Source organism: Eretmochelys imbricata, chromosome 12, assembly GCF_965152235.1.
Source record: "Eretmochelys imbricata isolate rEreImb1 chromosome 12, rEreImb1.hap1, whole genome shotgun sequence".
Taxonomy (NCBI): domain Eukaryota; kingdom Metazoa; phylum Chordata; order Testudines; family Cheloniidae; genus Eretmochelys; species Eretmochelys imbricata.
In genome coordinates, this window is record NC_135583.1 from 35,451,686 (window position 1) to 35,740,043 (window position 288,358).

At 42.5% G+C, this 288,358-nt stretch overlaps 4 protein-coding genes across 7 annotated transcripts; 3 read left to right on the forward strand and 1 right to left on the reverse strand.

The window, feature by feature from the left end:
* Positions 1 to 14,993: 14,993 nt before the first annotated feature.
* Positions 14,994 to 48,300, reverse strand: COTL1 (coactosin like F-actin binding protein 1). The gene is made up of 4 exons (XM_077831165.1): positions 47,822 to 48,300; positions 47,356 to 47,438; positions 32,625 to 32,782; positions 14,994 to 16,546 (listed from the first exon to the last, which is right to left on the reverse strand). The coding sequence occupies exons 1-4, from the start codon at positions 47,896 to 47,898 to the stop codon at positions 16,436 to 16,438; spliced, it is 429 nt and encodes a 142-aa protein (XP_077687291.1). The 5' UTR covers positions 47,899 to 48,300; the 3' UTR covers positions 14,994 to 16,435.
* Positions 48,301 to 48,462: 162 nt separating this feature from the next.
* On the forward strand, positions 48,463 to 78,572 carry KLHL36 (kelch like family member 36). The gene is made up of 5 exons (XM_077831164.1): positions 48,463 to 48,766; positions 58,433 to 58,514; positions 64,444 to 65,517; positions 66,659 to 66,816; positions 75,131 to 78,572. Exons 2-5 carry the CDS (start codon positions 58,455 to 58,457, stop codon positions 75,684 to 75,686), a joined length of 1,848 nt encoding a protein of 615 aa, XP_077687290.1. The 5' UTR covers positions 48,463 to 48,766; positions 58,433 to 58,454; the 3' UTR covers positions 75,687 to 78,572.
* A 9,415-nt stretch (positions 78,573 to 87,987) lies between these two features.
* Positions 87,988 to 162,393, forward strand: USP10 (ubiquitin specific peptidase 10). 4 transcript variants are annotated; one of them, XM_077830714.1, is made up of 15 exons: positions 87,988 to 88,111; positions 110,716 to 110,784; positions 117,539 to 117,599; positions 119,415 to 119,501; positions 122,170 to 123,195; positions 135,882 to 135,973; positions 142,166 to 142,275; positions 142,809 to 142,864; positions 144,685 to 144,788; positions 145,119 to 145,218; positions 147,021 to 147,201; positions 153,378 to 153,543; positions 156,818 to 156,962; positions 158,397 to 158,462; positions 161,332 to 162,393. In XM_077830714.1, the coding sequence occupies exons 1-15, from the start codon at positions 88,091 to 88,093 to the stop codon at positions 161,517 to 161,519; spliced, it is 2,472 nt and encodes an 823-aa protein (XP_077686840.1). In that variant the 5' UTR covers positions 87,988 to 88,090; the 3' UTR covers positions 161,520 to 162,393. The 4 variants fall into 4 exon arrangements, with proteins under 4 accessions (XP_077686840.1, XP_077686841.1, XP_077686842.1 ...); XM_077830715.1 differs by having other exon boundaries at positions 117,539 to 117,584; XM_077830716.1 differs by lacking the exon at positions 119,415 to 119,501.
* A 9,382-nt stretch (positions 162,394 to 171,775) lies between these two features.
* Positions 171,776 to 211,973, forward strand: CRISPLD2 (cysteine rich secretory protein LCCL domain containing 2). Its single transcript, XM_077831260.1, has 15 exons — positions 171,776 to 171,827; positions 177,940 to 178,254; positions 183,997 to 184,115; positions 185,931 to 186,063; positions 186,911 to 187,026; positions 189,736 to 189,836; positions 191,534 to 191,692; positions 192,730 to 192,790; positions 193,393 to 193,459; positions 194,594 to 194,724; positions 194,904 to 194,947; positions 196,149 to 196,221; positions 197,093 to 197,168; positions 205,688 to 205,821; positions 208,090 to 211,973. Exons 2-15 carry the CDS (start codon positions 178,021 to 178,023, stop codon positions 208,142 to 208,144), a joined length of 1,503 nt encoding a protein of 500 aa, XP_077687386.1. The 5' UTR covers positions 171,776 to 171,827; positions 177,940 to 178,020; the 3' UTR covers positions 208,145 to 211,973.
* The last annotated feature ends 76,385 nt before the right edge of the window (positions 211,974 to 288,358 follow it).

Consider the following 288,358-nt stretch of genomic DNA (forward strand, 5'->3'; position numbering starts at 1 on the left):
GCCAAAGTTGATTACTGTGAGCAACACCGCTCTATCTGCTGGATATCCAGGGGCAAAAGTAAAGGCGAAGACTTACCGGTATGGGGGCCAGCTCCAGCCCCCCCCCCCGGAAAGGGCGGGGCCTCAGGCAGAAGGGTCGGGGCTGGTGGGGTCAGCGTTCCCCAGCCAGCCCTTCCACGTTGCCTGGCTCGCATAGCCCAGGGCTCCAGTGGTGATTTAAAGGGCCTGGGACTCCGGCGGCCGGAGCCCCGGGCCCTTTTAAATCACCAGCCCAGGGCAGCTGCTCCTTTTGCGCCCCCCCCTCCCCCGCCGATGGGGGGCGCAAAAGGGGCAACGACATTAAAGCACTGCCACAGCAGTGCTTTAAGCAAGGTCCTTTGCCACAACAGCACTTTAAAGTCAGCTGGGTATGGGCTGGTACTGGTGGCCACTTTTTATCGATTTGCCGTACCGGCCCGTACCGCCTTACTGCTTCAGCATGTGGAATATGCTAAGGGGAACAGTGTCAAGTAGAAAGATGATGGCTAATGTAAAAATAACATTGATGGACTTGAGCCAGTGTCAACATTAAGCTTCTCCCTAAATGAATATCAACCCATCACACTGAAGAAAAGGGCAAAGATGCAACTCAGCTCCAGTGCATCTCTGGATGTCTATCAAAGTCGTCGGACCTGAAGCACTATAATACATTCTCTTTGTCGTCCTTTCTTCCTGCGCTGGTGGAGAAGAATGTCTCAGCTTGTATTTCCTTGAGGATCCGGCTGAGAAGTACCACTTAATTCTGGCATCTGCCCAGCATGGCTCCAAAGTCCAGCAGCCTTTTCTGTAGGGCTCACTGCTCAAAAACTAACTTAGTGCACCTGGGAGCTGTTGTCTAGGTTGATCTCATCTTGTTTCTACCAGTCTAGAGAAATGAAATTTTGAGCTCTCCAGGCCCAGGGAGAAACATATTAACGGGAAAATTTTATGTTGATGAAACCAAACTTATCTTCCGGCATGAAAGAACAGGTATGGATAACTTGTCTCCTGAGAATTAAATTGTTTTTCCTTTTTCTTTTTATTAACCTAAGTAAGCACTCAATCCTGCTAGGAGCTGAGCAAGTTCAGCTTTCATTGACACAGGGTCATTGTCTGTCTGTCTACCTAAACACCCATCATAGTGATAGCTGAGTGGCTGTTCCTATGAAAATCAGTTATAAAAATCCCATTGACTTCAGTGGCACTGAGGGAGCACAGTACCTCACAGGATTGGACTCCCAGCTAACGTTCTTTAACAGATCCTGAGTTCAGTCCTAATTCATGCAATGAAATTCGATATGAGACTATAAACACACATAACTGGGCACCTGTTGGAGACCACTTTTCTCCTCACAATAGGGAACAATCTTGCACTGGTACTGGGATGAATTAGGTGACCTACAGGAACAGATCTCTCCCATCTCTTCATTCTTTAACTACGTAGCCTCAGCCCCATCCAGTGTGAGGGTTGCCTGGTATCCAACTGCCCTTCCTTCGGTATCTTGTTCTTACTGCCATATTTTTGTAATATTTATAGCACAATGTTCCTAATGATTCAGAAGTGCTGGGAAAGTCAACATTCTGATGTTCTGTGGCAGAAGAGGTGCAGGAATTCAGTTTTTTGTGACTGGGCATTCATAGATTCATAGATACTAAGATCAGAAGGGACCATTATGATCATCTAGTCTGACCTCCTGCACAACGCAAGCTACAGAATCTCACCCACCCACTCCTGTGAAAAACCTCACCTATGTCTGAGCTATTGAAGTCCTCAAATCGTGGTTTAAAGACTTCAAGGAGCAGAGAATCCTCCAGCAAGTGACCTGTGCCCCATGCTACAGAGGAAGGCGAAAAACCTCCAGGGCCTCTTCTAATCTGCCCTGGAGGAAAATTCCTTCCCGACCCCAAATATGGCGATCAGCTAAACCCTGACCATATGGGCATTGATTACCCAGAGAACTGTTACAGAACAGAATCTGTCTGGATGTTTTGTCAGTGGAGCTACACAGAACATTTCCATGGAATTGATATTTGGGATTGGGGGGAGTGTGGAAATATAGTGACATTTGTTTTTCTAGCTCTAGTCGTCAGGCTGATTGTTGAACTGTGGGCAGGTTTTTGGATGGTGAATGTTGATGTACAATATACAAAACCATGAACATTTTTGACAGTGGGCCATTAAAGGCCAAATTTTCAAAGGAAGCTGCCTAACGTGCACGGGCAAAGGGGTCTGCATGTATGGAAAACAGCATCTTACCTGGGAACATTTACAGCTATTAGCACATGCTACTACGCATTCCCCTGGGCAGCTGTAGCTTATGTTTGGCTCTAAGATGTTGGCATCTTTCCCTTTGAAAAATTCCTTCTCCGTTTAAATTAGTTGGAGTCAGTTCCCCTGGCGATTTGAAATGAATTTAATTTCAATCAGTGATTCAAGATGCAAATGTTGGCACAGGTTTATTTAGCTCACATGGCATCACCATCACCAGTAAGTAAAGATGTGAATGCCAGTATGATCAACCTATCCATGTGTGGCTATAACTGATTCCCTGAAGAGTTTTACTGGAACCAAACCCCTAGATATGACTCTCTTTTCTCTGCCCCAGACGTAGAATAGAGGGGAAGTTCAGATCTGGCTTTGTATCCAAACTTTGTAAATCAGGCCTATCTCTGATTCATCTCTGATTCATTCCCACTTCCATCTAATGTGAAAAGTCTTCTATTTAATGGGAATAGTGGACTGTGTTTCAGTCCAACTCCCATATCCCTGATTCAATCTAAACCACATTTTCCTCACAAAGAACCTTTTAAAAGCCAAGAATTCAAAAAATTACTGCTATGAATGATATTAGAAAACTCTATTGTAAAAAGTCCCCAAATGGTCTATTGCTGGTTCAGATTTCCTTGTTTGCTAGTTTGGAGTTCTTGATCCAGTAACGGGCCAACTTTCACACACATACAAAAAGATCTTTTGTCCCTCTAGGTATGTGGCATTTCTGTCAAAGAAACTTCTTTAGTTTCAACATGTAACATGCCAGAACCAGTGGCTTTGAAATTATTCCTGCCAGCAACGTGGATTTTACTAAAAAAATTTTTTCCCAAAAATGAACTCAATACCAGTTTTCCATTATATATATATATATGTGTGTGTGTGTGTGTGTGTTCTTTTTTGTGACTCTCTAGATGTCAAAGTTTGCAATAAAGCATGAATTCAAAATAAAAATTATGTTTACATATATTCTCGACGATCCTTTCTAACAGGATGACAATTTCTAGCAGGACTTTTGAGGCATACTGAGCTCAGGAGCAAAAGCCAGCATAAAGATGCAGAGTAATTATTGCTGACTCACACTTGCAGGTGGCGCTTGCTAGCTCCATCTAGTATAAAAGAGAGGGAACTAATGACTAGGACAGAGAAGGGATTCCTGGGAAACAGTGAGGATAGCCAAGCTTGGCGAGAAAGTTTATGCTGAAGTTTGATTTTTGTTATTGTAATTTAAGTTTTAAAGAAGCGCCAAGCTTCAGGAGAATTTTGGACTATATGTGGTGGTTTTAGACTGTGGAAAGCAAAGTGTGAATTACTTCTGCTTACAACATTTTAGAAGTCTTTCATAGATTGTAAAGCTGTAAAATGTGGGATGTAGGTGGTAGCCTCTATAGGATTTGTCTGAATTTTAACTTTGAAACTAGTTTTTGTCACTCTGCACAGGATACAGAATGCAAGATGTATAGTGACTACCCACATCCACATCCCCCTTCATTTTAGCATCTTTTGTAAGTGGCAGTTGTGTGTGACTTAGTCTGCTACTGTACTTTTTTTGCTGTCTAGATGTTAGTGGCAGTTTAGATATTGAAATGGAAAAGACAGAAGCATAACACAACATTCACTGTTTCCTTTCTTGTTAGCAGAGCAGCGAGGTCCAAAGAAAAGGAGAAAAACACAAAGATAATTCCCATCACTTCTACTCACTCAGACAACCTAGTAATGGTTCCTTGAGCAAGAGAGATTATCACATGGAGCAGGAACACCCCCAAAGCCTTGGAGGGTCCAGTTTGTACTGAACAATTTGTTAAATTGCTGAGTTTGATGAGGTAAATGTCTCAGTGAGACACACACGGTACAATCTTCTAAAATGCCCACTTTAACGTCAGGGAGAGGAAAAAATCATTGATGCAGGAAAAAACCTGCAGATCCTACAGTTTTGGGGTTTGTTTTTTATGTTTCTCTGCATTATTTTGCGACATTCTCATTTGTTCACTGGATGCTGATTGATGATGGGGGTTTTAAGTGGCAGCATTACAAAATCTAACTACCTCCTTTCTCCCCTTCCTTCAGACAAAAAGGAAGGGGAGAAAGCAGCCTGGTGAAGGGTAGGTTGCAAATCAGGCCCTACGTTTTTATCTTTTTGTTCTATGAAGGTTTGAGGTAAATAGATGTTCTGTTAGCCCATCAATGCCATGGAGCTCCATGGGAAGAATTGCTGACCTGATGTAAAGTAATAATATTCTCCTCTCTTATACAGCACTCTTCATTAGTAGGTCTCAAAGCAGTTTATAAAGGATGTCAGCATCATTACCGCCATTTTATTAATGGGGAAACTGAGGCACAGAGGGGGAAGCGATTGGCCCCAGGGTTACACAGCAGGCTAACAACAGAGCTGGGAATAGAACTCAGGTCTTCTGAGATCCAGGCTAGTGCTCAGTCCACTAGGTCATGCTGCTTTACTGAAATGCTGTGCTTTTAAAAGGTGGTTGAATATATTTAAAATAAACTCTCTTGGTGTCGTGCCCTTCAGATTTAAGAGGATGAACTTTTACTGACTGAATTTAATTCTACGTCAATTCCTACATTCTTTTCACACTGGATGGCTTCAGCTTTTAAGGCTGCGCTCAAAGTAGCATTTGTCTTAAAACATCCACCCTCCTTCAGCCCTTTACTCTAATAACAATGTTGCTGGAAATAAAAGAAAGCAGGATTTCAAACACATGTTCCAGTGTTTCTATAGCTACAAGAGAGACATAGGTGCAGATGGGGTGGGGGTGAGCAGAAGCTCCCTGCAGTTGGGGATGGGGGCGAAGGGATAGGAGGTAGTGTGAGGGGAGGTTCTCAGACTCAATGGGAGAGAGGGGGTGCAGCCATCTGGAGAACTGGATCATGGGAGTTCCTACCTTGTCTTGGGCCTGTTCTTGACCTTCTGGGTTTTGCTCCCGTCTCCCCAGCCCAAACCTGGGCCCCAAGGCAGCTGCTCCAGTCCCTCTGGGTCCCACTCTTGCCTCTGCCCCCATCCCAGGCATGCATGAGTTTACACAGACTGAGGCCCTCCCAATATTTTCATTACAGAGCCCTGTTCTCTCTTCAGTTCCACCACCCCTGGGTGCGGACAGGCTCTGCTCTGGTCTTCGTGGAAGCATTATGGAGACATCAGCTCTGTGAATGGGCTGGCTCAGTTTACATTCAGGGGAAGCAAGAGATCAAATTCTGACTTTCAGGCACAACTCGATCCCTGTTGTGCCCTGGGACAGTGCAGTGAGGTGCTACCTGGTTTTAGGCCAGAAGGGACCACGAGATCATCCAGTCTGACCTGTATATCACAGGCCATTAAACTATTACCCCTATATGAAGTCCAGTGCCTTGTGTTGGACCAAAGTACATCTTCCAGAAAAGTATCCGGTCTTGTAAGCCATCAAGAGATGGAGAATCTATCACTTCCTTTGGTAGTTTGTTCCAGTGGTTAAGCCCCCTTCACTCTTAAAAATGTTTCTTTCATTTCTAATTTGAAGACATCTGGTGTCAGTTTCCAGCCATTGGCTCCTGTTGTGCTGGTCCTGTAGTGCATTGCAAGATGCTCAGAATATATTGGTCCCTCCCTGTCTTCAGGGAGCTTGACTCTCGGGCCTGGTCTACACTGGGAACTTACGTTGGCATAGCTATACCTACCTAAGCCCTGGTGTAGACAGCACTAGGTCAACAGACAAGTTCTTCTGTCAGCCTAGCTTCTGCATTTCAGGAAGGTGGATTAGCTACCTCGACAGGAGAACCCCTCCCGTCAGCATTGGTAGTATCTACACTGAAATGCTACAGCAGCACACCTTAGATCCGATGAAGTGAGCTGTAGCTCATGAAAGCTTATGCTCAAATAAATTGGTTAGTCTCTAAGGTGCCACAAGTCCTCCTTTTCTTTTTGCGAATACAGACTAACACGGCTGCTACTCTGAAACCACCTTAGAGTTGTTATACTTTAAAACAGAGCGGATTTGTTCAACACTTGCATTCATTTATTGAATCCCTTCCTGCTTCCCATTTCATCTCCCTGCCTGGAATAGACCATCCCAAAAGCTGTAAGTAAAACACCTTCTAGATTAGGCACACATGTCCATGCTAATATATCACTAATTCCTTCGCTCCATGTAACAATCCTCAGATAGAGTTAGCAGGAGGAAGGCACTGTTTGGAGACAGTGGTTCCCTTCTCCAGCACTTGAGGAGCTAAATATCAGCAAGAGAAGACAGTGAAAATGTTGAGGGAGAGTTTTCAGATTCACAATCTGGAATGTTAACGAGGTAGTCAGCCGCAAAAGGGCGCTCTGAGAGATTTACTTTTGTCTGACAGGTTGCTCGCTTTCAACGATGGAAGATGAGGACACTAAACTTTTATAGTGATAGTGATGTATGGCTCTGATGTAAACTGCAAGGTCACAACTGAGATCTTCTAGCAAATCATTTCATAAATGTAGCCAAATTAACCCAGCAGCAATGAAGTTCTCCAAGCAAAAAAAGCCCGATAGTTTGTCTGAAGTGTGTTAGAACAGGAAAGGCAGTTCCTGAAGGATGTGCAGAAAGGGTGGTTTGAAGGAAGAGGTAAAGTGCTGATTTCTGATTTTACAAGGTGTGGGAGTGTGCATATGTAATCCAGACACCTCCTGAGTGTGGTGCTCTGTCCCAGCTAGTGGCACCAAGACCTCTTAGAGCAGGGATGGGCAAACTTTTTGGCCTGAGGGCCGCATCGGGTTAACAAAATTGTATGGAGGGACGGTTAGGGGAGGCTGTGTCTCCCCAAACAGCCAGGCGTGGCCCGGTCCCTGCCTCCTATCAGACCCCCCAACTTCTCGCCCCCTGACGGCTCCCCCGGGACTCCTGTTCCATCCAAACCCCCCTGTTCCCTGTCCCCTGACGGCTCCCCCGGGACCCCATCAACCCCCTTCCCCGTTCCCTGTCAGCTCCCCAGGGCCTCCTGCCCCATCCACCACCCCCTGTTCCCTGTCCCCTGACCATCCCCGGACCCCCACTCCTGACTGCCCCATCCAACCCCCTGCCCCTTCCTGACTGCCCCCCCGGGACCCCTGCCCCATCCAACCCCCCTGTTCCCTGCCTTCTGACCGCCCCGACCCCTATCCACCCCTGACCCCTCCCCCGAACTCCTCTGCCCTCTATCCAATGCCCCCTGCCCCCTTACCGTGCTGCCTGGAGCATTGGTGGCTGGTGGCGCTGCAGCCAGGCCGCCCAGAGCACCGGGTCGGGCCGCGGCTCTGCCACTGCGCTGTCCGGCTGCCCAGAGCCTTGCGCCGGCGGCATGGTGCACTGAGGCTGCGGGGGTGGGGGACAACGGGGGAGGGGCCAGGGGCTAGCCTCCCGGGCCAGTAGCTCAGGGGCTGGGTAGGAGGGTCTGGCCTGTGGGCCGCAGTTTGCCCAACTCTGTCTTAGAGAGAGAGATTAATGAGTTTGCTCTACAGCCTTACCTAAGGGCGATATGGCTTTTAGCTCATGCATTAAACTCCAGAAACCCCAGGTTTGATCCTGCCTGTGTTACAAGTAGGGGCTCGTCCAAGATTTCAACTGGGAAGTCTCTGAAGCTTGGGATGTGCTTCCTGAGCTAGGGGAGAGGATGTAACTCACACACCTCGTGAGTGTGGTGTTCTGTTCCATCTACTGGCACCGAGACCACTTAGAGAGATTAATGAGTCTGCTCTACAGCCTTAGCTAAGGGCCATGTGGCTTTTAGCTCATGAAGTAGAAGCTCATCCATTAAGCTCCAGAGGCCCCAGGTTCGATGATGACCAGGGTCTCTTGGTGTTACACGTGCATGCGTGTGTGTTGATCAGCCACATGCCTATCTCATCTGCTCCACAATTTCACCTGTATTGAGGGATCCAATCACAACGTACTAAATCCCTTGACATGATTAAAAGCCCACTCATGTTTATGGAGGAGCTGGGACCATAGTCAGATTACAAATCATGCCACTGTTCATGTTTTAACTCTTTTTGGGGCACTTGTACGTATAGCCAGGTATAGAAATGCTTCAGTCAAACACAAGTATGGGGCTCAATGCAGGTATAACGGGGTGAAAATCTCTGGCCTGTCTTATGCAGGAGGTCAGACTAGATCAGTGGTACTCAGACCTCACTGGTTCAGAAGCCAAATTAACGATCAGCATTACTTAAAAGAGCCACAGTCATGTTAATTCATTATTTCAATTACTTTTTAGATAGATTTATTATTTATATAGACTATTTATAAATATATATAATTATCACAGCAAAATGACTGACCAAGTATTCTACAACTGCTTAGTAACACAATAAAAGCATCCTGATTAGTTAATAACTTAGATGGGTTACTAATTAAATCACACAGTCTTTTAAGATCATGTGCTGCAAAGAGCCACAGGAGACACATTAAAGAACCACTTGCAGCTCCCGAGCCTCAGTCTGAGTCTCACTGGATTAGATGATCTAGTGGTCCCTTAAAAATCTATGGTTTTGTGTCCATAGGGATCTAGGAGACTGAAATCTACACTTAGATCTGAACTATACTAGTTACATCCACTCTTTAGCATGGTTATTATTGGTGGAAAGGGTCCCTATGGATTCCTTGACAGGTAAAACAGTGGTAAGCACACAGCTACAGACGTTGATCCTCAGGTTATCTACTGCGCGGTTTTATAACCATGACTTATGCACAAACACACACACACACACACACACACAAACACACTGCGAGCATAAAAAAAATCCTTGTGCACATGAGTCAAAGACAACTGTGCTAGAACCCAGCGACCAATACCTGTATTTAAGTATACACACCAACAGTTGTAAGGGACTGTCTTAACCACACACCTGCTTCCATACGGGACTGTCATTGAAGTCAACGAGAGCTTTGCAACAAAGGATGAGATCCTAGCCCCATGGAAGTCAATGGCAATACATTTGTTAGTCTCTAAGGTGCCACAAGTACGTCTCATTTTTTTTGCTAATGGCAAAACTGACTCCCATGGGGCCAAGATTTCACCCTGATTATTTTCAGAGCATTTAACTGCTTTGCTTATTGGAACCTCGCCTGGGTATCTCACTTGCTTCTTAATAAAACCACGTTGGAACTGTTGAACGGTTCAGCTGCACTTTGAGCAGCTGCATTGCTGTCATTTGCCAATAGGATGCATTACATCCTGCTTATGGTTTTTGCTGAGTGATAGGCCAAATTACAAGGCAAAAATGTGGCCAATCGTGGTAAAGGAGATAAGTCTATTAATCTAGTGCCCGAGTATCATATGCACCGAACAGATGCCATCCGTTCCCTGTCCGCTGTATTGAAATAGAAAGGCGCTCTCATTCTAAAGAAGTGTTAAGGTTAATGAAAAGCCTCACTGGACAGTCTGATTGAAAAAATGTGAACTAGCCTCGTACGTTTCAATTTGTTTCATGACAGCAGTAAACCTACACAAGTGAGGTGAACAGGGCTAGTTTAAGGCCCATAAGTGAAAGCTGAAGAGGTTGTCTTTGGAACATCTGGGTTGCCTCTAGAGTGTATGCAAAGCTTCAGAGGGGTAGCCGTGTCAGTCTGGATCTGTAAAAGCGGCAAAGAGTCCTGTGGCACCTTATAGACTAACAGACGTATTGGAGCATGAGCTTTCGTGGGTGAATACCCACTTCGTCGGATGCATGTAGTGGAAATTCCCAGAGGCAGGTATAAATATGCAAGCAAGAATCAGGCTAGGGATAAGGAGGTTAGTTAAATCAGGGAGGATGAGGCCCTCTTCTAGCAGTTGAGGTGTGAACACCAAGGAAGGAGAAACTGCTTTTGTCGTTGGCGAGCCAGTCACAGTCTGTGTTTAATCCTGAGCTGATGCAAATGATGCAAATGACGCAAATTTGCAAATGAACTGAAGCTCGGCAGTTTCCCTTTGAAGTCTGGTCCTGAAATCTTTTTTGCTGCAGGATGACTACCTTTAAATCTGCTATTGTGTGTCCAGCGAGGTTGAAGTGTTCTCCTACAGGCTTTTGTATATTGCCATTCCTAATATCTGATTTGTGTCCATTTACCCTTTTACGTAGTGTATGCAAAGGAAAGCAGGGAACATGACAGAGCTGTGCAGCGATGTAGGACCGAGAAGGGTGTGAATGGCTTTTCATTGCACTAACTCCTACAAAGCAGCACAAGAGTTTATCATGTTGTAAAAATACCATTGCCTCACACTCTGACCGGCTGTCTGGCCCAGTGCCTTACACTGGAACTCTTAGGTTGGGCCTATAAAGATACTGTGACACTTCCCAAGAGGGGCCCACCAGCAATAGCTTTCATTCCTGCACCAGCAGGCCCCTCTGAACTTTTTTCCAGGCTGCTTTGTTTTGTTTTATAGCTGCTGCGGTTGCCTGATTCTGAGCCACTTTGCATTCCACCAAGGTTGTTTCACCCCCATCATTACCTGAGTCACTAATCCGTGATGGTTATCAGCCCCTTTGAGAACAGGAGGCCTCATCTGCTGTGGGTCAAGGGGGGCAGTTGTTCCTCCTAGGCTTGGCTTTGCTTCCCATCAGACTTTTCATAGATCTATGTGCTCCACTCACACACACCTCAGACTTTGCAGGATATAAGATAATCGTATCTGATGGTCTATATGCTAACATGGCTTTGCCCCTTCCCCTGAATTTTTCTGAAATGACACTCCTGTTTGAGAACTCCCAAGCTCCTTATGCTCCCCTATAGGAGGAATTACCCATGTATGGGAGTGGAGATTGCATAAGTTTGCAGTTCTAGTCTTTCCTTCTGTGGTTTCCCCCATGACATGGAAGTTCCACCCACATGAATCCCTAGATCTCATGAGATCCAGTCCCGGGGGATCTTCCAGAGGTAAGGGGGAGTCTTCTGCATGAGATACCTCATCCCCACACTGTCAGACCATCCAATGAGATCCTTGGCACTGCCTGCAGAAGGTCTATTACCAGGAGTTTCCCTATGCATGTCAGCGTTGGGAGGCAGTGGGGCCAGAGAGCAATGAGCTCCAGTTAGGATAGCTGGCACAGAGAGCCCTTGAGGGTCATTATCTGCTGATGCAACTTAGAGCAGCCGTGAAGTTGCTCTGACTTCATACCATCGGCCAATTTGGTCCCCAGCAGCCCCTGCCATCACGGAGCTGGAAAAGTGATGTAAAGCTACTTAAGCCTTGTCCCCACAGGTGTGGCAATCACTGCTCTGGTGCAGCTGAGGCTCTAACCATGTGTTTCCAATCAAAACCTACAGACCAAAAATATATTTGCATAACTTATTCAGTGAATCAGTCTGAAAAACCCAATAAATTTGAGAAATTCAAGCACCAAACATAGACAATTCACAAAGAGAAATCATGGACTAAATAATCCATTAGCAGGCCTGGTCTTGGCTCCAATGACACAATACGTATGGGGTATTAACGCATACTGGTCTGTAATTCACAAGGAATCTTGCAGCTCTTCTTCACCTTTGTCTCCAGCTCCTCTGGTGCCCTGGCATTAAATGCCCACAACACTTAGTGCTGCCAAGATTAGGACCTCACCACAGGGTTCCATACAATGTGGCCTACTTAACACGAGCCAGGGATCTGGCATCATGTGCCGTTTGGCTCGGTGGTACATAAAAACGATACAAACAGCACTGATTATTTACCCCCAGCTTGTGAGCTCCGGTCTTTGCAGCAAGGATCATCTTGTGCAGCTAGTTTCTGTTCTCAGGAGGACACTGCTCAGGGTCATAGTGAGAATTTGCCTGCAACAGAACCAGTCATTTACGAGAGAGACTGACTCAGAGTGGGGGGTTGCTATTATACAGCGGTCAGAGGTGCTCTCTTACAAAAACGTACGTTAGTCCAGCACTTTGGCGACCAGGCATGATGAGCCCCGTTGCGGTTTTCCTGCTGCTTTTACATCTGCTGCACTGGTAATTTTGAGGATTTTAGGAACCCCAAACGTAAAAGTAACATGGAGCAGTTTCAATCTGTTCAGTGCCAAACGCAGCCCCCAACAATTTGTCACTCCAGCTAATTCGCTCCTGGGCTTCAAGAGAGGGGTGAGGGGATCCTCAGCAGAGAACTCCACCCCCACAAAGTCTGCACAGCATGAGCGATGCTGTGGTAATGAAGGTGCTTTAAAGACTTAAGTGCCATCGCAACAAGGCACCAGAAACTTCTCTGCAGAGATAGTACTTCAAAAGCATAATGAAAAGGAGTCCTTGTGGCACCTTAGAGACTAACCAATTTATTTGAGCATGAGCTTTCGTGAGCTACAGCTCACTTCATCAGATGCATACCAGTATGAGGTGGGGGGAGGGCAGAAAGACCGGGACTACAGATGCAAAGTGGTGGTGGTGGTGGGGGGGGAATAGGACTCTTGTATTTGTAAAAAGCACACCCTCTGAACATTGCCACTGCACTCATTAAAATGTACCCCAGACTGGGGTATGAATCGGTCACAGCTCTCACTATGCGAAGAACACACACGTTAGAAGGCTAACACACAGGGCCAGACTGGAATGCCCTAACTCACACCAAGTGCCGTTTTACTTTTCAAGTTGCCCCACTGACCTGGTGGGACTGTGTGTGGTGTAAGGTCCTATTCAAAGTGAGAAAGGCTATCCCGGCGTGGCCCATACCATGCCCTTTGCGATCTCCTGCTGAAAAGTGTTCTCAAAGAGCTAGGGCTGACTATTATACTGATCAAGCGAGGAAACGTGTTTAATAGAACTCACGCACAGAACACCGGCTGAATGCTCTTCCAGACAGGGCACAGCAAACACCCCAGAAAGAGGCTTTAGTCTGCAGAGGAGATAACATTCATTATTTTATGAACAATGGTGTTCGCAGGGAGCCCCAGCGACTTTGGTGGAAGTGATCATACAAGTAAAGGGAGGAGCATTCGGCTTCCTATCAATAAACTCGGAAACCAATATAAATTAGAAAAAGGGGTTGCTTTGTTGGGGGTATAAATCAACCTGTTAAAAATGTACAGGTTTTAATTTCTAATTTTAATTAAGTTTACATTGAAATGGGGCTGGGAGGGGCCAAGGGAAAGACTTAATTCCTGAAGAAGAGCTTGCCTCATGTGACTTATAAGTCACCATCTGGAACGTTACATTCAACAGCTTGAAGTATAGGCAGAAAAGGGTGTGGATTGAAAAATTTCTTTGAGACAAAGCAAACCTTACATTTTAAGAGGGAGACAATCACTGACTTGATGCTCAGTGATATCTTAAATTTTCCGTTACACTGTTATTAAAAGAGTAGAACTGTAGAAACTAAAGTCAGAGAAAGGTCAACACAGTGCTTAAGAAAATCTGAGCCATAGCTATTGTTTATACAGTTCCACTCATTTAATTCTATTCTGGTGAATTCTAGCCTGGGTGCAAAATGGTTTCAAAAAGATCCGAAGGGCTAGCTAGTCCTGAGTTGGTAGGTGGCATAAATAAATTTGTTTACCTTCCCATTTTCTTCAAGTGGAGTTAGGGTTGAAAGGCTGGATTAACATTTCTAAACACTGAAGGGGAGATCCTTGTGTGGAGACAGCAGCACAAGACCTGAGCGTGAAGGGGCAGAAAGTGGTTGTTCATCACTTTTATCTCTAAAAGTTCACTCTCAACTGGGTGCAAATTAGAGCAGTCTCAGCGGGCAGGTCTGGCAGCGAGGGATCATTGGAGAACAGTGGCACTCTGACCACACCCACTTTCTCTAGCCACACCCCTGATACTTCCTGTGCCGGGGCGGAAATAGTGCTTGCTATCCTAGTACTATGCCACCCCTGTCTCCAGGCCTGTGGGAGCAGATTAAAAAGGCTCTGGTGGTCTTGTGTTCATGGACCAGAGCAAAGCAGTGGCCAGAACGTGGCCTTTAATTCTTCTAGTCATCAAGCAGGTACTGCGCAGGCAGCTGTAACGCTAGCTTCTCCATACCGTCTTGCCGACGTGCCTTAAAGCAGACCAAACGGGAGCAGCTCTACAAGGGAGGGGGCAGCTTGTTCGCTTTGCCAACACAGCCCTTGGTCACCGTGTAACGACTAACAAGGCTTCAAAGCTGGATGTGGTGCAATCTCTGATGCAGTCTCGTTCCTAGACTGTAACCTGACTCAGTCATTTCACTCAGGCCATAACAGCGTTTAAATGCTTACTGACCTGGGCTGCATTTGAATTGATGAGCTAAAAGTCAAGACTCCATTCTGTGCCCTCTTTGTTGTATCTTAACTTGTCAACAAATGTCCATTTCATTTACCTTTTAGGTAAGTTTTTATTACAGGTAGTCCAGCATGGTAACAGACGGCACAAGTCATTAACGGAAATCTGTGCAGCCTGCTCCAAAAATGCATTCCTCGCTCAGAAATCTGTTTCTGACCTTCCTGCATCTGCTGGGAGAGAGTGAAACATGCTACGACCTAATTACAATTCCCAGCTGGTATCTGCAGTGCTGGAAATTCAGACACAGAGCTCCTGAACAAAGCTTTACAGCGTGTGTCAGCTGACTATGGTCAGCTCTCACTTACAAGAAGGGGAAGTGCAGACAGGGTCGGTATACACTAAATACACTTAAATGAATTTAAACCAGTGCTATGCTCTACTAATGAGCACCGAGGCTGCCTGCTCCGCACCCTACCTCCCTTCACCCACTACAAACACCCAGAATTAAGAGAGCCACCAAACCCAAACAGGTTGTATTAAAAGAACTAAACAGTCATGGACACTATTTTGAAAAACATTTCTTTACTGGTTTTTATTAGCGCCAACTCACAAACCCCCAATACACAGGTTTCAGAGTAACAGCCGTGTTAGTCTGTATTCACAAAAAGAAAAGGAGTACTTGTGGCATCTTAGAGACTAACCAATTTATTTGAGCATGAGCTTTCGTGAGCTACATCCAGTGAAGTGAGCTGTAGCTCACAAAAGCTTATGCTCAAATAAATTGGTTAGTCTCTAAGGTGCCACAAGTACTCCTTTTCTTTTCCCCAATACACAGTTTTCTCTAAACTTAATTCCGGGGACACTCATCATAGATGGGGGAAAAAAAAAGGAAAGAAAAGAAAAAATACAGAAAAGATCTTTGTTTGGTAACTAAAACTGTGCCAATGTTATTTGATTAATCCCTGAATGTTCAGCATTGACCGACTGCTGTTGAACGTTCTGTTCCGAATGGACAGGCCTGTTCTGCTCCATCTCTCGGGTTATGAAGCTAGAACATCACTGAGCTGCCTGAAGGCCCCCCAGATGACTCAAGACGTCGTTTTAAACTGACCTTTGCAAGGGGGGGGGAAATAAAAAAGGCTGCTTGGATGCAGCAGTTGTTGTTTTTGCAGTTGTTTAAAAAATAACCCCAGAGATCGCTGGGTACAAAATAGTGAACAAATGTCCAGACATTTTACTTTTTTTTTTTTTCTCCAGTTTACTGTTGCCATGATAACTTGAAAACATTCAAAGCACGTTGGATCAAATTTTACAGAAGGGGGAAGGTGGAGGTGCAGCACAGCAACCATCAAGCAATTTTTAAGGCAAAATTTACTTCTTCCCATTGATTAAGAGTTGAAAACGAGATTTTTATTTTTTTTTAAACGGCTAAGCATCATTATCACCATTGGACAGCTAAGCTCAGGTAATTTAATCAAAGTTTAAGTGGAGTCAACTCAAGTAGATCTGAACATCGAGGAAGGAAAATTATGTAGTCCCAAGAATACCATCAGGAACTTTAGAAAATGCCGTATGTGCACAATTCCTAGAGATTTTTCCCCTGGGGGTAACCAGAGCCTACTCTGAACCCCATTCAAATGTGAACACATACCAAAAAAATAGAAATAAAAATGGATATCATGGCAGGCCTGTAAGACCAGCAAGGTTGACTATGACAAGTGCGGGGCCAAACAGAAAGGTAAACCAACATGCTATAGAAAGCATCAGCATCTGTTTGGGGACTGAGTTACTTGTGCAACTTATGTAAAAAATAAGAACAGCTCGTATGGAAGAGGGAAGTGGAATGGAAAATAAAAAGTCCATTTTGGGAGAAGGGAAGGGACTTCTTAGGTGCACACAAATAAGCTGGGTCTTCTCTCGTTCGCCTCACCAGAATTTAGTTGGGTGGTTGTGCTTTGCCCCTCCCTTCCTGATCCAGGCAGATGGTACCACGTGGCTAGTGCATTTACTCATTCTGGGCATCATAATTAGCACCCCCTGCTTTCTTCAGCTCATTCTTGATGTACTCCTCCTCCAGCTCTTTGTGGTCGCTGATCACAAATTCTTTGGCAAAGTTCTAAGAGAGATAGAGAAAAGGGTAATGACGTTAATTACCTGGGGACCAGAACCTGTTCAGCTGTGTAAACACTGGGAGGCTGTTTCCATTGGAACCTCCTTTGGCCCAGGACACCTCAGGTTAAGGTAGATGCAGATTGCAACTTTTTCTCCCACGCTTTGCCTATTTAGCCTGCAAGCTCTTTGGCGTAAGGACTATCTGAGAGGTGGACAAACTTTTTGGCCTCAGGGCCACATCTGGGTATGGAAATCGTATGGCGGGCCATGAATGCTCATGAAATTAACAATTCAGAGACATTCAAATGTATCTTTATTTAATAAAGATACATTTTAGTGGAAATAAACATTAAACCTTACTTACTATTATAAATATACATACAAAACAACCTATTCCCGAACTTAACCCCTTTCCACGCCCTCTTTGATTCATGTGAGCAATGCAGCTGACACTTCCTGGCCACCTACTCTTTGTTTTGCCCTCAACAATGGAAAATTAACACTACTAAAACAGCAGCGTCACGTAAGCCAACAAGTAGCAGGCATGTGAGCTTGCACGTTCCAGGCTCTGATAGCATCTGAGGCACGTTTGGGTGCTGCAGTCGCAGTAACACGCGTGCCCTCACGCAGGTCCTGAGCACAGGGGAGCGCCGGAGCGGGGCAAGCCCCCGACCCCACTCCTCAGGGACCAGATTAAAAGGTCTGAGGGCTCACAGTTTGCCCACCTCTGGACTATCTCTTACTATGCCTGTGCATAATGGGAGTCCCAATCTTGCTTGGTGCTTTTAAGTGCTACTGTAATACAGATGGAAAGGCCTTTTTAGAGATATGGGACTTTGAAAAAAAGACTAGTTCTTACCCCAAATGATGCACAGGTAAGATTTTTTCATTGAAGCTATTAATAGCATCTTGGACACGGCATAATCATATCTATAAATTAATAAGATTGTCCAATGATGCGGCCAATCGATGCAGGAAAGCCAGTACGACTGAAGACAGAACATGATTAGGTTCCCTGCAGAACGAATGTCTTGCAGATATTTTTGTTGCCATTCTCTCCCAGGGTCTCCCACCCCCATCACCCTGCCCCCAGAACCTTCGTGGCAAGAACAGCTGGCCGGTTTTGCTCAGACCGGCTGTTTGAAAATTGAAGGTATCAGAAACACTTTGTCATCACGAATAAATGTGAATGTGAATTTGAAAGTGAAGTTTTTAATTGGTATTTCTGAGACAATTTAGCGAGAGGCCATCCTGATCAGAAAAATCATTTCATGTTCTGTGTGGGAGGCTAATTTCCATATTGCTGGGATATGAATAAAAAAAAAAAAAAATCACATCCACTGACAGTTAACCCTCCTCCCTCCCCCACTTTTTAATTGCTTTACAATCAGATATTGGGATCTTACACTGGCTCAGTGTCACCATGGCTACTTTAAACAACTGCTGTCATCGTTCTACTCGTCCCAGGCTGGGCTTGGCCAATGCAAGAGAAAAGCTGTTCCAAAGACATTCTGCAGATTAGTTATGGAGAGCAGGAATTACTGCCATTCGATCCAGCAGACAGTGGCCAGGGCACTAGCCTTGGACTTGAGAGACTAGGGTCAATTCCCTGCTCTGCCACCGACATCCTGTGTGACGTTGGGCAAATCACTTAGCCTTTGTGTACAGACGGGGGAACTGAGACAATAGGGATAACAGAACTGCCCTACCTCACACAGGTGTTGTGAGGATAAATCGATTAAACGGTGAGGTGCTCAGTTGCCACAGCAGTGGGGGCCATATGAGTATCTTAATAGATAAACTGACGTCTTGAACCGTCCTCTGAAGCATCTAGTATCAGTCACTGAAGGAGATCGGACACTGGACTAAAGGGACCTCGGGTCTGATCCAGCCTGACAATTCCCAAATGTTCTATAGTCTCTCTTCTTAAGGTGAACTCAACATAAACTATTCTTTGGGACACTGGCTGTTGGTGCCACAGCATAGAGATTCAGAAGAGCTGCAGAGGTACATATAGCTCACAAGAAGGTCAGTTGTGAAGCCCTAAAATGGTAAGCTGATGTGGGTTTTGTGCAAAAGAGATGTTTTTCAGAATAGACTGTGAAAGACGTTCCTCAGCACCTCTTGGAAACTATTGCTACTGTACTGAAACAAGTCTACTGGTGCCGATTCAGCATTTTCAGATCACTGGTGAAATGTACTTCTGCAGGGGTTGGGTACGCACACACACACACCCCCTCTTGCTTCATGGTTTCCCTTCACTCCCTAACCCTAACCACTTCCCACAGCTGGAAACATTTCATTTATCCTTTCCCCATTTCAGACACTAACATCTATCAGACAATTAAACAAAAAGGTTATGTTCCCTTGTCCTCTGTGTGGCCGTGGATGTTTAATAGCAGCAGCACTGCTGACAAAAAGCCTGATCTCCCAGCTGGACCACATCAAGAAGTCAGCAGAGCCAGGATTCCTAATTAATGAAAGCCCAAAACAGGAAGTCTAGCAGAACTAGGCAAGGCTTTCATGGGGAAGCAGTCATCTCGTCTGGGTGTAAACTGTTCTGGAACAGACCATCCAAGACTCTCTGTATGTGTGTAGGGAAGAAGTGGGTTTTATATTGACATCAAATTCTACACCAAATGGAGAGCTTTCATTTTGGCAGTTTCTCAAGAGCCTCAAATTGTACTGTGGGGGAAGGGAGAGGAAAAGGTCAGTTTGGAAAAGATTTGCCACTTTTTTCATGCAATGGAAAAGGAAGGCATGCAGGCTGCGACTGATCCTGTTTCTCACTGCAGGAAACTCTCGATATTTAAAAGATACTTAAAAGGAAAAAAGCTTCTAGCAGTTAAGTGAAGCCTGGTCTGCTCTGCTTTAGTTTAAATTGCGGTCAGAAGGAATTCTGGAAAATGACAATGATTTGGCAGCCCTTCAGGCTCCCAGATCAAACCAGTCCCCCTTACCCCCCATAAGCAGATCCTTTCTGGTACAGGACAGGCCAACACTACATTCCCAGAAAGTAACTGACGGATTGTGACTATTTAAAATTAGGTGTTTTGTGTTGAAAAGGGAGAAACCCAGAAGCACTTATTCCAGACTGCTGAGCATGGCTGGATTACAGAAGGGGGAAGGGACTATTTTAAGGTATTCAAGTTCCATGACACTTACCCTTCTAAGAAACCCAAAGAGCTATTGTACTTCTAATTATTCTGCGTGAAGCTCTGTAGAGGGGCTCAGCTTTTGTTAATCCCAAGCAAACTGAGTCCTATCAAGTTGCTGTTCACTGTGCAAATATTACCACACCCCCTTGTGAGTTTAGCAGTTTCAGTCTGTTTCCCCACTGGGTTAGTAAACCTTCCCCCTCTCCAACACAAAAGCTTGCTAGTGTTACATTAAAAGTCTTTACATAGACTTTAATGAGCATTGTAGCTGGCCCATAATGCCTTTTTTTTTTTTTTTTTTAAACTATGCCTCCATGCAAAATGTGCAAATGAAGCACAGAATCATAAAAATGTAGGACCGGAAGGGACCTCACTGGGTCATCTAGTCCAGTCCCTTAATGAGACTTTCCCTCAAACAGTCAGTTCTGCAAGTTCAGTCTAGATTCTGAAATTCACATTGGGTTCTTTCCTGCTTTATGCATCATCATCAGGAACCATGAGCCAAATGATGTGTATTATACAGTAGGGGCAGTTATGTTGCTTCTGAGGCATTACCTATGAACCACAGCTGGGACAGAATTAGTGCTAAAGGATGTAGAATACCACAAGTTATTTCAGCTCTTTGTCAGTTGTCAATGATTGAAAAGAATTTAACAGAATGGGATAGGAGAAGGGTAGGGAAGGTGAGAGAAGAAAAAGATTAACCAGAGTGGAGTAAAACCCAAAGCATAATGCAACCAAGACAGTAAGTGGAGCTGGTCAAAATGTTCTCAGTTTCAACTGACCCTTTTTTGCCCAAATTTCAGCAAAAACCGGGAGGAAAAGGGACATGATAAAACAAAGAATAATTGTATTTCCTTTTAGACCTGCTCTAAAAAAACCTACACCAAGCTAAGCAGAAAAATAAATGAGACCCCATCTGCAGCAGTTAGAGGGACACATGATGTTTCTCCATTAAACAGCTGGCCAAAAGATACAAGGGAAATGTTTTGTTGTAATCGGACAGAGTTTGAGCAGATGCACAAGACACAACATGCAGGGTTAGAATGAGTTCCCATGAGTTATCAGGGTAGGATATAACTTGCCGAGGCAGGTTTACACCCTCAATTTATTCTGTGCTTCTTAGCTATTGCTATCCTATTAAATGGCTGAGATGCCTCCTGTGTTGGCTCGTTTACCCTAGAAGTGCAATCTGGGTCACTGCCATACTGAAGTCTTTACTTTGTACCTTTCTGTTTGCAGACACTGTCTGGGGTGTGCACGGTTCTTTGTGCTGACTTCCTGTTCACTTCCAGGTGCAAGTCTAGTTGCTGGGGAACATCTTTAAAGGCCTGAATAGACTGGCACACAGGTGACAGAGAGGAAGTGTGGTTCAGTGGTTTGGGTGATTGCCTGGGAATCTGGAGACCTGAGTTCAACTTCCTGCTACTAAAGATGTCCTGTGTGACCTTGTACATGCCATTTAGGGCAAGGTTGAGTCAGGCACCTAAATACCTTTAAAAATCTGGCCCTTAATCCCTCTGTAAAATAGGAACACCACCTTCCCCACAAGGGTGAGGGGAGGAGAGAATAAATACGTTAGATTGTGAGATGCTCACACATTACAACAATGGGGCCATACAAGTATCTCAGATATAGCTGACACCACCTCCTGCCCTATATTCCTTCATGCCAATGAAGAGCTGTCAATTCCTGGGATTAGACCAACAGCAGGACTTCCCCAGTTGAGGGCTCTCCCCCTCTGGAATTCACCATCCTGACTGTAGAGAGGATACAGGATGGTCCTTCTTGGTATAGCCTAGGAGTGATCTTTGCTTGGCTTAAGGCAGCTCATTGTGGATGAGACTTACTTGTTGTTTCAAATAATTTGGCAATAAGCAAACTGACTCCTATGGTGAACGGTGCTTGGTTATAGCAGCCCTGCTTCAGTGCAGAGTGGCCTAGAGTAATTCGGTATGTGTTACAAGAGACTAAGAGGGTGTAGTGGGAAGAAGAGAAGGGGGCTACGAGAAACAGGAAGGAAAGTCCTCCCTCTCTGTACACGCCCAGTTTTCGAATTCCTTTCGAATAAATATCAGAATAGATATAGCTGATGCAGGCACAAAGCAGAACTGACTCTTGGATCCTGGGGCTGTTCGCAAACCTCTTGATTTGCCTCCACACACAAAGTTTTTTTTTTTTAGACACAACATCAGCAGAGCCTTTAGAGTGAATTGCAGCTTTTGTATTCACTCCAGAGCCACCAGTGAGCCTACAGACAAGGAAAACAATGTGGCTGTTATGTCCGTGGACAGCAGGACTCGGCAATAACCGGAGCATCTTTGCTTTGCCTCTTGAATCATTTTACACAATACACAAAATAAAGTGTACACAGTGTACCACAATATGGGAATGCATTGTACGCTCTGCTCTGCCTTTTGAGTGCTTAGCAGAGGGGAAAGCAATAGAGACCAAGGCCCAGATCCTGCAAGCTGATCCATGCAGGCAGGCCCTTCTGCCTGCCTGGAGCCCCACTGACCTCCTCAGGACTCTACATGGAGGCAAGGGTCCACCCATCTGGTCAGATTGCAGGACTGGGGCCTGTATCTCCCACTTAGACGCAAGGGATTTATGTGACATTTCTGACCTTCTCTCCTCTATTAAACATCTGTATGGAAGAAACTTTGCAAAGGATTCTCCCTCTCATAGAGCATTCAGGGGCCCTAATACAGGGGCCATAAAAGCTCCTTAGCCAACCAAGGCAGAATTTGCTTGGTGCAGGTATTGTGTAAGATTAGGTTGCCTTGCACAGGCCCCCTTATAAATCCTGGCATAAAGGGCAGAAGGAAAGTTGTATCACATACAGCAGTTCCTAAACTTGTTCCGTCGCTTGTGTGGGGAAAGCCCCTGCCAGGCCGGGCCGGTTTGTTTACCTGGCGCGTCCGCAGGTTCAGCCGATCGTGGCTCCCAGTGGCCGTGGTTCGCTGCTCCAGGCCAATGGGAGCTGCTGGAAGAGGCGCGGGCCGAGGGACATATCGGCCACCGCTTCCAGCAGCTCCCATTGGCCTGGAGCAGCGAACCGCGGCCACTGGGAGCCACGATCGGCCGAACCTGCAGACGCGGCAGGTAAACAAACCGGCCCGGCCCGCCAGGGGCTTTCCCTGAACAAGCGGCAGAACAAGTCTGGGAACCACTGGCATACAGCTACGCGGACAGTACTGCTGCAAAGCAGCTGAGGAGAAGTTATAGCAGCTCCTAGCGGCTTTAAAATTATGCCAGGTGGCTTGCAGTGGGCCCCACAGCAGCTCAGAATCCTTCTTAGAAGCACAGTACAGAATTCCACCCCTGACGTCTACTGGAGGCAGCTGCTGGTTTATGTCCAGTTCAGATGCAACCTAGAGGAGACATGTTCTGGGTGACCTCAGGCAAGTTATATACTCTCTCTGTGCCTCAAGTCCCTATCTGTACGAAGGGGATCGAATACTTCCTTCCTCTCACCCTTTGTCTTGTCTGTTTAGTTTGCCAGCAGCTTGGGGTAAAGACCATCTCTCACCATGTCTGTGTGCGGTGCCCTGCATAACGGAGCCTTGATCTTGAATGGGGTTTCTAGGCACTAGAATAATAGAGGTGAGTTATTGCATTGTAGCCAGTGCCACACCCACAAAAGGCACTGGCCCTACCATACAGGTGAAACCATTTCAACTGCAACATTTGCCAACCTTGGCATCCACCCATTCTGACTGTAGGGAGAAGTCAGTACCATCCTCTAGGAAATGTGGACCCCACCAATGGCAACTGTAGCTGAGCTGATCTCTAACTTCTTACAAAAGGTCTTAGATAGGAAAAGTTGTGTCAAAGACTGGATTACTGAATATTGTTTATTCTGGGTTGAGAACATTAGACCCTGAACTATCCTTATTAGACCAGGACTATGAGGTGGAGGAATATCATCTCCATTTGTTATAGCTATTATGTTAAAACACCAGCAGAGAAAAAAGGATTAAAAATTGTCGTGTTAAGACAGAAGCAGAACTATTGTTTGAGTTAACAGACTATCCTCCCAGTCTCACTAAGTCTGCATGGTGACAGGTGGCCTCAGCCCCTATAAAAAAAGGGTAACTTGTCTTGCCGTTTTCAGTGGCATTGAAATAAGGTTTCAGCCTGGTAATATTGAATGGGTTGATCTGCTAAGCCTGCAGCTCCTCTCTCAGGATACTTAGTTCTATGAATCATGGTAAAGTACAGTCAGCAGCTTTTCTTCGCTTACCACATAAGTGCATTTTCAATCACCCCGCACCTCCACCTTTGCAGAAGATATGGTCTGATCTAAAGACAGCTTCATTTGAAATTTAGAGAGAGTGGCCTCAGATCTTGTTTTCAGTATTTTAGCCACTTCAGTTCCCCAACAGTAGAAGCAACGAAGAGATGATGAATTATTCATACCCAGGAGGGCAGTGAACATTTAGGCCCAGATCCTCTGGGGTTGCAGCCCAGGAGGACACAGCACAAGGAAGTGTGTGAGTTAAAAAAAAAAAAAAAAGTGTCCTTAAGGCACCTTTGTACTGCCCCAGTTCTGGGCCAGCTCTGGCCACACAACGTAAGTGAAAGCTGCCTGAAGGTTACCTTCACTTGTGTCAGCTGTCAACAGCTCCAGGCAGGCAACAGAGCAACTAAGGGATCAGTGGATCCTCTTATCCAGCAACATCCTCTATGCCACCCCGGGCAATAGATATGGAGCAACAGTGGCTCTATGCCAGCGGTTGATCACCCTATGTGATCTTCCAGCAGTCAGTATAGCACAGATGAAGACCTTGAGTGGAAGTGACCCGGTAGTGGCCATTCCACCAGCTTGTCAGGATGCTCTGCACAGTTGGTGCAGTGCAGAGTATCATAGAATCATAGAATATCAGGGTTGGAAGGGACCCCTGAAGGTCATCTAGTCCAACCCCCTGCTCGAAGCAGGACCAATTCCCAGTTAAATCATCCCAGCCAGGGCTTTGTCAAGCCTGACCTTAAAAACTTCCAAGGAAGGAGATTCCACCACCTCCCTAGGCAACGCATTCCAGTGTTTCACCACCCTCTTAGTGAAAAAGTTTTTCCTAATATCCAATCTAAACCTCCCCCACTGCAACTTGAGACCATTACTCCTCGTTCTGTCATCTGCTACCATTGAGAACAGTCTCGAGCCATCCTCTTTGGAACCCCCTTTCAGGTAGTTGAAAGCAGCTATCAAATCCCCCCTCATTCTTCTCTTCTGCAGGCTAAACAATCCCAGCTCCCTCAGCCTCTCCTCATAAGTCATGTGTTCCAGACCCCTAATCATTTTTGTTGCCTTTCGCTGGACTCTCTCTCCAATTTTTCCACATCCTTCTTGTAGCGTGGGGCCCAAAACTGGACACAGTACTCCAGATGAGGCCTCACCAATGTCGAATAGAGGGGGACGATCACGTCCCTCGATCTGCTCGCTATGCCCCTACTTATACATCCCAAAATGCCATTGGCCTTCTTGGCAACAAGGGCACACTGCTGACTCATATCCAGCTTCTCGTCCACTGTCACCCCTAGGTCCTTTTCCGCAGAACTGCTGCCTAGCCATTCGGTCCCTAGTCTGTAGCGGTGCATTGGATTCTTCCGTCCTAAGTGCAGGACCCTGCACTTATCCTTATTGAACCTCATCAGATTTCTTTTGGCCCAATCCTCCAATTTATCTAGGTCCTTCTGTATCCTATCCCTCCCCTCCAGCGTATCTACTACTCCTCCCAGTTTAGTATCGTCCGCAAATTTGCTGAGAGTGCAATCCACACCATCCTCCAGATCATTTATGAAGATATTGAACAAAACCGGCCCCAGGACCGACCCCTGGGGCACTCCACTTGACACCGGCTGCCAACTAGACATGGAGCCATTGATCACTACCCGTTGAGCCCGACAATCTAGCCAGCTTTCTACCCACCTTATAGTGCATTCATCCAGCCCATACTTCCTTAACTTGCTGACAAGAATACTGTGGGAGACTGTGTCAAAAGCTTTGCTAAAGTCAAGAAACAATACATCCACTGCTTTCCCTTCATCCACAGAACCAGTAATCTCATGATAAAAGGCGATTAGATTAGTCAGGCATGACCTTCCCTTGGTGAATCCATGCTGGCTGTTCCTGATCACTTTCCTCTCATGCAAGTACTTCAAGATTGATTCTTTGAGGACCTGCTCCATGATTTTTCCAGGGACTGAGGTGAGGCTGACTGGCCTGTAGTTCCCAGGATCCTCCTTCTTCCCTTTTTTAAAGATTGGCACTACATTAGCCTTTTTCCAGTCATCCGGGACTTCCCCCGTTCGCCACGAGTTTTCAAAGATAATGGCCAATGGCTCTGCAATCACAGCCACCAATTCCTTCAGCACTCTCGGATGCAACTCGTCCGGCCCCATGGACTTGTGCACGTCCAGCTTTTCTAAATAGTCCCTAACCACCTCTATCTCCACAGAGGGCTGGCCATCTCTTCCCCATTTTGTGATGCCCAGCGCAGCAGTCTGGGAGCTGACCTTGTTAGTGAAGACAGAGGCAAAAAAAGCATTGAGTACATTAGCTTTTTCCACATCCTCTGTCACTAGGTTGCCTCCCTCATTCAGTAAGGGGCCCACACTTTCCTTGGCTTTCTTCTTGTTGCCAACATACCTGAAGAAACCCTTCTTGTTACTCTTGACATCTCTCGCTAGCTGCAGCTCCAGGTGCGATTTGGCCCTCCTGATTTCATTCCTACATGCCTGAGCAATATTTTTATACTCTTCCCTGGTCATATGTCCAACCTTCCACTTCTTGTAAGCTTCTTTTTTATGTTTAAGATCCGCTAGTATTTCACCGTTAAGCCAAGCTGGTCGCCTGCCATATTTACTATTCTTTCGACTCATTGGGATGGTTTGTCCCTGTAACCTCAACAGGGATTCCTTGAAATACAGCCAGCTCTCCTGGACTCCTTTCCCCTTCAAGTTAGTCCCCCAGGGGATCCTCACCATCCGTTCCCTGAGGGAGTCGAAGTCTGCTTTCCTGAAGTCCAGGGTCCGTATCCTGCTGCTTACCTTTCTTCCCTGCGTCAGGATCCTGAACTCAACCAACTCATGGTCACTGCCTCCCAGATTCCCATCCACTTTTGCTTCCCCCACTAATTCTACCCGGTTTGTGAGCAGCAGGTCAAGAAAAGCGCCCCCCCTAGTTGGCTCCTCTAGCACTTGCGCCAGGAAATTGTCCCCTACGCTCAGTAGCCTCAGTGCAAATGAGAAGCCAGGCTTCTTCCCCCCCCGCACTTCAAGTTTGTCTTCAAACTCCGGCAATTTCCTCATCCAAAGGAATTCTGTAAAAATCGAGCAGTTTTCCACCCAAATTTACTTTAGACAGACAACAGATCATATGACCTTCTGGGCAGGAATGCTGGAGGAAACTGAATAGTCAAGGTTTCCAGAAGGTAAATGCTGAACTAGCAAATGTGAGCATTCGTACCAGGCACCCGATTTCAAAAAGAGTTACACGCATCCAACCAGGGCCCGGGAATCCCTTTATTTATACAGAGCCATGGAAGAGCTTGGTGTTTACAGAACAAAGATTTCCTACTCTGAGGAGCTTAAAACCCTAATTTAAGATGAGAATGACACAGATGAAGGAAGAGAAAAAAGGAGTTTCCCTGCCGCAAGGAGAACTAAGACTTTTCTTTAAATGAATCGCTACAATCTGCAGAAAGGGAGGAGGCCACAGAGAAAAATGCTGGTACTACCAGCCACCTGCTCTCTTTGACACCCCTTTTGCAAACAAGAGCAGATAGGCAAGAGAAGGCAAGTAGCACATCAGAGAGAGGCTGGACCTGATCCTTCACGGCCCTGCATCTCATGGAGTCCTCTAGAGCAGCTCAAAGGCGAGTGCAGAGTGGGTGTAAAATCAGCATGGTAGCATAGGACAGCTTGGCTTCCAAAGGTGTGGGGCAAGGCACTGTTAGGACCACGGTGCACAGGGCGGTCATTAGGCATCAGCAGAGTTGCCCCCTTTAAAACCCAAATGGAGCCTTTTTTTTTTTTTTTAAAAAGGTAAAGACAGCCCTCCTGTGCTAAGGCCATGTATGCCAAGTTTCATCGTGCAGGAATCGGAGGGAAGACTTGTGGTCCTCAGAGGTTCATAATGGTAACACAAGCAGCCTTAGTTACCCCAGCGTACGCTGTACCTTTCCACATCTCCTGGGTGCTCCCGAGCAAGGCAGGTCAAAACAATAGCTACAGAAATGGAGACAGCCAAGAGGCTGGATGTGTATTTTAAGCATCAAGTGATGGAATTCAATTATAAAAGCAGGTAAAAATCTAGGAGAGGGCTTGGCTTTTTAAGCGACACAAAAAGCTTAAAGTGTACCACTAGTGTATAATTTTAAGTGAACAAGTGGGGCCTACTCAACCAGACTGCCAAACCTGCAGCCACAGATCTACCCAGCCTGGGTTTGCTTTATCATTGGGACCTTTGCATCGAAAAAGCACCAAACGTCCTGCGTTCGAGCTTTGCTATTATAAATGGTGGCCTATAATAGGATTTGAACTGCAACAGATCTCTGAAACTTGGGATGAGCCCCTTCAGCCAGGGGACTGTGTAATCCACACTAGTCCAGTGTAAATCTTTGTCCCCCCTCTCGTGGTTGGACGATGTACACAGGTTTGAGGCGGTTACTGCTGCTAATTGAATGGACTTGGTCTGCCAGCTTAAGCGCTAGAGATTTATGCTTTTAGAGTCAGAAGCTCCCACGAATTATCCAGCCAAGGGCGTTGTTACATTCCCACACCACAAGGTATGCAGCATGAATTGGAGTATACTGACAGAGCTCCATCAAGTTCATTTGAATTCCAAGAAGCTATACTGCAGGAAGTCTCCATCCACTAGCCTCTTAATATCACCTTAAAAGGCACCCATTCTGGGTGTGTGTCTGCATGCCATCCACCCCTACTCCAAACTCATCCTCAGCTGACATTGCAGAGGGTTTGGGGCAAGTCACACACCTGAATGGTGGCCTTCCAACTGTGGTAGAGGGATAGGGGTGGAAATTGAATAGCCTGACAAGGGACCCACCCAAGGTTTACTTGAACTCCTCCGGTATAAATAAGCACAGAGTGTCTGGACCTTTTGCCATAGTTTAAGATGAGGGAATTCAGCTCCACTGAAGTCAATGCAACTGCACTGATTTACACCAGCTGAGGATCTGGCCCAGTAATTTTACAATTCTTGAAGTATCACCTCGAGCTGGGTTCCACTAGCTTTCAGGATCTCGGCAGAAGCACAGCGCCTATTGGCATTTGTTCAGCTTTTGAACAGTGCTCAGCCCGCTTGTAAATGCATCTACAGTGTATCATAGAACCATAGAGTTAGAAGGGACCGCAACGGTCATCTAGTCTAACCCCCTGCCAAGATGCAGGATGTGTTGTATCTAAAGTATCCAAGACAGATGGCAATCCAGCCTCCTCTTGAAAACCTCCCAAGAAGTCTGTTCCATTGTCCTCCTGTTCTTACAGTTAGGGAGTTTTTCCAGAGATTGAAATCTGCTATGCTGTAGTTTGAACCCATTCCCTCTTGTCCTGCCCTCTGTGGCAAAAGAGAACAACTTTTCTCCATCTTTTTTATGGCGGCATTTCAAGTATTTGAAGACCTCTATCATGTCCCCTCAATCTCCTCTTTTCCAAACTAAACATATCCAGTTCCGTCAGCTTTTGCTCATATGGCTTACATTCCATCCCTTGGATCATCTTTGTCGCTCGCCTCTGGATCCTTTCCAGTTTCTCTGCATCCTTTCTATATATTGGTTACCAAAATTGGACATAGTACTCCAGCTGAGGCCTAACCAGCACTGAGTAGAGCAGTACTATATCACCTCTCATGACTTGCATGCTATGCCTCTGTTAATCATAGGATTAGAAGGTACGGCCAGGGTCATCTAGTCTAACCCCCCTGCTACCTATCAGAGAATACCCAAGCAGGACTCCTTCTCATTGGAGCTTGGGTCTTAAAGAGAGAAAGGTGGACTGTCACAAATATTATACCACAGCAAGTGCCCTTAACGTTTTACTCCAGGGTCCACGGACTGTTTGAAACCCAGAGACTTGTTCTTATCATTTACAGCTCAAAGCTGTTATCTGCCATACAAAAAACACCTTGAGCCATACTGCTAATTCTGAAGGCATCCCTATGTTAAGTATGGGTAGAATACACAACTCAGTGAACATAAGGGCTTGGCTGTAACAGAGGCCACAAAATAGCGAGAAGCTCACACAGCTGGGTTTTTTTTAATGTTATTTCTCTTTCTAGAGCTCCTGTTACCCCACCCAATGAACCAAAACTGTGTAAAACCTCTGCTTTCTTGGCAAAAAACCCCAAAATAAATAGATTTTAATATTTCTGCTTGCATTCCACTAGAGCTTAAGTCAGTCGGGTTGACACTGGATTTGCACCAATGAAACTAGCAGCAAAGTGTGGCCCCTGGTTCGCAAGATATTTAGTTCCATATTTCTTAGAGCTTTGTATTGCATGCTGGAAGTTTGTCCATTCATTGTCCCAACAGTTGAAAATAAGCATCAGTATGTTGTGTTTAAAAAACAAAACATCTTGCCGCGTTAATGCCCTTTTCGCCCTTCTTTCTCTGGCTATATCACAGATATTGAAAGAGGGAGGAGGGGAAAAATGTGTCCACATCTACAGGTGGTTGAACCATTCAATGGAAATCAGACACATTTATCTAGAAACATAAAAAAGGTAGTTTGCAAAACAACTATAAAACTGAGTTATTTCATAGGCTAGGATGTAGCTTAGCACTGAGAAGTGGGTGCATGGGATTCTTTGTGTCTCGGTACTTAGGGTATGTGTACACTGAACTGTAAACCTGGGTGTGTGGGATCCGGGCTTGTGGATTTGGTGTGTACAAGCCAGTGCTTGAGCATCCACACTACACTGTAAATCTGGGCTTACAATTGCTGGACCTGGGTCTCACAGCCATGCTAATATGTCCATGCTGCACTATGCAGACTTTTTGCCTTGGGTCTGCAGATCAAGCTGTGTCCACACTGCAAAATGACAGAGGTTCGACCCAAGTCTCAGTGGGACTTGGGCTGAGACCCACCAGATGGGTGGGTCCTGGGTCCTGAGTGCCTGGTGATCTGAGCCAGCTAGATTCATGTGTGGACAGAAGTGGGGGGTTGGGTTCAAACCTGAGTCTGAGCCCAGGTTTACACTGCAATGTAGACATGCCTTTAGTGGTCCTCATTGCCATCGTACTGGACTACTTGAGGGGAATGGAGAACAGGGACAAAAGCAAGGCTCTGCGGCATTAGAGCTGGGAACAGACTATCGGTTTATAGAGTTTTAAGCCTGACTGGTGTGAAGGGCTTTGAAATATGCTTGCTTGGAAACTAACCCCAATAAACATCGCTTTGTCTGCACTTCGGATTTCTGGTCTTTTGCTGCTTGCTGTCTGCGTGACAAAAACCATGGAAGTGGGAGGGTGAAGGGAAAGCCCTCTAACAACTTGATTATCCACCTGGGGGCTACCATGCATTATGCCTCTGTCTTGCATCCTTTGGTCCTGCAGTTGGCTACTTCTCCAGGTCACTGTGGATTCTGTGGGGTTTATCTCAAAGTTAAGCCAATGTATACATGCCTGTTTGGCATTATGCATCAATTCAATGGAACATACCCACACGCCCCCCATGATATGGGTTACATTCTTTGGCATTCAGTTATGACTAGTTCTGACAGTGCTTTCAGCAATAGATTTCAAAGCCCTTTACTAAGGGGGTCAGTATCACTATTCCCATTTTACAGATGGGGAAACTGAGGCATGGAGCAGGGACATGAGTTGCCCAAGGTTACTCTGCAGGCAACTGGAAGAGCCAGGAATAGAACCCCAGTCTCCTAACTCCTAAACTAGTGTTCTCTATGCTTCTATTTTAGAAGAGAGGATCGGATATTTTATTCACAGAAAACTGCATTGTGGAATGCTAACAGCTGAAGTTCCCCTCCTCCTCGATTTAAGTCTACTAAGGTCCATTGAACTTGAATTTTGTGGGAACACAATGCTGCGTCAGAATGCCCTACGCATGCTCTAAATGGTTAAATTCCACTTTGTGCTTGGACAGACAAATTCCACTGGGGAAACTTTCCCAGATGTGTGCTTAGTACACACATCTCCATGTTCCTGTTACACCCAATCCCAAACAGGAAACTATTCAAATCTAGTTAACTATTAAAAGTGGTTAGTTAATTAGTACCGACTGCAAGCCCAGCCTTGCAGTCTATTGTCTCTGCACAGTGGGATAACCTGGAGCCTTCTGACGGTCTAAAATAAAAACCACCGATAAGCGTGGTAGTGTATTTCCTTATCACCTTTATCCAATATAACTACCAGCGCACTGCTATACATGCCTCAATATTAAGGGCTTGTCTACACTGGCAATTTACAACGCTGCAACTTTCAGAGATGTGTAAAAACAAGCTTCCCGTGCAGACCGCACACCAGCGCTGGGAGCTACGCCCCTTGTGGAAGCGGCTTTTTAAGGGCGCTCTCCCAGCGCCGCGACCACACAAGGCATGTTAAAGCGCGGCCGCGGCTGTGCTTTGGCCTTGCCAGTGTAGACTAACCCTAAGCGGTTCTTATATCAGGCAGAGAAGGAACAGGGGCTAAGAGATATTTACCCAGGCGAGGACCGGATTGTGTACTTTTCTTGCTCTCCGTACAGCCACAAGCTTTGGTGGCAGCTGACAGTCCAAAAGGCGCTCATTTTAACGCAGCACGCGAAGGGCAGATTGGGTCTTGGTGACAGTAAGGAGGGTGAAAAGTTAAAGCTTTAGAAACAGAAGAGTTTTCTAAGGATGAGCCAGTTTCCCTCCCCCACCCCATGCTCTCAAAGGCTAGAAGCAGGGCAGAAAGGTGGTGTTACCTGCACTACTTCTTTGACCAGAGTCTTGTCAGTCCCAGTTTTGGCTCTCTGCAGGCCGCTAACGCTCTCCCCGATCCACGTGATGAGGGCAAACTTGACTCGCTTGCTCATGGCATCCCCAGTGGTAAATCGGACAAATCCAAACAACCTGATATCATCTTTGAAAACAAAGAAACAAAGAAACAAAAAAAAAAAAAAAAAAAAAAAGGAGAAATCATTAGACGGGAGACCAAAATATTACCTCACTAAAGAATGTCTTGGTAATTCAGATCAGGGGACCACCTGGCGATGCTCAGAATCGACTAACACTTATACAAATGTAAACGCTGTTAGAATAGAGGAGATGTGTGCATCTTCCCATATTGGATCTACCTTTTGCTATTGCACTCTCACGGCCTAGGAGTTCCCTGGCTGGCACAGCTGTACCATGCCAGCTGCTATGTTGTTAAGTTTGGAAGTGAGGAACACACTCACAGTTGGCCAGGTCTTTCAGGTCTATGCAGCTGACCTGGATGATGCATTTAGTCTTCAGCATGCAGGAAAGGGAAGACATTGATCACTGGCCCCTATGCCACAAGCTGCTCTGGGAAGGTAGGAATCCACCTGTGCAAGGCACTTTGCAGGAGAGGAGACCTAAGACCAGATGCACCCCCAAGCCTGATTGGATAAGCAATGAGAAAGACTAGTCAAGACCACAAGTTATGTAACAGAACTGCACAGCAACCAAAAGAACCATACCATATAGACCAAGAAAACAGCTCACTGATCAAAAACCAAGACCAGGAGTTGCTGAGGGCTAGACGCATCCGTTTCCCAGCCCACAAAATAAGACAGTTAGGCAGCCTTCAGTCAGTTGTGATCTCTTCTTCCCAGGGGGGGACTTATAAAGAGTCCAAACAGAACAACAAAACACACGGCCGAAACAAGACAAAAATGGCAACTACAACCACCAGCCTCCACACACAGACCTGTGGACAGGGCTCCAACTCGCACGGAGATGTTCCCAGGCAACCCTTCATATTTCCCCTGCTCCCATTAACGGGTCAGGGTTAATTGGTGGCTGCATTAATCCTTTAAGGTCTGGGTTAGCGATTACCCTTGTGCTCTATCACAGTACCTCATGTTGAAAAGCGTGTGCTGGATACCTTTAGACCACCAGTGCTCTCGACTGAGAGCTCTCAAACTCTTTATTACTCTTCCCTACTGTCCCTGAGACTCCTGCAGATCCACATAACAAATTAGGCTAATCTACAAAGTCGCTGCCCCGTTGAGAGTAATCCAAGAAGTCAGAGACCTGTGGATGTTCCAGTTAAGTGTGTGATCTGCATGACCTGCAGACAGATCACTCCCTCCTGCTGAAAAACCCACAGGAGGCGAAGAACTTCAAAAAGGCGTCTCATAGAAACGCCTTTGTTTCCTCCGCTCCTTCACTTGGCCATGGCAAAGAATCACAGAAAGAGATACTTCTCCTCCCCACGATATGGAACAAGGCCCTTTTTCTGGAAAAAGGCAAACAAGTGTTCAAAAATGAACAGTCAGGCCACCCAAAAGTCACAACTGGGTTAAAAATCATGATTTCTAAACAGTAAATTGAGTCCATTTTTACCTTCTCGTTTGAGAGCCTTTAGGCGTCACATTCTCCAGCTTTTCTCTGCAGCCACAAAGACTAGAAATTTAATTTTCTTTATTTATTACAGCTGCAACTCTCACAATTCCAGATGCTGGGGCTCGGAGAAGACACACCATGAGTATTGCAAGACTCATGGGAGTAGTTGGGGTGGGGGGAGGAGAAGGAGGTGTGGAAATCACGCGAGAAATCTCTCTGCTTCCCTGGAGAGCTTCTAGAACAGTGGCTCTCAAAATTTTAACTGGTGATCCCTTTCACATAGCAAGTCTCTGAGTGTGACCCCCCCTTAGATATATAAAAAAAGGGGTTTTTAATTTATAAAACACAATTATAAATGCTAGAGGCAAAGCGGGGTTTGGGGTGGAGGTTGACAGCTTGTGACCCCCCCCCCGCCCCCATGTAATAACCTCACAACCCCCTGAGTGGTCCCGACTCCCAATTTGAGAACACCCTGTTCTAGAACCTTCCCTAACTCCCGATTGAAAGGATTGGTATGCACATGGTCTCTGCCCAAGGGGGAAGGGGTTTGCAGCCTGAAAGAATGGGCACGACCTTCGGAGCCTGCGATGTATGGGGAAAACGGACACCATGCGTATGGATCCATCCTGGAATCTAGGACGGCTTGCTCTCCTCTCCACAGCAGCGTGTCATACTGCCCAGGCATAAACCCCTGTAGCAGCACAACAGGGCAACTGAGGCGTAGTTTCGTTGTATTAGCGATCCCTGGGAGTTCCTCATGAAGGTCCACTGAGTCAGGAAGGGAGCATGCCACAGGGCATGGGTGCTCCACCCCCATCCAGCTAACTTCCCACCACCACCTGTGACTCACTCAATGCACACAGCCACTAAGAAGGGATAGCCAGCAGCAAAGGCATTTCTGCATCCATTTCCAGGATGTGCCTTCTTTCATTCCCCTCCACCGACAGAAGAGAGCAGGAACATCAGGCCCTTTGATTTTAAGATCACCATAATCCTTGTTTCAGGGCCTGGCTTCTGCTCTGTTAGGCCAAACTAAGGTTATTTATTTAGTGACCATCTGCATACAAGCATCTCATCTCTGGAGTCTGACAGATTCTGTGTTCCTTCTCTGCAGGGTGATTCACCAACCCAAGCTGTTGGGTGCATTTGCAATCACAGGCACATACATAGTGCCACCCCCTTCCAGTCTTTTCTTGGAAGTGCACAAGATACTGAAACCTACATCAGCCCTGATCTTCCAGAGAAGCAGAGCAGATGGACAGTCAAGGGAGCACAGAATATACCTATCACAGCTGCTCCATCGATTTAATAGGTCACTTGGTGTCCTTTTAGTGCAACAAGATGACACATAAAAGAACCATGAATCAGAGCACTTGCTTTTTGGAAAAGGAGCCCATTACACTTGGTCCAACTTAAGTTTACTGTAACCAATTCAGCATGTTTTATTCCTATGCTGTCCCAACTACCACCATGTGAGACATCCAGGATGCCAATTCACACCATCCTCATCTAGATCCATAATAAAATTTCTCTGTATACCATATATATTGCATCACAAAAGGAGCCCCATAGAAACGTAAAAGGCTCTGTACCATTTCCCCTGCCCCTGTTCCACAGAAAACACCACAAGAAGCCTTTGAAAGCCAACAAATGTCACCTCAAAGCTAGAGCTGGTTGGAAACATGGAAACTTCTTTGTTGATAAAGTCAGAGTCAGAAAAGGAAAAATTTTTGGTTTATTCAATATTTTTTGCAAAAACATTCTTACCACATTTTCCCCCATAAAGGTTTAATTTCTTTAGTTTTCCTTTTTCATCTCCATGTTTTGTACATTACCACTGAGCAAGTGCAGAGTTACGGGGAAGAGAAAGAACAAAAAACAAAAACAAAAAAGTTGTTTTCCAGTTTTGTCAAAATAGAAAAGAAAAGAAAAGAAAAGAAAAAGAGAAAAGAAAAGAAAAGCCCACAAATGTTGGAAATTTTGGAATTTGAAAAAACAAAATTTCTAGCAAAATATTTTTCATTCCAAAGAGTTTGATTGGCTCTTCTGAAAGAGGACCCAAACCAGAAGAGCCATGTCTATGAGAACTATGTGCAAGCAGAGTTTCCCTGCCTCTTCAAGAGGCTTTATTTCTGGCTGGTATGATGAACCTGTAGTAAGAAATTCCAATTCCAGCCAGAAAATCATCTTCAAGTCAATAACAGATTAAGCCTAAGAGGGCGTGTGGAGAGTGGGGAGAAATGGACAATAAACATTATGGTGAAGAGTGAGCACAAACCCCACATTGTGACTTTCAATATAGGCTTGAAGGAGACTATTGAAAAAACAAAACAAAACCACCCAAAACCAAACCAAAAATTAAAACAAACCCTGCTTCGTCAGACATAGATCAGACTGTGAATATCAACTCTGCTACATATGAGGCACAGACACAGGGAGCCACATTTTGCTAAGCACCTGTTCCTAGAGGAGCCTAGAAAGCTTGGTCCATTTTGAAGAAGAGTCAAGCCATCTGACAGAGTGAACTTCAGTTTGACCTGTGACCCACAGAGCCACAGATGCTGGGGCAATCTTGATTCTCAGTGGAAGAAGAGCAGAAGGAAAGGCGCTTAATCTCTCTCTGAAAGCAGCTGTGTTAATATGAATGCTGAAGCTAACAAAATGCAACTCAAAGTGGAGTTATGACCCACTAGGCAACTCACTATCCTGTTAGTACACCAATTGTTATATCATATTACGTCTTCATAGGTATGTCCAGTGGCAGATTATCCAATGGGGCCCATGCCCAGGGGCCCTGGCCAATTGGGGGCCTGCAGAAAAATGGGCTCCCCAGCAGAAATCCGCCATGGGGCAGCGAAAGCCCAGAGTCCTGGCAGAAGCTGTGGGGCGGGCAGGGGAAACCCCAGCGCCCCGACCCCCCAGCAGAAGTGCCAGGCAGGCGGGGGAAGCCCGAGCATCTGGACCCCAGCTGAGGCCCCCAGACTGGAGGAGCTCTCACTCCCTGCTGCGGCCCCTTGGGGCCGCAGTGGAGGAGGTGGAATGGGGCAGGACCATGGTCAGAATAGGCGCAGGCGGAAGAGATGGGGTGGGGCCACGGTTCCAATGCCTGGGCCCTCTCACTTGCTGTGGCCCAGGGCCCCAGGAGATAATCCACCTCTGGGTAGGTCTACACAGCAATTGAACACCCACAGCTGGTGCACATCAGCTGCTGTGGGCTCAGACGGGACCCTCCCCCCCTCACAGGGTTCGAGAGCCCAGACTCCAGTCCTAGCCTGAACGTCCACACTGCAGTTTTACAGCCCTGCAGTGCAAGCCAGCTGACCCAAGCCAGCCGTGGGTGTTTAATTGCTGCGTAGATATACCCATTGTGTTTAACAAGTGCAAAGGTTAGACAGAAAAGAAACAGCTGGTATAATTGCTAACAGTTCACCAACAAGAGAAGCAGATCTTTCTGGCAGAGTTCAGAGAGAGCAGTCAGAATCCCCGAGCAGAACTGGCCGAGTTTCACAAATAGTCTGAAGCATGTTCACAGTGACAAATTCAGTGAAACAGGATCCAAGCTTAAGTTCCTGTATATTCACGGATTTCCTCTTCCAGAGTTAACCAGTGCTATCCTGCCAAATTGTTTCTCTGCATTAGAGCAAACAAAAGGAAGCAGTACTTCACACAATGCACGGTCAACCTGTGGATCTCATTGCCAGGAGATGTTGTGAAGGCCAAAAGTGTAACTGGTTTCAAAAAGAATTAGATAAATTCGTGGGTGATAGACCTATCACTAGCTATTAGCCAAGATGGTCAGGGATACAGCCCCATGCCCCAGGTGTCCCTAAACCTCCAATTGCCAGAAACTGGGACTGGACAACAGGGGGAAGGATCACTTGAAATTGTGCTGGTCTGTTCATTCCCTCTGAAGTGTATGGCACTGGCCATGGTCAGGAGACCGGATACTGGGCTGGGTGGACCAGTGCTCTGATGCAGTATGGCTGTTCTTATATAGAAGTAGTCAGTGCCTTAGTGAACTCTGGTCCTCTCCCCCTCCCCAACTGAAAAAGCCCAAGACACTTTAATTTCCTCCTCCGCCTCTCCAAGAACACTTTAAACTGGCTTTAGAAGATGGACGTTGATGTTTGCAGTTGTACATGCCAAGGGTGGGGTAGATGCTACGTAAATAATGAAGTAATAATACAATGAACACCTTAACAGTAACAGGTGTTTGTTCCTTGTTTATCAGTAGGTAGTGTTTCCCTCTCCCCACCCTGCCAGTAGTTTTGCTTGATGAGAGGACCTATTCTGATCCACCCAAGTATTTTAATACAATTGAATCAAAAAAGTTTCCCCACCAGACTACAAAGCTGCAACATTTCACACTGACTAGAATCAAGAAAGGTATAACATTAGTCCCATTGCTCAAACAAATTGGCAAAACCAATCATATTCTTAGATAAGGTCACCACTGCTAGCTTTACTCACCCAGTATTACTGTACTTAGGGACTGCAAGGAAAAGTCTGACAGAACGCTTTGTCCTTACATACCATGTGTTATGAATACCTTGCCCCTACAGAGCTAGTTATAGAGAAAACGTGGCAGATTTCCTCAAAAGTATCCTGGTTCTTATTGCTTTCCATCTGGCTTTATTCATATTTTACTTGGAAAACATTGGCTTACTTAATATCCTCAAAGAAAGAGGCATGTGTGGAGAAAGTTAAAATTCTTCATTATGTGTTCAGTTGAATCTTGGATGAACAGGTTCCTTTTCCTATACTTTTTGTAGCAGCCATACCATCTTACTACATTTTACCACGACAACACAATGTGAGTATACTCCCGTGGTTGCACCAAGTAAAAAGGGCGAGGAGAGAATTTAAAAGGAACGGAAGCTGCTCTTAACTGAGGAATTTTTTCTTCTAAATGCTCTGAGGAAATCTACTCCACTTTTATAGCTAATTAAAACCACCTTTAAAAACCTCCAAGGACGTATTTTTAACATACTGTTAACGGATATGGCCACGTAGGATACTAATGAGAACTGTACAACTCAAGTTCTGCTCTTCAGGCTGTGAATATTATGGGGCAAGATCCTCAGATGGTGTGAACTGTTGAGCTACAACCACTGAAGTTCTACCTCTGTGTGTTTTCCACAAAGCCTACCACTGACAAATACTTGCCAACATTTTGGGACACCAGAGTTTTCCCCTCTACTCCAAACAGGAAGCAAGAATTGTAGCTCCCGCCCCCTTAAATGATACTCATTTGATGTACATATTTTGTATTTGGATTAATTTGCTGAGGGTGAAAAAAAAACAAACAAACACACCCCAAAAACACAAAACTAGAAAAAGCTCACCACTTTTCCTACCATAGCAACCCAAGTACACTGGGAGAAAATAAAATGAAGCTCCCAAACATGACAATATGTAGGAGGTTAATTCCAGTGATATACCACTTTTCTGGGATGCAGCTCTTTGCATGCATAACAAGATACATCTGCAAATGTTTTAGAAACCTTTGGGGAAGAATTGTGTATATAATCCTAAGTAACAGTATGGCTGTCTTGCAATGAAACCAAAGGGAGTTTAGTTTGCACGGTGCCAATTTTGAGTACTCTTGCAGCTAGATACTGGTTCTAGTCCCAATGAATATTGGGTTGCATATGAACATTATGTAGCATTAAACTGCAAACTCAGAAGTCGCCATCTCATGGCTTTGGATACCCATTTTGTGCCAGATGCCTGGTCAGTGTTAACTGATATCTACTGCCTGTCATGAGTAAGCTGTAAGAAAAAATGAGCCACATGGTAAAGATCATGGGCCCTCTAGTTGTTTAGTGTCAGACCACTTGGTTTCCTGCTAACATGACGCAAACTCTGTCCCCTCTTGACCCTCCGTGATGCAAGCTAGAATGTTAAGCTAAGGTTAACCAAACAGGAAGAAAGACTGTTCAAGCTGACATTTTAAATTTTTATTATAAGGAAACTATCAGAACTGAGGCTGTCTAAGAGAAGCATGACTGTGTAGGAGACACTGGGGAAGGAAGGGACATGGGCCCAGTTTGGCAGGGGGAAAAAGCCCAACATCTGCTTTCTCTTTTGAACACCGGGCTCTGGTTGCAGTTCTTCACCCCTTAAACCTAATATGCAGACACCAATGCTCTGAGTCACCTGGGAGGAGATGCTCCTCGAACAGCTATCCCCATCACCACACTGGTGAGGGCCCAGCCCCTGTGCAGCACTTAGTCCCTGGTAAGGGTTAGGCCTTTGGAACTTTATCAAAAGCTCATTGAAGTCAACTTCAATGGGCTTTGGCCCTATAATCTTCTTTAAAAGAAAGACTGATGTTTAGCATCATGATTATAAACACAAGACAAAACATAACCAAGGCCAATAATCCATTCTAATGTCCATCCAACACGTATCCAGTGTGCTAGGTCCAGGACATGAGCTCATGAGACTGATGAGCCATCAGCCACAGCAGAGTTCCTTTGCGCTCACCCATCAGTGAAGAAAGGGCTAAGTACTTGTCTCACTGAAGTCAATACCAAAATGCTCTCAAGCCTCAGTACAGACAGGATGTGGTCCAGAGACAAGAAGGCCAAGTGTTCATGACTTGTTCACAGATGGGTTGTCAGTAGCACAAGCTAGAGTCCAGCAGTATCACAGCTAACCTCTTTGTTTCTTATAGTTATTACATGCCTGACTGAGGGCACAACTCCAGATAAGTTTTCATGGAAGTGATGCCTAGCAGCCTCCCAAAGTCAAGAAAGTTTCAAACTCCTGCAAGATGGTGAGCAGTGGACTCTTCCCCCTCCCACAACCTCCACAAAAAATCCATATGCAGTTCCATTATTAGCATCTTGAGTTGATACATCCCATTGAAACAAATACTGGGGTTGATTTTCTGTTGTATTAAGGGGTTGAGGGGCCTTTAAGGGATATAAATGACTTTGGGGAATACCCCCACCAGCCACAGTGGCCCTCTATTGGCTTCTCTCCCAGTATAAGGGGAAAGATGATCCAATGGTAGAGCATTAGCTAGGACAGGGGAGACCTGGGTTTAATTCCCTGCTCCAGCAGGGACTTCCTGTATAACCATGGCCAAGTCACTTAGACTCTCTGGGCCTCAGTTCCCTATCTGGAAAAAGGGGATACCATTTTCTTACCTCACAGAAGCATTGTGAGAATAAATACATTAGGGATTGTGAAATACTTGGAGACCTACAGATGACAGGTGTAGAAACAGGCTATTATGATGACATAGGGACTGGGAGTGGACCCAGGCTATGGCTACTTTTTGAGCTTATTGGAAACAGAGTTTAAATTAGAGCAGTCCTGAGGCAGCTCTGATGCCAAGGACCAGACAGACCTCTGACAGGCTCCAGAATACAGTGAGTGTAAAGGGGACTTAACCCCGTTCAACAGAGGAATGGCGGAAGCAGACAAAGTTCCAGATGACCATAAGGAAGTGGTTGGCAAACAGATGCCGCTTTAACTGCTCCTCCAAGGAGCTATGCTTTACACAGCAGTGCGGGGGCGGGGGCGGGAAAGGCTTTGCAGCCAGGAATGCACAGTCAATGTGAAATTCCCAAAAATAATTACCATAAAGGACGGATCATCAGTTTTCACAGGTTTGCCCTTCAAATATATGTTAAAGGGGAAAGCGGGCAAAGGAAGGACTCAGATGAGCATGAGAAAGACTCAACAATATCCTGTAAAGTCCAAAATTACAAAGGTATTTTGGTGCCTAAAGATGCAAATCGACACCTACTGGGATTTATAAAAAGCACCTAAGTGAGTTAGGCACCTTAGCTGCTTTGGTGCATTGCTAAGTCTCCCTAGGCACCTACCTGCATCTTTAGGCACCAAAACACCTTTAAAAATTTGGGACTAAGTTTTTAAACTACTGAATTCTATTACTTACTGATTGCAATCCACCTGTATACAGGGAGCATTGCACTAGGACACTATCTTAGGGGCTGGTTCCATTTTCCCCCCCACCCCCTGCGTGCATGCATGCATATGCACCCCTGATGCTAACCAGAAATGCCTTATGCTGTATCTATTCCATTCCAAGAGTTTTAATTCCTCCGAATGTGGACTGCATAGTACCTTTTGTCTGCTCTTTACAGACACATGAATAGCTCTTCCATCTCATGCTGTCCCAGTACAGGTATTTATCTGTACTGGAACTTTCCTAACAGCAGCGTAAGTTAGTTCTTTTGTCATGGTTGTAAACATTTGGTTCTCAATGGGAAGTAGAAACTTGTAAGCATCACGCTATTAAACTGCAGCGTAGCCATAAAAAAAAAAAATTGCAAATAGGGACTGTTCCAGTCTGTTCCTTTAATAATATCGGGGAAAGCAAAATAAGTTCAGCTATTGGTTAGTCTGGCATCACTGACATTTACAAAACCCTTAACTCTGTATTTCTGATTGGGATTATTTTAAGTCCAAGATCCCAGGTAAGGTCACTCCACTCTTCTCAGACATGCATTCAACAGCCCCCATTATTAGGGTTTGAAAAACACAGATTTTCCTTCCCACTCTGTTGTAAAAAAACCCCAAACCTTCATCTATCTTTCTGGCTCTGAATCCAACAACTCAGCTTTTTGTCTAAAAGTGTATTGACGGCATGAAGTGTTTAATGACAAATTCATGCCATGGTTGGTTGGATCCATGCCACCGGCAGAAGCACAAGGGAGAGCGATCTCTGGAAAAAGAAGCAGATCAAAAGCCTTGAATGAAATCCTCGTTTAATGGAGGGGAACTCCAGAGATATTCGCGAATGCAGTAAAACAGCCCTGGGTCTATGCTCAAAGGAAATGACACATGTGCAGTAAGAGTTTTTTCCAATGTGAGTGTCAGCTTCCCACCCAGTTTTCCTCTTCCTATTTAAAAATGTCACCCATATAGTTTCAGTGTCCCAGAATAACGGGGAAGGAGTAAAATGGGAGGTTTATTGCATATTTCACTGCTATGCTTTTCTGCAGATAACCCCGTGGTTGGTAGAAGGCTCAGGAACAGGTCCTATGTGCAGGGCCATCAAAGGCAAAGTTCTGGGGTAGAATGGACTTGTACATCCACAATATACAGAGGAACAAATCCTCACAAGATACATTGGGTGCAGCAGTGCTCAAATTGTGATCCATGGGACTTATACGATCCCCTTTACCATTGTATCGGAACACTTAATCTTTAATATATTCATTAAGTGGCAGTCCAGAGTGTCTGGAGAGCTGGCTGGTCACATGGTATCTTTGCCAGTTGCTAATGTAACCCACACACCTTTAGGTGTGGCGTTCTGTCCCATCTAGTGGCACAGAGACCACTTAGAGAGATAAAATGAGTCTGCTCTACAGCCTTAGCTAAGTCAAGTTCATGCGGTAGAGGCTCATGCACTAATAAGCTCCAGGGGTCCCCGGTTCGATCCTGCCCGCCGGCGACCAGGGTCTGTCAGCATTACGCTAAGTCAAATTAAAAGAAACCAAAAATACACCACGACATAATTTCCTGATTTTCCTCATGGAGGCTATTGCTGTGGTTGCAGCAGAGACATTAGGGGATCACCAGTGGTATTCGGAATGGAGATGTCTATGAGACAGGCACTCTCTGTATTAAGCGGCAGGCAACACTACTGAGAACTCCTAGCACAATGCAGGAAGTGCAAAAAGCAACCCCATAGGGGCGTGAACAAAAGAACTTCCTGTATCTTTGAGCCAAGTGAATTAGCACCCACTGACTCCGCCTTCTCTCTAATCTAATGCCCAGGAGGGAAGCAATATGCACACCACACCAAAGGTGCTTTTAATAAGAATGGCCATTAGAGAAAACAGGAGACACAGATGCTTTCTGTTTGAGAGCATATTGTAACAGATGGCCTGGTAAGCAGAGCAGAGCGAATTTGCACTGAGGTGCCTCAGCCTACGCTTGGTGAGCTGAGGTTTTGTATTCCAGCTCCCACTTGTATCTTCAACCACTTAATCATAGGAGGCTTTACAAAAGGCAGCTGCACGTTGGGGGGGGGGGGCAGGAGAAAGAGGGTCTTTCAAGTCTGTATTGTTCAGACAATAGGAATCCAAAACAAGGAAAAAAGTTTACTTTGAAGCCACTGGCATTTGTTTTAATCCACATTTTTCCATTGAATTTTTGTTTCAGCGGAAGTTTTTCAACCAGCTCTACGGTGTACTAAGAGTTGTCACCTTTCCTCCAGATGGTAAGGAAAGCGCTGTCTTCACAGCTGGCACCAATCCAGTTTCCTGACCGATGTCTAGTGGTCCAGCTCAGGCTGGTTGCACAGATAGAGTCACTAAAACTAGCATATCTTCCTTCCCCAACTCGTGTAACATCCGTTAGTTTGTGGGTGGAGGAATTAGCTGTATGACACTTGGCCGAGTCTGTATACCCGGTACCTCTTCACTTCCTATGGTTTATTAAAGCTTCAAGCACATGTGCTTCACAGATATTTTATTGTCAAGGGTTAATCTGCTCTTGCCTTGTTTTAGTCAAGGCCTGCTGAGGGGCCTGTCCAGCCCCTAGCATGGGCTAATACAAGAGCCCAGGTCTACCCTGGCCACACCTTTTATATGAAACCTCCCTTTTATAGTCTGCACTTCGTAGAGCTGGAAGAGGTTGGAGGAACTGCAAGGCTAGTGGGGTCGGCTCTGCACTGAGAAATTCACTGGCAGAAGAGGTGGGGTGAATTCTGCTTTGGTCTATGTCCCTTTTAGTGCCTTGCTTGTAATAAGGGTTTGATGCACAAAATTGCTGGCAAGGAACTGGAATTGGATGATGATCCCAAGAGGTCATGACTCCAGTAGCTACTGGTCTACAGCCTGCCCGGGACAAATTCTGGGGGTCAGCTGCCTCTGACAGAGCCTCTTCTCTCCAACTCTCTGCTCCAGATGCTCGTTACAGAGGGGATAACAGGTAAGGAAGAGATGACAGGTAAGAAGCACTCGGTCAGGAAGAGGCACAGTCAGTATCATCCCAGACAGAGCAGTTAGAGTCAAGCCAGACAAAACAAGAGATTTAAGCTTTAAAAATAAATGGCAGAGAAAATAAGTGTGGAAGGGTTCCAGCCTGGGAAGCTGTTTGACTGCCTTAGTCACTGGCTGGGGAGAGAAATATGGAAGGCATTCAGCAGTCTCAGCTAGTAATCGCCCTTGTTCAACCCAGAGCCCTGTGGCTGACCTGCTCTTAGGCAATGTGGGCCTGAATTTCAGAAGAGCTGAGTGCACAGAAATACAACTGATATCAATGGGAGCCGCAGGAGCTCAGCACCTCTGTGTTGGTCTTCCCCATCTGGACGTGTGTCCTTCTTTCAAAATGGATTTTTCTGGCATCTCTCTTAGGACAGGTTTCAGAGTAGCAGCCGTGTTAGTCTGTATTCGCAAAAAGAAAAGGAGGACTTGTGGCACCTTAGAGACTAACTAATTTATTTGAGCATGAGCTTTCGTGAGCTACAGCATCCGATGAAGTGAGCTGTAGCTCACGAAAGCTCATGCTCAAATAAATTGGTTAGTCTCTAAGGTGCCACTAGTACTCCTTTTCTCTTAGGACAAATACCTTTTCCTCTCTCTTAGAGCGTCTCCTTTGGCCTGCTAACTCCTCCCACCCACCTTCTTATAAGGTCACAGAATGACAGAAAAAAAAAAAAAAAAAAAAGAAAGAGTCCTCTCTTCCAGGTACCATGAATCCAACTCTTCTGATAGGAGCTACATGAATTTAAGATTCTCTGCAAAGTAAATGAGATCAGCTGGGGACTATTGCTCTTTTAAGAGGTATCCAGGCAATCCTGACAGCATTCTCCAGCAATGGTTTGAATAGGGCAATTAAGGCATCTTGATTCAATGACTACACATATTTCTAGCCTCTGGGAATTTAATATCTTTCCCTGCCAACAGCTACGTACTGATTAGAGTCCCAGTCCTCCCGCATTTAAGTTCAATGGAAGTTTTGGCATTGAATTTGATGTGAGAGAACCTGACCCTAGCTGGTTCCATGACTGGGCCCATTCTGGACAGAGAGGCCCCTTCACAGTGGTTATTAGCATTTTAGCAGGCCAAGGACTGTTACATTACTCCTTGAGGAACAGACCTTGTTCATCTTCCATAAGACAGATAATTAATATTACAGGCAATTGAAAGTCATAGCTGGGATAGATAAACTAGGAAGGCTTTGCCAGAATTACAGACCAACATTTTGAAATGAATCCAGGCTAAACGTGAACAATTAGCAATAAATACTTCAAGCCTGGCACATCACCATATGAATTAAATGACACATAGCCAACAAGAGCATGGGGAAGCGGAGTACACATACAAAATATCCCCATGGGCCTAGTTTGAAAGTAATAAAGACAGTTTTTGCAAACACTGCATGTCTTAATGTCAGTAGTAGTTAACTATTTCCTGGCTTTCCACCATTCCATTACCACTTTCCATCAGTCCTTTAGCACTCTACTTCTGTGACACAGGTCAACACACAGCTGCCACATTTAAACCTTGAACTGCAACTGCTTTTGCAGTGTCACATAACTAATTTCTTTTCAACACTCTATTTGTTCAAACAAGTCTCCTATATAATTTCTCATTCTAGTAGTTCTTAAGTTTTGTGATTTTAAATTATTGTTTTTACTGCATAATTAGTGCTATTCAAATAATTTATTGTGGAAGGTTTCTATAAAGCAAAGATTTATTTTTTTAATACTATGGCTGTATTAGCCATAATAACTTAAATGGGTATTTCTCTCTCTTCAGTTAAGAGATTTCACCCTTTAAATGTTAGGGTTAAACAATAAGATCTGAGCTAAGAGTTTCCTCCCGTTTAGAGGGAAACTGGAAGGGACTCAAAACTCATCCATTGTGCAAAAGAAAAAAAAAAAGCCGCACATATTTAAATATGTGGGCGAAACAAAGGAAGTATTAAAGAGTTTGACTGCATTGGGCTCATGATACTCTGCAGTAATATGAAAATCCAATCATTCTGGACAGGATGAGACAGTAAACTCTGGAAGCAAGCAGGGACACATTCCACCCTACGCAAGTTTACTCCAATTCTTTTCTCCCTTTTATTAAGCAGGGAGCAGCCGCAGTCGTCTGTCATCTACAAAAGCAACGAGACTGGCCTTACCTTTGCATTCCCTTGTAAACTCTTCGTAGTCTGTTCCTTGGTCTCCGGGGACTATTGTAGAGCCATCATATTTAAAAGTCACCCTTTGGGAAGGGGAAAGGGAGGTAAATAATAAAATATTAATGCTTGTATGGGGAAGACTCTTTAAGAGCGTTAAGACATTTAATAATAGTCAAATGGAGACTGGAGTAAATTAGAGGGATTCCAGCACGGTCAGACTACAAATACAATCCTAGTTGTGTATTGTATGTAGCTGGTCATTGTTAATAAGACGACAAGCAAATTCTGCCCAGTATTTAAAATTCACTTGGGAGCACATTGAAAACACCGGCTCGATCACTTACTGTACAAATCCGCATCCTTCAGCTGGCCGGGGCAGTGCGGCGGGGCTGCCTCTCATTACAGGCTGGGCTCAGAGAAAGCGGGTGCCAGAAGGGTACGAAGAACACCGGGCGCGGAAACTTACCAGTTAATATTCGTGCCATCGTCCCTCACGAGGTTGTAGGCTTCTCTGCACGCCTCCTTGTCGATTTTAGTGGCCATTTGCTTGAGAACTGGAGTCAGGAGGGAATTTCAGATGAATGAACGCGCCCGCGCCCCCCTCTCCCTCCAAGCACCACACAACTCAGCGGAGAGGAAGCCTTTGTAAGGCCAGGGCTGGGACCCGTGCAGGCTTTGGTAAAGATCCAACAGACGAGCTGCAGCCTGCGCAAGGAAATGATGCGGGAGCTTTGCGCTGAGAAGTCCCACGGTATTGCTCGCAGCCCGACTGAATGCTCGGGCCCGGCGGCTCTTAACCCCTTCACTGCCTCGCTACGGGAGCGGAGAGCTCTGCCTCACTGGGGCTGCTGGTCCCAACTCTGGGGCTGGCAGGGGGAGCTTGCCTCCTCTGCTCACTCATTTCTGCCCATCCAACCAGAAAGCAGGGCAGGAACACCCCTCCGCTTTGCCACACAGTGGTGTTTCCTTACCACCCCCTCCCTCCCACGGCTTTTTTTTTTTTTTCAACCCCCCCCCCCTTCCCCCATTCCCCTCTGCAAAGCATTACTGGGATTGCATTGCGATGATGTAATAGCTTTAGCGAGAGGGTGCGGGAAGCCCATGAAACTGACCCCCCAAAATATAATACTCATCTTGCCAGAGATCTGTCAGGGCGTCAGTGTTGCCTGGGGGCGATGAAGAGGATTCTCCTAGAGAAACTCTTCGGCGGGATGCGTTAGGCTCACCGCCCCCCGGGCTCGAACAGAAAGTGATGCATTACACAGTCGCTCACACACGGGGTCAGGAAACAGGGACAAACCTTGTGCAAGATGACACGGCCCCTTGTTACTCCTCGGGGTCAAGGAGAGCTTCCAGAAGATCGAGAGGTAGCCCAGCGGGAGGACACCTGACAAGGAGCAAGCTGGTGCAGGTAGGAGCTGTGGAAGACAGGGACTGGATCCTGGAGGGTGACGACAGGGAAGGGGGGCCAGAGCCAGAGCATGAGCAAACCCCTGGAGAATGTGCCATAAATGCAATAAATAGGCGATTCTGCTGATGCAAGTTTGTTTTGTTTTTTGTTTTTAAGTATGGTAAGGCTAAAATAATGCGCTGCACACAAAATTGGCAGGAAAGAAGGGAAGCCCGCCAAAAGCTTTTGACCATGGCAGGAAGATTAAAGATCTTGAACTCTGGGTGTGGGTGATTTCGCATTTCCGTCCGTCGGGATTACCCCAGCTCTCAATTTGTGACTGGGGCCGCGCCAGCTCTTTCGGCGTTGCGGGCGGGTTTTCCCCTGGGTTTCAGAGGCAGCTAGCTCCCCCTCTTGGTCTGAAAATTACAGAGACAGACTAGTGTTAGCCCAGAACCGTGCATATGTTGGCATAGAGCGAGAGAATAAGAGGTGAATCTGCAGCTGTAAAATTTGAACCTGCCTTTCTGCACTCACAACAGTGGAGTTGTATACCTGCTCCTGAAACTCCCTGAAAAAGTGTCCCCGCTAATCAGAGGTTGTAATTAATAGTGAAGAAAATCAGAGTTTCGAAAACTAGACAGTGACAGTAGAATCTCAAAAAAAAGAACAGGAGGACTTGTGACCCCTTAGAGACTAACACATTTATTTGAGCCTAAGCTTCACTGATTCTTGAAGATTTGGAGACTCCTTGTGAATGACTGAATTTTTCAAATAAATGAACAACCACAATAAAAAGAGCCTACTCCATCAGATTGTATACACCATACTTTGTTCATTTCCCTTGACCCTATACATTGTTTTAGATTAGTGAGACAAGGTGGGTGGGGGAATCTCTTTTATTGGACCAATTTCTGTTGGCAAAACAGATGAGCTTTGGAGCTTACACAGAGCTCTTCCTCAGGTCTGGGAAATTTACTCAGTAGCACAGCTACAAAGTAGAACTGATTGTTTAGCATAAATAGTTAAAACATGTTTCAAGGGACCAACCTGGCTACAACAATACTACATATACATTAATTACTAGTAGTAGAATACACTACTGTATATTTTGTAAAAGTGATGAAGTTTTAGTAGTTTGTTCCATGTCCTGTTCCCCCCCCCCGCCCCCCCCCCCGTCACCCTAGGGGAGGGGTAAGGGTGTGGTTGCCCCAGGGTTAAGTCAATATGGTTGCACTCAGCCACAGGGCTGCATAGTCCAATGGCCAGAGTCAACAGAACTCCCCTTGTCTTCAGGGAAGCACACCCCAATCACCAGAGTCCATGGGGGATTTGGTGGGTCACCCGCAACACACTAACTGCTGCAGGGACACTGGCTAGTCCCTCCGTGGGCTGCTTCCTGACATGTCTCCTGTCGCTGAAGTCAGAGTGCCTTCGGGGTCAGGGTGCCTCGGGTGGCAATGTCAGTTTTTCTAGGGCAGTGCTACTCAAAGTGGTGGTCCGCGGATGAGCCATCAGCCGCCGGTCTGCGCGCACATTGGAAAAAAAACTGCCCGTCCCCCACATCAGATAGCTTGAGAAGCACTGCTCTAGGGCATCTGCCGATGCCAAGGTGCCTGTCTGGGCCTTGACGTCTCCTGCTCCTTCAGTCCAGGTGCCTGGCTGCTTCTCAGCTGAAACCAGCAAGGCACGTCCTTCTTCCTCAGCAGTCCACACCCACTGAGCTGCTCCCATTTATACTGCGCCAACAGTTGAGGCATGCCCAGCAGGGTCGAGGGGCCGTGGCTTCTGCTGCTAAGAGCACTGCCTTAACCCCTTCTGCTCTGGTGTGGGACCAGTACACCCCGTCACATAGTAGAAGGCCCCACCACAGCATTCATTTATTAAATATTTGCTGAGAAAGGAAAGAGGGGTGAGATCACCAATTGATGTGTTAATTATAAAGCATGTGGCTTACCACTGTACAGTTGGGAGCCCTGATCCTGCAAGAAGATCCCTGTAAGCAGATGATTGAGCAAATCACAGTGAATCAGGCTAATCCCAGCAGTGAATCTCAATGATTTAGGTAAAGTTAAAGTCAGTGGGAGTAGAGATAAATCTGCATTAAAGTCAATGGGAGTTGAGGGCACCCAGCATCTGGGAGGATCAGGTCCTACATTCTGGTAGGCTCCAGCCACTAGGTGGCAGTGTGGTCACACACTTTAATAGGTCTAACTTTCCATCCATTCCTTACGGACCTGTTTGAAAGCCTGAGTGAGGTCCATTTTACTTAACAGATAATTGCTCATATACAAAACACTTTTCTAGTCCACCATTCTCATCATTTTCTAGTTCCTGAGCTACTGAGGTCACACAGATGAGAGGTAGGTGATGTCAGATATCACTATAATTGGAAAGAAAAAAGTCCAAGCTTGATCAAGTCTCAACCATCCACAATTTAATTGTAGGTTTCAGAGTAACAGCCGTGTTAGTCTGTATTCGCAAAAAGAAAAGGAGTACTTGTGGCACCTTAGAGACTAACCAATTTATTTGAGCATGAGCTTTCGTGAGCTACAGCTCACTTCATCTGATGAAGTGAGCTGTAGCTCACGAAAGCTCATGCTCAAATAAATTGGTTAGTCTCTAAGGTGCCACAAGTACTCCTTTTCAATTTAATTGTACACTTCCCTGCTCTTCTGTAGTTGGAATGTTTGAAGCCCCGAGGGAAGTGGGACATTAACATAGATAGAACAATGAATCAGGAACCTCAGTGTTCATATTTAGACTGCCAGTAATCCCTGAACATTATGTCAGTCCTGGAAATTCATGCCCTCACCATGTGACCGCATCCTGCCTTTTAACTGACACGCTTTCCTTCCTTCCCCTCTCTGCCTTTTTTTACAGGCATGTAGGATGAAACACTGCTCTCAGATGTACCCGTGGGAATTTGGAATGGGGGGCGGGAAAGTAACCACTTTATCTGCTTTGGTAGTTGGCACCAAATTTGCACCTGTGTAACTGAAAGGAGATTTTGGGGCATTGTCTTTTTTAATGGTAATTCTGGGGCCAATCACCTCCCCCTCTGTGCATGGATCTTCTCCTCCCATGGGGTGGTGATGGTGGCGGGTGAGGGAGAGTTCTAGCCAGCTGCATATGCAGCAGCATTTGCCTCTTTTCCGGCAGGCTGGCTGCAGCTCCAGCGATGTGAGTGGAGAACTTGATGGATTTGGAGAGGGATGCAGAGATGCTACTGAAAAGATAATATAGCTCCAGACCATGTTGTGTGGCCAAGACACAGACCCAGATCCACACAGACCCACCTAAGTCCCAATTTTGGCTGCACTCATCCATCATCATCATCATCATCACTCCCATAATCGCATTGGTCGTTGGGGCACCATCATTGATGAGCAATCAACCAATTGTCTCCACCCTTGACAACTGTGTGTTAGTACTTGAATCTCCGCGAAGTCCATTCCTGTCCACTCTTTTATGTTGTCAGTCCATCTCTTCTTCTGTCTACCTCTTCTTCTTTTCCCCTGTACTGTCCCTTGGAGGATGCTCTCGGATAGGCCAGATGATCTTGTTACATGGCCCTACCACTTCAGCTTGCGCTTCTTCACGGTTCTCAGGAGGTCTTCATATGACCTAGCATGTTGGGTGATGCGGACCTCTTCATTAGTGACGTGGTCAAAGTAGGAGATGCCCAGGATTTTACAGAAGTATCTCATCTCTGCTACCTTTATTTTCCTTTCAAGTTCTGCCATAAGGGTCCATGTCTCACACACATACAGAAAAATGGAGATGACCAGTGCATGCAGCAGTTTCAGTTTGGATTCCAGGGAGATGTTCTTATTCTCCAATTTGGCTTTAGCTTTGCCACTGTTGTTTGCACAGTTCTCACCAGAATTTCTGCCTTTGATCCTTCATCAGTGATGATTGCTCCCAAATACTTGAACAGTTTCACTGTCTCCAGCTCTTGTCCACTCACAGTGATATCTGAGCTGATCCCATCACGTTTGTTTGTCATCAGCTTGGTTTTCTCTGCACTGATTTCCATGCCGTATTTTGAGGAGGTTTCATCCAGTCGTTTCACACGGTTGGCAAGTTCATCTTCGCTGCCTGCCAGGCCGTCAACGTCATCAGCGAACCGAAGGTTTGAGATTGTTCTCCCCCCAGTGCTGACTGTGCATATGTGATCTTCTAGGGTATCAGTCATTATGCGCTCCAAGTAGATGTTGAACAGTGTGGGCGAAAGAAGGCAGCCTTGCCGGACTCCAACGTGGTGCGAAACCACTCTCCTATTGTGCCATTGACGAGAACGGCACTGCTGGTCTTGGCACACAGTTGTTAAATGGTAAGAATAAGCTTATCACCAACATTGTACTTCTTCTTGGTTCCCAGAGAGCTTCGTGCCATACTCTGTCAAACGCCTTCTTGAAGTCAACAAAGACGTGGTTGATGTCCTGCTGGTGTTGCCAGAACTTCTCACATAGAACGCGAAGGTTGAAAATCTGTTCTGTGGTACTTCTTCCGGCACGAAAGCCAGCCAGTTCTTCAGCGATGATATTCTCCGCTTGTGGCTGCACTACCATCCACCAAAACCAGTAGGCTCTTAAGTTTCTGCCACTGTTGCTGCACACTAATCATCCAGATGCCTGACTTCCGCCTAAGCAGGAAAGCAATTCACAAACCAGGGGAAGACAGGCATTGCATGCAGCGCCCAATCCATTAGGTGTGCTGAAAGGCTGATGACTGAATCAGGTCCCATTCAAGTGTCGCCAACACTGCCCACCTTATAAGTTTTTCCCAGTGGTTAGAGCGCTTGCATGGGAGATCCACGTTCAATTGCCCTCTCTCCAGTAGAGGAGACAGGACCTCTCAGGAGGATGCTCTAACCATTGAGCAATGGGATAGTCTGATGTCGGGCTCCCTCATTCTCTCCTGCTGAAGCTGTTCCATGGGGGATAAATAATGAAAGAGTGATTGGAGATGGAGGACTGGGCCCAGGGTCTCCCACCAGGATGCCCTAACCACTGGACTACAGAGTCCTTCTCACTCACACTCACTCCCTGACTCAATGACTGTGTAAGGATTTATCCACAGTAGAACAGTCATTGGACCAGAGGGAGAGGTGGGAGGACGGAATACTGCATGATTAATGGGATTTCTATTGAGGCTCCCAGATGCTTTTTGGCCATGGGAGACTGTAAGTTAAAACAAAAAGAAAAGGAGTACTTGTGGCACCTTAGAGACTAACCAATTTTTTTGAGCATAAGCTTTCGTCGGATGCAGTGAGCTGTAGCTCACGAAAGCTTATGCTCAAATAAATTGGTTAGTCTCTAAGGTGCCACAAGTCCTCCTTTTCTTTTTGTGAATACAGACTAACGCGGCTGCTACTCTGAAACCTATAAGTTAAAATGGATCATTAGCAGCTTGCCCCTGCTCCTTCACCACTCATCCATCACACCTTTGCTCCTTTACTGCCCTTTCTTTTCTAGCTATTTCTACCATACCAGTCTGCTGGGCCATCTTTTGTTTCTAGCTCAGCATGAGTTGTTGGGAGAGCAGCACCTCCCTTCAGGAAGTGACCCTGCTATGATGGTGCACACACTGGGCCACGGACAGAGGGGAAAAATCCCCCACTCCCAAGAGGGATGGAACCCATAGTGTGGGGTGGGGGAAGCAGTGGGTCTGCTGCATTCTCCCTGCTCCCTCCCAGGCTCCACCAGGACCCCTGCTTGCTCTGCACAGTGCAGCCAGGGGCTAGGAGAATGAAGGCATGTGGTATGGCTGCTCTGTGCACCCTCAACTGCATACAAACACAAATCTGCCCAGGAATTGCTGCTGGTCAGGCTGCAAATCTTGTGTGTATACGTGAGTGCGTGCACGCAGGGGTGGTGGATATTGTGGCCACCATGGGTGTGCGTGCTCACAGCAACCCATGTTGCTGAAGAGGTGTGCTGTTGCATTTTGTCCTCGTTGTATTTTCCTGAGGACATATAGTTTCATATCCAGATAAATAAAAAGACCATCTGGTTACTGGGGTTGTTATGAACACTTTTTGATGGCTTGGCTACGTGTTAAGTATGCGCACACCCCTTTACAGAGATTTTTAAAATCACAATGTTAAATTGAACCTAAGTAATCACATCACCTAAGTAATAGTATAGTCTCTTATAGTGATTGTCCTGATTCAAATATTTGCAACAGTTCCTTATTTGCATTACACACCTACTGCTGCTAACCCCCAAAACAAACATGGAATTATAACAATAGTTGCAAATATCACATGTAAGAAGTGCTAGGAAAACTTAACAGGATGTATTAGGTTTGCCTGTGTTTAGATATTTGCCATACAACCCGTTACCAAGGAATAACTTTTTAAGTGGTAGGGATTTGGTATGGAGAGTTACTCAAAAAATGGGCACCCTCTAGGACAGGGGGTTTCAACCTTTTTCTTTCTGAGCCCCCCCCAACCCTCCCCTCACACACACAAGCTATAAAAACTCCACGGCCCACCTGTGCCACAATAATTGGTTTTCTGCATATTAAGCCAGGGCTGGCATTAGGGTAGCCAGCAGGGCAATTGCCTGGGGCCCCATGCTACAGGGGCTCCCACGAAGCTACATTTCGCAGACTTCGGCGTTAACCCCAGGTGGTGGGGCTCAGGGCCCTGGGCTTCAGCCCCTTGCAGTGGGGCTTTGCCTTTCTGCCCTGGGCCCCAGCGAGTTTAATGCTGGCCCTGCTTGCCCCCCGCCCCCGAAACCTGCTCAGGGTCCCCCCAGGGGCCCTTGGGCCTCTGGTTGAGAACCAGTGCTCTAGGATAATAAAATAATAGTTAGTCATTTTAAAGGAAGTGTCCGGCTGTCTGCTGAGCACAAAGGCTTATTCGAGCTTGCCTCCTGCCAGGATCTACTTTCAAAATGCCCTGGGTGGGAGTCTACGTCTCCTTCAGGGCCCAATCCTGCAAGATTTGAGAACCCTCCACTCCCAGGAAAGTCAAGAGATATTCAGCATCTTAGAGCTGCCTCCCTCCACTCCCATCCCTTGCTGGGGCCTGGCCAGAAAGGGGGTGCTGAGATCTGTTTGGAAGTGGGAGTCCAGCAGCCAGGTTCAACTCTTCAGCAGTCCTGGCCTTTAGCCCAGAGCCTGAGTGTTGGCCAACCTGCAGCAAGTGAGAAGAGAGGCAGGTCAGGTTAGAAGAGCTTAAAAGTCATTAACTCATCTCCTCCTGCAGGAGATAACTGAACAATATAAAGCCCTGGTCATGCAAAAATGAATGCAGGCCGGTAACTTTCTGTAGGGGAGTAACTCCACTGACTTTGGGGGTCAGGTAATGGGAGGCCGGGGCCCTAAGAGCGTGACCAGGAGTTGCCCTGAGAGCAGGGGGAAGTGTGCCAGCTAAGACTGGGAGCAGGAGGCCGCAGTGACCTGTCCCTTCCCCTCTCCTCCTGCCTTCTGCAAACCAAGGTTGCACCTTTTCCCTGAGCAAGGCAGAGAGGAACCAGAGTCCTGCCTGAGCGGAATATTAATTCCCACGCACTGAGCGTCAGGCTGCCAGAGCAGCAGCTGCCTGTCTTGGGGGCTGCTTGTTGTTTGTTTGCAGTGATTTGGCCTGATGTCAAGCAGCCTTTCCTAATCCCACCCCGTTTATTATCCCCTTCTCCTCCCCTCCAAACAGCACAGCTCCTCTCTCCCTATTGGCTCCTTCCCCTTTCAATCCAGCCAGCATTTCCTGGATGAGACATGGCTGCAGAGGGAGAGGAGGGAGAGACACCAGCAGCGGCCAGAACAGCCTCAGCACCAGCCTGCGGCGCTGAGTCCCATTGGGGCAGCTGGCACTCCGGCCTGGAGACTGTAGGGACGCTGCACAGTGGTAAACTCTCCTTTTCTTAGTACCTAGATGGCATTGGGTCCCAGCCTTTCAGGCGTCCCAATTGCACTGAACAACAGGAACATGCTTCATGCTGCAGCACTGAGCCAAGTGGAGCACAGCAAAGCCTGAGAGTCATTAGTTAACCTCCCCCCGCTTTAGTCAGGGCAACTCTGTTCCTTTTCCTTCCTGGCCCCCTCCCCCCAAATAGTGATCTAAGGCATTGCAATAAAATGCAATGAACAATTCGAGTGATCCAGACTACTGCTCCCCCCCTTTTATCTGTGCTTTCAGGGCTTCAGTGCATCATGCCAGATTCTCGCTTGGCTATAGCTAACTTGGGGGGGGGGGGCGTGTATGTGTGCGTACGTACCCCCAACCCCTGCAGAACCTGATCTCTTTACAGGCTCTACAGATTAGAAATGCGTGTGGAAAAACTGAGCCAAGGTCGGTGAGGCAATATCTTTGAATTAAAACTGAAGAGGAATCTTACCTTTCACCAGAGCTGATTCCCTCAGACACTGTCCCTCTGTCCATGTATCTGAGTCTGTGTGAATATCTGTTGTAGAAGAAATCCTGAGCCAAATGATGTGGTGGTTCCTCAGCCTCATTATTATAGAGAGGACCAGACCCACAACTCTCTTTCAAATGACAGCTCTGCTCAAGGTAGCAGGTGTAGGTCTCAGTGGAGGTGAGTGACCTCTCTCCATTGCTTTCCAGGACTTAACCTGTTCTCAGACAGGCAGACCTGTGCAGCTACGGGTGAATTTCTACCAGTCAGTGGTGAGACAAAATGTCTTTAATGGGGTGTGTGTGTGTTGATCTGTTGCTGGGCTCAAAAATACTGTTTGACGTAGCTGCACATTGCTGTTTGAGCCCATGCCCCCACTCCATCCCTGTGGCCGAATCTGCCTGTAATAGCTAAATAGTTCAGAGGGATTCTCTCTCGGATTTTTGACTCCAACCTGTGATGTAGCTTTAGAAGTGCTGGAGACACTCTTTTGTGTCATACAAGCTCCTAAAATAAATAAATGGACACGAAGTGTGTCAGCTCAAACTCAGTCTGCCCCTTCTGGGGCGGGGGACGAGAACCCCAAGACAGTGTTTTTTGGTTATTTTTTTTCTTTATTCTTAAAGTGACTTTAGTGCTAGTGAAAGATGCTGTATTAATAGCACTAGAAAATGAAGTAATCTATTTATTCCTTCACACTACGCTGCCAATGTGCCTCAAGGACCATCTGTAGGTGTAATCTGGTAGATCAGTTTCTCTGGCTTGTGCAGCCCTCCGTCTCTCTGCTAATAAGGGAACTAGTTGTGGTGGTGATTTGGGTGATATAGTCACAGTCCTAATAAAAACTAGACTGAAACCCACCAGACTCCCTTCAGCTATCTTGGGCTACTGCCCTGGGCTGGATTGGAACCAGCAACCTAGAGGAAAGCTCTGTATCCTATTACTGTTCAGACTTCTCATGGTGTGGTAGGGACTAGCAGTCAACCAATAAGCAATCTTTTCAGAGGTGCGATGACATCGATAATACTGGTACATAACTAAAAGTGTCGTGGTGAGCTCTGATAATACATTAATGTACACTGAAGTTATCAATAAAACTTGGTAAAACAAATTGTTGGCTAAACGACAAAATAAGACCAATAGAGGGGGTTAGCGAATCTATTTTCAACACTGAACTCTTTTTAACGTATAGATCAATATATACAGGTATATGTAAGTGTTCCTATTGTCTATTTTTATCACTATGTGACTGTTTGGCCATCACTGAGGGGCTGATGTTAGGCTCATATGCTGAGAACTTATTTTCTGTTTTCTGTTCTAGAAGTATCACAAATCAGCCTATAATGGAGGCAACCAGACAAACGAGAATTTCTCGGCCGCACAAGATAAGCGAATCCTCCAAGGTTAGTGAATTCTGCATTGCTGGCTAAAACTTGTAATTAAAATTATGATTACTTTGAAAGGCGGGGGGGGGGGAATGAGACAACGGTGATGAAACAACTGGATATTTAGTTCCTAGGTATATACTGTAGCATGTAACAAGCTGATTTTAAAATGCAAGTTTGTTCCATTGGCTCCAATTAAAAAATACCTGCAGCAAATAGGCCATCTGCTCAGAGTGACTCATGATTTTTAAAACTGGCACATACTGGCAACACGTAATCCTTCTCTGTATCTAGAGGTCTTTCTCCAGTAATTCAAAGAGGGTGTATTTAATTTTGTTGCTGGATTGAAATTTAAGACTTGTTAAAGAGACAAGTTAAATTTTACACGCAGGCTTAGGTTTTGTATGAACTCGAACCCTGATCCTGCAAACGCTTACATGTGTGAGCACTCTCTGTGAACTCAGTGGGACTGCTCGCCTGCATAACGTTCACTTTCTGTGTAAGGGCTAAGGGTGCTGTTGGGATCTGTTTCTGCACCTATGCGCGGCTGCATTGACTTCAGTTGGGATCCCACAGTAGTCCATACTAGTAGATTCTGATGCAGAAATGGAGACTAAATGTTGTAAATCCATAATGTTGTCAATGATTCCATTAATTTTATTTAATCTTCGTGAAAATGGGGGAGGGTTGTATTTCAATATTGCTCTGCAGTTTTTGCAGTCTGAACACTATGCCCTTATACTAGTACAAGGGAGCCAGAAAAGCTAAATTCGTCAGTTTCAATATCTTTGTTGTCAAAGTTGAATGAAAACCAGAGTAAAGCATTAATAATAGTCCAGAGTAAAATGGATCTTCAAACTTTTCTCAACTATAATAACTACAAGTGTTGAGAAACAGATAAATATTTTTAAAATACATGACTTTCAATCTTGTCCCTTTACCACTGCACAGATCGCATGTAGCATTTAAAAACTGTAGCATAATAATTGCTTTACAAATCTATAATCTCAACAGCATTGTTTTGTCTTTTTGCGTATGCCGTTGCTATTATCGTTTGTTAACTTTAGAATTACTAGTTAATATTAAACCTCTTATACAGAATATAAATAGCATGGGTAAACTGTTAATTTTTAATGTCAAAGTCGTCTTGGTCTTTTGCAGCTATCCATTTTTCTCAGTGGTCTAAGAGTGACTAGCTGCCTTGGTAAGCGGGTGAAGTGTATTAACATACTCTGCGTCATTACTGCATAGTCCCGTGTGTGTGCTCAGTTTATGCTCAGTGTTCAAAGTGGCAGAACTTCTCCACTGAGACAAGAAGTCAGGGAATACAAATTGTCATAAGTGGCATTCCGGATTACCCTGCTGACTCTGCAGCACGTTCAATAAATAGGAGCCTTTGGCAATTTGTAAATTCTGCTGTAATCTCCTTATGCAAGACGATGGTATTAAAGAACATTAGAGAGAGATGATACTCCCGTTACAAAGGGAAGAGAGCATATATTATTTTTAGTTTAATCCAATATCTATACGTCTGAGGACTTCAGAATAGGGTGTTACAAGCTGTCTGCTATTATCTGGTCGTTGTCTAATGAAAGTTTGTCTTGCAGAACCAGCCCAAAATTACTGGTTTACCTTTTGGAGACTCCATATAGCACACTCGTGTCATTGCATGCTCTCTTATTTATTTGACATTACTTATGTCTGCTTTTGAAAATGCTTTCATAGAATCATAGAATATCAGGGTTGGAAGGGACCTCAGGAGGTCATCTAGTCCAACCCCCTGCTCAAAGCAGGACCGATCCCCAATTAAATCCCAGCCAGGGCTTTGTCAAGCCTGACCTTAAAAACTTCGAAGGAAGGAGATTCCACCACCTCCCTAGGTAACGCATTCCAGTTTTCACCACCCTCCTAGTGAAAAAGTTTTTCCTAATATCCAACCTAAATCTCCCGCACTGCAACTTGAGACCATTACTCCTTGTTCTGTCATCTGCTACCACTGAGAACAGTCTAGATCCATCCTCTTTGGAACCCCCTTTCAGGTAGTTGAAAGCAGCTATCAAATCCCCCCTCATTCTTCTCTTCCGTAGACTAAACATCCCCAGTTCCCTCAGCCTCTCCTCTTAAGTCATGTGTTCCAGTCCCCTAATCATTTTTGTTGCCCTCCGCTGGACTCTTTCCAATTTTTCCACATCCTTCTTGTAGTGTGGGGCCCAAAACTGGACACAGTACTCCAGATGAGGCCTCACCAGTGTCGAATAGAGGGGAACGATCACGTCCCTCAATCTGCTGGCAATGCCCCTAATTATACATCCCAAAATGCCATTGGCCTTCTTGGCAACAAGGGCACGCTGTTGACTCATATCCAGTTTCTCGTCCACTGTAACCCCTAGGTCCTTTTCTGCAGAACTGCTGCTGAGCCATTCGGTCCCTAGTCTGTAGCGGTGCATTGGATTCTTCCATCCTAAGTACAGGACTCTGCACTTGTCCTTGTTGACCCTCATCAGATTTCTTTTGGCCCAATCCTCCAATTTGCCTAGGTCCCTCTGTATCCTATCCCTACCCTCCAGTGTATCTACCTCTCCTCCCAGTTTAGTGTCATCTGCAAATTTGCTGAGGGTGCAATCCACACCATCCTCCAGATAATTTATGAAGATATTGAACAAAACCAGCCCCAGGACCAACCCTTGGGGCACTCCGCTTGATACCGGCTGCCAACTAGACATGGAGCCATTGATCACTACCCGTTGAGCCCGACAATCTAGCCAGCTTTCTATCCACCTTATCGTCCATTCATCCAGCCCATACTTCTTTAACTTGCTGGCAAGAATACTGTGGGAGACAGTGTCAAAAGCTTTGCTAAAGTCAAGGAACAACACGTCCACTGCTTTCCCTTCATCCACAGAACCAGTTATCTCGTCATAGAAGGCGATTAGATTAGTCAGGCATGACGTGCCCTTGGTGAATCCATGCTGACTGTTCCTGATCACTTTCCTCTCGTCTAAGTGCTTCAGAATTGATTCCTTGAGGACCTGCTCCATGATTTTTCCAGGGACTGAGGTGAGGCTGACTGGTCTGTAGTTCCCAGGATCCTCCTTCTCCCCTTTTTTTAAAGATGGGCACTACATTAGCCTTTTTCCAGTCATCTGGGACCTCCCCTGATTGCCATGAGTTTTCAAAGATAATGGCCAATGTCTCTGCAATCACATCGCCAACTCCTTTAGCACTCTCGGATGCAACAGATCCAGCACCATGGACTTGTGCTTGTCCAGCTTTTCTAAATCGTCCCAAACCACTTCTTTCTCCACAGAGGACTGGTCACCTCCTCCCCATGCTGTGCTGCCCAGTGCAATAGTCTGGGAGCTGACCTTGTTCGTGAAGACAGAGGCAAAAAAAGCATTGAGTACATTAGCTTTTTCCACATCCGCTGTCACTAGGTTACCTCCCTCATTCAGTAAGGGGCCCACACTTTCCTTGATTGTCTTCTTGTTGCTAACATACCTGAAGAAACCCTTCTTGTTACTCTTAACATCTCATTATCTTTAACAAAGATAAAAACTTCTTAAAGTTTTAAATACATTCCATTTGTCATTGGGGGTTCACCTTGGAGTCTGCTGACAGCATTTTAACATTTCTATCATTAATGAGACCCTTTCAATGCTATTTTTGTTATTTATTACTGGTATTATAGTAGTGCCTGAAGACCTTGACTGAGATCAGGGCCCCATGATGCTGGGTCCTGTGCAAACACATAATTCCTGCCCCGAGGAACTTAAATTCGTAGACCTTGTTTACATGGGGGACAATTTTAATAATTTAAGATGCCAATTTAAACCAACAGGGTTCTATTGGTATAATCCCCTCATTCCCTGTGTGAACACTCTTATTCCAATAGAACAGTGTATTTTTTTATGTTGCCTAAGAAAGGTTTGAAGATAAACCTAAAAAAGCCACTCTTACACCAGAAAGTGTGTGTCCACATGGCAAGTTTATAGCTATATATTTATCGATATAACTGGTAAAACTTCCCCAATTTAGGGATGCTTATTTGAATTTTCTCTAATCCGTTGCAGCACAGTTCCATCTCCGATATAGTGCTACAGTGTAGGTAGGGGCATGGTCACGGGGCAGAATCCCATCCATAGAAGCTTTCACAACCTTGATGTAACCGTCTCTACATCTATAATGGTTTATATTGGTCTAGCATTTGACAGACCATGTACCACATTCTAGACTTCTGATATATAATATGGAACAATTAAAAATGAAAACTACCTTAGCTTCTGGATGATCGCAGCAGTCAGTTGGGAATGGGTTACCATCATACTAGGTGACTCTAAACATGGATGAACAGTATTATTATTTGAGTGCAGATGGTGTGCGTTGGACCTGTACGGAGAGGAAAACACAATCGGTGCCCCAAGGAGCTTACAAATGAGCCATCCTGCCAAGATTTACCATAGCAATAGCTTTACGTAAGCCTTGGCAGGTGACTGCTGAAATCGGACACAAACCCAGCATGACAATTATTATACATGGGTTGAATGACCAACTGCAGGCATTGCTGTATGAACATTGTCTACTCCCAGTATATATTATATACCTCGTAGGTTACTTTGGGGCACGAATCAGGAGAGGGGGGTTCCAGACATAAGCAGATGTTTGGAAGAAAGTGGGAAGAGCAGAGTGGGAGTCAGTTAGTCCGGGTCTATACTACAGACTTTTGCCAGCATAGATCTGTTGGTCAGGGTATGATGAGATGCGATTTGTGACTAACAGAGCTGTGCTGGCAAATGTGCTTAGTGTAGACACAGTTATACCAGCAATTCAGCGTATTTCACTCGGGGTGGCTGGAGTAAGCTGTCCACATGAGTAGTGTTCTGTTGGTATACTATAAGAGTGCTTTTCTGGTATAGCTGTACCAGGAATGGGAACCTGGCCCTATAAATGTTTCATTCAAGAAGAAGGTTTAGATACAGCATTGACCGAGTAGGAGGAAATGATGGCAGAAATGTACCGTAGGAAAAGGTGAAGTTATGTAGTTTCTTGAAAGTAAGAAGAAGCTTGTGCTTAAGTTCATGTTTTATGCCAGGGCTGACTATGCCAAATTGGCATGTAAATTGAACCCAGAGTAAAAAAATGTTTTCTTTCCATATATATATATACATATATACTATACCTGGTGAAAGAGTATCTGCTCTTCTGTGAGGATGAACACTTCATCTACTGAAGGAAGCTGCTGTCTGATATCATTTCTAAGGACATAAGAATGGCCATATAGCATCAGACAAATGGTCCATATAGCCCAGTATCCTGTCTTCTGGCAATAGCCAATGACCGGTGCTTCAGAGGGACTGAACAGAACAGTGCAATTATCAAGTGATCTGTCTTCTGTCATGCAGTCTCAGCTTCTGGCAGTTTGAGGTTTAGGGACACCTGGAGCATGGGGTTGTATCCCTGACCATCTTGGCTAATAGCCATTGATGGACCTATCCACCATGAACTTTTCTAATTTTTTTTTTTAACCCAGTGATAATTTTGACCTTCACAACATCCCCTAGTAATCAGCACCACAGGCTGACAGTGCGTTGTATGAAGTACTTATGTTTGTTTTAAAGCTGCTGCCTATTAATCTCATTGAGTGACCCATCATTCGTTTATGTGAAGGGGTAAATAAGACTTCCTTTTTCACTTTCTCCACACCGTTTATGATTTTATAGACCTCTGTCACACCCCCTCCCCCCATTCATCTCTTTTCTAAGATGAACAGTCCTAGTCTTTTTAATCTCTCCTCAGATGGAAGCTGTTCTATACCCCTAATCGTTTGTTGCCCTTCTCTGACCTTTTCCATTTCTAATACATCTTTTTTGAGATAGGATGGCCAGAACTGCATGCAGTATTCAAGGTGTGAGCCTACCATGGATTTATATAGTGAAATTCTTTATTTCAGGTGTACAGATGGGCTGACCACTCTAGTCTAGTCCTTCAGAGTCTGAATGAGCAGAGACACCAAGGACTTTTCTGTGATATTATTCTGGTGGTGGATGAACAAAGAGTCCCTGCCCACCGGAATCTTCTGGCTGTTTGCAGTGACTACTTCAATTCCATGTTCACCATTGGCATGCGAGAGGCCTATCAAAAAGAGGTTGAACTATTTGGAGCCTCTTACATTGGTCTCAAAGCTGTGGTGGATTTCCTATATGGCAGTGAGCTGTCCTTAGATGGTGGCAACATTGATTATGTGCTGGAAACAGCTCACCTGCTGCAGATCTGGAAGGTGGTTGACTTCTGTTGTGAGTATCTGGAAAATGAGGTCAGCGAGGAGAACTACCTGTACCTTCAAGAGCTGGCCTCTATTTACAACCTGAAACGCCTGGACTCCTACATCGACTCTTTTATCCTGCAGAACTTTGGCACGCTCTCTTTCACGCCTAACTTCCTCCAGAACATTTCCATTCAAAAACTCTGCCAGTATCTGGGGAGCAGCAACGTGCAGCAGGAATGTGAGCATGACTTGCTGCAGGCTGCCTTGCAGTGGCTGACACAATACCCGGAAAGAGAAAACGAGGCTTACCAGGTACTGGACAACATTCATTTTCCCTTGATACCGAAGAGTGACCTCCTCCATCGAGTCAAGCCTGCTGTCTGCTCTCTTCTCCCAAAGGAAGCAAACTGTGAGGGGTTTATAGAAGAAGCGGTGAACTATCATAACAATGTCACAGCCCAGCCAGTGCTCCAGAACAAGCGGACGGCTTTGCGTACAAACGAAGAGAGGCTCCTCTTTGTGGGTGGGGAGGTTTCGGAACGGTGCCTGGAGTTAAGTGATGATACCTGTTTCCTGGACACCAAAAAGGGGCAATGGATAACAGAAACGCCACTCCCAGCCAGGCGAAGTCATCACTGTGTTGCAGTGCTGGGAGGTTTCATCTTCATAGCTGGAGGCAGCTTTTCAAGAGACAATGGAGGGGATGCAGCTTCAAATCTTCTATATAGGTATGATCCCCGCTGTAACCAGTGGATAAAGGTGAGACTCAAGCTGTATTACATCTTATTCTTTTAAAGTTCTTAATGTTTATTTTTATCTTTGTTGGTGGAAGAACACTCGTGGTGGGCACTAAAATATACCCCCATATTTATGTTTGAAAACGTCAAACACCCCTCTCAGTAGAAACAGCTAATTGGATAACTGCTGTGAATATTGTAGTTACACCAGTAGTGAAAGACTATGACATTTCAAAAATTGGTAGGGATGGGGGGGGCCAGATTTTCCACTCCTAACCTGCTTAGACCCTTTTGAAAATCCCATTTGGCACCCATCTACATCTTTAGGTGCCAAAGCACCTATGAAAATCTGGCCCAAAGTGCTGTGCAAGGACCACTATGCAAGATTTTAATGCCATACAGGGATCAGAATAATTAAAGATGGAAAACATCTATTGGATCGAGTCTTTCCCCTTCCATGTCTGAGTAGAGAACCCCCTCCCTCCCAATATTAAACCGATACTACATTTTGGACTGATCTTCCATTCTTTGTATACTCAGAACCCCTGGGGTTCAGTGTTTGAGCTGATCTCAGTTTGAGCTGATCTCTGGGCGCACAGACTATTGTGAGATGAGCCGTGTGTCACTAAGGTATAGAGTGGTTTGTCTCTTTGGCTATATCTGCACTTGGAGCTAGGGGTGTGATTTCCAGCTTGTGTAGACATACTTGTGCTAGCTTTTATCAAGCTAGCTAAAAATAGTCATGTAGCCGCAGTAGCACGGGTAGCAACTAGTTGCCCCAAGTGCACATCCATGCAGTCCAGGTGGGTTTCTACCCAAGGCAGCTAGGCCATGCCGTTGCCCATGCTGCCACAGCTATGCTACTATTTTTAGCATGCAAGCTCAAAGAGAGCTAGCGTGAGTATGTCTACGCAAGCTGGGAATCGCACCCTTAGCTCCAAGGGTAGCTACAGCTTTAGATGCTTTCCATTATCCCTCTGTGACCTTTAACTTCAATGCTAATGTATCATGCCTCAGAAGAGCAAAGTTTTATTGTTGTCTTAATATGTATGGCAAACACAAATAGCAGCCCTTTTTAAAACTCATTGGAGGAAACAAATCTTCTCAAACTTACTTACTGATTGTTTGAGGATGTCGGTATTTTATTTTATTTTATTTTGCAGGTTGCCTCCATGAGACAACGACGAGTAGATTTCTACCTTGCAGCCATTGCAGATATGCTGGTAGCTGTTGGTGGGAGGAATGAAAATGGGGCTCTTTCTTCAGCTGAGACCTATAGCCCTCAAAAAGACACCTGGTCTTATATAGCAGGTTTGCCAAGGTAACAGTGGTCTGTTTAGAAAACCATGTTTTCCTTAAAGAAAAGAACTCTCCAAGATCCACTGTGTTCAGTTCTATATGTGAGTATCCTGGGAGGGAAAAAGAGGAATAATCTTAGCCCATGATATCCAAGCAGCTGTCTCCTCAAGGCCATGAATTTGAGATCCACTGGGGTTGTCTTTGGCCTTGAGGAGACACCTTGAGGTTACTGCTGTAACAGGGCAAGGAAAAGGGCCTTCTCCTTTCATGTTCTGTGTTTGTAGATTGTCTTTCCTGAGGTTGGTCTCAGTGGAATCCCTTCAGATTGTTTAGATCTTTGTGCAAGGCGTTATTTGTGTGGGTACCTTTAGCACCATGTATTTTGTGTCCTCTATTTTGGGCTTTTTGCCACCTGCTCTTCCTTGCAGGTATTTTTATGCCGGCTGCTTGGACACGTACCAATATGGAGAGATCCAGGCATAGATGATGTGCCACAGGTGTGCAGTCCAAGTTAAAACTTAGCTGTTTCACTTTCGAGGATGCTTTAATTGTACCGTGAGCACCATTAACACTCGCTTTTACTTATATCCCAAACCGATACCTAGAACTTCAGGGTGGTGACCTTTTGGAGGCGGTGGTAGGAGATCTTTCCCACTGGTGTGGTGGCCGTTCATTTGGATATGCGTTGGCAAATGCCCGTTCAGATGTTCTCATGATACTGCATGAGTCTTTTGAGGTTCGTAAAGGTAGCTGCTGCTCATGTTGTGCTACCAGAGGGCACAGCAGCCTGTGATTGCAGCGGTCACGTTTGCTTGGTGGTTGTTAGGTGGTATCTCCAACAGAACGCTTCAGAGTCTACTTTGCCTAGAATTCGTGGTGTGTTTCTTATTCTCTGATGCTAACCATTCAGCCAAATTTCAGAGTCCTAGACAGCTAGTGTGGACATGGATGGCAGAGAGGACTCCTTTTTCCAGTTCTGTGTGGGACATGTGAATATGTAAATAAGTAAATATGTGAATAAGTGTAGCTATGTGAATATGACCTGGACCAACCATAGGGCTCAGTGCTCCTGAGAAGGAAGAGGCAGAGATTCTTCCGCACGTGTATGCGGGTCTGGCCATTGAGATTAAACTCCGTCAAATCCCCCAGCCTCCTGGGTATGGGGGAGAGGTTTCTGCACAAGTGAGAGTTAACGGCCTAACTGCCATTTGTGCTATGGAAAGCCACCCCCTAGAGCACATGTGGATGACATTTTAATACAGTTGTGGACAATCCTACCCACACCCTCCCCTTTACGGTCAAATAATGTTCCTGTGGCAACAACAGCAATTACTGTTATGTGTAAGTGACGTTCTGCAAGTACGTTAATATTGCTGTCTCTTTTTGACCTGAGTGGCTAGTCAAAGTTTTGCAGGCTTGGGAATGTTCCAGGTGGAAGTAGAAATTGGTGGAGTCTGGTGTTTTCTTTGCGGTTTTGTTACATTACAAAAAGAATGAACAAAGTGAGGTCTCTCTGAATGCAGAAGGAAACAAATAGCAGGAAACAGCTTCTTTTGCTCAGCACCAAGAGCGTTCTTTTTAGCCTGCCCCTCTGGCCCAAAAAACCTTTCCCCAGGGTCACCCACCAGACTCTCAGCTGCTTTTTAGGTGAGCGCGCTCTCTCTCCTTCCCTCTGTCTTTCCCAGTTTTTCTGTTCTAACTTCCCACACTCCCCCCCACACCCAAAACAATACTCAGCCAAAAGCTCCTGGACAGGTTCCCATGCAGTTTTTGCCTTATGGGAGGGTTTTAACTCAACCCATAACAAGTTTCCATCCAGCTCAGAACAATATATTTGTATCTGTGTCTTAATGGAAATTTAGCAGCTGGAAAATAAGGAGGTCTGGCAGGATTCAATATAAATCAATGGCTGTTGCTAAATGTTGATTTCAGCTGGTGCTGAAATCAACAAAAATCCATCAGTAACAGTCAGCCTGAGTGAAGCCTCCCACCCCTTTCCTTGCCCTGCACCTTGCGCTTACAGAGGGCTCCATGTACAGCCTTGGGGCTGGTGAAACTGGATCCCTGTAAGCACAAGATGAGGGGAAGACTGCGGTCCTGGTGGGGCAGGGCAGAGACTGGCGGCTAGGGCTGTGAGGAGGAGGAGGAGCCTCCAGCTGTAGAGGAAGTCACCCTGCTGTTGAATGGCTCCTGCCTGGGGATGGAGCCATTCAGCAGTGGGGTGGCCTGCCTCATCACTGAGGGCTTGTCATCCTCCTCGCAGTCCAAGCCGGGGGTCTCCACATGGCTGGGTCAGGACCACAGCCTTCCCCGCACCTTGCAGCTGGATATTCTGGGCCCCACAGCTGTGCAGGGAGCCCCTTGCAGCCTTGCTGTCATCGCCACCTTAACTCTTCCCCCACTCTTATTTTCCCACAACTGTAAAGCTTAAAATAAAAGAAATCCTATATTAATCATTGAAACGGCCAAAAACAAAAATTGAATTCTGCCTAGCCTAGGAATAAGGAAGAGGAGTCACCTGCTTTCAACCAGCTGGCTTTCTCTCCACCGTGTGAGAACTTGTCCTTCAGATAAGAAGTTACTAATAGGGACTGGATAGCATTTTGCAGACATGCACAAACACTACATTGAAAGAACATTATTAAGATAGCAAATGTGTGGGTTCATTCAGCCTTAATTTGGCCCCCTTGTGGATATTCATTATGATAGTAGCTAATTACATGTCCACGTACTATTTGGTCACATGTTTTTTTGTGTGTATAATTTCCTGGTTTGTGGGGTGTTTTTAAAGTAAACTGAAAAAAATAGAAATTGCATTATGTGGCATCATGTTGACACCCGCATGGGCTCATCAGCAGGATTGGAACCTTTAGATCTTCTGCACAGACTTCTGCCACTTGAGCTAAAGGAGTAACTGATAGCAGTAGTAGGTCGTCATCCTCTTTGTACCAACACTAGAGGGGGATCAGACGCATGCTTTGCCAGTGGGGTTCACAGGTATTTGCTGACAGCAGAGGAATGGTGAGGATCTGTAATCTTGAGTTCCATTACAGGCTCTGGAGGGGAGTGTTTTCTAGTAGTTACAGATCATTGCATCTCCCCTCCCACCCCCACCCCCCCAACCATGACCATGTCTGTCCCATCCCCTCCAATCTGACCCTATCCCAGTCCTCTCTTTGCCTTTCTGGCTCCTTGTGCCAGTCCCATTGCCCTTGCCCAGCCAGTTCTAGTTTTCCTCCTTCAGGTTCCTTGTCCGATTTGTCTCTCCGCTCCCTCCCCACTCAGTCTCCAACCTCCACCCCCAGTTCCTTCTCTGTTTCTTTACTGACTCAGTGGTAGTTCTCCCTGTTTCTTTGTCAGATTGGTTTCCCATCCTCCAAGCCCCATTTCTCCCCCAGCACACACACACTGGTTCTTACTTCCAGTCTTCTTGTCAGCCAGTTCCAGTCTCTCCCCCAGCTCCTCACCAATCTGTGTCATGCTCCCACCCATCCCCACAACAGACTAGCTCCCAGTTTCTTTGCCCAACCAGTCCCAGTCTCCCCTGTCCCATACTCCCCTGGTTCCTAATCCCAGTATCCGTGTTCAGCCAGTTTCAATTTTTGCACACACCTTCCTGCTCTGTCAGTTTCCCACACCCGCTCCAGCCTGGCCCCACCTTGGACTGGAGCAGTAATTGCAAGGAAAGCTTCACCCCTGTAGGCCTCTATTAGAGGGCCCATGCTCAGTCACTCGGTGTGGGTGGCACATGCGTGGTCTGATCAGCAGTAGGAGCTGTGAGGGCTTGGAGCATGCTCAGCGAGGCAGAATCATTGAAGATTATAGCTGCTGAAATTGAAGAAGTGTCTCCTGGACAGGTGCAAATTATATTACATTTTTGCCAAATTTGGAAAGATTTTCCTAGATACTGTGAAACCTTGATACAAAGGCCTACTTCCCTCCCCCCCCGCCGCCATATTTTAAGTCCCAGATCTAAAGTATGGTTGTGCTCACGCTGTTGAAAGAAAAGGTTGCTAGAATTTTTGACATGAGCAAAACAAAACCTCAGCCTGGTACTTGAAAATGGCTAAACCTTTTTGCCTGATTTTTAAATTTCACCTGAGGCAGACACTTGGCATGGAAAATTTCGGCCCAAATTGTTAAAGTTTGGCAAAATTATAAGCAGCTGAAAACAGGATCTTATAATGGGAAGTGTCAGGCCACCTTAATAATATCAGGAATATTTTTGCAGGACCTGCACCGTCTAACATTGAATAATGAGCACCTGCAGCTGCCATTGACTTGGAGTTGTGGGCCCTCAGAAAATCAAGTGAAGAGTGTGCTGCTCTTCCTGTTATTATTATTTTTTTTTTTTTTTTAAGAGAAATCCTGAGGTTTTCTCGGAGTCGCTAGATGGCTCTACTGCAGTAGAAGCTGTAATTCATGCTGCATTGCATCAGGAGAAGGTTCTTTGAAACTGGCATGGCATCTCTGATTGACATTGTGGCTTGAAACCGTTTCCTCCTTGACACCTCTGCTCAGCAGGTCTGACCACATTCCCTTAGAAACTGAATGGCAAAATGCCTGGTGCCTTCAGTGGGAGCATGACTGGGCCTGTTCTGCTAAAACAGCTGCAGTCCTGTTGTACCCCACGTCCATTTCAAAGGCTTAAGCAATGGTGTTTGCGCTGAATTCAAGGTGACAAAAGCTAAGTGTGTGCACACTATGTTTTGAGCCATTTGCTATGATTTCAAAGTCTGCTTGGTTTGTGTGACTGTGGACAAGCACAGTTTAAGTCAGGTTAGCTGAAACGTGACTAGGCTGTTTCAGCAGATTGTCTGCTGTGTTGGAAGGTAATGACGTGATGGACAACTTGATGCTTCACAGGAATCTGCCTACAGTAGAACTCATGCTATCCAGTGAAGTTGTTCAGCAGTCAGAAGGCAGAAAGGAGAAATCTCAGGGCGTTTTCCATGGCTGTGTCTATGCTAGATTTTCCAGCTGTGACTGAGGGGGGCTGTCAAATGCGGTTCCTTGCTCAACCATTACTAAGCTCTGCTGTCCTGTTTGTTATACCAATAAAATAAAAACCAGCAGGGTCTTATTAAAGGGGAAAAGGCAAAATGCCACATTTATTGTGAATTCAGAAAGAATCCTAGTAAGCAGTTAGTTATAGCTATAACATTCCATTCAATTTCATATTCACACACACACACACACACACACACACGTTCTGCAAGGTTGTTATCATACTTACCACCCTTAGAGGACATGAGGAGGGAGCAGGGCCTTGTCGGATGCTCATCTGATGCTCCTGGAAGTTGGTTTCCAGAATCAGACCCCAAAGTTCTCACTTTCTAGAGTCCATTTTTATCGGAATTTCTTCCTATGCCAGTCTATGGGAATTGCTTCATCATGCTGTTGCTATATCGATCAGCAGATGTCACATTCCTGACGGCTCCATGCTGCCAGATGTTATCTTGTTCTTTTGTTCTCCTATTCTTGAGGCTGTTGGGTGGATTCCAGTCTGCCCTGGGGGGGGGGGGGGGAGGTCCTCTGGTTATTTCCACTTGACGCTTTCTTCAGCCGATGGACACTGGATTCTTAGGCTGGCACCTCCCTGATCATTCAGTTATTATCCACACCAAGCATCCATCCACATACATCCTCTATCTCTAATTTAATCACGATTGTTAACAAAGCGAGATGAATACAACAAAAGGGCGGGGAATCTCTGGGTGCTGTTTCTGTTGTTACAGAGCATTGCTTTGAGCCTCTCTCTCTGTGAGTAGTTGTTGTTACAAATAATTGCTTTGAGAACAGACTCTGTCTTCGAATGTACTAACATAATTAGCAGCTTGCAAGTTTCACACATAGGGGGAGAGAAACAGTACCAAAAACCAAGAGACCTCTTAATTAGTAATACCTTGGAATTTAAACTATGGGGAATCACTCATTTGTGATTTTAATATAGAACTTCTTTAACGTGATCCAACATGTTGGTTTAGGTAAAAGTCAGCTGAGTTCACTCAGTGTCAGTAGAATGGTCTCTAAAAACAATCAAAAAACCATGGTGGACTGATTTGCTGTGATGGGCGCTGATCATTGTTGATCCTGTCCACGTCAGCAGAACAACAGAATGCAACACTGGGTGTAAGGGCAGCTCATTTGGCCTGTATGGGGTTTGTTTTGTTTTGTTTTCCTTTTCAAAGCTACTGAGCACCTCCAGCTCCCGTTGTATTAAATGAGGGCAGCGGATGCTCAGCATCATCAGTTAGTTTTGTGAGGGGGGGACATGTGTAGAGAGGACGTGGTTTCTTTGGTCTTGGCACTATACAGATGTGGAAGAAGCTAAGGTAGTGGGCCCAAAGAGTTGGCAGTCTGTAGCTGAGAAAGAATCTTGCTGTGTGAAATAAAAACAACTCTCAGGTTCTGTCCACATTGAGTCCTGAGCATGTTTAAGCATGGTTTTAAATCATTTCACGCTAAACTGATTTAGTATGGATTCAGCTGTCATAGGGTTAGGCCTAATGCTGTTTAAACCGCTTCAGTGTGAAGCTAAAATAACTGCTTCAGGAATCATGGTTTTTAATGGCTGTATTACAAGAATAGATGGGACTGGAGGGGTGCAAGTCACCCTGTAGAAAGAAGCATGCGCTTCTGGTTTTAGACTGAGTTTACCAGCTGTCCATGTCTTTGTTACAGAGATATATATGTTGGGCTCAAATGAGAGAGTAGAGAGAGCTAATCATCGCATCCTCTGCCAATTCCTTTATGGCAATCCCAGATTTCTGGTAGGAGGGAAGTGTTTTTAACTATCATCTATTTCTGCTGTAGCAGAACTTATAGAAATGTTGAATTTTTATATGGCAAGAATGGGGGGAAATATAACTGTCTAAGAATTAGCTGCTTCTGAACTAGATGCATGCAGGGGTGTGTGTGTGTGTGTGTGTGTAGGGGGATTGTTTTGTCTTTTTAGGGGGTGGTGAGTGAGAGAATTCTAATAATCTGATACTTCTATCCATCTTCAGTTCAGTTTTTTATTTAACCCACTATTTAGTTGCAACTATTCTGTAACCTTACAAACCCCCCCACCCCCCCGATTGATTTAAACTTGAATATTTCTCTGATTGGCAAATCTAAACCAATGTTTTTCTAAATTTTGGGAATGGGAGTTCTGAGGATTGAGTTTGTGGACTATCATCGAGGACTCTCAAACTAACCAAAAATCCCCAGAAAAAAGTTACAGTTGTTGTTTGCGGTTGTGGGTACTTCTCTCTGAGGTGACTGGCTTCTGTCAGAATCCAATCCCCTTTTTTAAAAAGGGCGATAAAGCAATTTAAGGCTCTAGGTACTTTGGAGTTGTTTTTCTATGGATGATGATGTTACCTGGCCCATGCTATGGTTAGCAAGTCCTCTCTGGCATAGAGATTTAGGGTGAGATTTTCAAAAACGCTCATCGTGGTCTAACTCTGCTTCTGTTGAAGTCAATGGGAGTTGATGTCAATGGAAGTCAAGTTAATTCAAAGCTGATTGTGGGATTTTCAAAACCACTCAGTTAGTGAGTTGTCTTTATTTTCATATAACGCCACTTTACCAATCCTAAATTTAGCACAGGCTAGACTCTCCATGAGTTACACTCCATCTCCTGGAAGCCAAAGGAACGACACTCTCAGATGATACCACTGCTCCCATAAAACCTTAATAACTACTCCTTGCCCAGCAAATCTTCCTTTCTTATTTTCCCTCCACACTTTCCTTGGGACTTTAATAGACCCAAACACTTTACTTTACTTACTTAATAATACGAGCGAGAGCAATGCTACTTCTGCTGTTGCCTGAAGCTTTTTCAGGCTGCTGAGAAAGTTGAACAAACACTACTCTTTAGTATCAGAGGGGGTAGCCGTGTTAGTCTGTATCCACAAAAACAACAAGGAGTCCAGTGGCACCTTAAAGACTAACACAGATTTATTTGGGCATAAGCTTTTGTGGGTAAAAAGCCCCACTTCCTCAGATAAATGGAGTGAAAATTACAGATGCAGGCATAAATATACTGACTTCATGTGTCAGTATATTAATGCCTGCATCTGTAATTTTCACTCCATGCATCTGAAGAAGTGGGTTTTTTACCCACAAAAGCATATGCCCAAACTACTCTTTAGTGGACCCCCGTTGAATAACTAACTAACTTTATTATAATTTAGTTCAATTTTAAATATCACTTTTAAATGTAACAGATATGAAATAACTCGCCTCTTCACTGTATGGGCTGCACTGATATTTAACAATCACTGTTAAATATTTGCACTAGTCTGCAAAACCACTAAGTTGTTGTTGTTGTTGTTTGCCTATCCTAGGTTTACCTATGGGCACGCTGGCACTGTCTACAAGGAATTTGTTTATATCTCAGGGGGCCACGATTACCAAATCGGTCCCTATAGAAAAAATCTCCTTTGCTATGATTACCGCACAGATGTCTGGGAGGAAAAGCGGCCAATGATCACTGCTCGAGGGTGGCACAGCATGTGCACCTTGGAGGACAATATCTATTCCATTGGCGGTAGTGATGACAACATAGAAACCATGGCACGCTTTGACATTCTGAGCGTGGAGTCTTACAGCCCTCAGTGTAACCAGTGGACCAGAGTCTCTCCCTTGTTTCAAGCAAACAGTGAATCTGGAGTGGCAGTCTGGGAAGGCAAGATTTATATTCTTGGAGGTTATAGCTGGGAAGACACTGTCTTCTCCAAAACCGTCCAGGTGTATGACAAGGAGAAAAACAAGTGGTACAGAGGAACTGACCTTCCCAAAGCTATTGCTGGTGTGTCTGCGTGCGTGTGTGCATTGAAACCCAGAAAGGAGGACAAAAAGAAAAAGACAAAAACGAAGAAGCATCAGGATCGAGGAAGATGACACAGCTTGGGAACCTTGTAACTAATCATCTCTTTCTAATCTTCATTTTTTTTAAAAGAAAGGAAAAAAGAAAACCGTTTCTGAAACCTTAGAGAACATGTGGTTGAACATCTTTGGGTGAGGGTCACGTGAAGGTAACTACTACTAAATGGTGGTGAGGTTGCAAAGGGTGCTATGCCACCCGTCCCATACATTTAGGTGTAGTCTGTTACTTCTTTGGTTCTTCGCTTTTACACACTAATAGTAATAAAGGTAAAAACTTAAAAAAATTGAAAACTTCTTTTGGCTTAGAAAATTAAATGATGGGGAGGGAAAAGAGGACCAAACATCGGTTTGAAGTTACAAAGAGAAGTCTAGAAGCAGTTGCTGTTGAAAACGGATATGGATCTTGTTGTAAATCCTGATTTTTTTTTTTCATTAAATTTTAATTTACAATACGTTCTAGAGTTGTGAGTATCAGATTTCTGGTATGCATGAGTAACCATTCAAAGTATACATATACCAAGGCATCTTGGTAAGCAAATGACACTTCTGTACTCTTAAGTTTCAGAGGATATTATTAAGTGACCAAAGTGTGAGTGCTCTGGTCCAGACATGGCCATGTAACTGATCTGTGCTCAGTTTGTGAGCTCCACCAGTCTTTCCAGTGGTGCAATGGTCTACAAGATGCAGGGGAGGTGACATAACGTTTACGTCACTTGTTAATGACTAGAACTGTGCAAAACTTTCATGACAAAACCCAATACCAAGTTTGGTTTTGTTGATTTCTCCTAGTTCAGGACCAGGCTTTTTAAACCTTTCAGAGAATCTGAATGGATTTTAGGCAGAAGTTACATAGAACTTGCTCCTTACTTTAAACCAGGTGAGACAAGTAGACTTCGCTATGAGTTATTGGGGGTGGGGAAGTGAAGGTGTTGAAATCAAAAGCTCAAAATGAACTTGAGATAAACAGCAAACCCATCCTACAAAGGGCAATGGGATGGGGGAAAAAAAGTTTGCAGGAGCTGGGAACTGCTGAATTTAGCATGGGTCCAGCAGTGATGACCTCTACCAGTCAGCACAAGGGGCCATTAACAGACTCTGGATGAGAATCTAACCCCGCAGTACTTGGTCAGGTGGCTGCAACACTGTTCCTCTTGGAAGAATGGGCTTAACATGGGGAAAAGTTGTGGTGGATTCTTGGGATGCCGTTTGGGGCACAGATGACTGAACTGGTAGAAGAATCATATATTGGAGTAATATCAAGGGAATCTGACTTATGCCCATCACACTAAAGAAATTTTGATTGTAGACCCTGCCAGTGCACTTTCACACAAGACTGTTTAAAACGGCACTGGGTTAAAGTTCACCAGCAAGATTAACACAGACTAATTAATGCACAACATGTTTGTGCGGTTTAGAAATCACATCCCTGTAGAAAGAAAAAGAGTACTTCTGGCACCTTAGTCTCTAAGGTGCCACAAGTCCTCCTTTTCTTTTTGCGAATACAGACTAACACGGCTGCTACTCTGATCCCGGTAGAGTGCATTACCCACCGTGTACAATCCTTCTGTCATTCCTTCTCCCACTGGCAGGGTTGTGTCTACTGCAAGTATTTTAAATTTGCCAACTGTCTGGCCACCCTTCAAGCATTCACTCCAGAACAGTTTACAAATGGGCCTTTTGTTTGATTTGCAAGAAGTTAAGAACCAGCCATCTCATACAGTCTCTGTAATTTTTATAACAACAATTAATAATAATTCCGTGCCACAGATTACTATTTCTCATCCCAACACAAAGCAATTTTTTAGAAATTTTTGAAAATTTTGTACTTTTATAACACATTTTGCTAATACCTAGTCTCTAGTTTGCCATATTATGTTGTTTACTATTGAAGTTCCTGCCCTATAATTGTGGTCCTATTGTTATAGTCAGGAACTCATAATTTGTTGGCTCTTTCAGGCTTTGTGTATAGTCAGTTGTGATGCAATGCAGCTGTTAAAGCAGCATTTACATTCTCAGCATTGTCAGGTCTATAATTGTGACTATTGTAAGGCTTTGACTGGCAGTTCAGATAGTCAGACATGCTGATAAACGCTCTTTTATTGTCATTCGGTGATCCACTGAGTGGATTTCAAGAGCCTTGATTTAAAGTTCTGCTTTGGTGCTATTGATCCATTTTCTCTAAATTCTTTCCAAGTCCCCCTCCATCCACAGCTCCATCAGTGTGCAACATAACTGTGTACTTCAGATCTGCCTTTTTCCTTTTATCCCAAGTAGAAGGGATGTCCTGCCTACTTTTTGCTATTGGGGTGTATTGGCCTCATTAATGTGAAAATTCTTCTCAGAAAATGTTGTTTGCACTATAAAAGAAAAATCATTTTCAACATCATTTGGAGTTTGGGGAATTTTGGGTCCTCTTTATCCGTTGACAGGAATCCAATTTAATTTTTTTTTTTTTTTTTTTGTATTGAAAGTGGCACCTTGTGAATAGCTGGAGTGAAAGAAAGGAAACAAATGATGCCTTGTGACACAAAAAGATTGAAGAAAACTGGCTTGAGCTATATAAGGTGTAAAAACCCTCTGGATATCTTTGGGTATTTTTCTTAAACAATAGAAACTATTACATTTAACAAGTTACAAAAAGTCCTCTATGTGCAGTAATGATACCTTTTACTTTGCATGAGGAAATAGTTATTTTTAATTGTTCCTAAAAAGAGATAAGGGAACGTTTTAGTTAGAACAAACCAAATAGCTGATTTAGGTATCTGCAAACTTGTTTGTTGACTGGCAACTCCTACTTCATCTTTGTACAACCCTTTTCATGTGTAAATACACAACAAAGGTGCCCCAAGACGCTTCTTTGTTTCTAATAATTGGCTGCTTTTAATATTTTTTGGTTTTTGTTTTAATTATATATGCTTGTGTGTTACATTCTTGATGTGTTTACAGTTTGAAAAATAAAACATGTTAAGAATTTCAGACTTTATTCCTCTTCGTGTGAATTGTTTTACACCCTAACTGTTTTTTCTCTTTATTGATCACCTGAAAGGAAGCAATTCTTTTTGTAACTATTTCAGAGGTGGTCTCAATAGTGTGAGCACAAACTTTTTAAATTGGACAAGGTATAGCTAGTCCTACTGTGGCTCAATTAATTACATTTTTGAGGGAGTAGAAGCACACTAATTTGTATCTGGCGACTCCAAACACACCAAAAAACAGTTGATCTTGCCCCCCTTCTCAGCAAAGCATTTGATAGCCGAAACATAGAGGACCCAGTTCAGTTTCCAATGGAGTCAAAAAGAATATTTCACTGAGTTGGATCAAGCCCTAGTGAATCCATAGTACAAAACTTAATTGGTTATGCAAAATATAAGCCCAGTACTACAAACTCTTAGTGGGGGGAGTAACCCTTATTCACATAGCACCATGGAAGTCAGGGGCTACTCAAGAGAGTCCTTGCAGCATCAGATGCTATTACAGAATATTTTGGGGGTGCACTATGCATTATTTACATAAATAATTTACACCTGTCAAAAGAATAGATTATTACTATTTATAGCTACAGACCCTAATGGGGGTCAATACTCCTAATGAAATTGGTATCTATCTACTTATTTGTATGGCCTACTTGGCCTCATTAAATACATATTAGGAGGATTATTGAATTATGGCACATTGCATTTTAAAGTGACTTGTAAACACAGCTTCTCCATACTGAAATACTTTGTGATAAGACTCTCACTCTATGATGTCCTGGGACCCAGTGAATTCATACTTTTTTTGTGTGTTTTCGTAAACCAGATGGGTATTTTGCCAATCAACCAGAAAAGGTTGGTTGAGGATCAGAAGGAGAGTGGAAATGTGGAAGGTAGAACATTGTGTTGTCAGAAACCTTCTGTGCCCATCGCTTTCACAGACTTAATTTGTGATCTTTGCAAATCACATAACTTCTCCTTGCCTCGGTTTCCCCCCCCCCAATGGGGATAAGTAACTATTTCTTATCTCATTTTGAGAAGGCACCTAATACAAAGTGCTATAGAAGTTCAAGATTTTTATTCAAGCCAACTATTAAAATGCTCTCTTCCTTTCTTTCCCATACAAATACACCCTGGCATTACCATGTCAAGGAATTAACATTGGTAACTTCATTAGTGGTAACAAAAATGTGGGGGCACCCTGAGGAAAAGTTACACAAATCACCCCAGGTCACTATATGCTTTAGATCTTACCCCAAAATCATGCTCCAGCCAATTCCTTTAGTAACTAAACTAAAGGGTTTTTAATAAAAGAAGAGAGTTATTGAATGGTTAAAGGAATCCTATACTTTACAATTGATTTCACAATCTGTAGGGCAGGGTAAGTCTGCTGGCTTGCAGTAAGTCTCTCTGGATCACCCAAAAGATGAGGGGTCATCAGTCCTTTGTTCAAAGCTTCCTTGTTGTTAGAAATTACAGTCCAGAGAAGTGGAGCAGAATGGAAGCCAAAGATGTGATGTCACAGTCTCCTCTTTTATACTTTCAGACCATGTGCCTGTAAAGTTACTGGCAAAAAGAGGGAGTCTTAGATCACGTCTCATTGCATCCTCAGGTAGCCAATGCCTCAGTTTTCTCAGTCTCCAGGAGGGGTTCACTGGGCAAGCTGAGTGTCCTTAATGAGACATCAAGCAGGCTAGCTGGCAAATCTATCTTGGGGCATCACCTAAGAAAACATGTTTGAGGTACAACACAGAGCAAATATTAATAACTTCATCTACACAGATAGATTTAAATAGAATAATACTTAGCAGTCTATAACTTTTCCATTCATACCTTACAAGTCATACTTTGTACAAGAACTGTGCAACAGTAGTGATACACTAGTGCAAACATGTACTTGTGGCACCTTAGAGACTAACCAATTTATTTGAAAAAAGAAAAGGAGTCCTTGTGGCACCTTAGAGACTAACCAATTTATTTGAGCATGAGCTTTCGTGAGCTACAGCTCACTTCATCAGATACATACCGTGGAAACTGCAGCAGACTTTATATATACACAGAGAAGTGAGCTGTAGCTCACGAAAGCTCATGCTCAAATAAATTGGTTAGTCTCTAAGGTGCCACAAGGACTCCTTTTCTTTTTGCGAATACAGACTAACACGGCTGTTACTCTGAAACCTGTCAATTTATTTGAGCATAAGCTTTCGTGAGCTACAGCTCACTTCATCGGATGCTGTAGCTCACGAAAGCTCATGCTCAAATAAATTGGTTAGTCTCTAAGGTGCCACAAGTCCTCCTTTTCTTTTTGCGAATACAGACTAACACGGCCGTTACTCTGAAACCAGTGTAAACATGGTCACCTTTCTTTTACAGTGTCACGCCCCCTACATGCAGCAGTGGTTGCTCTTTTGATAAAGTGTTCTCATATAAGCAGCTAGAGCAAGACTAAAGGGGACCAGCGGGTGAAGCAGAAACTGAAATCAAGGACAATAATCTTCTGCCTTCTGCCTACTTCAGTCCATTCTTTTCCTACCACTTTGATCAAAAATTAGCAGTCCACACACTGTGTAAGGGCTTCATTTATCCTGTAGAACAGATGCAGTTTCCAGCATTCCACGGTGGCTTTGACTTTGTCAGGTGAATGTTGCAGCATCTCATTGAGCTGGCAATCTGTAGCTGGACGGGACTTCAGGGGGTAGAAAAGTAAACTCACAGAATGCAAATGCTGACGTACCTGCCTCCCCCTTTTTAAGATTATGGTGGGCCTAATGAGGAAGGGAATTGAGACGTGCAACAGAAGCTAGGAGTTCCTTTGAGATTGTGACAATGCTAAAATAGACTGTTTTGCACAAGAAGAGGGGGCTTGAATTTAAGCTAAGGTAGGTTGAGATACTAAAGGAATGTAATCAGGAATTCTTTACAGAGAATTAAAACACGGAATAAAGTGACACAAACATCTACACGAGCTACTAATCAATGTCTACAAAAAAGAATTAGAGGAGTATAGGGAAGAGAAGTTGTACTGAGGCTGTACAATTGTTAAAGCATAGGAGTGGAGCTAGGTCTTGCTGATGAAAATGGATCCATTGTTTGTACTATTTGGAAGTCTTCATGCTGAATGTTAATGAGCATAACAAGCACAGGGTCAGTGGATTTTTTGCATTAACTATTTCAAACAGATAAAAATGGAGGATAAGCAGAATTAAAGGCAGAGACTTTCTTCCAGCCATTGAATGTTTCTTTTTTCCAAAGGTTTCAGAGTAACAGCCGTGTTAGTCTGTATTTGCGAAAAGAAAAGGAGTACTTGTGGCATGTTAGAGACTAACCAATTTATTTGAGCATAAGCTTTCGTGAGCTAAGGGTGCTAAAACTGAGAACATGCAACAATTCTAAATGCAATTACCCACGTTCATCTCCAAAGCAAGATTCAAATAAAATGCTGTTGCAATTCTAAAGAACTCAGTTACATGGTCTCTAAAATAAAACCTGCACTGATTTAAGACATTCTAAAACTGAAGGTATTATTAATGGTTGCAGTTACTGTATCTTTATAGAAACTAACCAATACTCCGTTACTTCAGGAGATATTATATGGGGCTTTCTAATTTTTCATCGTTTCATCTTGTGTAACAACATGAGAACAGTTTGACAATTGTCTGGGGTTTTTTTTCCAATCGACTATTACATAACAAATCTCTCTTAGCTCAGGTAATATTTATAAGTGTCTAAAAACCGCAGTTTCTTATTTCTGTAACTATAAAGGAGATAAGATATGACAGGAGATGAATTACATTCTTTATTACAGAAGAAAAATTGTGTTTGTAAACAGTGAATATTTGTTTTACTATTTTAAAAAGCTTTGAAAATATCTTTAATTCTACAACGACATAAAGGAGAATACATTTACCAAAAATATTCATTTTGGACTGTAATGACAGGAAACTGATCAGTACTCTGACATATATATTGTATACCTCATGAAATAATACTAACTATTGCTTACCTAACCAACTTCACATGGGTCTGAAATGACAGTTAAGAGTTATGGTGATGATCATTATAAGATGCTTTAGAACCAAAGACTATCATAAGCATAATGGCTGAGAGCCACAAAGGTATTTAGATGCCTAAAACTCAGACTTAAGCACCTAAATCCCAGTTTTGGCACCATTGCGATCCACAAAACTTCACCAAAATATATAGGCACCTCTGTTCCTGCCTCTGGGCATGCACACCAATCCCTCCCTCTAGGCATCCTGATGCTCATTTCCCATCTGAGCCCCAGAGCAATTCACGAACTGGGGGAAGATAGAGAGAGAAGGTGGTGAGGAAATATCTGTCATTGAGTCAACTTCTGTTGGTGAGAGAGACATGCTTTTAGGCTTACACATAGCTCTTCTTCAGGGGGAAGATAGGCGTCCATCTGCATAAGTGGAGTGCAGGACTCAATCCAGTCCGCATGCTCAGAGGCTTTCTATTGGATTGGGTCCCATTCACAATCTGGCCACCTACCTTTATGACTTCTTTTACCCCAGTGGTTAGAGCACGTGTGTGGGATGTGGGAGATTCAGGTTCAATTCCCACCTCTCTGCCAGAGGGGGGAAGCAAGGATTTGAGCAGGGAGTCTCCCACCTCCTGGGAAGATTCTCTATCACTGAACTATGGGATATTCTTGGGGGAGGGGGCGGCTCCCTCAATCTTCCTGTTGAAGCTGTCCCACTGTGGCTTAATAATGAAAGAGGGATTGGAACAGGGGGACCGGCCTGACTTAGGTGTAGTCTAAAAAGTTAGGTCAACCCAGCTACCTTCCTTGGGGGTGTGAAAAATCCACAGGTAGTTAAACTGCCTAATCCCCTTTGTAGACAGCACTAGATTGACAGAAGGATTTTTCTGTCAACCTAGCTACTGCCTCTCGGGGACCCCTCCTGTTGGCGGGCAAACCCCTGCTGTCAGCATAGGTACACTCAAGTAGAGAGAAGCCCTAAATATTTATTGGTTTCAGAGTAACAGCCGTGTTAGTCTTTATTCGCAAAAAGAAAAGGAGTACTAGAGGCTCACGAAAGCTTGTGCTCAAATAAATTGGTTAGTCTCTAAGGTACCACTAGTACTTCTTTTATTTTTAAGTATTTATTGACAGTGGAAGAGTCATTGGGCCAGAGACAAAGAGAGTGAGGGAGAATGACTGTAGTCCATGGGCTAGGGCTGGTAGACGGGACACCTTGCTCCAGTCCCTCTTCCATTATTGATCCACAGTGGAATAGCTTTAACAGGAAGATCAAGGGAACCCCACATTAGAATATCACATAGCCCAGTGATTAAAGAATCCTCCTGAGAGGTGGGAGAGACCCCTATTCAAATCCTTTCTCCCCCTCTGGCAGAGAGGGGGAATTGAATCTGGGTCTTCCACGTGCCAGGTAAGTACGCTCACCGCTGGGCTGAAAGGTATAAGGTGGGTGCCAGTAATATCACCTCCTCCTCTTGCTGTTTTGTGTGGCTCCTAACTCATTCCTGCAAGAAAACCTTAGGTGCCTAAGCCCGTCTGACTCCAAGTGGCTGGTTTCCATTCATGGGTGGACCACTAAGTTCAGGGCAGGTCTACGCTAGAAGGTGCTGCAGACCGCTGTCGCGCATCTGGTGAAGATGCTCTAGGCCGACGGGAGAGTGCTCTCCCATCTGCATCATTACTCCACCTCCATGAGAGGAGGAATCTATGTCGGTGGGAGAGCACCTCATGCTGACATAGGGCTGGTGTGGACAGCACTTGGGTCTCTGTAACTTGGGTCACTCAGGGTGGGTGTCTTTTTCATACCCCTGAGTGATGTAAGTTAGATTGACTTAAGAGAAGACCTGCCCTTATGCATCTATCTCAGAGAGAGGGGTGAAACATAGCACACACCCTCTGGTTGGCATCTCCAAGACCCTTTGGCTAGCTTAGGTGACTCTGTGCCTACCACACTGGCTTTTTGTGGATTGCATTCTTAGGCACCTATTTCTCCCCTATCCTCATTCATTGTATAGGGAGGTTAGGCACCTAATTTGGTATTCTGGATCTCTGTGTTGTTCCTATGATGTTCTAGGTGCCTAAATGTTAGGCTCTGTGAGGTTCAGTATTGCAACACCTAAGTACCTTTCTGGATCCCACCCAACATGGGCATTCTGAATTAGCGAATGGTTAGACTTGGGCTCCACTAACCTACCAGGAATTGGAATCAGTCAAAGTAATCTTCTGTACTCTTGCTGTAAGATTTAACCTCGGACTATGGTTTCACAAGGTTTTGAACTGCACAATTCTACAACACTGCAGGAGTGTCTCTAGTTACAGACATTACTTTTGTTATAAATATCCCACAAAATCAGCTTATTACAATGTTTTAAAGGCCTGAGTTCAGTTCTGGGAGTTTTCTCTCATCAGTCTCAGCCTGACGGACTGCTTTGCATCTTGCCTCACTTTTTTTAGCCATACCCCAGTTTTCTCCCATCAACAACTGCTTTTAATTCATACTCCAAAGTTCATGTGGGTGGCACCCTGCTGTAGAACTCCCATCTATACATTCAGCCTTTTTTAACCAACACTACAGTTTACTGGGGGCAGTGCTCTATGTTGAAGTGAATCCTGCCTTCAACTAGATGAGTTACCTGTGCATTGTGGTCCATAATTCTCTTTGTAAACTAAACACCCAGTGGTGTTTTATTTTATCATATGTAATGCCCAAAACAATAACAGCTATTTTGTTAAGATTTTAATACTTCTGCTTCTCTCACTTTGGGAAAGAAGAGCTACACTTCCCAGAAACAAGAGTGAGAGTGGTGGAGACAGGGTGTGTGGCAAGAAAAAGGATACAGAAAAAAACCCAAAGAACCAGAACAATTATTCACTAAGGCCATGTCTACACTGCCATTTGTGCTGGCAAACTTATGTCGCTCAGGGGTGTGAAAAAACACCCTCATGAGTGACATAAGTTTTGTCGGCATAAGCGCTCATGTACCCAGTACTATGTCGGGAGGAGAGCTTCTCCCGCTGACATAGCTACCGCCGCTCGTTTAGGTGGTTTTATTATGTCGACAGGAGAGCTCTCTTTTATTGGCATAGAGTGGCTACAAAAGTGATCTTACAGAGCTGGGCTGCTGTACGTTTGCTAATGTAGACATGGCAAGAAATTAAGCTGTGAGATTTCCTCATATTGCAAATGCCAATATGTTAGAAAATGCCTTGAGTGCAACTTCACCTTAAATAGACTGGGGTAAACCCTGTTACCAAAAGCAAAGTGGGTGAGGAACACTTTTCATTTGCAGCTTGAGCTTAAACCAAAATCACAAACATTCCTAAGAGTCAGATATTTCCATGCTTGATATTTTATTTCATCCCAACTAGTTGGAATCTGTCTCATTACATGTGATACAGACTTTTATTCCGGTAAAAAAGTGCAGAGTTATTTTTTGATTGGGATTTTTTTTTAAATTTCAGCTGGAAGAGAATTGGGTGAGCTCACTCAAAATTCACAATCTGTAGGAAGAAGAAAAGCCCAACATGAATGTCTCCTTTTCCTTCACTATACCCCCTATATTTTTCTTAGCCCTCCCCTCAACTGCTCTCCAAAAAAAAAAAAAAAAAAATCTCCATGGCCTTTTCTCTGAAAAACAATCATAAGTTTGATCATAGCAAGACATTCATAGTTTCTTTGACCATCAGACTCTAACTCCAGCTTTGTAGGATACAGTAAGATTTTTTTAAAAGAACAAATATAGAGCAAAAGAAACATATCATACAGATGGGCTAATTAGTGAAGTATACTGTGGATTCTCAGCCTGGAGGTTGAAGTATTGCCAACCTCAAGCATTAAAAAAGCATGAATCAGCTCCCTTGACATCATGAGATTGTCTTAAATATTTGAGTTTTTTGTCAAATACAAATTTTGAGTTGTTTTAATTTACTTTCTGATGTTTGAGGCTTTAGGGTCCCATATTGTCAAACTTTTCTCTGAGACATGACGTTTAGAAACTTACCTTTCTTTTTATTTTGTTAACAAAGCTGAGATTTTCAAGTAATAAAATGATTCTATTAGCGGGGTCTTTAAGCAAAAGATTTTCAATAAAACTGAAGTGTTGGCAATAGTGGAGGTTGTGATCGCTCTGCCTGTCCCATGTAAAATTTTAGTAAAATTAGCAGAGGGTCCTGGCATGGAAAACATTGAGAAGTGAAGTAGATGATGTGACTCCTTCTGAAACATTTTAAAAGACATTTTGTATTTGGGGTACGGGTGGGGAAGCTTTAGAAATGAATTGTCTGACCAGTAAAGTCAAAGCTAAAAACATTGGTAGACTGCAGCAGATTGCAGTACTGGTCACATACCAAAGTATAAAGACTTCAATTTCTTGGAGGCAACCTTTTGGTTGTACTGCCATTATGAACGCACATGGTGTGTGTTCTTTATTAACACGTTGAAGATATATTGCCTCCACCAAGGAACTGATTTTATACCGTGTATAAATGGCTTGTCTACATTGGTAGTCTGCGGTTAATAGAAACATCATCTTTCTGAGTTTTTCCAGCGGGGCAAACCGCTCCCATCATACAACTGAATGAAAGGTGGCTGCCGTGAGGTGCCACTTCCTGGGACCTGAGCTAGAACTTAAGACCCACAAACATCTTGCCACTGCCAGCAACCTTGCAGAAGGCAGAGTCAGCCTGACCGAAGCAGAATTCTCCCGGCAGTGGAACATGTGCCAACCACACGTAGGGTGACCAGACAGCAAGTGTAAAAAATCGGGATGGTGGTGGGGAGTAACAGACGCTAATACAAGAAAGAGCCCCCCAAATCTGGACTGTCCCTATAAAATCGGGACATCTGGCCACCCTACCTACAGGGAGGGACAGATCTCCAGGGGCGAGCTGGGACTGTGCACCTGTGCCTCAGGGCAGCCCAATGGCTGACAGGTGTGATGCTTAAAGGGCAGCGCATCAGCCTGGTTGGCATTGACGTGCACTTGGAATGGCGGGTGTTTTTGAGGCTGTCTTTGCTGCAGCCCAATTTCACGCCCAGAAGGAAGGCGGGGGGGGGGGCTCCCTGTGTAGTCATCCTGCTCCCCTCAGAGGGAGAGAGATCAGGCTGGACCCCTTGCCATCAATGGCCGCCTAGGCCTCTGGGCCGCAGAGAGGCCCGAAGCCCCCCGGCCGGCTCCATCGCTCCCCGCCCCCGTCCCTCATCTCTCCCCCCCCGGCCGGCTCAGCTACTCTCCAGGCCCCACCCCTCTCACCCCCCCCTTCCCGGCCGGCGCGCAGGCGCAGAGTCCTTCCCCCTGCCGGCGGGGCGAGCTGCGCGCAGGCGCCCTGGTGACCGCCTGCCCGCCCGGCGGTGTGTGTGTGCGCGAGAGAGAAGATGGCGGCGGCGGGGGCAGCAGCGTGAGGAGCCGAGCGGACGCCGAGCTCCCCATTGAAGCGGGGGCGCCATGGCCTTAAACAGCGCCCAGGTACTGCCTAGCCCCGGGGCCCGCCGGGCGGGGGGTGGCGGGGGAGCCTGGCCCGGCCCAGAGGGGCTCTTTGGCCCCGCCGGCCCAGGGGAAGCATGCTGCCCAGGACTAGGCCCAGGGTGATTCTGCAGCCTCATTGAATCTCCTCAGGGGAGTGGCGGGCCCTGAATCCCCCCGGGGCGGGGTGGCCGCCCGCCCGCCAGCCTGCCTGCATGCCTGCCTGCATGCTTGCCTGCTCTGATGGGGAGAAGGGACCCTGGCCCTTAATCGCAGGCGTTTCACTGCGGGTTGGTGCGGGGAAGGGGCGGCCTCCTAGGTGTCCTTTGCGAGATGTTGAGATTCCTTCTCCCTCCAAGCCTGGGTGGGGGCGCGGGGGGGAAGGAGGCTAATGGGCTTTTTGCGGGGAGGGGAAGTGATTCTATAATGGACAGGGAATAAGGAGTTTGGGGTTTAATTTGGGTTTTCCCCTCTTCCCAAACAAACAGTAGTGCATATGCTGCAAAGGGCTGAGTAACGAGATTAACATGGGCTGCGATGTGTGCGAAAATCCCCGTGTGTGTGTGTGTTAAACCAAGCAAGGTATCAGTGCAGGGAATAAAAATCCTGCATTTGGGATGTGTGTGTAATAAACCAGCCAAAATATCTGTGCAGGGAATAAAAATCCTTAGCTTAGCTAGGAAAGAAAAATCCTTAGCTTAGCTAAGAAAGTTAGCACTTGAAGGAAAGTTAGCACATGAGGCTTGATTCTTTGGTCCAATCTCTAAGGCGTAAAAAAAAAAAAAGCAAATGATTGTATGGGACAAGTTGAACATTCATCACTTTGCGTGTGCAAGTTTTGTCCCCAATCAAAGTTTTGGGGAATCAATATGCTGTATTGGCAGATGTGTATTTTAAAAAACGAAGTTTTATGCTTGATCAGATTAAGCATAATACAAATAATAATAATATGCTGTTTTACTTCTTGAAAAAATATTTTAAGAAAATGAAAGTGTTTAGTGCAACGTGATAATGCATTAGTTGTGTGGCATATTTTTCTGAAAGTCATTCATCAAAGTGTTTGTGTAGTAAAAGTAGTGAATTAATGGTGATGGCTGTGCTTTTTTTTTAAAGCCAAGAATATACTTCTTGTCAATCTTGATTTTTGAGATGGCTGTTTTTGTTTATACTTGAGTGCTGGAGGCAATTGGTCTGTGTGGCCTGTTTATCTGGTTTTAATATTTATAATAAAACATAATGGTTACAAAGTTTCTTACCTTTAATTTCGTCTGTAAGCAGTCTATGGGAATTAATATAGTTTTGTTTTTCACGTGATTGATCAAAATATGATATTGAACAAACAGAATACAACATATACCATAATGAAAATCGAGAGAAACTCAAAGTTAAGCTTTAAAGATTTTTGGACTCCCTTCTACCCCATCCCCAAGTGAGTAAAATAAGCAGGTGCAGTGCAAAAGACAGAAGTTCAGATTTTCTTGATGGAGAATGAGACATTTTTTGCATTGATGCTTAGTTCATTAAGTCTCTCTCTTTTTTTAATGCAAAGAAAAAGCACACAACTGATAATTTACCTTTATATTGTAGCAGTTAAAGTGGATTATACATGCAGCTTTGCTCTTTTTCCAATATACACTTTTCACAGTGAGTATCTTCAGGGCCACTTAACCAACTGTGGGTAGCACTATTGTTAGTGTGACTATTCTGTATAAACTGAAGCATGTAAGTCTTTGCAGGATCAGGACTGAAGTTTGTGTATCCTTCGGAAAATGAACTTGCAGATTTTTATTTTTTTTTAAATCAATCATCTTGGCACTTTACAATTTTCATCTGCTGATATTTGTTTATTCACTGTCACTCATTACTTCTGAAGATACTCTAGTTTTTTAAATGTTTGCTTAAAACTCTTATGAGCATGTACTGTTATAATCCAGTTTTGCATATTGTTTTTATTCTGGCATCACTGTAGGTGCAAGTGATAGTATTTTAGGATAGCATGCTTTAAATGTTAAAGTAGGAAGAGAATATTATTTGGGAGAAAATAAATTTGAGTTTATCCTCAGGACTGCTCTTTCCAAAAGGAGATCCTGAAGAGAAAAAGTTCTTTACATACTCGTGGGGTGGGGTGTGTGTGGAAATGCAATTTTAGATGTAGATGTGATGGGTTTTTTAGTGAGAGTATGTTTTGATATGACTTGTCTGTTAGTATGAGTCTACATTGATGATTTATTAACACATTATGTGCATACCATCATGAAGAGACCCAGTAAAGGTATAGAGCATTTATTTTTCCATGTGACTATGAACTAAATTTGTTTGAGAAATATTTGTCTCCAAGGAAAAGTTCTTCTGATTCTCTGACTGTTTTGGGAACCATGAAACATGCAGTCTGTTTTCAGCAGAGCAATGTCATCATCCAGAGAGTTGAACTTTAATGGAATGGAGAAAGTGTATACACTGGGCTTTAATTCCATGTTTACTATATTTTTATTTCTGTTAAAGTGATAGTACATGATATTTTTAAAGGAGTATCTTGAAATGACAGTTTTGACAATGTGCTGTACAAAATGCATTTCAGAATATCCCAATATAATTCAAATATACTTGTCACTTTTGGCTTTTTTATTTAATCAAGCTATTTCATAATCATTTTAATCAAACACTTAAGTATAGTAGAGTGACAGGAGTGTTTATGGGTGTGTACTTCCGAGCACATTTAAAATCTGTTAGATTTTTTTTTCTCTCTTCAAAGACAGAACTTGAAATAAACCTGTTGCATCACTGCTGGAGTCCTGTATACTATTACCGGTATTAAGCTTTGTTTTAACATTAGCTGTGTTTGAAACTATATTACATTAAGAGAGTTTAAAAAATCCTACTCTTAAAATAAATTTCATTCTTCAGCAAATGTTAGAAGTTTCTTTATTGGCAGTATTAATACACAGTGCTAGTCATGAATGCTAGGAACAGCTCCTATTTCTGTTTGTTTTCTTTATCTTTTTAGGTGGAATTAGTTGTATGACAAACTTCATGCATAAACCTTGTGAAAACAAATTAAATGGGGAAAGGGATACAAAAGTGGGATGAATCATTGCTTGCTTGCTTGTTCTTTGACAAGATTAATTTAGTGCCATAGAAGTAACTAGAAGGAAATTTGTAACTTTTTCGGTTTGCTGCCCCCCTTCCAAAAAAAAAAAAGTCTAGACTACAGTACTGGTTCAGAGACCTTTTTTTACAATTGCTACTGCAATTTGCTTATTTACTGACTTTTGTAGTGTCAGTTTACGGAGCCTGTTTGTTGCTTAGACACACTGCTACCTCCATCATGTAACTGTTAGAAGTAATTCTAAAGTTGAAGGGGGGGGGAAGTAATGCTTTTGCATATAGATAAAGTGTGCTGTTCAGTTTCTATTTGTTATGATACATGTGCAGCATGCTGTGTCATACAAAACAGACAGATCTGTTTGTAATAGAACTTGCTGGCCTTGGGCCATTGGATTATAGTCATTTGTCACTTTAATGCCATTTCAGCAATGTAGATGTTCATTTACAAAGAATTACACATGCTAGAACTGCAGTTTTTCTTCTTAGTGGAAGTGCTTTATTTGTGACCATTCAACATACAATTTAGGATTAAGGAACATTGTACAGAACAAAGGTACTTCATAGTAGAAAACCCTCATGGTATATTTAGATACATTTTAAAATTGGGATTAGAAATCCATATTCCTGTTTAATTACTAGTTTCTTATTTTAGTGAATAGGACTGTACAGACCTTTTGGGTGATATTACTAGTGGTGGGTCAGTGTTTTCTGGGATGGGCGAAGGAAGGGGACAAGGGGTAGAACCTTTTATTTTCCCATTTTGTCTAAATAGTATAATAGGATTATACTGTTTTAAATTACCTAAAAGATATAACTTTGTACAAATCAAAGTTATTGCTAATATGTAGATTTGTTTGTTAAAATTAGTTGAGTTATTGTGCTAGTGAAGCACAGCAGTGTGTGTTTGATTATTAGGTACAGCAGTCTTAATACCTAGTTTATTTGGAACATCCTAACATCACCATTGTATTCTGGAGTTCTCTACTTCACTGGGGCTTGAAATAGCCCAAATTAGTTAACCTTCAGAGCATGCTGCAAGGCCTCTTTTCCTCCCTTGCTTAAACGGAGATGGGTAAGGCTGGGTGATCCTTGGGAGATTGTTTTGGAGGGGCTTATTAAAATTCTGTTGTGTGTTCAGGAATGCATTTTTAAAAGATTGTCGAGCCTACTGTGGATTTTTATTTTGTAGTATAGGAGAAATGGAAATAAATGTTTAATAACACTTTGTGAAAGTGACACTGGTTGTAGTTCTTAATCATGTAAGCAGTGATGTAAATCTAAGGAGGATGTGGTTGTGGAATCAATTTCATAATATATGTTAAAATTTAATTAACCGAGAATCAATAATTTTCTATTCTGTAGCTATGTTTTATTTTGATAAGTGTTGGGGATTGGCCCAACTATTTTGGAATTCAGATAATAAACTTTAAAAGGATTGCCAGTCTGCAGTTCACTATTGTATCTTGTTACCTGTGCACCTCTCTCTGCTGCCATTAGTTTGAATATTTGGTTAATTCATTTGAATGGAATGTTGTGATCTTCCTGTACAGCACATCATGAAGCTAGGGCAACATTATCACTTCGGAAAAGGGAAAAAAAGTACTAAAAGTTTATTTAAATACTTTTAAAGTGGGGAAGAGGATCTGGAGGCCTTCAAAAAGAGGGAGGAGAAGAATTTTATAGGAAAGCTCTCTGTATAAAAAATTCTAGTTTTCAAACTTCCTCTAAAGGTAATGTGTGGGGAAACATTTTAAAAAAAAATTATGAAAAGATTGAGTTCCCTCCAATAACAGTGTGCATGGTAGATGCTTTTTAGGGTATTGTTTTGTTGGAACTGGGCTAAATATCCTAGAATCACAACAATAGTGCAGTGCGATCTGTATTCCCTGAGTACAGTGGAAAGGATTTTTCATTTCATACATCACTTAAAATTTACTGCAGTAATTTCACAAAGTTGGGGCATCTCCTCTTAACTCACAGTTCTTTTCCCATTGAAAGCTACATATTTGTCATGGATTTACCAGTATTATTACAATCCATATTAGAGTAAAGAAGCTGTACATCCTTCACAGAGAACTTTATTTGTGGTGAAAATCACGGCATTGAAAACTCCTTGTGATTGTTTCTCTGCAGACATCAAAACAATTTTTAATCCAAAGCAGTACCTAGTGAAAAAAGGCCATTGTTATCGTGATGTGTATTTTACTGTTTTGCCATAGGCAGAGCATTGATCTTTACATATTGTGAAACTTAAAGATTGTTTATCCACATCATGCTTTTATTTTTAACAGTTTAACAAAATACTAATACAAACTTATTCAAGTCTTCAAATGCAGTATGTGGTCACCAGAAACTTACACTTTTGTTTTTAAAGCTACTGCATTTCTTTTGCCCCCAAGGCATAGATCCTGCACTGCAGGATTGAAATTTTGCTGCACATGCACTCTTTTACTCTGCCCTCAATTGTTTTTTGGCCAGTTGCCTAGCCCAGTACAGGTCTGAAATAAAGGAACAGATTCAGAGCCAGCCACACTTCCGGTCTTGTGAGGCAGGAGGTAATGGGAGCAGAACGCAAACACAGGGAAGTGAGGTGTTTGTAAATTTTTGCGTGGTGTAAAAGTACCAAATTATTCTAGAAAGGGCATGGGGTGGAGTGAAGAGAGAGACGAAAAATGAATTGCCTAATTTTAAGGTGGAGGTTGGATTTGTTTCAGCTGCCTGCCTAATGGTATTTGTTTTACAGCAGCACTTATAGGCTTCAACCAAGAGAGGCACTGTAGCGAGACACAGTAAAAGACAGTGCCCAACTTTAAAAAATTACAGTCTGAATAGATGAGCTGGACAAAGGGAGGGGGAAACAAAGGCATATAGCAGTAAAGTGACTTGTAGTACAGCAGGTTAGCGGCTGAATTGGGGGGTAGACTCTGGATCTCTTGAGTCCCAGTCCAGTGCCCTATCCACTGGACCATGCTGCCTGTAGTAGTGGTGTCTGATTGGACTGGTAATAAAAGAAAGTGAGAAATAATGACCCTGTAGAATGGAAATCCTCACTCCCTCTCATCCCTTGTCTCCTCCAAAAAAAAAAAAAAAAAAAAATGTAAACCACTGCTGTTTGAATTTCTGGTGTGTGATCTATTACTATTCACTGAAGTAAAATCCTAATGTAAGGCGTATTGAAAATCAAATTAAAGTTATAAATCTTTTAAAAGAATTATTTAAATTAGTTATGTGCCCATCCACCATTAACTGAAAGAGCTTAAGACAGAAAATAAATATAAATTAACATTTACACAATAATTTAAACATTTTTGTATTGTAGTAGGGGAGAACTGATTTTACTGACATCATCTTGGGATTACAAGCCACAACAAAAATAAAGTACATAATAAAACCATACAAGAGTGAAGAGGAATAGTCCAGTTTCAGAATATAAAAAGTAAAACTGTAAGAGTAAAATTTGCTTAGTCACCCAAGTTCCAGTCTGTCTTGGCAAGTTTGTCTTTTATTCACAAACAAAACTGGATTCTGGTGGTCACCTCTGCTACTTAGATAGGCAGCTCCCTAGCAAAATTGGTTTAAGGCACCTCCGAAAGAAGAGCTTACCTTAAGGTGCCTGAGATACCGTAATGTTGCCAGGAGCCCACTCCCCCAAGTTTGCTTTGTTAGGGTAAAGATAATGAACATGTTATCATGATTAGTACCTGTGGTTGTTATATAGAGGCCATTAAGGGTGATTAGTGTCATTGCTGGGGTTTGTTGTTATCCTCAGGTTCCACAGAATTGTTACTGATATCAACCATGAAAGCAGTGTAGTGCAGAGTGCTAATTAAGTTATTCTGAAAGTATTCTTTCAGTTGATTTTTCACTTCATGTAGTTTCTGTCAGAAGCCTTCTTTGGGCTGTAGCTGTCACATTGCCTATTATTACTTTTTTTTCATATTCTAAATCTTTCTTAAGCAGTGCACAAATACAATTTAAGGCACACTGAGGTTTCATTTTTCATATCACCTCTGAGTGGACTAGCAATCAGAATGGAGAGTGTGTGTTATCGACACTACAAAATCCAATCTTCCAGTCAGCTAGCTTGCCTTCTCTATCTCTCTCCCAACCCAAGTGTCACCAGGAACAACAGTTTTATGATCAGAGCCGAGGTTGCCAGACTCTTTGCTTGTGTGGCCCACGTTTTAATACAAAGATAGTCTCATTGATCTCCTGTTCCTTTACATTACTGTGGATGACATCCCCTTTGGTTCATGATGGCATAATATCTGGTGGTGGCTACAGCAGTTGCCTACATGGAAAAGTATTATTAGGAAAGTATATCCTGTTTGAAGCTGTATCTTGTGCCAGTTTAACAGCTGGAAATATGGAGGAGCCAGCAGTATATGTCACTTGGCTTTCTGTGGGCCACCAGCAAGTGCTCCACAGACCCCAGCTTTGGACTATCGTGATTGTGTTGGGAAGACTTCAATGTGATCAACTTACTGCACAAGTTGCTGCAGTGACAGTTTGGAGCCACAAGTATTTAAGCAAGACTTTGCACACCGTGCTTTGTATATTATTTGACAGTGCTTCATAATGACTTTTTGCATGATAGCCACTGTTTAAAATGTTATTAATTGTAGGCATTTTCTCATCTAATGAAGGCCAGAAAATAACTCTTCTAAAATCAGTTTAAGCACAAGGCTCAGTACACCCCATATACTTCAGGAGCAATCAAAAGTTGTACATACTGATCGTTGGCAAGCATGAAATCAGAAAAAAAGTTCTTATTCACCGAAGCCTTATTAGTTTAGTTAGTATCCTCCAACTACTTGAACTAGTGTTGTGTAAGTAACAATGTTAGTGATTCTTGTACTGCTGTTTATGAAATAACTGTAGATCTTGCTAGGAGGTCTTTTTAAAAGTGGATTTGAAACCACAGGAGAAAAGGACTATGCTGACTTCACAGTAGTAAGATTAAAATATCCAGAAATCTGAATTATAGTTTTGAAGCGTTGTGGCTGTTTTACCACTAATAGCATTTTAGATATCACTATCTAAAATAAAAAGTAAAAGGAGGACTTGTGGCACCTTAGAGACTAACAAATTTATTTGAGCATAAGCTTTCGTGAGCTACAGCTCACTTCATCGAATGCATTCAGTGGAAGAGAAGTTACTCTTGATAAAGATGATAAACTGAGTTGTCTGACATTTCCAAAATCTAGTCCTCTCCATTCTTACATTCTTATTGGAATGTGCAAAAGGGACTAGAAAGATCTCAAGACAAATAAATTCCTATAAGAAAAACATAAAGGAAGAGTTTAATATGCCAGAAAGTTACAAAAGTGGACAGTTTGTATACATTAAAATAGTTAGGCTTTCTACACTACAATGTTAGGTAGGTGTAAGTCACTTTGTGTCAGTCTATTTGTGCATGTATCTACACTCACGTTTGTCTCCAGCTGATGTATGCAGCCTTTTACAGCAAGACAGTAAAACCACCTTCCCGAATGGCATAGAGCCATGGTCAACCTACTGAGGTTGACACAGTGGAAGTATAGATGCTGCATGACTTGTCAACTCTACCTGTCCACCAACAGATGTTCCACCATGCCCAATTCCATGCGACAGTGATCACTCTGGTCACATTTTTAAACTTGGCTGCCCAGGGGCTAGAGACTGGAAACTGTTCCCTCTTTAAATTCCTTGTGTTTTTGAAATTTTTTTTCCACGATTGTTCGCCTTGTTGAGCACACCTAGTAGCTCACCTTTGTTGTGTGCAGCTGCCCAACCATGCTCTCAGGCCTTATCTACACTACTGCTTAAGTCAGTATAAGTTAATTGGTTTAACCAGGGGTTTAACCTCCTCTCCCCGAGCAATGTAACTTACATCGCCTTAGTGCTGTGTCAGTGGAAGGCGCTCTCCCATCGACTTATTGCATCTTCACCAGACCTGCTAAATTGACGCTGCTGCATTGATTACAGTGGCACCAATTTAGCACAGTAGTGAAAACAAGCCCTAAGAGAGGTACTAGACACATTCTTGCCTGGATTAGACAGGAAGTATTGGATCTCCTGGACCTGTGAGGAAAAGAGGCTGTGCCACGCACAGCTACAGCCCAGCCATAGAAACATTGACATCTATCAGCAGGTTGTATGGGGGATGCAGGCGGAGGGGTATGACAAGGATCAGCAGAAATGTTGTGTGAAGGCGAAGGAATTTTGTCATAATACCACGTAGATCTTGTGCTGTGCTGCAGACCTATCACTTCTATAAGGAACTGCATGCCATACTTGGCAGAGACCCCACCAGCATCCTGCAGAGCACCATGGATATGTTGGAAGACTGAGACAGAGACTCCTGCCATGAACAGCCAGGGCTGGGTGGGAGGAGATGTGGCAGGGAACTCCAGCCATGCAACGATCCAAGACCTGTTTGAGACGCCTCCACAGTTTAGCCAGTCCCGCCAGGCAAGTGCAAATGAGCCTGATGAAGGGGAAAGGAACTCTGGTAATTCTGTGCATGCAATTTTCCTTATAGTATTTAAATGTAAAGATGGTGCCCAGCCTATCCACATGTTGACAAGACAAAATGTGAAGCTGTTTACGTACAGAGGGATAAAAGATCTCTTGAGAGATCTTGATTAAACTTTCATGGGGATGCGCTGCAGTCTTTTCCCAAAGGTTACTAGGAATGTCTATCTTATTTCTTCCTCCTAATAGGATAGTTTCCCACACATCTCTGCAATGAGTTTGGCTGGCAACATTGCAGTAAACAATGCAGCATATGGGGCCTGGCAGCTTTGGGATGCCAGTAGCAGCTGTGTTCTATGTTCCTTTGTGACCCTCGGGAGTGGGAGATCAACTAAAATCACCACCTCCAATGAAAAACAGTGCCAGTATTCAGTGCCATTGTCCTGTATTCATACCCATGCGATAGGGACCAAAATTATATAGCTTCATGCAATAGAAAATCCTTCTGCACCCTTTCCTTGCCGTTGGGAGACATACTCATCATGGCTGGGGCTGGAGAGCAATACTGTGTTGAGTTGCTCCAAAACTGAAGTGTCAATAAGCATTTCTTATTAAAATTGTTTATGGAAATAAGGGAAAGGAGTTTTGAAACATTCCCCTTTCCCTTGTGATTTTAAATCCAATGGTACGTATGTCTGTTTTTTTATCAGCAGCTTCTGGCATGGCTGCCTTGAGGGGTGCCCCCCCCATGCCTGCAGAACGCCTAGCCCTGAGGATGAGAAAGAAGAGGACTAGGGAGGACGTGTTCTGTGAGATTCTGAAAGCCAGTGCTGCATCGAACTGTAAACTAAGGACTTGGAGGGCCACTATGACTGACAGTATGGACAAAGACAGGACAGGAAAAAGTCTTAGAAGCCCCAGCAGGAAAAGGAGAGGGAGATGCACCAGGACATAATGGGGCTTCTTAGGCAGCAAACCCAACTGCTGCAGACACTGCTTGGCCTGCAGATCCAAAAATCCTGGACTTTCCACCTTTTGCTATCCCTGGGGTACTCCATGGTTGCTGCTCCCTACACCACTCAACGTAACGTGGGATCATGGGGTGCATTCTTATCCCTACCACTCCACTCCAGAGGACATCAAAGAAAGCCACAGCTTCCCATACACTGACTTGTGAGAACCACAACTGGTGCACGTGTAGGCACAATGGACTACCTTTGTGTACTCAAATGAACACAATTTTAAATTTTCACTCTGTTCAATTATATTAAAAACTTGTAATAACATTGGCTGTGGATTTTTTTTAAACATTGATTTTTCTGCCCTTTTTTCCACTCTATAAAGTTCTGGTTTTGGAGACTCAAATTATCTTTATTCACAACAAATATTGCAGAATGCATAGCAGTCATCAAACCAAACAGTAAATACACATTGAGCACCGCAGACTTCATAGCTTCACTGAAGCACCCAGCCATGTTTTGTAAATGTACAGCAAGCACCCCAGAATTCATAGCAGCACTCCAAGCTCCAGGTTCAGAAAACACTCCAGCATAGAACACTACTGTAGCTGACAGTTAAAGTGCTCTTCCAAAGCCTCTGTCAACTGCATAGCTCCATGTTCAGTTCTTGTAATGCCCCTTATATCTGGCTGTTCCAAGTCAACAGGCAGCTTCTCCACTTCCACCCTAGTGACAGCTTTCCCTCTTTTGTCTCGCACATTTTCCAGGAGGCAACATGTAGCTATAATCATTGGTCTGTTTTTCTCCCTGAGATCCAGTCTAGTGAGTAAACACTATTAGCGTCCCTTCAGTTTACCAAAAGCACATGGAACAGTCATTCAGCAGCTGCTCGAGCCAATAGTTGAATCTTTCCTTGGTACTCTCGAGATGATCAATGTAGGGCTTCATGAGCAAGGGGCAGGCTGGCTCTCCCAGAGTTACTATTGGCATTTGATTATTGCCAGTGGTAATTTGGCGGTTGGGAAGTGTATCGCTGCTTGCTGCTTTCTGAACAGTCCTGTATTTTTAAAGATGCACACATCATCCACTTTCCCTGAGCAGCCCGCATTAATATCAGTGAAGCTTCCCTGATGCTACTTTTCTATGGTTATGCAAACATTGGGGGATCATTTGCTGTTGATGTACTCTGGGGCAAGGCGGGCTGGTGCCAAAATTAGGGATATGCATGCCATCTGTTGCCTTACCATAGTTTTGGAACCCCATTGCTCAAATCCATCCACTGTGTCTTGCACATTGCTGAGAGTCACAATCCTACATAGCCATGTTAATCGTCTCCTGCTAACTAATCACATGACAATGGACCCTAAATTGAATTTTCCAACTCCAAAATGATTTCCCACTGACTGGTAGCAATTTAATGTTTCAAGCTTCCAGAGTGTGATTGTCACTCAATTCTCCACTTTCAATGCAGCTCTTATTAAGATGTCCGTGTGCTGAAGGGCTGGGGTGAACTTGGGGCACTGATTCAGGCATTTGGCCTTTCACATTCAGAATTTATGCAGCTACTTCTTGTCATCCCAAACATGCATTATGATGCAATCCCACCAGTCAGTGCTCATTTCTCGGGCCCAGAAGTGGCATTTCACCATTTGCAGCTGTGCAAGAATGCCACCAACAACCTTAAATCGTTTTTCACTGTGTCCCTCAGCAAACTGTCCTAGAAGAAATCCTCATAGCCCAAGTTGTTGAAATACTTCCTGGTGGTCTGCAAACACAGGAGAATTGTGTGTCCTGTATTTGCAACATTTATGATGATAGCCCAGAGCTCTGTGGGCTCCATGCTTGTCAGGGATGACAGAGACCAAAAAGTGTTTTGCAGGTTTTTAGGACTTCTATTAAAAAAAAAGGTGAGAAAATTATTGGATATGGATGGAATTGTGGGGTGGAGTAAGTAGAATGCTGGAAACTTTACCACTAGCTCCCAGAGATCCCTGGGCAAGTCATTGCTATCCCATAAAATATTGCAAAATATCTCAAAAGGCATTGTACTGGATGTCAGCGCTTGCCATACTGCATTACCTACCTGTGGTACATGGCACTTTACATCAACACAAGCACTCCTGGTGATTATGTGCAGCTCCAGTGCAAGCAGCCAAGTATGCATGCACCTGAGCAATACATAAACTTTGGCGTCTATATGGCAACATAAATTGCATCGACCAAAATTTGTAGTGTAGACATGGCCTTAGAAAATTAGATTTAAAGCCCGTAAAACTTAGTTAGTAGGGGTCTTTCATAAACTGTTAAGGTAGCCCCCCCCCCAATACAAACACACTTTTTTTTTTTTTAAAAAACAGACTGCCATGTTTTTACTGATAAACCCTGAATATGTTAGTAACTTTATATTATCCTCTTGTAACTTGAAACATTGTTGAATCTCTTGTTGGCACTGTCAGTGTTTAACAAATAGGCATTCACTACATGTTTAGGGGAGAAAGAATCCCAGATCTGCTATTAGACTATGGAATTTTCTCCCAAGGGAAGTAGTAAAACCCCTATCGTTCGGGCCATTTAAAATAGAGAAAGCTTTTGTGAATGCACATTAGTAAACGTGCAGTAGATAAAGATACTGCACTGACCATAAGATAAGAAATTTAATAATTATTTAAGCCGTCGCTAACTTTATTCAAGCTCCATACAGGATCAAGATAAGGAAGAATATAAGGGTTCTCTGATAATCAAAGTGCTGTTTACATTGCCAGACTCCCCTCCAATTTTTCAGGCCAGGTATCTCATCCTAGAATTAGGAGTGTAAACAAAGTTAGTGAAAGAGTAAATCCCACTTTTGTATTAATAGATCCATAGCAGTATATCCCTTAAAAAGCAAAATACTTCCAAAGCAAAATACTACACTGCAAACAGTTCTTCCCCTTGGAGAGAGAGGATGAGAATCAACATCTCATGATAGATGTTGGTCATGTTGCTTAATGCATCACTGGAAGATGCTTGGATACTGTGGTGATAAGAGCAGTGTAAGAACCTACATAGAATTACACCCACACAAACTACAAACTATGTGATAAGAACATTAAGGTTGCAAAGTCAAACACTCAAAAAGTTAGGAATTGCCCCTGTGGATTGATTTAAATCACAAGCAGGAAACCTCAATTTAAATAATAAATTTTAATCTTGTTTTGCATTTGTAATTTTTAGTTATTTTCGAAAAGAGATGTTGATTCCTATTGGGTGGTATAATTTGGTATTACTTGTTGCAGACCAGGGAGGTTATATCTACACATTTTATTTAAATAATTATATAGCTTAACATACATTTATTTAGATTCTTATTTTTTATTAGAAAATTATGAATGATGCATTTCTTATTTACTAGATTAAATTCTTACTTATGATTTGTGTCAAGCTGCATTTGAGTGGAAGTTGAGATTCAATTAAAAATGCACAAAATTCCGTTTTAAAGTTGTTTTTATTAGTTCCATAAAACTACCTAGAAAGCGCTAGGTACGTAAGAGAAAAACAAGTTTATCAAAACATGTTTGCATTTAAAACTAACTAAAGTAGGTAGTTAAATAAAGGAAGTAGTATGTGTAATTACTGAATTGCACTGGTGTTTCTATTCACCACATCCTTCAGGATTTTAGAATTGGTAGAGCTCATCTTCTTACCCTTCATTTTTATTCATAGGATGAACAGGTTGAAGAAAAATAAGCTTTCCTGCTTTTTCAACTCCCGTTTGGTTTTTCAGTTTTGAGTGAACTAGTTGTTGAACTGAACTAACTGAAATGAGGAAAATAATCTCTCTGTACCTGCAGAGCAGGCTACTATAATCAAAAGATGGTTTAGCACTTCCACAAAGTCTGATTCTAGGTGCTTTGCCAGTGACTTCCACCAATTACAATCTACATACCACACAGACTATGCTGACAGCTTGTGCCACACGCTCTCAAAGAAACTGCAGAACCACCTGATCAACATCCTCTACAGCAAACAGGGAAAGATTAAGAATGAGCTCTCAAAACTGGATACTCTCATAAAAAACCAGCCTTCCACACAAACTTCCTCGTGGCTGGACTTTACAAAAACTAGACAAGCCATTTACAACACACACGTTGCTTCTCTACAAAAGGAAAAGGACACTAAACTATCTAAACTACTACATGCCACAAGGGGCTGCAGCAATGGTTCCCTTAACGCACCCAGCAATATTGTTAATCTATCCAACTATACTCTTTGCCCAGCAGAAGAATCTGTCCTGTCTCGGAGGGTCTCCTGCCCCGCCACCCCCACGAACATGGTACAGTTCTGTGGTAACCTAGAATCCTATTTTCGACGTCTCCGACTCAAGGAATATTTCCAACACACCTCTGAACAACATAATAATCCACAGAGACCTTTCTACCAACACTACAAAAAGAAGGATTCTGGGTGGACTCCTCCTGAAGGTCAAAACAACAGACTGGACTTCTACATAGAATGCTTCCGCCGACGTGCACGGGCTGAAATTGTGGAAAAGCAGCATCACTTGCCCCATAACCTCAGCCGTGCAGAACACAATGCTATCCACAGCCTTAGAAACAACTCTGACATCATACTCAAAAAGGCTGACAAAGGGGGTGCTGCTGTCGTCATGAATAGGTCAGAATATGAACTGCTAGGCAGCTCTCCAACACCACTTTCTACAAGCCATTACCCTCTGATCCCACTGAGGGTTACCAAAAGAAACTACAGCATTTGTTCAAGAAACTCCCTGAAAAAGCACAAGAACAAATCTGCACAGACACACCCCTGGAACCCCGACCTGGGGTATTCTATCTACTACCCAAGATCCATAAACCTGGAAATCCTGGGCGCCCCATCATCTCAGGCATTGGCACCAAGACAGCAGGATTGTCTGGTTATGTAGACTCCCTCCTCAGGCCCTACGCTACCAGCACTCCCAGCTATCTTCGAGACACCACTGACTTCCTGAGGAAACTACAGTCCATCGGTGATCTTCCTGAAAACACCGTCCTGGCCACTATGGATATAGAAGCCCTCTATACCAACATTCCACACAAAGATGGACTACAAGCCGTCAGGAGCAGTATCCCCGATAATGTCACGGCAGACCTGGTGGCTGAACGTTGTGACTTTGTCCTCACCCATAACTATTTCACATTTAGGGACAATGTATACCTTCAAACCAGCAACACTGCTATGGGTACCCGCATGGCCCCACAGTAATCCAACATTTTTATGGCTGACTTAGAATAGCACTTCCTCAGCTCTCGTCCCCTAATGCCCCTACTCTACTTGTGCTATATTGATGACATCTTCATCATCTGGACCCATGGAAAAGAAGCCCTTGAGGAATTCCACCATGATTTCAACAATTTCCATCCCACCATCAATCTCAGCCTGGACCAGTCCACACAAGAGATCCACTTCCTGGACACTACGGTACTAATGAGCGATGGTCACATAAACACCACCCTATACCGGAAACCTACTGACCGCTATTCCTACCTACATGCCTCCAGCTTTCACCCAGATCACACCACACGATCCATTGTCTACAGCCAAGCTGTACGATACAACCGCATTTGCTCCAACTCCTCAGACAGAGACAAACACCTACAAGCATTCTTACAACTACAGTACCCACCTGCTGAAGTGAAGAAACAGATTGACAGAGCCAGAAGAGTACCCAGGAGTCACCTACTACAGGACAGGCCCAACAAAGAAAATAACAGAACGCCACTAGCCATCACCTTCAGCCCCCAACTAAAACCTCTCCAACTCATCATCAAGGATCTACAACCTATCCTGAAGGACAACCCATCACTCTCTCAGATCTTGGGAGACAGGCCAGTCCTTGCTTACAGACAGTCCCCCCAACCTGAAGCAAATACTCACCAGCAACCACACGCCACACAACAGAACTACTAACCCAGGAACCTATCCTTGCAACAAAGCCCGTTGCTAGCTGTGTCCACATATCTATTCAGGGGACACCATCACAGGGCCTAATCGCATCAGCCATGCTATCAGAAGCTCGTTCACCTACACGTCTACCAATGTGATATATGTCATCATGTGCCAGCAATGTCCCTCTGCCATGTACATTGGTCAAACTGGACAGTCTCTACGTAAAAGAATAAATGGACACAAATCAGATGTCAAGAATTAGAACATTCATAAACCAGTCGGAGAACACTTCAATCTCTCTGGTCACTCAATTGCAGACCTAAAAGTTGCAATATTACAACAAAAACAGACTCCAGCGAGAGACTGCTGAATTGGAATTAATTTACAAACTGGATACAATTAACTTAGGCTTGAATAAAGACTGGGAGTGGATGGGTCATTACACAAAGTAAAATTGTTTCCCCACCCCCATCTCCCACTGTTCCTCAGACGTTCTTGTCGACTGCTGGAAATGGCCCACCTTGATTATCACTACAAAAGGTTTTCTCTCTTCCCCCTTCCACTCCCCCCCCCCCACTCTTCTGCTGGTATTAGCTCATCTTAAGTGATCACTCTACTTACAGTGTGTATGATAACACCCCTTGTTTTATGTCCTCTGTGTATATAAATCTCCACACTGTATTTTCCACTGAATGCATCCGATGAAGTGAGCTGTAGCTCACAAAAGCTTATGCTCAAATAAATTTGTTAGTTTCTAAGGTGCCCCAATTACTCCTTTTCTTTTTACCAATTCAGTGGTTTGACTTCCTTTAAAACTTCAGCAGAGCAAACAGATACGGTTTGAATATTTTTATTTAATTTAAATTAATAGGTTATAGTAATGTTAGACCTCAACATAGGCTGTCATAATATCAAATTTAATTTTAAATAGGTTTATTTTTAAAAAGAAAGATGCATTGTATTAAAATTGGGATTTGAAAAATTGCCTGTGCAACCTATATTTGCCCCTTGGTGCTTATACATTATGGTGATGTTTAATTACATGGTCATGTACTGTTTTTCCCCCCACAGAACTGCTTCCTTTTTCAGAGCAGAGATGCTATGGTGCTCACTTAATGAGCAGTGTATGCAATATTTTGTATTATCCTCATTGTTCAGTGTGTGGCTCCATGCCTTATTCACTGTACACTATTCAGACCCTGCTCTGGGGACATTAATTGCCTCATGGGTTTTTTTTATGGTCCTCAATACTATAGTTTCTGGGTACTTCACAAACATTAATTTATTTTCTGAACACCCTGGTGAGATGAGAGAGTGGCATTATGTCCATTTTGCAGAGAAAGAACTGAGGCACAGAAACGAAGGTCAAAATTTCCATTAATTCAGAATGCCCAATTTGAAATATCTAGGACCTGATAACTTAGCATTCATATAGTGCTTCATTTGTTGAAATCAGTGGGAACTGTACTTTGAGTTACTGCTGTGAATATGGTGCACTTCTGTAAATCAGACCCCAGGATATCAAGTTGGTTACCCAACAAGAATGTCCAGTTCTCCAGGACAGCATTCAGCTTCCTTAACTATCAGACTGTATCTTTGTCTTTCTGCAATCCCCTGCCTCCTTCCCTAGACGCCTTCCAGCATCTGCTACAGATGAAGCAGGGCTGCTTCCTTTATGACGCAGACCTGATTCATCCCCAAAGTAAGATTCAGTGAGCAGACCTTTGCCTTTTGAATTATGACTGTTAGTAAGTTGTCATTTTCTGTGTGGACTAGTACTGAAGGGGATGTAGGCAGAGGTGCTGTTTGCCGGAGGGTTTCACAATATTTACTGACAGTAGAGGAATGGTGAGATTCAGGAATCTTGGTTCCATCCTAGTCTCTGGAGGGGAGAGTTTTCTCTAGTAGTCACAGACTCTCTTCTGCCTGTTCCCTCCGAAGCACCACACCTGCCCCATCCTGTCCAACCAGTCTCCTCCCAATCCAGTCTGCTCTTCTACCACTGGGTCCTTGTGCCAGTCCTCTTGATCTTTGGGAGAGGATTGCAGGGTACCTCCATGAAAGTTTAATTGAGATCTCAGAAGGATTCAAGGGATATCCCTGTATACATAAACTGCTCTATGTAACCTCCTGTGCATAACTCTAGAGGGAAACGAAAAGCAGATAACACTACTTCTCTTTGTTGTACCACTAGCTCTTCTGGTATGAGTAAATTAATGAAAAGTTGATAGCTGTGTCTTATTAAATTGGGGGCACCATCAGTACATCATTGTTATGGGAAGTACAATTACACACTTGCCCGAGGTTCTTCCGCTGTATTGGGTTCGCCCATGCTCAACTGCCAGGACCAACTGGACGGCAGGAGAGTCTGAAACAGGTTCTGGCTTGCAGCATAGCTGGACACCCCAGTCAGATGTCCCCCTATTATCCTCCTCCACCTCCTCAACCTTGCTGTTCATGCCAGGATCCTGTGACTCAGCTTCCTTGGAGGTATCCATGGTGGTCTGCAGGGTGGTAGTGGGGTCTCTGTCAAGTATGGCATGCAGCTCTTTGTAAAAGCTGCAGGTCTAAGTTTTGGTACCGGATCAACTGTTGGCCTCCCTGGCCTTCTGACATGCTAACACAGTTCCTTCGCTTTCATGCGGCGCTGCTGCTAGTCCCTGTTGTACCCCTTCTCCTGCATCCCCCTTGCAATCCGCTTAGAGATGTCCACTTTTCTGTAGCTTGTCCGTAGCTGTGCTTGCACAGGTTTTTCTCCCCACAGGCTCAGGAGATCCAGTATCTCCTGTCTACTCCAAGCTGGACCAGATATGGATCATGTAGTTGGCATGGTCAGCTGGGCAGTTGCATGCAACAGTGAAGAGCTGCTAGGTGTGCTCACCAAGGTGGACAATCAGGAAAAGGCATTTCAAAAATTTGCAAGGCTTGTAGGAGGAGGTGGGGGGCTTCTAGTTTCCATGACCATTGTTCTGTGGATTTCACAAGTGTGACCAGGGGGTCAGTGTCTGGCACTGAGACAGCTGCTTGGAGGACTGTTTGGGTCAATGTATGTTATGCATTTTCTTTACTCTTGTTGCGTCAACCTCAGTACATCAACTGTGGCTCAGCAGTACTCAGGGAGGTGTTGCTGTGCCGTTGTAACAGGGCCACTTACATCTGAGGGAGACAAATTTAAGTGTAGACACATGCACAACTATTTGGACACAAGGCACCTTACATTGACCTAACTTTGTAGTGTAGACCAGACCTTTGCCTCAGAGTTCAGTCAGTGGTAGTCTGTTCTTTTCAGACCCAACCTGTAAGGGGGTATCTGAGCAGTGGGATGTGTCTTCACAGCAGTTAATTGTACTGTACTATCTGCACTGTTAGCCTAGCTGGAGTGAGTGTGACCATACTTCAAAACTACACTCACATAGGTGATTGGATTAGCTCAGGGGTTGGCAAACTTTTTGGCCTGAGGGCCACGTCGGGGTTGCACAACTGTATGGAGCGCCAGGTAGGGAAGGCTGTGCCTCCCCAAACAGCCTGTCCCCTATCCACCCCCGACCCATCCAAACCCCCTGCTCCTTGACCCCTGACCACCCCCTCCCAGGAGGGGAGAGAAGACTGGATTGTATGTGAAGATGATTGTGTAATTTGAAGTGCAGCTTTTTAAAATGTATTGTCAGATTTTTTGTTTTGCTTTTTACATGAGTGCACCTAAAAAATCTCATAAAACAGAAATTATGATTCAGCAAATGTTTTTGTTAGGAACATTTTTGGGAGACGTTAAATGCAGTATTTTAAGTGTAGGCTTACCCTAAGAGCTATGGGGCAATTCCCTGAAATATGTCTTAAGGGTTCTGTTCTTCAGGGGTTAAGTGATGCTTTTGGGTATTGAATAGCTGATATATAGCAGCTGCTTAAAGAATCCTTAAAGGACTTAATGTTTTCATGGTCTCATATGTTGATCTTTACTTCAAGCAGCTAAATTACTTTATGTATGTAGTTCATGATCTTATGGTGGTTTTGGTCTTGAGAACAATAGGTCTTATGTATGACCTTTGTGTGAAGTATTGAGAACTGAAGATATTTGTTTGTATATCAGTTTTATGTTTAGAAATACTTTAAATCAGGTTCTTGTAAGACTCCAAGTTCAAAAATGTTAAATCTTATGAATATTTTTGCAGTTTCTTGGAGCTGTAGCTTAAACTTCCTTTTTTAATTGCTAGTATATCCACCTATTATTTCTTTAAGGAAAGGAAACTGAGTAAAAAACATAAAATGCAATAGGGGTATAAAACCTACCACAACCCAACCTTTGATTTTTATAGATGAAACAGCCACTCACATTTTCAACTCTGATAACTCTTTATGTAACACAACTCCAGACTTGGAAATGTGCATCTCCATATGGCCAAGAGGATTTATCATGAGCAAGGGTAGGCGTTGGTATCATTATTATTCAGCTGGGTTTTCTGAGGGAGGCATGGATGATGTGTGAGAGTTTCACTGTTGCCATTGAAAGTTGCTGAGGAAAAGCACCTAGTCATATTTTTTGTGGCAACACCACCCTTTTTTTTTTCTTTTTTTTGGGCTTCTCTGGTTCTCATCAACAATTTCTGTGGCTACTTTGTCTGATGCATTGTATCCTCTTATATTTCTAGACATTGAAAACTAGTCTCTTCCAGTCATCTACCTATTTCCTCAGTTTATTCAAATTCTCAGTCTATCTTTTAATAATATACACTGTGCCAACGACCTTACTTTGCATCATCAGTATATTTGGACACAATTCAACTAGTTCCACTTCCTAAGCCAGGGGCAAACTATGGCCTGGGGGCTGCATCCAGCCCTCCAGACATTTTAATCTGGCCCTCGGGGCTTGCCCCACTTCAGTTGGGAAGCAGGGTCAGGGGCTCGCCCCACTCCGCGCGGCTCCCAGAAGCAGCAGCATGTCCCCCTCTGGCTTCTACGTGCAGGGGCAACCAGGGGGCTCCGCACGCTTCCCCCACCCCAAGCGCTGCCCCCGCAGCTCCCATTGGCCAGGAAACATGGCCAATGGAAGCTTCAGGGGCGGTGCCTGTGGACAGGGCAGTGCGCAAAGCCGCCTGGCCGTACCTCCATGTAGGAGCCAGAGTGGGGACATGCCACTGCTTCTGGGAGCTGCTTGAGGTATGCACCGCCCAGAGCCTGCACCCCAACCCCCTGTTCCAGCCCTGATCCTCCCCCCACCCTCTGAACCCCTCAGTCCCAGCCTGGAGCACCCTCCTGCATGCCCAACCCCTCATTCCCAGTCCCACCCCAGAGACGCATCTCCAGCTGGAGCCTTCATCCCCTCCCTCTGCATCCCAACTCACTGTCCCAGCCCAGAGCCCCCTCCCACACCTTGAACTCTTCATTTCTGGCCACGCTTCAGAGCCTGCATCCCTAGCCTTTGCCCGCACTCCAACCCCCAATTTCATGAGCATTCATACAATTTCCGTACACAGATGTGGCCCTTGGGCCAAAAAGTTTGCCTACCCCATCCTAAGCCATGGTCTACATTACCAACTTATGTCGGTATAACTATGTCGTTCAGGGGTGTGGATCTAACCCCTGTGTAGATAGCACTATGTCTCCCGTTGACATAGATACTGTCTCTCGGGAGGTGGAGGACCTAAGCCAACAGGAGAAGCTCTCCCGTTGGCATAGATAGTGTCTTCACTAAGCGCTACAGTGACACAGCTGTAACACTGCAAGTGTAGACAGGTCCTAAGTCTCTAAATAGGATTGGACCCAGCACTGAGCCTTATAAAACCCAAATTGTTAGACAGTCCAATGGAGATTTTGTGTAATTTACTATCCTTTTTTAACATTAATACCTGTAGTGATGGGGGCCTTCTTTAAAACTGTCAGTGTACACTGGAGCTCCAGTTACTGCTAGTGGGAATTTTAAGAGAAAGCTTGTTGTAGACAAGGCTATAAAAAATTAAGTAACTTGCTCAGGGCAAGAGAAAGGAATCTGAAAGAGAGTAGGGATGCAAAGATGATAGTTTTAGTTCCCGTTGCCACACACAAACCTTTAAAATGTTGCATCTCTTTTAAAAATAAATCATTTTACCTTGAGTTTGCTAATGAGACAAAGTGTAAATCCTTATATAACAATGTGGGTTTTTTTTGTTTTTTTCTTTTTCTTTTTAGTATATCTTTGGGGAGTTCAGCCCTGATGAATTTAATCAATTCTTTGTGACTCCTCGATGCTCTGTTGAGGTAAGAACTACGTTTCAGTGTTTTATCTGAAGATGTGATGCATATTGTTTTACACAAATGTAGTAGGTTTATTAGTATATAATTAAAAATATAATAATCAATGTTGTTTTTATTGTTCACTTGTGAATTAACAAAACTCAGTTGTTCACCGTAGAGCTCCCGGGAATAAAATTTCAATTTGTATTTATGTTGATCGCACACTAGTTGCTCACTCCTGCAGTTCTTTTCCTGTCCAGATATATGGCAGCTATAGTCCCTCTTAAGCAGTGGTCTCTTGTTCTATCCTTACTCAACTCTTGAGTCAGTGTGTGAAATGTGGAGAGAAGGATCCTGGCTTGTTCTTTCTCCTTCCTCATTGCTGGAATATCTGCAATTGTAGTGATTGCATGTAGGAGTTGGAAAGGAAAGACCTGCTCAATGGAACCAGCAGCTTTCCTTATTTAACTTTTCAGTGATGGACGTAGTAGCAACTTTCTCAGCAACATTCCTGTTTGTAGGTGAGATCCCAGATTTCTTGAACCAAAGAGGAAGAGTAGAGCTCTCACTACAGAACCTGATGTGGCTTTCTGCCTCCTTGTAGCTGTTATCTGGAGTAGATCCCAGGTTTTGTACTCTTTGGACTCATACTGCGGGTAGCACTGGAAAGTGGAAGGAGGTATCCATTGGGTCCTGTAGGAAGGACCACGAACCTCCAGGATCCCTATATGACCAAACCTGGCCTAAAGGTAAAGGTGATGAGGAACAAAACTGAGGAAGTGGTAAATACTTTAAATTTTCACTTCCCTCCTCTGACCCTCTTCTTCCCCCCCCAACATAAAACAAACCCTCAACTGTATGTATATGGGAGGAAAATTCCCCCCCTCAGAATGAATATATTTATAAAGTAAGCTCTGTTGTCTGTCATTAATGTGTTTTACTAAGGTTCTACTGTAGTAATTTGATTTTCAAGTTCTTTGTGGCATACAGAAATTCAGTACCACATTGCTTTTCAAGTTCATGGGTGTATAGCTAACAACCCTTGGTAGCTTCTCAGACTGGTTGCATGAAGGAATGTGAAGGATACTAGAAGAAGAGGATGAGGAAAAATAGGTTGGAAGAAGACATGCAAAGGGAAGGGGGAGGAAAGAAAAAAAGGGGAGGCGAGGCCAGCATGAAGAGAACTTAACAGGTAGGTAGTGACTTTCTGTGTTTGTGAGTAAGCTAAAGCTATATACAAATGTTTCTCCTGTCAACAGACTGGAGAAACTTAATGCATTTGCTGGATTCACAAACACCAAAGAGTTTGTCCTTTTACCACAAAAACAAGTTTTAGATTAAAATATAGTTTCCACAGTATTGGAGGACACCAGCCTGGAGTGATGGATGACTGTCTCCTCTGTGAAGAGTGGGCAGGAGTACAAAATGTTTGTGACTGTCCAGTTCTTTTTGGTCTAATCTACTACTTCCTCCACCTTAGAGCATGCTAGCAGGAGCAATATTCCTATGTCCTTGGCAGTAGGTGGATAGAAAGAATAAAGGGAAACATATGGTGCCTTTTGCTACAAGCTAGTTATGAAGTTGACTTATGCACATGATTGGTACACCCAACAAACTCTGCTCCAAAAAAAAAAAAAAAAAAAAAGAGCAAGTTACCAGGACCTTCTTGCTTCTCTCATCAAGCTTCTTGGCTGGAGGTGAGAGCTCCTCCAAAGGGGTAAGAAAAAATAGGCACTCTCCTCTGCTTTCATTTTGAGCCCTTGATAGTTCTTATGGGTTGCTAATGTCTTAAATCAGGCCTTTTTATATTGTCCTGAAGTTGAACTGTGCAAAACATAACCCCACCCTCGTGCTCCAAATTTGGCCCTTTAAAACTCTCCCTCAAAGCTGCCTTTTCATGCTTAAGTTTACTGAAAAAGTATGGGAGTATCTTCTAAGGACTCTAGCTAAAGAAGGAGCAGAAATGATCATCAGGGCTCCTGGTAAAGTATCAGAAGCCTTAGTGCACTGATCTCCCTGTGGTTTGCAAGATTTAGCTGACTCACTGATGTTGGAACTGTGATTTCGTCAGTGTGCTCACCATCACTTGGAGTGATAAGCAAAACACATTTTGTTAGGATAGAGGAAACTGATGGTTAGAGAGGCCCAATGGGGCAGTCCTGAAGAAGCTTACATGTGGGGTCTACGTGTGTGAGTAACTCCAATCAGTGATATGTCCTTTGTCAGTTGCCTTCAACCCTCCATTGTGCCACTTCTCTCCTGCACACCACTGTATTCCTTCTCCACTCATTCCAGGAAATTAAATAAGGTATCCCAATTTTGAGGAACCCTAATTCATTGAAAATCAGGTCACCATAATAGAAATAAAGAATGTGTGTATATTCTGGTCAAGTATTTGAGTCATGGCATAATTTCCTGTTGTATATAGATTTACTCTGGGTGGTAGTGAATCATTTCAAACTACTGATAGTGTGCAGTGAGGGAAACAAAGTGTTAGGAATAATTTAGAATGGATTTCATAATTTAAAAAAAACAACCCACATTTTATCTTCTCTTTCCAAATAAAGTGTTGCATTTTCTTAAGCCACTTGTAAAATTAATGACAAAGAAGATAAAAGCATTAATCATAAACCTTATTGTAAATCACAACTGAACATAGACTTTTGGAAAGCAAATCTGTTTTGCCTTGACCATGGAAGGAATGTGGGCTGAGCATGGGTGATTTTTCAGTAAAACTGAAATCTTTCAGCACTTCATTGAGAATTATGACTTTATAACCATGAATCATCTTGGATTCTTTTGGTAATACAAAAGATGAATTTTCAAACTTGGGTGCATACAGGTAAGTACTTAAATCTGTCATTACAAATCTAAGTGCAGATTCAGATACTTAAATCAACACTTGGGAGCCTAAAATTAGGCACTTACATATATTTTAGGCATGTAAGTTTGAAGATTTAGGCATAGAGGTTACTTTACTAAAACCTTCATAATAGCTTGAACAACATGGGTATTGCCTTGAAAGAGTAACTACATCAGATATTTTGACTTGAATTTAATATTTTTAATGTGAGTGAGACATTGTTTACTCTTGTATTTGACTGCGGAATAGAATTTGAACATCTGTCAAGCTTTGTCCATTTGTCTTTGTTCTGTCACCAAGCCCTGTAGTTACTCAAAGATCTAGAAAGAGTGCGTATATTTTTTTCTCTTTTGTTAAGCTACATTCTGTTTTCTACTTTACTCTCTTTATCTTCCCCTTTCTCCACCCATTCATTCTCGCTTCCATCCAAGAAGGGATGATGTTTATATAGTTAAAAAATGTCTAAAATATGAATAGATTATTAGGAATACAGATGTCTTCTCAATACTTTTATTCTGTTACTGTACCTAAAATAATTTTACATTATGGTATACAAGAAAGTATTTTATTTTTTAAAATAAAAATAATTATTGTTTAAAGAGAATAGAAAGGATCAGATTCAATGGAGAAATGGTTTGTGATCTATTAGCATCTAGGACAATGGTACCAGTTATCTGCATAGCAGCTTGTCCTGTGTTTTCAGTGGCAAACTTGAAGGCTTTGATTGCTTTTATTCAGAGGGGAGAGAACATGGGGAGAGGCTGGGAAGCATGAGACAGCCAATCTACACAACAAACACTGGTTCAAATAAAAGAAGACATATATCTGCTTGTTTGAATAGTTCAGATTTGCTTTGCTTTTGCAGCCGAGCAGTTTGAACCTTCACAGGGAGGATTCAGGGAACCATGTGTACAAATAATTAAATGAAAATCCACGCAGCAAAAAATAGATTCCCCAGTCCTACAAAAAGAATTTTTTTTTTTACATTATCCCAGCTAGCCCATCACCAAAGAAAGTTTTCTAGTAAAATAGACTTTTACAAATTTTTTTTACCTAAACAAGGATTTATTTTCCCTGCTACCATTTAGATATTGCTGAGGCTAAATGTTCAAAGATGAGCCATCACCCATAGATTCCGTGACACAGATTACTTTACTTAGTAATTCTTTTATTTTATCAATTTCAGGGTCAGTTTCTGACAGTTGAGTTTTTCTTTCTTCCTTACTCCCCCAACATCTCAATGGCTCCTTCGGGATTCCACCCACTTATCTCTTTCTTCTTTCTGGCACAAATTCCTTAAGTTTCAGCAAGTTCCTCCCAGAACTAGAAGATGCTTCAGAAGCTTCGTCCTCCAGTGATCTATTCTGTCCTCCCTCTTCTTCAATATCTGTTTGAGACCACAGGGAGAGGTAAGATTTCATGGCAGTGCTGCTGGTAGCGCACTGAGGACACCCAGCAGTACATCTCCCATTAAAGGTGTCTGGACCCATTTATCAGAGTGGTGTAAAACCACATGATCCTGTTCGTTCCTCACTAAGTCTAGATGAACAAGGGAGCATCATTATGGAAAATGCCTTCCACTTTCAGCTTGCTATAAATTTCAGCCCTTCTTCCCAGAAAAAAGATCTGGCCATCGTGATCCTTTCATTATCTCCAAACTGGATTGCTGTATCAGGGGCCAAAGATGAAAGTGATGCAGAGTTTCTACTTTCCTTCTCAGTGAGCTGTCACTGATTCCCAGTCTGCTTCCATTGCCAAATCAAGACCAATGACCCTGACCTTCAAAGCGAGACCCTGTATGTTATCAACCAAATCTCCTTTCATGAGCCTTCAAGACAGCTGTTCTTCCATGGAACAAGGCAGTGTATAATGCCCAGGGCAGAATATATGAGAGCAGATTAAGATATTCAGCTGTGGAATGAACTTCCAGAGGGGTCTAAAGTTGGCCACCCTCAGAGTACATAGCAAAAGCTTTCTGGTCAAGAAAGCTTTCCCAGTATAATCAAAATTATTTTTAAGGTATATATCTCCACCCAGAGCCTCCTATAACCAGAAAAAGAGAAGAGTGGAAGACTTCATGAGGCTCCACCAAGGAACTTGCTATGCAGATCTTAGCTTGAAAGCACATGTATAATACGATTATGGGTGCTGTAGAAAATCCTAAGATTTCTTGAAGCAGAGCGAGTTTCAAGATAAATGTATGCCTATACGTTTGCAACTCAGTTGAGTGCCCTGTGCAGTAACACATTATGTGTCTACAGACCACCAGGCAAGCTTTGTGGAAGAAGCTAAAGAGCAGTGTGAAATTTAACACCTCATGGAATGTACTATAGGTGCAAAGCTCCAGGATATTTTACTTTTTCATGTGAAATAATTATCATGGAATTTATTTATCCTTTAATTTCAGCATACTTGAGGCGAACCAGTATATAGGCAATATACTCTTTTTTTTTTTTCATGTAAGTAGTGAAAGAGTTACATTAGTTCACTAGCTCCAGGTAATGGATCCTGCATTTTATACCAAAGTGCTTGATTCTCCATCCAGATAGTGACCATGTACTATGGTGGCACTATTTAAACGGGTAGTGCAAAGCTAATAGTCTTCATTTTGCTATCATGAACAGGATAAGATGATCAAGAATAGCTGCTTTAAATTTTGCTGTATTTTTAAGCAGAGGGTTTAAAACTCTTCAAAGGCAATACTACTTGTGGATAAAACAGAGGGCATGGAGTCAAAAGGCCTGTTATGACTCTGCCACAGGCTTTTGTTGTGAACTTTAGCAAGCTATTTAATCTCTCTGTCCTTCCATCCTTTAATTCTTGGTATGTTTTTGCTAGCCTCGGAGAATCCTGAAGTGAACTGGAGGACAGCTTATGATTCTAGAGCAGGGGTGGGCAAACTACGGCCCATGGGCCAGATTCTGGGTCTGGGGCTTGCCCCACTCTGGCACTCCAACCGGGGAGCAGGGTCGGGGGTTGCTCCACGCAGCTCTCAGAAGCAGCGACATGGGCCTCCTCCAGCCCCTATATGTAGGGACAGCTAGGGGGCTCTGCTCTGCATGCTACCCCAGCCCCAAGCACTGCCCCGCAGCTTTCATTGGCCAGGAACCGTGGCCAATGGGAGCTGTGAGGGCGATGCCTGCGGACAGGGCAGCATGCAGACTGCTTGGCTGCGCCTCCATATAGGAGCTGGAGAAGGGCATGCCGCTGCTTCTGGGAGCCGCTTGAGGTAAGCGCTATCCCGAGCCTGCACCCCTGAGCCTCCCCCCTACCCCCCAGCCCAACTCCTTGCCGCAGCGCTGATCCTCCTCTGCCCTCCAAACTCCTTGATCCCAGCCTAGAGCATTTTCCTGCACCCCAAACCTCTTATCCCCAGCCACAGCCCACACCCCAGCCAGAGCCTGCACTCCTTCCCACACCCCAACCCCCTGACCCAGCCCTAATCCCCCTCCTGCCCTCTGAATCCCTCGGTTCCAGCCCGGAGCACCCTCCTGCACCCCAAACTCCTCATTCCCATCCCCACCCCAGAGCTCGCACCCCCAGCCGGAGCCCGCACCCCCCAGTCCCCAATCCCAATTTTGTGAGCATTCATGGCCCGCCATACAATTTCTATTCCCAGATGCGGCTCTTGGGCCAAAAAGTTTGCCCACCCCTGTTCTAGAGTTTGTAACTCGAGGTGATTGTAGTCTTTATCTCTTATCTCTGATTATAGTCAATTAGTCTCTGTAGAGTGTCAAACTACAATGTCGGGCTGAGTGTATATATATAGAAATATAAGTTCAAGACCGCGTTTTGGACAATTGGATATAAAGTTATTTTTAAATGATCAAGGTATTTTTAATTAAATTAACATAAAATGTTGTTTTTAAAGAGCTGTTTTGCCTGTCATTAAATCTTATTTTCTTTTCTTTGCAGCTTCCTCCATACAATGAAACAGTTCCTTGTGGTATTAAGTCCACAGGTGAGCGTCATGATGGTAATAAATCATTCCTTTTTTTTCTTAATTTTTTCTTCAGGTTGTTGGGCTCTCCCCGTAGTGTCCTGATACAGTACAGATTGTCTTTAAATTAGTCCAGTTCAGGTTGATTAGCATGTGTATGCGCATGTATCTGTCAGGCTGCTTTTTCAACACTTGCTAGCCCGTTGAAATCGACAAGAATGTTTGAGAATGTTGTTTTAACGTTTTTCTGTAGCTAACTGTAGTAAGTATGCTCGCTACTTCACTGTGGCAGTTTGTGCTGTAACAATTCCGTTAAAAACTTCTTGTGGAAGCTTTTAGAATTCAGTTGAAAAAATTGCTTAGGGCAATTGCTTAGTATGGAGTTCTTAATCAAGGAGTGACTAAAATAAATAGCTTGGATAACACTTAACCGTCTGTGGACTTTTACTGCCCCCTCTGTAAAAGTCTCAACACAGAGTATTCTTTGGCAGTTGCAGCCTGAAGATGACTCTGAGAGCAGTGTTCTGCTTAGTGTTCAGCATGACATTCTGTTTCTATGTGGCTCAGCTGTTTTTCTGGAAAATCCTTTTTTGGAGAGCGAGAGAGAGAGAGAGAGAGAGAAAGTATGACTCGCAATGTAAAAATGTATTACTGAGCTCTGATTTAAAGCAGTAATGATCACTATTTTCTCCCCACATGCACACCTTTTCTCCACACCTTAAAAAGGAAAAAAAACAAACCCCTGCCTGGTTTCATAATGAGATAATATTTCATATTTACATAGCACCTTCCATCTGAGGATTTCAGTTCTTTATAATAGTCTGCATAATACTTTTACAAAGTAGATAAGTATTCTCTTTTTAGAGCTGAGTTAACGTAATTGTAGAGAAGTTGAGACTTGTCCGAAGGTATTTGGGAAGCTAGTGGCAAAACTGGGAATAGAATCCAGATCTCCTTTAGCTAAAAATATACTTGATGTTTGTTTTAAATTTGGCTGGTCATTAGCGCGGCATTTGGAATAGCCATTAAAATTTTATAGAAGAACAAAACGCACAAGGTAACATTAGGGAAAACATAAACATAAAGATAAAAGTCATTGGCCATAATTTTCAAATTTTGGTGACTAAACATACATGCCTAAACAAAGATTCAGGGTACCTAACTAATCTTTTCAGTGGTGCTGAGCAACAACTCCATCTAAAGTCAGTGGAAGTTGTGAGTGCTTAGCACCTTTGGAAATCTGGAAAAAAAAAAAAAAGATCCAGGTGCCTAAATATGGATTTAGGTGCCTGACTTTAAACGCCTAAGTTTGAAATAGGGATGATTACCCAAATGGCTTTTTGTATGGTTTAGCACAGGCTATATAGAACGCTGGTTTCTGCAAACGTTTTTCAGATCCTGCCCAGACCATAAATACTCCCTCCCTCCCCTGAGATTGGTTAATGATGGCAAATCAAACTTTGCCTCAAAAATGCGTCCTACTTAACAAACATGCACTATAATGTGCCTGCATAGTATCATAGTTATGGCTTCATAAGAAGCAGTTGAAACTAAAATGGAAAAAATTACTCAGGCAAAGTCTTGTTAGTAACGTTGAGATTACCCATTGATCACATAACCATAGTATAAAATGTTACTGTTTTTATGGTGTAATGATATCTACAGTGAATGGCTGGAGGAGCTGTTGATGCATATTATGAATAATTGCATTTGGCTAAAAAACTGCATGATAGACAGTGCATACTAATTCTTAATACGCATTCACAGCTTTCATTATAATGCATTGACATGATACATTGTAACATCTTCAAAGGGTATCTTGTCAATGTGCAGTATTCTTCATACCTTCAGGTGCATCCATTTCAATCCATGCAACAATAGATCCTCGAAACACCACGGAATGGATTGAAACAAAGGTGGCTGGAAGCAAAGTGGAAGGTACAAAAATAACCATAAAAGAAAGTTGGTCTCTTTCATATTTTTCTTTAAAAAGGCACTAAATACAATGTTAAAACAAATAAGATTTTGTCATAACTAGTGGCAGTGTGGAAATGAGTGTTATGACCCAACCTTCACAGTTCCTGTAAATAAGAGGTATTTCAGGGGTTTGATTTAAAAAAGGAGTAAAAGTCTTAACTCCTTTTTGGTTGATTTTATCCACTTTACGGTTATTATAAAGTAAGTATTTTTTCTTACTACAGTTTGGCTATAGGTAATAGACTTAAATTCCTTTGCTAATAATCCCCTGTTTGTGGGATTAATAGCATGTGCAATTTTGCTCCAGACTATAAAATCGCATACCAAGTCTTAGTCCAAAAGCAATTTTTTCTAATAAGAATTTAGGAAAAATCCTATGCTTGATTGGTTTCAAATTTTAATAAGTTTTAATTAGGGATTGGAAGGGATAGGAAGATTTCAACAGGTATTAAGAAAAATACACAATTTATTCCTAAAACTTAAAAGCATTGTGATTGGCATCAACTTTGTTATGCTCTGTTGCATAAAAACAAGTGTTCATGACACTGATACACTCATTAACGTGGATATGTTGAAATGCCGTGTGCACAAATAAATTGCACAAAATCGTGTTATCCTGTTAGCAAATGTATAGGTAAACTAGATGAATCTGTAGATGTAGAGATTAGTGCACCATATTATAAGTATTTATTTTGAAATAGTGACCAGTGTTGTTTGAACAGGAATCCTGTAGGAAAAGGATGATCTGAAACTCACTTTTTAGCAACACTTTTTTTTTGTTCCTTTTGCAAAACAGAAAACAAATGTTTTCAAGCTCATGGAAGCAGTAGTATATGTACCATAGAAAATCACACAAAATTGTTTTCTGATTAAATATTAATGAAAATTTGTCCTGGGAACCACTAAAATTCAAAATTAAAAAAACAGCATGAATTTTATAATCTTAATTACCTTATATACTCTGTCATAAGCCAAATATTTTTGGTAAAAAAGTGACGCATCATAGAGCGGGGGTCGGCTTATAAACGAGTCTACACCAAAATTTGATGATTTTAAACTCTATTAAATCATTGAATTGAATATCTAATACATTGTCGTTTTGTTTACCTGGAGCATCTGCAGGCATGGAGCCCCTCAGTTCCCTGTGGCCGCAGTTCGCCGTTCCCAGCCAATGGGAGCAGCGAACCTCGGCCACAGGGAACTGAGGGGCTCCATGCCTGCAGACGCTCCAGATAAACAAAATGTCCCAACCCGCCAGCGGCTTACCCTGATGGGCCGGGAGCCAAAGTTTGTCAACCCCTGAAACATAGGGTTGGCTTATGAAAGGGTCATACAGTTTTTACTCTTTTTACCTATCCATCTTGGGGGGTCAGCTTGTAAACAAATGGGCTAATAAACAAGTATGTATGGTACATTATACCCCTGTTTGGTATTAATGAAAATTTCTGTCACAGTTAATACACTTTAAATGTCAAGGCAGCCTGAGGCATGTAGTGTTACTAGTTTTGTAATCTATTGATAAAATATACATGAGGTGGTTACTTAAGTTCCATACACGTGCAACATACGGTTCTTTGATATATGTATAAACAGGAATTTAGTTACGGTTTTACATTTAAAAAAAATGACTATGACAGCATTTCGATATATTTCAGTCTGTTATGAGAAAAATTCTTAGCATTTCTTGAAAGTTATGAAATTATCGAGGTAAATTATTTCTCATTGTTCATATACTCACTTTCGATCAGTTTATATTTTAAATGTAATGTTGTGTCTGGCTTTGATCCAGTCACATTAGTTGTATTTCTTGTGACACATAAAATGAATATCCTATCTTTTTATTATTAAGCTGCTGATAATTTTGGATTTCCAAAACCTGAAACATTTCCAGTTGAGTAGAATGTAATATATCATTCTGCCATTTGTGATTTGTCTTAAATATTCTTAATTAAAAAATCTTATCAGTTGCAAAGGTAGATTTTACTTTACTTTGGAAAAATGCAGTTTATAGAGTTACTGTTATAGAAAATGACAGGTTTCAGAGTAGCAGCCGTGTTAGTCTGTATTCGCAAAAAGAAAAGGAGTACTTGTGGCACCATAGAGACTAACCAATTTGTTTGAGCATAAGGTTTCGTGAGCTACAGCTCACTTCATCGGATAAATTGGTTAGTCTCTACGGTGCCACAAGTACTCCTTTTCTTTTTGTCATAGAAAATAAGACCTTCTTTAAAGATGTGCGGTAGTATGAAAAAGATGGTTCTTTTCATCACACTCTATGTTCCTCATCCTGCAGTTGGATCCCGGCAGACTACCAGTGAAGTCATTGAGACTCCATATGGCTGAAAGGGTACAACTGTGTTTCTTGCAGGATCTGGTGCCCATATTTTCTTAAACTGAAGTCCTACTCTGTGTTACAGGAAAACTTTGATACTTTTTTCATCCTCATTTCATTTTAAAATATTTAAAAAACGTCCTTTTTCAAGATACAAATGGACATTGAGGATGGTTTTTGTTTGTATGAGGAATGTCATTTATACTTACGTTTCAGGAAAACAGACTTGTCTGTTACTAATTTTGTATCTTTGTGACTGGACTTTACTAACATACGTTTTTAATTTATTTTGTCCAGGGGAGGATTATCGGAGAATTGAATTTGGTGTTAATGAAGTTATTGAGACAGAGTCATCTGTGCTGAATAACACTGACTACAGTATTTCAAGCACTCTGAATCCTCAGGCTCCAGAATTTATCCTTGGTTGTGCATCAACTCAGAAAACCCATGATGACATTCTTAATGAAACTAACTACAACTCCATAGACTGCCAGTTCACTGATCCTGCCCTTGCTTTGGATAGCGGTTCTAATCCTGAAAGTGATAGCTTATCTGGGGGCCTCGGACAACGGGAGCGTAAAAAGAAGAAAAAAAGACCACCTGGATACTATAGTTATTTGGAAGATGTCAGTGATGGCATTGTTCCTGCAGAGGCTCTTGTAAATGGCCATGCAAATTCATCAGGACTGAATAGTATAAGCACAGAAGATACTGAACTTACAGGAGACATACCATCATCAGTCTCACCAAGGACTTGTAACAGCCCTGAAAATTCTGTGGACTTCATTAGTGAAGCTGTGTCTGATGATTCTGTTTCTAGTGTATTAGACAATACCAGGACTGCAGGGCAGCCTGAAATATGCAGTGTTACCAATTCTGAACAATTCTGCATCCCCTCAGAGGCTGGCAGAGAGAGCCCTTTAAGGACAGCTGTTGTAGAACCTTATGATGGTACTGATACTACTGAAAATCTTGGTGTTACTAATGGACAAACACTTGAATCCTCTGGTGAGGGCACAGCTGCCAATGGGGTAGAATTGCACACTATGGAAAGCACTGACTCAGACCAACCTAAACTCGAGGATGTTTCACCTACTACTGAGGCAACAGCCCCGGTTTCAGGATCAGTCCCTGTTAATCAGCCTGCAAAATCGTGGGCTAGTCTTTTTCACAATTCCAAGCCCTCTGCTTCCACACCTGTGGCCTATGTTGAGACTAAGTGTACCCCTCCTGCCACATCTACTCTGGTCCCTGAAAAACAGGTTGAAGTCAAAGAGGGACCTGTTCCAGTTTCAGAGGATCCTGTAGCCATAAAGATTGCAGGTATAGTTAACAGACACTAGAGTGGACGTTCTGGTAGAAGAGTAACACATTTTGCCTAAAACAAAAGTGTACAGTATTGAAAGAGAGAAGAGACACTTACCTTAATGCAAGATTAAGTTTGATTTTAATTACACAATTCAGAAAACTAATATAGTTATAAAGTGGGTAACTATTTCAACTTTCAGGTTTCACAGTAGCAGCCATGTTAGTCTGTATCCTCAAAAAGAAAAGGAGTACTTGTGGCACCTTAGAGACTAACAAATTTATTTGCGCATAAGCTTTCGTGAGCTATCGCTCACTTCATCGGATGCATACAGTGGAAAATACAGTGGGGAGATTTTATATACACAGAGAACATGAAACAATGGGTTTTACCATACACATTGTAACGAGAGTGATCAGGTAAGCTATTACCAGCAGGAGAGCAAAAAAAAAAGCCTTTTGTAGTGATAATCAAGGTGGGCCACTTCCAGCAGTTGACAAGAACATCTGAGGAACAGTAGGGGGGAAAAAACATGGGGAAATAGTTTTACTTTGTGTAATGACACATCCACTCCCAGTATTTATTCAAGCCTAATGTAATGTTGTCCAGTTTGCAAATTAAATGGATGCAAATCAGACATCAAGAATTATAACATTCAAAAACCAGTCGGAGAACACTTCAGTCTCTCTGGTCACTTGATTACAGACCTAAAAGTCGCAATTCTTCAACAAAAAAACTTCAAAAACAGACTCCCAACGGGAGACTGCCGAATTGGAATTAATTTGCAAACTGGACAACATTACATTAGGCTTGAATAAAGACTGGGAGTGGATATGTCGTTACACAAAGTAAAACTATTTCCCCATGTTTATTCCCCCCACCCCACCCCCCACTGTTCCTCACACGTTCTTGTCAACTGCTGGAAGTGGCCCACCTTGATTATCACTACAAAAGGTTTTTTTCTCTCCTGCTGGTAATAGTTTACCTGATCACTCTCATTACAGTGTGTATGATAACACCCATTGTTTCATGTTCTCTGTGTACATAAAATCTCCCCACTGTATTTTCCACTGCATGCATCCGATGAAGTGAGCTGTAGCTCATGAAAGCTTATGCTCAAATAAATGTGTTAGTCTCTAAGGTGCCACAAGTACTCCTTTTCTTATTTCAACTCTGTCCTTTGAATAAACATTGCAATAATATCATATGATCCTAAAACAAAAATACAGTAATATAAATGCTACATATAAGCATTTAAAGCTACACGAGGCATGGTTTAAATTTAACAGCACAGAGTTTAATTTAACAGTCTTACTGGAGGAGCAGTTTAGAAAAAAGTGTTTGCTTTCTGTTGAACTGTATTTGCTAAATAGTATGTCTTATTGACCAGTGTTTGTGATCCTGTTATAATGCATATATTCAAGGGAAGAGTGTTCAGATTGCTTATGTTAGAGTTAAGAAATGCAGTTAATGTTAATCAGCTATAACATTTCATTAACATAATTCTTAGATTTTGTTTCATCCTTTTTAGGGCAGTCAAACGGTTAAAAAATTTATTGCAATTAATTGCAGTTTTAATCACACTACTAAATCATAATAGAATACCATTTAATTAAATATTTTTGGATGTTTTCTACAGTTTCAAATTGATTACAGTTACAACTCAGAAAAAGTGTACAGTGTTGAATTTAAATTATTTTGTTTACAAATATTTGCAGTGTAAAAATGATAAAAGAAATAGTATTTTTCAGTTCACCTCCTACAAGTAGTTAAGTGAAATCTCTGTATCGTGAAAGTGCAATTTACAAATGCAGATTTTTTTTTGGTTACATAACTGCACTCAAAAACAAAACAGTGTAAAACTTTAGAGCCTACAAGTCCACTCAGTTCTATTTCTTGTTCAGCCAATCACTGAGACAAACAAGTTTGTTTACATTGATGGGAGGTACTGCTGCCTGCCTCTTATTTACAGTGACATCTGAAAGTGAGAACAGGCGTTCATATGGCACTTTTGTAGCCGGCATTGCAAGGTATTTACATGCCAGATATGCTAAACATTTGTATGCTCCTTCCAGGCTTCGGCCACCATTCCAGAGGACATGCTGCTGATGCTTGTTAAAAAAAAATTATGCGTCAATTAAACTTGTGACTGTACTCCTCCGGGTGAGAATTGTATGTCTCCTGCCCTGTTTTACTCGCATTCTGCATATATTTCATGTTGTAGCAGTCTCAGAGGATGACCCAGCACATGTTCGTTTTAAAAACACTTTCACAGCAGATTTGAGAAAATGCAAAAAAGGTACAGATGTGAGATTTCTAAAAATAGCAACAGTAATCAACCCAATGTTTAAGAATCTGAAGTGCCGTCCAAAATCTGAGAGGAACGAGGTGTGGAGCATGCTTTTAGAATTCTTAAAAGAGCTATACTCCAGTGCGGAAACTACAGAACCCAAAACACCAAAAAAGAAAATCAACCTTCTGCTGGTGGCATCTGACTCATGATGATGAAAATGAATATGCGTTATCAAGCGGAACCGCTCATCAGCATGGAAGCATGTCCTCTGGAATGGTGCTTGAAGCATGAAGGGACATATGAATCTTTAGCATATCTGGCATGTAACTGTCTTGCAATGCCAGCTACAACAGTGCTATGCGAACGCCTGTTCTCACTTTCAGGTGACATTGTAAACAAGAAGCAGGCAACATTATCTCCTGCAAATTGTAAGCAACCTTGTTTGTCTGAGCGATTGACTGACCAAGAAGTAGGACTGAGTGGACTTTGTAGGCTCTAAAGTTTTACATTGTGTTATTTTTGAATGCAGTTTTTTTGTACATAATTCTACATTTCTAAGTTCAACTTCCATGATACAAGTACTGCAGTGCAATCTCTTTATGAGGTGAATTGAAAAATACATTTTTTTTACAGTGCAAATATTTGTAATAAAAAATAAATGTAAAGTGAGCACTGTACATTTTGTATTGTGTGTTGTGATTGAAATTCGTATATCTGAAAATGTAGTGAACATCCAAAAATATTTAAAATAAATGGTACTCTATTGTTTAAGAGCACAATTAATCACGATCAATTTTTTTAATTGTGCAATTAATCGCGATTAATTTCTTTAATCACTTGACAGCCCTAAAGAATAGAAAATTTAGTGTGTTTCAGTACGCAGTCAAAAAAAACCCTAGCTGCATTTGTGTGAATGTCATTCCCCACATCTGGAGAGGCTTTCTTTAAACATTATAAAATTAAAAAAAAGTCACCTCTTACTTTTAGCCACTGAACAGGCCTGAGCAAAAGCGTAAGAAACCTCAGCCCAATGATACTTTGTGGATAAAGTTATAAATTGTAAAAAAATAGGGGCTTTGGCCAGAAGTGCCATCATATCCATAGCTAAAATGTACATTCTGGTAAAATTGAATAAAAATTTGCACAATATGTAAATGAACCTAATTAATTGTCCTTCAAGAGACTCAGTCCATGGGTATTTACTCTTCCAAAAATGCTGTCATATGAATCTGCAAAGTAGAATGCCTTATGTAAAAATGCTTGCACAAAATCCTGTTGATATGCCATTAACTAATCTATAAGTAAATTGGAAACTAATGTGTGGACAATTTCTAATGAAAGATTATCTGTATTTGGGAGTTTTCTACTCTAACCAGAAATTGACCTGGGGCTTTCTATCCCAAACCAGCAGGACTACTTGTGGAGGTAAATAGTCTATTTTCCCCCTGTCAGTAGTGGTTCTGTATGAGGCTTGTAAGTAGTAGGCTCATTCACTAAAGATACTTATGTTCTGTAATTTTGCCTTGGGGCGGGGGCAAATCCTACTGACTTATTCACACATGTAGTATTATTTGCTTATGCGGAACTACTCACATAAGATGATCAGTGTACTGACCTAGCCCAGCTCTGCTTTGCTTTTAAACTAGATGAGATCAGATGCAGTCAGAGTAGCACAGAAATGGCTGTTTAATGAGAAACTGTCAACTTTAAAATTACACTATAGTCTAATTTTTTCTCTAATGTTGTAACACCTAAAATATTATAAGTGAAAGAAATTACAGGAACTGTTCTGTAGTTTATGTTTGAAAGCACTTCATGTTTTGTTATTTTCACTGTTTTCTCTGTATAGCCAGATACTATTTTTTCCCCTCCTTATATGTATCTTTCATCCACGTAAGAGGAGAGAAAAATGTATTTTTTTGAAAATTATTATAAAACTGCAAAGTTGGCAAAGGGGACTTAAACAGGTATAGTCCTTGAAATTAATTTTAATTTTTTTAAGTGATTAGATTACATTGACTAGATGTAAAGCATCCAGCAATTGTCTCAATACCAAAATTGTTGTTCCTGTATTTATTTTATCACAAGATGCACGTATACTTTTGTTATATATTATTTGAGTTTTCTTACCCTGTTAGCTTTAAAATGTTATAAACTGCACTATGGGTAACAAGTTTAAAAATTATGAAGGTTATTGCTGTAGGAAAATGGTGAAGAACAATTTGACTTTACCTTTTATTCCTTTGAGTTAAAGGGCCATTGGAAAATATATATGTTCATTTTCAGGTTTGCAGTTAATTGTTTTTGAAAGGTTTTATAAATACCGTGGCTTTAGGGTCACCACCAGCAGATGAGCATTAAGCTCTCATTATTTAAAAAAGAGAAAAAATGTATTTTGTTAAAAGTTCATAAAAAAAAATTGTGTCGTAAAATAGTGAGATTTAACATTTATATTTTGTGAAACTGAGTTTTTAACTTTAAGATGTGATTTTTTTCAAATTGCGTGTTGAGTACTTTAAAAGGATAGCTGAGTTAAACATTTTTTAAAAACAAATTCCCTTATTTTCAGCTGTTAGCAGCTGGAGTAAGTTAGAGCAGTCTTGGGGTTTCTCCATCTGTTCTGTGGATCCGCTCTACATAGAGCTGCAATAAAACAAAGCCACCTGTATGTACCTGATCAGCCAGACCATAGAATGTAGCCAAATAGGTGGTGGGATATGTGTGTTTATCATATACATACATATACACACATGTTTAACTTTTTGTAATTCGTTAATACAAATAAATATATCAAAATATATGTACCAAAAACTTTTAAAAACCTAATGTCACTAAAAAATTTAATATTTTTAATGTTAAAATATTAAATTTTCTATTGATTTTTAGGGTCTCTAATGTTTTAAAAACATAAATCTGAATTTGGGGCCTAAATTGATCTGATAGCATACCTTTAAATCTGTCATGCAAGCATTCTAAAACTAACACAGTAAATGCTTTGAGCTTAGTGGTTATCATTCGATTCTAATATTTGTATTAGGCTTTAATGCTTTTGGTCCAGTCTGGCATGGTGGTGAGTTCTGGCTTTATGGGAAGGTAAGAGCATTTATCAGCTTATCACTTCATCCAATTGGGCCCGTTAGCGTTTTGGCATGTTACATTTTAAGTGATTTCAAGTAGCAGCGTTGTACAATTTAACGAAAAATCTGACTGACTTTAAAATTATCGTACCATAGGGAATTTACATTAGATTCTATATACCTATTATCAAAATAATGCATTGTTCTGTTTAAAAAAAAAAAACTTTCTAAAAATCCTTTTATCAATGATAGTACGTACGTACACACACACACACACACTCTCTCTCGTCGTCTCTGGAACAAACATTTTTAAATAACCCCCCCAAAATTAATAGGCAAACATATCTTTTTTACTTTTGAGGGGATATTGCATAGAGTGGAGAGTAGGAATCATTTAATAGTATTTTAAAAGTAATTTAAAATCACGAGACTTCTTATAAAGTGTATGACTGACTGAAACTTGGTGTGTTGATCTTACGTCTCTCAGTATCAACCCTAATCTGGAGGGACTATGTTGAGAGGAGAGAGGATAGTTCAGTCTCTGTGTTGATTGGATCCACATCATATGTGCATGCAGTGATGGCTTAGTTGTGTATAACCAACTCGGTTCATATAATATTAGTCAAATTGTGCCATGCATGTGTACACGAGCCACCTAGTGTCTTGTCCATCATGCAATAGTGAATAATTAGCTATTAAGCAATTTTGTATCAGTTAGAACTAGGGCTGTTGATTATTTGCAGTTAATTTACGTGATTTAACTCAAAAAAAATTAATCGCGATTAATCGCAGCTAAACAACAGAATACCAATTGAATTTTATTAAATATTTTGGATGTTCTTCTACATTTTCATATATATTGTATTATTTGTTGTAATTGAAATCAAAGTGTATAATATTTTTTATTACAAGTATTTGCACTGTAAAAATGTTAAAAGAAATAGTATTTTTCAGTTCACCTCATAGAAGCACTCTTTGTCATGAAAGTGCAACTTACAAATGTAGATTGTTGTTGTTATTATAACTGCCATGCAAATGCCTGTTCTCACTTGCTGGTGACATTGTAAATAAGAACAGGGCAGCGTTATCTCCTGTAAATGTAAACAAACTTGTTTGTCTTAGTGATTAGCTGGACAAGAAGTAGGACAGAGTGGACTTGCAAGCTCTAACATTGTACATTGTTTTATTTTTGAATGCAGTTTTTTTGTACATAATTCTACATTTGTAAGTTCAACTTTCATGATAAAGAGATTGCACTACAGTAATTGTATTAGATGAATTGAAAAATACCATTTCTTTTGTTTTTTACAGTGCAAATACTTGCAATCAAAAATAAATATAAAGTGAGCACTGTACACTTTGTAGTCTTTGTTGTAATATAAATCAATATATTTGAAAATGTAGAAAGCATCCAAAAATATTTAAATAAATGGTATTCTAATCGTGATTAATTTTTTCTATCTCTTGACAGCCCTAGATAAAAGGCATTACCAGTTGTTGTCTTACCAGTCGCTTTTAACTTCCAGCACCTCTGTTGCTTACATCAACAAAATATGTTGGTCTGAAGCTGGTAATGGTCTTAATGAACACGTAATAGGTATGGTTATTGTGCTCCTTGGGGATCAGTTCTTCCACAGACGCCTTTATCTTCTGACTGGCCTCTTACCACCTTTCCTGATATCAGAAGAAATGTGGGAACATAGACTTGTAGGTTAATTTTCTGTCAAAACTTTCATTCCATTACTTTTGGCAAGATTTATTTTCTTGACCAAAACAGCTAAGTCAAATAACTTATATTGCTGTATCATAAGTGAACTTACATTAAAATCTAGCTTAATGCATACTGAATATCATTTGAATACTGTTATAATAGTTTATTTATAGGCATTGTGAGACTAAAATCCCCATTCTTAAATTATCCAAAAATTATTTCATTTTTGTTCAGAATTACTGCAAGAAGATTTTTAATAAATCTGTACTACTATTCTTCCACCAGGTGGGAGCAGAGACACATTTCATAATGGAGGTGTTTGTAATATAACAAAATAACAATATGATTATACTCCGTTTTCTTTAGCAGCTTGGATTTTGATAACTGGTTTTCAAAGGGAAGAGTTCACAGTAGAAATCATTCTCCAGTCAAAAGGAGACTGCCTTTAGTAACAGCTGGCTTACTTGTAATAAAGTGATTGTTGCAATATAGAGAGCTTCTGCGTGAATACTGGCCATTCAACTGAGAATCTAAATACCCCATTAAAACTTGTAATCACTGTGGTTTTCTGATCTTATGGGAAATGATAAGTACTAATATTGATCATTGGCTGTAAGTGCCAGAAAACATTTAAAAACTTTGGATGTGAAATACATTAAGGTGCTTGTAGGGGCGTTGTATAAGTACATACAAATGTGTGTAAAATATGAAAAGAATTTCATTTTATTGTTTTGAATTCATCCCCTTTGCCTAACTCTGCTATGCTCCATTTCAGGTCCTGATTCTCTTCTCCCTAGGTGGACCATAACTGTATACTCATTCTGTCAAACGTTTATTTCTGTCTTGTCCGAATTCCCCAGGAAGCTCTGAAAACATCCTCCTCCTCCCATCTTGTAGTTCAAACATAGGACTAGGAATGAGGAAATGTGGGTTCTGTTTCTGACATTATCCTAGATACGTGTGTGACCTTGGTCAGGTCACTTTTTTGTGCCTCAGTTTCACCAACTCTTAAATGGGGACTTAACCTCACAAGTTACCTGTGAGGTCTAACTTAAAGTTTGTAAAGTATTTGTACCTCAGATAGAAGGTGCTGTAGTAGTGCCAAAGAATAATTGCATAATCTTTTAGGACCTTTGTGATTTTAACCCTCTGCCTTCTAGAAGAACGTTCTATAAAGCTCAAACATGCCGCTTGTTGAGTGAAGTAATGAATTTTGCTCCAAGGGCTGACATGGACACAGCTACTGCCAGCCTAGGGACACAAGACTCAGAACTAGAAATGAAGCATGGCAAAGTTATGTCATTGGGATGCCTTGGAAATATGAAATTGAAATGTGTTTTCTTATCACACCATACCTTGTAGACACTGGTTTAATTTTAGGGTTGCTCATGATTGCGGTCCTGCTAGGACTCTTAATGTTTGCCTGTCCACCTTAATAGTATTTGCCATTGAAACTTTCAATGTTCTTCAGCTCAGGGTTATAGTTAATCATAAGGAGATGTTGTAAAATCAATATTTAGTATGTTTTTTAAAATTTAAAAATGGAATGCTAACTCTAACTAGGTAGGGTCTATTAACTTGTTTTGGATGGATAGAGGATATCCACTCTGTTGTAAAGTGTCTATTTCTTCTCTTTTACTAGTATGTTAAGCTTTGAACTTGACCTCTTATTTAAAGGATGGTATTGATTAGGGAGAATTGATAAATTTTCCAGCAATTGGATTGAAATCATAAAAAGATCCTCAAAACAACATGTTTTTAAAACATAAATTCCACTTGTGTTTGAGAGTATTTGTCTAGATCAGTGGTTCTCAATTTTTTTAATGCCATGACCCTATGTTAGAACATAAAAATTGTCAGTAATCTCCCACCTATTTAGTCATAAACAAAGGGGAAGAGAGTGTTTGTAAACCCACTTCTCCCTGGCCCCATCTCCATCAGGCTAAAGCAGAGTGTTTTTTAATTGTTTATATGTGCATATCTTTTCGTGCTGACTGATTGAAATAGCTTTTAAGTGAATCTGTATAACTGCAGGAAACAAGTTATGACAATGTGAGGTCAAATGAAATTAAACAAAATGCTTTTAAAAGTTTTTGAAAACTCATTTCCTGGAGATGTTTTAGATCTAAACATTGTTTCCCAAACCAACTTTGTGGCCACAAGAGAATCATAGAATATCAGGGTTGGAAGGGACCTCAGGAGATCATCTAGTCCAACCCCTTGCTCAAAGCAGGACCAATCCCCAATTAAATCATCCCAGCCAGGGCTTTGTCAAGCCTGACCTTAAAAACTTCTAAGGAAGGAGATTCTACCACCTCCCTAGGTAACGCATTCCAGTGTATCGCCACTCTCCTAGTGAAAAAGTTTTTCCTAATATCCAACCTAAACCTCCCCCACTGCAACTTGAGACCATTACTCCTTGTTCTGTCATCTTCTACCACTGAGAATAGTCTAGAACCATCCTCTTTGGAACCACCTCTCAGGTAGTTGAAAGCAGCTATCAAATCCCCTCTCATTCTTCTCTTCTGCAGACTAAACTAATCCCAGTTCCCTCAGCCTCTCCTCATAAGTCATGTGTTCCAGACCCCTAATCATTTTTGTTGCCTTTCGCTGGACTCTCTCCAATTTTTCCTCATCCTTCTTGTAGCGTGGGGCCCAAAACTGGACACAGTACTCCAGAAGAGGCCTCACCAATGTCGAATAGAGGGGAACAATCACGTCCCTCGATCTGCTGGCAGTGCCCCTACTTATACATCCCAAAATGCCATTGGCCTTCTTGGCAACAAGGGCACACTGTTGACTCATATCCAACTTCTCGTCCACTGTCACCCCTAGGTCCTTTTCCACAGAACTGCTGCCTAGCCATTCGGTCCCTAGTCTGTAGCGGTGCATGGGATTCTTCCGTCCTAAGTGCAGGACCCTGCATTTATCCTTGTTGAACCTCATCAGATTTCTTTTGGCCCAATCCTCCAATTTGTCTAGGTCCCTCTGTATCCTATCCCTACCTGCCACCATATCAACGCTCTTCCTAGTTTAGTATCATCCGCAAATTTGCTGAGGGTGCAATCCACACCATCCTCCAGATCATTTATGAAGATATTGAACAAAACCGGCCCCAGGACCAACCCTTGGGGCACTCCGCTTGATACTGGCTGCCATCTAGACATGGAGCCATTGATCACTACCCATTGAGCCCGACAATCTAGCCAACTTTCTACCCACCTTCTAGTCCATTCATCCAGCCCATACTTCTTTAACTTGCTGACAAGAATACTGTGGGAGACAGTGTCAAAAGCTTTGCTAAAGTCAAGAAACAATACATCCACTGCTTTCCCTTCATCCACAGAACCAGTAATCTCATCATAGAAGGCGATTAGATTAGTCAGGCATGATCTTCCCTTGGTGAATCCATGCTGACTGTTCCTGATCACTTTCCTCTCATGTAAGTGCTTCAGGATTGATTCCTTGAGGACCTGCTCCATGATTTTTCCAGGGACTGAGATGAGGTTGACTGGCCTGTAGTTCCCAGGATCCTCCTTCTTCCCTTTTTTAAAGATGGGCACTACATTAGCCTTTTTCCAGTCGTCCGGGACTTCCCCCGATCACCATGAGTTTTCAAAGATAATGGCCAATGGCTCTGCAATCACAGCTGCCAACTCCTTTAGCACTCTCGGATGCAACGCATCCGGCCCCATGGACTGATGATAAACGATAGAGGATGATAAAGATCCTAGCATTACTGGTTGTTTCTTCAGTTTACATCTGACTGTAAGAAAAACAAACAAAAATTTATTTTATTTGTGGTTCTGCCACTTACCTGTTGTCTGATTTTGGGCAAGTCACTTCACCTCTTCGTCCTTTCATTTCTCCTCCCACCCTTTTGTCTCTCTCGTCTATTTAGATATGCGTGCTGTGAACATGTTAAATCTGATCTACATTAAAAAGTTAGGTTCGACTCAGCTATGTCACTCAGGGATGTGAAAAATCTGCAACCCATAGCGATATAATTGTTCCTGTTGTACACAGCGTTCGGTTGATGGAAAAATTTTGACCTAGCTACTGCCTCTTGTGGAGATAGATTACCTATGCTAACGGGAGAACCTCTCCCATTGGCCTAGGTAGCATCTGCTCTGAACTTCTGCAGTGTCGCAGCTGCAGCATTTCAAGTGTAAACAACTGTCAGTCTCTTGTTGTGTTTATGCAGAACCTAGCACAGTGTGGCCCCGTCTCATTAGGGCCCAGATGCTACTGTAATAAAAGTAGTAATAATAATCCATTCTTGTTATAAAGGTACACTATTTCCCTAAGCTCCACATTTCACCTATCTTGTAAATGTGTTGTGGAGTGCTGTGCAGGTTCTAAACATCTCATCAGATTTTGAAACGAGCCCCACATCTAATGGTTCCTATGTAGATTCTCAAATAAATGGCTATATTTACAAAACTGCTCATCCCCTGTTTTTCTCAGTTTTGCAAATCTGATCGCCTTATTTTGAAGCCTAAATGGGAGCTGAGCAGTTTTGGAAAGGTTGCCCTAATGATGGATGGTAAGCACTTTTGAAGATCTTGGCCACATTTTTAAAACGGGACAAGAGACACAGATGGGTATTTATGTAAATCAGTGAGTTATGCTTCCTTTGTTGCTCTGAAACAGCCAGTAACTAACATACATTATGTTGACATCAGTCCGTGCTGGTGCACAAAGATATTTTGGATACAAAATTGTGTAAACTGAAACTTCTAAACTGAAACAGCTGTCAATTTCAGTTCCATTCAAACCAAGAGAGAAGTTTGCTAAATTTTCGGTAAAATTGGTTGCAGGGGATTACAACTAACGAAGATTTATATTTTTTTTTAAAAAAAAACCTATGCACACCGCAGTCTTGTCATGGTTTTTATAAGATCATAGGAGTAGGAATATTAAAGATTTGATATTAACCCTCACCCAAATTGGAGATAATCTTTCACTGAAAAGGATGTATCTGATATGCTGAGGAGTACTGCGGACTGCATCTTTGAGGCTGGATGTGAACGCACCCTTTAATTAATATAACTTTCAGAATGAATTAATCAGAAGCCACCAACCTAAGAGATAAGGGGTTTGTGAACCTGCTCTGGAATTTGGATTAAGTGGATGGAGAGCTTTTTTTGAGTATTGGTGTGTGTGTGAGGGAAGGCAGAGGCAAAAAAAGCAAGAAAGCCAAGCAGTAGCTGGTGAGCACAGTGTGATCCTTGAGAGAGAGCTTTTGTGTCTGTTGGCTAAAGAGGATTGGAGCTGTAAGCTAAGAAACTGCTTCTTTTGTTCTTCATTCATTCTGCATTCAGAGAAGCGGGACATGTACATTACTTGTAAATAAACAAGATTGCATCTGAGAAAGTACCAGACTCCATTAATTTCTACATCCAACTGGAACATCCATAGGGTCCTAAACTTTGACTGGCTGTGTGGGTCAAAAAGGGGCAACAGTACTTTAAATTTAGCCAAAAACAGGCTTTGAGGCAGAAAAATTTGTTGTTAGGAATTTAGAGGAGTGACTTGCATTGTATTGTTGAATTAACTTGGTGTTTGCTAGTTACCTTGTACATTTCTTTGATGCTAAACTTACTATTTTTAATTCTACAGAATTACTGGAGAATGTAAAATTAATACATAAACCAGTATCTTTGCAACCACGAGGGCTGATCAATAAAGGAAACTGGTGCTATATCAACGCTGTATCCTTACCTTGGGGAAATGAAATCTAATTTAAATGCATTAATTTGTATGGTATGGTAATTGTCAGTGTTATCTAGAATACACAATAGACCTGCAGCATTAGATTGACAGTGGTTCTAATTAGCTGCATTAACTGTCTGAATTATCAGTTTTGCATACAATTAAAAAATATTTGTATACTTCAGCAATGATTATTTTATGTTTCAAAAGTCCTTTCAGTTGTATACCAAAAGAAATAGTGGGTTCTTCTTTGAGGAGTGTCCCTGTGGGTGCTCCATTGCAGGTGTTGGTGCATCCCCTGCCTTTGATCGGAGAATTTCAGCAGCAATGCTCATCTGGGTTGCGCATGCACTTTCCCCGTCTCGTGCTGCTGTCGGCACCAATCTAGTGCCACGTGACCTGACCCTCCTCAGTTCTTTCTCAACCGTCCTAGGCCTGAGACGGAGCTCCCAGCAGTGTTAAGACTGATAGCTATATTTAGAATAGTTTAGAGTAGTCTTTTTAGTACCCTAGTTAGGTTTACTTATCTCTTGTCCCCCATTTATATTCTTTTCCCCATTTATATATCCACTTCACTGCTGGCTCCTCCATCCTCTAGTGAGGAAGTAGATACTGAAGAGGAGTGTGCCTTCTCATCTCAGCGCTCCTCTCCCATTCAATCTACTGCAGCTCTGGGTCCACCTGTGCAATCTTAAAATTCATCAGAGGGCTGACGTTCAGTTATGGCCACCCATGGATGCCACCGCTTATGCCATTCCCCACTCAATGGCCCTACTGGGAACCCTGGATCACATACGGGAGACAGTACTCCAGACTCCCAAGTCGATACCAGGAGAGGATTAGATCTCCCCCACCACCCTCAGTTGCTGCACCTTCAGAGTCTCCTGAGGAAAGCGTTGAAGAACAGGAGAGAGTCTGGGAACAGGATACATCACCAACATTTCTTCCTTGTCTCAGATGAGGCCATAATGCCGCTGCCGCCTACATTTGCAGATGATCTTAAACACTTTCAAGAATTCTTTAAAAGAATCACTGATACAAATGACTGGACATTCTCCATATATCCTCCTCATCTAAAATTGCACTTCCCATAAATGACACATTCATGGAGCCAGCCAAAAACATATGGCAAATCCCAGCTATGATACTGCCCACCTGCAAGTGACTAGATAGGAAGTACTACATTCCCCTACAGGACTAGGGTTCTTATTTTCTCAGCCCACACCAAATTCAGTAGTGGTTGATGCTGTCAACCAACGAGACAGACAACAGCAACCTAGATCCATTCCATACAACAAAGAGTGGAAATGTTTAGATCTTTTTGGTTGTAGGGTGTGTTCATATGCCACTCATCAGTTCTGGATTGCCAGTTATGCTGCCCTGATGGCAAAATACAACCACACAAATTATTCCAAACTTGCTGAATTTATTTACGTCATACTGAGAATGAGACCCAGTTTAAGTCCATAATTTCAGAGGGCCAACGCCTATCCAGAACCACCTTTAGATGCAGCCAGTACAGCAGTGCGTTCCACGGCCACTGCCATAGTTATGTATCAAGTTTCACGACTCCACTGGACTGGCTTCCGAAGGGAGGTACAATCCACTGTCAAGGACCTCCCATTGGATGGCCAGAAGCCGTTGGTGGCAAAAACTGATGAGTCACTTCATACCCTGAAAGACTCAAGGGTGACGCTCCACTCCCTGGGTATATACACCCCCTACGTCAAAAAGAAAACTGGGTAAATACTACCCTATACAGCACGCAGGGTCTGTCCCATGCACCTCACTATAGAGGCACTATGATATGTAAAGGCAAAGACAGAAGTGTCCAAAGTGTCACCAACCTCCAGCTCAATCATCGACATCCCACCAGCTCTCTGCAAAACAACAATTTTGAGGGTTTGGTTGAGGGCCTAAAAGATCTTCCCCATTCTTCTGTGCTGATGCCATCATTAACCATCCCCCATTTCGGATACCGGTTGATCCCTTTCTATCCAGCGTGGCAATCCATCACTGCGGACAAATGGGTTCTGGAGATAATCCATTCAGGCTATACAATACCATTCATCTCCATCTCCTCCACCCATCCTCCCTCCTAATCCCTCTTCAGGGACCTCTCTCAAGAACACTTTCTACAGTAAGAAGTAAACCACTTCCTACATCTGGGTACTTTGGAACACATACCATCACAACACAGAAGGGGAAGGGCTTTTAGTCCCACTACTTCTTAACCCAGCAAGAGAACAGAAGATGGGGGCCTAGCTTAGACTTCAGAAATCTCAGCAAATTAGTAAGGGTCCAATGGTTCAGGATGGTCACATTAGCAACAATAATATCAGCACTGGAATGGGGGGGGACTGGTTTTCAGCCCTCGACTTCCAAGATGCCTATTTTCATGTAACCATATATCTCACACACAGGAGGTTCCTCAAGTTTACTCTGGACACAGAATGTTATCAATACAAAGTTCTGCCATTTGGCCTGTCAGCAAGACTTTGGGTTTTTGCGAAGGTGCTCGTGGTAGTGGTGGCATACCTCCACAAACTCCACAGATGGAGTGATGGTTTTTCCCTAACTGGACGATAGTGCTGTGATAGAACCGTCTGCATATCACACAGACACAGCCTAAACGGATGACTCATAATGCCATTCAGTGTCAGACTCACTACACTGGTGGACATAACCCAACAGTGTGTGCGTGGGAGTTCCTTTCACACAGACTGCACCTTCATTGATTCTCACAACCAGCGCCTCCTTCATAGGTTGGGTGGCTCGCCTACAACGTCACACAATTCAGGGCAGGTGGTTTCCTGTGTAAACACTGTTACACATAAATCTCACTTCACAGTTCGTGCTTGCATTTTTTACCATTGATGAGGAATGAGACTATATGGGTAATGATAGACAACGTTGCCTGCATTCTTAGTCACTATTACGTCTGCCAATGAGTGGCAGAGTTAGGAGCCCTCATGGCACACCCATCTTATACTATCTTCTTCAAAGATAAGGTCACCCTAGGACCTCACCCTAAATTTTTACATAAAGTGCCATTCTCTTTCCACCTGAGCCAACCAATCCATCTTCCCTCATTCTTCCCCAAAGCTTATGGGAGCAAACGGGACTCAATATTACACACCCTGGATGTCACACACGCCTTAGTGTTCCACCTTGAGAGAAGCAAGACCTTCAGAAAGTCACTAAAACCTCAGTTACTGCATAAGATGAGTAACCTTCTTTTCTTTGAGGAGTGTCCCTGTGGGTGCTCCACTTCAGGTGACTGTCGAACAGTGCCCCATGGTGGATGGAAGGGGCTTTGGAGTTGTATGAGTAATTGATAATACTCTTAAGTCCTACCAATGCATCCAATCTTGAGCTCTGATCTATCACATAGTGTTTTGTAAAGGTGTGCACGGATGCCCAGCTTTATATATGTTCATGATTGGCACGCTATTGAGAAAAGCTACTAAGATTGATAATGGCCTGGCAGAGTGTGTTCAGGTCTTCAGTGGGGGTTGTATGTCATGCTGTTGGTATCATAGGTGAATGTATCCAGAAATCCATTTGGACAGCTTCTGCTTGGAAATGGCAGAACCTTCAGATAGTTCCGAAATTGAAATAAAAAGTTCTTTTGAGATGGTGTCCCTGTGAGTGCTCCACTACCCACCCTTCTCCTCTCTACTTCAGAGTTCAATCTGTGGACTCGGGGTGAAGAAGGAACTGAGGGTGGTCTGGTTGCATGGTTCTTGATAGGCTCCAACAATGGTGTGAGACGGGGAGAGCGCATGTGCAACTCAGACAAGTACTGCTGCTAAAATTCTTCAATCAAAGGTTCAGGGGTGCACCAACACCTGAAATTGAGCACCCACAAGGACACCATCTCGAAGAACCTCATTTACTGCACAGGGTGAGTAACCTCTTTTCAGGTGAACTAAAAAAAAAAAGAGAAATACAAGACTTACTAGTCTTCTATATCATACCCTCAAAAATATGTCTGCTTCATTCCATTCATTCATTCATGAGAAGCTATCTGTCCTAAGACATGATTAAATAGGCATACTCAGATATGAGTATTTGGTTTTATTGTTGACGTGGGATTTTTTGTTCATTTATTTGGGATTTTTTCTTACTGTGTGAGGCCTGACAAACAAGAGACAAATGCCATCTTGCTTTGTCTTGTGGCTTCTCTCTGCAATAGTTTTTCAGATAGGATCTTTCAGACTATCACATGTAGTTTTATATTGTTGGGAACAGTCAGAGGGAAGTTTTACAGAAGTTCTCTCCTTTTCCTAAACTATATAGCACACTTACCTTTATTTGAAATGTTAAAATTAAAAATTAGGGCTGTCAATCACAGTTAACTCACACGATTAACTCAAAAAAATTAATTGCAATTTAAAAAATTAATTGTGATTAATCATGGTTTTAATTGTACTGTTAAACAATAGAATACCAATTGAAATGTATTAAATATTTTCGATGTTTTACTACATTTTCAAATATATTGATTTCAATTACAACACAATACAACGTGTACAGTACTCACTTTATATTATTTTTATTACAAATATTTGCACTGTAAAAATGATAAAAGAAATAGTATTTTTTCAGTTCACCGCATACAAGTACCATAGTGCAATCTCTTTGCCGTGAAAGCACAACTTACAAATTAGTTTACGTAATTGCACTCAAAAACAAAACAATATAAAACTTTAGAGTCTGCAAGTCCACTCAGTCCTACTACTTGTTCAGCCAATTGCTAAGAGAAACAAATTTGTTTATATTTACAGGAGATATTGCTGCCTACTTCTTATTTACCATGTCACCTGAAAGTGAGAACAGATGTTCGCATGGGACTTCTGTAACTGGCATTGCAAGATATTTACATGCCAGCTCTGCTAAACATTCATATGCCTCTTCATGCTTTGGCCACCATTCCAGAGGATATGCTTCCATGCTGATGATGCATGTTAAAAAAATGTGTTAATTAAATTCGTGACTGAATTCCTTGAGGGAGAATTGTATACCCCCTGCTCTGTGTTTTACCCTCATTCTGCCATATATTTCATGTTATAGCGGTCTCGGACGATGACCCATCACCAGCATGTTGTTCGTTTTAAGAACACTTTCACTGCAGATTTGACAAAACGCAAAGAAGGTACCAATGTGAGATTTCTAAAGATAGCCATGGCACTCGACCAAAGATTTAAGAATCTGAAGTGCCTTCCAAAATCTGACTGGAATAGGGTGTGGAGCAAGGCGCTAGTGCGGAAACTACAGAACCCAAACCGCCAAAAAAGAAAATCAACCTTCTGCTGGTAGCATATGAATCAGATGATGAACATGCGTGGGTCTGCACTGCTTTGGATCGTTATCGTGCAGAACCCACCATCAGCATGGATGCATGTCCTTTGGAATGCTGGTTGAAGCGTGAGGGATATAATGAATCTTTAGTGCATCAGGCATGTAAATATCTTGCAACACCGGCTACACCAGTGCCATGTGAACGCCTGTTCTCACTTTCAGGTGACATTGTAAATGAGAAGCGGGCAGCATTATCTCCCGTAAATATAAACAAACTTGTTTGTCTGAGTGATTGGATGAACAAGAAGTAGAACTAAGTGGACTTTGTTTTATTTTTGAATGCCATTATTTTTTGTACATAATTCAACATTTGTAAGTTCAACTTTCATGATAGGTTGCACTACAGTACTTGTATTAAGTGAATTGTAAAATAGAGCGAGAATATTTATAATAAAAAAATATAATGTGAGCACTGTATACTTTCTATTCTGTGTTGTAATTGAAATCAATATATTTGAAAATGTGGAAAACATCCAAAAATATTTATATAAATTTATACAAATAGTATTCTATTATTGTTTAACAGCGTGATTAATTGCAGTTAATTTTTTTAATTGCTTGACAGCCCTAGTTAAAATATGTGACTAGAATTAAATTATATCATGCGATATTGTATGTTTATTTTCAAGTGACTCTTGTGAATTGAAAGTAGGAGCATTATCTTTTAACAGGATGGGGAAAATCCTTTCATTAATTTAATTGTGATTGTTGCATTGGTCCTTTGTATGCACATAAAGGATTTTACTTCCTGCACTGCACAAAGTTTGTCTTTGGATATTTAATGTATATACTATATTTTCTGAATAGCTCCTTAATACAATGGACAGACACTGCAGGCTTTGGTTGCTTGCCCTCCGATGTATCACCTAATGAAGTCAATTCCAGTGTATTCAAAATCACAGCGGCCATGCACCTCAACACCAATGATAGACAGTTTGTAAGTAATTTGTTGGAAAATCTTAGTATTTAGTTTCATAGTTTTAAATAGTTGAACACAGAGGTCTAACAAACCATTGTAGTATTGCAGTTGACGAAACTTGATACATAATTACATTCAGTAGGCTATGGGTTTTGGTTTATTTAATGACACTTGGCTTTTGTAGTCAGCTTGTGGTTTTAATTATGGTAGACAGTGAAGGGAGGAGAGTATTTATTTAATCTTTGCTTAGGAACAGTTCAGGAACATCACTTTAGATATATCAAAGTGCAGTGAATCTGCAACAGTAGATTGTAATAAAGCTCTAAGACCTAAATTATCCATTTTTACCTTAGCAGTGACCATGTTAATTTTCACATATTTGAACCTAATATTACTCACTTTATTATAGCATGTTCTTAGCTTGATTTTGGCCTGCCAGGACCCACTTTGATCTAATATTTTAACTGATTTGCATGGAAATCGATCCTGTATTAATAAATAATATTTAGTTAACATGCTGGTGATGCCAAGTTGTTTCCTTTCTATTTCAGTGTTCGTCTCATGAACGAGTTCACTAATATGCCAGTACCTCCTAAAGCAAAACAAGGTGAGTGGGGAAAGAGTCTTCAAAATAGATTGCTAAACATCAAATGGTATAAGCTCTTTGAGGGCAGGATCCTCTCCTTATTGTGTGTTTTGGGTAGTGCCTGATATAATGGGTTTGGAGTTCATAAGCACTACTGCAATATACATAATTTTCCAAATATGACTTGTGCTGTACCTGAAAAGGATCCATCACATACATAAGGAAAGAGAGAGCATTTTTCTTTGTAATTAAGCTGTCTCATGGGTTTCATTTTATCTCAGACTAATCCATTGTATTATGCATTTACAAAAATAATAGTTTTACTTGAGGAATTTATGTGCATTTGTTATACTATTCTGGGTTAGATAATTAATGGTAGTGTTTCTTACTACAAAAAGACACTATGGAAATGAGTCATCAGTTCCAATGATTTCCAAACAGGTGAGACATTTCTTTGGTTTGTCTTTTAGTTTTTGCCTCTGTGAAACAAATCAATCTTATGTGATTAATTTTTGGGGTCATTTTAACTACACATGGTAATTTGTCAGCATAGTTTCTGAGGCCAGATGTCTTCATTAGTTTGAACATTCAGTGTCAATAATTTTTATGGGTTTTTCCCAACCCCACAATTTGCCCGCCTGATTTTGACCTGCCTCGTTGCCAGTGGTCCCTGTTGAACAGGTTCCGGACCGGGCAAGGTCTCTGTGCAGCCAACCAGTATCGCTGGGGCCTTTGTGACAGCCTTTTGTGCAGCTGCGGTGCAACGCAGACGATGACGCACATTGTCAATGAATGCCTGCTGACTAGATTCAGCGGTGGCCTAGAAGAACTGCATCATGCCAGTGAAGATGCCATCGCTTGGCTACACAACTATGCACATGCTAGATAAATAAATGGGTTTTTCCTTAGTTGATATATAATGTAACAAGTGACCCATTAGTAATAGGAACATAAACTTAAGAATAGGTTTTTCTATGAGTACAACGTAGACACACGGAAAAAACCCAAATTCCAGAATTGTAAATTCATTCATTTTCTCATATGTTCTGGTCAGCTCCATTTGGTAAAGTGTAAGAGACTAACATCTTTTAAAATACTGACTTGGTGTTAGCTTTTTCTGGACCATCTACATATTCAAGTAGATACATGATGCTTAAGGAAAGTTGCAGAAGAAAAGGCCATATTGTAGAGATTCTTAAGAGAATCTTAGTTGGTAAAATACTATTTTAAAATCAGTTCTGGATTCCAAAACCACTTAAGATCTCTGAAGCCTGTGTAACAGGCGTAAAACAGAAAAAAGGGTGTGTGTGGGGTACAGTTCTTAACACTGTTAGATAAAGTGCTCTAAATGGATGAAATAGTGAGATTTGCAGGTGACACTTTATGTGAATGCTGATAGTAGCTAATACAATGCTATACTAAAATATGTCTGTTTAAAAAAAATAAACACCACACACCATTTGTTAAGTTAGAGGATGAAGATGTTCTTTTTGTTTGGGCAGGTTTTGTGGAGTAAAATTAATGCATTTATGCTAGAGCGGTGAATGTTCTTATAAAGGGGGAAAATATAAGTTCTTGAAACATTTTTTGACATTGAACTTGTTAGTCATTAATACACTTTAATAGTTTCTCTGGAAAACATAAAAAATTAAATCTTAATACAGTCAGTCTTCCTTTGGTCAAACAGTTCATAACATGTCATTTGAGTATGGTTTATTTCAGCTGCTTGGTCATATAACTATTTGTTGAAGCAGTGAGTCAAGCTTTCCTCTTAATCTTTCCACTTCATGCTTTCTCAATATAGATTATTTTGATATTATGTCATTCCATTTGCCTTGCAGCTTTAGGTGATAAAATTGCGAGAGACATCCGGCCTGGAGCTGCCTTTGAACCAACATACATCTATAGGCTCCTGACGGTTATCAAGTCAAGCCTGTCAGAAAAGGTGCTGTTTAAAAATCTTTAAAGTGCGTGTCTCTAACGGTGTACATAAAGTAAATTGCATTTCAAAGCAGCCAGTATTCGTAATATTATTTTTCTTAACAAAATAAAAGCCATAAAATCAGTCCTGTGTGTTTCACACAAAAACTATATTTCACAGTTAAAGTTAGTTTTTCCCTCCTAGGCTCTGAGTTCTGATAGTGCTGTCTGATACAAAATACCTTGCAGTTTCACTAAAGTATCTGAAAATTAAGGAGACAATGTCCTGAATCTACTTAAAATTGTAGACACCATACAGCGATATAATAATTTTAAAAATTAATCTTGTATTCAGGGCAGACAAGAAGATGCTGAAGAATATCTGGGATTTATCCTAAATGGGCTACATGAGGAAATGCTGACCCTAAAGAAACTTCTTTCCCCACACAATGAAAGTAAGCTCTTTTGTACCAAGCTGAATTCATTTTCAAATACTTGTTGTAAAAATGGTTTTCTTTTTTGGAAGGGTGAAAGGAGGGAGGATGAGTTAACTCTAGGAGAGTGGTTTGAACGTGTGGGGAAGATGCCAGTTATGATATAGCTCCAGAGGGAGCTTACACAAAAGACAGAAATCTATAGCTTTTTTTTTTAACAGGTTTTCATTGTGAAAATCAGTAAATAGATAGAATGGGACCATACATGCCAAATTTAATTGTGGAGAGCATTTTTTTTTTTTTTTTTGGCAAAGATACGAGGTGTTATAATGAAAGCTACTGAACAAATGAGGTGTTTCCCCAGTTAGGTTGGTCATATAGGCATATTGGACTTGATCTGATAATAAAGTAGCTTCTTGTTGAAGGTATGAACTCCCTTCCTTAGCTGCTGGCTTCTGTATTGTAAGTGTACCCAACTCAAGTGAGAGAATGATCAAAACTCAGGATGATTTACTTTAAAACAGATTTTGTCTACCAGTTATAGCTGTGGTTTCCAACTATTCACAGTATCTAAATTATGGTTTTAAAATTGCTTTTTCTACCTGATTGAGACAGTGTAGCGCAGCGGTGGACAACCTGCGGCCCAAGGGCCCGCCGCTTCCCGCAACTCCTATTGGCCGAGAACGGCGAACCGATGCCACTGGGAGCTGTGGGCGGCCGTATAAATGTAAACAAATGGTCTGGCGGCCCACCAGCGGATTACCCTGATGGGCTGCATGCAGCCCGCACGTTCACCACCACCTGTGTAGTTTATGTCAGTGACCTCTAATCAACCGTTGGTTAAGCTCTTGTTGTTTTCTGCACTGCAAGCTTCCTAGACAAAGAATTTTTAATAATTTTGTATCCATTTATAAGAGAACATATTAACTGGTTTTACTAATGCTTTGTTGCTGAAGTGCAAAAAATACAAACTGAAAACTCCACATCTTAGCCTGAAAGAGCTGACAGGATTTACAGTGAACTTAAAAATGGAGCTTTGTCTTATGGCAACTGTTTTATTTTTGTGTTTGATGGTTTCCCAATTTAAAAATAAAACATTACTACTACAGTAGTACAGTCTTGTCATTATGAATTTTTTTTTTTTAAGGTTTGATATCCAATCTATTTAACTGGGTAAATTCTCTGTGATGTAGCACTATCATTTCATATTCTCTAGCTACATTAAGTACATAACTTTCTTTGTTTGGCACCCATACAAATATTTGCTAGACTTTGTGTGCACTGTAAAATATCCAGGTAACAACGGTGTCTTGGAGAAGCCAAGGTTTTAATTTTCCAGAACATCCCGTAACTTTCTAAAGTACAGCCGCAAAGGTTAATTATCTAAAGCTACATTGAACTTATGTGTTTTTTCATGTGTGGTTTGTATGCAGTTATGTAGATAAACTACATTCTGTTAATCACTTAAGTATTCCCAGTTGCAAAATGCTCAAGGAATGGTGCAGAATATTGTCTGAAAGTTGACTTTTCACAAGTTTTTTTTAAGTAAAATATGAAAGCCGCCTAATCTTCTGATTATTATTCCTATAAAGAGGATAAGAAACTTGAAACGACATCATATAAATTCTGAATCAAAACTTTTGATAGTGTGTTTTTAAAGCTATACCTCTCATTGCAACTCCAGACATGTCCTATAGGGACCTATTACGAATCAGTAAAGATAATTCTGTTGTTTACCAGCTCTCTCCCCCTTTTAAGGAAAAGTTGGGGATTATTTTATTTGTATAAATCAATATCCACACACTTTTCTTCTTCTCCTTAAGAAATCTTTGTTTCCAATGGTCCTGAGATGCAATCTATAAACGAAGAGGAGGATCAGGATGAACAAGGAGAAGGTAGTGAGGATGAATGGGAACAAGTAGGGCCCCGCAACAAATCATCAGTTACTCGACAGGCTGACTTTGTTCAGACTCCTATTACCGATATTTTTGGTGGTCACATAAGGTATGGTACCTTTTATTAGTCTATTTTTAATACAGTAAATTATACTTGTTTTGCAGCTGTGTGGAGGCATGGTCTGCATTGCCTTCCCCTATAAATTTTTCCATTGCTTTGCAACTGAGAAGATACACAGCCACCGGAGACTGCACAATTATTCCATGACCAGTTTTCTGTGGTTAAAAAGGAAATGTGTCTAGTCCACAAAGGCTAGGGGAGCATAACATCCTAATCATGAAACAGTCTTCCAGAAGAGAGGGTTCAAAAGATTTCACGTCGTTGTGTAGGTTAGTTCCCAAAAATCAGTTCGTGATCCGTGTCACATAATAGGTGCATCTTGTGACATGTTTTACAGAGCAAAGGTTGGCTTGAAGAACAGATACCTACAACAATTGTTTATGAATAAGAAGTTGAAAAAATACATATACTTTGCATATATATAGTTGCTTTCATGCAAGGATCTGAAGGACTTTACAGTAATTAAATAGTTCAGGTTTAGAGATGTCTTGTGACGTGCTAGCCCTTTTTATATGTGGATTAACTGAGACATAGTGAGTGTTTTGTGTAATTCTCAAAGCCAGTGAGTAGAGAAAAATGGGAATAGAACTCAAAAGACGTGACTGTCAGCTAAATTCTGTCTAAGCTTTGCAGGTGTGCAGCAGCTTATTAAGTGCCGCGCAGACGCTCTAGGGTGACAGGGGAGATGCCTCTCTCCCAGCTCTGGACCTGCCGTGGCCAGGGGGAGAGGTGCTCCTCCCCCAGCCCAGCCCCAGACCTGCCACAGCCAGAGGAGAGGTGCCCCAGCCCAACCCCAGACCTTCCGTGGCTGGGGGGAGAGGTGCCTTTGCCGTGGCCCCAACTCAACCCTGGCCTGGTCTTACTGTGGCCAGGGGAGAGACACCTATCCCGCGGCCCCAGCCCTGCCGCAGCAGGGAGAAGCGCCTCTCCCTCCTAGCCCAGGTGCTGCCGGGGGGGGGGGGGGGGGCGGAAAGAGCTGTGGGAGTCCTCTTTCCCTGCCGTAACCTGGGGCAGCCTGCACCCAAAACCCGCAGCCTTGCTCCAGAGCCCACACCCCCAGCTGGAGTCCTCACACACCCCCAACCCTCGGCCTCAGCCCTGAACCCCTCCCACACACTGAGCCCCACCCCCACCACATGAATTTTGTTATGTGCACCAATATGGAGGTGATGTGTGTCACCTCACCTCCATATTGGTGCACATAACAAAATTCATTCCACGCATCCTTGGGAAAAATTAGAGGGAACACTGACTGTCAGTTCTTTAGACAACACTGCTTCCCAGAAGCAAGAAAGACTAAGGTTATTTCTGCGCTACGGTTTATGTCAGCATAACTTATGTCACTGTGAATAAACGACCCTCCAGAGTGACGTAAATCACACCAACGTAAGCGCCGGTGTGGGTAGAGCTTGTCTGTGGGAGAGCTGCTCCGGCTGCTCATGGGGGCTGAGTAACGAAGCCAGCAGGAGAGCTTTCTCCCGTCGGCTTCGTCTCTGCACTAGCAGTGCTACCGCGGCATGGCCGTAAGCTCTCCAATGGAGCCCTAGCCTTACGCTAGGTTTTTATGAAAAAAAAAAAAAAAAGTCACACCCAAAGAAATCTTTTTTGAATTCAATTATTAATTCCTGCAACAGCTTGCAGTGATGTGGGGCAAAGGCCCAGATATGAGTACAGGAAGACAAAAAGGGGATGTGAAAAAAATCGTTTAAAAGCATTATTTAAAAATAAATGGTTTAGAATATAAAGGCAGAGTAAATACTTAAAGGAAACATATTCCAAAACAACTAATGTTAGAGTATGAAGAATTATGTTTAAAATGGAGGGCGGACATTTAATTGCTAGTTTTGCACTCCTTGTGTTGCCAGGTATGCAGTCTAGAAATATGAATAATGCTGGTTGGTTCCTTCCATATGCAAAACACTGAAATTATTCTTCAGAGATTTGAGTCAGACAGCTGGCAAATAAAAAGACGTTTTCCGTAGAATTGGCAGACAGATGTCTGTACTTACTGGAAAATTTCCCTGTTGATGGCATGTGCACATATCCTTTGTCAAATACCCTTATGTATATATATTGGAAGTGTGTATTTGTCATGGCCAGGGCAGTTTAGACCTTGGTATGATTGTTTCATAAATTAGTTAAAATGAAATTAAGGATATTGGGGGGAACACTATGTCCCCTGTTGAAATCCACAGAAAATACAAAATTTGAGGGATTACTTAAAAAGAGAATAAATTTGCACTGAGCAGCAGAACCACAACGTCCATTTCCACATCTGTTGTCTACTTTCACCCCACCCATCTCATTCTGCCTACAAACTAGGTCACACAGTAGACCGCAGAAACAGTATCCGATCTTGAGATGTTGGAAAGCTTCCTCTGCTAAGGCTGAGGGTGGCAATAGGGAGGATTTAAAGGCAAAATTGCCGGTAGTCCACCAAGTAAAAGCATCAGAAATAGAAAAATCAAATGGAAAAGACCGCTAAGAAAACATGGTTGAATTGGCACCATTCTGCTTAGATAGATTTTAGCCTGCCGTCTACATTTGTTTAATTGATTTGTTGCATTCCTACTTAGGCATCATTTCTATAAATAATTTTTCTGTGAAGAAAAAAGTAGATGGCTATAAACACTTAAACATAAATCTGTAGGTCCACATTTTCGTCAGGCTTCTGATTTTGTGCATTGACAGAGTGCTTTTACATTTATAACTTGTTCAAATTTCAATTTTTCATGCAAATTTGGCGTACATGTAAGTCAGAGGCCTGGCAAAAATGTTGCTCACAAGATGCACTGACGTTTCTCTCAGATACTTTGTGATGAAGAAATCAGGTGTGTGCTTATGCATGGGAAGAGCTTTGCTTTGAAGAAATTTAAAAGCTGTTTTTTATACACTAGCTGCACCCGCTTAGTATCAGTAAACACTGTTAACGCTACTACAGTAGCAAGGAAATTATGAACAACACACATTTTCAAAAGAAATTTTATGAGAAATGTCTATATCATACTATTGTTCAACTCCTTCCAATAACTTATGGTTGAAAAATCCTGTATTTTGTTTAAAATGCTGCATTTTTCCTTTGTGACTAACTTTTGCTGTAGTTTCTGCAAAAGAAAATGCTCTGTATATTAAATGTTATGCAAACCTAAACTCCAGCAATATTGTTGCTATCAAATGCAGTACTTTTATGTACTTTTGCAAAAATGCTATACTTGTATTTCTAATTCTGTTTTTTAAAAAAACATTTATCATTGGAAATTAAATTTTGGAATATTAGCTTTATTTTTAGATTAATCTCATCTTCTGTTTGTTGGTTTTAACTGGTTGGCGTTTGTGTACTGTACTTTGTTTGCAATATTTTGCAGTAAATTATTACATTAAATAATCAGGTTAGCGGGGGAACAGGAAGGTGTCTCAAAACAGCACAACTCTCAACAGTGGAGAATCTGTTTTTTTGAAAACATCAACCTTCACATGTGTTGAAGGTTTTGTCCTTAAATATAAGCCACGAAGGCAATGGTCACCTGAAATAAAGATGCCACTGTCTTTGGTAGAGTCCTTTCACTCTGAGGACTATACGTAGCCATATAAAGATGGATTGACCTTCTGTGGTGCTTCGGGCCTGTGCCTGAATCAGTGGAGCTGTTTTTAATACAAGCTTGCAGTGCAAGCATTAAACTTCTATGCTAATATTTAACAGATAATTCTGAGAGTTCAACAGTGTGAGTTGAATTGTAGTTTATTTTAAGACTTGCTATATCAAAGTTTTCTGAAGGACTGTAACATGCCAAACAATAACTTATTTAGCTGTAAAGACATTACTGATTGTGCTTTTAAGTACCATCTTCAAAACAAAGGGTGATTAGATATATTTGCAACCAAGATTCAAGACAGCTGAAAATCAGTTAAAAAATCTCCTTTTGTTACAGTGTCTTTGGCAAACAATTAAACTACTATCAAACCATATATTCCAGTTTTCATATGAAGGCTGAAATGGATTTAAATTTCCAAATATAAATAGGAAGCTAGTTCTGTTACTTTAACACATAAAGATTAAAAGACTCCAGTTTTTATTCAAGACAAACCAATAAGTGAACAAAGCCTGGCTGCAAAATCTGACTGTGGGAAAAAACAAATCGTAAAGCAATTCTGGAATATATTGTTAGAAACCATGTAAAGATTTTAAATTTTAAAATATTATGATTAGAGAACCTGAACTCAGTTAATTTTCACAGCAACATTACAAAATGACTAGATAACCGTTAGTACTTGTCAATTCTAAATATCTGTTCTAAAACATGTAATGTTTCAAAAATCCAGCATCATGATTGAGAAATTAAAATGTTAATGTCACCATTTTGAGTTTCTGCATGAGCACCATATGCTTCTCTGCAGCAACAGTTAATTTCCAAGCACCTTTCCCAGAACTGTCCATGTTCCACAGAAGCGAACAAAACTGAGCTATTTTGGCTCTTTTGTAGTTGTCATCATAGCGAAGATATGACATTTGCCAAGTGGAGAAGATAATGTAATTTTATTTTCAAGCTTCTATTAGACAGCTTGGGAAACAGTGTTGGAAAAACCTATATGACAGACTTGATTTTGTATTGTAGGTACTTATATCTTCAATGTAAATTTCACTTTCTGCGTAACTGTTCCCCAATGTGTGAGGTTTTTGATAAATCAAGCTGTTACTCTCTTACACTGTGGATAGAAGTAGGTGAATATACTACAAAATTTGTAAAGAAAAATGACTAATTATTTTGAAGACCCCAAACTAACAGAAGATTAGTAGATTTAAACATAATTAATTGTAAAACACAATACTTCAAAATCAGTTTCTTTTTTGCTTAGTTGTCAAAGATTCCCCCCCCCCAATCACATTGGATGATTTAGGGGGGAGGGATAGCTCAGTGGTTTGAGCATTAGCCTGCTAAACCCAGGGTTGAGTTCAATCTTTGAGGGGGCCATTTAGAGATCTGGGGCAAAAATTGGGGATTGGTCTTGCTTAGAGCAGAGGGTTGGACTAGATGACCTCCTGAGGTTCCTTCCAACTCTGATATTTTATGATTCTATGATTCCACAGTACCCCGGCTTTTGTTGGCATCACAGTAACCCCAACTGAAGTTCTTTAAAAGAAAAATGAAAACAGAGTGATCATATGCTCCTCCAAGTGTATGATGTCTTGCCAAATAAGCCGTGCATAAATACACGCATTTAAATATACTAACCAATTATACACTTTAACAAATATTAAACAAAATAATTGTACTTGAAATTGCATTAAAGTGAAATCAGGTTACTGAAATTGATGCTTAACCTTGATATTCGTATTGATTTTGGTAGCCCAATGTGCAGCAAAGCAAGGGATGGACTAAGGTCTAAGGTAAAGAACATGTGGGTGGATTCATAGCTGCATTTCAGTGTCCTCTTTCTAGTAGCAGGTGGATTGATTTTAAAAAGGAAAACTTAATATGATTTAAATAACAATTAAAAAAATTTAAATTTGAAAAATCTTTTTTATTTTTTCCCAAAAATCAATTTTTAGACACCCTGACTAGTAGCTTTTCCACTGTTAAATTTTGAAGGATGACAATACAGTAGAACCTCAGAGTTATGGACATCTTGGAAATGGAGGTTGTCCGTAACTCTGAGTAAAGCACAGTTTGGGCTACGGGCCTAGCACCGGACGCTCCAGGCCAGGCTTCAGCAGCAGCTGAATGCCCTACTCAGTGCTGGCATGAGTTTGCAAGCTTGTTCCCCTCCCTGCTGGGTGGGTGGGTGGAGGTGTGTGTGTGTGTGTGTGTGTGTGTGTGTGTAAACAGCATGTCCCCCTCCTGGTGGAGGGTGGGGGTGAAAGTGGCGCAGATCCCAGCACTGCTTCTGCCCTGCTGGCTCTGGCTGTCTTGGGCTGGCAGCCCCAGCATTTTGCTGTAAGTGTCAGGTGGGGGTGGGGACAGGCAGCCCAGATGTGCTTACCTTTAAGATGCAATGTAGGTACCCTACAATATTTGCCTTTTTTTTTTTGGTCTCTGCTGCTACCTGATTAGTTACTTCCGGTTTCACATGGTGTCCGGTTGACCAGTCAGTACATAACTCTGGTGTTCGTATCTCTGAGGTTCTACTGTAAATCTAATATTCAACTTTGTCTCCTATTTCTGTAGATCTGTGGTTTACCAGCAGAGTTCTAAGGAGTCTGCCACTCTGCAGCCATTTTTCACTCTACAACTGGATATCCAGTCTGACAAGATACGCACAGTCCAGGATGCATTGGAAAGCTTGGTGGCAAGAGAGTCTGTCCAGGGTTACACCACAAAAACCAAACAGGAGGTGTGTTCTGGTCTTGTCTGCTGGACCTTTTTATAGTCAAACATTGAATTTTAAGCGCTTTTCATACAGCTGTTGGTTTTTCACTAGTTGCTTGAACATTAAACCTCACGTTAAGAGGTGCTAACATTGCAAGGTATACTACAAGTGTACTACGTATTTAACATGTACAGTCAAGGTCACTCAAACAAGATGACACACTAATTCTGATAAATGAAAAATTATTGACAGTAAATCAGTGTATTTGCAGAACTGGTGTAATAGTTGGTTTGGGATTTTGTGGGTGGGGACAGAGAGGCATATAAATTAAATTCACTGTTTGAGAAGTGGTAGTATGTACTGTCATAAGGAAAATAAGTTTTCCCTAATTTTAAAGCACAGAAACTCAGGTGACGTGGGCGTTGCCAGACACTCCTAATAAGACCGATGTGCTTCAAAATGTTGGTGGGTTCAGAGTATTTCCTGGCTTTTGAAGTAGATATTTATAACGGTCTCATGACTCAGAACACTGACCTCTGTTGCTTTCTGTTCTTGGGTTAGAAGGAACAGCGTGGTGACCATCCGTAAGAGAAGTTCTCAAACTTCTTTTTGTACTATGGGCCTCATTTAACTACGATAGCATAATATCCATATGAAAACTACAACAATTGTTTTCATGCTAAAACTATTTTGGGAAAGCACCGTTTACACAGCCAGCTCTCTGTGCATTGCAGTTTGGCAATTTCTGGTCTTGAATGATGGGATATATTATATTTTGCTTTGAGTTTCCTCACACTATTCTCATCTTTTTCTCTAGCTGGCTGATCTTATGGTCTATTTACTGTGTGTCAGTAAAGAATTAAAATCTACGTAGTCGCATCTGTGCCTGGTCAGCAGAAGGGGCTCAGATTAAAATCTCATGTATAGTGTGTTCTTAATTACCTTAAACAGACAAGAAAGCAAAGGGGGCCTTTGCACATACGGTCATTCTTCACAGAAGGCATTGTTTCCATATATCTTACCTACCTCACTGTTTATCTAAACATTCAGAATATAATTGTGACTGGAGAATGGATGGAAAACTATTTTCCTTGAAAAGTTATAGGTAGACAGACATCTTTTTTCAGGATTATGTATCCAGTCCTCTAATAGGAGTGGAAGTGTGAAAATATTTTAGGGATTTCTTCTCATGTGGAAGGAACATTTGCAATGCAAGCTCATCATAATTTATCACAAGGATTTTGTTTTACTAGTCACTTCTTTTTGGTTTTTGCTGCAGATGGTTTTAACCTCTTTAAGGACAACCCAGTGTTCAGTTACGGGTTTTGGAAGAAATGGGTGTTCAGTTTAGGAGCTAGTGATTTGGTCTGGTTTAGTGTTTGAGTGGAAATAAAAGCATCCAAAAACGCCTTTTAGATCTTTTTCAAAGGATATTCAGGAAAAAATAGCAGTTTTTGTATTACATGTTGTGAAAATATTGAACTTTAATAATTCTTAGTGCATACCTAGTGGTTTATAGTGTGTGTTAATTCTCAAAACATCATTGTGGAGAAGGCAGGTAGGTATTTCATCTACACATTTGAGATGGGAAAAAACCAAGATATTTAAATAACACCAGAAAGAGTGTCAATGTTAGAGTTAGTGCTCAAGAGTTCTTGGATCCATGTCCTATATTTATAACGTTTTGCGGGTTGCGTGCCCCCTCCCTCCCTCTCCCCCCCCCCCAATCTTAAAGTATTATTAGCTAAGTAAAGCTTTAGTCCTCATTCTGTAGCAGGTGGGGGTGCTAAAGTAATTGTCAGGTTGAAAGATTCTACAATGGTGTTGCTTTTCTTTTTTATGTTTAGTTTTAAATTTTTATGCAATATTCTGTGTTGAAATATGATCTTTAACTTTAATGTGAGAGCATCATTAACTGCCTCAGATTCTCAAGATTTTAAGCTACACTTTTTGTGGTTTCTCAGGTTTAGGAGTGATAACCAGGCACCGTAAATATAGCTTGCCCTTCTGATTCCCTATTTTCACTCCCGCTTAAGAATCACGAAAGTTTTTTTCCCTTTAAAGTTAAAATGTTGGTGTTTAACCTCAGCCTAAGGCTTTCTTTAAAAAAAAGAAGAAACAACCATTTTTGAGGTATGAAAAAGATGTGTCCATTAATAAAACAAAATTAAAGACAAAAAGTGAAGACTGAAATATTACTCTAAGCCCTTTGTGTTTAGGGCAGTGGTTCTCAACCCGCGGCCTGCTTGCGGCCCAATCAGCACAGAGCTGCAGCCATTTTACATCCTCAGGACCATACAGATAATATTGGATGTGGCCCACATAACACCTTGTGGGCCACATATGTATAAATAGGTTGAGAACCACTGGTTTAGGGTGTTGCAGAGCTTCTAGGTATTTACGTTATCCTAGTATAGTAATACTTAAACATGTAGTCATGATGAAAGTCAAAGTCTGCCATCTGTAAATTCTAGCTGTTCATAACTTGTTTGTCAGTGCTGGGTACTTTGAAGTAAGAGTCTTGTAGCATAAAGGAGGCACCAGAAAAACGTTCAGTGGCTTTTCTGTTCCTATATTATGTTATAGTCATCAGTCCTGACCTCCTTTGACTAGATCAGTGACTCCGGTTTCATCCATCAGTCATGATCCTTATGTGCTTATCTACATACAGTGCTGTGACATAATATGCAACTGGTCTGTGTGTGATATGTACTTACATTGGTACCAGTATTTCCAGCACTTCATAGAATCATAGAATATCAGGGTTGGAAGGGACCTCAGGAGGTCATCTAGTCCAACCCCCTGCTCAAAGCAGGACCCATCCCCTACTAAATCACACTGTGTTAAGTAATCCTGCAAGAAGAACAAAACTAATCCATGGAAAAATGTATTTCTGAATCGTAATGTTGCACTCCATCATTTCCATCAGCTTTTTTTTCTGTTTCATAAATATATAGTTAGTCCCTAGATTAAAGAACCCCCATTGAAAGAACCACACATGGACATTATATTAAATTGTAATACTTTTTTGCTTGAAGGTAACACTTCAGTGGGAAAATCCAATGCGCTTTAGAGGCTTAAAGTACACAAACAACGGGATATTTGTCATAAAACTAACACAATACAGACATAAAAATAACACAGTACTTTCAAGTGGCATACTTAGGTAAAATTTGTGTTCTACACACATTAGTCATGCTCCCTTGCTTTTTGTTTTCAAAAGGGTTGTTAACTTCAAGATATACTGGTCCTAAAATTAAGATCTAATTTTAAAGCATTTTTGTGTTCTCTGTATTAGGTGGAGATCAGTCGAAGGGTGACCCTAGAAGAGCTCCCTCCCGTTCTTGTGTTACACCTCAAAAGATTTGTATATGAGAAAACTGGTGGATGCCAGAAGCTTATCAAGAATATTGAGTATCCCGTTGACCTGGAAATTAGTAAAGGTGAAGCTCTGAAATAAAACTTTTTTTGTTTTGAGGAAAAGAGAATGTTCTACGATTTCCAAAGTATAATAGTGAATTTTTGCAAGCTCAGTGTAGGAGAGACTTGATTTTTTTCTGTTGGGTTGTATACATGCGAAAACTCTTCTAATCTAAATGAAATCTTTATTATCTTGTGTGCCTTATTTTGTGTCTGTGCTAGCTGTGGATTAGGGGAATCCAGTCCAGTGATGCTCCAAGCTGATGTGCTCAGGCTTTATTTTACAACACTTGCTGCCTGTACTGTCTTAATTTAGATCTCAGTCCTTCAAAGAACTCCACATAGGCAAACCCTGGAACATTTATCAGGCTCCATTGACTTCAGTGAGGGCTCATGCAGTTCCAGCGTCCAGCTGAGTGGAACTTGTAGAATTGGGGCCTAAGACTGTAAGCTGTTCAGGGCTGAGGGATGACTGTGTACCATGTGTTCGTACAGTGCCCTCCCTCAACTGATTAGAGTACCCTGGACAAGGTATAAATAATGAATAAAAATTCTTCAGCTTGGAATCCATCCAAAGAGGTGGTAAAAGCACCATAATAAAAACCATTGATCGGGCTGGAGAGGAGAAATGAGAAACTTTTTTTAAGACCAAACTAAAAACATCAAAGCAATCAAATAGGTAGGTCAGATTTCAAGTGTTAATGCATTATAAAGTTTCTTCAATTTTTAAATTTTAAGATCTATTCCTTTTTATAAAGTGTGTGTGTTATATGTAAACACTAGAATAATATATGTACCTTGCTGCATCGAATCTTTTTATTCTGACATTGACTGTTCAGTCAACCATTAGTTCAGATTGACCAATATTTTTATGCTGTCTGCAATATGTTCCAAGCTACCTGGAAATTGCAAGGCTAATTATGTAGGGATACATTATAAATGATGTGTTTACTTTGCCAGATAGTATAGTTTGATCTTGGGGTTTGTTTGTTTTTAAGACATACTGGGGAGGTTGAAATCTGTAAAGCACGTGTTACAGGTTGCTTTGGTCAAGCAAGACAGGCAACTGCTATATTCTTTACAATCTCTGCAGTTTACAGGCTGGCCCTCTCATCCTCTCACAAGAGGCATGGCAGGGGAGATAACTATGTCTTGGCCCTTTTCCCCCTCTCCTCTGTATCCCTGGGGTAGCTTTGAATGCTACTCTTGCTTGAAATCCCATATGCAAAGGCTGGTGCTCTGGCCATAAGAAACTAGAAGTTGACCCCCTTGTCTCCCACCACAGAAAAGACTTCAGTGTCTACAGTGTCAGCGTGCTGAGGTTTCAGCCATTTCTTTGATGTAGGAACCTTCAGATGAAAAACTATTTGATTCTTACTTGGAAATAAATGTTCACCCGACATCAGTTAACACAAAAGTGTTTATCTTGTTAAAAGTGTTGGTTTTTGCTTTTTCAGAGCTACTATCTCCGGGTGTGAAAAGCAAGATTTTTAAAGGCCAAAGAACCTACCGGCTCTTTGCAGGTATTTAGCCGTTTATGTCACTCTATCCCAAAATATTGCATTACTTACAGGAATTCTGGTTGTGGAAATGTTGTAGTTACTGGTGACTAGGATTATAAAATGTTTACTTTAAATTAAAGTGATGTAACTTGCAGGGGTAGTAAGTTCTAGTGTAAAGTGACGCATAAGTACTGAATATTCCGATTATGTGATTCCTGTCACATTGTTTCAGCTTCTGCCTAAGTAACATAGGATCACAGTTCTGTACCAGATCCATCCTGCACAGGGTATATAGATACTTGCTTTTCAATGAAAGAATGCAGACTGCAAAGCCTCTATTAAGATGCATATAGGTCTGCTCTGTCTCAAGTGGTGTACATCAATATTCATTTTTTCTCAATGAGGTTAAATATTAAGTATCTACTCTTCCGTGAGTATTATTCATTTATGATGACACTTAACACAAATTGTAGAGCATAACTGTTATTGATGATGAATTGGTGTTAGTGACATGCGACTCGAATGGTAAATACATCTTGTGTAGCCAGAAGAACATCTACAACTTTAATTTCGCTATATTTGACACATACCACTGATTTGTAGGGTAACTTTTCAGATGTCTTTTAAAATTGCCAGTTTGATATTGATTCATTGCATCGTTCTAAACACTTTCAAGATGAGTTCTTCTTGCAGTGTATGAATAGCATATTGTATGACTAGGGAGGTGCCACTGAGTTGACTGTTACATAGTGACATTTTTATGGTAGGAATATATTGAAGTAGCAAATGAAAGACTGTTATTGGTATTAAAGAATGGAAACTGGTGTAAATATTCAGAAGCATTTTATTAATAAACAAAACATTAATTTCCACAGTTTTTAAAAACTATACATAGATTAGTAAGATTTGCACCTGCTTATTTGGATTAGCATCAGAAGAAAAAGCTCAGGGGGCTGGAGCTTTTCACTTCTGGGTCACCAGTTTAGTTCCAGCCCTGGTGGGCTTGTGTGATGAGGTAGTTTGGATCCAGTTCTGTTTAGGTGGTATAACAGGTTACAGAAGGTACCATCAAGACTGGCAATCTCAGCGGAGGGCAGCAGTTACTTTAGTGGAACAATTCTCACCTCTGGGATGAGCTTCCCAAGACAGGGTTGGAGAGCTTGGATAAAACAGTATGAGGAAATTTGCATTGCTACTGCCTCATCTTTTGTGACTGTTCTGTAGACACACACACCATTTCAGTCTCCAGTCCATTATTGTTAGTCCAGAACTTTACACACACGGCATGCACAACTTGTACAAAATTTTAATGTCTGAAAAGAGGGTTTTTTAGAATTAAAGATATTTCTAATTAAAAATATAACAAGAGGTTTGCCTAAATATTCCTCTGCAGTAAGATAAAATACAAACTAGATCCTAGAAAATCTTATAGGGTAGTTTCTATCCTAAAGAACTCTTGAAATATACCAATAATTTAGAATGTGTATACTGTGTACCATAAATCATGCCTGTCTACTTTGTTTAACTTAAAGTACTCATAATATGTATTTGTCTTCATAGAAGTGTAAACAAAATCAGAGTAAATTTAAAGTGTGGTTCAGCTCTGAAAGGTAGACTGTGAAAATGACACTTTCCTACTGCTACTTGTTTTTACTGCTTTGTTTACTCCTCTTAGCATTGCAGAGAGAAACATAGCTAACAGAATGAGCTGGATTCTGTTCTTCCTTGTGCATTATTACCAGAATTATATACCAGTATAATTCCAAACAGTTACACCTGTACAACCCCAGTGAAGGCAGTAAAAATCCCCAGGTGTAGTTTGCACAGGATCAAATGGACCTAATTTTGCTGCAGAACATATTACAGGTGGTGACATTCTCAAAGTAAAGAATCCAACTTGGTTCCATGTTGAGATTGCAGGATTGGCACTCACAAAACTAACAAACAAACTACGCACATTCAAGTGCTTAGTATAGAGTGATTCTTATGGAATCACTTTTGTAGGGTGGAACCATAATTTAAGCAAAATTAAATGGGTTAGATGGGGAGTATCTTATGTTTGTAATAAAGACTTTTGAACAGAGAGTTCTGATATTGTAAAGTTTCATAATGTTCTCTTGTACATGAAGACTTGAGGTTTTATGATTAGATATGAATGAAGGTTGACTCAGGCTTCTGGTTTAAGTCACAGAGATGTCTGAAACTAAATATTGTAAAATACCTACTTTGATCTGCGAACAGTTAACTTGGTGAAGATCGTTTTGACTTGAAATGACAAACAGCAACAAACTGGACATGTAGGAGATTTCAAGCAGTTATGTTTGTTCTCAACTATTTACTAAGTTTGTCAGCACTAACTGAATTTTCTGAAGCTATGTTGAATTGTTGCAGGAAGATGGTCTGTCAATCCCATTGGTCTTTTCCTGTGAAGTAATCCTTCACTGAAAGCTGTGTAATAAATTAAAAATATCTATCTTAGACCTTTGGGACACTTGATCTTAAGAATATATTTTTCACTTCTTTAGAATCCTGAGTTTTTGTGCTGCCAGTGAAAAATCACTAGCATCACAATAGGTTTGTTCCTTTGTAAGTGCATAAAATTATGACAGTATTTGCTATCGTATAGATAATGCTGGTATAACTTTAAGTATTTGCAAAGGCATTTCTAAAGGTTTTAGTGGCAAACACTGTATAAGCATAACTTCAGTACAGGATAGCATGTAAACATGCCAGTAAACATGTAGTTAAACTCTTTAAAAAAATATGTTCTTGATTTCAAGTGAGTTGGAAAGTTTGTTTGAATTATGAACTTAAACAGAGGAACATCTTAGTAAATTTCTATTCCTGTTTTGTTTCCAGTGGAAGTATAAACATTAACTTCTCTTTGCAGTTGTCTATCATCATGGAAACAGTGCAACTGGTGGCCATTACACTACAGACGTCTTCCAAATTGGTCTTAATGGCTGGTTACGCATTGATGACCAGGCAGTCAAAGTGATAAATCAGTACCAGGTGGTGAAGCCGTCTGCTGAACGCACAGCCTACCTCCTGTACTATCGCCGAGTTGACCTGCTGTGAAACTTCCCTCTTTATGCTGTGTGTGCAAGATACCTGCTTTGTAGAACGCCAACTATCACTAACTTTTTTCCTCCTTTAAATGCTCTTTTGAGTGAATCCTTTTTCCCCCTGCAACTATGGGATAGAGTGAAAAAGGAATCTACCTTGGGGGTTGTGCACAACATGGTTTGTGTGTTGACTTGACTTTGCAGAATGAAGTCATTAGGTTGAAAGACTCAGTCTCACGAATCACAAAAAGATAAAATATTTCTGAGTTAATGCTGAATCCTAAGATGATAAAGGGGGTTTGCATTTGATTCCCACTTTCTAATTGCATAGTAGAAGAAAACCCTGCACCAGCAACAAAACTTGTAGATTTCTGTGAAAATAAGTTTTATCTTTACTTAAATAAAAAAACTAAAAAAAAAAAAAAAACCCCTCTCTACTCCCCCAGTAGTTTTTGATAAATGATAAAACATGAGCTAGTGTGTATCAGGAGACAATGGTTCTGTGCTTCAAAACAATGTACAAAAGTACAAAATGCAGAGTTGCTGGTTCCTAACAGGAAAAAAAACACATTTTAATAATTGTGCGATGAGAAACTGCTTAAGTACACATTGCAGATCAAATATTTGGAGTTAAAATGTTAGTCTATGTAGATGGGTGATTGTAACTTTATTGCTATTAAGAGATTTCAAACTGCATTTATGCTTCTGTGTACACAAGATTTTAAAAAATGGGCAAAATAATGAAGATTGATATTTCTTTAAGTCTGCTTTGTTTAATTTTGCTGTCTGCTCTCCTATAATGTTGAGTTCCTAATTGTACACAGTTTAGTGATATCTAGGAGTATAAAGTTGTCGCCCATCAATAAAAGTCACAAAGTTGGTTTAAAGTTGTGGGGTTGTGTTTCTTTGACTTTGAGTGTAAATTTCAGTTGTGGAAACTCTAGTCTAGAGTTACTATGCATTTTCTAATTTGAAATAATGCTATTTAGCAGGATAAAATTCACCCTGGTGCAGAGGGCACCAGAAGACCTATGTATCATGTAGGCCTTATTTTGAGGATTTAAGTGCAGGCTCCCTCCCCTCAGGGGTGCTATGATACTCATGACAGCATAATCATTATCTGATTTTAAAAAACCCATACCTACTAAGTCAAATGAGTTTTGCATTTAAAAAAAGAAAAAAAAGCAAATTGCAGGAAAAAGTTATTTTCTCCACTGTTTTCCCTTCATGTTTTTAAAATGAAGTAGCTGCTTTATGTTCCAGGAAATTTCTGTAGCATTTCCTTAAGCTGCCTAGATCTCTCTCTTCACTTTTTATCTCTTTGTCTGGCACAGGCAGGACAGCTTCTTTCCATCTAACTTCTCTGTGATTGTGCTGCTTTTTACTGTTTGTTGAAAGAACTGTACAATTTGCCTTTTTAGTACCTCTAAGGTGTTCATAGCTCACCTATTAATATAGTATCTGGTCACCCTTTTTGTGCTATCTGTTTGGCTTTTTCGTTAAAAGGCAATTAACCGTGTATTTGTACAGCACCTCACGCAATGTGGTTCTGGTCCAGGACTGGGCTCCTATGCACTACAATAATACAAGTTGTTAAGAAGAAGAAGGGGCTTTGGTCACCACGCCATAAAGGAGGAGTGGTGGGAAAGTGTTAATCCACAGCTTCAGCCTTCAGAATCTCTTCATCCAGGGCTGATCCGAAGAGGTGCCCTGCACCTTCAATTTTCATGGAAGTTAATCAGGCCCTTATGTCTACACAGTCATTCAATGAGGAGCAGTAAAACTTTACACTTTAGCTTTGAGAAAATATTGGCTGCCTCTCTCAGCAGAACTTCATTTAAGTCTCCCTGATACTGAGAAAACTGATGTTGAATAGGAGAGATTGAAAGTGACTTAAAAAGAATGAACACACATTGTATGCTGAACCATGATCCTCTGTCTTTAACATATTTCTTCTATTAAAACGTTAAAAAGAAGTAAAAATTATACTTCCTTAGCTGCAAGTGTCTATTACAAATCTTTCATTAGCTATATAACTGTTCAGTGAAACTGGAAGAAAACCTTATTTTGGATGTTATAAAATCAAATCTTGACTAAGATTTTAAGAAAGAAGTAACGATGTTCCCCATGATTTGGCCAAATTCAAGTTGGACAACCACATTCTCCCTACTGAAGTTTGCACTCTTGCTTTAGTTGGATTCTTCACTTCATTTAATTGTTGGGAGGAATTGCTGTGCATTGTTCAACTGCTGGTGTCTCCCATCCCAGAGGTGGGGGCATTTAACAGTCCCTCTATATAGTTTGTATTATACACTGAGTGTGGTTTGGATGTAAGTTGCTATACAGATGTTTGTTAGAGCTGGTTGGAAAAGTTCCAATGAAACTTTTCCTTCGGAATTTGCTGAACCAAAACCTAAGCACTTCGTGAAGACAGTTTGATTTTGACAAAATTCCACTGAAAACCAAGCACGGTTCTTGTGGAACCTGACCTGCCAGGTAGGTTTCCTGCCAGTTCATGTACCTGGCAGACTGCCCCAGAGCCCAGGCTCCTAGAGATGGGCAGAGAACATTCTTGTTTGATGGAGAAATTTGCAAATTTTGAACAAAAATCACTTGTTAAGTTGTTGAACCATGGTCACTAGCAAATGTGACTTCTCTGTATGTGATGAGACTTTCAGATTTTGTGAAACAAAATATTCCATAGTTTTTTAAGATTTCTACTCTTTATAGTTTCTGTAGAAGTTAATTATAGTGACATTTAAAAAAAAAAAGCTGAACTATTAATTCTGCATTACAAAATTTCTTGTGCCGACACTAGTAATCCTAGTGTGGAGTTATTAGAACTGGACACACAGTGAGAAAATAATCTTATTTCTTCACTTAAAACCTGATCCAGCAAAGCAAAGAGACTATTCACAGGCTTAAAGACAAGAGCATACCACAATCATATTAATCCATCCATTATAACATTAAATACATATATAAGCTTTCACACATTATGTCCTTCCCTGTCCTCCTTTTGAAATTGATGTTATAATTCCCATTGATGTCAATGGTGCATGATTAGACCATTTTACCAGCACTAAAAATGTTTTGTAATCACACTTGTAATTAACATACACTTTAATCTCACAAACCTGCACTGAGCTTTTCCTATGTCAAATAGGAAGTTGAAATGTGAAACAGACATGTAAGTTTACATTCCTTTTTCTGATGATAGTAGTGATTCTTATTACTTTAAATATCTAGTTGATATTTTTTGTATGTATATATAGTCTGTTTCTAGTAAATGTAGGCTATTATATAAAACCAAGGCTATGGCTACTCATAAGAGACTTTTCACAAAAACTACACTCTAAATCAGTCTTGCAAAAGAATATGAGCTCCTTTAGCTAGGTTTACTTGGGACCACGTCAAGTGATAATGATGTTTTTGAAAATATTGTGAAAGAGGAAATTGTATTACAAGCACAATGTAAAAGTGAAATACAGTAGTCACTATGATTCTGCATATTCATGTCATCTTTATAATTTTCTTGCTAAACTAAAATGAGAGATGCAGTAGAAGTGTTTCTTGTTTGTTTTTTAGGAACTGGCAGCGATTAATTTCAGGTGTAAAAACAAGTATTGCAATGTCTTTTGGTACCAAATAAACTGTTGCGTAGGGATTTTTAAAATTTAATTTGCACTAAGGATGTTGGACATGCAATTGTTGATGAAACCAGTGCAGTGAGTTACTCAAAGAAGTCAGTGAAAAGCATGTAGCAACATCTGTCATTACACAACCACAATTTTTATTTTCTGTTAACCTGTTCTTGTTTTTGTACAAAGTGTGTATGTTCTTGATTTCTATCTGTAACTGATAATGTCAAATGCATCAGAGCTAAGTGTTATAATTATTTAGTGATGTTCTTAAAGCAGATTTTAACCTTAGGAAAAAACTGTCTTGAATGCAAAAAAAGGCCAAGATTTTCAAAAACAGAAGCCTGAAAATAGGGCTCCTGAATCCTATACTTGAAAAATCTTGCTCTAAGTATAGCAACCAGAGCATGCCAGAAGTTCATACTGAAACAGGCTGATGGGGGGTGATTTTTCAGAAGAGCCATAGTGACCTACAAAAGGAAGGTGGGATTTTTCAGGAGACTGTCACATTTGGAAAATTCCACCCCTAGTGAATTAGTCAAAAAGTCCAGCATATCAGAGTATTGATTAAAGAAAATCAAGAACAGTTCAGATAAGTGCTATGTGATAAGTATGTGTTTTCATAACAGTTGACATAGCATTTCATTGTATCATTGCTTTGTGAAATACTTAGCCACCTCCATAGGCTGGCTACCTATATATCATTATGCCTCAGCCCAGGATTTTTAAGGTACTGGAGGAGCACCATGGAAAACCACAGAATTAGTCCTTTTATGAAGCATGTTTGAAAGTCTTTTTATTTCAGACAGTCTTTGGGCAGCATCTTGGTTGTGCTTTAATTACAATATTTCACTCTCCTATAGGGCCATCCATCCAAGGCTAGTCTTTCATGAATTTAGTTCCAGACTGGTCTTTTGTTGTCTGTCATTACTGTTCTCTCCCAATTTGCAGATAGAGGGGCAGAGGTTAAGTGACTCTCTCTTTAATCCATACAGCTAATACCAATAGTGAATATTTTATGTTTTTATTGTTGGAAGGGATTTGTACCATGGAAACTGCAGAAAGTCAGTGAGTAGTATATTGCTTTGGGTACACAGGTATTAGCCTGTAGTTCGAAAACCAGAAACAAATGGAAATACTTTCCCCTCCATCCTAGTTAATTCACTGAAAGAACCTTCTGCTGGTTTCCAAGATTTGCTCTTGAATTTGTAATTTGTCAGTTGTAAATCCATTCGTGCAAAACCTTTTAAATCACTGATGGAAAACTACTGGTAATGATTTTTATTGACCTAAGAGAAATATTCATATAGAGCAATTTTGAATGGATTCTGCCTTACCATATAGCTCACGCTCTTCAGACTCTTGCTAAGCATGGTTTGTTTGGGCCTTTTCATTTCTCTAATGGGAGGCTACCATGGGAAATCCAGGATGCTGAAGTAGTTCTGATGAGTTGGCCATGTGAATCTGTCCTGACCATTGCCTCAGCATGGTAATAAGAACACTGTGTTGCTAAAGCAGTGATCATTCCTATTTTAAAAAAATAAAACAAAAAGACCAAGCCTGACCTTAACCACTCCTGGCCATTAAAAATCCCTTGACACCCTTCTCAAGAGCAGGGGTGCTAGCTCTGAAGTTGTAGCCAAGTGGGCTAATCCTATTCCAGTTGCCAAACATCTGCAGTTTTAAATGGATTTGGGTTGTGTTCATTTCACTGTGTCATTCATTAAACTGTTGCAACCTAGGACTTCACACACCATGGCCATTTGGAATGTCATGGAGACTATTGGAACAGAACTTCCTGCTCCAAAATTGCATACCTCTGGAGACAATGGGCCGTATACTACTAACAGCTAAAATGCTTTAGCTGTTAGTAGTATACGGCCCATGGTTTACAGTGGTGTAGGTCTGAGTCTATCGAGTAGAGTGCAGTGGTACACACACTGAACGATTTATTACTAAAGTTCTAAACTACTGCAGAAAATTTCTAATCCACTTAACTGTTGGAAAACAATAGCTGGTCTCTCAAACTTCTAGCCATTAGAAATCTTAAGCACTTATTTTCATTTTCAATAGAAACTCGCTTTTTAAAAAATTATTTGCATTATATGTTGCAGAGAGATCTATGGGTAATTGTGCATTTTATTTTGTTAGCTTTATGATATTGGTGACAGCAGAAGGAGATTATGGTGGTTTATATCAGAGCAAATTTATAATTAACTTTTTTTCCTTCTTTGGGCAAAATCTCTAGAGAGAGAGAGTCGGGGAAGCTTCTACCAATTTCTTGCATCTGCAAACTTGCAATGGAAATTCACAAAAATAGGCTTTCTTACAGGTTAGTCCAGAGGGGATTACGCTGATTTAGAAGCATCCCCCATGCTATTTCTGCTCATGATCACTGTCTTCCAAATTGATCAGAAGAGGGGGAGAGTATATTGGGACCTCCATTTATGTTTGAGAATGGTTAATACATATATTGTGGCCCAGAAATTATAAGCTTGATGAGGAAGGAATTGTCTTCGTTTGTACGGCACTTAGCACAAAGGGGTCTTGATTTTCTGATTGGGGTCCCTAGCCACACTGTCATAACAGAAATGGACTGACTTGAATCAATAACCCGTCTCGGTACACTAACATGTGCCTCTTACGTGAGCATATATTTGGATTAGAAATGGAGTGTGATTCTGTTTGTCTAAAATCAAGGCATGCAGTCTGCATGTTAAATAGTGAAATAACTGAAATCTGTCTTTGTTTCTGTTTGTTGGCTGTTACATAAAAAGGTTTTTCTTATAAATTCAGTCCATTTATGTGGCTTTTCCCACATATGAACCAAAGAAGTTATAATCAAGACCATAATAACTATGAAGTGAATGGTTAAAAGTAACTTCTGATTTGTTTTGGCATTGACTGAATGTAGGACTTGAAACAGCTGAATGAAGACAAAATGAAAATTTAAACGTAACGTGAAGTGTTGGTTTTGTCTAAAACATGTAGCTTCCAACTCCTCCCACGGTCACAACAATTACCTATTACTCTGAAGTGAGTCAAGGCTTAGCAACAGCATATGGGACAAAGTAATCAAGATTTGCATCAGATAGGAAGAGTCTTGTTTCTGGCACGTTTATTTTCAGAATCAGATATGTTTGAATATCTGTCCACATTATGGAAATCCAGCCTATTTTAGTCGTTTAACAGTAGCCATGAAAGAGACTTGCATATTTTGGACTCTTGGGAAAATACTTGCAGAACATGATGCAATCTAGGCAACTGCCTTCTCTTTGATCCTTCACAATAAACGTATTATCATGTTCCAGTTCCATGGAAACACAAAGTGGACCAAATTCATGTATTTAAGTCCATTGACTTCAGTGAGCTTACAGCAGGGACAAATTTCATCCACTGAATTTGTATAGCTCAAAAATATCCAACAGAATCCCAGTGGAGATAAGTAGTAAAAATATGTAGACAACATAATGTTCCACCTCTTCATACTTCAATTGAAATGAGCCCTAGCTCACAAGTGATGAGAAGTTTAGCGGACTCACCCTAGTCCATAATACAACTGGATACAGTGTCTGGACTTGAGTGATGGAGCTAATTGTACATATCAAAGGAATACATCCCTTAAAGCAGGGGTTCTCAAACTGGGGGTCGTGAGGTGGCTATGTGGGGGGTCACGAGCTGTCAGCCTCAACCCCAAACCCCGCTTTTCTTCCAGCATTTATAATGGTGTTAAATATATTTAAGTGTTTTTAATTTATAAGGGGGGTCAGACTTAGAGGCTTGCTATGTGGAAGGGGTCACCAGTATAAAAGTTTGAGAATCACTGCCTTAAAGCATCAAGAATAGGGAGATGGGTAATTCTGTTCAGACTGACTCACTGGAAAGGGTTAATTCACAGCAGGAATGTGTGGGAATTACAAAATCACAAATTCCCCCCGGATCTGGAAATTATTTGAAATTTGTATATGGTGGTTAAATGAATTAATCGACTTTCTGGTAATACTAATGCAGCATCTTTAAGAGGCAGATGATTCACTGCGCCAGAGCAGTGTGTGGTTTGTACCACTTAGACTAGTGCTCAGACTGTCTTGGGAACTGGAGCCTTGTCATGTCTCTGGATTTGGATGATTCTCAGTGGTTGCCATTGGAGGGGAGAACTAAAAAGAGGTCAATGGGCCTAATGCTGTTGAGTTGGTGGAAAAAAGGTTAGTCTGTGAATTTAGCAAAACCATCAGTCCTGGAAGAAACTATGGAGCAAGAAAATTAATTCAAGAAAAATACAGTCCTATCTATGACTTCAAAGTAACTACGGCTATCTATCTGCCACTCCAGTCTGTCTAGTGTCCTGTTCATCGCAGCATCAGAGCATCAACTCATTTTGGGCTAAGGCTAACATATCCAAATTCCACTGAATTTCTATAAGCAAGGTAGAGCTGTGGGCTACAGATAACGGGCCATATGCCATTGTTTCACATGTGGAACTCCTTTAAAATAAACCAAAATGTCATCCAAATACAAATAGAAAAGGATTGACCTGACAGAGTGGATAATATTGTAGACATATTGTGATCTTCATCTTAGATTGTTCTTAAGGAGACTAGGTGTTTTGCACCCATGTTGTTCTAAAGAAAGATATTGATAATACTTGCCAGTGGATCTAATTTTTAAAAAGCCGTGCAGACTGGACGCCATGCTAGGGGATTTCTGTAAGGAGAACAGATATCCAGACAGATTGGATTCTGAAAACAAGATATCACTTCTCAGGAAAAGCTTAGCTCTGAAAAATGGTGAAAAGCCAAGAGTGATTAAGCAAAGACATCTATAGGGGTCAACATTTGAGAGAGGGGGTTCCCCCCACTGGTAAATTGCCCACTGTACTGGATAGAGTGGGCCTTGTTTCTTATTTAATGAAGATGGTGTTTCTAATAATCTATAAATCAAGTAAGATAAATCTATTTTTGATTTGCAAGCTTTGCTGTGTTTTAAATATATCCTTCTTTGAAGAATACCCTGAGAGTCGCAGTCTTCAGACAAGTATTGATGGGATAAGCTATTGACTGTTGGAAAGACTTTGGGCAGCAGTTTAAAAGAGAAAATGATCCAGACTGTTTTAAAAAGACCTTGGTGGTTTCTTGTGTGTGTATTTGTGTGTACACATACCAACATTTCTGCCTCCATCTTTCTTGAATGCCCCTAGACAGAGTAACTAAGGGATTCTCATTCAACCAATGGATGGCAGAGTATTCGTTTCACTGGTTTATTTCCCTAGCCTTTTACATTCAAATTCTCTTCTGCCCAAAGCACTCCCTTTGACAGCCACCAAAACCCTGTTGGAATCAATGCGTTGCTCTAAAATCCACAGGGTGGCTTCTTAGCCATCAGTCACAGTTATTTTGTTGTTTCTTCTGTTTTTAATGAAAGGGAGCCGGGACTGGCAGCGCCTCTCTGCGGAGCTAAGTACACTGGCGCTTCGGGGACATCCCGGCTGCAGTCTGCAAGCGCGGTCCGGCTCCGCTCGCCCCTGCCCTGAACGCTGACCCGCCCCGCCCGCCAGGAGTCGGGTTCAGACGGGCAATGGCTTCTCGGCAACTGCGGAGCAGCGCCCCCTGGCGTCCCTCTCAGCACGCGGACGAGCGGCATGGCGGGGGGAGAGAAGAAAGCTTTGCAAAGTGACAGCAAAGCCTTGGGAGATGAACTTGCCGCTTGCAGCCATTGAATTGCGATTTTCCTTCTTGCAGCGGTTCCCCACCTCTCCTTCCTCCCAAGCACACGCTGTCACCTCGCCGGTCTCTCGTTTGGCTTGGTTCATAAGGCAGTTTGGTTGCATAAGGCAGGTTGGCTGCACCTCTCCCCCCCGTTTCCTCCCTGCCTTTGAATCTAAATTGGTTTGTTTTGCAGTTAAAGCCTTTCCTTTGATTTCTCTCCCCCCCATCCTTTTCTGCTGCGGGCAGGAGGCTCTTGCTTAGCTGGGGATCGCATTTCCCATCTCTCCTTCGCAGCCAGAAACTTCGGAGCAGGCGGAGCCGCAGCTTCGACTCGACTGATCCTTGAAAAATTACGAGTTAGTGGTTTGGGGTTTTGTTTTTGGGCTCTTTTTTACTTCAAGGGCTGCAGCTAAGTGATCTCTTTGGATTTCACTGGTGAATTAAATCGGAGTCCAGAGCCCTGTCTCTCTGGCCCCATCAGTGTAGCTGGTTTCATGGAAAACTTGTAAATTATCATTTGGTTTTAATTATTGGTCCCTCCTCCCCCCGTCTCTGTCTCCTCCCCCCGCCCCCAGTTTTTTTTTCTCTCTCTCTCTCTCTCTCTGTTATATTACTCCATTTGGTAGGGCGATTCTCAGTTTTCTTGGGCTAGATGGTATCTCCCGGCTGCCCTGAGAGATTTGATGACACCCCTCTATTTTTTCCTTTTCTCAGAAAATAAAGAGCAGTTGCCAAGATCATAGAGGGCCAAGAAATGATCATAACCCTGGAGAGTATAAATATTGGTGGCGAAGTTCTGTGAAAACAGCATTCATCACTACCAGCTGTGCTGAGACCTTAGCATTCATTGCACCTAGGGACAGTTGTCACTTCCCTCCCTCCCTCCCTGTTTTCATATTTAAAATATATAATTTATTTTCCACAAGCAGGTTTTTGAGGAGTTTTGGCTTCTGGTGGACTTGCAGATTTTGAGAGGTAAGTGTTAAATTTTAACACCAGATTTTTGACACTTGTTTTAAACCTTTTGTTGTGTGTAACAAAAATCTCAGTGTTACAGATGTAGACGTTTAATAACGTCTCCAAAAGATTGTGTATGATGCCAAATTGCACTTTACTATTAAAGTTCCATTTATAAATAGTTCATAAGAGGTTAACAAAGTAATAGATGTTGTTACATAAATAGCATTACTAGGGTTATAGATGTTCTAAGCACATAAGTGGAAAGTGTCATTGATAATTGTAATCAACCAGTAGACCTGTTGGATGCTATAACCTCTAATAATTGACTGACCATTTATTAAAACATCTACTGAGTGTTTCTTAAACTTTTATAAACTATTTATATAAACTATTAAATATAAGTTATTTATTACATTTATGAATCTAAACTGGGTCTGTGACTAAACCTTCAAATACTAGTAGAACGAGGTAACTTTTGTTAACAGTTTAAAAAAACAACAACTTTTAGTATGGCTTTAGGTAGAAACTCACCCTCTTGTATTACACTAGAGTGGATGATGGTAGATCCAGACATTTTACCTCTGACCTTGAAAACACAGATTTTACAGTTTTAGGCGGTAGAGATGACAACGTGTTCTAAGTCACAGCATTTGTAATTTCACTCTGAATATTCTGCTGGGATTATGTTTGCAGAAAAACCCAACAACATTGTAAAGCCTCAAATATGTGCATGTTGGCTAAAAAGACAAGGCTGCATACACAAAATATACAGTGGGCATAGTGCTTGAATCTTGAGTTTATGTATGTGAGTGAAAATCTGATCCACCACGGGCTCTGCTTTGCTGGTTTTGAGTTGTTGCTGGCATCCTATGTTAACTCTTGCATTTGCCCATTTCCTCTGCCTTCTCTGTGTATAGTATCCCGTGGCGCTGCAAATATTTGCAGTAATAGCATGTATAATCAGGAGAATAATCCAACCATTTTAATATTTAACTAGGGGGCATTTTAGAGATCAATAACAATAAACCATTTTAAGGTCTGGTGAGGACACCACACTGAGGCTGACTTTGTCTGTTTGCCTGTGGGTTGAGTAGGGAGTTTTGCATGGCAGCTTCTAGAGGTTACCCGTGCTTCTACTGTCTGAGATCACAAGCTATCCATTAGTCTAGGAAGTAACTTTTTGTCAACGGTCTTTTCAAAACCCATTTAAATATGACCTCTTCAGATCTCAGAAAATACTTCTTCCTTTGTTCCCAGTTGAAATACAGTAACTCCTTGCTTAACATTATAACTATGTTCCTGAAAAATGCCACTTTATGCGAAATGATGTTAAGCAAATCCAATTTCCCCATAAGAATTAATGTAAATGTGGGGGGGTTAGGTTCCAGGGAAATTTTTTTTCACCAGAGAAAAGACATTGTATACATATACAGTATAAGCTTTAAACAGTTTAATACTGTCCACAGCAATGAATGATTGCGAAGCTTGGTTGAGGTGATGGAGTAAGAGGGTGGGATATTTCCCAGGGAATGCCTTGCTGCTAAATGATGAACTAGCACTTGGCTGAGCCCTCAAGGGTTAACACACTGTTGTTAATGTAGCCTCACACTCTACAAGGCAGCGTGGACTGAGGCAAGAGGGAGGAAACACAATAGATGCAGGGCAGTCACTGCAAACACTTCCCTGCAAAAACTGACATGGTAATAAGCCCACGTGATCCAGCTGGAGTGCACCACTCCCTCCTCCTGACGGCACATGGACGGCTGCACAAGTGCTGACTTTCCAAAGTGCTGGAGTGAGAGAGAGAGAGAGGTGCATTACCCCTTTAAGTCTGCTGACCGCACTTCAAGTATGTTGCCCTTTTAAGCAGATCAGCCAGTTCAGACAAGAAGCAACAGCTTCCAGCAAGCTCCCTCCTTTCTGTCCCCGAGCCCTGTCCCCCTCCTCCTCTTTGTGGAGAGGGGGTATGGAGCAGGGGGACATCCTGATATCAGCACCCTTCTTCTCCCCTTCCCCCAGCAAGCAGGGAGCTCCAGGGAGAAGCTCCAAGGCAGAGGGCAGGGCAGGAGCTGCGTGGCCACCTGAACTGCTGCTGAGCAGCTGCTGAGCCACATACCTTACAGGGAATTTAGGGGAGCCGATGGGGTAGGGGGGCTGCTGGCCCCCCTGGTTCTAATCCCCACAAGAAAGGGCTGCTCTTCCAGAGAATCCTGCAAACAGTGGACAAAGCAGGTGGCTGCCAAAGGACGTGATAAGGGAGCATGGCACAACTTTCAACGAGCGTGTTCCCTCATAGATCAGCAACAAAACAACCTTAACCGGGACAACGTTAAGTGAGGAGTTCCTGTATATTTGGCCGGTGAGATGCCTTCACGTCTGAACGTTCTGGAGGCAGTTTCTGCCGATTCACTGGTTTCTGATCAGTCCCAGATGTTACCATGGCATCGATACCATGAGCCTGATGCGCTTGAAAAGAGGTCATAGAAATGCTTTCTCCCCGTCCCCTGGATAAAGCAAAGTTTAGTCAGCTGGGACAGTGGTTGAGGAAGCTATCAAACTTCCAACTCGCACACCACGTGCGTCCAAAGAGTTTCCACCATTGGGATGCCAGTGATCTGGTCGCTGTCAGTGACAGGCTACTAGACAAGATGGACCCTTGCCATCTTATAGGGTAACTACCTACTATACTGGCATGTTTATTCCCCCCCCCCACTGGCACTCCCTCCATTTCACTCATCATTCCATACCCTCTTTGGTATGCTGGAGGGTTATTTGTTCAGATAATTCCCTTCACCTGGGAAACTGGTGCAACTGAATGTCTTTGGGCCAAGTTCTAGCCCCATTGAAATTAATGTCAAACCTCTCCTTGATTTCTAATTGAAATCAGTGATCCTATGGATGCACATTCACAGAGGATGCAATGGGTGATTTGTCTGGTCTAAAAGCACAGAGTGCTGGAAATGATACTTCCCCCCCTACCTGAAAGTCAAGTACTTGAAGCAGGGACTGAATACTTAGTCCACGAACATTAAAACTAGGTTTCAAGGCAGCCCAGCTGGGGAGAAGGGATCATGCTGTTAATTCACAAGCAGAGGAGAGGACTCAGAGAATAATGCACCATCTGTTACACTGTGTTGATTAGCAGCTGAAAGGGCTTGAGCAAAGTAGCCAAGGGTCTGTTGAGGACTTGACATGTTGACTTCATCGCGTAGTAACAAGTTTGGTATGTCTCTGGGCTGTCAGATGATTCAGCTGATTCTCAAGTTACAATTTCTTGTACCTGCACTGTGTGGCGGACGGGGCCCCTGGTTAGAAAAGAGAGTGAATCTAGGTCAGTAGGTATAGCTATGCCAGCTGTCTGCTTCTCTCCACCATACCCTAAGAAGCAGGCTGCATTTAAAATTCCTCATAATAAATAGCCACGGCAGATCATCTTTATTTAAAACCTCTTAGGGAAGTATCTGAAAGTAGGAATTGTTCCCTGACTTGGGCCAGATGGTCTACAAAAGTAACAGCTCATTTCCCACCTAGCCAGTTAGACTTCATTTATGGAGGGGTTTGTGCCAGCAAACAATGCCGAGAAGAGAACGAGGTTAAAACAATATTTATCTTTTAAAAAAATGGAAATTGTGTGCCTTTAAGGATCTTACTGGCCTAATTCAACCTCTATTTAACCAATGAAACACTGAATGGGGATGACGCTTGCATGTTACACTGCCTCTATAAAGCAAGGAAGTATTCTAGTGAAGTAATTAAGACATTTTCTTTGCATGGCATTATCGTGATCGCCATTGCTTTAGCAAAGCCCAGCTCAACTGCTTAACACTTTGCTTAGGAAAAAGTATTAGTGGTTGGTTGTTTATTTGTGCCACAGTAGCACCTAGAAGACTCAGTCAGGGATTTGGGCTACATTGCGCTAGACACATGCTGGGACAACATAGGCCCTGGGCTCGATTTTTAGGGGGTTGACGCTCCCCTTGACTTCAACTGGAGTCTTGGGAGCTCAGCACCTCAGAAAATTAAACCCTTTACGTTTTGCATTCTGAGAATTGTCCTCATCAAAATAATTGCGTGCTGGGTCTGCACCCCTGCCTAAAAGGCTGTTGTTGACACCTGGCTGCATTTCCATTAGATTGGAAGCAAAATATTTCTAGATTTAAATATAGAGCATGCTCTGATTTATGTTTTTCCATCATTAAAAGCAGTTCTGCTGTCCCCTTAAAGACATAACACTCTGCAAGAAAGAAAATGAACCACCTCTTCCAAACACATTTAACGCTATCAAGCCGTGAATGCCTCTGCTTCAGAACACCCAGTGGGGGAAGATGTAGCGGTAATTTGCTATTCTGTAAATTTAAACAGTAAAATTTGCAGAACCGTCACTTAAAGAAAATATTTGGGGGCCTATTCAGGAAGGGGCTCTAACTGCTATCACACAAAAGGCTGTTTAAAATGACAACATTAGGGATAGTTTTGAGGAGGGAAAGACTCATCTCTTGGAATATTCCCTCTTTGTAGAGCTGCCCTGACATACAGTTGTTCCCGTTAGCATGGTGGTTCCCAGATTGCAAGCCTCATGGAATAACACTGGAAGTCCTTTATTCACCACTTTGGTTTTATGAAGAGGGGACTGGATAGTTCCACTGTTGGATGTGCAGTGTGAATGTTTAAACCCTATTACGTATTATTCCTATGATGGTAGCTATTACCGGTCCCACTTGAGATCACAGCAAACTGGACAAACCTCTAGTAAGAGACAGCATAGGATCTATATAAGCCAAGATAAATGGCCCTCAGGTGAGGGAGTAAGTGTGGACTATTAATGAGGAGAATCAGGGTGGAGAATTTGCTTGAAGATTACAGGTGCGTCTGAAGGAAGGGACAGAGAGGGGGCCTTGCAATTGAGGACATGGATGATTAAGGCTGGAGATTCAAACCATCATCAAGTCAGCACATTTAAATTTAGGGCCAGCCATTCCTCTCTGGTTAACCCTCCCCATTAAAGGCAGGCTGACTCATGGCAACCAAGCAGTGCAGAAGTGGTTCCTGTTCAAGAGGAGGAAGGGAAATCTACTCCGGCTCCTCTCCTAATCTGTAATAATTCATATAACTGGCTGCACATTTGTCTCCAGCTAAGTGCAGTAACAGCGTCAGTGAGAACACCCCTGTGCGTCACTTGCAGACAGGAATTTTGATTGCTTTGATATTACGATGACATTTTCACATAAACATACAGAGATTCTGGGAGCTGGCAGCTGGCTCTGCCTGAGTCTATTGGCAGGCGGAGGCCTCTGAAATAGCTGTAGTTCATGTCTGACCTCTGTGACTTGGCTGCTGGGGAAGTTTGCTTTCCCTTTTGTTAGGATCTGTTCTCCTCCTTTAAGGACGACACTTGGAAGAAATAATGTGTCATTGCTCACCCTGCATACGTGAAAAGGCACAGCTTGGATTATGTGATGGTTTAAGGGCCTGGGGATTGATTCACCCTGATGGATACAAATTACAGCTCAAAGGGGAATCTATATATACTCCAAAGGAAAATTCAATTTTCCCCATCTGCCTTTATGGGCGTTCCATGGCTGTCCGGGCAATGCTCCGCCCCCACACAGTCCCACCCATTTTTGGAGCTACATTGGGTCCCTCTAGATTCTGCATGTGGAATGGGCTGCAAAGAGGTTATGAGCACATAACATTGGTGCAACTCTCTTTTCCCTCCAGGGTGGGCATGCTGGAAGTAGGTGCAGGCAAAAAGATTGGCCTTGCAAAATTCATGTGCAACGGCATATCTAATTAGTTCATATAACCCCAATGATTGTATGTGCAAATTGAGTAATGGTATGTGGAAGAGGATAGATGTGGAAAAAGAGAGTATTCAGCATGAGATCTAGATAATGCCTAATTTAAGAAGGAAATAGGACAGAGCATCCTATCTGTGACGTGGTAAACATTGAGGTTCATCACTGCTGTGTAGGAGTGAAAATAATTCATTTAACTTTCAAATTTACATCGCTCCTTTATTGTGCAAAAACCAGAATCCAAGGCCTCTTGCCTCTTTGGAAATTCTATGGGATGTCGATCTTCTTTAGTGGTAGGTTAAGTGACTGTTTGTTTCCCGCCTGAATTTCAGATCTGTACGGAGCAGTAGAGCTGCCTTTGAGAAAACCAGAGTGCTTCCATCTTCTTCATCTCGACTTCCATTGAGTAGAGAATGACCATGAGTCCTGCCCTGTCTTTGTTCCTCCCTCTTGGATGTTTACTGGTTTTGATGCACGAAGCGCAAGGCTTTTTCTTGCCCAATGGCACGCAGTTCGAGAGCATTTTGAGCAGATATCACTCCAGAGCCAAGAGAGCCATTCCAAGGTCAGACAAAGAGGAGATTTTGATGCTTCATAACAAGCTGAGAGGTGAAGTCTATCCTTCAGCCTCCAACATGGAATATATGGTGAGTTCAACTACTGGTACTGAAATTTGTGTGACCACTGCAGTTTTTCTGGCCAGAGGACGGTAACAAATTCTGCTAGTGGTTTCCTGGTGCCATCTTATGCCACTGAATTGTTTTTGTTTGAAGGGTCCATTAGTGGGTCAGCTAGTCCATCCCATTGCATAGTTTCAGGACTGATTTCATTATTCATAAAACATCCTCAATACTGTCTAGTCTAGCCCTGAATGCCTCCATTGATGGCAATTCCACAGCCTCCCTTAGCAGCTTATTCCATACCTAAATGTCATCAAAGTACCCCATTTTCCCTAACATTTAACCTCCATTCTCCCTGTTGAAGCTTCAGCCGATTAAGACTCTGGCATTGTGGGATGCCACTGTCTGCACAGAGAAGCCACACCAGCCATCTCTGAGAAGCATTTACTCACCTACAGGAATCACGCCTTTGCCTGGGGTTCTTTGGATTGCCGCAGTTATGTCCCAGTGCCTCTGGTGATATGCTAACACCGCCAATTCTCATTGACTTCAGTGGGAGTTGAAGATGCTCAGCACCTTGGGAGGATCAGGATTTCTCCATCTGCAATATAGGCCCAATCTGTTAAAATCTTTAGAAAGACTCCCACTGAGGTCAGTGGTAGATGGATTGGTGGTATTTGATGGTTTTTTTTCCCCCTGAGCTCAAGGAACCAAAATACAATCTTGGTCAATGTGTACTCTCACTTCAGAGAGAGCCCTTGAAAAGTCTATTACAGGTGTCTTTACCAGCAGCAGCAATTAAGATGACTACATTTTCACCATAGAGCTTTCTATACAGGCTATTTCTGGGGTGTCTTCAAAATATTGTGGAATCAGAGAACGACAGAGGGTAATAATTTTTGTGCATTTATCTCTCCTGCAAATATTGTTACTGCAAAAATAGCACCAATTTGACAGTCTGTCGGTCTCTGGATTGATTCAGTGAGCTGGTAATGGAGACCGTGTACAGAAAGGATTTATGTGATATAAAAGGCATCTTTTATTAATAATACCTTTTGCCATTTAACTGGATGCCATAAATGTAAAACTCTGTCTTAAGAGAACAGCGAGGAAGAGTAAGGGAGAAGAGGTAGAAGTAAAGACAGATGTAATATTGCATCAGCTCTTTAGATAAGCCTTCAGAGTGCCAGGTTCCTTGCTATTAGTCATTGCTGCTTTGTCAGTGAGAGAGAGTTACAGTCCCTCCTAAGAATTGTTTTACTGTATCACTGTTGTTCAGAAGACGGCGATATTCTGCGGGCTGCCTGTAAGATACTGCAAGGGAAGATGTGGCTTGATTGATTCCAAGAAAGTAAACACAAAGCAATGCAAGAAAGCCAAATGTATTTTCATTGGCTTTGGGGATTTAAAAGTGCTTCAACTGTGGAGTGTTCACTGGCTGACTTCTATTTACTCGTCCAGGATGGTTACTGTTTTATGTTTGTCTTAGCTCAGTGTGCTTTTCTAGTGGTTTTATGGGAGACTTTATACAAATGAAAGAGCCTTGTATGCTGTGAAGAAAGAAGCTGGGTATAAATTGGTGCTTCTTGGAAAGACTATAATCAGCCTTTCATGTGTTCATGTTTACCTAATATTTCTCGGGAATCCTTGCACGCATTCTGAATGCTAAGTTAACTTTAATCCTTTGTTTTAACAGAACACTTCTCAGTGGTTTGAGCATTGGCCTGCTAAACCCAGGGTTGTGAGTTCAATCCTTGAGGGGGCCATTTAGGGCTCTGGGGCAAAAATTGGGGATTGGTCCTGCTTTGAGCAGGGGGTTGGACTAGATGACCTCCTGAGGTCCCTTCCAACCCTGATAGTCTATGATTCTATGACCTAAAGCTGCACAGAGAGCTAATGTTTTCCAGGAAATGGAGATATTAATCTGCTGTGTCATTATCTCTTATTATCCAACATATACCAAAACTAAATGATGTAGCCAGTTCAATAACATACATGTATGCTGAACAACATATTCCCTTTATCGTTCGAGAGCAGTTATACATCTAACTGAAGCAAGAGAATGATTCAAGCAAAGGGAAAAAATGTCTGAGGGTGGGGTAACAGTAGAGTGGAGAGAGAATAGAAATTCAATAAAGCCGTAACCTAGTGCAATGCAAGCTATTTTGCTTGACTGTGTTAGGGTAATGGAGTTCAAGGTTAGCAGTGGTATTCAGTGTTAATGGAAAATGAGTTCCATGGCTCCCTTTTGGCAGGCTTTGTTCTAGGCCAGATGTGAACAGTGTACATTCTTCCAGATGAAGCTGGCCAGAAATAAAATTACCCTAACCACCTTGCAACTTTAGTACATAGACTTTCACTGTATGTTTTTATTATAGAACAGTAGTAATGGTGATGGCTTACGGCCAAAACAAAACAAGCTCCATGTTGATAATAAACCTTGAAAAATAAGCAGCAACTTCTAAGAGACCAGTGACCTTTAGGTTGGCTTAGTCAGAAGCAATGAACATCAAAAACCTTACCTTGCCCAGAGGGGCTGGATGACTTGTGTATTGTCTGTCAGTTCTCAATGGATTTTTCCAACAAATTAACAGGCTACAAATGATTGATGGGCTACACATATTCCTAGAAGGAAAGTATCTTGGTTCCCTTGCATGTGGAGTTAACCTGTCCTTCCTCTACGTGATTAAAAGTAGTGAAATTACTAATCATGGATGTGGAGGGGATCATATTACTTGGCGGTACAAGCAAGCTGGTCCAAGGTTCTGCCAACGCACCTCAGCCCACCTTGTAGAATATCTGCTTTTCCAGTTCCACGCCACTCATGAGAGTAGAGTGCCAGTCCTGACACGGCAGTGGAGTTGGTTGAGATTAGCCAATTACTTGTGTGAGGTTAAAATAGCGTTCCAACCCGAGTGTCACGTTTACCAACCAGACAGGTGAGCAAATGCATGCCTAATTGTGCATGCCTAAATGCTCCTATTGTAGCTGCATGTGCAAACTGCGACAATGGTTAATGTAAACTATGGACGTGTTTTGTGTACATAATTATGTCCTTAACTTCATTCAAAAACTATCCCAAGTCTCCAGAAGTAAAAAGTGTACGAAACCATTTTGAATCATGTTCACCGCCAGCACGTTTTAAATCGTTTCCTGGAGATTATCCACCACAGTGAAGACTCGGGCAGTCACATTCGCCAATATACGATATGTATTTACTTTCTCTGGGTTACAGCTACCTATTGCTATGGCAGTTAGGTTACAGTAAATCTGAACACAAGAAAAAAAACCAACAACTTAAGCTGACACTTGAAACCAATTAATGCAGTGGTTCTCAAACTTTTGTACTGGTGACCCCTTTCACATAGCTAGCCTCTGAGTGCGACCCCACTTATAAATTAAAAACACTTTTTAATGTATTTAACACCATTATAAATGCTGGAGGCAAAGCGGGGTTTGGTGTGGAGGCTGACAGCTCGCAACTACCCGTGTAATAACCATGTGACCCCCTTAGGGGTCCCGACTACCAGTTTGAGAACCCCTGAATTAATGTGACTTGCATCTTGCCCTGCAAATTGCTAGACTCAGGCGCTTCCAGATTGCCAAAGAGTGAATTTAAATTAATCAAAGTGAGCGTAGGTGGTTACTGCAGTTCCGGCTTTAATGTTGATTTTAGATATTGATTTGAGTATTTGGCATTAAGGGGTCTTCAGAGAGCAGAGGACAGTCTGAAATCTATTTTCCTGATATATTTATTGCATATGGAATCATTCCAGTGTCCTGAAGGCATTCATATGTTGAAAGAGAAGCAAATGGAAGCTCTAATTTAAATAACGTGGTTTTGTAATGGGATGCCGGCAGAACCAAGCATCTCCTAATCAAGCGTGAATCCACACACAAATCCCTAGCTCATTCCCAGTCTGTCATTGAGTGTCTCTTGCCTGTATTGGTTTGTTTTATCCATAGACACCAGTGGAAGATGTAGCACATATGTTCATGTCAATTTCCGTGTAGTGGTCTATTGCTCATGTCGTATGGTCTCTGCATTAAATTAGGAGACTTGGAAAGCAACTGCCTTTGAGGCTGCACTTTGGAGGGCTCTGGTGGAAAGCTCTGAAATACTAGAAACATTAGGATCTTGTGAGCGCTTCCGTGGCTTTAGACTGGATTTGAAGAGAGTCAGATAATGGCTGGTGTTTATATGGTGCACAAAGTGGCAGACCACAAGGAGACTTGTGTCCATGTACAAAGGCCAACCATAGTTGTAGTCTCTTCTCTGAGTCAACAAGTCACCCAAAAAGGGGCAGGGATTACCAGGGCCATGGCCCCCTACTCGCTCCTCATTGGCCAGTGGAGCTGGATGGCTGGAATAGGGAGCGCATAGTGGTCATACTCCCTCTGTATGTGAGGTAAGCTCCAGGAGACATTGCATTTCTCTCATGCTCAGCATTGTGTGACCCTGCATGGCCCTCAGTGTAACTGCCAGACTCTGCCCCTAAATGTTCAGTTGCTCATATGCCATCATAGTTGTCTATCTGCTGGATCCTGAGTGCCCTCAGCTTCCATAGACCTTTGCAAGAGTTGTGGGAGTAAAGCACCTCACAGGTTTGGGCCCAGTGGCTGCCTGTCTTGGTGAAGATAGAAGATACTTCCATCTTCTTCCTGGTACATTAGGGAAAAAGTAACGTTTTCATTCATAGCCTGTGCAGTCCAAAACATGGTAAATGTTCAACAGGGAACAATCTTATGTTGGCCTGGGTGGACTAGGTGTGAACTACTAAGTCTTTTCTGCCTCTGGATCCTATGATTTATTTTATTTATGGACACATGCAGGAACATTTCAATCCCAATAAAATTTCCCATCAGTACCTTTGTGGTCAGTAGGGCTATCAATAATTATACACAAAAACGCATTGCAGTTCATCGACACACCACTATCTACTATGTTCAAAAATCCACCTTTCAGAAAAGTCTCCAGATTTGTTCATGATAGACTGCAATCAGCTCTGAGAACAACACACTCCACATTGAAGTTGCACACAAAAGGGTAGTTAAGAGGAATACGCGGACGTTAAGTTTGGACACTCATCCCACATCCGCGCCATTTCACCGAAGAATCAGGAGCTCAGAACTAGACATGATCATATGCGGTATCTCCCAAGAAGTGCAATGCCAGACGTTGAAAAGTGGGACTATTTTGTGCTGGATCCATGCATTTCCATTTTATTAAATGGGGAATTCACTCCCAGGTCAGGGCCCTGCATTGCATTGCATAATACTAGGTCTGAAAGGCTGGGCTGGGGACCACGTCTAAGTCTTAACTCTCATAGGTTCTGCTGGTCCCGTCTCTTGGTTCTTAAGGTATGTCTACGCTGCATGCTTCTTTGAGCAGCGTAGAGAATACGGACATGGGTAGCCCCCCAACGAGGGTATACATAGCAGTGCAGACCATGAGGCATGGCTGGGGCAAGTAAAGACATACCTGAAGGCGGTGGGTATGTACCCGAGTACATATCCTACATGGCTCTCTACTCATCCGAGCGATGCCTCCCCATCTACACTGCTGTTTTTAGCAATGTAGCGTCCCACTGCTGGAGTCTTTCATGGATACGTGTAGCTACACATCATTTCTTTTCACTGCGGCACGTAGCTACACGTAGCTTGCGTGCGGCCAGAGCTGTGTAGCGTAGGCTTGACCTAAGTCTAATGTAAGACGTTTTCACACTGAGAGTATTTGTCAACGGATCTGTTCCTTTGATTCTCACGCAGACCTGGGATGATGAGCTGGAAAGATCTGCTGAGGCTTGGGCCCATGAGTGCATCTGGGATCATGGACCTGCCAGCCTCATTATGTCCATTGGTCAGAATTTGGCTGTTCACTGGGGCAGGTAAGAGATGGAACGCTGAGTGTCTAATGCATCATATCTGTCGACAGTGACATTGTGGGTCTCGCCCTGTTTGGCAGTTTGGGAGGTTTGTCTTGTCAGTATTTAGTAAAAAGAACTTGACTAGCTGGAAAAAAGGAGCTGGGGAAGGGAGAGCGCTTAATGTTTTCTTGTTGCTTCTGTGAAACAGATACAGCAATACCATCTATTGGGCCTTTAGCCAGCAGTTCCCAATATGTTTAGGAAATGTTAACTAAGCCTCACTGTGTGGTGGGTTTGCCTGTGAGGCACAGAGCGGTGAAGGGACTTGCTCAAGGTCACACAGAGTCTTAGTGGTAGAGTTGGCATCAGAATCTAGGACCCTGACCCCCAAGTCCCCTGTTTCATGCAGTTTTGCTCTCTCTTATTCAGAAAAGAAGTTTCTCAGGAACCATTTTTGGCCACTCCCACTAGGTCTGAACACTGTTAAAAATCCTCTAAGTGCGTTGCACCACATTTCCTTTTCACTTCCCACTTTATCTTTACTGCAACCACTTTGTATTTGCTTGCAGATGGCCATGTAATTCTAGGCGAGCAAACAGTTTGTTTTATACTCCCCGGAAAAAACCCTGGAGCTTTGGAAATTGTGTTTCTGCATCCACATGGATTGCTTTGCCAGTTCCTGGTGAGAAGAACCCTGCTGGTGCTTTCCACTGAGGAGATGCATCAAATGGCAATCTGTTTCTTTGTTGTTGTTCTAACCTTGGCTCCACTACAGACTTCCTGAGTGACCTTGGGCTAATCATGTACTGTAGGTCCCAATCTTGCTCCCATTGAAATCAGTGAGAAAACTGCCATTGATTTCAGTGTATGAAGGATTGGGTCCATAAACCCTCTGCCTCAGTTTCCTCATCTGTAAAATGGGGCCAATAGTACCTACCGCATGACATACTGTGACACAGAATTCATTAATGGTTTTAAAGCATGTTGAGGTAATCAGACAAAGATTATGATGGAAGTGCAAAGTATCCTTGATAGTGACATCTGTGATTCTAGTCATCTGCTCATTCACATCCTGGGTGGATTGCTACATCTCAACTTGATGTACTGCTAGCTACAGTTGGTGAAAGGCTACCTGGGCCCATCCTATGCAGCATGCACTGTGTGTATGAGTGTCTGTCTAGATGATTATGCTGACATTCACGTTCCAGAATCACGGATCACAGCACAGCTGTGCCACAAACAGCATTTACAAGTGCACTGCATGCCCAAACCACATACTGCACATGCCTGCTGCCCGGCTGCTGAGGATAAGAGTGTACTTCCAGATGTAACGAATTGTCTAGTGGTAAAATAGGTACATGACTTTCTGTTTAATATGTTTGGCAACCTCTAGTTGATGTTTACTTTCAAAATACAGCCTTCTGCCAAACTAGAAGTTTTTTGTAACTGAGTGGAAAAGCCAAGGGGACGTTTCAGGTCAACGGCTTTTGAAGAAAAAGTTAAACCTATAAATACTACAGAATCTCCTATTGGGTCATGGATTTTAAAGAAACAGTCCCTAATACCTGCCCGTGTGTAAAACACCAGAGATTTGTCATTGGTCAAAATATGATGGTGGCTTTTTCTACAATTTCCTCTGGTCCCTCCATTTGTTAAAGTCGCAGGTCCGTACCAAGATGACACCATGTTGCACTGTGAACTCACTTTACAATTATCCTGTACCGAATTATTGAGAATTTCATATTAACAAAAGGGGACCCGGGCGTGCTGAGGTTGGGTTGAAAACTCACAATTCTAGTTAGCGATCCAGCTCATCACATATCTTTGGTCTTTCAGGTATCGTTCTCCAGCCTTTCATGTCCAATCTTGGTACGACGAAGTTAAAGATTATACTTTCCCATATCCCCACGAATGTGACCCTTGGTGTCCAGAAAGATGCTCTGGAGCAATGTGTACACACTATACCCAGGTAAGGAAGAGGAAGGAAACATGGAGTCTTGTGTCTGAACTTGGTGCGTTCCCTCATACCCCGCGTAGCCCACAGAGCTAGTGTAACCCACACGCCTCATGGGTGCGGTGTTCTGTCCCATCTAGTCCCACCCACCGAGACCACTTAGAGAGATTGTGTTTGCTCTACAGCCTTAGCTAACAGCTGCATGGCTTTTAGCTCATGCAGTAGAGGCTTATGTATTTAGCCCTGGAGGTCTCAGGTTCGATCCTGCCCACCGACGACCAGGGTCTGTTGGCATTACATTAGCATTCATTTTATTCAGCAGTAATGCAAGGCACCTACAGGCCTGCATCCTGTATGACGTTGGCTTCAGCCGTTTTCACAGGCCTCAAGCCTTATGCTCTTTGGCACAGATAAACGACCTAACGGTCACCCCCTACATTTTGGGGAACTGGAAATAGTGTGTGTTGGGGGAATTTTGTCCATAACGACACCAGCCAGCCACAGGAACGTGAGCTAACACCAGCTCTTGGATAGAACCTCTGCAGATGTCTGACCACAAGAGTGCCATGGCAATGTATTGACGTATATGATAATAAATTAAGACAATTAATATACTAATCTATAGTATACAACATTAGTAGGGTGAGGAAATACAAATAAGGAAGAAGGGAGAAACCTAGGCTGAATATGCATTAAGTATAGTGGCATCAGCGTAATTTATTATAAAAGTTGTATCCCAGCCTGTCTGTGGGGGTGGGAGGAGATATAAATGCTAGTCATTATGAAAATATACTCAGGAAACTTGAACGAATGTGCCTTTTGCGGCATTCTGTTTTTTAAAATGCCTGTGTTATGCTTTCAGATCGTTTGGGCCACAACAACCAAGGTTGGCTGTGCTGTAAACGTCTGCAAACAAATGAGTGTTTGGGGAGAAATCTGGGAGAATGCCGTCTACCTGGTCTGCAACTATTCTCCCAAGTAAGGAAGACACAATAGGTTTCTTCCCCCCTCCCTTCCTACCTCCCGCAACTCTTAAAACTGCATGCTGTCAGTTGCTTAACAAATATAGAATCTGGTGCAGAGATTTCAATCAGGTGTGGGTGGTTACAGTTTTTTAAACATTTAAATTATGGTAATACATAAATGCCAACAAAGTTGGGGCCCCGTTGTGCTAAGTGCTACACAGACAAGTAGCAAGTGACAATCTCTGCCCCAGAGAGCTTACAGTTACATAACTCAAGCGTTCAGGATTGAGCCAGTCCTGGGTTGGGCTTCTTCTAGAAGTGGAAGTTGCATTTAAAATCTTCGAATGAATGCATCTGTGGCAAGATTTGAGTAACGGATTTGGCCTGGGTCACAGAGCCAGCTTCTGAAAAGGACTGCAAATTGATATTGATGTTAATATTGTTTCATATTTAATTGGTAGGCCTTAGAAATCTGCCCTGTGCAGCAAAAGACACAAATATCAAAGCTGCCCCTGTTTAGAATACAGTTATAGAAAGGCTACACAACACTGAAAGATCTGGAGAAAGAAGTCAATATATACATGCATCCGATGAAGTGAGCTGTAGCTCACGAAAGCTCATGCTCAAATAAATTGGTTAGTCTCTAAGGTGCCACAAGTACTCCTTTTCTTTTTGCGAATACAGACTAACACGGCTGTTACTCTGAAACCTGTCAATATATACATGAAGACACTCTGATTGCAGACGCCATTGAGTTCTGCTGAGCGTTAAGGCAGGGGGAACACAGTCATCACAGTTTGTGGTGGTGAAAACTGTTGGGAATCTTATGGGTCTATCATCCAACAATAAGCCCTCCCTGCCCATGAGATACTGAGCACCTTTAGCTCCTACGAAATGGAGTGCAATTTGAGGAAACTCATTGTCATGCAGGATTGTACCATGTGTGTCCTCTCAGGAGAAGGTTGAACTGCTTTGCGTATCATCAGTTCAGGACTGCTGAATGGACAAATACTCAAATATAAGGCTCTTCTGGAGTTTCTGCTTGCATGCTGAATGAATGCAGTATCTATGTAGGATTTTAATGTAAAAGTTTAATGTAATATTATAATATATATACATGCATGCAGTTTTCTGAAACAGGCCTTTTAGAAATGAAATGAGATGAAGCCTTTGTCTGAAAGTAACAGGCTTGCAGTGGCGACCCTTTCAAGTTTATGTGAGACAGCTGCCGAACATTCAGTCAGTCTGTAGTGATTACCACAACAGTGGAGAATGCTGCTGTGGTGTCAGAGGCAAAACTGAGGGAGTTTTGAGTCATTAGAAAATGGGGTGCAAGGATAAATGTTCCCAGACAAGTTGTCTAGAGACATCAGCACACACCACACAACAAAAACACTAACCCAGGAACCTATCCTTGCAACAAAGCCCGATGCCAACTCATCCACATATTTATTCAAGTGACGCCATCCTAAGACCTAATCACATTAGCCACGCCATCGGGCTCGTTCACCTGCAGATCTACCAATGTGATTTATGCCATCATGTGCCAGCAATGCCCCTCTGCCATGTACATTGGTCAAACTGGACAGTCTCTACATAAAAGAATAAATGGACACAAATCTGACATCAGGAATCATAACATTCAAAAACCGGTAGGAGAACACTTCAACCTCTCTGGCCACTCAGTAAAAGACTTAAGGGTGGCAATTTTGCAACAGAAAAGCTTCAAAAACAGACTTCAACGAGAAACTGCTGAGCTTGAATTAATATGCAAACTAGATACCATTAACTTGGGTTTGAATAGAGGCTGGGAGTGGCTGGGTCATTACACATATTGAATCTATTTCCCCATGTTAAGTATCCTCACACCTTCTTGTCAACTGTCTAAATGGGCCATCTTGATTATCACTACAAAGTTTTTTTCCTCCTGCTGATAATACCTTATCTTAATTAATTAGCCTCTCACAGTTTGTATGGCAACTTCCACCTTCTCTCTCTCTCTCTCTGTGTGCATGTGTATGTGTGTATATATCTTCTTAGTCTATGTTCCATTCTATGCATCCGATGAAGTGAGCCGTAGCCCATGAAAGCTTATGCTCTAATAAATTTGTTAGTCTCTAAGGTGCCACAAGTCCTCCCGTTCTTTTTGTGGCTACAGACTAACACGGCTGCTACTCTGGAATCCACCATTACTAGTATTTCTGAGGTCTCAGGCTAAGCCCTGTGTTTTTCTGTTTGGACGCAGTTCCAGGTTGGAAAATGGAACAGCTTTTAAATGGAGATGAGCTGCGTTCCAGGCTGGCCTGTGTAGCTGCTGGAATGATCTGGAGAGCAAAGAAATGGTGGTAGACTTGTGGCTCTGATGACCGCGATGAACACACATGAGAGAGCTCAAGGCAAATACCAGTCTCTGACTAACCAGTTGTGAAGCGGAAGGGAAACTACTGTACTGTGCTGCGTTTACTTAGTTTGCTCAGTGATCGTGAGAACGCTGCAGGTTGTATGTTCATGGAAAGATCAGAGACTGGCGGTCCTTTCCCATATTTACAGCAATCGAGCAACATAGAATTACAGTGGAAACATTCTTTTTCCACAATTCCTCAGTGCCTTGAGGCTCAGGGCTGCAGGACTCGGGCACAGGGCCTGAAAGCGAAGTAATGGAATTGTGAGTGTGGTATAGAAGCTACTTAACAGAAAAACATTTCTCACATGCTTTTTTCAGAGGGAACTGGATTGGAGAAGCTCCTTATAAAAATGGCAGGCCCTGCTCTGAATGCCCACCTAGCTATGGAGGAAGCTGCCAGAACAACCTCTGTTACAAAGGTAGGTGATCAATAAGCTATTTCTCTCAGCTCAATGCATCATGGGGAAATGCAAATGATCTCACCTAGGTCCTTGCTGTGTGATATGGAGAAACTGGAAAAGAAATGTCTCTGGAAACTTTTCATTAAAAGCAGTTACAGATTTGTGTGCTTTTAATTCCCCACCATTAACTCTGAAACATACAGAATAAGGTGAAGCAAGTACTATATGAGAATGTCTGAAGCAGAAATGCCAAGTAACTAAAACCTAGAGATCAAATTTGGCTTGTAGGCACTGGTATAAATCCAGAGCAACTCTATTAGTTCAAGGAAGTTTCTCTGTGTTACCCTGGTGTAACACAGATCACTTTGGCCCAGTGAATTTAGGCTTGTGTGTTTTGAAGGTACAAGCAACACCACCCTCATTTGGTTTGTTCTATAAATGGTGCTCTGTTTAGTAAATGAAAACAATTATTAATTCTGAAACCATCAGTGAAATTGCTCATATCATTTAAAATAGAGAATGCACTGGAGCTATGTGTTGATGGTATCTTCTTTCTTTACCTACATAAGCCTTTTCCTCTGTGAAGGAGTGAGCCTGTTTTCATAGATGCAGATCAACTCACTGGAGACTTGTTCAAAGCAAAGATTTTGGGCCAAAATCAATTTAGGTGCTTGATTTTTAGTAGCCTGAGCACCTAAATTGATTGAGCAATGAGGAAGCAAACACAGTGTAGGTATGCAATGTATTTCCATATGGAAGAGAAAAGAGAGAATGGAATGAGACTACTGGCCGTACAGCTGGAGGGGAGAAATTCCTCTACGAGATCAGTCATCGGTTTGTTGGTATCATTCCCCTCTCCATTGCTGGGGATGTAAGCAAAGTGAGGTTTCAGCTAGGACAAGTCAAGGGAAGTGGATTTAACCAGCACCACTTTGGAGCCTTTTTTCCCTAACTATGGACTTTGGGGTATGTCTACACTGCAGTTAAAAACCCGCAGCTTGCAGGGCTCGGGCTGTGGGGCTGTTTCATTGGGGTGTAGACTTCCGGGCTTGGGCTGTAGCCCAAACTTTGGGACCATCCCACCTCCTAGAGCCTGGGCTCGGAAGTTGGCACTGCAGTGAAACAGCCCCCCAGAGCCCAAACCCCACAAGCCTGGGTCAGCTGGCACAGGCCAGCCGCGGGCATCTACCTGCAGTGTAGACCTATCCTCAGAGGGCACAAGAACATTAACTTTGCAGCACAGTAAGGAGAAATGAGTAGTGCGTGCTGTGTAACTTAGCCACCTGACCATTTAACTGGTTAGGATCCTTTCTTGACAGTCTCCAGTGAATATGCCTGACTATCTTAGAGGACTGACCTTTTCCTCTACTGAGTAAAAGCTGTATTGGTAAATAGCATGATAAATAATAGTAAGACATTCACACACATGCATCAGCATTTGAAGTGACAGATCACTTCAGCCAGGTACACCATAGTTCTTTAAACAGTGCTTTAGATGCTGAGTAAATGAATGGTATGAACCCAGGCCTCTTTTCCTGGTACTTTGAGTCTGGCCCATTCTGTATTTAACTTGCATTTTGTTGAGTTTCCAGCTGTTTAGAAATAGATCTTTGTCGAACCAAACAGAATCTTCCATGAAATATCAGTCCTCCTGCAGCTTGTGTGACTTTATTATTAATGCAAGGATACTGTTTTACCTCTCCCCACCTAATAAGATGACCACTACGCACAAAAGCCTGAGCGGGATGAGACTAATGAAGTGGAGGTCCCACAAATCATAGAGGAAAAACACGTGTGGGTGCAAGAACGGGTGACCAAACCCACCAAATCAACCAAGATCAAGAAAATCACCACAACCGTGGACAGTTTCATGAGTAAGAGAGCTTCTTTGTCTTCCACATCCTATAAACTTTTAAATATCTCTGTAGAAGTGTGTGTGCATGTGTGTGGATGTGGAATGAGATGCCAAGAGGCCTCCAGTGCAAACCTGTGTTGAAGACCAGTTAAAATCATTGGATTTTTTTTTTTTTTGGCCAATTTATTTGGAAGCAATATTTTGTGTCCAACTTGAGGCCTGATTGTTCAGACAACCCTGAAAAGTAGGCCCTTTTAGAGCATCTTGGGCTGGATGCCCAAGAATTGAGGCACTCAAAATCATTAGTTGGTCTAGTCTAGTCTATTCTGGTTCTTCTATCACACTCGTCGTCATAATATCTGGTCACCTTTAGAAAATCTTGGCCAGGATCACTCGATGATATTCATATGGAGGCATTTTATTTGTCCTTGATTTACTATTTTACTCATTTGAACTATTCTGAACTCAGTGTTCACCACCTTGACATCCTTTCTGGATTTTGTCCAGAGGCAAAAGGGGGTCCAGCTCTGCTTGGCAAGGTCTGCTGAAATATTCATGGAATTGATAGTATCTCTTTAAAGGTTTTTCTAATCACTGTAATTTAAAGAGTGATCTACGGCAAGTGAGCTGAGGGGAGTGAGCATATCTTTCTCAAGTCTATCTGCTGGAATGTCGGTAGCCTATAATTAAGTGGATGATAGGAGTGCTGAGCAGGGTCTTTAGGCTATAAATTGAAGTCTTCTGGTGTCAAGCGTTTCCTCCAAGTTAATATTTACAAAGACACCTGTGTGATAAAAGGAACGGCTAAAGTGGCAATAAAGTGACTGATGTAAAACTGCTTCAGGCTTATTGTTCTGAGTTAGAAGTTCACTACTGCCCAGTTATTCTGTGATAAGAATTCAATCTTCCCACACAGAAGATCTCCTGGAGACCATGTCAAGTACCTGAGTTATCACTATAATGCAGTCGACCATTTATCTCTGGGCAATTTTTTCCTTGCATTCTTGTCTCTTATGTCTTCCTCCCGCCCCCCTCCCCTCCCCTTTTTTTTTCTAGCACAGGTCATTAAGTGCGACACCAAAATGAGGGACAAATGCAAAGGATCAACATGCAACAGGTAGTTTTTTATTGACTTCTGCCCCAGTGTCATTGAAATGGCAACCTTAAACCTGGCTGGCTTTTGCAAACATGGAGCAGGCTGGGTTCTATTTATTGTGACTAGAATCCAAATGCTGTCTAAATCCCTATGAAAAAAAGTCTTTCATTCCTCTTAATACAAATGATTTGGCCAAGTGTAGCAGTAAGGTGACTCAATTTACTTCATGCTCGAAATGGTGAACGGCCATGATAACCCACAGCTCCCAGGTGGTCAGCCCCATTTAGTAAAGCCTGGCACAATCATTTTGCACTCCTCTTGTGTTACATTTCCATCCAACCTTAGACCATCAATTCAGAGCTTGTCCCCACCTAGGAGCCCTGGTTAAGGTCCCAGGAAGGTACACTAAAGTTTATTCCTTGGAAAAAAACAAACCCACAGAATCTAAATATTGATCTCATTCTTAAGGGAAAAGGTATTTGAAAATGTGGCTGTTTTGCAATGCTGGTTTTAAATGGAGTAGTTAAATGACACTAATGGGATCACTATTAAATTAACTGTAATAAAAGTCTGACTCACATTTCACACTCACCACAGATATATATATCTCTCTCTTTAACTAGGTATCTGTGCCCAGCTGGCTGCGTTAACAGCAAGGCAAAAATCTTTGGAACATTCTATTATGAGACTGTACGTACTTTGTTATGGCTGATAGATGACATTTATTGGGGTTTTAATGGTAGTAATAGAAATGGAAAATGCTGGCAGTTCTAATGTAACATAAATTTTCTGCCCTCCCATGTTGGTGCTGTAAACTGTCTTACTGTAAACTGTATTAACTTATATAACAAAGGTAATCTGCATTTCCCCATCTATATGATAAAATCAGTGCTGAAAAGAGTATCTACTAAGGGTTTGATTTTGGTTCTGAGTGTCCTCTAGGCCCACTAAGTTCAACAGAAGTTGAGCGCTCTCCTGTACTTCACAGGAGTGCATGGCATCTTTCAGGATCTATCCCTCAGTGCAGTGAGCTATTGGGATGGAAGAGAAACTTTATATTAGAATTGCTTCTCAAGATGGTTCACAGGACGCTGGGATTTTTATTTTTAGGATGGCTCATTGAATCTTAAATTTTCAAAATAGTTTATAATTAGGGCAGGTCAACAATTTCCTGTCAAGACTGATTTTGATGGAAAACTGGGGGTTTGGTTAAACAATTTGGTTTTTACAAAATGTGCCTGCTTTCCAATGAAAATTTTGATTTTATTATTAAAAAAAAAATGCCCCAAATATATTGAAGCTGAAATTCTGCTGCAGATGGCTCATGGGAGTTGTAGTTCAGTTGCTTTGTGCTCCTGTTCTTCTCTGTGGGCTGGGTTTCCCTCTAGACTGCATCTCCCATGATGCAACATGGCTGGACAGCTGCCATGATGCACCACCTCCCCTCACCAAGGGGTTTTCAGCTGAAATATTTCAGATTTGACATTTTTGTTGAAAGCTCAAAATTTTCCTTTTGGGGGGGGGGAATGAAACATTTTCCAACCAGCTCTCCTTATAATTTACATTTAAATACTATATTTTTTATTTAAAAAAATCCATGTTTGTCCTTAAATCAAGTAAGGCTTCGAATAAAAATAAATGCATGTGTGTTATAACAGTAAAATTCAGCAGGCTGAAACGATGCAACATTTGCTCAGTAAATGTAAAGTCTGCGTAAACTTCAGCTGGTCTTTAAGTATTTCTTTTACATACTTGTTTATTAAATGGCTTAGAACTATTTAGGAAACATTGGTATTAACATGCTATTTGTGATGTGATTTCCAGGCATCCAGTATATGTCGCGCTGCAATTCATTATGGCGTCATAGATGATAAAGGAGGTCTGGTTGACATCACTAGGAAAGGGAGATCACCCCTTTTTGTCAAGTCGACAAGAAATGGCATTGAATCTTTAAGGTAATGCTTCCCTCAGAAACCAGATCTCTACGTCTGGAGGGCCATGACTTGTACAATAAATCGTTCTACATTTGTCACTGTTTACAAACAACAGAGAGTAGATCTTAAAGCAACTGTAGTGCATTTATTTGTTAAAGGTCAATGAAATATGTACACACATTTCTTGTTTTGCTTTGCAGTAAATATAAACCTTCAAATTCATTCATGGTTTCCAAAGTCACAGGTAAGTTTTTAAATGCCCTTTTTGTCATTATAATGTTGAGAAGAAATCAATGGTGCTTGAGTTTATTGTAATATATTGACATCATCATTCCAGAGCCATGTTCTTTTATGAATCTTAAATGGGCAAAACTCTTTGTAGTCAAGCGACTCTTCCTATTTGTGATTAGAGCATGTCAGGAAAAACAAAAGTGGCATTTTTCAAAACATTTCATGCCCCTGCCCCATTTTAGAACCCATTTGAATAATGCCTCAGCCTAGCGTGACCATATTTCCCAAAGGGAAAACGGGACACTGCATGGGGCTGGCCCGAGTCCTCCCCATCCTCCCAGCGGGGGCTGGCCCAAGCCGCTCGCCCTCTCCCCCTCCCACCATCTGAGCCCTCCCTCAGGCAAGGCTCGAGTGAACAGTGATGCACATACTCGTTAGGGTGACCATATTTACCAAAGGTGGGGGCTTGCATTGCTGCTTGCCCAAGCCCTGCCTGCCCCCCCACCCGAGCCTCCTTTTACTGAGGACCCCCCGCCTTCCCACATACAGAGCTGGCATTTTCACTCACACCTCCTTCCCCCATGTTCCTCTACACCCCACTTTGTGACAAAAGTGGGCATTTGTCCCGTTTGCTCTCGCCAACTAATCAAAAGTTGCAAGAGCAAATGGGACAAATGCCCACTTTTGCCACACAAGTTGGGACAGCCGGAACAGGGCTTAAAAAAGGGACAGTCCCAGCCAAAACAGGACGTATGGTCACCCTACTGCTCAGCTTAAATACAACCAATATTTTGGCTCGTGTTACCTTGAGCTGCTTTAGGGTGAAGCCTCTGGCACTGGCAACTGGAAAGTTAAAAGCAACACTGTCATTTAGACTCAGAATTAGACCCAAAACCTGCCCGGGAACCCCCTCCGTATTCAAAAAAATCTGTAACAAAATCACACTACTCCATTTCTCAGATATTCTTTTCTTTAAAAAGCCATGGTCCTTGGAGAAGGATTTTCTAGCAATTTAGTAGATCTCCAGCATGAATCCTAATAAAAATATCTCTTCGATGGAAGCTGTTTCTAATGAAAACATTGAAATTATTCTTTTGGCTGCATCTGCTGGACATGCATCCTGTCAGATGTGATGCATAACTAATGCTTCTGTTTACTTCAGGAGCACCAGCTATTTGGCTTTGTAATTCATCTCTCTATATTGATTTCCACAGTGCAGACACTGGATTGTTACACCACCGTAGCTGAACTTTGTCCTTTCAAAAAGCCAGCAACTCATTGTCCAAGGTAAGCTGCATATCTCAAATATGATGCTCTTTCCTTTGAACCTAGACCTGTACTAGGGTAAGGGAAACAGAAGCTGAAGGATTGGATGGAGATATTGAACTTTTCCGATTTGAAGCTGATAAATTAAAGATATAGATTATGTCAGATTAACTGGGGTAAAGGTTAAACGAGGAAGCTTTTTCCATATCCAAAACAACATACTATATGAATAAAATTGCCTGCTTTCACAAACATGTTTGTGATCTGAGCATACTCTCAATGCTGGCATACAAACAAGTTCCAGGATTTAAAATCCATATTTTTGTGGGTTTATTACTGAGTTTTTTACCTGCTTCAGCAATATAAGAGGGTCCGAATAGAAGACCCCCTCAAATTGGCCTCAATATGTGCATGTACAAATTTGCACACTTCGTTCAGTCACGTGCATGTGGTGTTTTGGGACGCCATCACTTGTACACCCAAATGATAAAATGTACACACGCAAAACCTTCTTCCTCTTGATGCTGGCATGCGAACGAGCGTTGCTCATGGAAATTCCATCAGGTGCATGCATGAATGACGATGGGCAAAAAACTCTACCTGCAAACAATTGTGTGTGCGGGGCCAGGCACAAGGTAGGAAGCTACGCTTGGAGAATTTGGCCCAATGGCCTTCATTATCTCCTGTTTCACTGGCTTAAAGGAGTCTCATTTGCAGCTGTGTAGACTCTATCGAGTTTCAGCTGAAAGGAGGAAAAAAGAACCAGTCAGCTGCTGCCACCTGCAAACCAGATGCCGGCCCTTGAAGGCTTCCTTCCAAGAGCTCAAGAATACAACTGGTTTTTCTCTTACTCCTTGATATAGCGAATAAATATGAATAAATTGTTTTTCAGGGCTTACTGTCCAGCCCACTGTAAAGCTGAGCCAGCATACTGGGCACCAGTCTTTGGCACCAAGGTTTATGCAGATGTGAGTATTCCACTTTCCTATGTCTCTCCAAATAACAAGGTGACTGTATTGAAATGACTGGATCCCCATGGTCATTTAAGAGATTCACATTCCATGAATTAGAAAGGTCAGAATTACATAGAGTCCCTATAAACAACAAGGAAATACCCTGCCAGCACATGGGATAGAAATGTCCCTTGAATTAGTTGGACACATTGATTAAATGTATCTAGTGTTGTACTTCAGAGTCAGCATTATAGTGCAGTGGATAGGGCGTCAGGGGTTGCACTCCCTTTTTCTGGCACTGATTTGCTCTGCAGCCTTGGGGAAGTCACTTAACCTCTCTGGGTTTTTGTCTGTAAAATGGGGTTGATGCTTGTCCACCGTCGTGAAGTCTCTTGAGGTGTACAGATGAAAAGCGAATAGCTTTGATTGGTACAAACGTTATATTATTACTCGACATAGCTTGTAAAAATAGATTCCCCCCCTTCTTTTCTGTAAGTAGAATATGATTTGTGAGCAGTTGTTGTGGAAATGAAGTATGGGGGTGGGGTTTGGGGTTTTTTTTTGTAGCTCTGTGAACAGCTGTCGAGTTGATGTGGATGGACAGAGGTTAAATGGCAAAAAATAAATGGACAGATATGCAAAGGAACTTTTTATTTTGGTCACCACTTAGAGAGAGCATGTGTCTAAAATCCACTGACCAAACAGGCTTAGTATAGCTTCTCACTGCTCTTATGGATCATCTCCACATGTGGGGGGGTGCAAACATATTGGAAAATATTCCTAGCAGGATCATGGGAGTATACGAAATAATACGCTTGGTATTGCTGGAACCATTCCATATTTGGTTGAATCAACTCTGCCTAAACTTCCACCTGGAAAAAGAGTGCTCCATTGGAGAGGGAGGGCAGGTCTTGGTTCCATTTTTGTTTGTTATAGATGTCCAGATCAATAAAGAAAGAAAACGGGCATTAGAGATTTGTTCTGGAGTTTGTGGGCCTTGGTGGAGAATTGCCTGTTGTTTTGTTGATGTTAGTTAGCGGAGTTGTTTCTTTTTTACCTTTGCAGTCACAGGCAGAATTAGGAAAAACACAGAGGAATTTGAAATTGGTGCCAGTTGTGGTTTGGCCTCAGAACTGGCACATGGTTAAATAAGATTGTCCCTGCAAGGTCCCAAGAATAACAATTTCATTGGGCAAATGATCAGGTAATTAACTGATCAGAAGAACCTCATGCAACTATTTCAGTTGATATTTTTATAAAGCTATATGAATAAAGTTGCATTGTAATCACATGCCAGTTTTCTGTTTACTCTAATCATCTATTAGGGCAATGATTCCGTTGCCTGTTTAGATACATAATAAGCCAAAAATTGGCATATAATTGTGATAATAAAATGTTACGTTTCTAGAACACCTTTCCCCCAAAGCTCTTTCCAAAATATATACGCAGGAAAGATTTCAGATATCTCTGAAAACCAGCCACCCTTGCTGGGAACCATAGCATGCGCTCTGTGTGTGTACTGTATAAGCACAGGAAGTAGAGAAGAATACTATCCAGTAGAAACAGCCGGGAAAGTTTTAGTGGTGGTGAAGCACTGGAATGGGTTACCTAGGGAGGTGGTGGAATCTCCTTCCTTAGAGATTTTTAAGGTCAGGTTTGACGAAGCCCTGGTTGGGATGATTTAGTTGGGGATTGGTCCTGCTTTGAGCAGGGGTTTGGACTAGATGACCTCCTGAGGTCCCTTCCTATCCTAATATTCTATGATTCTAGTGGGAAGAATGTGGCTATCCACACTAGATCTGCAGCAGGAGGAGTGGTGAAGACTATCATAAGATCTTTGAAGGTCACAAGCACTCAAGACCTCAATTTTGCATCTGATCTGAAAAAACTCCATAGCTGCTAAGATGTCCCTGAGGCACTAATTAAATACCACCATCTCAGTCCTGCATAATTTTATGATTTATACTGACTCAAAGGCACTAGTGTCCTGGTTCACAAGCTCCACTTCTTGTGAATCTCTGAGTTTGGGATTATATAAACGGGGGCATGGAATATGATTTGGGGGAAAAAATACTGCTCTGTCAAGGATTTGATAGATCTCCGTTAGACTAGTATGGTCAGGGCGTCAGAGATGACGGGTCTAACAAGGCATGTGTTGAAGAGTTTAGGAGCGTTAGCAGAATGGCAGGAAAAGACAGGAGTAGACTTGATAGAGAAGAAGGGGCTTGAGGAAGCTGTGGCAGAAGATTGTAAGCACAGTGAGGGGTACAAATAGGAAAGTTCTTTGCATTAACGATAAATCCGAGGACTGGAAGGCTGACAAAATAAGCAAACGTTCAGTGCAATGAGAATTTAGTCCGAAGCCTTTCCCACAGAGGGTACTGTGTGTGTGGAATGCTCTGCAAGAAGGCATGCAATGACATAGCATAAGCCACAAATCAGAAGAAAAATTAAAACCGACAACAAACAAAACTAGACAAGTGCTAGTCTTCTCATAGGCCCTGTGGATTCCCATCCATGAAGTGGCACCTTCTTGGGACTTGTGTATATATGTCACAGACTCTGTTCTTTTTAATAGCTTAACTAAAGAAAACAAAAAGTATTTTTCCCCATTGAGTTTGTGCTCTCGCACTCTCTGTCATGTCAGCAGCACACCCAAAACCCTGACCTGCAAAATGGTTTGGCAGCAGAGGAGTTAACGGGGCAATAACCTGTGGGCATTAGCATCATAAAGTCACTACTAAGTAGGTACCAGAATCCAATTCAATGAGCTTGTAACCTTCTGATCCGCCTTGGAGAGCTTCAATGTTTACATGATCCCAGGATGCATGTGAAAGTTTGTTTTACCACAGAGAACAAAGCTCCAGCATCAGGAAGAGAGGATTTTGGCTGTACTTGATTCTACTTGGGTTAGTCCATAGCCCCAGGAGAAACTAACCTCTGCAGCATGGGATTTTAACAGCTTTAAAGAAGATTCTGTTTTCTTCTCATAGAAATAAGGATGCTATTTTAGGTTGCGTGATGTCAAGGGCTTGGGAAACATATGTTTATAGGAAGTGAGGTCAATGTCGTTTTGGAAACCAACCAGGGACAAAGAAGCCAAGGTACTCATGATCAATGACAAAATAGTAAGACCTCTAATGTGTTGCTGAAGTGTAATTGCTAGAGCCTTAAAACGTGCACAATAAATTGTGGAAGCGAACAGTAAGGAGGAGGAGGCGGCAAATGCAGGTCATCAAATCCAGATGTTCTGCAGTTCTGCTAAAAGTTATTTCCAGTGTAGGAAAAGATGTTCCATGACCTTGAGGAAAGCAGGACACTAACTGTGGTTAAAAACAGACAAATGAAAGCACATGCACAACTCTCCCCTCCCTGGCTTCAAGCATAAAATGATTTGTTGGGCCCATGCATGGATGCACCTTATTACATGGCCATGTGCATTAAATGGATGAAGCTCCAAAAGCAGGAACAGGTGCATTTGTAAGGGCCCCATCATTAACTTTAATAATGCATTTTGTTAGACTTGCAAGTTTGGTTTCGGTCTTTCCAATATGAGAGATTTAGCTCCGCAGAGGTGTAACCAAGCTCTCTCACCCCTATCTTTTATGGGCAACAGGCAGCCTGGATGGACCAATCCTGGCTCCCGTTACAGACTTTGGAAAAAATTTCCATTGAGGGCCTCCCACAAATGCAAGACAGATGTAAAGGCTGGCATATTTTACAAAGCAATGGTGCTATCTTCTGACCATCTCTGGTGGATTACATGTAAATAGCCAGCATTGTGTTAATAACAAAACCAGGGTGAAATTCTTCATGGTGATTCAGCAGAATGATGGAATGGTTCCTCCAGAGATAAAATGGAAACCTTAGTATATTTGGACATTTAAAACCGAAGTGGACAGAGCATTAGAGCACATGCTGTAGGAAAAAGTTTAGATCTGGCTCCAAACTTCACAGCTCAGGCCCATCTCCAAAAGAATCCAGTTTCCAAGCAATAGAAGGGTTAAGAAAAGTCAGAGCTTCTTTACACTAGATTTCCAGAGTCAAGTGGTATACACGGGACATGGCGGAACAACTGCCCATACCCTTTCGGCAGGAACCATGTGGCCAACAAACTCCATCTTGCATTGCTTCAAAAAATCCATCAGTTTCTGCTGTGTCTAACAGTTTTGCTGTTTTGGAGGGCATATGGCTGGGCATCTTGGATACTGAAGCTGGGATAAGCAATGGTCACATTCTCATCTTGGAAAGATCACAAGTGAAATGCACACATCACTGTCCAGTGAAATAGAATAAATGGATGTCGTTGACTCTTTCCACGTCTGAGAGAGAAGCCAAATAACTGTTTGGATTAAAACCGGATTGGGTAGCCAAGTTTGCTGTTAAAAGTTTAGGACGGGGATTGTTATGGGCTGAGACAGAAACATGGCCTCAGTTTCTACCGAAGCTAACTTAGCCCTCCATCCGCGCCCCACAAAATGACTTTGCTGTGAGGGGCACCTGCAAGCTGCTATACCGAGATCTACTTTTGGTTGTTGGGTTTAGTGTGCGGGTGCTGAGTGCGGTTGGTGGCCTTGATATACAGGAGGTCAGGCTAGATGATCTAGTGGTTCCTTCTGACCTTAAACTCTCTGACTGGTTTAGCCAAATCAACCAAAATATGGATGATTTTTCATTCTTTATCAGCAATAACGTCACTTATTTCCCATTCCAATTAGTTCCAGTTTCCATCGGTGCTTCCTTTTTGAATGGGGCTGGCTTCCAAACAAACTGTACCCCGAAAGGCCTTGCGGAGTTAGGCAGTTGAAATGCAGAGATAAATAATATTGGTGGGAGAAGGGAAATGAACTGGCACAGCCAAAGAGGAGGGTGTTATGTTCATGGCATATGCGTAGAGAGTTAGGAAACCCCGCCCTTTCATTTATACTGTTCCTAGAGGGTTGCAAGGTAACACTACTTTATTTCTTAGAATCCAGAAATCTAACACAGCAACAACCAGAAACAGAGAGAGAGAAAGCAGGCTGCCCCCTAAGGCAGAGAGGCACTACTCAACCCACTTGCTCCAAGCTGGCTCTTTTTCAGACTGACTGCTGAAAGAGCCATATATCAGGCTTCCCGACACAGCCCCCTAGCCTGGAAGCAGAACCAGGAACCCCTTTACAACTTAAAGTGATAGCTTGTAATTTTAACACAGGTTTCAATACAGCACAGAAGGGAGGTGTTTCAGCTGAGATCTGAAATGAGGCAGAGGGAAGCAGACTGTTCCAGGCAGCAGAATGTGCAAGGGAGAAGGCTCTTGCACTAACGATTGGCTAGACTGTATGGAGGGACAAAGAGAGGAGAATAATATTAATGCTAGCTGTGGTGGAGGAGAATGGAAAGATTGCTGGCCTATATTCTGTGGTGATGGACATGCTATACATAAGTTGCAAGGTGAAGCCGCAAAGGATTGTTTTTAAGAGGGATTTGTTTCTTTATGGTAGATAAAGGGGCCCCACAGGGATTTTTCCCTCCCATTATTTGTTTTTGCCTTACAAAAATCTGCAGTTTCACTTCTGGTTTTGCAGGCAGCCATTTCTCACTGAAGTTAATGAGAGCTACAGGTGCTTGGTGGTGCTGGAAATCAGGTTGCTTCTGTTTTAGGCACCTAAATGTGGTTGTTGGATCTTAAATGTAAGAGCCCAGGTTTGAAAATGTTGGCCTGGTTCTCTGTAGCGGTTAAAATAAAAGGTTGGCCTGTTCTCGTCTGCACCTTCGTTTATTCAGCGAAGAAAAATTCAATGCTTGCTAATGCCGAAAGGAATGTCTCTGGGGCTGTGGGCTGTGTATCAAGCAGGGATCTTTATCAAAGCTATGTGAGAGTTTTTAAGCTTTTATGAAACACAGGAGCACTGGGAAATGTATACATAACGAATCGTGCAGCCTTCTTTCTTGGTTCATGGTGAGACCTGCACTTGAAAGGGAAATGTGTGTCCCATTCATGTTCAGGAACCCTGAGGAGATGAGAGAGAGAGACTCTCTCTCTGCTGTTGTGAGATAAAGGTAGCTTAGTCTCCAGCTGTCTCATTTGTGAGGCAATTAGCTGTGGAGAGATTTCCTTAAGAAGGAAGCCTGCATAACGAGGCCGATTTTTATCACCAGTGGAAACCACAGCATGTTGCCGAGCCCCCGAGGAGGAGGACATCTTTGTTTTCAGGCTAGTCACACTAAATGGGGACTTGATGGGTGACTTACGGCTTCTCTACTCTTGAGATGCTACAGCGGCACAACTTCAGTGTAGACACTGCCTATGCCAGTGGGACGGGTTCTCCTGTTGGCGTAGGCAATCCACCTCTCCGAGAGGCAGAAGCTAGTCAACAGAAGAAATCTTCCTTTGCCCTAGCGCTGTCTACAGTGGGGGTCAGGTCAGCTTAACGAAGCTGCTCAGGCTGTGGATTTTTCACACCCCTGAGTGACCTAGCTGGGTCAACCTCATTTTTAGTGTAGACTGGGCCTTAGTTCATAGGCCTGTTCATTGCTAATAGTTTGATGCAGCTGGTGCCAGACAGGGCTCCCCGGAGATCCCAATTCTGCAGGATTCCAGAGATACTAGGATCCATCCCAAGAAAGTGGGGCTGAGGCAGAAGCAGAGAACCTGCTATGTGGTATCTTTTGCTGTGCGATCCCTGAGGCCCCAGTGCCCTTCCTTTTGGGAGAAAACTCCTCCATCCTCCTAGTGCTTCCCATCTTCAGAGCACTTTTCCAACAACTCATTAAGATAAAGACTCATTGGCAAGATAGAAGATAGGAACCCAATTGGCTGATAGGGGAAGTGGTATGTAAAAAACAGAATGGCCAAAGAATGAACAAGCAGAGGAACAGCAAGTTCTGGAAGAAAGGAATGCCTTGGAAAGAACACCGTTAAGGATGTGTCCCCGTGGAGAGTGTTACAAATCGCCTTGGACAGTTCATTCAGGACAGTTTAATTTAATGAGCCAATTTTAGATTTACAGATTTCCCATTGCATACTAGAGCAAATTCAAAGCATATCTTCCAAACAAAGTGTTCCTGTGCTGTCTTGCCCATATATAGAAGCAAAACCAAACTGGCAATTAAAACTGCGAAAGCTGCCAAGAGATAGGCAATCCAAAGTGATAAATATATAGGGAATGAGGGCAAACCTGCCTTTTAAGGCCTTGGAGAGCGAGCGAGCATGATCTATAGTATGCAGATGCCGCTGGAATATTGCTTTGCAGGTTCTGCAGTGAAAGTTTGATTTTTAAAGATCAAGAAGTTTGTGGATTTTGAATTTTCACCTGTTCCGATCCTCAGTACTAGAGTTGATTTTTGTTCTGCTCCCTAGCAGTGTATAATCTTTTTAGAAGGTTCACGTCCAAGTTCATAGTGAGCCTTCTCTGCTATCACTCTATTTCCTGGATGTTTTTGTAGCTTAGTCATCAGTTGCTGGTAGGTTCTGTTCCTGCAGCAAACAAAACAAAATAAAATAAAAAACAGAAGCAGTGTGCAATACAGAGATTGCAGGCCTCATTTTCATGATTGCCTGCTATGCTTGGTGTAGTCAGTGGGAGCTGTGGGTTCTCAGCACCTCTAAAAACCAGACAATGATGAAAAGCTCATTTTAGCTTTTGGGAAGATGGGACCTAACGCGTCTCAAGTTAAAGATGGGATCTAACGCTTCTCAAGTTATTTCTTTAGGCCAAATTCACCAAGGATCTCTGCTGTTTCACACCAGCAAACAGTTGCAAAACCTCTGACAATGCAAAGTGGCCACACCCTCTCATGTGGACAAAGGCAGGGTTGAAGAGGTCAAGAAGTGCCATTGCAGCCCCAAAAGAGGGCTCATGGACTAGTAGACAGGGCCTAGCTGACTGGTAAATCCATTGATTCAGTCATTCTCTGAAAGAAAAGGAGTACTTGTGGCACCTTAGAGACTAACCAATTTATTTGAGCATAAGCTTTCGTGAGCTACAGCTCACTGCATCTGATGAAGTAGGTTTTAGCCCACGAAAGCTTATGCTCAAATAAATTGGTTAGTCTCCAAGGTGCCACAAGTACTCCTTTTCTTTTTGCGAATACAGACTAACAAGGCTGTTACTCTGAAACCTGTCATTCTCTGGATAATCTCCCCTTAGCAGAGTTCCTGTTGAGACCAATGGGCTGTTTGACCAGCCTGTTGAGAGAAGTAGTGGAAATACTGCTTACCCTCCATAGGGCGGTCACTACACCTCCCTGTGCCAGCCATGCTGAATTCTCACCCTTTGCAATTAGTAGCAGGGGCCATGCATCATCTGCAAGAGCTCATCTAGGTTTATTTGGTCCTGCCTCAGCACAGGAGGCTGGGCTAGATGATTTCTCAAGGTCCCTTCTAGCCCTACGTCTCTATGATTCTGTGATCTGTAGAGTCCTTTCTCACTGCTCAGGCTGGAAGACGAACAACGTTCCCATAAGTCTCCCTTCGTTCTTCCTTATTTTCCTAGTCATCAGAAAAAGGTCTTGGAACCCCAGCTAAATTAATTTACTTTATGATCTTTCAGAGTTCCAGTATCTGCAAAACGGCCGTGCACGCTGGAGTCGTTAAAGATGAGATTGGCGGTTACGTGGATGTAATGCCCGTGGACAAGAAGAAAAATTACATTGGCTCCTTGAAGAATGGCGTCCAATCTGAGAGGTAGGGTCACTTTTCTTTTTTGCAATCAGTTTGTGAAAATGTGGCTGATGGGAATTGAATATACAAGGTAAGTGATTCTAACATGTCAGTGTAAACTCAGAGAAGCAAACGAACAAAACAGTGTGTGTCATCCCTTCTTTGCCTTTTGCAGCTGAGTGCATTACTCTTGGACTCTGTATATTAAGGATGTAATACTATTAAGCGTCTCCTTAGTTTACAAATTAGTTTAAACTAGTCAAAATATGAATACACTGTTAATAAATTTCACTGGGTATACAGCACTTTAAAATTTACTCTGGTTTTTAGCAAAGTCATTATTAATGTTGGGGGAGCAGTTTCACATGAGTTTTATCCTCAAACATTCTGGCAAATTAACACCACTGAAAAGATAAACACGTGGTCTGCATCTTTCATTGTACAGTCAGCTTTGTGGCTTTCACTTGGGTATTCCACTACTAGTTCTGGGAAGTCTAGTATATTTAATAGCATAAGAACATGAGAATGGCCATGTTGGGTCAGACCCATGAGTCCTTTAGCCCATGCTGCAGACGTTCATGCCTTCAAATCTATTACAGAGTAGTGGAGGACATGCATGGAATAAAGCTGGCATCTTCTTAAAACAAGGCCGGTGAGCTATCCGGGGGTCAGTTTGGATACAGTTGTTGTTCTGCATCAAATTTTTTGCAGTTACACTGTGCAAACGTTTTGTTTATTTCAGTTTGTACATGAACACGCCCCCTCAAGATGTTTGCTCAGCCACTTGTCAATGGTGAATACATTAAATCCTTAACACACAAAAGAGGAACTAGATTCAAAAAGGCCCAGATTTTCGGATCTTGCTTTTCTGCAGACCTACATTGTCCTCTTACTCTGATGGAGCAAGGAAGTGCAGGCTTTAATGCCCAATTATGTGCCTGGCCGGTCTGTGGAATGTATCATTGGTGCAGTTGTATGTGAAACACACTTGAATTTAGGCACACATTTTGCACGTGCAGCACTCTGAAAATGCAACCTAACAGATTTAATAATCTCACTTAAATGCAAAGTGTGAAAACGGTCACAGTTCAGCTCGAGGGGAGAATGAGACTCAGAGAAGCTGCCTGTGGTTAGTCCGTAGCGTTTGGGAATTGTGCTGATGGGAAATCTGTAGGGTTGCCATCACTAGTATGTGTGGGATGCAAAGTGCATTTACCAGGAAAAACACCCTCTTTTTTTTTTAAATTGGAATTGGCAGTGGACTGGAAACTGCCACTGTTATGTTCTTCCTAACAGTTCCTTGGAACACACAGTGTAATTAACATACAAGGAAGAATTTATTGGGTTAATTCCACCAGTCCAGCAGGAGAAGTGTCTGTTGCTCAGTCCTGTCAGCAGAAATGATTAGGAGGAAACGCAGTGTCCAGATTTCTTTCTTTCTCTCTCTCGCCCTCACTTCCCCCAGGGGTTCTGGACTGAGAAATATTTCCCAAGACAGTTTACATCAGGAATTAGTGAAAAGAGAGATCTCTAGAGCTGAGACTGTCTCCAGAGACCCAGCTGCTTTTATTTTTCCCCGTGGGTGCTCCGCTCCCACCCCGAGGCTCCGTCCCTTCCCCCAAGGCCCCACCCTTGCTGTATCTCTTCCTGCCCCCGTTCCGCCCCCCCCAAGGCCCTACCCTCGCCCCGTCCCCACTCCACCCCATCCCCTGAGGTCCCCCTCCTGCCGCTTACTGCTCTCCGCTCTCACCCGAGCATCTCCTGCCAGCATCCAAACAGCTGATTGGCGCTGCTGCCAAACAGCTGTGGCTTGTGGGTGCTGAGCACCCTTTATTTTTTTCCCATGGGTGGTTGAGCCCTTGAGCACCCATGGAGTCCGTGCTTATGGATGACCCTCAACCTTTACACTTTTGCTTTTGGTGTGGTACTCATGGCCTCCTTGCCACTTGCACTGACTCCCTTGTCGTGGTGACGGCTCACCGGTCTCCCGTATTGAATCTTGTGGGAGGTGGTCATGTAGGTAGCAGCTTTTCAGTGCACTCTTAAGTTTCACCAGCTATGAATGCATGCCTTTCTGTGAAAAATACATGCCTCAGGGCTCAGTGTGGTAATGGAAACTCCTGAACTGGGAGTAATGGAAGCTCAAGTGCTTCAGAAATTCAGAATGCAGATGTGCAAATAAACATGCATTCAAATCAAATGAATAATTGAAGCCACTGATTTCCTTACTGAAGTGACTATGTGGGGAGCTGCTGCATCTCCCTAAGGTTCATAATGATTGTTCTTTTTCAGCTTGAAGAGTCCCAGCGAAGGGATGGCTTTCCGAATTTTTTCCGTGAAGCAGTAAATTCCCCGGGAAGGTGCAAGTTTCTTCTGGAGAACAATCCACTGATCTTGAGGGACAGCAAAGTTCATTTGATGGCATTTGCTCTGAACACATTCTCCTTGCCAATTTCTTTCAGGGAAGAAAGATTCTGACTCAACTGTCCATGTCACATCTGCACCAGTTCAGCGTTTTGTTTTTTGTAAACTCTAGGGCATTCAGACTGTTGTAACTTCAAATTCCAAAAGCGGTGTGCTGAACAGCTTGAGTGTGGATTCATTTACAACAAACATCGGAATCCCTGGCTGGTCCACAGATAGTGTTTTAGGTCTTGAAGTACCTGCCCCAATGGAAGTATCAACACATGGTTGGCAAGGTGGAATACATAGTGAAATATTGTGTGGATGGGGGGCCCTTTAAAACATAGTTTTAAAGCTGCTCCTTTTGTGGGGTGGGGCATACGACTTCTTTGAAACTGTTTGTATGGCAGGGTTGGCTTTTCTGTTTTAAAAGCAAAACCTTCGTGTTTACCTAATCAGCTCGCATGTGCATAGGAAACGTTGAGTCAGATCTGTGGCATATTGCATTAGGTCAAGTGGTGTCATGATGTAACATGAGGTCGGATGTCCGTGGCTGCCTGAAGGACTCTTGGAGATGAGGTTGTCTGAAAAATGTGGTGAAAATAAGAAAAGGTGATGACGATCCCCACCCCTGAGAAACAAGGACCCCAGCCAACCAAAAATGGGGCGTTGGTGTTTGCTGGCCAAACATTAGCAGATAGTTAGGAATTTGGGTTTCCTATGAGAAGTTGTGGAATTAGCGCTCCTGTCCTGGCACATCTCTGTATTATGCTACACACCGGTTTTTTTTTTATTTACAGTTAAATGCAATTTATTGTTGTATACAGCAGTGCTGGTTTTGTCTGTAGTAGTTAAGCAGTGATAAAAAGTTAATCTTATTTTTGTTAGAAATGGGTGCAACTATATAAAGTATGTTCACTTTATCTTTATGAAGATTTTTTGTACAGTTCTGAGGATTTAAATATACGGCATGGGGTTGGATTGTTTGCTTGCATACAATCAATAGCATATAGTGATCTTAGCTTCCAACATGATTTCTGTGTCTGAGAGCATCTGGAATCAAAAGTGTTGTGTTTTTAAAACTTATAGGTCTTCTAATGAATTTATATTTAATAATTTGAGTCATACTGCTCCGAACAGCTGTTTAAATACATTGCATAGAATGGTTTAGAAGGAATTAAAACTAGTCACAAAATCAGCCTAGTATGAAACTGCCCTGTAAGATAAGATAGCAGTCTTGTGATTTATGGCTGAAGCTAATTTGTTCACAACTTTTAGGAGGTTATTAGAATTGGTCTAAGCACAAAACTATTTTTCCCTTAATGGTCAGACATACAGTAACTTACATTACATTACAAGGCAACATAATCTTTATCTCTTTGGTTGATGTAAAAAGATATCCCTTCACTCAGTAACTCGATTTTAGTATGTAACATATGAGGAATATTTCACTTACTGTTACAATTATTTAGCCACTCTATCTGGCAGATGTTTCATGGCTTTCCATAGCCTTCCGATGTCCAGGCTATGTTTAAATTAAATTAAAGAGGGATAGGAAAACCAGCTATAAACCTATTCCAAAATGTAGACCAATAGCATTATATGGATAAGCACTTATTTTATTTAATTTTTAAACTCCATGAAATCAGCACGGAAATTACATTTGTCAGTCCCTTTTGTTTCATAACTGAGGTTTCCTTTCCTTGTGAAATCTGAGTTTAAAAAGAGACCTTTCATAACTGAGCAGGTTTGCTCCTTTTCGAGAAGTTACACACAGCAAACCTATTTTTGGAATGGCTCTGGTAAACACCTAGTCTTTATTTATTTAATGTGGTCTTCTAAGGTATGTTGTGTTTGCTTTATAGTAAGGAAAACCAGTTACATTTTCAAGGTAAATTTATGTGACAAATAGCTGGAATGTGTCTTTAAAAAGTGCCTGTTAGGAAATGACTGAAATCTTGGCAGTGAGTTAAGTCAGGTTCCTTGTTTTGCCTATTATGAATGATAACATTGGAAACAGGCTAGTTTAATCCCACCACATTTTGAAGTATGAATCTGTGGCCTCCACAGGCCAAATAGGAGTTACACCTTCAATAGCTGAGGATAGAACTGGAAAATGTAATAAGGATCAATCAATTGTCCACTGAAGTCAGTGGCAGCCTTTCCATTGAATTCATGGGTGTTGGATTGGGCTCATGTTTAGTTCTATTGTACATCCCAGTCAAAGTAGAACATCACTGCTCCATTACCCTGTCTGTGAGAATCAGTCATCTTGTAGAAGAAGGGAAAGAAATCTGGACTGGAATAACAGGAAAATCTGAGAATCACCAAGAAGCATATGTACAAATTCAATTGACCAAGAATTTATCTTTCTTACAAAAGAGGAAGGTGAAAAACATAAAAAGTGAAGTTGTGAATATAAAATAAATGATATCCTCATTCTATACCTTGAATTATCTACAGCCAAACAATTTGGATTTTCAGAAACTGGTATTAGTGTAAGTCTGTGTCTCTGGTTAGTTTTATAGGTGCTGTACAACAGATAAATCAGGATTTTGAGGAGCAACCATTCTTTGAGGTTCTGGGTGCTATTAGTTAAATAATATCTCTATCGTATTTAGGAAGGGTCACATCCTGCCTGGCATTATTAAGGCATATCTTTAGTTGTGTTCAATTGTATATACCAGCTGCCCATATTTAGGAGGAACAGGCTCTGTTTTTAGCCAAATATATACTGATTTTACATCCGTCTTTCCAAGCATTTTTCAATCTAATATGTTTCAATAGAGCTTCTAGGGGCAGTGTCCCCTTGTCTTTATATTATCAAATGCCCTGATTCAGCAAGGTTCTTAAGAATGTGCCTCACTTTAGGCATGTGAGTAGCCTCACTGATGTCAAGGGGGTCATATTTTTAAAGATCTTTAGGTGCCTACCACTGAGCTCAACAGGCATTAGGCTCCTAAATACCTTGAAAAATCTGGGCCTAAGGGATCCAGTAGTTAAGCACCTCGCTGAATTGAGGCCTCATAGGCTTTCATTGCTGGCGAGTAAGTTTCATTTCAACACCAATATAATCAACCAGAAACATCATGTCACACAATTGCCACTGAAAAGAATCTGGTTCCACATGCTGGATTTCCAGAGAACATAACAAGTTTCGTTGGGAAACTTTGTAGAGTTACTGCAGTGCTTTCCTGAATCAGGGCCCCACGAGTAGTCCCACTGGAGTTAATGTGCATTGGAAGCAATCTAGGGCATAGTACCTGAAGTCAATGGGACCATTAACACAGTAAGGTGCTACTGAGCATGAGTTTGTGTGTCAGAATTTGGCCCCTATTTTGATTTTTTCACTATGCGGAGTGTGGATACAGGAGAACAGCAAAGAGGGGAAAAACCCCACTAAAATATAAGAAGTCACTTTGGTTTTTATTTTAGTGTCACACTAAAATTTTAAGGCAATTGATGTTGGGAATTAGATCATTTGAAACCCCTCTCTAGTAACTGCATTTCTGTTGCTCTTACCTGGCTTTGAAGCAGCTATTGAGTTGAATAGCTATTGACCGTAGGCTGCCTCAGCCTGCAGTTTATGTATTTGCTTTTTTTCTATGAAAAACGGGTTTTTTGTTTTTACTACTTCCTGTGTACAAAAGTTTAGTGTAAATGGGTTTTGCCTTTGCATGATCTTTACGGGGCTGTCTTTTTGTTTATAAAACAATAATTTTTCTAAATACAAAACTGTTAAATATCTTTGTTTTGTTTTCTGAATTGTGAAATAAAACCCATACCAAAAACAGATGCCAACCCCTTGTTTTTAATGTTTAATTTTTCAATGGCTTTATTTAGGAGGCTGGCCTGGGCTACCTATTTTTATTTATTTATAGCACGCTAGCACCTGGGCACCCCAATTAAGATCCCGAGGTGCTCGGTGCTGTGCAAATGGGACAGCTACCATCTTGGCCGACGTACCGCGGATTGAATCAGGGACTTCCAAAGCTGAAAGCGTAAATCTTTAACTGAGAGGCCAAGCTCTGTAGCTGGGGTTGTAACAAACTCGCATCTTCTGTCGATCGGGCACAGAGGGGAATCTACTATTTTGGGGAAGTTCTATGGCCTATGATATACAGGAGGTCAAACTAGATCACAGTGGTCCATTCTGGCCTTGGAATCTATGAATCTACAATAGACACTGAACAGTAGGTTATATATAGGCCTGGTCTACCCTACAAAATTAGGTTGACTCATGTCTACACTCCATCTGACATAAGTGCCCCATTACAACGACACAGTAAAACCACCTTCCCGAACCGTGTGGAGCCCTCATCGAGCTACCTAAGTCAACATGATGCGAGTGTAGACACTGCATGACACGTGGGTGTAGACACTGACAGTTCTCCAACAGCTCAGGTCCCACAGTGTCCTAATCCCTGTGACAGCGATTGCTCTGGCCACAGTTGTAAACCGCACTACTCATGAGTTATGGAGACTGGAAGCCACACAATTCCTTTAAAATCTCCCAAGTGTTTTGGAAATGTCTTTTCCTGATTGCCTACCTTGGTGGAGCACACCGAGCCGCGCTCCCTTGTTCTGCACAAGAGACCATGCGAGCTCCATTTGCTCGACCCATTCATGCCTGGAGTAGACAGGAGGTATTGGTTCGCGTGATCCTATGGGAGAGAAAAGGCTGTGTAAGGTCAGCTATGGACCAGCTGTAGAAATGTGGACATCTACAGAAAGATTGCACAGGAGTCTCAGGCAAAGCGGTAGGACAGGGATCTGCAGCAGTGTCACATGAAAGTGAAGGAACTGTGGAAGGCATATCATGAGGCCAGGGAGGCCAACAATCAATCTGAGGCTGAGCTGCAGACCTGTCTCTTTTACCACGAGCTGCATGCCATGTTGATGGAGACCCACCAGCACCTCACAAACCACTGTGAACACCTTAAAGGTGCCTGAGACAGAGACCCCTGCCATGAACCGTGAGGAGGAGGAGGTGGGGAAGAAGGGGGTTGGGTCCAGCCAAGTCACAGAGCAGGACCTTTCGAGACTCCTCCACAGTCTAGCAAGCCAAGCCCAATGAAGGGAAGGGACCACGGCTGATAGTGTGCGTGCATTTTCCCTTAAAGTGTTTATATTTAAAGATGGCTCCCATCCTGTCCCCAAGGTATGACACAGGTATCAACTCTTCATTGTTTTACTCATCATATAAGAGGAGGCAGAATTGTTATCTGCTTTACATTCCCCTGTTGGGTTTGGCTGTTGGGCATGCAGAGCTGTTCATTTATGTACACAGGAATATCCCTTGTATCCAGGCATGCCAACGGGAGAGGGGGCCAAGGGGTTAATTGCCCACGGGCCTGGCGATTTAAAAGGGCCTGGGCGGATAGATACGTATTTTTTTTAATAAAAATTAAGATAAAAACCAAAAGAACTCCAGTTTCCTGCGGCTCAGTACAGAGCGCCGTCCCTCGTTGTGACAGTAACCGTTTGCCAGCACACTTCTGCACCCTGCTGGTCTGGCAGAGCATCAGCAACAGCAGCCTGGGACCTGTGCAGCTTGCTGCCCCCTCTGGCTGCTTGGGAGCAGCTGTGCCTGCCGTCCTGGCTCTCCAGCTGCGGGGCTGAGGACAGGGAGACGCTGACCTGTGAGAGCCACAATGGACTATGTATGTGCACTGAAATGGACAGAAATTTTTCTGCCTTTCCACTTTCAAAGTCCCATCCCATTAATCTGTGTCAAAAGTTTGTAGCGCAAAGTTGGGCGTTGTTTTTCTGCACAGGTTTTTGCAACTCAATACCTTTCTATTTTTTGAAAATAAAATGATAGCTCACAACACATATTGAAGAATGAACAGTGGTACTCAAAGCACCCAGTAACTTGTAAATGTAGAGCGACAAAGGAAGCCCTCCTGGGTTCAAGAAAATACCCAGCTGTATTTATAAATGTACAGCGAGGGCTACACAATTCCTAACAGCACCCAACACTTCAGGCTGAGAGAACAGCCCAGCACAGAGCGTTACTGTGGCTGAACGTCAAAGTGCCTTTCACAGACTTCTTCAAGCTTTTGTAATGGCCTTTGTGTCCGGCTATGCAGAGTCAGCAGACAGCCGCTCCACCTCCGTCGTCCACCTTGGGGGCAGCTTTTCTTCCTTTGCCTCACAGCTATTATACGGGACGCAACAGGCAGCTACAACCATTGGGATATTTTTCTCAGTGAGATCCAATCTAGTGAGTAAATGCTGCTAGCTTCCCTTAAATCTTTCAAAAGCACATTGGACAGTCGTTCTGCACCTGCTGAGCTGGTACCTGAATCTTTCCTTGGTCCTGTCAACATAACAAGTGTACAGCTTCATGAGCCACAGGAGCAAGGGGTAGGCTGGGTCCCTCGGAATCGCTACAGGCATTTTGATATTGCCAATGGTAACCTGCTGGTCAGAACAGAATGTCCCTGCCTGCAATTTTCTGAACAGTCCTGTGTTCTGAAAGATCTGAGCATCGTGCCCTTTACCTGACAAGTCCACATTGATATCAGGGAAGTGTCTCTGGCGATCCACCAAGTCTTGCATAACTGTAGAAAAGTAGCCCTTTCCTGCTGATGTACTCTGTGGCAAGGTGGGCTGGTGTCAAAGTAGGACATGTGTGCCGTCTATTGCCCCACCGCAGTTCAGGAACCCCATTGCTGCAAAGCCATCCACTATGTCCTGTATATTGCTGAGAGTCAGAGTCCTGCATAGCAGGAGACAGTTAATGCCCCTGCACACTTGCATGACAATGGCTTCTCCTCTGGATTTTCCAACTCCAAAATGATTTCCTACTGACTGGTAACAATCTAGCATTCTAGCTTCCAGAAAGCTGTATTCTCTCCTGTCGGGGAGGGAAACTATTTCTCCCTGTTTGGCCATAGACTTTAAAACATAATAGCATTAAGTATCCATATTTCCTCACATACATTTCATGATGATATTAATCACCAGTTTCATTAGCTTTCAGAAAATACCTAACTCTTATAATGCAGTAGTATTGTATACAATCAGTTGATTCAATTGCTTATCACTTGAGGTTCAGATTCCCTGTCTTTATAGACTGGTGAAGCTTTGCAATGGATTTGTCTGAAGGTTACTGTTCAAGCTGTGGGGAAGGTGACAAGGAGTCTGGTGGTGAAGGAAGCTCCATGCTGTTTCTTCCCCCACTTGCTAGCTTAACAGCTTTGTTTACCTAATATGTAAAAATGGACCATTTTTTGGCTGAAGATCAGGTTGGTCAGAGAATCAAAAACACATTCCTTTGTCTAGGGCAGACTTGTTTACCAACTTCCCTGGACATGCCTTGTTTAAACAAACTTTAGTCAGAGTTTTAGCCTATATCCATAACTCTTAATACTCACTGTGTACATACATCACACAGGAATATAAATGATCAGTGAGTTATTAGTTTTCAAATGATCCTTTACGCAGTATATTTTGTACAAAGATTACAGTAATGTGTGGGATGCTTACTGTCACACACAGCCCCTCTAGCTGCTGCAATGTAGGCATACCCAAAGAGCTTCCACGCAGGGGTTTAATGCGGTTTAACTAGTCCACTTTAAATTCACACTGTTAGTTAATTTGGATTACTTTTCCTGAGTGCCCCGTGTAGACAATCCCATAGTGAAGTTTGTCTTCTTAGCCTGCAGCCAGACTGACACAATAGCTCTGAGGGGTATGAACTGCCCAATCACCTTTATGGGTTATTAACATTAAAAAAGATGACCCCATAAATGGCAACAGCATTAATTATTTCAATGCTCATTATTTTAGCAAAGCACTTCTGGTAGCTAATGTGCTTATTCCACAATCCCAAACTGCCTCCTCCACCTCCCAGATGCAAAAGCCCCTAACAGTCCCCCTACCCAGTTCCCCAAACTCACAATCAATGCAAAAACCAGTGGCCCATTGGAAATGTGGGCAGGGTCATATAAATTGAATGTAATAGCAAAATAAATACACAGGGGCCGCCATGTGAATTGTAATAGTCGTTTCCGCATTTAATTAATTAAAAACCCTCTGTGTCATCTTAAACAAAACTCCTGTAGAATTTCTGGTCTTCTGCACCAGGGTGCTGCAAAACACCCAGGGCCCTTGCTGCAAAACTGAGGTCTAGCTTGCCAGAGGGGGAACCTAGGGCCTTATCCACAGTCTTATTACTCTCTCAGTGATATCTCTGACCAGAACCTCCACTGGTGTCAGTTGCCATTAACTTCAGTGGAGCTATGACAACTGATACCAGCAGAGCATCTGCCCCTTTGTCTTATCTCTTCTTAAGCAACATGTTCTACCATGCACCTGCCCACAAAAGCTATTCATAGCATGAGCTATCTGCAACCTATACTGCTATTGCCTATTAGGGCTGTAAGTATGAGCCAGATGTGCAAAGGCCCAGGGCAAAACCCATTGGTCAAAAAAAAAAAAAATAGGAGAGAATAAGAAAAAGCATATTTGTGCTCCTCTACAGTTTTTTAGCCCAATTTTTCCATCTTGTTGGCTTTGCACCTTGGTTCCACCTTTTCCGCTTGCTCTGCCCTGGTTACAGCCCTGGGGAAAATACCCCAGGTTCTCTCTCTCACACCTAATATAACAAAGAAACCAGCCTTTTGAAATGGGGGGGATCCCGACCTGAGAATTTGGTCAGCCCTGTTGTTGGGAACATGGGGTAAGGATTTTACCATGAACCAAGTCTAGCTTGTTAAGTGTTGGCTACTAGAAAGTGTTTTATCTTAATTTCTCTTGTAACCATTACTGAGACTTGAATTCGCTTAAAATCCTTTCTTCTTTTGTTAATAAACTTGTTTCATTTTTTATTCTTAAACCAATCCCGCACTGAGTTTAAACTGAACTATTTGGTAACTCCAGTTAAAGTAGCAAACTGTTGAATATTGACCCTTTACAGGGGCAACAGACCTTTAATAGCTGCACTCTGCAGGAATGGGCTGGACAGGGCAGAACACCCCTTTTGGGGGAAATTGAGGATTGGGAGTGTGTTGGGGTCACCCTGCAAATAGTAACCCAGGCTGGTGGAAGCTAATGTTGCTGACAGGCTGCTGGGGTCAGAGTTGCTGGACCAGGGCTGAAGCTATACACAGACACTTAGGTGTGCCCTGCAGGCTGGTAGAGTATTTGTAAGCGGGTCAGGTTGGAAGTTAAACAGCAAAGCATTGTGAGGCACCTAAATTTGCAGGACAGGCAGGGACATAATCCCTCACTGGTCTGGATTGCACCGTGAAATGTCACAACCCCTTTCTGTGGGGCAAGAGGATACTTTTCTTTCTTTGACCTGGACATCTCTTCACCTGAGATTGCTGACTATGTTGCAGTCGTAGGGAGTCTGACTCCTTGGTAGAAATGTTTCTCACCTTGGCTTGATGCGAACCTGCAAAAGGCTCCCTGGCACATTACAGTTTCTCTGAGCCATACAATTCCTCACATACATTCTTTTTAATAATGGGTTGAAATAATCTGAGGCTATAAATACAAAGCACCATGCCTGGTATGTGGGCACGTTCTTTCTGAGCCCTGCCATGATTTGTCGAATGCAGCTCGGCAAGGTTTTCAGCCACCTATGCCAGCTATGGGCCTGAGTCTCATTTATGCTAAAGGCTCTCTTTAAGACACTTAAATTACATTTGTGCCACTTTAGGGTATAGCAGGAGCAGTGCAAAAGTGTAAATGGAAACCAGCCCCTATATCTTCCCGGCTGTGGTTAAAATAGGATTGCTGAGTTGAATCAACAGAAAAGGGATCCCTAATGCAAACCCCTTCTGGAGTGTTTACTCACCACCAGCTGTACTGTGTGTACAGTCAAATGCTGTATGCAATTTCCCTCATCTCCCCGCTCCTTCAGAGCCAAGCACATCTTAGTGCTATTAAGTGTCAGACTTAAATATAAGCCTATTTACAGTGGGGTTCAAACTCAGGGTACACAAGGAACATTATAGCTATGAGCTAAAGATGATCGAGGTCCAAGCTCACAAAACCAACTGAGTCCTTAGGAATGCTTGGCAAATATCATGAAAGCACAGTCCATCATAGACCTAGAGGACCCCTCTTGTAAACAGCTGTGGGAGATCAGTCACCCTGCGAGAATACAGTAGACAAACACTCAGAATATATTGCTAAGAGAAGTGGTGGCCTAAAGCACCTTGAGGTTCTTATTTCAGCAGCTTTCTATAAGTCCTTCTCTTGGTGGGCATGATACACCGTAAGATAACGAAGGGAACTACTGTGTTACTCTCGCACCCCACTTGCATACTACACCAAGAAGATAGAGGAGCAGATTTTCAAAAGAGCTCAGCATCCAGGCATTTCCATTTAGAGCAATTGTGAGAGCTGGCACCCTTTCGAAAATCTGGCCCTGAGGGAGCAAGTACACTCTGAGCAGAGAGCTAGAAATTCCTGAGGGACCCTCCTAGTTCTAACATTGATGAACCTGTGGCCTTGGGCAAGTGGCCTATCTCTTTGGCTCACCTTTGTAAACTAAGGCGAATACCCACCTCACAGGGGTGGGGCAAGGATTGAGTCCTTATTAGTTAAGTGCCAAAGGAGGGATGAAGCCAGATTAAAAAATTATTATTTGTATTCTGGTAATACCGAAGGGCCCCAGTCATGGATCTGGACCCCAGTGTGCTGGGTTCTGTACAGAAACAGTCTAAAAAGATGGTCCTTGCCCCCCAAAGAGTTTACAATCTAAGTATGAGATGAGAGACAACACACAAGGGAAGCACAAAGAAACTAGTCGATATGGTCGATTGTATAAGTAGGGGCATAGCGAGCAGACCGAGGGACGTGATCGTCCCCCTCTATTCGACATTGGTGAGGCCTCATCTGGAGTACTGTGTCCAGTTTTGGGCCCCACACTACAAGAAGGATGTGGATAAATTGGAGAGAGTCCAGCGAAGGGCAACAAAAATGATTAGGGGTCTAGAACACATGACTTATGAGGAGAGGCTGAGGGAGCTGGGATTGTTTAGCCTGCAGAAGAGAAGAATGAGGGGGGATTTGATAGCTGCTTTCAACTACCTGAAAGGGGGTTCCAAAGAGGATGGCTCTAGACTGTTCTCAATGGTAGCAGATGACAGAACGAGGAGTAATGGTCTCAAGTTGCAGTGGGGGAGGTTTAGATTGGATATTAGGAAAAACTTTTTCACTAAGAGGGTGGTGAAACACTGGAATGCGTTGCCTAGGGAGGTGGTGGAATCTCCTTCCTTGGAAGTTTTTAAGGTCAGGCTTGACAAAGCCCTGGCTGGGATGATTTAACTGGGAATTGGTCCTGCTTCGAGCAGGGGGTTGGACTAGATGACCTTCAGGGGTCCCTTCCAACCCTGATATTCTATGATTCTATGATTCTATGGGAAGCAGTGATCTCTGCACACCAGTGGTCTAGCCACTGTAGGCATGGCAAAGGAGAATTTTAAGGAGGAACATGACGTTTTGGATGGTTCCAGGGAGCTCTTGCCATGCATGAGGGGGCAGCCTGGGAAGAAGCCTGAGGTTTGCTTGTTTGAAATGTTAACAAATGGGCAATGTAGGCTGGTATCATTGTAAGAGATGTCATAGAACGAGGTACATGCCTCTGGGTGGGGACCACTTTCTAACAGCTGTCCGCCTATGCATTAATCACAGCCATCCAAGAATGTGGTGTCTGTAGCTTGGCAGAGGATGCTGAGCGCGTCAGGAAGTTAACACTGTCCGAATGGAATTGAGGACAAACTTTTGCTAGACACCAGGGAGATCTATTTTCTCCTCAGCAGGGTTATAAAACAATCTTGGCGTCAAAGACCCAGCTGGGGAACCAGGATGTGTTTTCCTTTCAAGATGAAAATGTGAGATAAAGCTGGGCTAAACGGGTCTGGTAGGACAGATGGGCTATTCCAAAGAGAAGTGATTTATAAGTAGAACTGGTGGGAAATTTTCCAACAGAAGCATTTTCTATTGGAAACGCTGATGTGACCAAATCCAATTGTTTTGCAAGAGCATGTCGATTGTGTCAAATTTTTGATGAGAAATTATCAGAACGTTTTGTATTGATAAGGTCAAAATTCATGCACACCCACATGTTAGATAATATATGAGCTCAGGTGAAATCAATGCTAAGTCCCTAATAAAGAAATTGTGTGTCCAATTTGCAGTCTACTCCTGTGGTCTGAATGCAGACTGTAGCTCTGACAGATTTGCCAGTTTAAAAAAAAAAAAAAAATTTGCTCAGAGAGCCAGATTTAAAATTCGTTGCCTCAGCAGAGCTATTGGGAGAGAATCTTGCCAGTCTAAGGGCCGCAACATTAGAGGTTCAGGGGGTATAAAAGAATCCAGCAGCCCAGTTTAAATTGTAACCAAAAAAGTTTGCTCAGGGAGGGTTCCCTAGCTCTTTGATGACAGGCGTCTCCATTAGCTCCTCCAGCAGGGAGAACAAACTCTATAAAAAGACTTTCTAAAGTAAATACGAGTGAGTCACAGATTCATGATTCCAAAAGCTAAATGTTAGTAATTCATATACTGGAAATATAAATATTGGTGGGATTTTTAAGGACGGTCTTTTCATATGCAATAATACAGAGAGGTACATGTGTTCCTTCTTCCACTCATTTTGTCTTGTAGGTTCCAGTATTTCGAGTTGGGGATCTGACCTGATGTCTCAGGTCAAATAAGTTGCTTTGGCTCAATGCAGTCCCTAGGGGACAACAGTCTTCGCTGGAGGAAAACTATGTCAGATTCAGCTGACTTTGGCACAGCTAAGCCGGCTCTGCTAAAGAAAAGCATTGTACACAGAGCAGCAAGGACTGGAGGCCGACTTGCCTTGGTCAGTCCAGGTCAGTTTGAAGGTTAGTGGTGGGGCGCTCTTGGGAACCCAATGTACATTGGGAACCCAATGTACTGCTCTGCAGATAGATGAGCAGCTGACCCCTTCTTTTTCACAACTATAGGTTTTCATGCAAACCCTGGATCTCCATAGCACTGTTACAGAGTTAAGTAACACACTGACAGGACAGGTGGTCTTAATTATTCCATCAAAACATTTTTGTTGGATGAAAAATGGCTTTTCAACCAACTTTCCCCCCAATTTGGTCAACATTTCCAGGTTTTGTTTTTGATTTTTTTTCTTTTAATTTTTACTCAAAGCAGTTGTCAAAAAGTGAAATGTTTTGGCTTTCAGATTTTAATGGAAACGCAGAAAAATTTACATTGGAAAATTTTTGAAATGCCCCATGGAAAATATATCTATTACCAGCTCTAAGTGTCAGACCTAAATAATGATTAATGGCAGAGGAGTGGGTACAGTATAGGCAAGGAGGGGAAAAAGTTTTCTGCTAGGACTAGAAAGGAAGAGGAGGGGGAGAGTCAGTGAAAGAGGAAGATGATTCCAGGCAGCAAGAGCAGTGGAGGAGACCCTCTTGTATCAGCGGGACCAGAATCTATGAAAGAGGCAACTTGGGCTCGCTGAGAAATGAAGATCATAAAGAAGGCTGGAGTAAGTCCAAGGAGGTTTGTGAAAACATTGAAATGGACACTGAAATGAAGGGGAAGCCAGTCCCCAAAAGCCAGTGGGGTTGTTTGAGGAAAGGGATGGATCATGATGCTTTGTCCCATCAGAAACCCAACTTCCAGTTTCTCCCAAAGAGAAGAGACCTTTACTTCCCCCCTGTTATTAAAGACTGAGTCTCATTGCCAGGGGCTATTGTACTCCTCCCTTTACTAGTGGCTTTAGATCTCTCCCTCTCTTTCTCTAGCTGGCTGAGTATCTAACCGTGCCAGAAGTAGGCAGGGAGCAGGACTCCCTGCTGCTGCTTCACTGGTCCTATATTGCTTTTTGTCCATTGTTATCCAGCTTGCTCCTCATCCCTCCAGCCATACCCAAGCGTTAATGAGGCCTCCATTTGCAGGGGAAAACATTTAGCTCCCAGCATTTGATTAAATAATTAGCATACGAGGCTTTAGGTCTGAAACTTTGAATTTTATTTTTTGGTTTAGAGAAGCAGGTCAGGTAGAGGCCTCTTTCCAGGAACCGGGGATTGATAGTCACTCTACACATTTCTTCTTTCCGTCTCTGGATTCTTTCCAGCGTGCAGAGAAAAGCCATACTGTGAGCTCGAGGATAAATATTCATTCCTAACAGAGCCAGGAGCTGTGTTGGCACAGGATGCTAGCAAGTTTGTATGGAGCTGACCTGCTCTCACCCCACCAAACCTGGGCATCTCAAGGAGGGGGAAAATAAGGGCTTGTCTACACCTGTGGCAATGCACTGTACAGCGACGTGATTTCTAAAGCGCACTGATGTGTTGCACGTTGGTCCTCGCAGACTCTGATGGGTGCACTAAAAGTTCACTAGTGTGCTTTAGTATAGTGCTGAAACAGCACTGTGTTAAAAGTGCACGACGGAGCTTTTAGTGTTCACGAGCAGGGTCGACATGGAGCAATTAATGAGCAACACATTCGTGCACTTCAGAAATTACACCCCTATGGCTGCAGACAAGCCCTAAGGCTGCTTCTCCCACACCCACTCTGTCCGCTCTCCTTTTGTGGCTCTGGGGGGGCATGTTGTTTATGCTGGGAATTAGCTGAGGCTCCCCAGGCAGAGCTTGACTCTTCTTCCCTGAAACAGTATGAGAAAGAGGGGCTAGAGGCAACCCTGCCTTTCACCGTGAACATCATCTGCTATAAACTGTGAATTTCCTATTGCTGGTCTCAAGTGAAATGGGCATTCAAAGACAATTCCTCCCTGGAGAAGTCTCTCCAATGGATTGGGCACATAGTCAATTGCATGGGTGTGTGGTCCATGTGTGTATACTTCCTTGTCCAGGTTCAGGTGGGCTCTTAAGCTCATGCCTCCTGTCACGGGAAACAAATCCACATCTCCATCTGACTGGGAGGGAGTCAGAACCCCCTTTCTAAGGACCAGGGCTTCTCTCCTGCCCCAAGGAATGCAAACTGTTCTTATTTCCATATTCAAAGAGCAAAATGTCCATGCTGGCTGGCTGGCTTTAATTTGAGGTTCAGGAAAACAACAATAAAGAAAAAAGATATACATTCGTGTGTGAGTGAGAGAGAGCACAGTGTGGGTTACTCACACCTGCATGGACTCCCAAACCGACCCAGCGGCTGAGCAGAGCAGCTCCTGACCCTTCAAGCTGCCGTGCACAGAAAGGAGAGCACCATCTCTGCTACACTGACTTTTCTGCATGCTCTGCATAAGTGGGTTATTTCACAGCAGGAGACAAACATATCCGTATGGGGATGTTTCTCTGATATATAAAGGCCTTGGAAAGCCTACAGCCGAGCAGTGCTGGTGGGAGTTGCTCGCAAAATGAAACAGATGGGCTGCAAGTCCCGAGGTGGTGCTGCTGGTGGGTAGCAGGGAGGAAGGGCAAGAACTATTCTCTCTCCTCGGGGCGCCAAAATCTCGGCAGATGCTGAGTTTTCATCCAAGCCTCAAGGAGCGAAATTGAAAAACACTCCGGGATGATGATTCCTCCTTCCCTTCTTATTAATGCCACCTGCCCTTCCAGCCTTTTGTAATCTTGGCCTTTAATTAAAAACAACAGTGGATGCCTTGCAACTAGGATGACCAGATGTCCATATTTTAGAGGGACAGTCCTGATAGTTGGGGCTTTGTTTTATATAGGTGCCTATTACCCCCCACCCCCAGTCCCAATTCTTCACACTTGCTGTCTGGTCTCCCTACTTCCAACTTACACACTTCCTGCTTTGCATGCATCCTCCCCCCACCCTGAGCTGAATGGTAGTGACCAGGCTCTGGGTGTAGAACGGCACAGCAGTAATCAACTGGTTTTCACAAATTAATAGACTTTGTTGCCAGTGTGTTTGCAGGCTCTCTCAGGGGCATGTCATGCTTACAGGCACCACTACTTTACAAGAGTCAAACAAAAACATCTGTGTTTAAAAGCAGCTGTCTCCATCTGCTTCCATTCTAATTCCCAAGGAATTCATTTATAGATTCTGCAGCGGAGGCAGGGGACAGCGTGAATTTGTAGGTTCTCTCCTTTAATTTTATGTTTACCTGCTGGAGAGTAAATCTTTTCTTTTTTTTCTTCCAAACCAATCTGTAATTCCCGAAGAATACACATTTCGCCCCACCCCAATGCTAGATTATAGGGTACAGGCATGTTTTTTTCCCTTAATTACTTGTAGTGGGGAAGCTGAAGGCTGTTGACATGTTTGTCTCTTGTGATCTCTGCTATGACCTGAAAATGTAATATGTGATTGCCAGAGAGAGTGATGAATGGGGCTCCAGGAAAACTAGGGGAGAAGGAAGCAAAAAACCCAAAATCTTGGCTTTCTTCTTTAATGAGAGAGCATAGTGCACTGAAAAGTACCATTGCTTCTCACAGGTGTTCTGATTGATGCATGTGTGATGTTGCACCCCAAAATGCTTTATGGAAATATGCTTATGAAAGTAAATATGACATAACTGGAATATGTTTTAGGCTAGATATGGCATGTAACATATCTCTGCAAAGGTTATGATCTACTGAATATATTCATCCTATTTCTATGCATGTATCATTTTTGTATTCAAAGTTATGCATATTGGCTATGTTCTTGTTTAATTTTAAGTAGCCTCGGTGAAGCAGTTGGTCAGCTTCCTGAGAAAAGACTATTCTTAGTAAGTGTCCAATCAAGGAACACTTAAGCTAGCAATGAACTTGGAGACGCCAATCCACATCTAAACTTTCCCGGGAATGTGGCCTGGCTGATAAGGAACTCAGTCATGCATGGACATTTGACTTGCCCATGTGACACCAAAACTCCATCTTGGAGCTGGATTCTGCATAGGAGAGAGAAGGGGGTCTCCACCCACAAGAGAAAGTCTATTTAAGCCCCTGGGAGACCCCTCCATTTTGTCTTCAGCTGGCTCAAGAGATAGCCTGTCCACCCCCAAAGGATACCTGGAAGAAACTGGATCAAAGGACAGTAACCACAGGGGTGTGAGTGATTGCTGGACCCAGACTAGAAGGAGTCTAGTCTGTAAAAGAAGCTTACAGGAATATCTCTGAGGGTGAGATTTCATCGTAATCACTTTCTTACTATATTAGGTGTAGACTTGCGTGTTTTATTTTATTTTGCTTGGTAATTCATTTTGTTCTGTCTGTTATTACTTGAGACCACTTAAATCCTTCTTTTGTATTTAATACAATCACTTTTTACTTATTAATTAACCCAGAGTATGTATTAATACCTGGTGGGGGGGTAGGCAAACAGCTGTGTAGATCTCTCTATCAGTGTTGTAGAGGGCGAACAATTTATGAGCTTACCCTGTATAAGCTTTATATAGGGTAAAAGGGATTTATTTGGGGTTTGGACCCCACTGGGAGCTGGGCATCTGAGTGTTGGAGACAGGAACGCTTCTTAAGCTTTTTCAGTTTTTCAGTTTTTCAGTTTTCAGTTAAGCCTGCAGCTTTTGCGGGGATGTTGTTCAGACCTCGGGCTGTGTTTGTAGCAGACAAGCGTGTCTGGCACAACCAGGCAGGGTTCTGAAGTCCCAAGCTGCCAGGGAAAACTGGCTCATAGGTAGTCTCAGCACATCAGTTGGCAGTCCAAAGGGGGTTTCTGTGACCCAACCCGGCTGAACCCAGGATCAGAACTGAAAACGTTACAACTACATCTATCCCTTAGCAAAGAAATGCAGTCAAGATTTAGTATTGATCCATCTTATGGGGATACATTTTCAAACTTGCCTCAAGGCAACCTTTACACTTGTGCCCCAAGGTTGCATGCTCAGTTTTTGCTCCCGCAGTCCAGATGCCTAACACCCTGGCTTTCATGCACAAATGCAATTGCCAGCACAAATCCAAGTTTTGTGCCTGAAAAAACTAGTGTGCAAAATTGCTGAACATTTAGAGGGCACCATAAAGCTGTGTAACAGTATGCTACAATAATAGCCCCCAAACGCTATGGCCTTTATACATCCCAGTTGAAGCAGGGAGAGCCAACTTTCATCTTCTGTAACAAAATAGGTTGTTGCACCTCAGCAAGAATTCATTGCCTACTGGTGACATTTAAGCTTAAAGGTGTGGCTTTGATGCCATAGGAAGCTAGAGGAGGCTACCTGGGTTATGCCTGCTTCAGTGAATCATCCAGGCAACCTGGCCATGCCCTTCCTCTGGTCAGCTGTGTCTATTTTTGCAGCTGCACTGGCCGGTTTTAGATTCTATGGTGGATTGGGATTGCAGGTGCCCTGCAAGCTGATTGTTTGGTTACAGGTGAAGATGTTGGAGCGATTTCTGCCTCCCCAAAGTCTGTAAGAGTGATCTTTGCCCCAAGGCAATGGGTGGGAGTATGGAATGAACTACCAGCAAGGTGGGAGCCCTACCACAATCAGCATGCATTAAATGGTTTAAAGTATGAGCAGCATAGCCCAGGGGTGAACAACCATGTTATGGTTCCTCCTCACAGTTTCTGACCTAGCAAGTGAAAATGATCTAGATATCTGGGAAGCCAATGAGAAATTGAAATAGTGGCTAACTTTGCCATTAATGGATTCCTTCCAAAAGGCTTGCTTGTTCCAGTCCCTTGGGCAGTTGAAGCGTATGCTGGTAACAGGTCAAATCAAGTCTGGAGATCATATATGTAATGGTTACCTGCTAGGTTTCTCCAAGCCGTAGTCCTCAGTCTTCGCCCCCCTACCCCCTTGTGTGACCCAAAACATTGTCTCTCACCGGTATGTGAAAAATCAAATAATAAATTGGTGAACAACTTACAAAAAATAGTTGCTTCTTCCCTCCCCAGTACAGGCTACTGCTGGGTCTTGGTATCCTTGGGATTCTGGAGCTTTTAGAGGGGACAGGAGAGTGGCGTGGGGGGAGTCCCTTATACACATAAATATTAGAAAATCTAAACATATCACGTTCAGTTTTTGGAATCACTTGCACTTTTTTGAAAAAAAAATCTGTGCCCCTTACATACCCAGGAGTCCAGTGGACCAGTTCTCTGGGCTTCCTTGGTGGCATTACAAGCTGACCACTCTTTTGTTTTTCTTATCTGGTCTCTTTGATAAGTGACTGATATTTGTTAGCAACTACTTAGTACGAACAATATCATACTTGACTCCCCACTTCACCCAATAGGTTAGAAACAAGAATTTCCAGCACACTTGTAACTGCTTTGCTTGTTACTCTGCATTCCTCTGTCCTTTAGGGGGCACCTTTAATCCTGTTTAACTCCAGAGCCTGTTCTGGTTTCATTTCTGAATTTTGATGTGGAACTTGTGTCCACCTCATGTTTGGGGTTCTATGTTAAATTAATTAATTAACTGATTTTTTCAGTTGTTCTTCCTGGCATTTTTCCTGTAGGGAGCAAGGCAATGGAAGTCCAGGAAACCATTTGCATGCTTAAACAGTTTACAGGATTAAGACTATGGTGTGGGTGTGAATAACTTATTTCCAGTACGGAAGAAGCAGGGAAGGAAAGAAAAGGAGTGGGAGAAATTGACTAAGCACCATTGTCACAGTCATCCCAAATAGAGGACTTAGAAGAGGGCAGTAACATGGTATTGAAAGTCCATAGGAGTTCTAACTCATAACTGTGCCTTTAAAAATCTCCTTCTTGCGATTTATATGCCACCTTTTTAGTAGCCACTTACTAAACCTTCAGTATCTTTGGCTCTCAGGTACTCACTGGTTTGGCTGGGTTTCCGATTTGAGCCTCTCCATTACTGGCATTGACAAAACTCTCATTGACTTAACTGGTACAGAATCAGGTCCTGAGTCACCCAGGATTTGGACTGAATGTCTAGTATGTATCCTTCCCATGTGGCCACACTGGTGCCTCCTTCTAATTGCATTAATTCCTAACTAAATCCACATGCTGTGACTATGGTGAGGTGGTTAGGGACCTGGGCTCATGAAACTGAGTCAACAGAGTGATATGACTGCTTCATAAGCAGAAATTCTGGTGCTTAGTAGCTGGATACCATGAATAATCTCTCAGCATTTTAACCATCAGTGTCATACGTATCCTGGATCATTATATGAAATAGCAGCTGGATATTTATTACTCTGAATCAAGAACGGAGGTATGGGGGGAAGGATGTTCTCTGATTGAAAGTGAATGATAGGATGACCTAAGAAGTGTTACTTGGCTGCTAGGTATAAGGCATGAAAACAAACTAGTCTGATCATTGGCACAGTCTCCAGATAGTACAATGTGTTAGCCCATTTCCACTGCAGGTGCTGGTCAGAGACTGTAGTTGAGATATATAAGTATACAGATATCTACGATGAGGACTGTGGGTAACAATAGAAGGGAGCATAAGGAGATTATTTACAAAGAATGAATATGTGTCGGAAAAACATATTTGATTAAAGTAGCATGCCATAGAAACAGACGGACTGCAACCTCCGCATTTCATGACACTTTTGCCTTTTCAAGAGTTTATAGAAGCCTATTGAGCTTTATTGCTGCACGGAAAACTGCCTAGCAGTGCCACCTGCCCGTGTGGGGACTAGCATTACTCTACAGATGCTTCTTGTTCACAGGAAAGCAAGGGGGTTAAAGATAGCAAGTCCTTACTCTGACTGTGCTAACCTGAGTGCAGAGACACAAAAATTTCCTGTTTCTTAACTAACTGTGCCAAGTTCAAGTTGTGGGTGCAAAGATCCAGGAGGAGGAACATAAGAAAGACGGGTGAAGAAAATTGTTAGAATATTTTCTTTTACATTGTCTCCAACACAGTTTTCATGATCTGAGACATCTGATGGCAATACCTTCAAATAAAAAGTCAGAGCCCCTCAGATGTGTGTGAGCCCAGTCCCAAATATGGGCAATTTTAGTCAAAGAAAGAAACCAAACTATTCTTTAATGTGCATGCGAAAGCCAGCCAAATCCTGGACCCTGTTCATCGCTTCTTACTGACTTGACTTGTGCTCAACTCCAGCTGGGCCAAAGAAGTGGATCTTGAATCACAGCTTGGTCAGGAGTGTGAGATACAGCACTTTCGTAATTAACCCACCACTTACATTGATAACCAAACAAGCATGACAGATTCTCAAGCTCTTCATTTAAATTCCTTTGTTTTGATTGAAACTTTCCATACTTTGTAAAAGTAAGCTGATGGCAAAAACATGTGCATAGATACAACGTGATGAAAATGATAAATAATTACGTATTGCATATTTGACCTTAACTGTTTTGTATACTATTTTTTTCCTATTGGGTTTTGTTACACAGTATCAGTCAGTATTGACCTATTGTACTTCCTATTTTAGGAAATAAGATCAAATTTCCTGTTAACGCTTCCTTAAATGTGATAGGCTGGGACCACCCCCTTACACAGCCCAAGCAAATATAGCTTATGATTCTCTTCTGCACATGAACCATCAGCCTGAGGCAAACAATTGAAGTTTGGTCAATATACAGCAGAGCATGGAGTATCCAACAGATAAAGGAATACTGAGAAATATGATATCCCTTGTATGGCCTTTATGCCTACTCTGTCAACAGGATGATTAAAATTCATTTTACTGGAAAAGTTTTAGGTGAAAAGTATCTGCTTTCAAGGCAAATTTGATTTTTCCATCAGAAAATCTGAACATCGAAACCCAGAACATGTCATGAAAACCAAAATATTTCAATTTGGAAATGCAGTGGTAGTGTTGCATGGGAATTGTCAGTCAGTTGCCTCATGACCTCATTCTCCTCAATGACCTGGGCTTCCTGGCTGGACTAAAATTCCCATGATTCACTGCCTCCCCTCTCCACATTTTTTTGGTATTAAAATTTTGATGAAGACGATAACTTTTCGTCAACATTTTCTCTGGAAATGCTTCAGTTGTTCAGCCAGCTCCAGTCTTTTTCTTTCCCTCTTTCTCGTCTCATCTGTTTCAGTCATTTCTAATGCACTCACCACACTATCGTAGCATCAGACACAAAATTAAGAATAGCATGGAAATTGTCCAACATGGACTGTACACTTCTTCGCAATATGCTTCAGCTGCTCTCATTTCAGCCTTTTTCTTCTCTTTCCCCCGTGTACCTGTTACCCCCTCCTTTTCATCATGATTTATCTAGGAGTAATGATGTCAGCTGTTCTTCAGCTGTTGTTATTGGAGTCTGGCTTTTGAGAAGAGGTGGGCCTTGCACTGGACTCTGAAAATGGTCACACATAGGCTTTTTCAGGATTTGAGAATAATAATTCTAGGTATACGTATATAACTATTTTTCATGATCTCACTGATGATCCTATGAACTTTTTTGTCTTGTTTCAGTGTCTAGGTGAACCTGTATAATTAGTCCTGTAGATCAGTTAAGTAAAAATGGCAGGAATATTGTAGTCCTTGAGCTAACTTGGCGAGGTAACCATTTAAAATGAGACCTTCACCTTAATAAGATTTTTCCTGCTGAAAAACAGTTAATAAGATTATGTTTTGGCTGGGGGATCACCTGAATACATTCTATAGAAAGGATTTATTTCTGTAAATTTTCCAGGTGATCAAACACATAAGTGCAATTTTCAGCATTTGAATGGGATACTAAATTTTTATTGTACAATAATGTAAATAAATGTGGCCAGCTTCTCAGCTGGGATAAATTGATGTAGCTTCCTGTAAGTCAGTGATCCTACATCAGTTTACCTCAGCTGGGAATTTGGCCCCAAGTGTTTTTCCTCCAGCATGAGTGCCTGAAAAACACATTGCAGGCACTAACAAAAGATGATGTCGAATGTTGTGCACAACAACCCAAACTCTGTTTCCGAGAGTGGTTAGAATAAAAGCTGTCTTGTCCCTAGGTAGAGTCCAGTGCACGAACCTGGAGGAATAACATGAATTATGTAAATTTTGTTGGATGTTTTTCTGTTCCAGTTGGAAAGCCTGGGAAGAAGCAACCAGAATCACATCAAAGTCTCTACAGCATGGAATCTAATGGGAATGGAAACAGAAATAAACTTAACATGGCAACTCCAGGAAATGGCTTTTACTAATTGCCTTTTGGCTCCCATGGAGTGCAAAGTATAACGGTGGCCAAATCACGGACAGATCAATGTCAGCAAATACATCTTCCCCCCCCCCCCAACCCCATTTGTTTTCTTGATTTTAGTTATCATGCTTATTACAAGTAACAGGCAGTCCAATAACATGATACAGGGGGTGGATGAAGCACAGGATAAGTCCAGCTGTTGTACAGATGTTAAGTGATAAAAATACAATTTGTCTCTGGGTATTTTAAATAAATAAGCTTCTCACTTCTTTTCTATAGCACAGCTTTTCTTAAAGCCAGCCAATACCTCTTATCCTACAGTAAAGAAAAATCCATCCAAGCTTCTGCTCATTGAAATTCTTCTATGGGGTAGAGGGAGAAGAGTATTGAAGTTTGCATTTGGATATTTTTTTATGTATAGGTTTTAAGGCCATAAAGGGCCTTTATGCATACAGGAGACCATAGAATTTCATCTCTTATTTCCTGCACTGAACCCAATAACCTGTGATTGAGCTGGGGCATACATTTTTTAATGAATAAGTGTTTGTGAAAGCTTCAGAATGGGCTACTCTGGAGTCTGAAGTTCTACACACAACAAATTCAACAGATACAGTGAGATCTTTGTCCAGGCCATTCCTACCACCCATGTGTCCTCACCAGGAACTGGAGTGGTCATTCCCTGGGGTATCTCCATTTCTGTGCCTGATGGTTCCTTAGTTTTGAGGCTGGGAGTTAATATTCTTTGTAACATGTACACCAGCCCATCAGTCTATTGCATCTATGTTGGATCCACTCTACTGACCCCTAAGATGCCCTGTCCATCTTGTTTCTTAAACACATGGGCAAGGAGCCCTGTTATCTTATCTTTTGGAAGTGTGGGGGGTGGGGCACTCATTTCCATCTAGGGTTAAACAAAAGCAGAAACAGAAATAGCCTGTTTAGTTCATGTTTAGATAGTTTTGCTTTAGTCGGATTCTAAGCGAAAATAATTAAGTGTCTGATCCAAAACCCAGGGAAGACCCTTAGGAAAATGGAGACAACAGGTCCTATTCACCTCTTACTCGAATTTGACACTCATTGAAAATTGGAATAAGACAGTGGTGAATCTGGCTCATAAGTTTGTTTAGATTCTGTGCTCAGTAAACAGAGGATGGAGATATTAATGTGATATTAATGATATTAAGCAAAGTAAAAAATTATGAGGATGCCAGCAATTAACAAGAAAAATGGAGATATTGGCATTGTTACAAATGACTTCTACTTTATTGTTAACAATCTATCTTTGGAGCTGAATTTCCGTGAAGATGGTTTAAAGATGATCAATATTTAATTGCCCATTGAATGAAATAATCTTTTCTTGGGTCATCAGATTTCCAGTCATGCCACTAGATATAGTTTTTGTATTGACTCTCTTAAGCACCTGTTACTGATGGGAAATGTCTTTTTCACATCTCATTGCTCTTATATGTGAAAAGCTAAGGAAAACTGCTACAGCAGTGCTATTCTTCATTCTCTCTCTCTTTTTTAATTCCAAAACTTAATGGAAAACACTCCAAACTCCCCTCTTTAGGCCGATGTTTTACTAGTTAGTGATAGGCTGGAAGATATGGAATAGCTCAAGAACAGCAGGACCCAAATATGTTTTGCATTAGTTTGTTTATAAGAACATCCTTCCCGTGATAAATGGCTGCACCCATTCAGAGTGTTTTTAATTTCCCCTTTGAAATATGAACCAAGGAATGCCGCCAACTGACCTCTCTGTTACGTGTTTTTCTTATTCTAGGATACCCAAGTTGTTTGAAGAGCAACAGCTTTTTCAGCAATGGCACATCCAAGGATTTTGAAGTCCGGTTGTGCGATATTTCTCTCCGTAATCTCTGTGAATTCATTGTGTGTGGCAGAAGCTGAACCTAAAGCGTTGACCTTTCAAGGTGTTGAATGCTTCCCACTCACTCCAGGAGGGATAGAGTATTCAGTGCCTCGGGATATTAGGCATTATGTACACATCACTTCTCAGCTGTGGCTCGGCAGAAATGGCTGCTTGCCTAAATATCTGGAAATCGACAAAGATAAGGGACCAGACCCTCCACTTCAGTGGTGAGACACAGCAGTTCCCATCAGCAAAGCACTTGGCCCAAAGTGTTTTACAGAACAAACAACAATCTTTTATATTTAGAGACATAGGGGACAGGTTATTAGCTGCCTGTAATCTTGTGAGCCCGAGCTGCCTTCCATGAGACAATTTCATAAGGTTCTGGTGGGTGTTTGTCAAAGAGGCTGTGGCCCTGATGCACTCCTCAGGTTGGCCATCCCCTTCTCCTCCCCACCACTTGCACCATCATAGCTACATTCTATTTTAGCATGCCAGCTCAGAGCTAGTGCAGATATGTCTCCGTGAGTGGGAAGTACCCTGTGAAGCTGATCTAAGTGACTCCAACCTTAGGATTCTCCATGATTGGAAGAGCCGGTGTTTGCTGATGATTCAGGTGGTGATGCTCTTACTTCCCTTGTCCCACGAGGGGAATTCTCCCTGAAGTCAATAGGATTTTGGTGTATTGGAAGATCAAGCCCTTGGAGTTTGAGACACCATACCTACTCGATTCTGGGCTTGTTTTTCATTCAAGTTGTCTCCTCATCCGAGTTTTTCTCTCCCATAGCCTAGCTCGTCTATCATATATTTGGGTGCTGTCGTGCTATGCTGGTCTATGGCATGCTATGCTATACTCGTCTTATGGAGTGTTATGACCATCTGAATGCAAGGAAGAATTGAAAGTGACTGGGCTTTTAGAAGCTGATAATGATTTGATAAAGCTAATGTATGGACGATGCTTATGATTTATTGCAGGTCTGGGTTATTGGCTGATTACATGAAACAGATGTTTATAAATTAAGTCCGAATAAGCCACTCAAGTAAGGTCACAATAAATGGTATCCGAAGGTCAAACTACTTTGTTATAAAACAGGCTTTGGGGGAATAATCACATTAAGGATAACAATTAGGTTGGAGAATGAGAAACAGAACTGGGAAGACACACAGCCTTATTTCAGTGGTAAAATGCCAACAGTTGCTTTTTCCTGGAACTTGGTGTGTAATGGTTCAATTGTACAATGGAGCAAACATTTCATAAGGCTTGTGTAAACGTACCATGCTTTGTGCATCTGCCCCTTGGATCTATACACAGCAAAAGCACATCCTTAACTTTAAGCCGTTGGCCATAGGGCCACATCATATCCCAGCACAAGGATATGGTTTATATCCAGGGGAGGTCTGGAGGTGCAGATAATGCTAGAATCCTTCTCTCCTACATACGCTAACAAACCCCACACCTCTCCAGGCAGTGGAATAGCAATGGAGCTTCATGATGAGGGGGAGGGGCAGGTCTCAGGGCTAGATCCACGAAGGGACTTAGGCGTTGCAAGGCCTAATTTTTTGGCGCCTTGCCACTCAATGGAATCCACAGCCCCAAGTTAGGCCTTACGTATAATGCACAGGGAGAGTTCGGCACCTCAGAATGGGATCCTCAAAGCCAGCACACTGAGCAGGGAGCCACCTAAGCTAGCCAGTAGGAAATGCCAAGGGGAGGGGTGTGGCCTAAGCCTGCCTCTCAAAGGTGCCCAAGTCCGGGCTGAAGGGAAGCACAATGGGATTCTCAGCCATGAACCCTCTCCTGGAGATTGGTGCCTAAGCTATTTATCGCAAGAAAATGGAGAAGGTGGTGGTTTAAGGTGACCAGATAGCAACTGTGAAAAACTGGGACACCTTTTTTTTTTTCCCTCAGGTGGGTGGGTGTGATGGAGTGTACCTACCACGCCCTGGCCCAGAAAGGGTTAAGTGTACATTGCAGGCTGATGAAGCCATACCCCTTCGCCCCTGCTTGGCACGCTCAGCCTGGAGACAGGATATAAAAGGACCCAGCCCAGATCAGCCTGGGCAGGCTGCTGAAGGGGAAGGACGCAGGTTGCAAGCTCTTGCCCAGGAGCTGCTACAGGCCCTGACCACAGAGCCAAGGTGCGCCGAGCCCCAGACGGATCCCAGGCTGCCAGAGAGGGGACTGAGCTGTCAGGAGCTGCCCTGGCCGAGGACCCAGAGACCCACGGGAACTGTGGACCACTGCAGTGGAAGGCTGGGTAGGAAGCATTCTAGGGCACTTAGACATTGCTCTGGTTGTAAAACTGGAGAACAGGTCAGCATATTTCGGGGGGATCTTTGCTGACTCAGTGGTGAGCACCCCTCACCACTGCCAGGGTCCTGGGCTGGAGCTCTTGGGTCCTGGGAGTCAGAGTCCCTCTTCCCTGGATGCCACACCCCCCCAGGTGGTGTTCCACTTCCCTGATGGGCCAATAAGCCTCACAGTCCCATGGAGGAGGGCAACTTTAGTGACTCTGGCCAATAAGACTGTGCAGCCCCACAGAGGTGGGCAGCTTTATTGACTTTAGCCAATAGGGGGACTCTGGCCAACAGCCCCATGGAGGAGGGTGACTTTAGTGACTCTGGCTATTAGACCAATGCATCCTTGTAAGGAAGGGCCACTTTATTGACTCCAGCCACTAGGCCGTACTATCATGCTTTGTAGTCAGGATCACCAGTATAGAACCTAACTGCTGGAAGCACAGTGTCTTTTCTTTCAAATATACATGACCAGACACTCATGGGCGGTGGGTAGGGGAGGCTGTGCCTCCCCAAACAGCCAGCCAAACATCCACACTCTGCCCCCAGGGTACAAGAAGCTTGGTCTTGTGGAGCTTCTGTGAAACCGGGCAGGTCATACCCAACCTTAGGATAGCCGAGTTTCTGTTAAATGGGATTCATATAGTCAAGATTTCATTGTATAACCCATACCTGCCTGGGGCAATGTTACCTGAAGCAAGATATCCCTAGTTCCAGATGGGAGGTGCTGCAGCCAGCCAGTTGGACATGAAATCTAGGAGATATTGTAGGAAAAGTTCCAAAAGCTTTCAACTCCACGTGCAGCTGCAATGAGGAAGGCAAACAGGATGCTGGTTGCACTGATACAGGAATGTAATAAAACTGAAAAGAGATGGTTGTTATTGTATAAGGAAATTATAAGGTCTTGCCCAGAGTATGATCTATGGTAAAAAAACTAGATCAGATCCCAAGTCTTAAGATAGGCAAAATTTTCAGGACAAATGTGTTTATCCCATTACTCAGATACCCATGGGTCGATTGGATGCAACTGAAGAGGACTTTTATGGTGTTTGTTTTGCCTTAATGCCAAGTTGTAAAAGAAAATTAATAAATTGCTACAAATAAACCCCTGACAAGAGGATCATGCCCATTGTTAGTGTTGTTGTCCAACCACTCACCCAACCACCCTTATTAACGCCGCCAAATACCTCACAAAGCAACTGTAATTCAAAGAGCCTATGAGCTCCTGGCAAAAGTATTCCCATGAAGAGCTCCCACAAAAACAAACAGAAAGGAGCAATGCTACCCCTTAGAATAAGGTAAGGCACCAGTTTGAGACTGCTTGATGACCAGACCTTCAAGTGAGTCTGCCTTAGTTTACAAAGTAGAGAGACAAGGTGGGTGAGGTGATATCTTTTATTGGACCAACTTCTGTTGGTGAGAGAGACGAGCTTTCAAGTCACACAGAGCTCTTCTCCAGGTCTGGGAAAGATACCTGAAGAAGAGCTCTGTGTGGCTTGAAAGCTCGTCTCTCTCACCAGCAGAAGTTGGTCCCATAAAAGGTATTACCTCACCCACCCTGACTCTCTAGCATCCTGGGACTGACACTGCTACAACTCCACTACATACAACAACATTAGTCTGGAAATGTCAGAGAAGGGACAACATTCCAAAAGAAGCGAATTTATGCCAGTTGGTGCTTTGCCCTCTGCTATATTTCACGCTTTGCAAAGTTTAAACCAAATATTTTGTAAATCTATTTCAGCAAAAGACCCACTGACACACCAAAGGGAAGAACAAGGAAAAAAAAAAACAACCCCAACCCTGTTCCTAATTAAGCAAATAAAGCAGGGTTGCTTAATAAAATTGGTCCAATAACAAACTGCCCTTACCCTTGTGCAATGTTAAAGAAAAGAATTTGTACTTGTTGATACTTTTAAAAAAATAAGTGTAACAAAATGTGCAGCCTCACTCACACTCATCAAAATAATAACTGGAAAAGATTTCAGAGACACAACATGTTCTGATTTGTCAATCCAGTCTCTAAAAATTGGTAATAAATAAATATCTATTTTAAAAAATATATAACAATAAAAAAAAGATAGGGAGACAGATAATCTCTTTGTACTGGGTTTGAATATTTGAGACAGTGAATGCCAACAATAAGGTGATACGTGAAGATATAAACTCACTCCATTCAGGTATATGATCAGGTATATGTGAATTCTATAAATAGATTTATTGGAAAACTCAGTTATGAATAATTTTCCTCTGCACGTATAATATGAACTAAAACTATTGGAGCTCACCCCTTTAGGTCATCTCACACTGGATCATGCTATGCAAAATGTTCATTTTAGGACAGGCTTTACAGATTTAGCAGGCTCAGTTCTACCTATCATCAGATACTGTTGATAAAATTCCCCACTCTGGGGTTTGCTCCAGGGATGAGGCATTCCGGAGAAGTCCAGCCTTGTTCAACAAACAGAGTTCTTCATTAATGGGTCATTTCAAGAGGTTTAGTGGTTCAATGAAAAACACCAAACTGTGGATGGGTTTTATTAACTTTCAGGCCTACAAAATTCGTCTGGCGTGAAATGTCAAATAATAATCCTTGACTCGCCTTGAATAGTATGTAGCTACACAACCAATCCTATTGAAATCAACACAACTACTAGCAGAATATAGGCTGCTACTCAAGGTGAGTAAGGGAGCTGCAATCTGTTTCCTACAAGAGAACAAACTTTTACATGAGATTTCTGTACTTCCTGCCTCTAGTTGGATTGAAAATATCAAAAGAAAAAACAAGTATTTCACTACTTCCTGTCCCAGCTAGAAGCAAAAAACAGCAAGAGGCCCAGGAAAATATAAGAAGTATGGGAAAAAGTTACTTACTTTATTTTAGTCTGTGCTGAGTTCTTATTTATCTGATCTTCCCTAGTTACCAGTGCATTATAATTGGCTTGTACATTTTCAGAAAGCAGCATAAATGTTACACAAACAACTTACATTTGCAATGTCTACAAAAGAACAAAGAGGAAAATATTTCTTTTTACTATTTTTAAAGGCAACTTTTGTGCTGCAGAATTGCAAGAAACCATTAAAAGATCAGATTTCCACAACAGAAAAAGTCGGCAATCAGAGAAGACATTGGAAGGAAACTTGAAAGTGGTGGCATAGAGAGGAGAAAGAAATGGAAGGATTTTTATTCAATTTTTCAGTCTTTATCTTCACCTTAGACCCTTAAGTCTTCTAATTGGTCATTATCTGACTAAAAACCTGGACATGGGCAATTATTTCCTAAGTATTTAACTATTCATCTTTTCTGTTCTACATGTGGCGACATTTTTTAGCTTGAAAAACTTTCTCTGTATGTCAAATGCATACCTTTCTCCTTGTTTCTTAATAAGAGTTGCTCTTTGTATCATCTGGTACAAGAATTCTGATCCTGCAAAGTACGGGAGCTTTGGAGGACAGAATCAACAGTCTTAGGGCCTGAAATTCTCAAATCCCACTATTCTGAGGGCTAACGTGGGATCTAAATGGAACATAGGCCTCAGTATGTCATCTGCACAAAGGTGAATTTTATATCCCCACCCTACCATCAGCTGTCAATCGTGATTGTGCTGTCAATACTCACCTCCAACTGGCCCATCACGCCAGACTCCACTGCCCACTTGTTTTCAAAGAACACCTTTGTCTCCCATGCTGCCCCAGAGGGGCCCCTCCTAAACATCTGTAAAGCCATCTCATCATCCACCTTCAAATCCCTCCTTGGATCTCTCCTGTGGCGTGATGCCTACAAACACCTTGACAATGTTTAGGCTGCCGGTTTGCAGAGGCTGCTGCCTTGTCATGCTGACCAATATTGTTTCCTTGTGCTCCCCCAACTCTTCGTAGCTGTTTGTTGTCTCCTGCCTTATACAGAGATTATATGCTCTTTGGGGCAGGGACCGTCTTTGTGAGCTGTGTTTGTACAGCGTGGTCAACAGAGACATGGATGGTCAGGCCTCTAGTGGTTGAAGGAGCATTGGTCAGGGCTTGTAGTTGGAGCAGTGGTGGTCATACGTAGTGGTCGGGCTGAGGGTCAGAGCAGGAATCAGCCACCAAGAGCAGGGTTAGAATAAGGCTGGAGCAGGATCAGTTTAAGTTTGCATTTCACAGCGTCAAAAATCTCATTAACTGGTTTTGTGAAATTTTGGCCAAAAAGGACTAAATTCTCACATGATCATCTGGTCTCATGAGATTAGTGCCATCTGATGGTTGCTCTGCTTCAGATTGTTACTTTAGGCCACAGATCATTGTGTGTTACACACACCCTTCTGTGCCTGATCTGTGCAGGATGTGATTCTGTACAGCCTCAAACTACAGTCTCTGGCTCTTTAGCTCAAGATGTCATTAGCTCTCATCTCAGAAGCGGCCCCAGTTCAATCTCCTGAGTCAGCCAAGATGGCAGCTGCACATTAAGACACAGATACTATGATGATGGGGGGGGGGGGGGGAAGGATAGCTCAGTGGTTTGAGCATTGGCCTGCTAAACCCAGGGGATTGGTTCTGCTTTGAGCAGGGGGTTGGACTAGATGATCTCCTGAGGTCCCTTCCAACCCTGATATTCTATGATTCATTAGAAAGATCAAAATAAACAGAGAGATACTCTAGTAGACCCTGTTAGCATCAGTCAACTAGTTTCATTTGGAGAGTCAGTAGCCCCAGAGACCAGTGTTGCATTATGGTATATCCTTTGCTGTCTTCCAAAACTTAATAATTAGCCAGCTAGGAAGTAGCTGAACTGCACTTTCAGGTTATTTAGATAGACCTCAAGCCCAAATCTCATGAGAATGAGCGTCCTTATGACCTATCAGCTGTATCTGGACTAGACTAAAGAACCAAACCCTCAGAGCAGTTGGGGTTGGATCCAAGGATACAGATTTAAACCTCCAGTAACCCATCTCTAAAATAAGATCTGACCGGGCTAAGATTCAAGCTTATTGTTTTCACCCATCTCTAATTTCAACAGGTGATAATTCCAGGGAACAAGATTCTTGGACGTCATGGACCAGCAGCTAGCTGAGTATAAAGACCCTGTCCTACCTCTAGGGGGTGCCCAGGGAGAGGAATGCAATGGCATCCACCCTTTATCACAACACAGTAAATATGGGATCTGGACCATGGAGGCCAAATCCATTGATCTCAATCAGGCTCATAGTCTCCTTTCATGACATATAAGACTGGTACGTATGCTATAGGAGATGGTGTCAGAATAAATTAGCCTACACAATGAATCATAGAATCATAGAATATCAGGGTTGGAAGGGACCCCTGAAGGTCATCTAGTCCAACCCCCTGCTCGAAGCAGGACCAATTCCCAGTTAAATCATCCCAGCCAGGGCTTTGTCAAACCTGACTTTAAAAACTTCCAAGGAAGGAGATTCCACCACCTCCCTAGGCAACGCATTCCAGTGTTTCACCACCCTCTTAGTGAAAAAGTTTTTCCTAATATCCAATCTAAACCTCCCCCACTGCAACTTGAGGCCATTACTCCTCGTTCTGTCATCTGCTACCATTGAGAACAGTCTAGAGCCATCCTCTTTGGAACCCCCTTTCAGGTAGTTGAAAGCAGCTATCAAATCCCCCCTCATTCTTCTCTTCTGCAGGCTAAACAATCCCAGCTCCCTCAGCCTCTCCTCATAAGTCATGTGTTCTAGACCCCTAATCATTTTTGTTGCCCTTCGCTGGACTCTCTCCAATTTATCCACATCCTTCTTGTAGTGTGGGGCCCAAAACTGGACACAGTACCCCAGATGAGGCCTCACCAATGTCGAATAGAGGGGGACAATCACGTCCCTTGATCTGCTCGCTATGCCCCTACTTATACATCCCAAAATGCCATTGGCCTTCTTGGCAACAAGGGCACACTGCTGACTCATATCCAGCTTCTCGTCCACTGTCACCCCTAGGTCCTTTTCCGCAGAACTGCTGCCTAGCCATTCGGTCCCTAGTCTGTAGCGGTGCATTGGATTCTTCCGTCCTAAGTGCAGGACCCTGCACTTATCCTTATTGAACCTCATCAGATTTCTTTTGGCCCAATCCTCCAATTTGTCTAGGTCCTTCTGTATCCTATCCCTCCCCTCCAGCGTATCTACCACTCCTCCCAGTTTAGTATTGTCCGCAAATTTGCTGAGAGTGCAATCCACACCATCCTCCAGATCATTTATGAAGATATTGAACAAAACCGGCCCCAGGACTGACCCCTGGGGCACTCCACTTGACACCGGCTGCCAACTAGACATGGAGCCATTGATCACTACCCGTTGAGCCCGACAATCTAGCCAGCTTTCTACCCACCCTATAGTGCATTCATCCAGCCCATACTTCCTTAACTTGCTGACAAGAATACTGTGGGAGACCGTGTCAAAAGCTTTGCTAAAGTCAAGAAACAATACATCCACTGCTTTCCCTTCATCCACAGAACCAGTAATCTCATCATAAAAGGCGATTAGATTAGTCAGGCATGACCTTCCCTTGGTGAATCCATGCTGGCTGTTCCTGATCACTTTCCTCTCATGCAAATACTTCAAGATTGATTCTTTGAGGACCTGCTCCATGATTTTTCCAGGGACTGAGGTGAGGCTGACTGGCCTGTAGTTCCCAGGATCCTCCTTCTTCCCTTTTTTAAAGATTGGGACAATGGACAATGGACGAATGGGAGCACTTTATGTTGCTAGTTTAGTGCTGTTTGAATCTTATTTAGGATTATTTAATTATGTTTGTATTCATTAAGGTTAGTGTAGAAAAAATGATATAGGAAAAGGGGGAGAGAGTGCGCGAGCACTTTGTGTGCAGCTCGAACTGAAAGTTGGAAAGCAAAATCCTTCATTTCTGTATCCTCATAATAGACAGAGCGGTTTTGGCCTTGAGATACAACTTGATTGTGCCATCGTATCTGGAACTAATTATTCAGAGAAAATGTACAACTGGAGAAAAGGCAGTAGCAGTTTTTTGCTGCAGCACCCCAAAAAGGCAGCACAGAAGCCCCACTGGATAGGGCAACACTGGTACTGAGCCAATGGCACCAAACCAGTGCACTCAATGGCGGAAAGGCTGCAGGTCTGGAAGCATCATCGCTACATTGGACCAAGTACAAAATGGGCATCGTACCATTCTGGGTGCATAACATGAATGCACATTTCCTTGAAGTTGCCCAGAAATGAGCTAGGACGTTAGTAGCGGGTCTACTTTCTGCAAAGTTCAGGTTAAGTGATCTAAAGAAAAAAATCGTAACAAAGCATAGCTGACGCTGATTGTCGAAGACTAAAGAAGTGCTCAGTTTTGCTTTCATGGTAAAGTTAACACCAAAATAATAATCTTCCCAGTCCATGACTTGTTTCGAGAGGGAAACCAAAGAAATTAATTCCCACTATTTGTTCCGCGGCTGTAAACATTCTGTTAATTCCCAGCCAAGGAATGCATTTTTCCCTGCCTCTCCAGATAACAATAGGCATAACTCTATTTTTCATATTTAGCTTCTATACTTTTTATTACTTTCTCATTTAGAGTATTGTAGTGATGTTGGCACCAAGAGCTTTCTGACAAGGTGTGTTTCATTTGGCGAATGAATCCCTCTGATTTATTTACAAAGAAGAAAAGTGAGCGAGCGAGCGAGAGATGCAAAAGCCTAGCAAAACAGGAAGCAATGCAAAGATCTGAGCTTATTGGATTATTAGCCCTGGAGCATGGAGTTTTCATGATAGGATGTTTGCAAGATGGGTATGATCAAAAGTCATTGCAAGTGTCAGGCTTGAGGGATACATTATGCAGACATCTTGAAGTTATGCTGAAGAACTAGTCATTTTTTGTGTTTTTGTCAGCCAAAATAAGCTGTGTTGGTAGATTATTTTTTTAACCCAAATCATCAGTTAATCTTGGAGATGCCTCTATTAGATTGGCCCAAATTGCCATTGTGAATTTGACAGAATTTGGGCCATTTATGTAAAATGTATTGTTCAGTTCTCTTAGAAAATTCTGACCTCCCTTGCTAATGTGTGAACTTTCAAGTGGAGAATGCCATATTATTGTGCCAGTTCTGAACCTGGCACTCTGTTTTATTCTGCCAAAATTCCCATTGCCTGGGTAAGAAATCTTAAAATCTGACAGCCTCGTCCTTCAAGGTACAGTATATATCAACTCTCATTTAAGGACTCATTACTAATACCTTTATACACACTGAGTAGACCCTTACTCTCACAAGTAATCTCATTGAAATCCACAGAACTGTTTGTTTTGAGAGAAGAGCTGTCCAACACAAAGAAATCAGTCTCTAGGCAAATGGGAGCTGTGATGTTCAACACTTGAAAACAGGTGTTCATCCCTGCAGAGTCAAGCTCTGAGTTAAAGGAGTTCAGGATCTGACCAGTAGGTGAATTCTAGTCTATTCTATTGTATTCAGGTTCTTAGTCCAAATTCATCACCCAAGTATGTGTGCATCTTCCAGAAGCATATTAAGCAGTATGGATTAGCATTTGTCATATATAAATTCTAATCCGAGCTGGGCTGGAAATAGAGCCAGTTCTTTTAATTCCTCAACTTTGGGGCTTTGGATCAATTGCAAACTCAAGCAATGAAATTTTGCAAAACCAAAAGCTATCTCAAATTCTATTTCCATTTCCCAATAATGGTTTATTATATAAATGTAATTAAATGCCATAGCAATGGAACACAATGTACTGAGTATGGGGAAAAAAACCTGGAAAGAAAAACAGGCTTAATGTGTCATCAAAACTTTACATAGTTATTTGCACTTTTTTTTATTAAAACAAACCATCTGTATTTATATAAAAAGTTTGTTTAGGCCAGATGTTGACATACTGTTCTGTGACTTTTTTATGTAACTTGGATGACTCCTTACATACAGCCATGCATATGCTTAGCCTACATGAGTGAAATGAGCATTTAACGATTGTTTGCAGTAGTGGGTTTGTGAATCCAGAGGAAAATTCTGGTTCAGCTGTGCCAAAAGAGTTAAATAAATCATGCTTCCTGAATTAGACCCCCTAAAAGGTTTACATTCATTCATCGTTCCCACAATAAGATAGATTCTATTCCAAGGACTGTCCTCCCTGGTTAAAACAGCTGCTATTAAGACTTACAAATAGGTACATCTGCTCTTCTGAACACAAAGATTTCTTAGGTTCATTTTAGCCTAAGCCACGAACACCAGATTGGAACATAAACGTTCCTAAAGTTTGGGCAGTGCTTGGATTCTGGTTTGCGTCCATATCTGGGTCCCAGTTCAGTTCTTACGAAGGCAAATTCCTGTGCAAGTCAAAGACTGAGTCAAAAGTGAGTAAGGACTTGGGATTTGGCCCTTAGTTTGGAAATCTTGCATCCACCATGACTCAGCGTGTTTTAAGAACAAATTGCCCAACCTAAATGTACAGAACGGCCTTATGTTTAGGTTACTCTGATGGGAAAGTCGATGTGTTGCAGCACACAAAGGAAACACACAAAGGAAAGATAAGGGTACTTTGGAAGCCATAACTCCGTATATTCCTGCTTCTGGCTCCACCAAGAGTGCTTCCCTTTCTTCTCCCATGGTTAGTCCCAATCCCAGCATTCTCATCGTAGGCATATGACAGCTTGGAAGGATTAGATTTTTATTGGTAACTGTTGATTTCACTGTACACACAAACCGATTGAAAAAATATTTCCATCGATGATGATGGAATATTACAGATCGGCAAAGCAAGAAAAACAAATGGAGCTGGAGAGGTTAATAGAGTTTGATTCCAGGGCGTTTACTTTGTCTATTTTGACATGTGATGCTGATAATTTGTGGTTTAATGGTTATAAAACTTTAAGATTTTGATTCTCAACGTCTGCTGTCATGAATTGTTGGCTGACCCCTCCCATTCTCTGTCACACACCACGAAATTTCCAGCAACTGTGAAAATTTCAATAGATCAAAATAAAAAAAAATGCTTAAATATAAACACTGATGTCATCCACTGAAATTATTTTAAAAAAAAAAAGAATTCTGCCAAGCCCAGTCATATGGCACAACTGTCCTCTCTCCTACAACCTCACTAGCCTCTGCCACTCCCTTCTTTTTTCTTTCCAGATCAGCCTTCCAGCCCCATCTTCTCTCATCCAAACCAATGTTGCTGTATGCAAGAGAAACCCACAATTAGCAGCTCCCCTCAGTGGTACAATCTGGAATGACACTTCCTTGTTCAACTTTTCCTTTTGAACAATAAGTCAGTGCTGTTATGAACATGCCTGTAGTATATGACTTTACACAAACTGAGTAGACCCATGCATAAATAACTACACAGACATAATGGTCTTGTTCTTCCAGGGCTCTACATAAAGTCAAAATTATGCTCAGCAGTTATCTCTTTACATCTCCAAATGCCAAGGAATACTACTTTTATGAACTGTATGGCCCTAATCAGTCTCTTCATGTAAAATATCCAGTGAGGCTCCATATTTTCCTCTGGAGAAATTTGCACTGGCAAACATGACTTGCATAAGCACATTAACAGCTAGAGGTGTAATTATTACTGAAAATGTGCAAGTAAATACCACTTATATATGCAAACTGGAGAGTTGCTAGGTGCGAAATTTGTGAGAGTGGAGGACATATGTATAAAACTGCAGTCCATTTTTGGTCGACAGGTGAAGTTTTCTCTCTTGCATATTATCGGTCTTTATTATTTAAGAAATAAATTCAGAAGAAGAATTAACCAACTTTAGAGATTAGTGCAATAATTCAGTCAAAGTAGACACATGGTTCAGTCTGATACCATGACAGAACTAACAATTAGTTTTTCAGCTACTGTAAATCATTTTAGCTCCATTGAAATAAACACAGCTCCACCAATTTACAGCGCCTGAGGTGCTGGTTCAGGAAAAAGCGAATGTCCCAAAATTCAGATTTGGATCAAGTTTGGATTGCTAACAGTCCCAGTGCACAGGAGTGTCTGAATCTGGGGCTCTGGGTGAGATCCTGCCGTTTGGCAATGTAGTTTATCAAGATAAATGTAACATCTACTATTGTTAACCAAGACCCTAATTCAGGACTGCACTCAAACACCCATTTAAATACAGACCTATTCAGGACAACAGTTAAGCATAAGATTAAGTTCCATCAGCTTCAATGGGACTTAATCAGATACTTAAAGTCAAGTTTGCATTTAAGCACTGAACTTATTAGGAATGCTTTCCTGAACTAGGCTCTATGTTCACCTTTGCTTTTCAGGAATGATTGTTCATTCTCTTTATCTCAAATTAACCTCTTTATTCCTAAAGTAGTTCCATTTGAGAAGATCACAGGGTCACCTCATACAAATGCAGAGACACTTCCGCAGAGTTTCAGGGTAGCAGCCGTATTAGTCTGTATCCGCAAAAAGAACCGTGCCTCACATGAAAAGGCCAGGAACAAATTAAGTGACCTGTAAAGCCAAACGTTTGTGTTGCTTTTACTGAAAGAGTGTAGGATCCTAATGGTCTTGAATGGAATACAACGCTTTGCCCAAAGTCACTGAAAAGTCAGCAGAGTTATCATTTATTGTTGTGGTCTACAACTCTGCGGAAAAAGAACAGGAGTACTTGTGGCACCTTAGAGACTAACAAATTTATTTGAGCATAAGCTTTCTTGGGCTAAAATCCAACTTCATTGGATGCACTGTATTTTCCACTGCATGCATCCGATGAAGTGGGTTTTAGCCCAAGAAAGCTTATGCTCAAATAAATTTGTTAGTCTCTAAGGTGCCACAAGTACTCCTGTTCTTTTTCCGCAGAGTTGTAGACCACAACAATAAATGATAACTCTGCTGACTTTTCAGTGACTTTGGGCAAAGCATTGTATTCCATTCAAGACCATTAGGATCCTACACTCTTTCAGTAAAAGCAACACAAACGTTTGGCTTTACAGGTCACTTAATTTGTTCCTGGCCTTTTCATGTGATGCACGGCTCAGCCTGCCAGTCTCAGCTGTTATATAATTGTTTCGTTATGCCTGCAAGCATTCAGATCAACCTGAGGTTAGCTCCTCCAGCTGTCACTGATGATCAGTATGGGGAGAGATGTGGGCATGGCCCACAGCACCGTTCCCCTGAATTTTCTCTAGCTGCTCAGAGCAGTTTGATTAGACATTGGCAGGGAGTGTACGTACCAGCAATGGGGCTGGAAGGTTTTCATTTGGAGCCAGGGAGGCAGGTTAAGAATCTGTGGGTCTGTTTGCACAAATTCTTTCCATTCTATGACAGGGTTATTTGTTCCCATTTGTGCTGGTTGTGTCTTGAATGATCTTGTTATAACACTGCATGACTTTCTGGCTCTATCTTTGTAATTCCATCATGTAGGACTTTAGGCGCCAGGGCAGTGCTCATTGCTCTGAACTATCATGCCTATATCATGTCTACCCTTTATTCTTTACATTGGGTACCTATAAAGAGGCAGATTGACTTTAAATAGCCATTACTGACTTGAAAGCCCTCAACAGGGTTGGACCTAGCTGGACTAAACCTGAGACTGGCTCTTCAGCCTTATATTTATAGGTATCTATTTTCACACGCTACCTGCTGGTTGAAAACCAGATAATTGTATCTCTGACAAGTAAAAAGGCAGCTTATGCAGAGTGTTTTCATTTGCTTGCCATAGAAATGCAGCTGCCTCTGGGTTTGACAGCAGCAGTCAACGTGTGCCAGCAGCACATCAGATTCTTTTATACAAGAAAGTGAAGTAAAATGTATCCAACTGATTACTCAGCGGGGAATTGGAGGAAGACAAGATGCTATTTTCCAAGTTGGAATTTCACTAGCATACTGAGATTAATACTCCAGATGTTGCAACAAGTGTCATATGAGCTTTAATAATCACAAATGGTCAGGGCCTGAGATTTAAAAAACAATCTCTCTCAGGAAGCATGTCAGATCCAACTTCAATAAGTTTATGTTTTAGGTACAGGTGTCTTGATTCTCTGTTTACCATAAAGACAATACAGAGAGATTCCTGGAGCTGAAAAACACAATGTTATTCCCCAGGGGCTGGTTACGAGATGTTAGTGAACAACTAAAAGGCAAAGTAAATGTTTTCTGATATCAAGGTTCTCTTAGGCTTTGACTTGGTGCATGCAAACTCACATCTGTTCCGTTTCTTTGGTTGTTGTACAATCTCACTACACTATGCATGAAGTCACAGGAAGAATACAAACGGTAGGCACAATTCTTCTGTCTCTTACAGTGGTGTAAATCATGACTACATCACTCAAAAGCAATGGGTGTGTTAATGAGAGGAAAATCATGCTGGGAAAATGCAGAGTTCTCTCTATAGCTGGGTACTGTAGCCTCGTCTTGCTGTGAATGATTGATACTGAGTCCATCTGTGGCATCCCAGCCCTCATTCCACCACATAAAGGAGCTTCACATTTACTCACCCTTTGAAAGATTCCCATATTTTCAGCCATTTTTATAAAATAATTTTCTTACTCGTCTTCAATCCCCCAATCCCTGAACATTTTTTGGAGTCAGGTTACATAGAGAGCATTGATGGGCATGTTCTGCTTAGACAAACCTCCTTCAGAGAGTAAAATTGATTGGTGGGCAGGTTGGTGAAATGCTACATAATCCCTGTGCTAAACAAGTTGCTCCTTAACTTCCTAAGAAATACTTAGATTAATCAATAGTGGCATGCTTCAGAGACCAACATCCCACCTGGAACATATATAAGGCATCTTTATGACCATGAATTAAGATCCCCAAATAATCCCATTGACTCCAGATGGCATTGGATCAGGCCCTGAAAGCAATTAAATAGTTAATAGCTAATTAACTATTTAATAGCTATTTAGCTATTAAATAGTTAATTAGCTAAATAGCTAATTAAATAGTTCTGGGATGGGCCACTCCTTGACGCGGTGTGCATCACATTCTGTGATGGTTTCCCTATGCAAACAGCAAATTGTGTTTTTCGGTCTTGAGGACTTTTATTTCACATCCAGGGGAACCACCAAGAACAAATATGAAACCTCCCTGAGACGGGGGAAAACAGTGACTCACGTTGTAACATTCTGTGTCTGGAATTGGAACATGGTGCTGGCATTTGCCTCCCAGATGTCCTGACAGCAGGCTGAGAGCCTTCTGAACTCTGAAGGGTGCAGGGCATGGACAGTGGAATGATGACGGCTCCGTTCAGTGACATAGCTGCAAATGCAGCCAAAATGCTTGTGTTAAATGGGGAGTTTGGGGAAGATGAGAAAGTCAGAGCTGACCAAGGGCTCTGCTTTTCCAACACTTCTCCTAGGTGAAAAGCAGGGGTAGGGATGCTAGTAACACAGCTATCTTTGGCATCATAGCTCCCCAAGGGGCAACACATTCCTTTAATCATTGCATCCCCACCTGCTCTCCTGCCTGCCAGCAGCACCACGTGCTCGCTGCACATCCCTGTTAAGCAGCCCCGTGAACAGCTCCAAGGGAAACGTGCATCCCTGTCAAAGCAGCAAAGGCCACAGCCGCATCCCACAGAGGGAATAAAAACTGTTCACTTAAACTCTTCCCCTTCTTCACCACGCAGGCCTCTCCCTCCAGAGGGCTCTGATCGCAGATCTCTCCCTGTCAGGTTCACCTCCAGCTCCTTGTTCTGACACAATAACAGAACAATAGAGAGGGGTAAACCGAGGCAGGGTGAAGTTACATGTTTTGTCCAAGGTAACACAAGGGGATTGGCAGGGCTAGTAATGGAACACCAGATCTGGACTCTCAGCCCCACCCCTGCTCTTAGATGGGTTTGCTTCGCGTCAACTTTCAAACACAGTCATGGTGCTGGTTGCCATACTTAGCACTGTCTGAATAGTCACGGCATGTAAAAATTCAGTCTGATAGTTGACGTTATTCCAACTGACTCCACAGCAAAAGCATGAGTCATTTCGACAGATTTCTAGCTGAATTCTTTGGAAAAAGAAATAAGTTAAAGAGCAAAAAGTCTTTTTAAAAAGTAGAAAAAAGCAAAGATGCAGCCAGCGTCCTGGTGATAAAGTGGAGCCCTGAATATTGGACTGCAACACAGGACATTCTGTCCGTCTGCTTGAATTCCAGAGGGAATCATATTCTGCATGGGAATTTGTTCTACGCGTCAATGTGCTCTATGACATAGAGGGAGAGAAAACCTGTCATGCCCAAACCATAGGGAATGAATGATAATGGGAGGCGCACACAGAGATGGTGATCTGTGAGACTAGAATGTTAAAGATAACAGAAGGTATCTGGGGGCATATTATGGCGTCATAAATTTCAAGGTCAGAAGGGACCACTGATCATCTAGTCTGTGTAGTAACACCTAGAACGTATATAAGGCATCTTTATGACCATGAATTAAGATCCCCAAATAATCCCATTGACTCCAGTTGGCATTGGATCAGGCCCTGAAAGCAATTCAGTAGCTGTAAGTGCTAATTAAATAGTTCTGGGATGGGCTACTCCTTGACGCGGTGTGCATCATATTCTGTGACGGTTTCCCTATGCAAACAGCGAATTGTGTTTTTCGGTCTTGAGGACTTTTATTTCACATCCAGGGGAACCACATCCTACTACACTTCCTGTGTAGTAACACAGGTCACAGAACCTCCCCCAAGATCCTGCCTGGAGCTCTCCCTGTGCCACCTGCATTCTGCTTGCAAGACCCAGTCCTCTGTTACTGCCCTCTCTCACTCATGTTTTTGTATTAATAATATTTTCTGTGCCACACAGCAATAGGGACAGTCAGACATTGTTCATTATCCTCATTTCTCATGCCAGGTCAATTTGGGGTTCAGTGGTGCACCACCTTGGCAGGGAGCGAAGCACTCCTTTGTGCAGGTAATTACATTATGGTGGAAAGAACCGGCTCTGTGAGACTGCTACAGACTCTCCTGCACATCGGGATCGAGGTGGGTGGAAAGCAGGCAGAATCTTGGCTTCGCAACCCTGCCAACATGCCAGTCAGCCATCAAGGCCAACAGAGGAATGGAGCTTGGGCCAGGTGTTGAGCTAGCACATATTTCTCTCCCCCCACACACTTAGAGCATGTGATTATCTGAATCACAGGCTGGTGCCAGGTCTGCTGCTGGGCCAGTCAGCTACATGCTACCATTCATTCACTCAGTGCTTGTGGCAAAGCTACAAAGGAGCCCTTTGCAGATTAAAACCCTCTGGAATTCACAGTTTAATTGGATATATATATTTTTAATCCTAACAGCTTCCTAGACTGCTGTGCTGCAGGAAGGGGATGTCAGAGAGTTTTTTTTAGAAACTTTGTGCTTTTGTATAGAATGTACCCTTCAGGTCATGTATTCTTAAAGAGCGAGGGCAGGAGTGTGTCTGTCTTGTGATTACCATAAAAAGAAAATTCTAAGTATTGCAGCACACAGGAAACTAAACTAGATGCCACAGGCAGAGAACAGGAGTCACCGAAGTGTATCAGTGCCCAAGACCTTGGCAGGGAACTGATTAAGGGGGCCACACCCAGTTAGTCCTGGTGAGTGACCTGCACCCACACACCTCAGAGGAAGGCGAAAATCCCCCAAGGTCACTGCCAATCTGACCTTGCGGCAAATATGGCCCTCAGTTACATCCCCAGCATATGTGTAACAACCAGCCAGCCCAGCTCTTGAAAGAGAGACTGCTTGGTGCCACCGCAGAGTCCTGGCTTACACCGTCTAATGCCCCATCTACAGTTGTGGCCATCCCTAATGCTTCAGAGGAAGGAGATTAAAAGAAAACCCACAATAAAACAGAATACATTGTGCATGTGGGGAGGTGGAGATACCTTCCTGACCTCTGCAGGTGGCCAGTGGAAACCCTGAAGCATGAGCTTTAGGAACATAAAGCTCTGCCCTGGTGAGCCCTTCCCCCTACTGTCACAAGAAACCCCATCCACTCAAAATTAATCCAGCTTTCTCTTAAAACTACTAATTAAGTTGTTTGTCCCCATAACTCCTATTGGGAGGCTGTTCCAGAACTTCACCATTCTGATGGTTAGAAACCTCCTTCTAATTTCCAGCCTGAATTTGTTCCTGGCCAGTTTATACCCATTTGTTCTTGTGCAAACATTGTCCTTTAGCTTAAATGGTTCTTTCACCTTCCCTGGTATTTACTCCCCCAAAGTATTCTTAGACAGCAGCCATATCTACTCTCAGCCTTCTTTTTGCTAGATTAAAGCCAAGCTTTTCTAGTCTCCTCTCATAAGACAGGCCTTCTATTCCCCTGATCATCCTAGCAGCGCTTCTCTGCACCAGTTCCAGTTTAAATTCATCCTTCTTGAACATGGGTGATCAGAACTGTACACAGTATTCCAGATGGGATCTTACAGCGCCCTGTACAATGGCATTAATGCTTGTGTATCTCTACTGAAAATGCCTCGCCTACTACATCCTAATATTGCATTTGCCTTTTTCACAGCCACATCACATTGGTGGCTGATAGTCATCCTGTGATTGACCCATGCACCCAGGTCCCTGTCTCCTCATCTGTCATTTCCAGCTGATGAGCCCCCAGGTTGTGGAAGAAATTCTTCTTATTAGACCCTAAATCCATGAGCTTGCATTTTTTTACTATTGAATGTCAGCCCATTTCTATCCATCAAGTCTTCAAGGTCATGCAGAACTTCTTGTATAATATTGTAATCCTCCTATGTATTGACAATGCTTCCCAGATTTGTATCATCAGCCCATTTCATTAGCACACACCTACTTTTGGTGCCAAGGTCATTAATAAAAATATTGGCTAAGATTGGTACCAAGACTGAGCCTTGATGAATTCCACTAATAATCTCCCTCTAGTCTAATAATTCACCATTCAGCACAGCCCATTGCTTTCTTGCCTTTAGCCAGTCCCTTCTTCAGCTTACAGTTCTTGTAATGATTCTCTAATTTACCTCACAATTTGCCATATGGTACTATGTCAAATGCTTTACTGAAGTCCAAGCATATTAGATTTACTGCATTGTCTAAAAAATCAGGTTTTTTCTCAAAGAAGGAAATCAGGTTAGTTTGGCATGATCTACCTTTGATAAACCCATGTTATATTTCATACCTCCATGAATTTAATTATTCTTTCCTTCACAATTTGTTCTAAAGTCTTGCATATTACTGAGATCAGCCTAATACGTCTGAGACCACAAAACAATTTCAGGGTTCAATACTTGTGACATAAGTCAAAATCTCTTGAGACGAGTTTAGTGCACTAACCCTCTATGCCACCTAACTCTTTGCAAATGTCTTACTTAACAGCAGAGTGGTGAATTTTAGTGAATTGGTAACATTATTGCATTATGGAGTGGGGTGTTTGGTTTGGTTTTTTATAGCACTCGAACATGTGCCAAGCACCTCCCACTGCAAGTAAAGAAATCCCAGCTCTGGATCCCAGCTCTGAGGAATTTACAAGTTCATTACAAAGATGTGACGGAGAGCTGGCCAGACTGCAAGGAACGAATGGAGGAGGAGGGATGGAGTGACACCAGTAAGATAACATAGTTCCTCAGTTGAGGGCAAGATGGAAAAAAGAAAGTTTTTAATTAAAGAAATAAAATAAATAGAAGTAATAGTTGGCTAAGAGAAGCATTATGTCTGTTGAATTGAATGACCTATGGAAGAGTGGGTTCACCAGACACCATTGTGCATGCTGAACTGAAAAAGACCCATATCTTTAGATTCTAGGTGTCCAATACTGTAAATCGTTTACAAGGGCAGCCTTATGTTACCTTTTCATCCACAGCTGTTCAGATGACATCTCTCCCCCAGCTGCTTTTGTAGATTCTGCATTTATAGAAAAAGATATTTTACAGTTTAGACCTTTCCCGGGGGGGAGGGGGGAATAGAAAAAGAAAAGGAGTTTTATACCAAAGTCTGTATAAATACACTAATGGACACCATTTGATTTAAGGTTCAGTCTTTTAATATGCTCCAGAAGTAACTAGCTATACATTTTAAATGAGTGTTATAGTTTTGATTATACATTTTTATGATTCATTTAATGCCTCATTTCTAGACAGATTTATGACCCTGACATAACGTTGGATGAGTGATTCCACATGTTTCATGTCAACAAGTACAAATATCTTCTTTTTGCAAGAGCGCTGCTGGTTAAAATTAAGTCATGCTGCTGTCAATTTGCGCTTGTCAATTTCAGATGGAGTGCCATGACATCATGGCAGCGGCAGCCATTCCTGATGGCAGAATGATTTGGTGGGAATTAGCAGGAGGACTTTGCCTCAAGAGATTAAAGACAATATCTGAGGGCTGGTAGCCCATACAGTTTCCTATACTGAAGCCATGTGTTGTTTTTATAGATGTGTTATGTTGATCTTCTTAGTCTTTGAAATGAGTGTCAGGCAAGATGAAACATATTTCAAGTAAGAGTTGTCCATTCCCAAACAACCCAAACTAGAGAGGGAGAATAGAACAATACCCATCTTTACAAGCTAACATGTATAATTGTCCACAAATAACTGGACAGCCAACTATAATCCAACACAAATCGTGAGCTGTTGGAAAGAAAAATGTCTTTATTCAAGACACTGACTAAATGTTACTGCTTGGAAATAAATAAAAAATTCCTCCTAAATATTCTGGCTGATGTTTTGGCCCGGGGCAGATCGTATTAGATGGTTCCAGCCATGCGTTGTGTGTTATGCCCTGTAACATGAGCAGATCCTATAGAGCGGTGTCTGAGACTTTGGCAGAAAAACATGAACTATTTTCGTTAAAATACAAGAGTTTATTCACCTTCATTTGCAGAATTTACCCAGTTTGGCACTCTAGGTAGTTATTTAGGACAAGATTGCCTCAATTTATGCATCCATACAAGGCAGCAAGGGGATATTAGGAACCTCCTTCCACTCTGCATGGGCTATCCTTATCAGAGATCACAGTGGAACCCTCTGGTCAATGTGTGTTGTATGCCTCTTTTGTACCTGATTCACAGAGGATGTGTGTCTTTTACAGACCCATACAATACACAGCCTGGCTCTGTAGAAACTCATGCTTTAAGCTCTGAAGATTTCCTTGTTCCATCCCTGTTGTTGGCCAAGATGGTGACTGAAACAACAGCCCAGGGGAAGAGAGCAGCTTCTGCAGGACTATTGCTTCTCCGCAGGCAGCAATATGGAATGGGTGGAGGGCTGGCCATGTGAATCAGGTTGGGAGAATAACCCACTACAGGGGTAGCCCAGCGACAGATTAATGCTTCTGTCTAATTTGCCTAATCCCCAAAACTCACCGAAGTCAGTAGAAAGAAACCTTCTTTGACGTCACTAGGCTTTGGTTCAAAACCCTAGTGATCATTTCAAGAGTGACACGTTTGTATTTCCTAATCAGTAGGTTTCATCACTACCTTTGTGATATGGCCATTAGTGGCAGATATTAAATTATTGTAATTGTTTGAGACATAGATTTCAGACATACATGTCTCAGTACCCAGTCTGTTGATGGAAGATCAGAGAGGATTTCCAAAAGGCGGGGCTCAAATGGATGGATCCTGCAGGATGTCCAAACAGCATGTCATCAGCCTCACTGTTCTCATTTCCTCCTACTCTCCTTCTTGTTCCCTGTGCTCCTCCTGATCCTCTCTGCTTGCTTGTCCTTTCATTTCCACCTCCCTGTGTCACTTTGTATTCAGTCATTCAAGTTTGCAACAGTAAGAACAAGTCATACCATGGTCCTTCTAGTCCAGTATCCTGTCTTCTGACAGTGGCCAGTGCCATGTTGTGATAAATGAAGTGTGTGTGTGTGTGTGTGGGGGGGGGGGGATAGCTCCCTTTGATGGACACCCAGACAGCAAGTTAGTTGTAAAATCCCTCTTGGTAGCTGTTGTCTGCTTGCTTTACTTGTAAAGGATTAAAAGTCCCCCAGGTAAAGAAAAGGAAGTGGGCACCTGACCAAAAGAGCCAATGGGAAGGTAGAACTTTATAAAATTGGGAAAGAAACTTTCCCTTTGTCTGTTGTTCTCCGGAGAAGGAGACATGGTGCAGCAATGCAAAAAGCAGGAATGCTGTGTAAGGCTTGAACCAGGTATAAAAATTCATCTTCCATACCTAGAAGAAATCATTGGACGGGGCATGTTTAAATAGATGAGATTAGGTTTATTTCTGTTTATTTTTTAAGGCTTGTGGACTCCTCTGTGCTAACCCCAGATGCTTTTGTTTGCTTGTAACCTTTAAGCTGAACCCCCCAAGAAAGCTATTTTGGGTGCTTAAATTTTGGAATTGCTCTTTTAAAATCTAGCAAAAGCCTAAGTTCCAGATGTATTTTCTCCCTTTTTGTTTTTAATAAAAGTTACCATTTTTAAGAACAGGATTAGATTTTTGGTGTCCTAAGAGGTTTGTGCATATGCTGTTTGATTAGCTGGTGGCAACAGCTAATTTCCTTTGTTTTCTTTTCCAGCTCTTCCCCAGAGGGGGGTGGGTGGGGTAAAGGGCTTGAGGGTACCCCACAGGGAGGAATTCCCAAGAGCTCCTTCATGGGTCCAAGGGTTTTTTTTTTTGCATATGCATGGTGACAGCATTTACCAAGCCAAGGTCAGATAAAAGCTGTAACCTTGGGAATTTAATACAAGCCCAGAGTGGCAAGTATTAATTTTTAGAATCCTTGCAGGCCCCCCACCTTCTGCACTCGGAGTGACAGAGCGGGGATTCAGCCTTGACAAAAGTGCTTCAGAAGGAATGAACAGAATGGACAATTATCAAGTGCTCCATCTCCTGTTATCCAATCCCAGCTTCTGGCAGTCTGACTTTTCTTGTGCTCCTAGTGAAGCTAGTCAAAGACATGTGGTCAAAACTTTTTCAATGGAAAATTAGGTCTTTAACTAAACAAAAAGTGGCTGCTCTGCATGGATTTTTTTTGACTCTGTCAAAAAATGAAAACTTAAAAGGGGTTGGGGTTTTCTGGGTTGAAAACTGAAATCTTTTTGGCCAAATGAGTTTTGTCCAAAAGTTTCAGTTTTTCAACAAAAAGTTGAAATGTCCCCATTTTCCAACTAGCTGTATCTCCTACTGTCCACTTTTCTCCTCCTTCTGATCCTTCCTTAATACTCACTTCTTCCAGAAATCATTCCTACCTTATTCTAATCAATAATCTCTGCATACCATCCCTTATCTGACCTGTTGTCCTTTATCCTGTATTTATTTGTCTAATGTGTCTTAAATTGAAAATCTTTTAGGGTAAAATTGTGATACCTCTAGCTTCATATCACTGAAGTAATGCTGAAAAGTTTAAATTGCATTTAAATTTTTTATCTTTTGATGTAGCATTACCTATAGAGAAACATAAACCATGTCTGTGGAAGCAATGGCATTTTCAATGCCCTTTCCAGCAAAAGTATTTTTAACTGATATTAGGTGATGTGACCAACTGACAGAGAGTGTAAGGGGGAGTGTGGTGGATAGAGGTTTACAGGGATCCCCTGGGTCTTATATCTACATAACAGTTTGTCAAAGGGTGGCATGTGAAGTCTCCACCAAGAGCCATTAGCTCTCTGGTGATCATAATCACTGCAAAATGTATGTAAGGATAATATTGTAAAAGTTATATATCTATAGTATCTTAAGGTAAAGCAGGTAACCAGGAGGTGACATGCCCTAGGCCTGGTCTACACTAGGAACTACATTGGTACAGGTACTTCTTTCAGGGGGTGTGAAAAATCCACACCCCCAAGAGACTTAGCTTTACTGACTTAACTCCAGGTGAAAACATCACTAGGTCGATGGAAGAATTCTTCTGTTGACCTCGCAACTGTCTGTTTGGGAGGTGGATTACCTACATCGATGGGAGAACTGTAGCATTTTAAGTGTAGACATACCCTTAGACAAGTTCCACCAGGCAGGAGGCACTAGATGCTTATCATGTCTGTATTGTGTATTGTCCATTTCACAAGGAAGGCCTATTCGCATTACTGAGCCCAATGCTAATGAAGAGATTGCAAAATTACGTGAAGAAACTCTTCAGGAAAAAACAAAAAGAGCAGGAGGATATCCCACTTATAAGTAAAGGCAATGGCTTTTGGGAGTATACTCTGGATCCTTCACTGCAGAGATGAACTATTGTCATGTTCTGTCTTACGAAAGGAAGGACACCGCAAACCTGGCTAGAAAATGCTGTAAAGAGTGAGTGAGTTAAACTTCATTAGACAGGAAAGTATATTGTTAATTAAGTCTAGGCTCTAGAATGTGTCTTATGATTTTGTTTTCCACGTAACCATTGTTTTCCAGTACTTTTACTTGCTACTTTGTGAATCTCTAGGCTTTGTTAAGGAAACATTTACTTGTTTTCACTATGAACATACCTAAGTGCTATGCGTTAAACGAGAGGTGAGCTGAGGTGAAACTGCTTCTTTGGGAGCAGCAAATCTGTGACTAGTGTGAGTGTCTCATGGAACTGGGGCTGGATATTCCAGGGGATTGCTTGGAGGGCTCGGAGGTTGGAGTGTGCCTAAGGCAGAGGGACAACCCACCCAACGTAGCCTGAAGGGGGAGCACTTGCCCGTGGCTAGTGGAGTTAAGGAACTGACCCATGATATACACAAACAAGGCCCCCTCATGCTAAGGGCAAGTGGTAGCAAGGTGTCCCACAGCCCTGGGTACCCCCCAGGCATCACAGACAATGATTTAGGAAACAAAAAGAAAAGGAGTACTTGTGGCACCTTAGAGACTAACAAATTTATTTGAGCATAAGCTTTCGTGAACTACAGCTCACTTCATCGGATGCATTCAGTGGAAAATACAGTGGGGAGATTTATATATAGAGAGAACATGAAACAATGAGTGTTACCATACACACTGTAACGAGAGTGATCACTTAAGGTCAGCTATTACCAGCAGGAGAGTGGGGGGAGGAACCTTTTGTAGTGCTAATCAAGGTGGGCCATTTCCAGCAGTTGACAAGAACGTCTGAGGAACAGTGTGGGGTGGGGGTGGGGGAATAAACATGGGGAAATAGTTTTACTTTGTGTAATGACCCATCCACTCCCAGTCTCTATTCAAGCCTAAGTTAATTGTATCCAGTTTGCAAATTAATTCCAATTCAGCAGTCTCTCCTTGGAGTCTGTTTTAGGAAACATGGCACGTAGAGTTAAAGAGGGTCTTTTATATTCCTCCATCTCACATACTGGTTAATGTTACTAAGGTTTAAATACTACTCTTTTCCAGGCAGTGATAGCAATATTTGATTACTTCCAACTGATGGACTATGTAAAAGAAGAAAACTTCACTACATTTGATAGCACTGCGGTCACGGTGGTCTGGCAAATGTTCAGATGATACATTTGAAGACTTAGATGAAAGCATCTTGGAGTGTTTTTAAAAGCTTTTCCTAGAAATCGATCCATGTGACTCAATTAACTTTTTTCCTCCCAGCCATGACAAATAAACTTTTCCAGTGTCAAAAGGAATGAGAACACTGGTCAAAGATAACGTATCCCTGGTCAGAAAGTCATTCCAATTGAAGTCTGAAAGCAAAATAACATTTGCCTTTCCCTTGGAAAGTAGCAAAGGAAGAGAGTGCAAAATATAAGTTTAAAAGAGAATCCAGTAATGACCAGTAAAATAAAAACAAATGTGCAGAAATAGCAACACATAAAGATACTTCTTCATGAATCTAGTCTCTAGGCCTAGCCTTTTTCTCCTTACACAATACCCTAATGATCATTACACACCTTGTATGGGAAGATTAGACTCTTTTTAATCATTTAGCCTTTGTTCGGTAAGTAAGCAAACTCCTTACAGTTGCCTGGGAATTTTGCCTGAGTTAAGAGTAATTAATGACTTCAGGGTTTGACCCTTCAACCTTTCATATATGCCTGTGTGGTATGTAACTGCAGCCAACGTAAATCACTATACAGGGAGAAAATGAAGCAATATGCCATGGGGTCAGGCGTGAGAGCTGCTTTTCTGGGAATATTGAGTAATATGGCTGTCTCAGTGGAGATTCTGGTGTAAGTTAGGACTGCCCATGTATGAATCAGTGATTTGAATCAGGGAGCCACAACTGGTTCTCCAGGGGCCCTCAGACATCCCTTCCACTTCCTCTAAGCAGAGCCTCTGCTCAGCCAGAAAGGAGAATTGAGCCCCCCACAAATCCAGATCACTGAACTTTGCACAGTTCTAATAATTATGGAGAAATGATCAGAGGAGAGAGAGCTTCAAAGCTCCTTACCTGAAAGTTTCCCATTCACAGAAATGTGAATTGGTAAGTGTGCACGCAGGTACAATGAGTGTCATTAAAAATCAGCTTGTACTGTCTTGTGGCATTTGCAGGTTCCCTAAATATAGGATGGGAAATATTGAAAGTACCGTAGTAAATTTCATTACTGCAAGAGGTATGCATTGATTTTCATTGGCCTCCACTGGATCTGCATATGTAAAGTCTGACTGAGTATGAAATACAGCATTTACCAGTCTCTTCACGGGCCACTTGAGGAAGAACTTCTGGAAAAGTGTACCTCAAAACTAATGATATACCTTAGATACACTGGTGAGATACATTCTCTGGATAGGTGACCTAAAATCCCTCATAGATTTCCACCACAACGTCAACAACCTTCTCTCTAGAACACTCACACACTAGCATGAACTTCCTGGACACCATGCTCAGCTTTAGCAATGGAACCCTACAAATGACTATAGACAAGAAACCCACGGATCACCACACTTATCTCCACAGATCCAGCAACGACCCCAGAAACACCAAGAAATCTGTTATCCACAGACGGGCACTCAGATACCACAGAACTTGCTCCAAAAAGAAAGTCCAGGTGATACATCTAAACACACTTCCACCTTCACTAAACAAGGACACTTCACCAGAGAAGTAGACTGCATCATAGAATGGGCCAGCCAAATATCCTGGGAATACCTGTTTCAATACAGAAAAAAACCCACCACTGACTGTGAACCTCTAGTTGTCACTTACCACTCTACGTTGCAATCCATCCCAGGTTTCATCAAAGAATTACAACTCATATTTGATGGGGACCATATCCTGAAAAAAATCATTCCCAAACCCTCTCTTCTAGCCTTCAGATAACCTCCCCCACACTTGCCAAGCTCATCACCAGAAGCAAGCTCCTCAGAGACCAGGGCCCACCAACTCAAAGCGGCACCACACCCTGACAGAACAACAGATGTAAAATCAGGAGACAAATCTCCACTGCTATGATGATCAATACCTCACTACTCCCACAACAAAACTTTCAAGATCCCTGGGTCCTACACATGCCTATCACAACATGTGGTGCACCTCATCCAGTGTATCAAATGTCAGAACAACTATAAGGGTGAAACCACACAAACATTATGCAATGATAAAAGACAAAAACACCATATTACTTGGGGGCAAAGACTTTTCACAAAGCGATCACTCCATATCTCACCTCTCAGTCCTCATCCTCAAAGGAAACCTGCACAGCATCTTCAAAAGATGAACCTGAGAATTTAAATTCACAATTCTGCTACACGTTAAAAAACAGACTTAACAGAGACACTGGCTTTTATGGGTCATTACAAAAATATGTAACACACCATACTGCCTTCTAACCCATAATTGACCATTTAATTTTAAGTGGTCTCCTACAGCAAACGTGAACCCCTTAAGCTTAATAATCCATCCCCACTTTGTATTTAGCTCAGACACTCTGGTTACCTTCTCCAGACCTGAGGAAGAGCTTGGTGAAGTTTAATCGCTTGTCCCTTCCACCAACAATAAAAGATATGACCTCATCTCTCTCATATTCTGGGCCCTACATCTACACTGCAAACAGCATTTGTAACCTCAGTTACGCAATTTGCACATGTTAGGACATGGTTTACATGTAGCTATAACTGGGTGGGTGATAATTAAAAGGGCTCATTGGAAACCTGGCTCCATAACTGCAATACAAAATAGATCCAGAAGACAGCATTTATATAACCTCAAGAAGGCTATATTACACATACAATGGTAACCTCTCCTGTAAACTAATAAAAATGCCATTGTTACTTAGTAAGACCTAATCACGGGCAGGAGACTAATTAACGTCTCTTGAGAATGGAAAGGATTATCATTACTTGGACAAGGTACAAGAGCGCTGTCCATTCAGCACCATAATTCCTATGAGGGTATGTGAGAAAGATCACAAGCAACTGGATATGGTTCAATGGGCTTGGTTAGATCACAATCCCTCTGAAAGACTCTATTTAACTAGTGTACACTTTGCTGTATTAGCATACTGGGCAGCTGGCATCCTATTATTCCAAGCAGATTTTCATCTGCAATCACCTGTTGGTTTTTTCCTGTATTTTAATTAATGTTTTTGTCTTTATACACATGATTAAGCAATTGTTAGGAATGAAGCAATTCCTTCTTATGCAGCAAATACAGTTGTTAAGATGCAAGCCTGCTTGGGAAAGCAAAAGGTAGTCTACCGTGAACTCTGTTTCTCTCCTCTGCATTTTGAAAAGGCAATTTATCTCAAGGGCTACTTTGGTGAATCTAGAGCAGGGTGAGAAGCAGTTTTCTCATCCTGCAAAATTTTTCAAGCTTTCAACCCTTTTTCCTATCCTGTACTGGGACAAAACTGAAACCTTTTGAATCAGGCAGAACTAGGCACTTGTACGTGGGCATCCTATATCCCAGGGAAGTGTCCTAACCACCAGGCTATAGGCTATTCTGAGTGGAGTGGAGAGGTGGGTGTCTCTTATACTCTCTCCTGTTGGAGCTGTTCCACTTTGTATAAATAATTAAATTTGTGATATGGGATACTTGGGTTCAAGTCTCCTACATCATGAGTACCCTAACCATGGTACTCTCTCTCTCCCTGGTCCAATGAATCTCTCTCTCTCTGGTCCAATGAATATTTAATTCTTTATACAAAGTAGAAATGGTCCAATAGCGGCGCTTGAATGAGAATGGCTACATATCGTAGAGCTTAGAGAACTCATCTGGAATGTAGGAGACCAAGGTTCAAAGGCCTGCTCTAAATCAAGGTTTTTATCTGACCAGAAATTTCATCCTGGATCTAAGAAAGCTTCTTGATGAAAATAATGCGTTCCTGATAAATTTTGGTTCTGTTGGAAAAATTCCTGACAAGATATAGATGAATGCAGGGGTGCTTGGTAAGGGTTGTTGATCTGTATCCTAAAATATGGTTTAAACATGGTTCTTCTAGGATGGTGTTTTAGGGGACCAGTGTTGTAATCATGTTGGTCCCAGGATATTAGGTCCCAGTGGGAGAGGTGATATGTTTTACTGGACCAACTTCTGTTGGTGAAAGAGACAAGCTTTTGAGGTTACACTGGATGAGTTGCACAACATGTTGTGATAGGTATGTGTAGAAGCCATAGATCTTAAAAGGTGTGTTGTAGGGGGTATTGATCATTATAGCCATAGAGATATGTCTACACATTTTGCATGTGTTGCTCTGGCAAGGTGTGGCGCTGCTTTGAGTTGGTGTGTCTTGATCTGTGGGGATCTTGCTTCTGATGATGAAAGCTCTGTTTAAAGGCAAGAAATGTGGGAGCAGGAAATATTTCTTTTAGGATGTCATCTCCATCTGAGTATGGGTTGTAATTGTTTAATGATACACCATATTGACTCCTTTGTAGGGTGACAGGTGACAACTTAAGGGTATGAGGTTGGAGGGTTGTTTTTTTGTGTATTGAAGCAGATTCTCTTAGGATATTTGGGTGGCCTTTCCATGAAGTTATTGGCTTCTCTGGTGGAAGGTCCTTGTTTGGTGAAGGTGGTTAAAGTATGTATCTTGGACTTTCTCCCCAGAGCATAGTCTGTGATACCTGAGTGCCTGGCTATAGGTAACAGATTTCTTGGTGTGTTTGGGGTGGTTACTGGATCTGTGGAGGAAAGTGTGGTGATCCATCAGTTTCTTGTATATAGTTGTCTGTAGGGTTCCATTGCTGAAACTGATCATGATGTCCAGGAAGTTGGTGCTGGTGTAAGGTGTTCAAGAGAGAGTTTGTTGGGTGGCTGTTGAAGTTGTGGTTGTAATTTATGAGGGAGATTAGATCATCTGTCCAGCGGCTGAAAATCTCATCAATGTATCTCAGGCAACTCATTGATTGTTACGGTGTATTTGTCCACTGCTATGAGGATCAATACCACACACAACACACCTTTCAAAAGGCATGTGTCGAACCCATGGATATTGCAACATGTGGTGTACCTCATGCAGTGCACCAAATGGCTCAATTACAATTATGTGGGTGAAACCAGACAATCACTACGCTCTCAAATGAATTCACACAGGAAAACGAAAAAACAACATCTCACTCTGGGCTGAAGACAAAGTGATCACTCCATATCTGTCCTTGTCCTTAAGAGAAACCTGCACAACACCTTCAAAACACAAGTCTAGGCGCTTAAATTCATAATTATGCTAGACACTAAAAATCATGGACTCAATAGGGATGCTGCATTCATGGCTTATTACAAGAATCTGTAACCCACTAACCCTCTTTTTTTGTCCTATGACTGCAGAGGTGTTAAATGCCTACTTCACTTCGAATGGCCTCTTGCAATATGTGTTAACCACTTACGCTAAACCATCTGTTCCACATTGTGTTTAGGTCTGTGATGCTGGGAGTTCCTTTCCCAGACCTGAAGAAGAGCTCTGTGCAGCTCGAAAGCTGGTCCCTTTCGCCAACATAAGTGTAGTCCAATAAAAGATATCGTCTCACCCGCCTTGTGAGGGGACCAGGCAGTTTCAGCACCTTCACCCACAGGCAAGACACGGTCACCAGATCAGTGATTGCAACTCATTGCGACCGAATGGATCGTTGAGAGATAGTGTCAGAGTCAGTGGCCTTAATGGCTCTGTCTACCCTGCTCCGCTGGGGGAGCATCATCGCCAGTTCAAACGGGGTGGACCTGATTGGGGAAAGGCAAGAGACTCTCAGGAGGTTTGGAGATGGCTGGGAGAATGTAAGAGGAAAGTCTAACTTAACTTGTGACGAAGCATAAGGTTAGATGTGACTAAATATATGCATAGGCTGTTTGTTGACTTGAAATCCTTTTCCCCCCTAATGCTCTAGTCCAGTTGCTAAATAAAATGACTTTGTTTCAAGAAGGTTGTTGGTCACTATAACCCTGAGTCCAGAAGGGAGGAAATGGAGATATCCAAAGTGCAGTCAGGCTTGCAGAGGGATAAGTGGTTAGCATACACCAGATCCTGGTGTAGGAGTGGAAGAATCACGATTCCAGTCCTTGAGACAGGGAAAGGCAAGAGGCCTATGACATGTGGGAGTGAGCTCAGAGAGACCAGAAAGGGGACAGAGGAGCAAATAGCCCCCAACGGTGACAGCTACTCAGGTTTGCAATGTACATGTGCGTGTCAGAGAAGGACTATTATTTTAAAAGGACAGGCATGATGTTTAATCCGAGTTAAGAAACAGGGTTTCTGATTGTGATGTGTGTCTTGAGAATTCCTCATGAGAAAAGTGTTGCCTGGTTTCTGCAGGATTAGTCAAGAAAAAGTCTTGGTATCTAAGGGGCAGGTCTACATTACAGAATTACTTCAGTATAACTTTGTCTCTCAGGGGTGTGAAAAATACACACCACTGAGTGACGTAGTTATACTGACCTAAGCACCGATGTAGGCAGCAGGATCGCGTTTCTCATGGAGGTGGATTAACTATGCCAGTGGGAGAGCTCTCTCCTGTCAGTGTAGCGCATCTTCGTTAAAGCACAACTGCATCGGTCCAGCTGCGCCAATGCAGCATTTTAAGTGTAAACCTGCCCTTAACTAGTTAGGTGTGACTCCACCTGACAGGGTCCCAGTTTGAGATTCTGTAGAAAGTGGTGCACTGGCTCAGCAGAGGCCTCTTGGAGCTTCCATTGAAGTCTGCCTTTGAAGCCTCCAAAATAATCACATCGCAGCTCAATGATGCACATCAGAATGCTGCATCATTTGTGACTTCACACTGTGCCCTTTGTGTGATGTTGAGTGATGGATATTGCTGGCATGAGATATGCCCATCACTAATCGTGACTGGGTAACAGTTAAGGAAAGAAATGATTTATATTTGAAATAAAGCAACTACATTTCCCATTATTTCCTCCTCCATCAGCATCTAACCTCTAATTTGTAGGAAAGATTAGGCTTTTAAATCACCCTGTAAAAAAGTAAGGAAACTGTTGAGTTACCTCTGCTCTTTTATTTAGGGGGAGAGATGTTTTCATTTTCTAGTGCATCCCAAAGAATACTTTAGAGGAGATGGAAACCATTGTGTACCATCACTGTGTATGTGAAATGCTTCTATTAATTAAAAAATGTCCCAGTATTCCAGATGATTGCATATAGAAAAAAAAAGCTTTCAGGAAAGGGGATGTTTGCTTTCTGTTAACCAATATAATATATTTCCAAAAGGCTTTGTACTTATTCTAAATTCTGTAACTATGAACCTACCCCCTGCATAATTTGCAACTCATACTAAGCTTATAGTGGAAATGTACTGGTACGTAAATTGTGTATGAGCCCTGTTCCTTGTATGTATAGTTACTCGGAAAGCAAAATGTATTTCCTGTTAAGTCTTGCCAAATACGAGCAGTGCTAGTTATCTGTCTGAGGGTTAATTGGTATAAGATGTCTTTAGTTGTTTTTGTGACCTGCAGAATAATTGGAAACAACTGCATAAGGTCTTTAATTAATATAGTGGATTCTGAAGAATTTTCTATCTGTGTAAACCAGTAGGGTATAAAGATAGGTAGTTGTAAGTTTGGCACAGAGTGAAGAGGTAATCGGTAACCCTATTCCCTAGACCCGTGGCTCTCAACCTTTCTAGACTACTCTACCCCTTTCAGGAGTCTTAGGGCATGGCTACACTGGAAACTTCAAAGCGCTGTCGTGGGAGCGGTCCTGCGGCAGTGTTTTGAAATGCGAGTCTGGCTGCGTGCGAGCGCTGGGAGAGAGTTCTCCCAGTGCTCCCGGTAATCCACCTCCACGAGCGGATTAGCTCTCAGCTCTCGGAGCCTGTTTACACTAGCACTTTAAAGCGTTCTGTCTTGCTGCGCTCAGGGGGGTGATTTTTCACACCCCTGAGCCAGCAAGTTAGAGCGCTATAAAATGTAAGTGTAGCCAAGCCCTGATTTGTCTTGCAAAACCTCAAGTTTCACCTCACTTAAAAAATACTTGCTTACAAAATCAGACATACAAATACAAAAGTGTCACAGCCTACTAGTACTGAAAAATTGCTGACTTTCTCATTTTTACCATGTAATTATACAATAAATCAATTGGAATATAAATACTGTACTTACAATTCAGTGTATAGTATATAGAGCCGGATAAACAAGTCATTGTCTGTATGCAATTTTCATTTGTACTGATTGCACTGGTGCTTTTTCTGTAGCCTGTTATAAAACTAGGCAAATATCTAGATGAGCGGATGTACCCCCTGGAAGAACTCTGCATACCCCCAGGGGTACACATTACCCCTGGCTGAGAACCACTGCCCTAGACTGAATAAAGTATTAAACCTTTCTGTATTGTGCTGATCTATCTTTGATTAATAAACTGATTGAGCCTGGTGTTCTGATGTCTTCTCAATAAAATAATTGAACCCATTGGTATCAACATTTCATAGATTATAAGGCCAAAATGGACTTTATAAGGCAAGTCTGATGTCCTGTATGACACAGGTCACAGAACTTCCCTGAATTAATTTTCATTTGAACTAGAAAATATGATTTAGAGAAAAAATCCAATCTTGACTTTATAATGTCAAAAATTAATTCTTGTTTGGATGAGAGCATATCTTGTAGAAAAATATCCCATCTTGATTTAATGTTTTTCAGCAATGGAGAATTCACCACAACCCTTGCTAAGTTGTTCCAGTGGTAAATTAGCCTCACTGTTAAAAAAACTGCACTTTATTTCTAGTCTGAATTTCTTTAGCATCAACTTCCAGCCAGTGAATCTTGTTATACCTTTGTCTGCTAGACTGAAGAGTCCTCTATGGTCAAATTGCTGTTCCCTATATAGTTATTTGTTGACTGTATTTAAGTATAGGACCTCACCGATCTAGAACTTAGGACCATAGCCTTACTAAGCAGCTGACAGCTCCAGGCTGCTACCCAGCAATGGGTTCAAACACATGGACACAGCCCATGGGAAGTTCCACCTGTAGGATTTGACAGACAGCACACCCATGGTGCCTGATTGGCTCCCTGCCCTATATAAAGCCAAGGGGCATTCTGGGACATGTCCAGGTAAGAGTGTGGCTCTTTTGTAGTTGCTATGACTATTCCTGGCTTGATCTCAGCTTGATTTGGACTTAGTCTCCTGACTTGGATCCCAAAACCTGATTCAGACTTTGACCCTTGGCATTGACCCTGGCCTGGACCTGACTACGAACTCCTCTGCTTCTCCCGGCCACAGGTTTGCCCCTGCTCTGACCCATGGCCCTGAGTACCCTCATTGGGATCCTGGCATGAAGTCACCACTTAACTCTGTCTTTGAAGAGGGTATTTTAACAAAAAAAGGGTTAGGAGAATCCTTTCATTGGAAAAGTCTGAAAATCAGAGAGTAAACAATAGTTTCTGATACGTGGATGGAAGGTTTCCCCTCTTACAAGATCCCTGGTTCTGTTTCAAGACAGGGTGCACGTTCCATCTGCTGAATTCAACTAAGTGGGTCACAAATATTAGAAAAGACTACAGTCTCTTGAGTAGCACTGTGCCATTAGATGATAGCTCCTTATGTTAAGGCAACAATGACTGTACTGCAGAGACTCCATTTTGCGCTGAATTGTTAGTGTGCAGTTATAAGAAACCTGAAATCTTTGTGACAAGCTGGTTTTTTAAAATCTTTTTTAACAAAGAGTAAACTTCATCCGTTGCGCTATTCCATTTTGTTAAGTGGTGAACCACCCAGGATGGATTTGATCTGATATATCCAGGCTGGCTAACTGTCGTTCATATAATTGTAACTGGATAATTGCATGTGCAAAGATACAATTATGGATATTTGTGTGTGCAAGTACCTGATTTGCATATGGAGTCATGGTAATTGCATGTGTAAATTAGATGTCATCTGCATTTCTAAAGGGTTTGATATTCTGGACCTGTTTTTTTGGGTGTGTGTGTGGGGGGTGTTATAACTTTAGGTTGTATCTATACACTAAAGAGCAAAAATAAATCACAGGTCCAGAGGGCCCACCTTCCAAATGCAAGTGCCTAAGTTATACCTACAAATCTGCAGGCACACTTTCAGTTTCTTCATGTCTTCCATTTATATGCACATATGGGCACTTAGACAAGAAATTCAGAAAACTGTGGCCCCAGTCCAGCAATACACTTAAACATGTTTATAACTTTCTGCATGGGGGATGAAGTTAATCGTGACTATGGGAAATCAGATGCTTGTGCACACACAAATATGCATGAGACAAGTCGTGCAATTGAAGTTACACGCCTTCATAAACATCTACTGGATTGGGGCCTTTTCCTACAAGCATTTTACTTGCATGATATTTTCAAGCACAAGGACTGCAGTACAACACGCTCTAGGGGGCACACAGAAGGTGCTGGGATTTTAAAGTGTATCCATTATAGTGTAAATGTAATGGATAGTTGTATTTTAGTTCTGTTCGTTGTGGCAGCAATTCAAGATCATGCACAGTGTGATAAAACTAAACAGGCAAAATATGCATGCAGGTCATAAATGTGTATAAATCAATTTTAAATTGAAACACGGCCAATTTTTGTCTAAACAGCTCTCTCGGATACATTCTCGCAATGGGGATTCTTTTTTTGGCTGCTCTGGCATTTTGTTCTGTTTGTGTCAGGCCAGGAGGCACTATGGACACCAGAAGTAACAATTCTTCCTCCAATAACACCTCCAAGCCTAGCATTGCTAGATGGGTTATGACATTATACAAAGGCAGCTGCTTCTGAGTATTACAGGATATTTTAGTCCTGTCAGTAATTTATATAAATATGAACCATCAAGGGGGGGGGGAGGGGAGAAGAAAAGAAAAAGCAAAGCCCAGGATATAATCTGACATTTCCACCCAGGAAAGCAATAACAGTTTATAAGCATGAAAGGGAGTCATAACTTTTATCATATTAGGAGAGAAATAAATGGACATATTAAAAGAACTGTATCCCTAGGACAGTGTGTTCTTCATTTATACCCCTGTGTTCCTACCATCCTCTGCCACTTGTTATAATCACAAGACTGATAAGTGATGATTTATTATTATTTGTATTACACTAACACCCCAAGGCCCCACTCTGGGTTGGTGCCTCATTGTGCTAGGTCCTCTACAGACACATAGTAAAAGACAATCCCTGCTCCAAAGAGCACACTATATAACTGGTTGAGCTTGCAAAGGCATTTACGCTCAACCTGATGGCATTTTTGTGTTTGTCAGTAATGTGATAACTTATGAATGCCACGTCCAACCAATTCCAAAATTTCCAGGAATGTACTAAGCACCATTGGCCAGAACCTTACTGAATTTGGATGGGAGGGAATTGGAAAACCGAAGGGAGAAAAGGCAGACATGTGTAATCCCTGTCATCTGATTAGCATAGCCACATCTTCAAGCACTTCTAAAATTGTCTATAGAGCAAACTGTCTGATGGCACCCATTAACACCTTCCAGCATAACAATACCCCATCTCATCTTTACCCATCCTCCCAACACCATTTAATATGTTGACACCCTGAACGACTCATTTCCCAATGACAAGGTGGGTGAGGTAATACCTTTTATTGGACCAACTTCTGTGGGTGAGAGAGACAGGTCTGGGAAAGGTACTCAGAATATCACAGCTAAATAGAAGGTGGAACAGATTGTTTAGCATGCATCCGATGAAGTGAGCTGTAGCTCACGAAAGCTTATGCTCAAATAAATTTGTTAGTCTCTAAGATGCCACAAGTACTCCTTTTCTTTTTGCGGATATAGACTAACACGGCTGCTACTCTGAAACTTAGCATAAGTTGTTAGCAGACATTCTAAGGAACCAATCAAGGTGAAGTGGCCTGTTAACACCCCTGTAGTCATAGGACAAAAAGGGAGGCTAGCGGATTACAGATTGTTGTAATAAACCATAAATCCAGTGTCTTTATTAGAACATGATTTTTAGCGTCTAGCAATGTTATGAATTTAAGCTCCCAGGCTTGTCTTTTAAAAGTGTTGTGCAGGTTTCCTTGAAGGATGAAGACCGATAGATCAGATATAGAGTGATTGCTTTGTGAGGTGTTCACTCACAGGTGATAGGGTATTTTTGTCTTTTATCATTTTCCTCTGTGAGTTCATTTGAGTGCGTAGTGTCTGTTTTCACCCACATAGTTGCTATTGGGGCATTTAGTGCACTGGATGAGGTACAGCACATGTTATCGGCATGTGTAGGACCCATGGATCTTGAAAGGTGTGTTGCGGGGGGAGGGGGCAGGGGGTTGACCATCGCAGCAGTGGGGAGATGTCTGCAGGTTTTGCATCTGTTGTTCTGGTAGGATCTGGTGCTGCTTTGAGTTGGTGCATCTTAGGCCTGGTCTACACTGGCGGGGGTGGGCGGGGGAAATCGATCTAAGATACGCAACTTCAGCTATGAGAATAGCGTAGCTGAAGTCAACGTATCTTAGATCGACTTAGAATCACTTACTTCGTGTCCTCGCGGCGCGGGATCGACGGCTGCCACTCCCCTGTCGACTTCACTTCCGCCTCTCGCCCTGGTGGAGTTCCGGAGTCCACGGCAGAGTGATCAGGGATCGATTTATCGTGTCTACACTAGACACGATAAATTGATCCCCGATAGATCGATCACTACCCACCGATCCGGCGGGTAGTGTAGACGTGGCCCTAGTCTAATGATTCGGAGGTGAAGGGGGAGAGGGAATGGGGGCATGCATACAGCCCCTGGCAGGGGGAGATTTGGACACTCAGGTATGTGGGGGGAGCACATAAAGCGTCTGCCAAGGGAAGCAAGGGGGAACTGCGAGTATGGTAGGAAATTGGAATAGGGTGCACCCACTGGCATGAGGAGAAAGGGGGACTCCGGCATGGGAGGAGGGATGGATGGATGGGAGGGCACACCGAGCCCCTGGTAGTGGGGAGATTGGGGAGAGTAGCAGGGAGTCCCTGAAACGGAGTGGGGAGGGATGTCGGCACCCTAGGAGCTTGTGGGGTGGAATGAAGGGAGCTCATGGTGTGTACCCTAAACTCAGCCTACAGAAGGTACAAAGTGTGTCACCTCCTGGCTTAAGACAAGACACAAGGTGTAGTCGTAACAAATAATTGGATGGAATGGGATGAAAGTTGTAGGAACATGTGGTTATGCAGATTAACTATATGCACTATTAGATAGTGTCAGGTCATCTGGGGAGATTCCCCCCCAACACACACACCAGAGGGGAAAAGGGAAAGAGCAACTTATTGGATAAATTTCAGGCTGAGGACTCACATCTCTTATTGCACTCAGAAATTCCACCTGCCACATTTGCATCCGTAAAACAAATTGCAGGTACTAATCTGAGTTCTATTGCCAGCAGCTCCCTGAGGCACAAATACTCACATTTTTATGACTAAAATTGCAGGCACAATCAATATTACCATTGCTAATTAAACCATACTGGTGTACATTTTGGAGGGCAAGGACTGTGCCCTCCAAAAGGGAGACCACCCTTTGGATAAATTTCCCTCTTCCCAATTCTCCTGAAAATAGTATCTATCATTGAGAGAAGCTCCTGACCTCATGTTCTCATTGTTTGAGAAGCCTCCTCTTCCTTTGTCACAAAATCACTGAGTTGAAGAATTGGAACTGCCCCTATCCTGTATCTCACAGCGGAATGTCACAAAGCAAGCATATATTGGGGGACATGGGAGGAGAACAGAGCTTTCCTTGTCTTCAGAACGATGAAGCTAGAGTGCTTCTCCATGTGACATGGTGGTGATTTGATTGGTTAAGATGGACTGTTAATGACGTCCACTAGCTTCATATTTCAAGTAAGGAGAGCAAAGAAATTTCATTGCCTTATCCTCTTTGTTTTCAGGTCAACAGTGTTTCATTGCTGCAGTTCAGACTATCATGATTAACTTCATGAGAGACTTGTTTCCCAGGAATGATAAAATGGATGATGCACAATATACAGCTCTTGGCATCCTTGCCTCCTACAGCTGGGAGGGATGGAGAAGTTACTCTTTCACTTATGTTTGCCACGGCTCTCTGGAGTTCTCTCCCTTTCTCTCTGAGTCACTTTCTCCAGGCCAGTCTGTTCTTTATCTTGGAAGTTGGGACTGATTCTCACTAAAGTGTATTCTGCTAACACATGTGGGATAAAAATGATTCATTATAATATGTATGGTGTTAGCATAAGATGTCATGTCATTCTTGACCCATCACAGAATCATAGAAGTATACAGAAGTGTAAGACTGGAAGGGACCTTAAATTTAACATGGGCTAGTGTATAAAACAGATCTTACCTGTTTAGGAAGTATTCTAAACACTTGACCTCGTCCTGCACGTGCGTACAGAAAACTTACAACTCCCATTAGCACATCTCAGCATCAGGTCCAAATTAAGGATTTTCTTAATATGTAAAGAGGCATTGGCCTCTTATTCACAGGTCCTATAACTATTCTAAATTACTTCTAAGTGGCTTCAAACCAGACTCTGTAGTTGTGCATCAAAAATTGTGCGCTCACTTTTTTGAGCACCTCCGTTTTTGCGTGCCCTCAAACATAGACGTTTGTGTCCAGACAGCATCTGCACACCTACGTCACTGGGTTTTCAGGTCTTTACCTCCGAGACTGACATGTCCAAGTGTCATTCACAAATATGAAAACCTGAGTTTTGGAGGGCAGGTTTTTGTGGGCACTAACTCAGAAGCTGCTTTGAAAAATCTGATCCACAATATACAAGTATGAATGAAGATATAGTTCTATGTTGTTCCTCTGTTAAATGAAATGTGTTTGCTATTTAAATGGGTTTGTTAATACTGGGGGAAGCATGAGTGAAAAGAAAAAGTTTCAGACTTTGGAGAATAACCTTTCAGTTAAACAGATCAAACAGCAGATGCAGAGAGTCCATTAGCAACGTTCCTTGTCTACACTAAACTTGGAAATCAAACAAGAATAAACACAAAACAGGTTTCAGAGTAGCAGCCATGTTAGTCTGTATCCGCAAAAAGAAAAGGAGGACTTGTGGCACCTTAGAGACTAACAAATTTATTTGAGCATAAGCTTTCATGAGCTACAGCTCAACACAGTTTCTCTTTGTTTTTGTTTGTTTCCAAACTCTAAACAGCGGAAACACGTCTATCTGGCGTATGACCCACTGCCTATATAGCCGACCATGTTCATTTACATCTTAAGAGCAACAAGCCAGTTTTATTAAATCCTGTGCCATGATAAGCAGTATGTCTGTGTGAACACGTGTGGCAGCGAGAGCATGCTTGTGTGTCTCTCTTTGAGAATGTGAGTGAAATTTCGTTTTAACTTCATGAAGCTTTAGTCACGACACCTGATGAGCTTATTTAAGTTTGTGGTTTGTGCCTATTGTCTTTTCATACTGCAGTGAATAGACTTTCCTGCAATTAGAAAACTGGCGAGAGGGGGAAGGGTACATTATAAGTTCTGGTTTAAAAGCCAAAAAATCAGTTCTGTTCCTCTGGGTTAAACTGTCTGATGTTGCTCTGAGAAGCAGGGAGCTGTAGGCTTCAGTTGAGTATGTTGGTCCTCAACATTCAAAGAACTCTTCCTTAGCGGTGCTCCCAAGCTATGCAGGGCTCGGATATGAGCCCCTGCTGACTTCCTTTGCAGTTCTGCTCCTTCAGAATTCAGGAGCATCTGTGGACTTTAAATGTCAGGGACGTTCCTGCAAAAAGAACAGGAGTACTTATGGCACCTTAGAGACTAACAACTTTATTTGAGCATAAGCTTTCATGGGCTACAGCCCACTTCATCGGATGCATAGAATGGAACATATAGTAAGAAGCTATATATACACATACAGAGAACATGAAAAGGTAGAGTAAGAGGCTAATTAATTAAGATGAGGTATTATCAGCAGGAGGAAAAAAACTTTGTAGTGATAATCAAGATGGCCCATTTAGACAGTTGACAAGAAGGTGTGAGGATACTTAACATGGGGAAATAGATTCAATATGTGTAATGACCCAGCCACTCCCAGTCTCTATTCAAACCCAAGTTAATGGTATCTAGTTTGCATATTAATTCAAGATCAGCAGTTTCTCGCTAGAGTCTGTTTTTGAAGCTTTTCTGTTGCAAAATTGCCACCTTTAAGTCTGTTACTTAGTAACCAGAGAGGACGAAGTGTTCTCCTACCGTTTTTTGAATGTTATGATTCCTGATGTCAGATTTGTGTCCATTTATTCTTTTGCGTAGAGACTGTCCGGTTTGGCCAATGTGCATGGCAGAGGGGCATTGCTGGCACATGATGGCATATATCACATTGATAGATGTGCAGGCGAACAAGCCCATGATGGCGTGGCTAATGTGATTAGGTCCTATAATGGTGTCACTTGAATAAATATATGGACAGATTTGGTGTCAGGATTTGTTGCAAGGATAGGTTCCTGGGTTAGTGTTTTTGTTGTGTGGTGTGGTTGCTGGAGAGTATTTGCTTCAGGTTGGGGGGCTGTCTATAAGCGAGGACTGGTCTGTCTCCCAAAATCTGTGAGAGTGAGGGACGTTCCTGGTTATCTAGCCCCCTGATTTTACAGTGGTTTGGAGGTCCTTGAGTTCTTAATATTGGGGTGTCATAAATATAAAGGGAAGGGTAAACCCCTTTGAAATCCCTCCTGGCCAGGGGAAAGCTCCTCTCACCTGTAAAGGGTTAAGAAGCTAAAGGTAACCTCGCTGGCACCTGACCAAAATGACCAATGAGGAGACAAGATACTTTCAAAAGCTGGGAGGAGGGAGAGAAACAAAGGGTCTGTGTCTGTCTGTATGCTGGGTCTTGGCCAGGGATAGACCAGGAATGGAGTCTTAGAACTTTTAGTAAGTAATCTAGCTACGTATGTGTTAGATTATGATTTCTTTAAATGGCTGAGAAAAGAATTGTGCTGAATAGAATAACTATTTCTGTCTGTGTATCTTTTTTGTAACTTAAGGTTTTGCCTAGAGGGGTTCTCTATGTTTTTTAATCTAATTACCCTGTAAGATATCTACCATCCTGATTTTACAGGGGGGATTTCTTTATTTCTATTTACTTCTATTTTTTATTAAAAGTCTTCTTGTAAAAAACTGAATGCTTTTTCATTGTTCTCAGATCCAAGGGTTTGGGTCTGTGATCACCTATGCAAATTGGTGAGGCTTTTTATCCAACATTTCCCAGGAAAGGGGGGGTGCAAGTGTTGGGAGGATTATTCATTGTTCTTAAGATCCAAGGGTCTGGGTCTGTAGTCACCTAGGCACATTGGTGAGGCTGTTTACCAAACCTTGTCCAGGAAGTGGGGTGCAAGGTTTTGGGAAGTATTTTGGGGGGAAGGACGCGTCCAAACAGCTCTTCCCCAGTAACCAGTATTAGTTTGGTGGTGGTAGCGGCCAGTCCAAGGACAACGGGTGGAATATTTTGTACCTTGGGGAAGTTTTGACCTAAGCTGGTAAAGATAAGCTTAGGAGGTTTTTCATGCAGGTCCCCACATCTGTACCCTAGAGTTCAGAGTGGGGGAGGAACCTTGACATGGTGGCATAGTGGTGGGATTAACCTGAAATCATTTTGAGATCCAGTTGAGATTTTTTGAACTAGAAATACAGATTTTAAAAAGGAAATTTTTTTTTCCTTTGGAAAGCAGCTGAAACTGAAAGCTGAAACTGTGGCCAAGCAGAGACAAAAGGGGATTATCTTTGTGAATTGCAGGTTTTCTTTGCCTGGAGGCAGGGTACTTAACTCCTGCAGGGAAATTCACAGTCTTCCAACCCAGCGGTTTTTTTTCTTTTCTTCCTAAAAGTAAATAGGGGGTGTGTGTTCTACCCATTTGCTTTTTCTTTGGGCTGGGTAAGCAGGTTTCCAAGTAGTTGGAGGTTTTTTGCTTTAATTTGGGCCCAGAGCAGAGACAAGGGAATTGTCTTTTTCTGTAGGCTGACCATCACTATCAGAGAATAGATATTCTATTCCAGCACAGCAAAATTTTACAGCCAAGTTTTGTTTGTTTATTTCTAAACCTCGGGTGTAAAGTTAGTTAAAAACAGAGAGGTTAGAATGACCAAATCCTCAGCTCGACTACAGCTGGAATTAGCCAAATTTCAGGCTGAGGAAAAACAAAGGGAACATGAAAGACAGATAGAACTCATGCGGCTGGAGAAGGAGGCACAGGAGGCTGCCCACAAGAGGGAAATGGAGGCAAGGAAGCATGTGGAGGAGGAGAAGGAAAAAGAGAGGAAGCATGTGGAGGAGGAGAAGGAAAAAGAGAGGAAGCATGTGGAGGAGGTGGAGAGGATAAAGGCCCAGCAGAATATACCAACAAACCCTAGCAATCCTTCTCCAGGTACCACTTCCCATCCCAGAAAGTTCCCCACCTACAAGGCAGGTGATGATACTGAGGCCTTCTTAGAAAACTTCGAAAGGGCCTGCCTTGGGTACAACATCTCTACTGACCAATACATGGTAGAGCTGAGGCCGCAGCTCAGTGGACCCTTAGCTGAGGTGGCAGCTGAAATGCCTACAGAACACATGAACAAGTATGAACTGTTTAAATCCAAGACGAGTGTCAGAATGGGGATAACACCCGAGCAGTCTCGTCGGAGGTTCAGAGCCCTAAGGTGGAAACCAGACATGTCATTTACCCGACATGCCTACCACATTGTGAAACATTGGGATGCCTGGATATCAGGAGCAAGTGTTGAATCTCCAGTAAATTTGCCCTTCCTAATGCAAATGGAACAATTCTTAGAGGGTGTTCCTGAGGAAATAGAAAGATACATCCTAGATGGGAAACCCAAAACTGTAATTGAGGCAGGAGAGATTGGAGCCAGATGGGTGGAGGTGGCAGAGAAGAAGAAAACTGGTCGCAGTTGGAGCGGAGACCAGAAGGGACCACCCCAGACCACACCCTATTACCGGGGGCTGCCCAAGGCCCCACCTACCTCCCAAAGAACCCTCCAGACCCCTTATCGTCCTGCCACCCCGTTCTCCAGCAACCCTCCTCGCCCCAGTGACCCGTCAGCTGGACGATGTTTTAAATGTAACGAGCTGGGGCATGTAAAGGCCAACTGCCCCAAGAACCCCAACAGATTACAGTTCATTGCACCGGAATCACACCAGAGGTCCACAGGCCCAGATACTTCCCAGATACCCTTGGAGCGGAGGGAAACTGTGAGTGTGGGCGGGAAGAAGGTCACCGCGTGGAGGGACACCGGAGCACAAGTGTCAGCTATCAATGCTTCCTTAGTGGACCCCAATTTAATCAACCCAGAGATCCAAGTGACGATTCAACCCTTCAAGTCCAACTCTTTCAATTTGCCTACAGCCAAGTTGCCTGTCCAGTACAAGGGCTGGTCAGGAACATGGACTTTTGCAGTCTATGATGATTATCCCATTCCCATGCTGTTGGGGGAAGACTTGGCCAATCATGTGAAGCAGGCCAAGAGGGTGGGAACGGTCACCCACAGCCAGGCTAAACAAGCCGTGAAGCCTAGCTCTGTTCTGGAAACTTCTATCAGGACCCGGTCAGAGGTGATGGACCCAGACCCCAGGCCAATGTCTGCAACAGCAGTAGTGGATCCAGTCCCAGAGACCCAGACGGAACCAGTCCCAGAACCGGAACCACCCGAACAACCAACACCAGACCCCGTGTCAGCACTGAATCCAGTACTTGCAACCTCAACACCAGAGGGCCCCACCGAACCTGAACTGGCAGCAGCCAATAACCCTACACAAGAGGCTCAGCCGGAGCCTGAATCCCAACATAGTGCACCAGCGGAGAGCGGTTCACAGTCAACAGAAACAGCTCCATCCCCTATATCGCTTCCAGAGGACCAAGCATAGGTCCACAATCCAATGAGGGACTGATGTCTCCAGCATCAAGGGAACAGTTCCAGACCGAACAGGAAGCAGAAGAAAGCCTCCAGAGAGCTTGGACGGCGGCACGGAGCAACCCACCGCCTCTCAGCTCTTCTAATCGATCCAGGTTTGTTGTAGAAAGAGGACTTTTATACAAGGAAACTCTTTCTGGTGGACACCAGGAAGACTGGCATCCTCAGAGACAGTTGGTAGTTCCAACTAAATACCGGGCCAAGCTCTTGAGCTTAGCCCACGATCACCCTAGTGGCCATGCTGGGGTGAACAGGACCAAAGACCGTTTGGGGGGGTCATTCCACTGGGAGGGAATGGGCAAGGATGTTTCTACCTATGTCCAGTCTTGTGAGGTGTGCCAAAGAGTGGGAAAACCCCAAGACCAGGTCAAAGCCCCTCTCCAGCCACTCCCCATCATTGAAGTTCCATTTCAGCGAGTAGCTGCGGATATTCTGGGTCCTTTTCCAAAAAAGACACCCAGAGGAAAGCAGTACATACTGACTTTCATGGATTTTGCCACCCGATGGCCGGAAGCAGTAGCTCTAAGCAACACCAGGGCTAAAAGTGTGTGCCAGGCACTAGCAGACATTTTTGCCCGGGTAGGTTGGCCCTCCGACATCCTCACAGATGCAGGGACTAATTTCCTGGCAGGAACTATGAAAAACCTTTGGGAAGCTCATGGGGTAAATCACTTGGTTGCCACTCCTTACCACCATCAAACAAATGGCATGGTGGAGAAGTTTAATGGAACTTTGGGGGCCATGATACGTAAATTCGTAAATGAGCACTCCAATGATTGGGACCTAGTGTTGCAGCAGTTGCTCTTTGCCTACAGAGCTGTACCACATCCCAGTTTAGGGTTTTCCCCATTTGAACTTGTATATGGCCGTGAAGTTAAGGGGCCATTGCAGTTGGTGAAGCAGCAATGGGAGGGATTTACACCTTCTCCAGGAAGTAACATTCTGGACTTTGTAAGCAACCTACAAAACACCCTTCGAACCTCTTTAGCCCTTGTTAGAGAAAACTTACAGGATGCTCAAAAAGAGCAAAAAGCCTGGTATGATAAACATGCCAGAGAGCGTTCCTTCAAAGTAGGAGACCAGGTCATGGTTTTAAGGGCGCTCCAGGCCCATAAAATGGAAGCATCGTGGGAAGGGCCATTCACGGTCCAGGAGCGCCTGGGAGCTGTTAATTATCTCATAGCATTCCCCACCTCCAACCGAAAGCCTAAGGTGTACCATATTAATTCTCTAAAGCCCTTTTATTCCAGAGAATTAAAGGTTTGTCAGTTTACAGCCCAGGGAGGAGACGACGCTGAGTGGCCTGAAGGTGTCTACTACGAAGGGAAATGTGCTGGTGGTGTGGAAGAGGTGAACCTCTCCATGACCCTTGGGCGTATGCAGCGACAGCAGATCCAGGAGCTGTGCACTAGCTACGTGCCAACGTTCTCAGCCACCCCAGGACTGACTGAACGGGCATACCACTTCATTGACACAGGTAATGCTCACCCAATTAGGGTCCACCCTTACCGGGTGTCTCCTCAAGCTAAAACTGCTATAGAACGGGAGATCCAGGATATGTTACAGATGGGTGTAATCCGCCCCTCTGAAAGTGCATGGGCATCTCCAGTGGTTCTAGTTCCCAAACCAGATGGGGAAATACGTTTTTGCGTGGACTACCGTAAGCTAAATGCTGTAACTTGCCCAGACAACTATCCAATGCCCCGCACAGATGAACTATTAGAGAAACTGGGACGGGCCCAGTTCATCTCTACCTTGGACTTAACCAAGGGGTACTGGCAGGTACCGCTAGATGAATCTGCCAAGGAAAAGTCAGCCTTCATCACACATCTCGGGCTGTTTGAATATAATGTACTCCCTTTCGGGCTGCGAAATGCACCCGCCACTTTCCAAAGACTTGTAGATGGTCTCCTAGCGGGATTAGGAGAATATGCAGTCGCCTACCTTGACGATGTGGCCATATTTTCGGATTCCTGGGCAGACCACCTGGAACATCTACACAAAGTCCTTGAGCGCATAAGGGAGGCAGGACTAACTGTTAAGGCTAAGAAGTGTCAAAAAGGCCTAAACAGAGTGACTTACCTTGGACACCAGGTGGGTCAAGGAACTATCAGCCCCCTACAGGCCAAAGTGGATGCTATCCAAAAGTGGCCTGTCCCAAAGTCAAAGAAACAGGTTCAATCCTTCTTAGGCTTGGCCGGTTATTACAGACGATTTGTACCGCACTACAGCCAAATCGCCGCCCCACTGACAGACCTAACCAAAAAAAAACAGCCAAATGCTGTTCAGTGGACCGGAAAGTGTCAGAAGGCCTTTAACAAGCTTAAAGCGACACTCATGTCTGACCCTGTACTAAGGGCCCCAGACTTTGACAAACCGTTCCTAGTAACCACAGATGCATCCGAGCGTGGTGTGGGAGCAGTTTTAATGCAGAAAGGACCTGATCAAGAATTCCACCCTGTAGTGTTTCTCAGCAAAAAACTGTCTGAGAGGGAAAGCAACTGGTCAGTCACTGAAAAAGAATGTTATGCCATTGTCTACGCTCTGGAAAAGCTACGCCCATATGTTTGGGGACGGCGTTTCCACCTGCAAACCGACCATGCTGCACTAAAGTGGCTTCACACCGTCAAGGAAACTAACAAAAAACTTCTTCGGTGGAGTTTAGCTCTCCAAGATTTTGATTTCGACATCCAACACATCTCAGGAGCTTCTAACAAAATGGCTGATGCACTCTCCCGTGAAAGTTTCCCAGAATCAACTGGTTAAAATCGTCCTTGAGATGTGGAAAATATTGTTAGTCTTTATGTACTTGGTAGTATATTTAGAGATGCATGTGTCTTATTAACTCTGTTTTTCCTAGAGCTCCAGGAAGAAATCCCAGCCAGTGTTTCACCCTAGCTGAGATTTGGGGGGCGTGTCATAAATATAAAGGGAAGGGTAAACCCCTTTGAAATCCCTCCTGGCCAGGGGAAAGCTCCTCTCACCTGTAAAGGGTTAAGAAGCTAAAGGTAACCTCGCTGGCACCTGACCAAAATGACCAATGAGGAGACAAGATACTTTCAAAAGCTGGGAGGAGGGAGAGAAACAAAGGGTCTGTGTCTGTCTGTATGCTGGGTCTTGGCCAGGGATAGACCAGGAATGGAGTCTTAGAACTTTTAGTAAGTAATCTAGCTACGTATGTGTTAGATTATGATTTCTTTAAATGGCTGAGAAAAGAATTGTGCTGAATAGAATAACTATTTCTGTCTGTGTATCTTTTTTGTAACTTAAGGTTTTGCCTAGAGGGGTTCTCTATGTTTTTTAATCTAATTACCCTGTAAGATATCTACCATCCTGATTTTACAGGGGGGATTTCTTTATTTCTATTTACTTCTATTTTTTATTAAAAGTCTTCTTGTAAAAAACTGAATGCTTTTTCATTGTTCTCAGATCCAAGGGTTTGGGTCTGTGATCACCTATGCAAATTGGTGAGGCTTTTTATCCAACATTTCCCAGGAAAGGGGGGGTGCAAGTGTTGGGAGGATTATTCATTGTTCTTAAGATCCAAGGGTCTGGGTCTGTAGTCACCTAGGCACATTGGTGAGGCTGTTTACCAAACCTTGTCCAGGAAGTGGGGTGCAAGGTTTTGGGAAGTATTTTGGGGGGAAGGATGCGTCCAAACAGCTCTTCCCCAGTAACCAGTATTAGTTTGGTGGTGGTAGCGGCCAGTCCAAGGACAACGGGTGGAATATTTTGTACCTTGGGGAAGTTTTGACCTAAGCTGGTAAAGATAAGCTTAGGAGGTTTTTCATGCAGGTCCCCACATTGTACCCTAGAGTTCAGAGTGGGGGAGGAACCTTGACATGGGGTTACCTGTATTTCTTTGTTTGAAATCTTACTTATACGGGGTGTAAGTATGAAAAATAAATATCAAAAAGTACCTAAATCAAATCTGCAATCTGTGTGTTCTCACAGGGAGTTGTGCAAGCCCTGTATTTGCATGTGGAATGGCATTTACACACACCATTGTTGTCTTGGGGTACACATTTTGCATCAGTTTCAGTATCATTGCAAAAGCTTATATCCTATCATTGTCTGTCTGAGATTCAGAAACGTGAGTCAGTTTGGAGTAGCATTTTGCCTTGAATTTGAATTATCTGCCTTTCCATCATTCACCGCCTATGTGCCACAGTGGGCTTGTGGTTGCAAAGCATTAAGGGTTAAAACAAACTTTCATACTATGACTGTAAGTTGATTATGAGATTTTAATTCATCTTTCCTGTTGGATTCTGTTGTAATATAACACAAAAAATGCACCATTATTTAAGATGTTGGTGACAGATTTGCTGTTGACTTCTTGCTCGCAAAGCAGAAACTAAAAATAAAACAAGAAAATGCACTTTGCCCCCATATTTAATTCCTTATTTGTTTTATTTACAGCTTTGTAAACAAAGGGAACATTAAGTGCAGGTTTAATCTTCCGGGGTCCCAGAGAGCTGCAGTTCATTCAGTTGCCAGCTACTCACCAGTTCCAGGCCACACCCAGAGGGGTGATCAAACTGAACAGGAAGGAAGATGTTTTTAAAAGCGTCTTTAATGCTTTAGGGACCATTTATGGAGACCTTAGTTATGTTAATGAGCACATGCTCATGTGAACAGTCCCACTGAAGTTAATCAGGCTACTTATCTGCATATGCAGCCACACACAGTGATTAAGGGCTTTTGAGCCCTTACCCTCTTTGGGGTCTTCAGCTATATTTTCCAAGAAAGGAAGGATGTTCCAGACTTGAGAGATGTGGGTTCAATTCACTGCTCTAACACAGACTTACTGTATGACCTTGGGTAAGTCAGTTAGCCTCTTTGGCTCAGGCCCTCAAAGGTAATCAGGTTTCTAATGTCCATTGAAATCAGTTTGAGGCTCTGTGCCTCTCTTCCTCATCTGTAAAATAGGGACAATAATACTGGGATATGGTGGGGACAAATCCATTAAAGAGTGTGAAGCTCTCCGATACTTTGGTAATGATATCGGTATCTTGGTGCCTCTGGGGATGTGTCTAACGTGATCCTTCATTGCTGAGTCTTTACGGATGACAGATTTACACCTCCTGAGGCTGCAGGCAATAGATTTCCAGCAGGTGTCTGCCCATATGGATTGCTAGATTGGGGGCCTTAAATGACATCTATGGAAAAGTCCAGCTTCAGAGTAAATGTCACCTTCTGAATCAGAGCTTTAAAAAGCTACTGACTCTTTTCAGAAAATGGAGTCTGCTCTGTGTGTCCTAGAACCTGCCTTTTATTTTCTTCTCTCAGATACACCTATGCAAGCCTCTGTGGAAAATCAGCCCCACTGTATGCAGAAAACTTTCATAAACACAGCAAAGTTAAGAATAATTTATCACAGAGACCCATTGTCTCCTTCCGATTCATTTTGTTTTGTTTTGTGCCATTGGAGAGGATCTCATGCTGTTTTCTCTCCTGTTCCTTGGAGCCTGGGAACTGAGAAACATTAGGGGGTAGAGGAAGCTCATTACCTTGCTAGCTGGCCCACATTCACCTAAATCCATTCAAGTTTGACACTGGTTCTCATCATTCTGCTTCACCATGGGTGGGGTCCTTCTTATGAAAAACGCAAACAGTAACTCAGTCAATGGCACTGCTGCAAGACTTTTGCATTGGTTGGGGGCCTGCACATAATGAGCTGTAAAAGGACTGTGTCATCCATTAATTTGGGGGGGGGCAGGGTTGTGAGGAGAAGTACATCAGGCAGTCTCTTAATCCTAGCTAGGTTGCAAAATAAGGGAAACTTGAACAACCTCCAGACAAAACTGGGATCAAAAATATGTATCCTATGTTTTTGGAATGACTCCCTGTTTTTTATGAAACTGTAGCTCTGACATCTTTCACAGAAAGACACTGGAGTTTGAGATCTTAAAACACTCCCCAGTAAATTTATGATAATGGACTTTGAGCTCTTTCTGGGGCTGCATTAAATGGTATTAACACATGCTATTAACACAGTTCCTGGAAGCCTTCGAAGGCACACACTTACGTTCGAAGCAAGGAGGACTTAATTCAGAAGATTTTCCAACCCTTACCCAAATCCATTATTTTCCTTCTTTCAGATAAAGGCCTAGATCGATTGTGGAAAATGACCAGAATGCATTTCTTAAACTTACATAAGAAGATCAAAATAATACATTCTTCTGGGACAACACAACACATTATACCTTAGGCTTGGCTAATATTTAAATACTTTATTTTTGCTGATAAAAATATTTTTAGAGAGCTTTTCCTGGCAAGCAATCGATCGGTTTGTACTTATACGGCCCCTATAGTACCTGAGTGCCTCACAGCGTTACAGAGATATATCTTCACAGAACCCGTGAGGTGGGGAGTTATCTCAATTTTACATGCAGGGAACTGAAGCACAGATAGGCTAAAGATTAGATTTAAAACCCAAGGGATTCAGGTGCCTGATTGCTGCTTTAGAGGTCTATGTCTAAAATTTAGATCCTCAAAACCCTTTCTCACCTGCCACTAACCCTGTACACACCTAAATTCCTGCTAGTAAAGTCCCCAAGGCACCTACATTTCTGCGGAGGTGGCTTTATGCATGTCCCCAAGTGCTGATGTTACTGAGCTGCTCAGCACCTAAGCCCCAGAAGGGTTCACAAAGGATGCATTCTCCTGCCTATCGGGTCTATCTGGCCTAAAATGTGGCTAAGGAGGTCATGGAGAAGCTTATATCCAATAGCTCACCTCTGCCTGACTTGGAACATGGACTTGAACCCAGGTGTCCTATCTCCTAGGTGAGTGCTCTGGGCTATGGGTATTCTGGGACAGATCTTTCTCAATCTATCCTGTTGAAGTGGTTTCATTTTGCATAAATACTTAAGTATTCATTGAGCCAGAGAGACTCTGTAACCTGTTGGGGGGCACACTTTCCTGGGAGAGCTGACTTTCAGTGCCTGCTTCAATGAATATTGAAGTATTTCATTCCAAGTCCCTGATCCAAACCAAGAGAGGAGATTGAAACCTGGGGTTCCTGCATCCCAGGTGAGCACTGTAAACACTGAGCTCTTGGGAATAAAAGGGACGCCTCTCACTCTCTCCCTCAGTTTTGTGTGAGAAAGGGCTGACCTAGTTAGTGTTGCCAACTTTGGTTGGATGAATTCCTGGAGGCTTCATCACCTGACATCATCTTTACTTACAGATTAATCCTGGAGGGTTGGCAACGCTAGACCTGGCTGAAGTGCCTAACTCCACAAAAAGGTTCACAGCTGTGAATCCCAAGTGGACATAAGCACCTCCATCTGGACCCTCCATCCGTTCAAAGCTCAGGGCCCACTTCTCTCCTCAGAATTTCCTACTGGATAGCTAGGCAGCTCCTGGTCAGCTTGTTGGCTTTTGTGAATCCTGCTCTTAGGCACCCAGTTCTCCTATGCATCGTATAGGGAGCCTAGGCAACTAACTCAGGGCTCTGGCTTCCACTGGATGGTAGGGTGCCTAAAGTTAGGCACTGCAATGTCAAACCTAAGTCCTCTTAGCGGTTCTAGCCCCAAGTGAGTCTAACTGGACACAAACTAGGATTAATAAGTACATCTCTTGAAACATACCTCAACTGACCAATAGATGGCAGCACTCCATCTACCATTCACTTGTAAATTATTCTTTTTTATAATTATATGGCCATGGAAATCCATAGAGTGACAAATTGCTGTGTTCTTTTTCAGTGTTTCTGTAGTGATATACAAACAGTTTATATAATTACTTTTCTTTGGATGAGGGAGTGGGAAGGAATAAACTCTGTAAAATACAAAGGAGTAAAAAAAGAAAAAAAATCTGTCAAGGGTCCAGGAGAGACATTCACAGCATCCAGTTGACAATCCCATGTAACCGTTCCATGACTCATCCACTGTGTGCAGTTAATTACGCCTTATCTCAGTAGGGGAAAATGGGTTCATAATACTCCAACATATTTTCTTAAGAACTATTGCAAATGAAAAAATGCAGAGGAAAATCAAAACAAAGCAAAGCAAGCAAAAAGGAAAAGTAATAAAAGAAACACTAGGAGATCTGCATACCAAATATTCCATGCCCAGCGAAGGGAATCCTTCACAATGACAGGTTCAATGGGAGTTGAGGTGCTCAGCACCTCACGTGATCAGGAGCACAGGTCAGGAGTAGCAATCTGATCCAAATGCTTCCCCAACTGTTGCATTTTCCTCATGAGAGGACACCTTACGTGTCCATTATAAGAATTCAGATCATAGCCTTTCATTGTTACCCATCAGGTAGTATCTGTTTCTGTATAAGCCTCGCTGGTGTGTCCCCATGACCTGACAACAATTTAACATTTGAGTTCAGTTTCCGGATGTACTTGACTCGTCTCATTGGTCACCACCAGGCAATTAGCTTCTTTGATGCAGAAAACAGAAGAGAAGGAAAAGACAGAGACAATGGCTGATTTACCTGTTATGTCTCAATCGCCAAAGGAGGTAGGAAGGCCTAACGGTTCCAGCATAGGAGATTTAGGTTTTGTTCCTTGTTCTACCACAAGTTTTTTATGTAACCTTCAACCCTAATTCTCAACAGTCTTGATTCTTTGGTGCATAAATTGAAATCCCTGCAGTCTGATCTCCATAGGTGCTGAGAACCTGCACCTCCCCTTGAAGTCAATGAAAGCAGCACCACCCACGTCTTCAAAGGTGTGGGTTGCAGTGGAAGTTAGGCACCCAGGACTAGATGTACAATGGGACCCTGCCACCCAGTGGAATCCATAGCCCTGAATTAGGCATCCAGGCTCTCTATACAATGAATGGGGAGAGTTCGGCTCTGAAGAATGCCACCTAAGCTATCCTGTAGGAAATGCTGAGGAGAGTGAAATGGCTAAGTCCTGCCCCTCAAAAGGACTTAGGCGGCTTTTAGTGGTTCTAGTCCCTAAATACCTGTGAGGTTCTAGGCCCAAGTGCTCAGCACTAGTGAAAATCAGGCCCGGAGGTTTCTCAAGTTGGGCACCCAAAATCAATGGACACTGGAAAAGTTTGGCTCTAACCTTT

Excerpts from the sequence above, each read along its gene's own strand:
- COTL1 (XM_077831165.1), bottom strand. The coding sequence starts at position 47,898 with ATGGCCACTAAAATCGACAAGGAGGCGTGCAGAGAAGCCTACAACCTC. Across the intron at positions 47,439-47,821 it reads GATGGCACGAATATTAACTG|GGTGACTTTTAAATATGATG; the intron begins GTAAGTTTCCGC and ends CCCTTCCCAAAG. Across the intron at positions 16,547-32,624 it reads TGGTCAAAGAAGTAGTGCAG|AACTTTGCCAAAGAATTTGT; the intron begins GTAACACCACCT and ends TATCTCTCTTAG.
- KLHL36 (XM_077831164.1), top strand. The coding sequence starts at position 58,455 with ATGGAGGCAACCAGACAAACGAGAATTTCTCGGCCGCACAAGATAAGC. Across the intron at positions 58,515-64,443 it reads AGATAAGCGAATCCTCCAAG|GTGTACAGATGGGCTGACCA; the intron begins GTTAGTGAATTC and ends TCTTTATTTCAG. Across the intron at positions 65,518-66,658 it reads GCTGTAACCAGTGGATAAAG|GTTGCCTCCATGAGACAACG; the intron begins GTGAGACTCAAG and ends TTTATTTTGCAG.
- USP10 (XM_077830714.1), top strand. The coding sequence starts at position 88,091 with ATGGCCTTAAACAGCGCCCAG. Across the intron at positions 142,865-144,684 it reads ACCTCCTAAAGCAAAACAAG|CTTTAGGTGATAAAATTGCG; the intron begins GTGAGTGGGGAA and ends TTTGCCTTGCAG. Across the intron at positions 158,463-161,331 it reads AACCTACCGGCTCTTTGCAG|TTGTCTATCATCATGGAAAC; the intron begins GTATTTAGCCGT and ends TTCTCTTTGCAG.
- CRISPLD2 (XM_077831260.1), top strand. The coding sequence starts at position 178,021 with ATGACCATGAGTCCTGCCCTGTCTTTGTTCCTCCCTCTTGGATGTTTA. Across the intron at positions 184,116-185,930 it reads TTGGCTGTTCACTGGGGCAG|GTATCGTTCTCCAGCCTTTC; the intron begins GTAAGAGATGGA and ends TTGGTCTTTCAG. Across the intron at positions 194,725-194,903 it reads AATGGCATTGAATCTTTAAG|TAAATATAAACCTTCAAATT; the intron begins GTAATGCTTCCC and ends TTTGCTTTGCAG.